The 250,905-nt window shown below is 43.0% G+C and overlaps 5 protein-coding genes and 1 long non-coding RNA gene across 13 annotated transcripts in view; 2 read left to right on the top strand and 4 right to left on the bottom strand.

Annotated features, from left to right (window-relative positions):
* Positions 1 to 14,023, top strand: part of Milr1 (mast cell immunoglobulin like receptor 1) — a 16,260-nt gene extending 2,237 nt beyond the window's left edge. The window contains exons 3-7 of one of the 2 annotated variants that reach the window (XM_038325771.1): positions 1,301 to 1,567; positions 6,205 to 6,315; positions 9,652 to 9,741; positions 11,459 to 11,527; positions 12,307 to 14,023. In XM_038325771.1, coding sequence (XP_038181699.1) covers positions 1,301 to 1,567; positions 6,205 to 6,315; positions 9,652 to 9,741; positions 11,459 to 11,527; positions 12,307 to 12,359 — 590 coding nt within the window. In that variant the 3' untranslated portion in view covers positions 12,360 to 14,023. The remainder of the gene's footprint in view (positions 1 to 1,300; positions 1,568 to 6,204; positions 6,316 to 9,651; positions 9,742 to 11,458; positions 11,528 to 12,306) is intronic. The other variant, XM_038325772.1, reaches the window with a different exon arrangement.
* Positions 14,024 to 33,280: 19,257 nt separating this feature from the next.
* Polg2 (DNA polymerase gamma 2, accessory subunit) lies at positions 33,281 to 46,302 on the bottom strand. 2 transcript variants are annotated; one of them, XM_038327840.2, is made up of 8 exons: positions 45,776 to 46,302; positions 43,200 to 43,326; positions 42,966 to 43,071; positions 41,078 to 41,251; positions 38,902 to 39,042; positions 38,693 to 38,773; positions 37,984 to 38,084; positions 33,281 to 33,492 (listed from the first exon to the last, which is right to left on the bottom strand). In XM_038327840.2, exons 1-8 carry the CDS (start codon positions 46,239 to 46,241, stop codon positions 33,327 to 33,329), a joined length of 1,362 nt encoding a protein of 453 aa, XP_038183768.1. In that variant the 5' UTR covers positions 46,242 to 46,302; the 3' UTR covers positions 33,281 to 33,326. The 2 variants fall into 2 exon arrangements, with proteins under 2 accessions (XP_038183768.1, XP_038183770.1); XM_038327842.2 differs by having other exon boundaries at positions 38,902 to 38,946.
* A 1,999-nt stretch (positions 46,303 to 48,301) lies between these two features.
* On the bottom strand, positions 48,302 to 55,866 carry Ddx5 (DEAD-box helicase 5). 2 transcript variants are annotated; one of them, XM_038327723.1, is made up of 14 exons: positions 55,741 to 55,866; positions 55,049 to 55,233; positions 53,713 to 53,878; positions 53,242 to 53,338; positions 53,024 to 53,157; positions 52,852 to 52,917; positions 52,186 to 52,327; positions 51,940 to 52,100; positions 51,686 to 51,858; positions 51,135 to 51,245; positions 50,829 to 50,890; positions 50,685 to 50,744; positions 49,191 to 49,415; positions 48,302 to 49,012 (listed from the first exon to the last, which is right to left on the bottom strand). In XM_038327723.1, the coding sequence occupies exons 2-14, from the start codon at positions 55,090 to 55,092 to the stop codon at positions 48,606 to 48,608; spliced, it is 1,848 nt and encodes a 615-aa protein (XP_038183651.1). In that variant the 5' UTR covers positions 55,093 to 55,233; positions 55,741 to 55,866; the 3' UTR covers positions 48,302 to 48,605. The 2 variants fall into 2 exon arrangements, with proteins under 2 accessions (XP_038183651.1, XP_038183652.1); XM_038327724.1 differs by lacking the exon at positions 55,741 to 55,866 and adding an exon at positions 55,507 to 55,528.
* On the top strand, positions 55,666 to 84,640 carry Cep95 (centrosomal protein 95). Of its 5 annotated transcripts, none has more exons than XM_038327718.1 (21): positions 55,668 to 56,100; positions 57,400 to 57,528; positions 58,960 to 59,067; positions 63,095 to 63,205; positions 64,380 to 64,482; positions 65,930 to 66,045; positions 69,091 to 69,216; positions 69,792 to 69,982; positions 72,417 to 72,529; positions 72,834 to 72,963; positions 74,010 to 74,163; positions 75,216 to 75,355; positions 76,787 to 76,885; positions 78,029 to 78,158; positions 78,863 to 79,032; positions 79,128 to 79,202; positions 80,022 to 80,174; positions 81,830 to 81,976; positions 82,243 to 82,314; positions 82,553 to 82,744; positions 84,390 to 84,640. In XM_038327718.1, exons 1-20 carry the CDS (start codon positions 56,082 to 56,084, stop codon positions 82,742 to 82,744), a joined length of 2,478 nt encoding a protein of 825 aa, XP_038183646.1. In that variant the 5' UTR covers positions 55,668 to 56,081; the 3' UTR covers positions 84,390 to 84,640. The 5 variants fall into 5 exon arrangements, with proteins under 5 accessions (XP_038183649.1, XP_038183648.1, XP_038183646.1 ...); XM_038327717.1 differs by lacking the exon at positions 84,390 to 84,640 and adding an exon at positions 83,160 to 84,068; XM_038327720.1 differs by lacking the exon at positions 84,390 to 84,640 and having other exon boundaries at positions 55,667 to 56,100; positions 69,795 to 69,982; positions 82,553 to 82,892.
* Positions 84,641 to 84,713: 73 nt separating this feature from the next.
* Positions 84,714 to 178,808, bottom strand: Smurf2 (SMAD specific E3 ubiquitin protein ligase 2). Its single transcript, XM_038327722.2, has 19 exons — positions 178,324 to 178,808; positions 139,997 to 140,035; positions 128,653 to 128,761; positions 125,186 to 125,319; positions 122,169 to 122,234; positions 119,888 to 119,972; positions 117,013 to 117,096; positions 114,059 to 114,261; positions 110,781 to 110,865; positions 106,235 to 106,393; positions 102,492 to 102,687; positions 100,421 to 100,524; positions 97,933 to 98,047; positions 96,590 to 96,768; positions 95,354 to 95,491; positions 92,566 to 92,686; positions 89,328 to 89,529; positions 87,748 to 87,823; positions 84,714 to 87,436 (listed from the first exon to the last, which is right to left on the bottom strand). Exons 1-19 carry the CDS (start codon positions 178,373 to 178,375, stop codon positions 87,337 to 87,339), a joined length of 2,247 nt encoding a protein of 748 aa, XP_038183650.1. The 5' UTR covers positions 178,376 to 178,808; the 3' UTR covers positions 84,714 to 87,336.
* Positions 178,809 to 211,904: 33,096 nt separating this feature from the next.
* LOC119812791 lies at positions 211,905 to 214,202 on the bottom strand. Its single transcript, XR_005285118.1, has 3 exons — positions 213,955 to 214,202; positions 213,530 to 213,664; positions 211,905 to 213,247 (listed from the first exon to the last, which is right to left on the bottom strand). It is a non-coding gene; the product is annotated as an uncharacterized LOC119812791 (long non-coding RNA).
* Positions 214,203 to 250,905: the final 36,703 nt, after the last annotated feature.

The raw sequence follows: 250,905 nt of genomic DNA, 5'->3' as shown, positions 1-250,905 counted from the left end.
TCTGGGACAGCCAGAGCTACACAGAGAAAGCCTGTCTCAAAAAAATTATGTATGTGTGTATGTATGTATGTATGTAGACAGGTTACAGACTGGCTACCAAAGGCATAGCAGACAGAGTTCAAGGAATTCTAAGAGGCCTTACCTGAAGGCAGTCTAGTATAGCCCAGGCTGGCATAGAACTCACTATGTAGTAGAGACTGACTGACCTTGAATTCTCGATCCTTCTGCCTCCATCCCCCAAATGCTGAATTTACAGCTGTGATTAAACAGGGGAAGACAGACCCTGGGGACTCTGGGGGCATCCTGGGAATAGAGCGGGAAAGGACTCGTGGGAACTGGGTTTGTGGTGGGTGATGTCATGAGAGAGTCAAAGCTGCAGGTCTGTCCCTGGTTTATGGGAAACGTAATCCGTGATAAGAAAATTTGGCAGTGCTTACCTGAAAAGCAACACAAATGGGTGAGAGGTGAAAGCCCTGGTCAACGCCAAACCAAAACATAGCATAGCCGTAACGAGTCTTTTTGTCTGGAAACACGCAAACAAGCCCGCAGTATGGAACATGGGTGTGCACACCAGGTGGCCTCATGGGTGTGTGGCCTCATGGATGCCTACACTGGATGGCCTCATGGCTGTGCACACTGGGTGGCATCTGGCATACCTAAAGAACAAAGGAAAGGACTGGGGAAACAAAATTGTCCTAAGGTGTTTGTTTCGTCTTGAAAAAAGGGGGTGTTTCTTACTCTTCTCACTGTTGTGACCAATACCAAGACAAGAATCAACTGAAGGGAAGGAGGGTCAGCTGGGCTCACAGCTCCCGTGACAGCTGAGAAGCTGTGACGGCCGGGGCCTGGTCACAGAGCCTCCACAGTCAGGAAGCAGAGAGAGATGGATGCTCAGCTCACTGGCTCCTTGACTCCTTTTTATTCAGACTGGGAACCCAGACCTTTAGTGGATCACCCACACTCACGTTCCCCACCCCGGTTAACCCAGTCTAGAAGCTTCCTCACAGATGTCCCAGAGGCGGTCTCCTATGTGGTCCTAGATCCTGTCAGCTTGACACTGTTAACCATTACACTGGGTCTCCTGGCGCCCTGCTCGCCTCTGAACTCCTGTATGGCTAAGGATGGCCTCGAACTCCTGACCCTTCCCAACTCCATCTCCCACGAGCTGGAATTTCAGGCATAGGAGCTATCATTTCTGATTTACCCCTGGGCATTGTGTACGCTAGGCAAGCGCTCCGTTGCAGTTCTAGCCCCATCGAGCGATCTTAATGAAGACCGCCATGCCATTTTGTCTTTCCAGAATTACCTTCTCCAAATCTGAACTCAAGTATGACTGTGGTCAGCATGGACCAAAATGTATCTCTGTCTTGTTCCAGCAAGAACACATCGGTGGATATCACCTATTCACTATTTTTGGGTAGGAAACACCTACAAACCAAGATAAGTGGGGAGACTGTGACTTTTTACCTGAAGATTTTCAATGCCAACGAAACAGGCCCCTACAAATGCAAAACCAATGATTCCAGTGGGGCGAAATACAGTCAGGAATTCAGCTTCACAATCGCCAGTAAGTGCCTCTCACCATACAATGGAGGCCTGGGTGGGGGTGGGGGGTAGGGGAGGAGGGAGGCAGAAGGAACTCTCTCTGGTGCTATGGAGGGCTCTTGGCAATTCGAAACACGAACATGCAAAGGGGCTGGAGACTCATCACTTGCTGCAGGCTTTCTGCTCCCCTTTCTTATTCTGTCTGGGCCCTCAGTCTCAAGGATGGTGCTCCCAGGCTGGAGACTGTCTTCCCTGCTTTGCTAATCCTCCATGGAAGTGCTTCGCTGATCTCCTAGTCCCTCCCTCGCCTAACCAAGATCAGCCTCATGTGTTCTGCTTTTCTCTGCTGCCTTCCCATGCTTCTCTTAGCCCAGAAGCAGTAGCCTGTCTGTGGTGACCTTGATAGTGAGCCCCTTGGAGAGTGAGGGAAGGGATCTGAAAACATTAGGTCTACAGTCTTGTCAAACCTCATAAAGAACCACTGGCTCTCCGGGTCTACCAGTGTGGGGACCCCAAGCCACAATCATCCATGCCAAATTAAATTCAAACGAATCAAAAAGGTAGTAAAAAATTCTAGGGCTGGCAAGATGGCTCAGTGGGGTAAAGGCACTTGCTGTGCAAGTCTGAGTTTGGTACTCACATAAAGGTGGAAGGAAAGAGCTGACTCCACAGAGCTGTTCTCTACTGCCACATGCATGCTGTGGCATGTGCACCTGTGTACATTCGTTTGAATGTGCACACAGGTGTGTGCACACGTGTACACAAACACACACAATACATTTTAAAAACTCAATACCATAGTACTGGGTATACCTTTAACCCCAGTACTCAGGAGGCAGAGGCAGTTGAATCTCTGTGAGTTCAAGGCCAGCCTGGTCTATATAGTTAGGTCTAAGCTAGCCAGGGCTACGTGGTAAGACACTATCATAAAAGAAGTAAATAAAATTAAAAAAAAAAACCCGATGCCACACCTTGTCACATTTCCGGTATTCCATAGTCGCAGGTAACCGGTGGCTGCCATGCTGGACAACATAGCAGATGTCTATCACTACAGGAGGTTTTGTCAGATGGAAATGCAGTCAGAGGCTCTAAATCTTAGGGCACAAATGTCCTAATCTAATCTAGCACAGCAGAGCGTTCTTTCCACGGGGAACGCTCAGAAGACCAGGGTGTCAGTCACTTGTTTTGTTGCTGTCACGGAACACCTGGCCAAACCCTTTAAAGGGAAAGGATTAATTTGGGTCCCCAGTGGCACAGTCATCCAGAAAGGGACAGTCACAGCAGCAGGAGCGGGAGGTGGTGGGTCACATTTCATCCACATACAGGAAGGAGGGGGGGGGAAGGGAGGGAGAAGGAGGGAAAGGGAGGGAGGGAGAGAGAGAGGAAGGGAGGGAGGGAGGGAGGGAGGGAGAGAGAAAGGGAGGGAGGGAGGGAGGGAGGGAGAGAGAAAGGGAGGGAGAGAGAGAACAGAGGAAGAGAGAGGGGAAGCCTTGTGCTCAGTTTCTTTATTATTATTTTTTTTTTGGACACAGTCTCATTATGTAGCCTTGCCTAGCCCGGAACTCACTATGTAGACCAGGCTGACCTCAGACTCACAGGGATCCATTCACCTGCCTCTACCTCCCAAGTGCTGGGGTTAAAGGGAGGTGCCACCAAGCCACTTTCTCTTCCTTATGCAACCTGGGACTTTTCCCATGGGATGGCACCACCCATGCCTAGGGTGGATCTGTGCACCTCAGTTAACCTAATCTATATAATCCCTCATGACTTGCCCCGAAGTTTGAGTCCTAGGGGATTTTAGATCCAATCAAGCTGACACCACTCTTTACCAGCACGGCGAGAGGTACAGGTTTGTACAAGAGTTTCATGCTGTGGGCTCCAGGTGGGAGGCAGCAGGTATAATGAAAGTGGCAATTGTGGCTGTCATAGGATGGGAGGAGGAAACTGACACAGACCTGGAGCTGTGGCACACAGTGACTTTACAGAGTCCTCTACCCTGCATGGTAAGGACGCCAAACACGCATTCTCTGCACGTGGCCTTCCTTTTTTTGTTTTGTTTGGTTTGGTTTGGTTGGTTGGTTTTTTTTTCGAGACAAGGTTTCCCTGTAGCTTTGGTGGCTGTCTTGGAACTAGCTCTTGTAGATGAGGCTGGCCTTGAACTCCCAGAGATCTGCCTGCCTGCCTCTGCCTCCCGAGTGCTGGGCTCAAAGGCGTGCGCCACCACCGCCCGGCTCCTGCGGTTTTTTTCAAGTGACATTCTGTCCCATCAAGCTGTTGCTGGATTATAAAACACGACCATCTTCAGTGAAGTCTCGCAGGTACGTCTCTATCGACGGTTCACTTTGTGCAAGCTGCTGTTTGTTGAAGCTAACTTGCTTCCAGGACATCAGTGGTACCTAAGCCACGGCAGTTCCCTGAGCCCCATCAGGACTGATGGCTGGAGCTGTAAGCACAGGCTCCTCCCTCTGGGATTCATTTGTCGGCTAAGGCTCGAGAACCTGGATGAACCACACCCTGATTGGTTGGTTGGTTCTGTCCTCATGGAGCCTCTGGTCTAGGAGAAAGGACACAAAACCCAGACAAATGACTCGAAAACTGTGCCAGCTGTTGTTGAGGACATTGGCACTGCGTGCAGAAAGGCAAGGGCTGGAGGAGGACCCATGTCGGCGAGGTAGAAGGGCCTGTCCGAAGGGCTGGGAGAATGAGAAGGAGCTAGCTATGCGGGGAGACTGGGAAAAGAGGGCTCTGGTTGAAGTTCTCGACCGAGCTAGTTCGAGGTGGTTGATGGTCAGAGAAGCAGGCGAGTTACAAGGGAAACTTCAGACACAGGGCGTCAAGTTTGCAGGGGTCTGGAGTAGTGGGAGTCAGGGCTCTGCAGCCAGTCTGCATTTGTCAGGACCGTGACCTTGGGCCTTTCCTTCTTCCTTTTGGAAGCAGGCTCTCCTGTAGCCAAGGCCAGCTTTATACTCACGTAGCCAAGGATGACTCATATGGAGTTTCAGGACAGCAAGGACTACAGAGAGAGACCCTGCTGCAAAAAGCAGAGAGAGAGAGAGAGAGAGAGAGAGAGAGAGAGAGAGAGAGAGAGAGAGAGAGAGAGAGAGAGAGAGAGAGAGAGGGAGAGAGGGAGAGAGAGAGAGAACTAAAGAAATCTATTTTAAAAAAACCCAAAGTGTAGAAAAGAAAGAGTAGGGGTTGACAGCAGACCAGAGCCCTGTATTTCCTGTTTTGAGTTTCCCTTAAATAAATTTAGCAGGGCCACTTCTGTTTTTCAGAGGAAGTAAAAATACTTGTACAACTGAATCCTATAAATGGAAACACAGAAATGTGATACTTTTGGTTTAGAACAAAGTCAGCCTTCAACCATATACTTGGGACTGGACTGTTGGCAGAGTCATGCCCATGGCTCCGTGAGTGGAGGTACTTGGCACCAAGTCTGCCTGGGGCCCACATAGTGGAAAGAATTGACTCCCATAGGTTGTCTTTTGGCATCTATATGCACACAGTAAGCATGTATATGTACACACTCTAAATAAATTTTGATTGTAGTCATTCTTAAGAATGAACAAACTGGTTGGGTTGTGGTGGCACACTCCTTTAATCCCAGCACTCAGGAGGCAGAAATAGGTGAATCTGAGTTTGAGGCCAGCCTGGTCTACAGGAGCGAGTCCCAGGGCAGTCAGGGCTACATAGAGAAGCCATGTCTTGAAAAACCAAAACAAGAATAAACAAATAGCCGGGTGTGTTACACATACCTGTAATCCTAGCATTTGGGAACTGGAAGCAGGAGGGTCAGGAGTTTACATAGCCAGTTCAAGACAAGACATAATGAAGTCTGAGCATCAGTTCCTGGAAGCTAAGAGGCGACCTTGCTCCACCCTCTAATTCCTCAGCACTTGGCTTGGGCCACACTGCGTGTGCGCGGTTAGTCAGGCTAGCTGCTTGTCTGGTCCCCAGGTGTGTGTGGCTCCTCAGCAGGTCATTAGCCTTGAGGCCAGTGACCTGGAGTAAGGGGTTGATCTGTGTACATGGACGGAGTACTCGGTATGGTTGGATATTGTTTGAGTGCCCACTTTCATCCTTATAAACCTGGCAGCTGCCCTGATCAGTCAGATGGGAACAGGTCTAAGCTGATTTTATTTATTATGTGTGCATGCACGCCTGTGCATACGGCACTAAGTGGATGTCAGCGGACAGTTTCGACGGGGATGCTCTCTGCTTCCTCAGTGTGGGTTCTAGGGCTTGAATTCAGGTCCTTGGGCTTGCCTGACAGCGCTTTACCCTCCTGAGTCATTCGCCAGGCCCAGACCAATCTAACTCCATGCTGCATGTAACAGCTAACACATGGGACTTGTTTGGGTGACCCGCATCCTGTAAGGCTAACTAAGAGCTGCCCCTAAGCACCCTGTGTCTGTCCTTACAGGGCCAGGCTGCGCTGTGAGGAACCCAAGCATAAAGAGCTGGGCTGCTCTGTGATGCCTGTGGGGGAGGGAGGAACGAGGATTATGACTTGAAGAACTTCGTGGCCCAGCAAGGGAACTCTTATGAGGTACACAGTGTACTGGTTAAGTCAGGAGACAGCCATGGCGGCCTTTCCTAGAGCACTTGGCAGGTCGGTGTTCTAGCCGGTGGTGACCTGTGAACTCTGTTTTCTTACAGAAGACAGCTGCCCTTCATGTCTGCTGTCACAGCTGCTGCCAGCAGTGCTACTGGGGCTGCTGGTAATAATCCTAGTTCTGGTTTTCTTCATTCGAACAAAGTACAAAAGAGGTGAGTTCTCCCTGGTATGGTCCTGTTGAGGTTCAGACTCAGCCGGGCAGAGGGGAAGGGGCAGAGTCAGAAATGGAGCAGGGAGAGGCTGGAGAGATGCCTCCGCAGCTGGGCGCACCCACAGTGTGGTACAAGCCCTTGTAACTCTGGTTTCAGGGGATCAGGTGTCCTCTCCTGACTGTGGTGGGCACTGGGCACACACAGGATGTCCATACATGCAGGCAAAACACTTATGCACATAAAAGAATTAAAAATTTATGGGCGGTGGTGGCGCACGCCTTTAATCCCAGCACTCGGGAGGCAGAGGCAGGTGGATCTCTGAGTTCGAGGCCAGCCTGGTCTACAAGAGCTAGTTCCAGGACAGGCTCTAGAAACTACAGGGAAACCCTGTCTCGAAAAACCAAAAAAAAAAAAAAATAATAATTAAAAATTTAAAGTGAATACTTAAATAAAAAGAAGTGGAGTAGTGAAAGCACAGTTTTCTAATCTAATCTCAGATGGTTGGAAAGTGGGCTTGGTTAGGACCTGGATAGGAGACATGGAGTAGGGAGAAAATAAAGAGGAAGAGGGTTTGATCCCTGGAGCCCACAGGATGGAAGGGGAAAACTGACTCCCATGAGTGGTCCTCTGACTTCCATGGTGCTGTGTGGCATGCATATAGCCACACTCTAGCAAGTAACTAAATGTAATTTTAAAAAAAATTTAGAAAGAGACAAGACGAAGCCAGGTGGTGGTGCTCACCTTTAATCCCAGCACTTGGGAGGCAGAGGCAGGTGGATCTCTAGATTTGAGGCCAGCTTGGTGTACAGAGTGAGTTCTAGGACAGCCAGGGCTACAGAGAAATCCTGTCTTGAAAAACCAAGCAAAAATAAGAGATGAGAAATGAAGAGGTGAAGAGACAGATTTCATGAGGCTCACAGGGCTTGACCTTCAAGTCCTCAGTGAGGCCCTTATGATGGGGGTTGTCTGGAGAGCCAACCTCACCTGGACACAGCTTACACACAGCCCTATGCCCCCAATCCCCATGACTGAATTAGAATTCCGCAGCTGCAGCTACCGTCTCTAAATTATTAATAATATTTGTACTTTTATTTTGTGATTGGATCTTTCTATGTATGCCTGGTTGACTTTGAACTCACAACGATGCTCCTGTCTCAGCTTAGGAATGCTGAGCTTATAGGCATGCACCACCACTCCCAATTTATACTTTTTTCCTTTGAGACTGGGTCTTGTAGCCTAGGATGGCCTTGAACTCACTGTGACTTCTGATCCTCCTGTCTTCGCGTTCCCAGTGCTGGGATTACAAGCACAGTCTCCTCCATTCAATGTATCTGACAGTAGGGGTGAAACCCAGGGCGTTGTGCACGCCAAGCAAGCACTCTACCGAGTGGCATCACCAGCCTGTCTCTTCATAAAATTATGCTAAAAATACGCACACAATGAAATTTGCAATTTTACTCCCCCATCTTTCTTTTTAACGGGACGCCATGTGCTAAACCAGAGCTCTACACGGAATCACGCCTCAGCTCCGCAGGTGTGCTTGTCAGTGGCGTCCAGTCCTTTACTCTGTTGTGGGACCATCAGCTTCCCCTGCTGGAACCCAGTGCCCCGAGATAGTCCCTCATTCTGTCTCCCCTGCCCGGTAGCTACCTTTCTGTGTTCTGTCGCTACAGAACTATTTGTTCCAGCGGCATTCTGCAGCAGTTGCCTGTCTTATTTTGTGACAGGGTCTCCTGTATCCCCAGGCTGCCCTCAAACTCACTGTGTAGTTGAGGATAGCCTTGAACTTCTGGTCCTCCTGAGTGGTTGGACTGCAGGTGTGCAGAATGAACCTGCTTGCTAGGCAAGGACTCTACCAACTGTGCCCCATCCCCAGAGACTGTCCTTTGGTGTGTGGCTCCCTGTGCATAGCAGAATTCTTTCCTCTTTAGGCTGGGGAACACTCTGATCTGTGTGCATACCTAATGTCATCTTTCTACCCCTGCATCCCATGCTTGGGTGGCGTGCATCTCTGGCAATGATAAACGGTGTTGCTGTGCACGTGGGCATGCATGTGTGGACGCCATTGTTTACAGCGAGAGACTCCTGAAGTTCACTGTATATCATAGAGGTGGTCCCGAGAAGAAACCCTTCAAAGGGTGGAGCCTCTAGTCTCTCAGCCACCTTCAGGAAGCTTGTGTGGCATTGGGTGGGGACATCTCTCTCTCTTCCCACTTGATGCGTGACAGCAACAAGAAACCTTTCACCAGCTGGGCAGTGGGGGCACATGCCTTTAATCTCAGTACTCAGGAGGCAAAGGCAGGTGGATCTCTGTGAGTTCAAGGCCAGCCTGGTCTACAGAGAGAGTTCAGGACAGGCTCCAAAGCTCCAGAGAAACCCTGTCTCAGAAAAGAAAAAGAAAAGAAGAAAAGAAACCCTTCCTTCACAATTCAGTTAGGAGCCTTTCCTGTTCCCTGTTTCCTTTAATCTGGTAAAGATTTCAATGTGGCCCCTTCCCTGGTCACACACACGTGGAGAAAGAGCTAGATTTGCACAAAACAGCACCTGTGTCTCAGCACAGAAGGTTCCAAGCAGAGAGTTGTTGGGTACCTGGTGCCTTTGCCTCTCTGGGTCTCGCCTTCTGGTCTGTGGAACAGGGCTATGGAGAGACTCTGAATTAGTAAGACTCATTCACAGATGGCAGGCCCCTGTGCCTCCCTCCATCTCTACAGGGACAAAGGTCACAGAGGGCAGGCACTCCATTGACACAGTAGTTGAAAAGCCCCTGGGACAGTTCAGTAGTACGGTCCTTGCTTAGCTTGCATGCCCTAAAAACCCTCGAAAGTGGGTGCCCTACTTAACACAGCTCCTCAGACATCTCCAGAGCATCTCCTTCTGCAAACAAAACCACTGTCAAAGTGGCATTAAGATTTGTGCACGCTGTTATCTCCAGCTCTCGGGAGGCAGAGGCAGGAGGTCTCAGAGTTCAAGGCCCGCCTGGTCTACAAAGCGAGTTCCAGGGCTACACAGAGGAACCCTGTCTCGAAAATTTTCTGCTGACGGAACTTAGCGGTATCACTCATCTCTCGAAGATGACCCAAGGCTTCCCACCAGCCATTCTCAGGAAGGAGAGAAAACCATCTGTAGGCTAAGGCAGGCCTGGTCAGGAGGCCCTGGGGCAGAGGAATGGCTGTCCTATACAGATCTGTGGTTGTGTCTCGCATTGCTGGCCAGCATTGAGGCATGCCTCTTAGAATCATGGGAAATTCTGCACCTTGGCAGAGAAGACAGGAAAAATGTCTAAATCGGTTAAATGTGACAACTCTGCCTTTTTTTTTTCTTTCTTTTTTTCATCAGGAAAAGCTCGGACAGAGAGCGAGTCCAAGGGTTCTGGAGATGCACCCATGCAAGGCGAGCTGTATGCTAACGTCTGTGAGACTCAGACAGGTCAGGGGCCTGGCCGGCTGTTTTGATTAGTTTGGTTGGTTTGGGGTGACTGTGTACATGTATAGTATAATATGTATATATGGTGCGCTGCTTTGATGAGTTTGGTTGGTTGGTTTGGGGTGACTGGGTACATGTATAGTATAATATGTATATATGGTATGGTGCTGGAACTTGAACCCAAGGGGTCACATATGCTAGACAAGTACTCTACACAGTTCTGGTTATGGAAAAAAATACTTTTAAAAAAAAGATTCTCCAGAAAGATGGGTTAAAAAAAAAAGGGAAGGAAAGTAACAGAGTATCCCATCTCCCTCCCACCTCTGCCCTCCATCTCCTGTCTTACTCTCATGCAGCATGTCACCAGTCGGCCATTCTAGCCTTGATTCATTTTTTCTTTTTTTACTTAATATACTTAGATATGACTTTATATTAGCTTGGGCTGACCCATGCTGTATCCCAAAGTCTTTCATGACCATATTTTTGTTTTTTCAAGATAGGATTTCTCTGTGTAGCCTTTGCTATCTTAGAACTAGCTCTTGTAGACCAGGCTGGCCTCAAACTCAGAGATCCACCTGCCTCTGCCTCCCAAGTGCTGGGATTAAAAACGTGCACCACCACTGTCCGGCTATGATCATCTTTTAAAAAAAGTTTTTGCTGTTAATATATGTGACTGCCTTGTTATGTAGCCCAGCCTGGCTTCAAGCTTGCAATCCTCCTGCCTCAGCCTCTTGAGCGCTGGAATCACAAACATGTGATACTATGTCCAAGTTGATCTTTAAAAACATCTATTTTAATAACAAATAAAAACTATATGTTTATTATGTGCAACTTGGTTATTTGGGAACAGATTTTTTTTTTCTGTTTGCTTGTTCACTTTTTTATTAGCATCTAGTCTAGGCTGACTTTGAACTTGCTATGCAGCCCAGGACGACCTCTAACTCATGATAATCCTCCTGCTTCATCCTTACAAGTCCTAGGATTACAAATACGACTTAAATTGCATGGCATCCTTGCCCAGAGGCCATAACTTTTTATATATCTATTTCAGTCTGCATGCTGCAGAAGCGAGCACATCTCATTTTTGTTTGGTTGCTTATTTGCTTTTTGTGATGCTTAGGATCAAACCCAGGGCTCCACACATGCCAGCCGAGTGCTGGACTAAGTGAGAGAGCATAAAACTGGTCCTTCACAGTCTTCAAGAGGGTGGTACTTAATGACTAGCTAGAGTTACCACACCGTACAATATTTAGCTGCTTATCAAATCAGACACTGCATGTTGGATGCTTTGTGGTGGAAGGGCCTAGCTAAGGGCTCCATCCCAGGCAGCTCAACTGGTCTGGGTCACGCTCTGAGCTCCCAGTCACTCTCTGAGCACTGTGCAAGCCCTGAGACACCAGCACCAGCTCCCATTTTCTGACATTCCCATCTCGCCAAGCAGGAGCAGGGATCAGACTTGGAGGGACAGCAATGTTTCCACACCCCGTCCCCCCAAAGGAAAATGTTCTCTCTTGGTGCACCACCCCCCACTGCTGGAGGATTCGAGAATCAGCTCAGTGACACTATGCATTGCCCCCCCCCCCCCACGGTTGGAGGATTCGAGAATCAGCTTGGTGACACTATGCATTGTCCCCCCCTCCCCACGGTTGGAGGATTCGAGAATCAGCTTAGTGACACTATGCATTGTTTTCCTTTTCTGGTTCTGTTTGTTTTTGCTCAGAGGCAGGACAACCCCAGGAGCTACACTATGCCACCCCAGTCTTCAAGGAGGTGGCACCCAGGGAACAAGGTAAGCCATGATGGGGATAAGAGATGCTTTTGGAATGAGACAAGAGTCCTTGTGACATCACTGTGAGCAGGGACTTTGTATCTGGGATATGGGGACCCCAGGTGCCCAGAAAGTCAACAGTAACCAATAACAGCTCCCACAAATATGTCAGGTGCTGAGGCTGGAGGAGAAAAAGACAAGGTAGAAACTGTCTTCTAAATACTTCCAAGACAGGCTGGAGAGATGACTTGTCCCTTCCAGAGGACCTGTGTCCACTTCCCATGCTCAAGTCAGGCAGCTCACGACCGCCTGCAACTTCAGCACCTGGCCTCCAAGGGCACCTGTGCCCACATGTGCATACACCCCTCACACGCACGAAATTAAAATAAGAATTAAAAAAAGTCAAAAAAACTCCCAAAAGGATTCAGTCACTACTAAAACATTTTCAAGGGGGCTGGGGAGATGGCTCTGTGCTCGGAGCTCTTGCCTGCGTCACTCACATGGGACATGAGTGAGGACCCCCAACCCTCATGCAAAAACGCTTGGTGCAGCCATGCTCGGGCCTGTGACCCCAGTGCTGAGATGAGGAGCCTGCTGGGGCCCACTGACAGTCTGAGGACAACTTGGTGTCAGCGCTCTCCTTCCTCCCTGTGGGACCGTGGGATAGAACTAAGGTCTTCAAGCTTGGTGTCAAGCGCTGATACCCACCGAGCCCACACTCCAGAAATGGGGATCGCATTTAGACTTTGCCTGAGTTTATCGCTGGAAGTGACTGAGTCCCTTTCCCTTTTCTGTTTCAGAAGGCCATGCCGGTAATAAAGCAGATTACGTCTATTCTGACCTAACCTACTGAGGTGTGAAGAAGCCAACTGCATCCCGTGTAAAAGAGACTTTCTAGTAAGCCGGTGTGTACGGGCAAGCGGCAAATCCGCCTGGTGCTTCGCTGTTTCACACCAAGCTGGGGAAGGAGGACCCTGAATTCAAGACCAATTGGGACTACAAAGCAAGACCCCACCCATCCAGGCGGTGGTGGCGCACGCCTTTAATCCCAGCACTCAGGAGGCAGAGGCAGACATCTCTGTGAGTTGGAGACCAGCCTGGTCTACACAGTGAGTTCCAGGACAGACTCCATAGCTGCTGAGAAACCCTGTCTCGAAAAAACAAAAAACCCACAAACCCAAAACTATTTAAGCTAGTCACCAAAGTGAATTCCTATTTTTCACATCTGAACACTATTCCTTTGTCATCTAAGTAGCCAGGCTTGAGAATAGTTATAAAGTGTTTGATTTTGTGGGCGTCCATCGTCCTCACTTTCCAACACCATTTAATTACCTCAGGGCTGAAGAGGGGACTGTGCAGTTAAAAGCACATACTGCTCTTTCAAGGGGCAGGAGTTTGATTCCCAGTATCCACATCCCACAGCTCATAGCTGCCAATAACTTTGTTTCCAGAGGATCCATCACTGTCTTCTGGCATCTGCAGGCACTGCACTCATGTGCACAAGCACACACCTAAACACTTAATTAAAAATAAATAAGCCTACAGCCATATCACCCGGAACATGCCCAATCTCATCTAAAAATAAATAATAAAAATTTAAAAAGTTAAATCTAGGCCGGGCGGTGGTGGTGCACGCCTTTTCCCAGGCAAAGGCAGGCGGATCTCTGTGAGTTTGAGGCCAGCCTGGTCTACAAGAGCTAGCTCCAAACAGGCTCCAAAGCTACAGAGAAACCCTGTCTTGAAAACAAAACAAACAAAAGTTAAATCTTAGACAACAGTGCTGTTTGTGAGAGAATCAAGAGGGATTACATTAATCATTTTTCATGATCCCTTGTCCCCCTGCCCACCAAAGGTTCAAACACAAAAACACAGTGTGGCCAGGTGTGGTGGTACACTTTAATTCTAGCACTCAGGATACAGAGGCAGGTGGATTTCTGTGAGTTCCAGGACAGCCATGGCTACATAGTGAGACCCTGTCTCAAAAATAGGAAGGAAAAAAAGCAAGCAAGAAGAAACACACAATGAACAGCTATAAATAGAGACCACCACAAAGCATAATCCATGTCTAAATATAGGTGACCTTGAAAATGGGTCTGAGGGTCTGGGGTGCTGGCTCCTCAGGAAAGAGTGCTTACTCCACAAGTATGAGAACCTGTGTCAGGTCCCCAGCACCCACGTAGAGAGTCAGGTGTGGCTATACACACCTGTAACCCCTGAAGTGTAGGGGAGCAGACCTTGCACGTGTGTGTGTGTGTGACTATGTGACTGCAAACACAAAGTCAGTATTGGTGTTAATGAGATGGTTCAGCAGTTAAAAGCCCGTGCTGCTTTGGCAGAAAACACTGGGTGGCTCCTAATCCCCACATAAGGCAGCTCACAACTGCCTGAACCTCAATTCCAGGGGATCCGATACCCTCTCTGGACTCTTGGCACTCATGTGTGCATATGCCCCCACATAGACACCCATATATACCTAATTAAAAAGAAAACAAATCTTGTTAGTATTGATTTGCTTTTTTTTTTTTCTCCCCAAGACAGGGTTTCTCTGTGTAGTTTTGGAACCTGTCCTGGAACCAGGCTGGCCTTAAAGAGATCTGCCTGTCTCTGCCTCTCAAGTGCTGGTATAAAAGGTGTGTGCCACCACCGCCCAGCTTGAAATTGATTTTTTTCATTGTAGCACAAACACACTAAAGTATCTTCCTCGTGCACCAAGCTTGCATTGTGTTACGGTACAAGAGGAGGATGCTATCACCAGCAAGGGTAGGACATCATCTTTGCCTGTTTTGAGGGATCAGTGGATTTAAGAATGCTCAGATCTCAAATGTGCACATCCCAAGGTGCATTCTGGACTGATATTTTATTTGTATTTTAATAAATGAAGCTTGCCTGAAGATCAGAGACTACAGCAGGCCCCACCCACTGGTGAGTCTTACAGACCAGGCAGTGGTGACACACACCTTTAATCCCAGGAGCCACACTAGTTAGCCATAGAAACCAGGTGGTAGTGGTGCACGCCTTTAATCCTGGAGAGGACTTTACTTGGGGTTGTTATCAGCTTTGGGCTGTTACAAATAACACACACTAATCAAGTAAATGTAATTTTAGAAGTAAAGAAATCCAAATACAGGAGACAGTATTCAAGCTTTCCAGGGGGATTCAGTCTTCTTTAAAGAGGAAAAGGCTGTAATTAGTCTCAAGCCTGGTGACTAGCAGCGCCAGGGCTAACTTTACAGCCAGCTGTCCAGACAGTGTCAGCTGGTGCAGGGACAATGAAAATGCTGGCCCAAGGTATAAATAAACTCAAATATAACTTACATCTCCCGAGTTCCGATTTCCCCCTGAACAGGAATCCCCCCCCCCATCGTGTTCCCCATAAACAGCACCTCGGGTGGGGGCTATAGACAGGGGCAACCTCACGTAAGACTCAAACCAACAGGATGTGTTGTGTAATGGTAGGGAGTCTACCACTCTTGAGCATGTGGGATCCTCCCCGAGACGGGGGATTCAAACTGGAGCCAGGATTGTTTGAAGTGACTGGCAAGTTGGAAGCTGGCCGTGATGGTGCACACCTGTAATCCCTCAGAAACCTCACAAGTTGGGTGGTTCAGCATCAGCTCCCAAGCCCCCACAAAGCGCTGGGTGGTTTTTCCAGCCCAAAGTTCCACAATCTTCCCTGAAATAACCTGGTCAGGTCTTTTACAGCAGTGCCCAGGGGTGGCACCTCCCACAGTGGGATGGGCACTCTCACATTAATCATCCATTAATCAAGAAAATACCCTGCAGAGAAACCCTGTCTCGAAAAACCAAAATATATATATATATATATATATATATATATATATATATATATACCCTGTAAGTTGGGCAGTGGCCTACATAGCACTGGGGAAGCAGATGCAGACAGATTTCTAAGAGTTCAAGGCCAGCCTGGTCTACAGAGAGAGTCCGGGATAGCCAGGGCTACACAGAGAAACCCTGTCTTAAAAAAAACGACAGAAAAAGAAAATAAAAATACCCTTCAGACTTATCCACATGCTGTGGGACAACTGCCAATTGTATTTTAATAAAACGCTGACTGACTGGTAGCCAGGCAGGAAGTATAGGTGGGATGAGGAGAACAGAATTCTGGGAAGAGGAAGGACTCGGTCTGCAGCTGTCACCCAGCCGCAGAGGAAGCAAGATGAGAGGGCCTTGCTGAAATAAGGTACCAAACCATGTGGCTAGTATAGACAAGAATAATAGGTTAATGTATGATGTAAGAAAGAGTTAATAAGAAGCTTGAGCTAATAGACCAACCAGTTTATAATTACTTGGATAGAAGTAAAACAACAGGCATCAAGTCTTTTAATTGTTCTGTGCATGAGTTTCCCCAATGCTGACAGGGAATGATGGAACCCCAGATTTGATATTGGGACCTGTGGGAGGCACCCTAAGGTGTTCCCCAGTGTCAAAAGGTTTCCTTACTTGTCCCTTGTTGATGTGCATTCATTAATCCAATGCTGGCCTTTGCCACACATTTTGCATACTCAGAAGGGTAGGGTTTTCTGTTTGGATTATCTCTAGAAAAAACGCTGTTTCTAGGAATTCCCTGCCTACAGTCCCTTTCCAGATGACCTTGTTCGCCACAATTAAAACATATGACATTTTTTTTTTTTTTTTTTTTTTTTTTTTGGTTTTTCGAGACAGGGTTTCTCTGTGGCTTTGGAGCCTGTCCTGGAACTAGCTCTTGTAGACCAGGCTGGTCTCGAACTCACAGAGATCCACCTGCCTCTGCCTCCCGAGTGCTGGGATTAAAGGCGTGCGCCACCACCACCCGGCAAGATTTTTAAAAATTGTAAGAAATTTTATTTCTATCCAAGTAATTATAAACTGGTTGAGTTCAAGGCCAGCCTGATTAACAGTGAGTTCCAAGACAGGCTCCATAGCTACTGAGAAACCCTGTCTTGAAAAACCAAAACCAACTAAACAAACAAACAAAAACAAACTTTATTACAATCTCAGAAACAAAACAGTAATTTACTTCAAAAGATGATGGGCATCAAGGAACCTCCATATGGAGCTTGCTTTCAATATGGCAAAGCTAGCCACTGGGCAAGAAACTGCCCTCAACTGCTGACAGTATGCTGTCCAAGGTGGACAAGCAGAACACAAAGGAGACTGGTGAACTTTGCCAAGGCAAGGTAGGCCAGTCCTTCAAAATTTCTGCTTCACAGAAAAGTCATTAGATACTTTAGTTGGTAGGACAAAGATGAATGCCCTAACGTTACAGAAGAACCTTGGGTGACTGTCCAGGAAGCCAGCTGTCCCTGTCATTTTTATAGTTTTAGAGGTTGCTTGCTTTGTACTTCCTGTTTACTCAGGTAAAATTATATTCTTTTTGGGTCTCTGATGGAAATTGAAGACTGGATAAAGTTTTTGTTACATAATTCAGAAAAGAAACTTACAAAAAATGTAAAGTATATAAGAGTAACAAACATAAAAAGCTTAAGAAAATGTTTTAAGGCCTAAAAAGATACTATACATTGTGAATGTACTTCTTACCTGATAATTGTTCTTGCTGTACAGTTTCACTGTTTCAATTGAAACCTTTTTATTTAGAAAATACCTGATAATTGTTCTTATTGTATATACTTTTACTGTGTTAGAAGTTAAAAACTTTCTTATTTAAACAAAAAATGGGAAATGTTGTGGGATATTTGATCACACTGTGAAACTCTTGAGACTGTGTTAAAAAAAATTAACTTTGGATCAGGAAGCAGAGCCAGCAACTAGTTGACAAGAATTAGCCACAGAGAGTACAGAGACCTGTTAAGATGGATACCGAGACACACAGAGAAAGGAGTAGGGAAGGAATGAAGGGATTTGTGGTCCTTTTTGGCTTGGGACAGTGTGGAGAGACACTCTCTTGCTGGGTCTCCAGCCGAAAAGGAAGGTTACCTGGTCGCTTCTTGGTTTCTCTGATCTAGCAGGTTTTCACCCCAATATCAAGCTCCTGAGTATTTATTGGTAAAGAGAACTTAGATAAAAACAACAGCACCCACTAAAAGCCAGGCTCTCTGTCATACAGCTATAATCTTAGCACCAGGAAAGTAGACATAGGAGGATCCTTCAGATTTCCCGGGACAGCATATGCACATGCACACACGTGTACATGCATTTGTGTACACACACACACACACACACACACACACCTGGGCATGGTGGCTCACACCAATCATCTTGGGAGGCTCAAACAGGAAGATGTCAGGTTCTAGGTTCAATTCTCAGTATTTCTTTTTTGAAAAGATTTATTAATTATGTATACAGCATCTGTCTGCATTATCCCTTCAAGCCAGAAGAGGGCACCAGATCTCATTATAGATGGTTGTGAGCCACCATGTGGTTGCTGGGAATTGAACTCAGAACCTCTGGGAGAACACAGTGCTCTTAACCTCTGCGCCATCTCTCAGCCCCTCAATTCTCAGTATTATGAACAAGAAGGATATTACAAAAACATTGGTGCATTTCCATTCTAACAGAATACCTATAGCTGGGAGTTGGGGATGTAGCTAGGCTGGTAGAGTATTTGTTTAGCATGTACAAAGCCTTGGGTTCAATCCCCAGCACTACCTAAACTGGGTGTGGTAGTGTACACCTGTAATCCCAGCATTCAGAAGGTGGGATTACAGGAGGGTCAGGAGTTTAAGGTCTTCATCGACTACATGTCAAGATGCAGACCAGCCTGGATTACTTGAGATCCTATTCCCCCAAGCCAGAATGAACCCTGCAAATAAAATAGAACAGGAAGACAGGATGCACCCAAGTCCCCAACTACTTACTGTTACACTAGCTTTGGACTTTCCAACCTCTTGATTTCCTTTTATTTTGTTTCTTAATAAATTTATTTTGGGCCAGGCGGTGGTGGCACCCGCCTTTAATACCAGTACTTGGGAGGCAGAGGCAGATGGATCTCTGTGTTTGAGGACAACCTGATCTACAGAGCAAGTTCTAGGACAGGATCCAAAGCAACAGAGAAACTGTCTCAAAAAAACCCCAAAAAACAAAAAAACCCAAAAAACAGGGTTCACTTGCCATGGTTCACATTTGGAGGATTTGGGTCTCACCTTCCACCATATATACAGGGTATCAAATTCTTCAGGCGTGATGGCAAGTGCCTCTACCTCCTGAGCCACCTCAACAACCTTCTCGTTTGTTTGTTTGGGAGATGAAGTCTCACTCTACAGACTAGATTGGCCTAGGACGCTCAACAAGCCTTCTGTCCAGACTCCCAAGTGTTGGGATTACAGGAATGAGCATGTCCAGCCTCAGGATTTTTTTTTTTTCTATTTAATTATTCAGACAAGGTCTCACCATGCAGCCCAACCTGATTTTGCTTATTTGGCATATCAGGATTTGTGTTTTCATAACAGACCATATCAAAAGGATAATAAAAACCAAATCAAAGAAAAGAGACAAAAATGTACACTTTATAAATGCAAAATGATCAAAACCATATCAATATAAGCTAACAAAGTCAAAAGAGTATTTATTACAGAACCATGAAGACCTACACTTTTGTGGCTGACGCTAGGTACTTGATGAGAAAGTCTTTCAGTTTGGATATGTGCATCATTTCCTTCATTGTGGTGTCTCGACTTCTCAGCTGGATTAACCCACGTTCCAAAGTAGTCTCGGTAACCAGAACCATGAAGAGGATGCTCATTTCATCGTACCTGAGAGTGGTCAACAAAACACATGAGCACCACACGGACATCAGCTCCTCACCATCTGATACCCCAGAGGACAAGCCACTTTTAACAGTCAGGCCTTGACAACAGGATCCCCTTTTCTGAAGCACTCTCAAAGTGAAGTTTTGAATTTACCGTATTGGCTGAAAGTCAGAAAAACTAAACCTAAGAGATGACCTCTGGCACCTGGGGAGCACTATGAATGAATGAACTCCACAGTGATCTCAGCCTTCTGAATTTGGCTTTAATGACAGAGAAATATATGCAGGCTAACGTCTCTTAAATAAACTATATTCAAATAAAGATTTGATATACAACAGATTTGGTATTACAATAAATCCTCACTTCATTTATGACTTAACATGCTAACCTATTGTTTTTAATTCATCAATCATTCAATAAATCCACACTGGCCTTCCTGATTTCCAAATCAGATTAAACATTCATTTTTTACGTTTTTTAAACTTATTTATTTTTATTTTTTTTATTTTTTTTATTTTTTTTTTTTTTGGTTTTTCGAGACAGGGTTTCTCTGTGGCTTTGGAGCCTTATTTTTATTTTGTATGTATTTGTATGCATGTATTTTTATTTTGTATATTTATTATTGTATGCGTGTTTTGCTTGTTTGTATATTTGTGTATTACACAAGTTCCTGATGCCTGTGGAGGACAGAAGAGGGCGCTGGGTCCTCTTCTGAGTTTATGGAAAGTTGTGAGCTGCCATGTGGGTGCCAGCAATCAAATCTGTGTCCTCTGGAAGACCAACCAGTGTTCTTAATCACTGAGTGTCTCTCCAGCCCTGATTTTTTTTTTTCCTGAGACAGGGTTTCTCTGTGGCTTTGGAGCCTGTCCTGGAACTACTAGATCCTGTAAACCAGGCTGGCTTCAAACTCAGAGATCCGCCTGCCTCTGCCTCCCGAGTGCTGGGATTAAAGGTGTGCGCCACCACCGCCCGGCCAAACATTCATTTATTCAAAACTAGGCACAGTGTGTATGTCTGTGATCCCAGCACTCAGGAAGAGGAGGTGGGATGATCAAAGATCAAAGTAATCCTCAGTTATATTGAGTTCAAAGTCGGCCTGGACATGGACGAGATGTATGTAGGGGGTAGGAGGTCCGTGTGCACTAAGCACCAGGGAAACCAGGAAGAGTTAAACACGCATGTTTATCTCTTCAAAGGATGTTTATTTGTCTTCTTCCTGGAATGCTGGGAAAGGCTACAGTTTACAACCTTGTGGTCGTTTGCTGTCTGCAGGGCTAAGCTTCACTGGAATCCCCCAGAATATTGTTCATTACAGACTTATTACAGACTGCTTCTCTGTCCATCAAACCATCCTTAGGAGAGATGTCACTTGTGCTGACAACAGCCTATGTAACTTCTATGTTACTTTAGGGCCAGGCCAATCGGGACTCCCACAGGCGCCAAGTTCACCTCAGCTATTCTCCCCACACCCTTGTCTTGAGCACTGTTTCTAAGCCAACAGAGCCCTTTACGGGAGAAGGCAGAAGTACTTTGTAAAGAGTTTCAATGTAACCATGTCTTAAGCTTTGTTGTACACTGGGGACCGAAGTTAACTGTCATCAAGAAACTCTCACCCCCCCCCCAAATTGAGCAGTGCTTAAACATAGCTACATTAAACCACCTGGTGTCAGAGTCTAGAGGGATGATCTGGCAACGGCTAACTAAGCTGGGCTGAACTGAGTTTCATTCTTGTTTCTCTGAGGATCAAGGATTGTTTTGATGCAGGCTGCAGAACTTGCAGGGACCTGACCCTTCCGTAGATATAGTCTCAAAAAACAAAAACAAAAAACTCCTGTAACTCCAGTTTCAGAGGATCTGATGCTCTCTTCTGGCCTCTGTGAGAACCGCACACACATGGTACACAGACATGCACATAGGCAAAACACCCATACGTTAAAAGGGGGGGGGGCGGTGGTGGTGCACACCTTTAATCCCAGCACTTGGGAGGCAAAGGCAGGTGGATCACTGTGAGTTCGAGGCCAACCTGGTCTACAGGAGCTAGTTCCAGGACAGCTAGGACTGTTACACAGAGAAACCGTCTCGAAAAACAAAAACAAACAAACAAACAAACAAACAAACAAAAAGCCAACAAAAAAAGGGGCTTCAGAACTCCATATATGTGCACACCCATACTGGCACACACCCACACCCACACGATAAATAAATATAGGGAAAAATTTTTAAGTGATACCCTACATGAACAAGACTTCAGAGCATATAGAAACTAGGGAGGTCAAGTTCCCCTCCATTTTCTATCTGAATAAACACCACTTATTTCATTTCTACTGTGTCCCTGCTTGAGTCTAAAAAACCCAGGTCTTGTGCTCGGCCACGGAGCTACACACATGACCGTTTGCCACCACACCTGGGCGGTTGCTGCTACATGCTGAGAACTGTTTTCCTGCAGACAGCACCTGAAAAGCATACTTTAGTTATGCACTGCTTTTTGGAAACAGGATCTCATTATGGAGTCCAAGTTGGCCTCAACCTTGTGATCCTCCTGCCTCAGCCTACAGATCACTGAGATTGCAGGTATGAGCTACCTACAAAGTAAAAGAGCAAAACACAAAATCTCCTAATCTTATACATATATTTATATATAATATAAATTATATTAATATATATAAATTCAACACAAAAAGCTAGAAACAAATAAATAAAAATAAGCATAAAAGGATAAATTATTTTACAAAAAACCAGAAATTAATAAAATAGCAAACTAGTAACACTAGAGAGATTTCAATTGTAAGATTGTTTTAATAATCCAGACAGAGATATTAGTGACCTTAATCTGGGTAATGGCTAGAAAGTCAGAGCAGTGTGAAGTTGAGACTTATATAGGAGTCAGGCACAGTGGCTCATACCTATAATCTAGCACTCAAGATGTTGAGGCGAGAGGATTTCCGTGAGTTAGTGTAAGGCTCTGTACTAAGAGATCTTGGGGGAACAGGGGAGGCCGTGTGAACTGATAGAGACCACAACTGAGAAATCAGGCACACACCCGACTGGGGGAGCAATAAAGATGCCTCATACCGAGCACGTGTGCTTTGACCATAGCCTGTCACAGGTCACATGGAAATTTCCACTGGCTGCAGAAATACTAGCATTCGAAGTCAGATGTTGGCTTCTCAGTGAGAGATGATGAACTAGAAGCTGCTCTGGGTAAGCAAAGATGCCAATCACCGAAGAGATAGGGTCTCTGTCCTCCACCTAAGTCTCAGACAGAACCCGAAGCCATCCAGGAAAGGCGGTCCAGTTATGTTCCTTCAGTTCTGATTTTATACACCCAATTTCCTCCCTGAAAACTGATAAACTGAGGTCTATCTTCAAATACTTGCCAAATACTGCTCCTTGCTATGGCAATTACTAGCTCAAGGCACAAAGTTCTGTGAAAGGAAAAGTTAGGAATCTCCTTTTGTTTTTTATTTGTTTGCTTTTTCAAGACAGGGTTTCTCTGTGTTAACAGTCCTGGTTGTCCTGGAACTCACTCTGTAGACCAGGCTGGTCTAGAACTCAAAGAGATTTGCCTATCTCTGCCTCCCAAGTGCTGGGATTAAAGGCGTGTGCCACAACCACTAGCTAGGAATCATTTTTTTGAAGGATTTACTTCTATGTTTGCCTACATGTATGTAGGCCACCTGTGTGCTTGGTACCCATGGGAACCAGAAGAAGGCAATGAATGCCTGGAACTCCAGTTTCAGATGGCTGTGAACGTGGGCGCTGAGAAGGTTGTCTGCAAGAGAAGCAGGTGCTCTTCACGATGAGTTATTGCTCCCTGTGTTACCCCTCACCTGCTATGATTTTTAAGGATTTAGGCTTTACTTCTATGTATGTGTGTCTATATGTGCATGCCTCATGACTGCAGCACCTGCGGAGGACAGACGGGGCTGCTGAATCCCTGGAGCTGCAGTTATAAGTGAGTAAGTGGTGTGAGCTGCTCAGCATGGGTGCTGGGAACCAAACCTGGGTTCTCTGGAAGAGCAGCAAGCACTCCATCAATGAGCCACCTCTCCAGGCCCATTTTAATTTTTGGTTTTTCTTTTTTTTTTTTTTTTTTTTGTTTTTTCGAGACAGGGTTTCTCTGTAGCTTTGGAGCCTGTCCTGGAACTAGCTCTTGTAGACCAGGCTGGTCTCGAACTCACAGAGATCCACCTGCCTCTGCCTCCCGAGTGCTGGGATTAAAGGCGTGCGCCACCACCACCCGGCAAGATTTTTAAAAATTGTAAGAAATTTTATTTCTATCCAAGTAATTATAAACTGGTTGAGTTCAAGGCCAGCCTGATTAACAGTGAGTTCCAAGACAGGCTCCATAGCTACTGAGAAACCCTGTCTTGAAAAACCAAAACCAACTAAACAAACAAACAAAAACAAACTTTATTACAATCTCAGAAACAAAACAGTAATTTACTTCAAAAGATGATGGGCATCAAGGAACCTCCATATGGAGCTTGCTTTCAATATGGCAAAGCTAGCCACTGGGCAAGAAACTGCCCTCAACTGCTGACAGTATGCTGTCCAAGGTGGACAAGCAGAACACAAAGGAGACTGGTGAACTTTGCCAAGGCAAGGTAGGCCAGTCCTTCAAAATTTCTGCTTCACAGAAAAGTCATTAGATACTTTAGTTGGTAGGACAAAGATGAATGCCCTAACGTTACAGAAGAACCTTGGGTGACTGTCCAGGAAGCCAGCTGTCCCTGTCATTTTTATAGTTTTAGAGGTTGCTTGCTTTGTACTTCCTGTTTACTCAGGTAAAATTATATTCTTTTTGGGTCTCTGATGGAAATTGAAGACTGGATAAAGTTTTTGTTACATAATTCAGAAAAGAAACTTACAAAAAATGTAAAGTATATAAGAGTAACAAACATAAAAAGCTTAAGAAAATGTTTTAAGGCCTAAAAAGATACTATACATTGTGAATGTACTTCTTACCTGATAATTGTTCTTGCTGTACAGTTTCACTGTTTCAATTGAAACCTTTTTATTTAGAAAATACCTGATAATTGTTCTTATTGTATATACTTTTACTGTGTTAGAAGTTAAAAACTTTCTTATTTAAACAAAAAATGGGAAATGTTGTGGGATATTTGATCACACTGTGAAACTCTTGAGACTGTGTTAAAAAAAATTAACTTTGGATCAGGAAGCAGAGCCAGCAACTAGTTGACAAGAATTAGCCACAGAGAGTACAGAGACCTGTTAAGATGGATACCGAGACACACAGAGAAAGGAGTAGGGAAGGAATGAAGGGATTTGTGGTCCTTTTTGGCTTGGGACAGTGTGGAGAGACACTCTCTTGCTGGGTCTCCAGCCGAAAAGGAAGGTTACCTGGTCGCTTCTTGGTTTCTCTGATCTAGCAGGTTTTCACCCCAATATCAAGCTCCTGAGTATTTATTGGTAAAGAGAACTTAGATAAAAACAACAGCACCCACTAAAAGCCAGGCTCTCTGTCATACAGCTATAATCTTAGCACCAGGAAAGTAGACATAGGAGGATCCTTCAGATTTCCCGGGACAGCATATGCACATGCACACACGTGTACATGCATTTGTGTACACACACACACACACACACACACACACCTGGGCATGGTGGCTCACACCAATCATCTTGGGAGGCTCAAACAGGAAGATGTCAGGTTCTAGGTTCAATTCTCAGTATTTCTTTTTGAAAAGATTTATTAATTATGTATACAGCATCTGTCTGCATTATCCCTTCAAGCCAGAAGAGGGCACCAGATCTCATTATAGATGGTTGTGAGCCACCATGTGGTTGCTGGGAATTGAACTCAGAACCTCTGGGAGAACACAGTGCTCTTAACCTCTGCGCCATCTCTCAGCCCCTCAATTCTCAGTATTATGAACAAGAAGGATATTACAAAAACATTGGTGCATTTCCATTCTAACAGAATACCTATAGCTGGGAGTTGGGGATGTAGCTAGGCTGGTAGAGTATTTGTTTAGCATGTACAAAGCCTTGGGTTCAATCCCCAGCACTACCTAAACTGGGTGTGGTAGTGTACACCTGTAATCCCAGCATTCAGAAGGTGGGATTACAGGAGGGTCAGGAGTTTAAGGTCTTCATCGACTACATGTCAAGATGCAGACCAGCCTGGATTACTTGAGATCCTATTCCCCCAAGCCAGAATGAACCCTGCAAATAAAATAGAACAGGAAGACAGGATGCACCCAAGTCCCCAACTACTTACTGTTACACTAGCTTTGGACTTTCCAACCTCTTGATTTCCTTTTATTTTGTTTCTTAATAAATTTATTTTGGGCCAGGCGGTGGTGGCACCCGCCTTTAATACCAGTACTTGGGAGGCAGAGGCAGATGGATCTCTGTGTTTGAGGACAACCTGATCTACAGAGCAAGTTCTAGGACAGGATCCAAAGCAACAGAGAAACTGTCTCAAAAAAACCCCAAAAAACAAAAAAACCCAAAAAACAGGGTTCACTTGCCATGGTTCACATTTGGAGGATTTGGGTCTCACCTTCCACCATATATACAGGGTATCAAATTCTTCAGGCGTGATGGCAAGTGCCTCTACCTCCTGAGCCACCTCAACAACCTTCTCGTTTGTTTGTTTGGGAGATGAAGTCTCACTCTACAGACTAGATTGGCCTAGGACGCTCAACAAGCCTTCTGTCCAGACTCCCAAGTGTTGGGATTACAGGAATGAGCATGTCCAGCCTCAGGATTTTTTTTTTTTTCTATTTAATTATTCAGACAAGGTCTCACCATGCAGCCCAACCTGATTTTGCTTATTTGGCATATCAGGATTTGTGTTTTCATAACAGACCATATCAAAAGGATAATAAAAACCAAATCAAAGAAAAGAGACAAAAATGTACACTTTATAAATGCAAAATGATCAAAACCATATCAATATAAGCTAACAAAGTCAAAAGAGTATTTATTACAGAACCATGAAGACCTACACTTTTGTGGCTGACGCTAGGTACTTGATGAGAAAGTCTTTCAGTTTGGATATGTGCATCATTTCCTTCATTGTGGTGTCTCGACTTCTCAGCTGGATTAACCCACGTTCCAAAGTAGTCTCGGTAACCAGAACCATGAAGAGGATGCTCATTTCATCGTACCTGAGAGTGGTCAACAAAACACATGAGCACCACACGGACATCAGCTCCTCACCATCTGATACCCCAGAGGACAAGCCACTTTTAACAGTCAGGCCTTGACAACAGGATCCCCTTTTCTGAAGCACTCTCAAAGTGAAGTTTTGAATTTACCGTATTGGCTGAAAGTCAGAAAAACTAAACCTAAGAGATGACCTCTGGCACCTGGGGAGCACTATGAATGAATGAACTCCACAGTGATCTCAGCCTTCTGAATTTGGCTTTAATGACAGAGAAATATATGCAGGCTAACGTCTCTTAAATAAACTATATTCAAATAAAGATTTGATATACAACAGATTTGGTATTACAATAAATCCTCACTTCATTTATGACTTAACATGCTAACCTATTGTTTTTAATTCATCAATCATTCAATAAATCCACACTGGCCTTCCTGATTTCCAAATCAGATTAAACATTCATTTTTTACGTTTTTTAAACTTATTTATTTTTATTTTTTTTATTTTTTTTATTTTTTTTTTTTTTTGGTTTTTCGAGACAGGGTTTCTCTGTGGCTTTGGAGCCTTATTTTTATTTTGTATGTATTTGTATGCATGTATTTTTATTTTGTATATTTATTATTGTATGCGTGTTTTGCTTGTTTGTATATTTGTGTATTACACAAGTTCCTGATGCCTGTGGAGGACAGAAGAGGGCGCTGGGTCCTCTTCTGAGTTTATGGAAAGTTGTGAGCTGCCATGTGGGTGCCAGCAATCAAATCTGTGTCCTCTGGAAGACCAACCAGTGTTCTTAATCACTGAGTGTCTCTCCAGCCCTGATTTTTTTTTTTCCTGAGACAGGGTTTCTCTGTGGCTTTGGAGCCTGTCCTGGAACTACTAGATCCTGTAAACCAGGCTGGCTTCAAACTCAGAGATCCGCCTGCCTCTGCCTCCCGAGTGCTGGGATTAAAGGTGTGCGCCACCACCGCCCGGCCAAACATTCATTTATTCAAAACTAGGCACAGTGTGTATGTCTGTGATCCCAGCACTCAGGAAGAGGAGGTGGGATGATCAAAGATCAAAGTAATCCTCAGTTATATTGAGTTCAAAGTCGGCCTGGACATGGACGAGATGTATGTAGGGGGTAGGAGGTCCGTGTGCACTAAGCACCAGGGAAACCAGGAAGAGTTAAACACGCATGTTTATCTCTTCAAAGGATGTTTATTTGTCTTCTTCCTGGAATGCTGGGAAAGGCTACAGTTTACAACCTTGTGGTCGTTTGCTGTCTGCAGGGCTAAGCTTCACTGGAATCCCCCAGAATATTGTTCATTACAGACTTATTACAGACTGCTTCTCTGTCCATCAAACCATCCTTAGGAGAGATGTCACTTGTGCTGACAACAGCCTATGTAACTTCTATGTTACTTTAGGGCCAGGCCAATCGGGACTCCCACAGGCGCCAAGTTCACCTCAGCTATTCTCCCCACACCCTTGTCTTGAGCACTGTTTCTAAGCCAACAGAGCCCTTTACGGGAGAAGGCAGAAGTACTTTGTAAAGAGTTTCAATGTAACCATGTCTTAAGCTTTGTTGTACACTGGGGACCGAAGTTAACTGTCATCAAGAAACTCTCACCCCCCCCCCAAATTGAGCAGTGCTTAAACATAGCTACATTAAACCACCTGGTGTCAGAGTCTAGAGGGATGATCTGGCAACGGCTAACTAAGCTGGGCTGAACTGAGTTTCATTCTTGTTTCTCTGAGGATCAAGGATTGTTTTGATGCAGGCTGCAGAACTTGCAGGGACCTGACCCTTCCGTAGATATAGTCTCAAAAAACAAAAACAAAAAACTCCTGTAACTCCAGTTTCAGAGGATCTGATGCTCTCTTCTGGCCTCTGTGAGAACCGCACACACATGGTACACAGACATGCACATAGGCAAAACACCCATACGTTAAAAGGGGGGGGGGGCGGTGGTGGTGCACACCTTTAATCCCAGCACTTGGGAGGCAAAGGCAGGTGGATCACTGTGAGTTCGAGGCCAACCTGGTCTACAGGAGCTAGTTCCAGGACAGCTAGGACTGTTACACAGAGAAACCGTCTCGAAAAACAAAAACAAACAAACAAACAAACAAACAAACAAAAAGCCAACAAAAAAAGGGGCTTCAGAACTCCATATATGTGCACACCCATACTGGCACACACCCACACCCACACGATAAATAAATATAGGGAAAAATTTTTAAGTGATACCCTACATGAACAAGACTTCAGAGCATATAGAAACTAGGGAGGTCAAGTTCCCCTCCATTTTCTATCTGAATAAACACCACTTATTTCATTTCTACTGTGTCCCTGCTTGAGTCTAAAAAACCCAGGTCTTGTGCTCGGCCACGGAGCTACACACATGACCGTTTGCCACCACACCTGGGCGGTTGCTGCTACATGCTGAGAACTGTTTTCCTGCAGACAGCACCTGAAAAGCATACTTTAGTTATGCACTGCTTTTTGGAAACAGGATCTCATTATGGAGTCCAAGTTGGCCTCAACCTTGTGATCCTCCTGCCTCAGCCTACAGATCACTGAGATTGCAGGTATGAGCTACCTACAAAGTAAAAGAGCAAAACACAAAATCTCCTAATCTTATACATATATTTATATATAATATAAATTATATTAATATATATAAATTCAACACAAAAAGCTAGAAACAAATAAATAAAAATAAGCATAAAAGGATAAATTATTTTACAAAAAACCAGAAATTAATAAAATAGCAAACTAGTAACACTAGAGAGATTTCAATTGTAAGATTGTTTTAATAATCCAGACAGAGATATTAGTGACCTTAATCTGGGTAATGGCTAGAAAGTCAGAGCAGTGTGAAGTTGAGACTTATATAGGAGTCAGGCACAGTGGCTCATACCTATAATCTAGCACTCAAGATGTTGAGGCGAGAGGATTTCCGTGAGTTAGTGTAAGGCTCTGTACTAAGAGATCTTGGGGGAACAGGGGAGGCCGTGTGAACTGATAGAGACCACAACTGAGAAATCAGGCACACACCCGACTGGGGGAGCAATAAAGATGCCTCATACCGAGCACGTGTGCTTTGACCATAGCCTGTCACAGGTCACATGGAAATTTCCACTGGCTGCAGAAATACTAGCATTCGAAGTCAGATGTTGGCTTCTCAGTGAGAGATGATGAACTAGAAGCTGCTCTGGGTAAGCAAAGATGCCAATCACCGAAGAGATAGGGTCTCTGTCCTCCACCTAAGTCTCAGACAGAACCCGAAGCCATCCAGGAAAGGCGGTCCAGTTATGTTCCTTCAGTTCTGATTTTATACACCCAATTTCCTCCCTGAAAACTGATAAACTGAGGTCTATCTTCAAATACTTGCCAAATACTGCTCCTTGCTATGGCAATTACTAGCTCAAGGCACAAAGTTCTGTGAAAGGAAAAGTTAGGAATCTCCTTTTGTTTTTTATTTGTTTGCTTTTTCAAGACAGGGTTTCTCTGTGTTAACAGTCCTGGTTGTCCTGGAACTCACTCTGTAGACCAGGCTGGTCTAGAACTCAAAGAGATTTGCCTATCTCTGCCTCCCAAGTGCTGGGATTAAAGGCGTGTGCCACAACCACTAGCTAGGAATCATTTTTTTGAAGGATTTACTTCTATGTTTGCCTACATGTATGTAGGCCACCTGTGTGCTTGGTACCCATGGGAACCAGAAGAAGGCAATGAATGCCTGGAACTCCAGTTTCAGATGGCTGTGAACGTGGGCGCTGAGAAGGTTGTCTGCAAGAGAAGCAGGTGCTCTTCACGATGAGTTATTGCTCCCTGTGTTACCCCTCACCTGCTATGATTTTTAAGGATTTAGGCTTTACTTCTATGTATGTGTGTCTATATGTGCATGCCTCATGACTGCAGCACCTGCGGAGGACAGACGGGGCTGCTGAATCCCTGGAGCTGCAGTTATAAGTGAGTAAGTGGTGTGAGCTGCTCAGCATGGGTGCTGGGAACCAAACCTGGGTTCTCTGGAAGAGCAGCAAGCACTCCATCAATGAGCCACCTCTCCAGGCCCATTTTAATTTTTGGTTTTTCTTTTTTTTTTTTTTTTTTTTTGTTTTTCGAGACAGGGTTTCTCTGTAGCTTTGGAGCCTGTCCTGGAACTAGCTCTTGTAGACCAGGCTGGTCTCGAACTCACAGAGATCCACCTGCCTCTGCCTCCCGAGTGCTGGGATTAAAGGCGTGCGCCACCACCACCCGGCAAGATTTTTAAAAATTGTAAGAAATTTTATTTCTATCCAAGTAATTATAAACTGGTTGAGTTCAAGGCCAGCCTGATTAACAGTGAGTTCCAAGACAGGCTCCATAGCTACTGAGAAACCCTGTCTTGAAAAACCAAAACCAACTAAACAAACAAACAAAAACAAACTTTATTACAATCTCAGAAACAAAACAGTAATTTACTTCAAAAGATGATGGGCATCAAGGAACCTCCATATGGAGCTTGCTTTCAATATGGCAAAGCTAGCCACTGGGCAAGAAACTGCCCTCAACTGCTGACAGTATGCTGTCCAAGGTGGACAAGCAGAACACAAAGGAGACTGGTGAACTTTGCCAAGGCAAGGTAGGCCAGTCCTTCAAAATTTCTGCTTCACAGAAAAGTCATTAGATACTTTAGTTGGTAGGACAAAGATGAATGCCCTAACGTTACAGAAGAACCTTGGGTGACTGTCCAGGAAGCCAGCTGTCCCTGTCATTTTTATAGTTTTAGAGGTTGCTTGCTTTGTACTTCCTGTTTACTCAGGTAAAATTATATTCTTTTTGGGTCTCTGATGGAAATTGAAGACTGGATAAAGTTTTTGTTACATAATTCAGAAAAGAAACTTACAAAAAATGTAAAGTATATAAGAGTAACAAACATAAAAAGCTTAAGAAAATGTTTTAAGGCCTAAAAAGATACTATACATTGTGAATGTACTTCTTACCTGATAATTGTTCTTGCTGTACAGTTTCACTGTTTCAATTGAAACCTTTTTATTTAGAAAATACCTGATAATTGTTCTTATTGTATATACTTTTACTGTGTTAGAAGTTAAAAACTTTCTTATTTAAACAAAAAATGGGAAATGTTGTGGGATATTTGATCACACTGTGAAACTCTTGAGACTGTGTTAAAAAAAATTAACTTTGGATCAGGAAGCAGAGCCAGCAACTAGTTGACAAGAATTAGCCACAGAGAGTACAGAGACCTGTTAAGATGGATACCGAGACACACAGAGAAAGGAGTAGGGAAGGAATGAAGGGATTTGTGGTCCTTTTTGGCTTGGGACAGTGTGGAGAGACACTCTCTTGCTGGGTCTCCAGCCGAAAAGGAAGGTTACCTGGTCGCTTCTTGGTTTCTCTGATCTAGCAGGTTTTCACCCCAATATCAAGCTCCTGAGTATTTATTGGTAAAGAGAACTTAGATAAAAACAACAGCACCCACTAAAAGCCAGGCTCTCTGTCATACAGCTATAATCTTAGCACCAGGAAAGTAGACATAGGAGGATCCTTCAGATTTCCCGGGACAGCATATGCACATGCACACACGTGTACATGCATTTGTGTACACACACACACACACACACACACACACCTGGGCATGGTGGCTCACACCAATCATCTTGGGAGGCTCAAACAGGAAGATGTCAGGTTCTAGGTTCAATTCTCAGTATTTCTTTTTTGAAAAGATTTATTAATTATGTATACAGCATCTGTCTGCATTATCCCTTCAAGCCAGAAGAGGGCACCAGATCTCATTATAGATGGTTGTGAGCCACCATGTGGTTGCTGGGAATTGAACTCAGAACCTCTGGGAGAACACAGTGCTCTTAACCTCTGCGCCATCTCTCAGCCCCTCAATTCTCAGTATTATGAACAAGAAGGATATTACAAAAACATTGGTGCATTTCCATTCTAACAGAATACCTATAGCTGGGAGTTGGGGATGTAGCTAGGCTGGTAGAGTATTTGTTTAGCATGTACAAAGCCTTGGGTTCAATCCCCAGCACTACCTAAACTGGGTGTGGTAGTGTACACCTGTAATCCCAGCATTCAGAAGGTGGGATTACAGGAGGGTCAGGAGTTTAAGGTCTTCATCGACTACATGTCAAGATGCAGACCAGCCTGGATTACTTGAGATCCTATTCCCCCAAGCCAGAATGAACCCTGCAAATAAAATAGAACAGGAAGACAGGATGCACCCAAGTCCCCAACTACTTACTGTTACACTAGCTTTGGACTTTCCAACCTCTTGATTTCCTTTTATTTTGTTTCTTAATAAATTTATTTTGGGCCAGGCGGTGGTGGCACCCGCCTTTAATACCAGTACTTGGGAGGCAGAGGCAGATGGATCTCTGTGTTTGAGGACAACCTGATCTACAGAGCAAGTTCTAGGACAGGATCCAAAGCAACAGAGAAACTGTCTCAAAAAAACCCCAAAAAACAAAAAAACCCAAAAAACAGGGTTCACTTGCCATGGTTCACATTTGGAGGATTTGGGTCTCACCTTCCACCATATATACAGGGTATCAAATTCTTCAGGCGTGATGGCAAGTGCCTCTACCTCCTGAGCCACCTCAACAACCTTCTCGTTTGTTTGTTTGGGAGATGAAGTCTCACTCTACAGACTAGATTGGCCTAGGACGCTCAACAAGCCTTCTGTCCAGACTCCCAAGTGTTGGGATTACAGGAATGAGCATGTCCAGCCTCAGGATTTTTTTTTTTTCTATTTAATTATTCAGACAAGGTCTCACCATGCAGCCCAACCTGATTTTGCTTATTTGGCATATCAGGATTTGTGTTTTCATAACAGACCATATCAAAAGGATAATAAAAACCAAATCAAAGAAAAGAGACAAAAATGTACACTTTATAAATGCAAAATGATCAAAACCATATCAATATAAGCTAACAAAGTCAAAAGAGTATTTATTACAGAACCATGAAGACCTACACTTTTGTGGCTGACGCTAGGTACTTGATGAGAAAGTCTTTCAGTTTGGATATGTGCATCATTTCCTTCATTGTGGTGTCTCGACTTCTCAGCTGGATTAACCCACGTTCCAAAGTAGTCTCGGTAACCAGAACCATGAAGAGGATGCTCATTTCATCGTACCTGAGAGTGGTCAACAAAACACATGAGCACCACACGGACATCAGCTCCTCACCATCTGATACCCCAGAGGACAAGCCACTTTTAACAGTCAGGCCTTGACAACAGGATCCCCTTTTCTGAAGCACTCTCAAAGTGAAGTTTTGAATTTACCGTATTGGCTGAAAGTCAGAAAAACTAAACCTAAGAGATGACCTCTGGCACCTGGGGAGCACTATGAATGAATGAACTCCACAGTGATCTCAGCCTTCTGAATTTGGCTTTAATGACAGAGAAATATATGCAGGCTAACGTCTCTTAAATAAACTATATTCAAATAAAGATTTGATATACAACAGATTTGGTATTACAATAAATCCTCACTTCATTTATGACTTAACATGCTAACCTATTGTTTTTAATTCATCAATCATTCAATAAATCCACACTGGCCTTCCTGATTTCCAAATCAGATTAAACATTCATTTTTTACGTTTTTTAAACTTATTTATTTTTATTTTTTTTATTTTTTTTATTTTTTTTTTTTTTTGTTTTTCGAGACAGGGTTTCTCTGTGGCTTTGGAGCCTTATTTTTATTTTGTATGTATTTGTATGCATGTATTTTTATTTTGTATATTTATTATTGTATGCGTGTTTTGCTTGTTTGTATATTTGTGTATTACACAAGTTCCTGATGCCTGTGGAGGACAGAAGAGGGCGCTGGGTCCTCTTCTGAGTTTATGGAAAGTTGTGAGCTGCCATGTGGGTGCCAGCAATCAAATCTGTGTCCTCTGGAAGACCAACCAGTGTTCTTAATCACTGAGTGTCTCTCCAGCCCTGATTTTTTTTTTTCCTGAGACAGGGTTTCTCTGTGGCTTTGGAGCCTGTCCTGGAACTACTAGATCCTGTAAACCAGGCTGGCTTCAAACTCAGAGATCCGCCTGCCTCTGCCTCCCGAGTGCTGGGATTAAAGGTGTGCGCCACCACCGCCCGGCCAAACATTCATTTATTCAAAACTAGGCACAGTGTGTATGTCTGTGATCCCAGCACTCAGGAAGAGGAGGTGGGATGATCAAAGATCAAAGTAATCCTCAGTTATATTGAGTTCAAAGTCGGCCTGGACATGGACGAGATGTATGTAGGGGGTAGGAGGTCCGTGTGCACTAAGCACCAGGGAAACCAGGAAGAGTTAAACACGCATGTTTATCTCTTCAAAGGATGTTTATTTGTCTTCTTCCTGGAATGCTGGGAAAGGCTACAGTTTACAACCTTGTGGTCGTTTGCTGTCTGCAGGGCTAAGCTTCACTGGAATCCCCCAGAATATTGTTCATTACAGACTTATTACAGACTGCTTCTCTGTCCATCAAACCATCCTTAGGAGAGATGTCACTTGTGCTGACAACAGCCTATGTAACTTCTATGTTACTTTAGGGCCAGGCCAATCGGGACTCCCACAGGCGCCAAGTTCACCTCAGCTATTCTCCCCACACCCTTGTCTTGAGCACTGTTTCTAAGCCAACAGAGCCCTTTACGGGAGAAGGCAGAAGTACTTTGTAAAGAGTTTCAATGTAACCATGTCTTAAGCTTTGTTGTACACTGGGGACCGAAGTTAACTGTCATCAAGAAACTCTCACCCCCCCCCCAAATTGAGCAGTGCTTAAACATAGCTACATTAAACCACCTGGTGTCAGAGTCTAGAGGGATGATCTGGCAACGGCTAACTAAGCTGGGCTGAACTGAGTTTCATTCTTGTTTCTCTGAGGATCAAGGATTGTTTTGATGCAGGCTGCAGAACTTGCAGGGACCTGACCCTTCCGTAGATATAGTCTCAAAAAACAAAAACAAAAAACTCCTGTAACTCCAGTTTCAGAGGATCTGATGCTCTCTTCTGGCCTCTGTGAGAACCGCACACACATGGTACACAGACATGCACATAGGCAAAACACCCATACGTTAAAAGGGGGGGGGGGCGGTGGTGGTGCACACCTTTAATCCCAGCACTTGGGAGGCAAAGGCAGGTGGATCACTGTGAGTTCGAGGCCAACCTGGTCTACAGGAGCTAGTTCCAGGACAGCTAGGACTGTTACACAGAGAAACCGTCTCGAAAAACAAAAACAAACAAACAAACAAACAAACAAACAAAAAGCCAACAAAAAAAGGGGCTTCAGAACTCCATATATGTGCACACCCATACTGGCACACACCCACACCCACACGATAAATAAATATAGGGAAAAATTTTTAAGTGATACCCTACATGAACAAGACTTCAGAGCATATAGAAACTAGGGAGGTCAAGTTCCCCTCCATTTTCTATCTGAATAAACACCACTTATTTCATTTCTACTGTGTCCCTGCTTGAGTCTAAAAAACCCAGGTCTTGTGCTCGGCCACGGAGCTACACACATGACCGTTTGCCACCACACCTGGGCGGTTGCTGCTACATGCTGAGAACTGTTTTCCTGCAGACAGCACCTGAAAAGCATACTTTAGTTATGCACTGCTTTTTGGAAACAGGATCTCATTATGGAGTCCAAGTTGGCCTCAACCTTGTGATCCTCCTGCCTCAGCCTACAGATCACTGAGATTGCAGGTATGAGCTACCTACAAAGTAAAAGAGCAAAACACAAAATCTCCTAATCTTATACATATATTTATATATAATATAAATTATATTAATATATATAAATTCAACACAAAAAGCTAGAAACAAATAAATAAAAATAAGCATAAAAGGATAAATTATTTTACAAAAAACCAGAAATTAATAAAATAGCAAACTAGTAACACTAGAGAGATTTCAATTGTAAGATTGTTTTAATAATCCAGACAGAGATATTAGTGACCTTAATCTGGGTAATGGCTAGAAAGTCAGAGCAGTGTGAAGTTGAGACTTATATAGGAGTCAGGCACAGTGGCTCATACCTATAATCTAGCACTCAAGATGTTGAGGCGAGAGGATTTCCGTGAGTTAGTGTAAGGCTCTGTACTAAGAGATCTTGGGGGAACAGGGGAGGCCGTGTGAACTGATAGAGACCACAACTGAGAAATCAGGCACACACCCGACTGGGGGAGCAATAAAGATGCCTCATACCGAGCACGTGTGCTTTGACCATAGCCTGTCACAGGTCACATGGAAATTTCCACTGGCTGCAGAAATACTAGCATTCGAAGTCAGATGTTGGCTTCTCAGTGAGAGATGATGAACTAGAAGCTGCTCTGGGTAAGCAAAGATGCCAATCACCGAAGAGATAGGGTCTCTGTCCTCCACCTAAGTCTCAGACAGAACCCGAAGCCATCCAGGAAAGGCGGTCCAGTTATGTTCCTTCAGTTCTGATTTTATACACCCAATTTCCTCCCTGAAAACTGATAAACTGAGGTCTATCTTCAAATACTTGCCAAATACTGCTCCTTGCTATGGCAATTACTAGCTCAAGGCACAAAGTTCTGTGAAAGGAAAAGTTAGGAATCTCCTTTTGTTTTTTATTTGTTTGCTTTTTCAAGACAGGGTTTCTCTGTGTTAACAGTCCTGGTTGTCCTGGAACTCACTCTGTAGACCAGGCTGGTCTAGAACTCAAAGAGATTTGCCTATCTCTGCCTCCCAAGTGCTGGGATTAAAGGCGTGTGCCACAACCACTAGCTAGGAATCATTTTTTTGAAGGATTTACTTCTATGTTTGCCTACATGTATGTAGGCCACCTGTGTGCTTGGTACCCATGGGAACCAGAAGAAGGCAATGAATGCCTGGAACTCCAGTTTCAGATGGCTGTGAACGTGGGCGCTGAGAAGGTTGTCTGCAAGAGAAGCAGGTGCTCTTCACGATGAGTTATTGCTCCCTGTGTTACCCCTCACCTGCTATGATTTTTAAGGATTTAGGCTTTACTTCTATGTATGTGTGTCTATATGTGCATGCCTCATGACTGCAGCACCTGCGGAGGACAGACGGGGCTGCTGAATCCCTGGAGCTGCAGTTATAAGTGAGTAAGTGGTGTGAGCTGCTCAGCATGGGTGCTGGGAACCAAACCTGGGTTCTCTGGAAGAGCAGCAAGCACTCCATCAATGAGCCACCTCTCCAGGCCCATTTTAATTTTTGGTTTTTCTTTTTTTTTTTTTTTTTTTGGTTTTTCGAGACAGGGTTTCTCTGTAGCTTTGGAGCCTGTCCTGGAACTAGCTCTTGTAGACCAGGCTGGTCTCGAACTCACAGAGATCCGCCTGCCTCTGCCTCCCGAGTGCTGGGATTAAAGGCGTGCGCCACCACCGCCCGGCTTAATTTTTGGTTTTTCAAGACAGGGTTTCTCTGTGTAGCCCTGGCTATCCTGGAACTTGCTCTGTAGATCAGGCTGGCCTTGAACTCATAGAGATTCACCTGCCTCTGCCTCCTAAGTGCTGGGATTAAAGGCGTGCACCACCACCATCTGGCTGCAACCTCATTTTAAAGATTATATGTAGAAGAGAATTGATTCTATTAGCATAATGAAATATGAATTAAATAATGACAAGGAAGATAATCCTTACTTTGCATAGAGTTGCTCTAATGAAGATTGCACAGTCTCCAAATAACCAGGCCACACAGAAATCCCATTTTCTAGTAATTCATTAAGTAGCCCTTGACAAACCTGAAGAAAAAAACATAGATTTCAAATATGAAAGGAAAGTGTGAAACTATACACCACTTTCTTCAATCTCTAAAACCCATGTAAACTGTTCGGCTTTCCAATGTTCGAGTTTATGCACTGAATGCCTGACTGAACTGCATACTTCCTAAAAATGAAGAAATTAAGCAATGCCAACTGAATACTGACTGCAAATCTTCCAAGAAACAGTTTTATACCAATCAAGAATTGTTACCATTATCATTCAAAACACAAAACAGGAAACAAACAAACAAAAAACCCATGGTTGCAGAAAAGCCATGACAACTGTAAAGGCTTGTGACAGGGCACAGTTCTTCCTTCCACATCAGGATGAGAAGGAAGGGACAGTCTGAGAAACCCCAGCACTGCATTCAGGAAGTCAACCACACACTGCTTCCTGACAACTTACGAGCAACTGGCAGCAAGATGGCTCAGTGGGGAAAGGCAGTTACTGCCTGGGCACCTGAGTTCCATTCCCAGGGCCTGGACCCACACAGTGGAAGGACAGAACCAACTCCTAAGTAGTCCTGACCTCCATACCACAGGCAAACACACAAAAAGTCGTGGCAATTAAAAGTTATTTAACCCACCTGTCTTAGTTCTACCGTCGGGCCTTTCCCCGCATCCAAAGCCACCTTAATAGGGGCTAAACAAGGGTGAAGTTTAAGTACCTGAGGCAATTAAGGGACAAGAGGAAGAAGGAAAAGCACAGTTAATATATATGGGGGGGGGGGGACGACCAACAACAAAGATCCCCACATAATTTTAGTTTTCCAAATCCATGAAATAGCAAAAATACCTTTCTCTGAAGGCTCTTCTTCCTTGCAAAGGAGTTCTCTGTGAGCTGGAAGGAATCGTAGATGTAAGCCAGCGTGCCTAGGTCTAGGTCCCCATTTACAGACAGAACACAAGGAGCCGTGTTTCTCCGCCCATCTCGACCCTTCATAGAAGAGAATAAAAAAAAAAAAAAAAAAAAAAAAGGACCATTTAGCAGAACTTTTTTCTTGAGTGTGTGTGTTTCAAAACAGGACCTCACTGTATAGCTCTGGCTATCCTGGAACTCACTACATATAGACCAGGATAGAGCCTAAAACTCAGAGATCTGCTTGCCTCTGCCTCCCGAGTGCCAGGATTAAAGGTGTGTGTGCCACGATGCCCAGCTAGCAGAACTTCTCTTATTAAAGTTATATAGTTTAGACTTACACAATCAGGAAAAAAAAATCACAAATTCATCTTATAAAGGCCCTAGCCCATGAGGACCACGCTGAGTACTGGGTCAAAGATGATGACACTGTCTACTGCTTCAAGTTCATCACCTGTAAATGTCAGACCTAGCAGCTCCGCTCCTTGAGAGGATTCACCTGATTCACCTGAGGGGGCCGAGGCCTCAGAACTTTTTCAGTGCTCTCTGGGAGAGGCCTGTTATTTGGCCTTTACCATTCTTGTGTTTGATAATGGGGTGGTGGGGGCTCAGGTGCTAATACATGCATCTGAGGTAAGAGGACCACTTGTTGTTACTTTTACCACATGGGTCCCTGGAACTGAACTCAGTTGTCAAGCTCGGCAGCAAGTGCTTCACCAACCAGCTCAACTATCTCTAAAACCCTGGTTTGTTTTTTGAGCCACGAACTCACTACGTAGCTTTGGCTGCCCTCAACCTCAGATATTTTGGGATTAAAGGCATGCATTACATATCTAGTTCCTGGACTTACATTCACCAAGTCTTGGGGTCATCCCAAGATATAAATGAACGTACACTGGACAGGGCTGGAGAGATGGCTCAGTGGTTAAGAGAACTTGTTCTTGCAGAGGACCAGGGTTTGATTCCCAGTACCGACATGGTGGGCTACAGCTGTAACTCCAGGTCTCGGAGATCTGATGGCCTCCTGTGGTCTCTGTGGCACTGCATACACACAGGCAAACACCCACACAGAAAGTAAAATAAAAGCCTGGCGGTGGTGGCGCACACCTTTAATCCCAGCACTCAGGAGGCAGAGGCAGGTGGATCTCTGAGTTCGAGGCCAGCCTGGTCTACAAGAGCTAGTTCTAGGATAGGCTCCAGAACTACAAAGAAACCCTGTCTTGAAAAAACCAAACACACACATGCACAAAAGAAAGTAAAATAAAACAGAATAAAAATGAATGTACGTTGGAGAGACCTACCAGAGATCCAAACATTATATTAACTAGGTGACAAAAGATAACAAACTAATACCTAGAGAAGCCCCCCACCCCCGGAACACAAGAACAGGAAAGACAGAAGGAACTGTTCATCTGGAGAATAGACACAGGACAACCCATGGAACCCGTGCTCTGGGTTGGATCCTCGGCCTGTAAAGCATATTACTGGGATATTCAATTAAATCTCACGGGCTTTGTGGAATGGCTAATAGTGGTGGGTTACTGTTAGTTTCCTGACTTTGACAGCTACAAATACAAGGTTATGTATTTAGGACGCGGTCAAAAAAATGTACACAACAGGCTGGAGAGATGGCTCAGAGGGTAAGAGCATTGCCTGTTCTTCCAAAGGTCCTGAGTTCAATTCCCAGCAACCACATGGTGGCTCACAACCATCTGTAATGAGGTCTGGTGCCCTCTTCTGGTCTGCGGGCATACACACAGACAAAATGTTATATACATAATAAATAAATAAATATTAAAAAAATGTACACAACAGTCGAGTGGGAGCTGGGCAGTGGTGGTATAAGCATTTAATCCCAGCACTTGGGAGGCAGAGGCAAGTGGATCTCTGTGAGTTCGAGGCCAGCCTGGTCTACAGAGTGAGTTCTAGGGCAGGCTCCAAAGCTACACACACACACACACACACACACACACATAAAAAAACCCTGTCTCAAAAAACAAACAAAAAACAAAACAAAAAAAAGGTACACAGTTATTGGGGGTTGGTCACAGGACACCATACAATTATCCTTCAGGGGTTCAGATAACAGAGAATCTGGTCAGAGGACACACACCTGTAATCGAGATGTATTCCCGGGATACATGTGTAACAGTTCTTGGTCTCCTAGGTTCCACAGAGTCTCCACTGGCTCCTTTCCCCAGGGAAAACTGTAGTAAAGTTTGCTGCCCTTCCGTCCAGCTTCATCCTCACAGTCGGTACTGCTGAAGTCAGACGGACTCATAGCGAACTACAAAACAAAGCATCTCACTGATTTAATGAGATGTCGATTTACTTGTGTTTTCTGAGAAGAGGTCTCTATAGACACGGCTGGCCAAAGATCCTCATGAGTGTCAGGATCAGTTTCCTTCAGTTTCATACTTATCTCTGAGAATTAAGGTTGCCTGAGACTTCTACCCGGCAACAGGTTGAAAGTAAAGCCCCAAACATAAAGGCTTAGCCGCGGCCCCTGAGCTCAGCGTATTTGTGCCAAGGGCACCCTTATATCCAGTGGAACAGTAAGCACCACAACAGAGAGCCTCCCGTCAACTCCAGGACCTCATCAAACTGGAAAAAAAAAAAAAGCCAAACAGGTGAGCTGGAGGCTCACACCTGCAATCCCAGCTAAACTAAGGTTGCCACCAGCTGTAGGCCAGACTGAGCTAAAAGTGAATTCCAGGCCTGCTCGGGTTTGAGGGCTGCCTTGTCTCAAAAAAGGCAAAAATCAAGTCACTGAGATGTGTGGTGATATTCTGTGTTTTAACAAATAAAGCTTTCAAATGATCAGAGTGCAGAGATAGAGGCCAAGGAGTGGTGGCGCACACCTTTAATCCCAGGAGGTGGAAGCAGGTGGCTCTCTGTGAGTTCAAGGCCACCCTGGGCTATGCAAGATTGAGTCTGTCTCTAAGAGAAATAGCTCACACAGAGGTGATTCCAGCACTTGGGATCCCAACGCCTTTAATCCCAGCACTGGGGAGGTGGAGCCAGGAGCTCAGTACAGTCCGTGACAGTCTGAAGACAGGACTGCCCCTTGGGTCTGAGCACTTGCAGAGGTAAGAACACTAGTGCCTGCCACTCGGCTTCTCCGATCCTTCAGCTTCCACCCTGATAGCTGACTCCGAGTTTTTATTAAGACCAATTAGAATTCGTGATACAGAGATGGTTCAGTGGGTAAGGTGTTTGCTGCTAAGCCTGACTATCTGAGTTGGATTCTCAGAATCCACATAGTGGAAAGAGAGAATGAACTCCCCAAAGTTGCCCTCTGACGCCACACATTTGTCACGGTATTTGTGATGGGCCTGTCTCTGCCCCCAAAATGCAGCAACTTTTCTTTTTAAAGATTTACTTTATTTATGTGGACCCTTTGTGTGCCACATGTTTATAGATGCCTTCATAGGCCAGAAGAGGAAAACAGAACCTCAGTTGTAAACTGCCTGACTGGGGTGTTGAGAACCAAACTCTGGTCCTCTAAAAGACAACTGAGCCATCCCTCCAGCTACACAGTAACTTTATTTTTGGTTTTTCAAGACAGCGTTTCTCTGTACCTTTGGAAGCTGTTCTGGAACTCACTCTGTAGACCAGGCTGGCCTGGAACTCACAGAAATCTGTCTGTCTCTGCCTTCTGAGTGCTGGGATTAAAGGCGTGCCTCACCACTGCCTGGCTACTAAAACAAAGACAAACACACATACAAAAACCCCACAGCTACCTCAAGTTCTATTTATAAGCCAGGTGTGGTGGTGCAGGCCTGTAAACCTGGTACTCAGAGGAGATTAGGTAAGTGAATCAGCACGCCGGGGGTGTTAGCACTTTTTATAATCCCAGAAAGGTAAATTCAAGGTCATTCCAGGCTACAGACGGAACTTGAAACCAGCCTGGGTGATGTGAGGCCCTGCTTTAAAACCAATAACAGAAAGGCAAATAAATAAAAATTCATTATTAATTACTGAAATTGTTATTGCAGTACCTTTCTCCACCACAGAAGCCTATGGCGCAACCAGAAATCAAACCACTGGCTGGAGGTCCTTGCAGGAGTAAACCACACCAATGAAGCTTCAGTCTTTTCACCAATTCTTTGTGTATTTAAAAAAAAAAATCAGGAAGTTAGCTTTTATGAAGATTATATAATGCGTCCCAAAGTAGGAATGACCGATTCTGGAATATTTAGGGACCAAACCAGGTTATCTGTCACATTTTGTACCTTTTAACACTGCCAGGTATCTGCTTAGTGTCGGAGATGGGATGGAAACACACTCCAATCTGAGCAAGACCATAAGGTAGCTTTCTGTTTACCAGATCCAGGCCATTAAAATAGTGCTCCAAGGCACCTGTCAGAAAACAAACCAGTCATTGCATAAATCTATCCCGCATGTGTAAACTGCCAGTGAACTCTGAGCTGCAATTACCACTTAACTTCAGGGAGTGACTCTTAAAAACTCTTTAGCATGAGAGATTCCAATCTACAACACACTGAAAAACTAGGACAATGTGCTAGGTGTGTCGATGCGCGTGTGTTATCCAGGCACTGCTCACTTTTGAGGCCAACCTGGGGTACAGTGATAGAATGTCCTGCTGGTCTGGTGCCAGAGAGATAGAAAGCACCCCACCCCCCACTCCCCCGTCACACCTGGAGTTAGCACCCAGCTCTAATCCATCTTTTGTGTTACAGGTGCCTTTTGTTGTCCTATGTGAATCTTGTCTGAAGGTTTCCCATGGATACAAAGCCTATGCAAAACTTGGTTAGGGGAAATCCAGAAAACCGTGGTAGCTCACGAATTAGGTATTTGCACTTGGAAATGTATTTTTGTAAGCTTCATTCAGGTTGTTTTGGGCATATGGAAATCTACAGGCTAAAGTGTAAACAGAGAGAAAAATAAAAACGCCACGGGCGAAGGGAAAGTACTTCAGTCCACAGAGGCCAGGGACCCTCGGCCGGAGAGTCTTCACAGCTCTGCGTGAACCCATGCACCCGTGCCATGCTACCCACGACAGGGTACATAATGAAATCCCGTCTCGGGAGGAGAAACAGAAGAACGAAATCAAGTTTGTCATCTTTGAAGCCAAAAGCCAGGTGTGTGCTATATACCTGTAATCCCAGCACTTGGGAGGCAGAGACAGGAGGATCAGGAGTTCAAAGTCATCCTCTGCTACACAGGGGGTTTGAGGACAGCTTCCGCTGCAGGAGACCCTGTCTCAAATTAAAGACAAAAAATAAACAAGAAAATCTCACCACCAACCAAACAACCAAGACACTGATATACTTTTACCTAGAGTTGTCAGTTAACATTTTGCCATGTTTTTTCTCGTTCACTCCAAACGCTGTTATCATGTTTCCTAAAAATAGTCTCTATTATGAAAGTATAGACTTAACTAAGAAGGAATATCATCTAACGTATGGCTGGCACACTTTTTGTTTTCATTCTCACCCCAAACCTCAGGTTTTACTTTCTCTGGCTCACTAAACAAGGTTCACAGGTTGCGTTCTGATTAGGCATAGTCTGTCTCTCTCTGTCTCTCTCCTCTTTGTTTCTCTCTCCTCTCTCTGTCTGTCTCTCTGTCTCTCTCTCTCGGACATTTCCTCAAGGCTGGAGAGATGGCTCAGTGGGTGGAAGTAGTTCCTGCCCACCTGAAGGCCTGAGTTCTGTCTCTGGGGCTTCTAAAAGCTGTCCTGACTTCCATGTGTGTGCTGTGGCATACCATATACACATCAACAGAAGGAGCTTAAAAATGTAATAAATAAGAACTCCTTCCTGCCAATTTTGCTTTTTTGTTCTGTTTTACTGAAAAGATGTCTCACTTATGTTATCCATACTGAACTGAAAAATCTCATTTTCAGAGTCTGTGTAACCTGAGGGTAGAGATGTAAGAGGCTGGAGGGAGGAAATAAGACCGATGTTCGAGGGCATGGTAAAGAAGTTTATTTAATGCAATCAACGTCAAGATTATGAAATAAAATACTACAAATTAGTCACTTTTCTGTGTTGCTTTTTGAGATGGGAGTTTCTCTGTGTAGCCTTGGCTGTCCTGGAACTCTCTATAGACCAGGCGCGTCTTGAGAGATCCGCCTGCCTCCGCCTCCCAGGTGCTGGGATTAAAGCGTGTGCCACAATCTCATCGCTCATTTTTATTCTTTAGAATTTCTGCATCATGTTGAATTTGACTTTTAAAGAGAAAGATGCGGCGACTGGGAAGATGGTTCAGCGGTTAAGAGCACTCACTGGCTGCTCTTCTAGAGGTTCTCAGTTCAATTCCCAGCAACTACATGGTGGCTCACAACCATCTATAATGGGATCTGAAGCCCTGTCTGGCATGCATGCAGACAGAGCACTCACTCATACCTAAAAAATACAAATCTATAAGGTTTCATCTCCTAGCAGGAAAGCTAAAAGGTCACCTAGAAAGCAAAACACACTGACATAAGTCTACAATTTCATGTACATAAAACGGACGAGTAGATGAAGTTCTTTGAAAAAGTCTTGGTATCAATGAAATTTCAAATATGAAACTGAATTAAGGGCCTAGTTCTGCGTGGTTGAGCTCTAAGGGGATTCCTCTTCAAACGGAATGCTTTACCCATTTCCTCGGGCAGGATGCCACGGACATTTGCCTGAAGGTGGGTCACAATGAATATGTTACTGATTTTTTTTTTTTTTTTTTAAAGAAAACTTGGTTATTTCTTCCCCTGGAAACCCAGGGCCAGTTGTCGTCTTCAGATTCATGCAAGACTGCCTTTCCACCCCAAACCTTTTCAGAAGCACGAAACGCGAAGAGCCATACCGTGAAGAAGAGTCTCCCGTAGTTTCCCAGAAGTTTTTAATAAGTTCTCAAGAAATGCCACTAGCTGTTCCTTACTCAGCTCTTTGTCTTGCAAGATTTCGCGTATACATTCTGGAGAAACTAACCTGAAGGCACTGTCCCCGGGCTGCGAAGGGCCTGGTTCGTGGTGGAGGGCGTCCACCGCGAAGACCTGCTCTCTGAACACCACCATATTGGACCACCATTGGGAGGCTAGATTCTTTCGCAACTCGACACCTAAAGGTCCAAAGCCTGGGTGGCACCCGCTCAGGAGAGCAGCAGGGCTGAGCTGCTGCGGCGTCCCGTTGAGGAAGTGCCTTCTCCGGCAGAGGTCTACCAGAGCCTCGCGGTCCTCCGCACGCTCCGGCCCGTCCGCGGGACCCGCGCACCCGGAGAGCCAGCGCCTGCAGACTTGGCGGCAGACCCGCACCGCGCCGCCTGAGCGCATGTCTTCCCCAGCCGGAACGCCAGCGCCTCAACCACAGAGGAGCAGTAGACAGACCCTAGGACGCAGGCGCGGCGGAAACGAACGAGCTGCAGGCCGCGCCCCCGGAAGTGCGTCACGGCTCTGGTCGCAGCCTCCTTGGGCGTTTCCCGGCCTCCGGCTGTGTCTGTTAACTAATTTGGGGACTTTCCGCGTTTGGCAGCTCCACTCACTTCAGCTTTTACCACCATCCTGTAACTACCGCAGAGTTAGCATCAACTCATGTTTTTCCGAGTTTCCAAGACTACCAAAATGTCCCGGCGGTGGCGTTAAGGCCTAGCGTTCAATCCCCAAGGGAAATGTACTCACTTCCGTGTGCACATTGACTGTTCTTATTTTAGTCCTTTGGTTTAAACCCGACCGTCCCTAATGCTGGCAGTACTGTTACGGTGGCCTACTTCAGCTCCCTTCTGGGTGTGGCTGGAGAGGCAAGGAACAGTAGGTCTTAAAAAAATACTTTCCAGGCCTTTGTTAGGTAAACCTCCATTTAAGTCCCCCCTCCCCTGGATTGCTCTGTAACAACCCCAGCTGTCCTGGAACTTGATTTGTAGGCCAGGTTGGCTTTAAATTCACAGAAATCCACCTGTCCCTCCCCAAGTGTTGAGATTAAAGGCCTGTTCGTGTTTTCTTTAAAGTGACTATGGATGCCTGGGAGATCAGTAGACCTAGCAGAAAACATGCAATACCTGACCAGAAGACAGATTATCTGTAAGCTTAGCAGTTTGTGTGACCAGTTTTAAGCGCAAACAAGTTAACAGGGTTTAGTGTTATGAGGGGCACCATGGAGGGGCAATCTGATTTGAAGGCCAGCATAGTTTTTGTAAAGTTCCAAGACAGCCAGGTTGGGGAAGTGGGGGGCTGCAAAACCCCAGGTAAGATGGCTCTTCGCAAATAAATAAAAGGAGAAAATGGGGAGAAAAACCACATTTATTAGTTAAGACAACCACAGGCTGGACACAACACACATGCTAAAAAGTGGACTGTCTTTTAAAACTTCAAAGGTAAGTTTTTTCCAAGCCCCACAATCATTTCCATAATATTTACAAAATAAAAGGCCCACATTAAGACATTGAACATTAAAGTATGTAATAAATGCTCCAATCTACCCCTATACTTAAAAATCATGAATGTGACTAGCCATGCCATTGAAAACCACTCAGGGTACTCGAGGATGAACCAATTTTCAACATATCAGCCCTGGAAAACATTCACTGTTAACCCCAGCTCCCACCCCCAGCACATTCTAATTTGTTTTACATTTTATAAATAAGGAATTAACATCAAAGCCTGTTTAAAAAAAACAAAAATGAAATTCCTTTAAGACTTTTGTCCTGGGCAAAAACACTCCATTTTCTGGGAAGACAATTAGACCTTACAGCCATTGTGAAATAAAGCTGTTGGTAAACCCACTTAAATCTATTGCTATCCCCATATCTAGCAGTAAGCACATGTTGAATCTAACCTCACAACTTTTCTTACTGTGCTTTTGGTTCTGCTGCCTGACTATTGGTTAATTCCGAAGCTTTCTTCCTTGTGTTGGAGTACTGACTAGCCTATAATCTTAAGATCTCTATAATGCCCTGAAATAATGTGGAATCATTCCTGACTGCCAGTGTGGCTTTAAAAACCCTGGCAAGTAGGTAAGGACCGGAACCACAAAGTAAACTGCACTAAGGACACAGTGCACAGCTCTTGGGCTAACAGTCTTTGAGCTTTGTGCATTTTGGCAGGTAACAATACAGCCAAGAGCCAGAATAAAGTATGTCATTGCTTAAACTTTTGCAAAAAAGTCACCATGTTATCCCTGATACTGAAAGCTGACAAAGTGTTCTTCCCATATAAACAGATCTTAAAGGCCTCTGATTCCCCCTCCTCCTAAGTCCTAAATCAAATAATGGCAAGTAGTCAACTTTAGTTTTTGTGTAAAAAATAAACACCAAAGCAAAAGAAAATCCCCCCAAAACATACTAAGCCAAGTTTTACATGACATTATATATGTAAAATAAAGTACAATTTCCACTTAATTCAGTCTTCAAATATCTTTTATTGGAAGGCCATGCATTGCCTTCATTTATTGTATCTGAAATCACTGTACAGTTACTTTTGTGAAAACACTGCCTGCATTTTCTAGTACAAAAAAAACCTAAAAATTGTTTCAGGAATGTAGAGAAATATCCAACTTAAATAGCGAAAAAAGTGCACCATAATCACTGCTGCACTGCAGTCATTTCTGCATTTCCCATGTTTCTTAAATAACTATCTTGTTTGATAACACACAATATAAAGAGCAATTATGAAAAACAGACATTTACATATACTTCTAAAGTCTTATTGAGAATACCCTGTTGGCATCGGATAGCCAATCATAGGCGCAGCAGCTGCGGTAGCAGGATATGCGTATGCCTGTTGGTTCATACCATTGTGCATATTTGCAACATTACTTCCATATTGCTGAGTGCTATCATAACCGTTCTGGTAAGTCCCTGTTGGATTACCAGTCCTAAAACTGGTCTGTATACCAGCAGATACAAAATTACTTCCAAAGCTCCCATTGGTGTAATTTGCAGCACTGTAAACACCATTCTGAGTTTTAGCCCCAAAATCTCTCTTAAGCAGACTAGAGTAACCTCTGTCATAATTTTCCCTGTCTCTAAAGGTATTAAATCCACCCCTTTTGCCCGCAGAGTATCTGTCTCGACGATCATCCTTCATGCCTCCTCTACCCCTGGAACGACCTGTCAAGAAAGTAAGTGAAAATGGGTCAATTTTATCTATGACATTTATGTGCTAACATAGAAGTTAGGTAGCTTTTTGAGTTCTTGGGTTTCAAAAATAAACTACTTACCCCTCTAATCCCATCTAATACAGATTTTGTAGACAATGAGGTTAACCCAACTAACTGTAACAACTTACCTGAACCTCTGTCTTCGACCAACTGAAGCAACTTGGGATTAATTGCTTGATTAGCCTCCCGAAGCACAGAGATAAGGTCGCTCACTTGCTTTATGTTATTAGGTGTAAAGAAAGTGTATGCTGTGCCTGTTTTGGTACTGCGAGCAGTTCTTCCAATTCGATGAATATAATCCTCTGAGGAGTTAGGGTAGTCATAATTGATGACAAATTTCACATCTTCCACATCTGTAAGGTGTTGCAGTGTGGCAAAATAGCAATGTACGGAGTTTTGCACACCACAACAGCCAGACCAAAAATAAAAAGTTAGACAATTGTATTCCCAAGAAGGTACGGGCTGCAAAAAATACAGTTAAAATGGTTATCCATTTCCTGTAGGAATACCATTGAGGTAGGAAAAAAAAGAGGGTGGGGCAGGAGAAAAAACCAAAAAACAAAAAAAGCACATGTCAGCTGTATTAGGTTATCACCCGCCCATTGACAGCCTATCGAGGGAATGTGTGTTCTCCTTAGCACATTCCCAAATTGGTAATGTCCCCTTACAGATCATCAAGTGACATCTGAATGCTTCTGCGCAGTAGGGCCACTTAAAAGTTTCACAGCAACCTCTTCATGTGCTCATTTTTGAGGACCTTTAAACAAAAAATGTACAAGGTCCTTTGCATTACACTCATCAGAAGTTCAAAATTCTGGCCACACTGCTTGTCTTGCCAAGACCTTACAACTGCAGCTGCAAGAAAAACATACCTGTCCCCCAAAAGTTGTTTTAATGCACTGTGTCTCGTCTAGGCAAGCACTTCCAAGAAGCCAGGATTCACTTGAGAATGTGTCTCTCTCTGGCAGGTCTCGACATGACGACTACTGTGTAGGTGAGGGAGGAACTTTCAAGGCACTTTCTTTTCCCACTGACTATGTGTGAGAAGTTGATCCTGCTCTAGGTCTCATGTGCCAGTACTCACCAATTTGTAAAAGGCTTAGTACCTTTTAAAGCTGCTCTCTCCATTTCAAACGTGAACAAAAATTTCATTGAACATTGAAGTTTGGAAATATTTCTTCGACATTTCAGCAAACTCACTGAAACTCAAAGACCCACAGATCACAGTGAACAGTTTGAAACAATGCTGTACCATGGCAATCATGCAAAGCATGGGACAGATGAAATACCACGGCAGTGAACTGTGAGGTAACTTCCATTTTTTTCCCCCGGAGAGAACAGTTTATGGGGCAGAGGTGGTATGTTCTGCCCTTTGAAGATTACTGGCACACTTTCAGCTTTTCACCTCTCTAATCGACTGGAAGCAGCCAGCCGATCACTAGTCCTCCATCCCCCTCGAGTCCTCCGATTGTCATGCCTAGGCCTTGCCACAAAGACTGCACCTTTATGTGAAAAAAACTTAGAAAAAAAATGCAGGTTAAAGAAAGCAATAAACTTTCTTTAAAAAAAACTACATGGAGATCTTCTGGGAAACCAAGCCACGAATTCGAGTTTGTACTAACCTAGCCCTCTGGAGGCCACATCGGTAGCAATCAGAATAGGAGCTTTTCCATGTTTGAATTCTACAAAGACATACACATAAAAATAACTATTAATCCAAGCAAATGTTATCAAATTACAGATCTCATCTTATTTGAAATACATACCATTTAGAACCCAGTCACGTTCCTGTTGACTCTTGTCACCGTGGATGCCCATGGCAGGCCACCTGTATTAGCAAGTTATATTAGTGCACTTATTTAAAACCTGAAGCCAATATTTAACCCTACAGCTATTTAAGTGCTCCCTCATGGAGCACTGTATCACTGAGCTGTTACCATTATAATGTCACTAAAATTAATTCATTTAATTATACCTATGCTGTGGCATATGATCCCCACAAAACTCCCTGCTTCTGATCAAAGTACTTCTGCCCTTTCCTGAAGTCTGCTTTGATGCAGGAAACCACATACCCATCTCTCCTCATTTTTCTGGTAAGCTCATCACATCTTCTTTTGGTTTCAACAAAAACAATGGTTTTATTCTCCTTCTCACTCATGATCTCTTCCATTAGACGAATAAGTCTAAAGATTAAAAAAAAGTGTCATTTTTTTTAAAAAAAGAAACAACTAAAAAAAATGATTGGTTAAACAGATGAATGTGTATCATGGAAGTCAAAACATCACACCCACTAAGTCAATTCTGTTCTTTGTCCTTTAGGGAAAGCTAATGACACGTAGCTTTCCTTTACTTACAGGAAGTGCTGTTAGCAAACATCAACACCCAAAGAATAAAGAATTTCAAAGACTGGCACATATCACTTTATGTGCTTGTGTAGTAGCTAAGTTCAAACTCAAGCTTTTTTGCTCATGCCTGCCAGGCAGGGAAGTATTTTATCCAATATGCATATTCCCATAAACATTTAAAAAAGAACATATGCCACACTAAATTTCACTCATACAACTTTTAAAACCAGTCTGTTGTATAAGCAAGACTTCCTAAAATTGCTAAGACTTAAACTTACTTCTCATCCTTTTCTACATCATGACATACATCCACAATCTGAAGAATGTTATGGTTTGCACTTAGCTCTAGTGCACCAATGTTGATATGAATATAGTCTTTCAGGAAGTCTTCAGCAAGCTGTCTTACTTCTTTTGGCCAAGTTGCACTCCACATTAGGGTTTGCCTATCAGGCTAAAAAATTGGGGGAAATAAATTAGACCGCAACACTCAGAGCAAACTTAGAACTGATTTTTTTATAAGAACATAACATACTCTGATTTGATCCACAATTTTCCGTATTTGGGGTTCAAATCCCATATCAAGCATTCTATCAGCTTCATCAAGGACAAGGTAAGTTGTTCTTCTCAGATTGGTTTTCCCACACTCTAAAAAGTCAATCAGTCTTCCAGGTGTTGCAATACAGATTTCCACACCTTTAATGAAAGGAACAAAAGTTTAACTATAATATGGAAAACTTTCACCCTATCAGTGACAAAGAGCCCCTTTATGGGCATATACCTCTTTCCAAATCGCGAATCTGTGGTCCCTTGGGAGCACCACCATAGATGCAAGTAGACTTCAAGCGACAAGCTCTACAGTATTCAGCAGCAACCTGCTGCACTTGCTGGGCCAGTTCTCGAGTTGGTGCCAGCACCAAGCACTAAGGAAAGAAATTTAAAAAACAAACAAAAAGTTTTAGTACAAACCAGCATACTAGGGTACCATGTCTTCTTGAGGTAGGTTGGGATCTGTGTTGGGAACTGAATTTAGATGGACATGTAAGTTTTTGTTTTTTTAAATTTACAAGGGCCTTCTGTTATTGAAGCGCACTTGCAATTCCTGGATCCTCAGTTTCTGCCTAGGATTATAGTACTGAGATTATAAACAGGGACCACTATGCTCAGAATAAACAAACACTGGTTCCGGGAAACTTACATTTACTTTTTGTGTGTGGGAGCTCATGTGAAGTGGAAGGCAACTTCTGGGAGTTGTTTCTTTCCTACTTGTAGGTTAGATATTGAACTCAGGCATCAGAGTTGATGACAAGCCTCGAGCTTACTGCCCTTAGGCACAATCAAATTCCATTCTCCAGAAAGAACAAGTCAAACTAGTTCTAGCAAAATGGGGGATTATGTAGTCTACAAATCTCTAGTCTAAGAACCAAAAAAAATAAGCCATACTTACAATAGGCCCATCACCCCTCTCCAGGAATGGCTGGTGATTTATGTGGACAATGGCAGGCAGCAAATACTATTGGAGAGCAAGAATAGAAACAGGAGAAATCGCATTAAAATGCTTTAAAAAAGATTTACCAGACCCTTCTCTCCCAGAATGTATCAAGTTGTCTTAAACTTACAGATAATGTTTTCCCAGATCCAGTCTGAGCTACTCCAACCATATCCAATCCACTTAGAGCAACTGGCCAGCCCTGAGCTTGAATAGCAGTGGGTTCAGTGAAATTCTGCCTCGCAATCACATCCATGACATTTGCTGTAACCAATAACATTTTAGTAAAAAAACTTTTAGGTAAAAAGAGAAAATAAATGAAAGACAAAGATGAAAATTTATGCTTACCAGGGAAGTTTGCTTCATAAAAGTTCAGAACAGGCTTTGGGCAATTGTGACCCCGAACTGTAATTTCCTTGCTTCTCCTGTATGTATCTACCTCTTGCTGAAAAACAAATGATCTCAGTCTCAAACCTTAGCCAACTGCATTGACAAGCTCCCCACAGCTAACGATTTTTCTGTGTACTTAAAATAAAAATCCATTTAGCAACAAAGATTACTTTATTATACACATTAAAAAAACAAGTCTCACTGTGTAACCCAAATAAGCTGATTGACTTGCCTGTCTCCCCACTGATTGGATTAAAGGCCCATGCCATTAAACCTGGCCAACACACATTTTTTTTACACAGAACAACAATAGGACATGTTTGGAAGTCATACCACAAATAACTCTCCAAACCTAAACATTTGCAAGACACCTGTCAGTTTCCATCAACTGAGTAGAAGCTGTAACTGAGTAAAATCCACATTACTCACTGCGGTACGCCTTGCCAAATCAGGGTGTTCCTGATAAAAATTCTTCTCAAATTTGGGCAGCTCATCAAGATTCCACTTCTTTTTAACTAGTTTCTCCCCAGGATTTCCAAATTTCTTTCCAGAGAGGGGTCCTGTTCTACTCCCTCCAAATCTCGGTGCACCAAATCTACAGGAGAAAAAAAGTCGAGTTGTTAAGAGTCCTATATACAGGTTTGCACCCACGTCTTATTTAATGCCTTTTGATTTCTAGCCAAAGTGCATTCTGGAATCCCTCCCAAATGTCATTCTCTAGACAACCACAACTGGCACAGTATTTCTTTTTACTATAGTCTCCAAGCACACTCAATTGAGGCCAAACTGTTTGGATTTATCAGGTCGGAAACTGCCCAAACCTCTGGAAGTTCAGATTACAGGGACAGACAACAGCTTGAAGCTCCATATACTCTCCCCGCTCCAAGTTTAGGAATTAAGAGTCTAGGAGCTGGGCAAGAAGGGAGAAGCTTAACAAGATTATTTTTGCCACTGTTTTCGACCAAAGGAACGGATCTTAAATAACGGGACCGCGCTGGCGATGTGAGGTTAGGGAGGGTGTCGCGGGCAGGGTAGGAGGGGTGCCCACGCCGGCGAGCCGCGATTTGGGGAACGCCGCGAACCGCGGAAGCGCTGCACATCAAGGTAGCAAAATTATATAACGCGAGCAGGAAAAAAAAAAAAAAGAGGAGGAGCCGGCGACAACCGGGGGAGGAGTCCCGGACCGGGCGGCGTTCCCGCTGGGGCGGCGCTTCCTTCTTTGTCTCGCATTTCTCTCTGCGCCACATTTTCTCGACGCTGCCATTTTGAGCGCCTCCGCCGGGCGGGGTAACAAAGGCGCCGCCGCCATGTCCGAGGCCGGCATTTTGTGGCCGCGGCTCAGCCGCATGGCTGAATTCGCCGACGTTGGCCACCCTCCCCGGCACGGATGGCCTCGAAAACGATCCCTCTACTCCCCGGTAACACCGGGAGCCCCTAAAACACCGGCCGGAAGGTTGCGCGGAACAACGCCTCGGGCCGCCTCAAAGGCGCGGCGCTCCCTCCCTGCCCCGCTCCTCGGGACTCGCCTCAACAGCCGCGAGGTCGCCGGGGGCGCCGCGGGTCCCGGTCCTCTCAGGCCACAAAAGCGGGGTTGAACCCGATGACCAGGAAGCGTCGCCTCTAACGGCTTTTAAATCGGCCATCAGAAAACGTCAGGCCTCCTTTCAGAAAACCCCGGGGGCGGTCGGTTGGAAACCCGAGCTCCGGCCGCGCCGCCCTCCCATCCCCCACCCGCTCGGCCTGACAGGTCCCTCGCCACACTCACCCTCGATCCCGGCCGCGGTCCCGGTCACTAGAATAACTCGACATGGCGTCAATGGTTGCGGTGTGCGGGAAAGACCCAGTGAGAGGGAATCCAGTTGCGACGAGTCGCGGAGAGGAGGCCTCGGCGACGGCGAAGCCTTTGCGGGGGCGTCACCAGCGGAGGGAACGGCGGTGACGAAGCCGGAGCTGTAAACCCGGGGACCGATGGAAATGAATGAGGTGCCGGCTGCGTCCCGGCGGCCGGTTTTATAGCCTGGACCGCCTCCTCGCCGCAAAGGCTGCCGGGAGCCGCTCTGTGACCTAATCGCCCCGCCCCCTGGCTGGAGGCCCCAACGCCCGCTGGCGTTCCGGAATCCGCCATGTCCTCGCCCCTCCCCCCCGCGGGCGCCCCCTCACAGGCGCCCGTTTATTACCCCCTTCCCGACGGGGGTGACCCCACTAGGATGCCTCGCCCCGCACCTCAAGCGAGCCGCTTTCCCGGAGCCAGCCGGTCACTAAAAAAATGGCCAGCGCCAGCCAACTCGCAGGCTCCGCTTGAAAATGTTTACGTCGCCACAGACTCCCCCACGCCCACGACCGGGAAGGACGGGGAGGTGGAGCCTGCCGCTGTCACGTGGTGGCACCCCAGGGCTAGGCGGACCGCACTACTTCTCCGCTTGACGGCGGCGGAGGGATACCTCACCGCAGACTCACCGGAAGCGCGGCCCCGACGCCCCGGGGAGATCGGCCGGGCTGCTGGGTGACCTGGCTGCCTGGCCCGCCGATCTGAGAACCCTCAAGCGGGATCTTGCCCGCGGGGAAAGGTAGTAGAGCCCGCAAACTGCCGCCGAAGCGCGAGCTGCGAGAGGAAGTGCCTCTCTGATGACCAATCAGCGGCGAGAAGCCGTTTTAACGTCCCTCCCTCTCTCAGCCCTCCGTCCCCGCTCTCTGGTTTCGACCCCCTCCTACCCGCTTCGGCGCTCTCCGGTTCGGCCCTTCCAGGACACCGTCGCCCGCCCGCGCTCTCGTCTCCGGCCGCGACCTTTCTTGGCAGTATGGCCAGCTCAGAGGCTGGTGAGTCTCGGCCTGGAGCGCTAGTGTTTGTGTGCTGCAGCATCCAGCTGGCCTCGGGCCGACCCGAACCGTGTCCGGAGAGGCTCGTGACTGCCGGACAGTAGTCGCAGTCGCGGGGGGCTCTCTGAATTTGGGGGTCTCAGCCTCGAGACCTCATGGGGTTTCTAGACGCGGGATGGACACTTGGGATGTGACAGATGGGTTCTGTGGCGAGGCTGGAACACTAGCATCCTTTCTTTACAGAGCAGAGGATCCTGCTCTGACCCGATTTTTGTGGGACTTGTATTTTTTTTTTTTTTTTGAGGCACAGCACTCCTTAGATCTTTTGATGTTCTCTAGAGTAACCGGCTTTGTTTAGTACTGCCTTTGAAAGGCCAATTGATTCGGTTGTCTAGGACGCTTACCTCTCCTGGACAGCACACAAAATGGTTGTCGTGGCTTGGTCTGCTGTAAGAAATGGGCATCGGAGGGAGACATGGGCATGGCACATTCAGACTATTGTCTCCAGAATACCTGTCCATCTCATACTGGAGATGTGCCCAGTTTTGTGGTGTCTTCTTTAATACCCAATCGTTTCAGAATACAGGAGTTTCAAGCTTTCAGAATTATTGCTGAAACCCTTAAGCTTGGTCCTGAACTGTATAGAGGAGAGCAAGGGATGTTTAAAAAAACAAGACAAACAAGCAGTAACCCAACGGGGAACTTGAGCAGTATTAATGTGCTAGTTCAGAGCTTAGCGTTGTGTTCGTTTTTCTCATGTTTACCTTCGTATACATCAACTGTAATAAAAAAGAAAGCTAACAAATGCATTAGTGTCGCTGTTGTCATTATTCCAGTTCCTAACAGTCCAAATAAATCACCTGTTTGGGCACCAGAGAGATCTTAACTTTCACAGCTAATTGGGTAAAACTATTGGGAATTTGGAGCCACCTCTGTTAGATTCTAACAACTTTATCATTCACAACTGCCTTATGACATTCGTGCTGACCTATAAGTGTATTGTAACTAAAAACACCTATGTCAGTATTATAAAAATACCGGTAGGTAGGATCTTAGGTTGCAAGAGTAAAAATTGGGCTGGCACAATAGTTTTGACTGTGTAAGAGCTAGCACTGGAAATCATCCCAAGGAATACATCTTTTGAAAACTTTTGCCCAGTTGAGTATTTGAAATTTCATGACAAAGTTCTTCTACAGTTTTCAATGTATACGTTCTGTGGCAGTGATTTTTTTTTTAACATACATATGACTTTTTCTATTGCTAATGAAGACTGATTCCCCCCCCCTTTTTCCCCAACAGAATGGGTAACACTTGCCAATAATCTTCTTTTTAAATGTCACATACACCTGAGGATACACGAACTTGAAGACTGTGATGCTAATGTCTTTATTGCACTTTATCAGTCCATTTTGGGAGAAAAGGTACCAGGTAAGGGTACTGAAAAGTGAGAATAATTTTGTCTTGGGTCACGAATTTCCTTTCACATAGAATTTTGTGTTTTATTCAACTATGACACTAGTTGCTTTAATGAGTACATTATGGACCTCACCCACAATAATAGCCATGATTAAATAGTCTGGCATTTATTTGAGTTAATCCCCATTTAATCCCATGTAATTCATGCCTTTTAGAGTCATTATTTCTGTAACTACCTTCAAGGTTATAAATTTGAGTGGGTCTTGGGAATTTGTTGGGTCTTATCTACTAATTATTAGATAAGAATTAACATTTACTTGATCTTAGTTCAGTTTTGTTTTTTGTTTTTGTCTTTTTCAAGACAGAGTTTCTCTATGTGGCCCTGCTGTCCAGGAACTTGCTCTGTAGACCAGGCTGGGCTGGGCTCAAACTCAGAGATCCACCTGTCTTTGCCTCCAAGTGCTAGGATTAAAAGGTGCTCTATTCCACCCAGATGAGATGCTTGTCTTGCCATTAAAATCTTTCTATACTCTCATCTCTGCTTTAGCCAGTTATCCCCAGATGATTGTAACAGGGCATATGAAAGAGACCACTTGAACACCTGCTGTGGTTTGGTCTTCAGGTTTTGTTTTTGAGACATAGTATCATCATATAGCCTCAGCTGACTTAGAACTTGCTATGTAGACCAGATTCTGCTCTGCCTCCTGAAAGCTGGAATTAAAGGCGTGTGCTGCCATGCCTGGATGATTTGGCCTTTAGTTTTTGCTTTACTTTGTCGAGGAAAGCAGCCCACAGTTAGGGGTTTAAGCATCTGTTTGTTTGTTTTGAGACAGGTCTTGTTATATAAAGCAGTGTAGGTACAAACTCCTGATATAGCTACAATCTCTCCGGTGCTGAGATTGTAGAAATGTGTCATCATACCCAGCCTTGCTGTTGTTACTAGACTATCTTAATGCCTTTAATTTTTTTCGAGGCACGGTTTCTCTGTAGTTTTGGAGCCTGTCCTGGGTCTAGCTCTTGTAGACCAGGCTAGCCTCACACTCACAGATATCTACCGGCCTCTGCCTCCCGAGTGCTGGGATTAAAGGCATGTGCCACCACTACCTGGCATTAATGCCTTTAAGGAGCTCTGTTTATTCCTTTACGTGGTATGTGTATAGAATATATTCATACATTGGGTGAAAAATACTTAACTATTATATATAGAATATTGAAGAGTAAGTTCAAATCAATAAATAGTCAACCAATACAGACTCTAGTATGTAGAGTTTAGGCTCTGTAATTCTTGTGAGTTGTTTTTGTAGCAGTGGAGTTTATTCACAAGCCTAGTCACAGACATATATATATATATATATATATATGTTGAATACAAATATATATATTTCTATTTCACAGATTGGCCCCTCAAAGCTCTAAAATGATGTGACTTTCCCTCCCCCACAGACCTCATAGTTATTTCCAGGAGTCAAGAAGACGATGCCCACAATGTACAAGCAGTGATTGATTCACTAGCTTTGGATTACCTTCAGGTCAGCTTGTCTCACATAACAGGTTAGTATATGCTTACCCATCAGATAATTATATATTTTAATTAAGTGTTAGAATCTTAGCTGTTGTTTAACAGGTTTGAACACGAAAACTATAAGGTTGAGCTACAACATTGAGTGTGCCGTGAGAGCCCTGGAACACTGGCCACAGAGTCTGCGCCAGCGCTGGCTTGCAAATGTGGTTTTTGTATTTGGTGGTTTTGAGTCTTTTGTAGTAGTTTTTTGTTTTTTGTTTTTCTTTTGAGACAGGGTTTTTCTGTGTAGCCTTGGCTGTCATGATGGATTTCCTCTGTAGAACTGGCTGGCCTCTAAGAGCTCTGCCTGCCTCTGCCTTCCGAATGTCGGGATTAAAGGTGTGTGCCACGTGCTGGTGCTGTCTTGAATTCTGGCACTCGGGAAGCAGAGGCAGAGGCAGGGCTACACAGAGAAACCCTGTCTCAAAAAAAAAAAAAAGTGTGTACCACCATGCTTGTTTTAAAGCATACCATGCTGTATATCTGTTGCGGTTAAAAGAAACACCTGAACCCAGATGTCCACGTTAGCGACTGATTAAATAACAAAAGCTCCTTACAGTGCAGCACTCCACAGCTATGAGCAACTACTGAGGAGATTCATACTATACAGTTTCACATTACAGAAAACAATCTTCAGGGTACACTGCATTAGAAAAACGTGTCTTTTTGATGATAATAGTACATGCTACAGTTTGTTAGGACAAGTGTGGTAAGAATTTGTACTTGGTTGCATTCAGAAAGACTTTCTAGAAGAATATGTCAGAATCATGTTACTCTGGTGGCATCCAACACGACTCATGCATATGGAAAAGGGCATACAAATAAGAATTTTCCTTAAGCAATTTTAAAACTTAAAATTTCTTTGAGATTTATTTTCTTTTATATATATGGGTGTTTTGCCAGCATGTAGGGGGCATTGGGTCCACTTGGAACTAGAGTTAGAGACAGTTGTTAGCTCCCATGTGGTTGCTGGGGATTGAACCCAGGTCCTGTGGAAGAGTAGTCAATGCTCTTAACTACTGAGCCATCTCTCCAGCCCCTGAGATTTTATTTTATTTTTTAAATTTTGAACTATGTTATCTACTTAAAACACTTGGGGATGTAATTTAGTTGGCAGGGTGCTTTCTAGAGTGTAAGAGGCCTTGGGTTCAATCTCTAGCACCACACACAGACACAGATACAATTTAAATTTTTTTCTGAATAATATAGGGTATGCTATGTTGCATTCAAAACCAAACATACAAAACCAAACATACCACGTGCATTCATAATTGCAGACTGATGGGTAAGAATCCTAGTAAAGGAGCTGAAGCTCATGAACAGCGAGAATCAGAAACTTCAAAGTGTATTTTATCACAAAAACAGCTTTGACATTTCAAGGAGGTAAATGTTTTTCTGTTTTTGTTTTTGTTTCTTTTGTCTAGAGACAGGTTCTCTCTATATAATTCTGCCTGTCCTGGAACTCACAGCGTAGACCAAGCTGGCCTCAAACTCAAAGAGATCCACTTGCCTCTGGTTCCCAAGTGCCGAGATCAAAGGTGCGAGCCACAAGGAGTTAGATGTTAAGATTTATGTCTCTTAATACACTGACAGGAGCCATACACTGTTCTGTTTAATTCTGTTCTAGGTGAGTAAATGGTATTGCTCACTTTAGAGGTGATTAATTTGGAGGGATGATTTTTGAGTTGCCTTGCTCTTGCAACTCAGTAGAATTCCTTTATCACTTGAGTAAGGACAGTCACCGGTTTGTCTGTTTGATGACAGCTTCACTATGTAGCCTTGTTGGCCGAGAATTCAGAGATCCAGTTGCAACCCCTATGCTGAGATTAAAGCTTTGTGTCAGCACACCAAGCTCCCCTTTTGTTTTTTTAAAGACAGACTCTCAAACTCTAGCCTGGGGTAAGACCACTGGTTTCACTAGTTAGCTCAGGCTGGCCTCCAACTCTTGGCAATCCTCCCATCGCCATCTCCTCAGTGCTGGGATTATAGACCCAGGTTTCCATGAACCGCTCGGTGTTTGTGCTTTATGAATACACCGAAGCAAGGTTCTGAGAACACCTGTTTGTAAGGTTTTTGGTGTAGCGCTTCCTGGACAGCACAGCACGAGAAGTGTCAGATCTGCTTACCTCTTCAGGTCCACTGAGGAGCAGCTTCTTACTGCTTAGGTCTCTTTTAAAGCACTTTCCCCTACCTCGAAGCTCTGGGCCCTGCTGGCAATCTAGTTGCTGGGTTGACGTCATGCGCTCCCCATCCTGGAAACGAAGGTGGCTGAGTATGCCCTTGGGAAACACATCGTTTAAGCCAGAAAAAAACATAACTTAAAAACATGATTTCTGGTCTGTTATTTTAAAAATTAAAAATCCTGTCAAATTTTGTCTGTTTTTACCAGCAACAGAGAAAACATCAGAATTCTGGTGTAGGTTTGTTTTATGTCATGGTTAAAGTAGATGACTAGATTCTCAGTTAACAGATTTTGAACCTTCCTTTGCTGTATTTTTTGAATGCCAGACATAATTTCCCAAAGGACAGACAGTACAGGGAGATAAATTCCATCCAGACTTGATGTTGATTAGAATCCATTTTAGATGACATTAAACAAATCAGGCTTACATGTTTTACCCTCTCGCTTCTGCACATCCCACCTTAACATTTATCGTGCTCTCTTATGGGCCAGGCATTGTGCTAGAGACTTTCCAAAGATTTACGTCTGGGAACTAGAGGTAGAAAGTGCTTGGCTAGCTTGCAGAAAGTAGGGCCTTTGCTACTTAGTACCATCTAAGCCAGGTATACTGATATAGGACTAAAATCCTAACATTTGGGAGGTGGAGACAGGAGCATGAGAGTTGAAGGTCACCCTCTACTGTATAGAAAGTTCGAGGCTACCCTGTCTCAAGGTGTTAAAAAAAGGAAAGCTTACACAAAATAAGTAGATAGAAGAACAGAGATTCCTGATGGAAGGAAGAAGCATCCCAACAAGTTGTCCATCTTGTCTTGTAACTTTTCACAGTGCAGCCCCGATGAACAGGCACCACAGGCTTATGCTGTTCTTTCACTAGCTACTGGAAAGGTCTCTGCTCTTTTCTGTTTTGGTGGCCATTTCCCTAGAGCAGTGGTTCTTAACCTTCCTATTGCTGTGACCCTTTAGTATACTCCTCATGGTGACCCCAACCATAAAATCACTTTTGTTGCTACTTCATAACTGTAATTTTGCTACTGTTATGAATTGTAATGTAAATATCTGAGATCCCCAATGGGGTCTTGACACATAGATTGAGAACTGCTGCCCCAGAGGCTGTTTCTTAGGGCCAGATACTTAGCTGCTAGAGAAAAGAATATGCCAGCGAATGATTAAATACCACACTCAGGCTCTCCTATCCCTTGTTTCTTCAGCGATAATCAACAGGAAACGGATGTTTTTGATATTTATAATTGCTTTTCCTTGGTTTATACCTCTATTCTCAAACTGCATTAATATATTCATTTCAAAGTTTATAGGCTTTCTTTGGGGCCACCAACCAGCTCCCAAATAAAGACACAGAGACTTATTATTAGTTATGAATGTTCAGTCTTATGCTTGGCCCACTAGCTCTTATAATTAAATTAACCTGTTTCTCTTCATCTATGTTTGCCTCAGGGCTTTTTACCTTTCTTTCCTTCTGTGTGCCCTACTTCGTGTCTGGCTGACTAGTGGCTGCCTAATTGGCTGAGTGGCCTCAGGCAACTCCCTCTCTTTTCCCTTGTTCATTCTCTGAGTTTAGATTCCTCCTAATTCTCTCTGTCCTCCAGCCCCACCTATCCTTCTACTGCCTAGCTATTGGCCGGTCAGCTTATTATTAGATCCATCAAGGTGTCTTGTTAAACAAGTGCAGCATAAACAAATGTAACACACCTTTACATAGTTAAAGTAATATTCTGCAACATAAAGAAATTAACATATCTTTACATAGTTAAATAACAACAATGAGGCTTTCTGATTTCCTTTTTAAATGTCTTAAAATCTCTGTCTTCTGTGTTTAGGAGAAAATATAGTGAAAGGGGATAAGGAATCTATCAAGAATCTCCTAGAAATATTTGATGGATTATTGGAGTATCTGACAGAACACATCAGTGAAACGTCACACGATAAAAGTAAGTTTAAGGGTAGAGGCCAGATTGCCCATTGCTCTTAGGAAACAGAATCTCTAATAAATAATGCTGGTAAATGTCATGATAAATTTCCAATTCTTTCTGTTCTGAATAGTTAAAACTTATCCTAGACTCCCATTCTATTCTTTGCTAACTTGGATGTGGCCTTTAAATTATAACTGATCAATAATAGAAAGTTGAATTTCTAGTTGAATTATTTATTGTCCTATTATTACATGAAATCTCTTGTTTCTTAATTTCCTGTCAGAACGGCCATCATGCATCTAGTGAGGATGTTACTGAGGCATCCGCAGGGTTACTGGTACATCATCAGTTGGTCTTGAGCCTAAGCTGGCATTTTGTGACAGCCTGAATATTTTTAATCTTACTCTTGGAGCAACCCATTTCAAACTTACCATGAGAAATTTCTTTCATAAAGATCAGTATTACCATATTTTAAAATCAGTTTCTCACTTTTGATAAATTCTGTATCTAGTAACTTATCCTAAGGAAGTGATACTAAAGATGGTTAAGCGCTTGAGATTTGCCTCTGGAGTGCTGAGATCACAGGCATGTACCACCATATCTAGCAAGAAGCTACAGCTTAACAACTTAAGAGTAAATGATTCTATTGATAATGGATGGAATAATACATGACCTGTTCTTGTAGAGTTAAAACAGAAAGTTTTAGCAGAAATAGTAATAAACATGAATTCTAACACCAGTGAAAACAAAAGGCCTGGGTATACTCATCCTTGCAAATTCTGCTGTTGTCAATGAGACCTATGCAGAGACTTTGGTACCTGAGGTCAGTCTCCAGACGCTAGTCCCAGTGCCCTATTTTTAATCAGTAGCTAAAAAGACTTAAAAGCTGTAGAGAAGATTGGAAAGGTGTGGCTCACCTGAATCCCAACCCCAGAACCTCAGGGAAGAAGAGAAGTAACTCTGGCCTCCACACTTGTATTGTGGCACGCAAGCTCCTGCACGGCCCCTACACACACAAGTGCACACAGCAGCAATAAAGCCGGCCGGCCACCTTGCAGGGAAAGCCTTGAGCTTGTTTGTTTTCTAGGAGACTCACTGCAGGCGGTGGTTTGTTTCGCTTCTTTATCGTTTCATTCTGACTCACGACAGGCTGGGGTATCAATTATTGTTTGTTTTTATCTTGTTTAAACAGGTGAAACTGAGCAGTATTTTCAAGACTCTCATGGAGAGGAACCCGTGGATGAGCTGGAGAGTATCAAGGAGTCCAAGTCATGGAAAAAAGTTTCTTTTGGGAGGTAGTGTGCAATGCCTGAGAATGTCATCAAGCAGATCACACTTAATCATCTAAGATGAAGCCCAGCATACTTATGGTCCCTCTAAAGCTGATGTGAACATTTTACTAGCTTCTTTTCTACCTTTCTGAGGGAGTTTTAGGAACCTTGAACTCTATTTAATGATTTAATAATTTTCAATTTAACTACCTATTAATTTTTAATTTTTTTCTTTGATCATGAACTTTTCTTTTTGAGACAAGGTCTTATATAACCTGGGCTGGCCTTGAACTCCCTTTGTAACTGAGCATGACTGAACTGATCTTCTTGCCTCCACCTTCAAAATGTTACAGATTTGTTTATTTTTCCAGACAGGGTTTCCCTGTGTAGCTCTGACTGTCCTGAAACTCACTCTGTAGACCAGGCTGGCCTTAAACTCAAGAGATCTGCCTATCTCTTCTTCCCGAGTGCTGGGATTAAAGGTGTGTGCCACCACCACCTGGCTTTCCTACCTCATTTTTTTAAGAGACGGTTTTACTATATACACTGGGTTGTCCTTGAATTTACAGTGTAGCCCCAGTGGCTGGCCTCTGACTCACAGCCATTCTCTTGCCCTTTGTCTCGTGCTGGGTTTTATTACCATGCTCAGTTCATGAAATTTTTAACTTTTTCATTATTAAATTAAAAAACAAAAAGAGCAAAAGTTAAACTATTTGAGATTTAAAAAAAATCCTTTTTTGAGATACTTGTAGCTCAGGCTGGTGCGGAACTTGGCATGTAGTCAAGGATGGACCACATTGAATTTACGATGTTCCTGCCTCGACCTCCCAAATACTAGGATTACAGGACTGCAACAGTGTGTCCTGTTCTGTTCTGTGCTGGGAATTGAACCCAGGGCTTTCTGCATGCTAGGCTGGCACTCCAACTGAACTCTATCCCCAATCCTTAAAAATATTTGCTATGCTGGTAGTGGTGCACACCTTTAATCCAGCACTCGGGAGGCAGAGACAGCTGGATCTCTGAGTTCAAGATCAGCCTGGTCTACAGAGTGAGTTCCAGGATAGCCGGACAGCCAAGGCTATACAGAGAAACCCTGTGTTGCAAAACAAAACAACAACAAAAAATTGCTGCAAAAGTGAAACCTTACCCAGACTCCCGAATGCTGCAGCATTAGATTCAACAGTGTTTCCTATCCTTTTAATCCTTGATACATGAGACTGTTTCTACCTTGCATATAACACTCAAACCAAACAGATAAGAGGTGAAAGTAATTTTCTTCCTTTCTTCCCTTCTTTCTGGGAATAAGCCAAGGGCCATTGTAGGCAAGTGCTAAATTGTTGGGCTACATCCAGAGCCCCCGTCTGTGCACCCAGGAATGAGCAGTCTGAATGCCTTTAAGCCCACAGTCAGTGTTTGAAGCACTCTCTGTAGGCAAACAGGCCATAGTGAGAGGGAGACCTTCCTTTTTCAGGTGTTCCTTCTCATCTGATGTGTTGGGGCCCACCTGGGATGGAGATGATGCTGAATCCACAGGTGAAATAATTAGGCTTGGAGACACCGCACACACCTTTTCTCTAAGAAGTAATGGTAAGTAGACAAACATTCAATATCAGTTGTCATTCAACACACAAGCACAAAAATGTAGAATCATCAAAAAAAAGACACACAGTGGTGGCTCATGCCTTTAATCCCAGCATTCAGGAGGCAGATGTAGGCAGATCTCTGTGAGTTCAAAACCAGCCTGGCCTACAGAGTGAATTCCAGGACAACTAGGGTTACACAGAGAAACCCTGTCTCTAAAAACCAAAAAAAAAAAAAAAAAAAAAAAAAGTAAAAAAGTAGAATCATATAACTTAAAGTTGAGCTGAATAGAGCCCCAGTTAGACATCTGCATTAAAGGCACAGAGTAGGGCTGGAGAGATGGCTCAGAGGTTAAGAGCATTGCCTGCTTTTCCAAAGGTCCTGAGTTCAATTCCCAACAGCCACATGGTGGCTCATCTGTAATGAGTTCTGGTGCCCTCTTCTGGCCTACAGAATATTGTATACATAATAAATAAATAAATATTTTAAAAAAATAGTCACAAAGTATCACCATTGCCCACTAAATATGATAGAGGCTGTCTGCCATCATAGCTGTGTGAGGTCACAGGCTCATGCACAGTTTGTGCATGCAAAGCTGTCATACAATTTGTCGGGCAAATTATATGGAAAATTTTGGATGGAGCTTTGAACTTAGTCACACCTTTGGAGTACTCAGTTATAATTTCCTGAACTGGTCCACTTACTTCTCAGGGTTTGAACTGACAAGGTCCTAGTCCTGGTAGTAATGGTTCAGTCACGAGTCCAACAGTCTATTGCTTGCACACAGTGTTTCTCAGGCTCCAGCTGTGCGCCCCACTGGGCCTCCTTCAACTCTTCTACCTTCTGGTCTATCTTAGCTGGCATTCTTCTCTGCCCACAGTGCTCCATCTGTCCCTCCTGTTCCTGGCAGGCTCTGGCTCCAGCGCCAGCCTCTTCCACCTGTGTCAGGCTCTAAGGCAGTGTTCCAATGGTGTAGCCTTCTTTATATTTCCAGAACACTGCTTATACACTGCGTGGAAAATTAGTCTGTTAGGTAAACACCAAGTTCCTGGAAAAGTAGCCAGGTCACACTTACTCATCGAGTGCTGATTCTGTGTCTTCCCCGGTGATAGCGTGTGAACAGAACAGCCACAGAGCCTGCCTTTATGGCACTGGTGGTTTGTGTGTCAAGATAAATTGGTGAAATGTATAATAAAATTATTGTTTATCTTAGCCTGTCAGAACTTGGCAAAATACAGGCCATAGTAAGTATGTTTCTGAATGGAGTGACGAAGAGGCTACTGTAGAACTAATTGAGAATCAAGAGGCCTTCGTTCTTACAGCTGTTGGCTTTGTGACTTTGGACAAGGCCTTTCCTGAGTTTGATGAGAGAATTGGACTAAACCACCTCTGTGGGTTCTGTCAGCATTAATACTCTGACCCCAAAGAGTCCTATTCGAAGGGACAGCAGCAGACCAAAAGACAGGAGGGAAGGGATGGGGAGTAGTCTAGAGTGGGCTACATAATCTCAGATGCCGTGAAAAATGTATGGCTGCAAAATCTGAAACCGTAGTGCTACTGATGTGCTACAAGTGGGAAGTTTCAGCCTGGGCCAGCCAGATGGCTCATCCAGAGGGCATCTTGCTACCCAGCCTGACTGCCCGGGGTTCTGTCCCAACAAACCACAGAGTAGGGCAGAGCTCACAGGTATCCTCTGCGCGTCACATGCACAAAAATGAATAAAATATAAAAAGTTAGGGAGTTGCAGGGGTACTCGGCTCATATTTTATTGTATCCTGTGCTGGCTAGTTTGTGTCAACTTGACACAAGCTGCAGGTATCAGAGAGGAGGAAGGCTCAATTGAGAAGATGCTTCTATAAGATGTGGCTGTTGGCTAGCTGTAGGGCATCTTCTTAACTAGTGATTGATGGAGGAGGACCCAGCCCATTTTGAGTGGAGCTACTTCTGGGCTGGTGGTCCTGGATTCTATAAGAAAGTAGGCTAAGCAAGCCATGAGAACCCTAAGTCTAACCTTGAGTAAGCAGTAAGTAACCCCTCCATGGCCTCTGTGTTAGCTCCTACCTCGAGGTTCCTGCCTTCACTGCTTTCAATGATCAACTGTTGTATGGAACTGTGAGTGAAATAAACCCCTTCCTCCCAGGTTGCTTCTGGTTATGGTGTTTCATCACAGCAATAGTAATTCTAACGAAGAGATACATATAAAATTCTCAAGAATAAAGAAAGAAAAACTGGCCAGGTGTAGTGGTCCATGCCTTTAATCCTAGTACTCAGGAGTCAGACAGGAGGGTCTCTGTGAGTTAGAGATCAGCCTGGTCTGCACTTTGAGTTCCAGGACAGCAAGAGCTGTGTAGACACTCTGTCTAAAAACAACAAAAAAAATACAGAAAAACTTTAAAAAATTCCAGATCTGACTACAAAGACAAGTCACTATGTAAGGAGCATTAGAAATGTTTTAGGTTGTGTGCTAAGGCACCTATGAAACATGAGTCAGTTGGGTCCTCCCTCTAATAAAGATCACTTTGTATATGTACATATTTCCAAAATCCTAAACACTTGTGGGCCCAGACATTTAGATATGGGGTATGCAACCTATTATTTGTTTCAGATTATGTAGAGCTCAGAGTAATCAATACAATTATGAGAAAAATTTTTAACTCAAATTTTAATTAAAACTTAAAGAACAAGGATAAAAAGAAAGACTGGCTGTGGTGTCTGGGTTTCCTGTGATTAAAGGGCAGCTTCCTTTTATATTTGGATTAAGATGTCAGCTAACTGCCATTCACTTTCACATGGATCTAGTTCAGGCATCAGTTTCAGAACCCTAAGTTTTAGGTAGTGGTACTAGCCACAACTCTGACTTCATACAGTGCATTTCTGCATCTGGCAGCTATTTCTCTAACGCAGAGTAATGCAGCATTGGTAAAAGTGCGCTCAGGCTGTGGAGCATTGCCTCTTACTACATGGCAGTTGTCAAAGGTGCTCCTACTGGCTTTTAGTTATTTTGCAAACTTCTTTGATAGTTTAAAACTTTAGCTTTAAGACTCTTCCTAGGTGCTCAAAGTTCCATGGACTTGCAGTCTAGAAAAGTTTCAGCATCATCAGGCTCTGAACCATGTGAGAAGGTGTTGAACCCCATCTCATCGAGTTTCCTATCCAAGAACGGGACAACTTTCGAAGGTGAGTTGTTATGGCTTTTAGTTCTTTACTGCAGCCATGTGTGTGGAGATGCCGTGGTGCCAGTATGTAGGTCTGGGGCAACTGGTGGGAGTTCGGGGTCTCTTTCCAGTGTAGGTCCTGGGGACTGAACTCAGGTCATCTGGATTGTCAGGCAGCAAACACCTTTGCCTGCTGAACCATCTTGCCAGTCCATGTGCCCTGTTTAATTACATTAAAAATATATTCCTAAACTGAGCCTGGTGGCCGATGCATGTAATTCCAGCACTTGGGAAGCTGAGGCAGGTGGATTGCTGGGCAAAGTTTGAGGACAGCCTGGAATGTAGAGTGAACTCTAGGACAGTAAGGCTGTTGTAGCATGAGACTCTCCTTCAGAAACAAAACAAACCATATAATCATTCCTGGCCTGGGGCTATAGTTCAGTGAACTATAGTTTGCCTATACATGAGGCCCTGGGTTCCTCCCAGCATCTCACACACAAATTCCCTTAGTATGTGTGATTATATTTGTATGTATGTATGTAAAATCATTTATTTTCGAGAATTCCTTTATGAGATCCACTTTAATTTTTTTAACAGCAGAAACTCCTTCTGTGAGTATGGTTACAAGTGCCAGAAAATTAGGTGAGCCAATCCGAGCTGCTATCCCCTTATACCCTCCCTACCATCCTTCTGAGCCTCGAGCACCTTGTCCCATAGGGAAGGAATACCTCCGTTCAAGTCTCTACTCGTCTGCCCTGACTTCTGGAGAGCATTCGGCACTTTCTCTGGTAAGTGGAAAGGTCTTATCATTGGCCAGAAGCCCATAGATTACTTACTTTTGCTGCTGGCGATTGAACCCAGAGCCTTGTATCTGCTGAGCACACACGGTCCCACTGACCTCTACCCCCAGTCCCGAAGTCCGTCTACTCGAAGTCTCCATAGAACGGCTGTCAAGTATATTACGTTAGTCAAAGACACACCTGCCATCATAACACTGGGGAAACTACGAGGAGGATCACTGGGGATTTGAGGCCGGGCTGGGCTAGTGAGTCCCTGTGGCCTTGAACTCAGAGATCTGCCTGCCTTTACCTCCTGAGTGCTGGGAATAAAGGTGCATCATACTTAAAATTTCCCTCAGTAGCTGGGGCGAGTCCTGACTGGCAGAGCCTGACTCAAGAGCACAGCTCTCACCACTGCAGGCCTGTGTGGTGGTGGACGCTGTGATCCCAGGGCACAGAGGCAAGAAGATAGAAAGGCACACTCATCCCCAGCTACAAGAAACCCTGTCTTTAAAAAGAAAACAAAATGAGACCAGCCTGGTCTACAGAGCTAGTTCCAGGACAGGCTCCAAAGCCACAGAGAAACCCTGTCTCGAAAAACCAAAAAAAAAAAAAAAAAAGAAAAGAAAAGAAAAGAAAACAAAAAATTTGGGGCTAGAGAGATGGCTCAGTGGTTAAGAGCACCTGGCTGATTTTCCAGAGGACCTAGGTTTGATTCCCAGCACTCACATGGCAGCTCACAACTGTAACTCTAGTTCCAGAGGATTGTACACCTTCTTCTGGCCTCCGAGGGCACCTACACATGTGCTGCACAGACATACATGCTGGCAAAACATCCACATCCACAAAATAGTAAAATAATTCTTAAAAGGAAAAAAGGTGGCCTCTGTGTCTCCCTGTAGGCTTCTTCTTCTAGGCAGATAGGGACAGGAAGAGCATAAGGAAAAGAGAGCCAACACATAGAGAATGCTTTTGGTTTTGCTAAGCACAGTTCTGGGTACTTTATAGGTATTAGATGATTTATTCTTCAAAGCAGCTGTTGAGCAGATGCTGCAGGTGTGTGGGAAGCAGATGCTGCAGGTGTGTGGGAAGCAGATGCGGCAGGTGTTTGGGAAGCAGATGCGGCAGGTGTGTGGGAAGCAGATGCTGCACGTGTGTGGGAAGCAGATGCTGCACGTGTGTAGGAAGCAGATGCTGCACGTGTGTGGGAAGCAGATGCTGCACGTGTGTGGGAAGCAGATGCTGCACGTGTGTGGGAAGCAGATGCTGCACGTGTGTGGGAAAGCCAGCCTGGAGACGTGAGCTTCCTGCCTAAGTGACATCGCAACTGCAGAGCCCCAAGTTGTATATTCCTAATTAAATCCTTACAAATTAGAAAGGAAAGAACAATCCACCCATAGTCTCATTGATTAGTATAAAACACTTAATATCTTAGTCTATTTTTGCTTCTCTCCTTGAAAAAAAGTTCATTTTTCATATTGTCATCTTGTTCCTAACTTCCTGAGGAAACCAGGCATATATGTGCCGGGTAGACAAACCTGTAAGGAATGATCTCATTATTTTAAAATGCAGATAATGGCGCCACACACTTTTAATCACAGTGCTCAGGCAGAAGCAGGCAGATCTCTGAGTTCTGGTCTACAAAGTGAGTTTCTGGACAGCCAGGGCTACACAGAGAAACTCAGTCTCAAAAACCCAAATATATATATATGTGTATACACACACACACACACACACACACACACACACGTATACACACTCAAATACATATATATATATGTGTGTGTGTGTGTGCCTATGTTTACTAGAAAATAACCCATTTAAGAGAGAGATAATGAGCCAGACAGTGGTGACACACACCTTTAATCCCAGCACTTGGGAGGCAGAGAGAGGCAGATCTCTGAGTTCAAAACCAGCCTGGTCTACAGAGTGAGTTCTAGGACAGACTCCAAAGCTACACAGAGAAACCCTGTCTCAAAAAAAATCAACCAACCAACCAACAAAACAAATAAAACCCCAAACAGAGAGCGCTAGTAAAGCAGAATTATTGCAGCTGTCAAATATCGAATGAGTGGTGCTTTGCCACAGCTGTGGTGACGCAAGCTTGCCGTCCCGGTCCTTGACAGACTGCGAGAACAGTGAGGGTCAAGCCAGCCTGGGCTACCTAGTGAGTTCGAGACTAGCTATGAAACCCTCTCTCCAAAGGGGAAGAAAACCAAAATAAATATTTTTTAGACTGTTCCCTCCAAGGTTAAGAAATAAGCTATTAGAAATGCCAAGCATTTATATTTTGGAGGGTTTCATCTTTGTTTTGAGTGTTTCTGGAGAGTTTCTGTTGTCTTGGTGCAGAGACTGAACTTGGGTCCTCATGCTTGTGTGGCAAGCTCTTGACTGAGTGAGCCGTCTCCTCGGTGTCTCAACCACCTTTCTTCTGTTTGAATAGGAATCAGAGGATAAAGTTGTCTTCACTTCCACATTATCTAAAGATGATGAACAGGAATCATGTCTAGCTCTGACTCCAAGCCCCAGGACAAGGAAGCTTCCTAAAGGGAAAAGGTAACATTGTTGTGGGCTTCCAGTCTAGTGTAAAGGGATCTGAAAAGCAAAGGGGCTGATGGGACAGCTTTCAGGAAGGGGCTGGTGACCCGAGATGGATCCTTGGAACCCATGTAAAGGTAGGTGGAGACATACTCTGTGACAAGTCACTCCCCAATGATAAATAGTATTTTTTTAAAAGAGTATACTTTACAAATTTAGCATTTGAGAACCAGTATAGAGTATTTGTTAAAGTGTGTATTAGTCATTTTGAAATAAGTAGTATGTTCTTAGCAGCTAATTGTCATTGGCCACTTTTTTACAGAAATGAGAACAGAGCTGTGGTCTCCTCAAAGTATTCACCCTTCCCTCAGAAGGCCAGGACGCAGCTAACTGAACAAGAGCTGCATGCGGTGTCAGAGAAACTGTCTCAGCGGCTTTCTGAACTAGACTGGGCAAGTCTCCACTTTTAATCTTGGCTGAGATTTCTGTGGTTAGTCTTTCAGTGGAGGACACTGATCTCCCAGCAGGAAGGAAACCTAGGCGTAGGTAAGGCTGGCTGTGTGCTATGTTCTGCTAGAAAGCTCCACAAGTCGAGCAGGAGGGACACAGACAATGGCTCCTCGCCTTCCTTATATAGCCAAATATGGCATATAGATTTATCTAAATTTTATTGAATTTTGATGAAAATGGAGTCACTTAATGTAATTGTTAAACCATTCATTTTTAGATCCAGCTATACACACCTTTGTCACAAGGACAGATGTGGTAAAATTGGATCAAAAATTCTCAAGTAGTGGGGTTAACAACATTGAATGATTGCATTGAACTTGTGTGGCTTTCTGTAAAATTCATTGAAATTGAGTGGTTTATAGCACTGATATCCACTCTTTCCTTTGTCGCTTTTTGTTTTTTTGTTTTTTTTTTTTTTGTTGTTTTTTTTTTTTTTCCTTTTTTCTTTTTTTGGTTTTTCGAGACAGGGTCTCTCTGCAGCTTTTTTAGAGCCTGTCCTGAAGCTAGCTCTTGTAGACCAGGCTGGCCTCGAACTCAGAGATCCGCCTGCCTCTGCCTCCCGAGTGCTGGGATTAAAGGCGTGCGCCACCACCGCCCGGCTATGTTTTTTTGTTTTGAGACAGAGTCTCACTATGTAGTCCTAGATGGTCTAGAACTTTCTACACAGGCCAAGCAGACCTTAAACTTGCTGTAATTTTCCTGCCTAAGGTCAAAAGTGTGTCTACCCATGCTTTAAATGTTAATATAAAGCCTTCACTGTACCTCTCAGAAGACCCCGAGTTCCAGGCCAGCCTAGTTTGCACAATGAAATCCTATCTCAAACACATAAAGTAGATGCAATAAAAGCTGTAGGTGTATAAGGTACTGTGCATACGTATGTAAAGCTTGGTCTTAGCAACTGTCAGAGACAACATTTAGAAGGCCTGTTCACTTCTACTTCATCTCCCGCTGAAGTCAAGGACAGATACTGAAAAGATTTTCTCAATAGATGTTAAAAACTGCCCTGGGTGATCGAGCAGCAGACAAGACTGATGGTAAAGATGGTGACACTCGAGAGGAAGAGGTGCACAGTGGAAACGAGGAGACACTGTCGCAGCACAGTGACAGTGTCATGCAGTATGGACCGAAGAAGCCCAGGCCAGGTACATAACCCAGACAGGCCCGGAATGAGGTGTGCAGGATAACTTCTCAGGTACATAACCCAGACAGGCCCGGAATGAGGTGTGCAGGATAACTTCTCAGGTAGTTCTGTGTGTTAATGGCAGTTTCATTTTATATAAGAATCAAAATTAATAGCAAACTCAAGTTGGTGGTGTTTCCTACTGATATTTCTATACTATCAAAGCTTATAATTACTTGTCTAAATATGCACATTTTCTTGCTGAAATCTACACTGACACTATACATCCTGCAAACTTCTTCATTCTGTTACCATCACCTAGGAGATATTCATTGATATTTAAATTTAAAGATCCAGTCCATCCATTTGAGCTGCTGTTTAGCTGAATCCAGTGCCCATTAGCAGAACGAGTGGTACTGCTCATTAGAGGTCACAGTGTTTAGCCAGGTTACCTTTGCCTCGGTTAGCATGCCGTAAGCTCTGTACGTGTTTACAGTCCATCCTCAGGACCCAGACAGGTAAAAGACTCACGGACACATAGTCCACATGTTACTTGCCATACGACCAAGAGCACTTCCTTTCCATGGAACCTTGTGCGTAGCATACATTTCACAAGCTCCGTCAGCCTGAAGTTGAATAAGCAATGCTTATGTACTTAGCAGTACATATTTGTGTGGTGTATGTATTCATGTGCACATGTATGTACATGCATGTGGAGGCCAGAGATCAACATCAGGTTTCTTCCTTCTTTACTCTCTCTGTTGTATTTTGGGACAGGTTCGCCTAACTGAACCAGGAACCCATAGATTTAGTGAGGTTGGCTGGCGACTGAGAAAGAGATACACTGTCACACCCAGTTTCTTACATGCGTGCTGGGGATCTAATACATACGTAGACAGCAAGTCTGACTTAGTGGTATGACTAAACACACAACTCCATATTAGAAGAGAATACATTTAGCACATTAGCTTGTCATTTTCATTTTCTTTAGATTCAGTAAGAACCAATTGCTCAGTTTCCAGCTTAACATTTCTGACTGCCAAGAACTAATGGTGAATGGCTTTTCTGTTGCAGGATTTTCCATGTACAGAAAGGCAGCTTACAGGTCCCATTCACTGTCCCCATCTTCAGTAAACAAACATAAACAATTAGAGAAAGAGAGAAAGAAGCAGCACAAGTCTAAAGGAACAGAGACCCACCGATTCCAAGCAAAGGTACGCCCTCATTCCTTGACTACACGTAGGCAGCAGCAAATACTATTTCTCCTTAATTGGACCCTACAGTGAGCATACACACCATTGACCAAAGATCTAAAGTGCATCCACTGTGCCTGAGTTGAATAGACGGCAGAGAATTATGTAATATAGCATTAGAGATGTAGTTATGAAATCGTCAAAAAAATAACCTGGCTATTCAGTGGAATAAGAAAGAGGAGGTTGATGTGGCCTGGTTTTTTCAGAAAGAAGTCATAGGGAAAGATTCAGTGGGAAGAGAAAGCTACCCTGTAAAGAAGGTGACTGGGAGCTCAGTTTTTAAGAGGACCCAGGTTTGATTTCCAGCACTCACGCTCACAACTGTCGTAACTCGAGTTCCAGCAGCTCCGATGCCCTTTTCTGACCTCCACAAGCACCAGGCAGGCAGTCACACAGTGCACAGACATACATGCAGATAAGACACCTATACACATAAAAATGTAAAACTTTTTTTAAAGGGCTCCATCATTTCTGATATCATTAACAGGGAGGATGCCACAGTGGAGCAGAGATTTTGAAATCCATAAATTTAGAACACTTAATTGTCTGCTGTAGTGTTTTTTGTTTAGTTTTGTGGTTTGTTTGTTTGTTTTGTTTGTTTTTTGAGACAAGGTTTCTCTATATCCCTGGCTGTCCTGGAACTTGTTATATAGATCAGGCTGGCCTCAAACTCAGAGATCCACCTGCCTCTGCCTCCCTGGTGCTGGGATTAAAGGTGTGCACCACCAACGCCTGGCATAGTGGATTTTTATAATGTAGTTGCATTTAAAATGGTGAAAACTGGAGTTAATTCAGATGTCTTAAAATAGTTATCCTCGGGGTTGGAGAGATGGCTCAGAGGTTAAGAGCACTGACTGCTCTTCCAGAGGTCCTGAGTTCAATTCCAGCAACCACATGGTGGCTCACAACCATCTATAATGAGATCTGGTGCTCTCTTCTGGCATGCAAGCATACAGGGAAGGAATGTTGTATACATAATAAATAAATAAATCTTTAAAAAAGAATAGTTATCCTCGGGAGCTTGCGAGTCTGTTCCCCAGGTTCAGTAAGATTCAGTAAGAGATGCTGTATTAAAAATAGGGCGGGGCGTGGTTGAGGCACACATAGAGTTATATATATACACACATATTCAGCATGTAACTTCCACTTAGGAGTATCATAATAATTATAAAACCTGTGAAAATAGTAAAAAGATAGGCCATTGTATTCAGTGGCATTTTACGTACCGATTATGTCTGTTAGCACAATGTGTTTTTATGAAGCAGCCTAAAAGGAACTTAGGAAAAGGGAATGAACCTGGTATTTTTAGAATAGGAATTTAGATTCTTTTTCCCCCTTCATTTAGATTTGCGCATGTTTCTGACTACTTCTATATGACCTTACTCTTTCTAGGTATTAACTGAAGCATTTGAAAGGGAACTAAGAAAAAATAAAGTTCAAGAGAACATTGGACTTCGAGGGATAAGTGACGATGAAGAGGAGGAGGAAACAGTGGGTAAAAATCTCCAGCTCTAATAAATGCAAAGCTAGTGAGAAGTACAGAGGTGGCCTTTTTAAAGGGACAGGGGACCAGCAGGCCTGAGTCATTAGCTCAGAGAAGGCAGGATTTCCTCAGACTGGTGGAGTATTTAGGTTGCTTGGATACAAGAGGAAATGCTATCAAAGAGGACTCGTGTTTTTCCTTCTGTCTAGATTTTGTTTGGCCTCAAAGATTCTTTCATACCCAGTTTGTAAAGGGTTAAAATAGGATCTAGGTGACGGGAGAAAGGGGAGACAGGATTCCAAGCACTCTGTACCAGACTGTAAGAAACCCGAGTCCTTGCTTTCTGCCCCTCAGAAGTTCCCAGCTGGGTGTGGAGGTGCACACTGTTAATCCCAGCACTTGGGAGGCAGAAGCAGGAGGGTATTTGTGGTTTGAGCAGCATGGTCTACATGAGTTCCAGGACAACCTGGATTAAATAGACCTTGTCTCAAAACAAACAAACAAATAAACAAAAATTCCCCAAAAAACATACAACCAAAAAAAGAAAAAAAAAAAGAACAAAAAAAAAACAAAAGTCAAGAACCAGTGGTTCCCGAGTTAAATGAGAGCAGGGAGTGCGGATGCTGGCGTGCTAATGAGAGCAGGGAGTGCGGATGCTGGCGTGCTAATGAGAGCAGGACTGAAGCACAGCAGACACAGAACTACTGTGCAACTGCCTGAGGGTTTTTTTAAATATTTATTTTTTATGTGCATTATTGTTTTTCCTGTGTGTATAAGCCTGTATAAAGCTGTCAGGAACTGTAGTTCAGTTGTGAGCTACCACATGGGTGCTGGGAATTGAACCCAGGACCTCTGGAAGAGCAGGCAGTAGTCTCAACTTCTGAGCCATCTCTCCAGCCCCTTGAGTTTTTGAATATTCAGAGAAAAGGTTGTCCAAGAAACTAGCACATGAAAATTTCAATAGTAGTTATATTTAGGGTTAGGGACTATGGTTACTAAAGCTGGGAGGGAAGTTAGTTGGTGGGGAGAGAAAACAAGATTAAGAGTGTGGTTGGCTAAGGTTAGTTAGCCACAATGTCAATGTGTTGAGGAGATTGCATAAAAGGGTTTTTAGACCCCTTTCTTATTCTGCCCTTTTATCTGCCTCTAAGGAAAAAACATACAGAGAAGCCATTCCTAAAGGAACTCCAAAACAGAGTCAGGTCCAGAAGATTTACTCCAGAAAAACTGCAGCTCCAAGTCCAAAAGGTGGTTTCCTGAAGTCGAGCAAGGCAGCTCCAAGTAAGAGCCTCCAAAGTCCTTCATGGCAGCCACAGCCTCTGGATGTGAATGCTGCATTCCAGAGACTGCTGGAAACAGACATCCTCCAGTTAGCTGCAGAAAGGCCCTTGTATTACTGCCATATGGCTCGGTTTTTCTGTAACCATAACCAAACTCCTATGAGGTGCTTTAGGGAGACATCTATGGACACCAAAAGAATTGCCAGGGCACTTGCTGCTGCTCCAGTGGGAGCCTCTCTGCTCATTCATTCTGGTCCCGTTTTCATTGGTTGCTCTGTTTCTGGGAAGTTGGTAGAAGGCAGGTGATGCTCCAAGGCAAGCAGATGGCCTGCTCAGCCTCTATAAGATGACAGTTGGTGCTGCTGAGTCAGAGCGGTGGTTCAAGGAAACAAGGGCAGGTGAAATGCCAGGCTTCCAACTATATCCCATTAGGGGCCTTTTCTTCCAACCATATGCCTACCAGGAAGTTAGAGTGTCTTCCGTTTTCACACACAGGAGGCATCTACCCACAGATCCTGAGGCCCCTAAGGAGATGGATAGATTCCTCGGAATTAGGGTCAGAACTACCTCAGTAGGGATGCAGAGTATCCAGTAGACTTCAGATGGCCCTAGGGCCAGCACCTGAGATTAGCTTGGTTTAGTAGGCAGATGGGGAAAGAGTTCACCAAGCCAGTTAGATTAGCAGCATCTCTCATTGTCTCACAGTGAAAGTGAATGAACACAGCCTTCTGCCCCTGATGCTGGAACAGTTTCCATTTCTCTATGTTTCTGACCCAACGCTGACCAAAATGTGGAAGCAGCAAATTGCACAGGTTGAACAACTCAAAAGAGAAGCACAGAGAGAAAACCGATCCAAGAAGAAACTCCAGGATGAAGTAAGCTGCTGTCCCTTTGAAGCATAAGCAAATGAACACTCACGGGGAATGTCCTTGAGCAGCATTATTAACCTTGCATTGTGTTCACCTTAAAGATAGAAGAAACCCTGAGAAGGCATGACCTCCTTACTGCCCTTGTCAAGAAGGAATGTGAACATAACAAGAGACTGGTATGTCAAGAACCAACAAGGCAACTGACTTCTAGCGCTTGCCTGTGGGAGTATCTATCCAGGGCTTTAACTCAAAATTGATGGGGAAGATATATGCCACCTTCCAGGGACACCACACTGAAAACACACCTACCATTTGGCTGCAGAACACTTTTCATCCCTGCTATCTGGCTTTTTGCTTCTTTATAGTAACAAATTAGAGATGGTATTTTCTGAGATGAAAACCTAGACCTTCAGATGTAATATGACTGCCTGGCTTTCTCTCTGATAATCAAAAAGCACAAATGAGATTTTATTCCATTTCTGTCTCTACCACCACGGTCTATCTAGGGCTTAGGAGTTGTAGCGTAGTGTTCTTTGGTCTCCTGTCTTCTCAGCTCCTAGGTAGAGAGCCAGTTTAGTTTTTGTTATAATTTGGGTTGGAAATCATTTATGTTGTCCCCAGTTAGTATTGTGAAGGGAAATGGCAGGTCAGTCTGCCATTTTAAGAGATTTAAAAGTCTTTAGTTGGGGTGGAGTGGGTTAAGTCATGGTAATGCTAATCTTAGTTTCAAAAACGCCATCTCCAAAATTGCCTGTGCATCTTCACTGTAGTCAAGAATATCTGACCCAGTCAGGCTCAGGGCCTCTTCACTCTGCACACTGGGGCGGACCTGTCAGTACTGCTCTTCAGATTGAGGTGAAGCTACAGTGAGCTTGGGTGGCCATTTAGTGGTCTTTCCTGCATGCCCACTTACAGCTGGAAGACGTTGATGGGAGGTTGAGGGGATGAAATGAATGCTCTAGCTGGTTGTCTGCTTGTTGTATTCTCTTCCCCAGCAAGACTTCAGGGACCGAATTCATAGACAAAGGTTGACCCAATCAAAGATAAAAGAAAATCGTCAGCAAATTGTTCGCGCTCGGAAATACTATGATGATTACAGAGTTCAGTTACACGCAAAAATGATGAAGATGAGAACCCGGGAAGAAATGGTATGTGTTCCTTTCTGTCTGTCTAGCTCTGCTAAGGTGAACTTGGTGTTATGTTTCAAGACCAATTTGTCTACAGCTGACCTCAATTTGGATCCAAAATTCAGTTCAAGTTCTGAAAGCAGCCAGGACTTGTGCTTGACCTGGCTTCACTACCCACCTGTGCATCCCATCTCCCTAGTCTTCATGGTCCTCCTAACATGCTGCCTTAAGTCCCTCTCCTACACTGTACTCTAAAGTACGGTGTCCTTGGGGTTTGGAAACACTGCAGATGGCAGGAAATTAAGGTATGCTGGCATGACACAGGACATGCAAGGAATAGCTTTGCTGTGAGCTATGCCCACAAGATACACTGTCCCATTCTAATCAGTGTTCAGGGACCCCAAATTACTGGCAAACTTTATTTCTATAGTAAAACTTGATCATGGTTAAACTGGATTAAATACAAATCAATTTTTTTTTTTGTTTTGTTTTTTTGTTTTTCAAGACAGGGTTTCTCTGTAGCTTTAGAGGCTGTTCTGGAGCTAGCTCTTGTAGAGTAGGCTGGCCTCGAACTCACAGAGATCCACCTACCTCTGCCTCCCGAGTGCTGGGATTAAAGGCATGCACCACCACCTCCCGGCAAATCAAAATATTTCTTGAGGAAGATACTGCTATGGCTTGAGGCAGTTAAGTAACTTGCTTAAGGTAATAAGGTTGATGAATGTGTGACTTGTCAGCTGTAGCCTTTTATGAAGATTTCTTCCTTATGAAGGGAAGACAAGTGGGTATGTCAGAACCTCTTGAACAGTTGTTTTATGGTGGCTGCCCAAATGCTGGGCGTCAGCTAAGTCTTTAGTGAAGTGCAGAAGCATTGGTTTCCATCTAGCCTTACATACAATGGATGCTCGAGAATTCTGAAGGCAGTAAAGAATCTTGGTGGTACATGAGAGGATGCGGAGCACCATTCATCAGTAGGGAAATACAAATCACAGAACACACACACACCCACTAGGATGGCTAAAATACAGAGAATTGGTGAAGACATGAAGGTGGAGCACTTTGCAGGACTGGTAGGGTTGTGTGATGGTGTGATTGCTTTTGGAAAGTCTGGCAGCACTTCTAAAAGGTTACTGGAATGCTGTATAGGGTTAATACTTTTGGGTGGATGGAGATTTTATATACATACATATACATACATATATATGTATACACATATATTCATACCCACATAGCAACCAAAACTGTAACAGTTAAAAGGGACTCATGTCTGTCAGCTCAAGAATTTGTGAGCACCATTTATATTCACAGTGTCAAGGGTGACACACCTGAGGTCTGTCAGCGGTCTGACTTTCAAAGCATGCCAGGTCAAGGCTGTGTCCACAACAGGCAAATCCACAGACCAGGAATGGAGAACATTAGTGCAGACGAGTGTGGGGTTTCGTGTCTGAGGGGATGGAAATTTGAAAACTTGTGCTGGTTACACAAGATTGAGTCTCCTAAAACCTACTAATGATGTATGCACATTTTAAGAGAGTTAATTTATGTCTGTGAATAATGAGTAAAGCTGTTATATTGAAAAGTCCTTGTGAAAACAATTAGTCTATACCTCTAGGTAAGCAAAATTATCATATTCCTCAGCGAAAGTGCAGTCTAATTAACGACTAAATAATCAACAGATCTTTAAGAAACTGTTTGAAGAGGGTTTACAAATTCAGAAGCAAAGACTACGAGACCTAAGAAACTACGCCAAAGAGAAACGCAGCGAAGAAAAGAGACAGCACCAGAATGAGCTGGATTCGATGGAAAACTACTATAAGGGCCAGGTGGGCTTGCCGCTGCCGCCATTAGTGTATTCAGTCCCAACCACCTATCCGGTTGGCTTAGTTCATTGCTGGTTAATATGCAAATTTGCACAGAGCTTTGCAGCACCATATAAGCTTCACTGCTCATTTCTAAGGCAAATTTAAGATGAAATAAGCTAATTCCTGGCAACAGTGTACAATGTGTGTCGTCCTAGTTCCACTGAGGTTTAAGATGGAGTATTAAGAATCATTGCACTGTGATGGAAGATTTGTTTTTCTTTCCTCAGTTTTCATTGCTGGCAGAAGCCATATCACAGGAGCGTCAGGAACTCAAAGCCAGAGAGAAATCTCAGGCTCAGGTAATAATTAACAGGACAGGAACTATTCCTAAAAGGAAATAGAAAATGTTAACTGTAACTTTAAAAGAATGGAGAGAATATGAGTAAGAGGACCCATCTCTTCTCCAAAATACCTGATGGGCTCTAACATACCTGCTATGGTCTTGGAGGCGCTTGCTAGGAGCCTGCAGGTAGGGGTAAGAGTAGCGGGGAGCCTGGGTAAGTCACGAGCTGTAGACTGACATGAGTTCTCTTTCAGACATTGCATAAAGTGAAGAGGGAGCTGAGAGCTAAGATGGAGAAGGAGATCCAGCAGCTGCAGTACATGATAACCCAGAATGACGATGATGCTTTCTTTCGGGAACTAGAAGCACAGCGCTTCAGAGCTCGGCTGCAACTGGCTTCCTTCCAGTACAGTAAAAATCCTTCCCAAAGAGGCCAAACATCATAGGTGAGGTTTCTAGAGACCTTAATAATGGACAGAACTAGACCTGAGCCAGTAAACTGTCTAAACCAGAATCACTTTTTAAATGCGTTATCTATGTATTTATGCCAAAACTTACCATTTTTAAAAATAAAAACTATTTTTTAAAAGCTTACTGCTTTTGAACTTATAACCCTAAAACCTGAGAAAGGGGAACAAAGACATGTTTTATGCTAAAACAGTTGCAAGTCTTGCTAGCCCAATCCTGCAGCCTCTTGATGGAGGCCAACAAAAGCTGTTACCTGCTAAGGAAAACATCCAGGACCAATGGCAGCATCCAACAGACTGGATAAAGCCAATAATGGTTACTGTCTGGGGTTCAGGAGCTATCTAGCCTGAAGTCCTCATCCGCCATGGTGGGAGCTGAGTTTGTTTTCCCTAGCCTCATCTACTTCCTGACCAGAAGAGGTGGTCTCCACTCAGGGATGACTGGCTTCATACGAACCAGTGAGTTCTATGTTGACTCTGTGCAGAGGCTGGTGAGAATCTGGGTGTAGCAGTGCATGACTTTAATCCACTATAATCCAAAAGCCACTGAACTGATAATCTTCTCAAGCCATCAGCCTAGCACACTGGAAAATTTTAGAACTTGATGAGAAGAGCAAGTTACATTTAGGGAAGAGCTTTTCTCTTGTTCTAAGACAGGCCTTCCTAACTAGTGAAATTCAGGCTGGCCTCAACCTCTCAACCCTCCAGTAGACTCCTGGGTGCTGGGGTTACCTTTTAAATAAAATTAATTAATTTTAAATTGTTTTTTCTAGTTACAGTTAAAGCATTAGCATAAAAGGCAACTGTTCTGTGAAATTGCCTCATTTATCCTGTAACTAGTCTCTTGGCCTCTTGTGTGATCCTGCCATGGTTATCTGGGATAGAAAACTCAAATGTGCTCACCCTGTCATAAATCACAGGGGTGAACTACTGGCTACCACAAAGCAGAACTACTTTTAAATAAAGGGATCAAATCAAACTGGTTTGATTAATATACTATTAAATACCAAAAATCTTTAATGTACTAGAATTTTGTTTTAGATAGTCAATAAACACAGCAATGTGAAGATTAATGTGAAAAAGTACAGCATGTTCATCCACCTGAGAGACTCCAACAAACATTTCTCCACTTCAGGAAAAAAACAATACCACCCAAATTTAATTTGATGAAGCAGTCAGTTTATTGGGGCTATTTACAGCAGCGCACTACCAAAGCCTTCCAGATGCATTCTAAAATGACAGCATTATCACTCATGTGCAGTTTCCCTGAAAGTCTCTCCACCTTTATTCCTTTTTTTTCCTTTCAAAACTGCATGAACATACCTTGGAGGTTTTTGTGGACTTCCTGGCTTCCGTGAGCCTCCCTCCCTTCTCCCTCCCTCTAGTAAGAACTAGAGGGAGTAGCTATACAACACTGTCTACAACTGTCTGTCACACATCACTTGTTTGCTCTGCATTTCCCAGATGTTCCATTCTCTTTTGCTGCCTCTGCTGTGTAGAGATTCGCAGACCACACTAGGTGAAAAATGAAACCACATGCATTTCTGTTCTACCTATAGTTAGCTGTGCTTTCATAAGCTGGCATTCCATTCAGAGTTGTAACTCATCTCTCTTCATCTTGAAGGTTTTACTGTTCAACACCAAGCCACGCTGGCAAACATTACGCCATCTACCAACCCCAGGCAGACCTGGATGTAGATATCCGTATTTCCCTCCACTAACCACAGACCAGCCTCAGAAGTCCCATCACCTCACACAGTCCCCAACGACAGCTGGAAGCTCCTCGTGTGCCACAGCAGAGAACCACTCACCTGTCTGCTCCACCTCAAGGGAGCCCTGTAAAAAAAGCTGTTTTCTTCTCATTCCAAAACTCCATGCTATCACTGTGAAAAGCCAAATGTTTTTCAAAACAAGTAAAAACTCAGTATTTTTAGAAACTTCGCTGCTGTGGCAGTGCAAACAGCATTCATTTTATTGCTCAACTTCGGCATGGGCACATACATACATACATAGTTAATTTTTAAAAACCATTTATACAGATGTTATTGATAAAGCTCATGTAACAAATGAGTGAAAATACAAAGAATATCAAAGCTAAAACATTCTGCAATAAATACAATGAAAATGATAAAACTTTGTTTTTAAAGTCAGTTTGAGAAAAGGAAGAATATTACATAAAGTGAACTAATTACATCTAGAATAAGCAACTCAGCATTTGGTACAATCATCATCCTAGTGTGAGGACATTAACCACCACACGTAGCCGCTGACAGTAAGCTGCAGCTGAAAGACAAGGCGCTGCTGACCCTGCAGGCGCTGGAAGCACCTAACACCATCACCATCAGTGCTATTCATCCAACGCACTGAAGTTCAGAGTAGATTTAGTGTTGTCAAAGAAAGCAAATTACAACGGATTTAGGAGACGAGGAATTTGTGCTCTGGCCTTTAGGTGGGGGTGGGAGCACTGTAAAAATACAGGGCAACAAACTGCAAAACGATGTACAGGATCCATAGCTCTACCTTAAAACTTTCTGCCAAGAAATAGTGGCCTCATAACTATTTGAGGACTACAAAGTAACCACTGGTCAGAATTAAGCTTTCCTGATGGAAAGAAGGGGGATGGTGAGACAGCACAACTAGAGGAAGGATACGTGGAAACATATAAATATTCACATTAAACACAAGGCAAGTCCAGGTTCAACGATACGGTTTTTGTTTTTTTTTTTTTTTGTTTTTTTTTTTGTTGGCTTAGCACCTATTTGGAAGTAATCAGGTAATGTAATTTTGAAATTGAAATCTAAATCATGTTTTCAGATGTCATGTGCTACTGCAGACTGTTACATAGGGTGAATTCCTTTAAAGCTCTGTCAAGTCATTGTTAGAAAGTTAAAAGGCACTCAAAAGTGATGGGATTTGCCTGATTTACACTGCATGGAAAAACCACTGAAAGTAGCATCTCATTATCACTGCATCCCAGTCAGTTGTGGTCCTCACCCCCTGGAGACAGGGTCTCAAAGTAGCCTCAAACTCACGTGTAGACCAGACTGGTCTTGATCTCATCCTCCTGCCTCTGCCTCCTCAATGATAGGATTACAGATGTCAGCCACCAGGCTTAGTCACAATTTCTATCAAGTGTTCATGTCCTTGTGTCCAAGCTCATCAAAATTTGCTATTTTTATTTTACATCATGTTTAAAATTAATGGTGCGTTGTTTTGGATGGTTGAATTTAAAATCCAATGTGATTTTAGATGGTTACAATCCCTCACCCCAGAATTTTGGTTACCTTCTAGGTCATGGGATGAGCCACATACCTTAAAAACTCAACCTGAACGCTTGGCAGTCAGCAATGTGGCAGCCAGGGCTCCACTCCCTTACTTCTAAATGAACTCTTCAGTTTTAGAGTAAATTGTACAATAGACTTAGAGTCACTCTCACTTGAGGCAAAATCTGCTATGTAGCTCAGGCTGGCCTTGAACTTGAACTATTCCCCCTGCCTCAGCCTCCCAGGAGCAGGATCACAGGCATGGCCAGCACACCTGACTTCACTCATGTACAACATTCCCTGCCCATCATGCCCACTGCCACCTCCAGTTCTTCCAGTGAGGTAATAGCAGGGCTCTCTAAGCTAAACAATCTTTAGAGCAAAAATTTTCCTTTTAGAAACTTAATTAAAATATAAGTTAGATGTACTTATTAGAGACTTTGGTTTATAGAAATAGCATATAAAAGACAAGCTGACCCAGCAAAGAATGAAAACCCCATCACATGCAGAGAAGCTATAAAAATGCAGTATTTCAATTTAAGATGAAAGTAAATCCAAAATACCCAATCCTCTTGATTCAAGAACATGAAGGTTTTTTTTTCTTTTTAAAAAGTTGTCTTAAAAACAGGGAGGATAGCAAACAAATTCAGTTTAAATGGTTGTATTAGGAATTTCCAAGAAAGTCACACTTGAAAAATATAAAACCCCACCTAAGCTAGGGTGACCCACACATAATGCAAAATATAACACTCTGCCATAGAAAAACACAACTAAACATGTAAATGCTTAATTTCATAAAGGTAATGATTTCTTTAGCCAATTGTTTACAAAGGTGGAACAATTCAAAATAATTTTATTTAGTTTTTACAAAGAGCAAGGATAGGAGCTGTTCAAAAATCATGTATTCAGTCAAAATGAAATGTGATGTGTACCGACTGCTGGAGTTGTCTTGCTGTGCGAGAGACGCGAGTCTGTGAAGCAATCTGGATAGATAACCTTCTATAAAAATAGTAGTAGTCTTTAAGTGTAGAATACTGCCTAACTCTGGAAACGCAGGGAGTCAGCATTCTTTAGGTTCAAGGTATTAATTTTTAAATAGCAGCTGAGTGTGTCCTCATGGCAAAGCATAAAGACCTTTATTTTTCCTTGAAAAGGAATTTCAAAATTGTCCTTTCCCCTCACAGTGTCCTAGAATCTAAGGGGCAGGGGAGGGGGCTGCCCTGTATTCCAGCGTTCTCTGAAGCGCTGCTGAAGGAGGCTGTCGGCCCAGGGATAAATAAGAGTTCTAGGTTAAGTCCTTGGTGCTCATCATTCCACAGCAAATCCACATGTTTCTTCGATGGCTGTTAGCAGCTTTTCATAGAGCTTTTCATAGCTTTCATAGGGCGGAATGTCTATTCGATTGAAGCTGTGAATAAGCAAACCAGACCTTATCATTTGTTCAAAACTAGTCAACAGACACAGCAAGTGTGTGACACCAAGACCGCTGTGCTATGTAACGACAAAGTTAGAAGCCAGCAGTTCTCTAAGGCAGACATCATCACTTTGGGTTTGCCTACTCATTTCTGAATAACTTCAATTTTTAAGTCACGAAAAAGAAGTGCTCATCATTTCTCTTAAGGGTCCACTTATGAGCAAGAAGAATAAATGAAAAATCAAACCTGTTTAGAACTGTCACCTACCTACATTGACAGAGGAAAAGCTACAAAAATAACTCACCAAGTGTGGGCTTTTGGCAAGTTGTTCGTGCAGGCATCAATCTGGTGTATGGTAAAGAGCCGTGGGCCTGCAGCACCTGCCAGTGAAAGAATGTGGGTCAGATCACAGCAGGTACATACATCCATCTTCAACACCTCAAAATAAACTAGAACATAAGCCACAGAATTGGGGAGCACCTTGTATCCATGCACATTAACCTGGTGTTGAGCTTGTAAGTGATGTGGGATAAGGCCAGGTGCTGTAACATCAGCATTGCAGTCTAAGAGAAAGGCTTAACCAAGGTCCTTCTGTCAACTGTATGCCATACAACATCCACATCCCAGAGAGGAGGGCAAGTGCAATACAGAACACATTCTGGTTTGCTTTTTTGTTGTTTTGAGACAGCGTCTCTCCATGTAGTTTGGCTGTCCTGGAACTTGCTCTGTAGAGCAGGCTGTCCTGGAACTCAAGAGATCTGCCTGCCTCTGCCTCCCACGTGCTGGGATTAGAGGCACGGAATACCACCACCAGACTTGTTTTTAAAAAATTTGAAATAGGGTCTTGCTGTATAGTCCAAGATGGCCTTAAACTCAAGATCCTCCTGCCTCAGCTTCCAGAGGGCTGGGATTATAGGCATATGCTATTATGCCTAAAATACTCATATTTGAATCATATTTAAAAAGATGGGGCAGGGAACCCTGACTGCTCTTTGGAATAGAGAGGGAGGGGGAGGGGAAGGAAGAGTGGGGGGAGGGGAGGGCAGTAGAAGGAAGGGGAGGAGGTAGTAACTTTTAATAAATAAAAAGACTATGGAAGGCAAAAAAAAAAAGATGCAAATTTAGGTTTTATAACTCAAACTGAGTTGAGCAAAGAGTAGCAGTCTACAGGATGCACTTCAGTCAGCAAACATTCCCCATTCAAACACCCAAGAGAACTACAATGCTAAGCTCCCCAAACAGGGAAGGACAACACAACTTCAAGTAACTTTTGCCCAGGCTTTCCGAGTGCTCTGTGGGCAATCACTGATGAGTTATGTACTGGTCTCACTTTGCAGTTATCCCTCCTCACCAGCAGCTTTAAAAATGAAGAGCTTAAAGGTAAAGGAAGCAATGGCCACCAAATGAAGCACCACAATCATTAGCAATGTTACCAACTCAACCAAAACTCAAACAGCTCATTCCATAGAAAAAGATTCTGAAAATTGAAGGCGGTTGTAAATCCATGCTCTGAAGCCAGGCAGTAAATTCTGACCTAACAGGTGGTGTTCACAATTTACGATGCCTCCCTCTATTAAAAGAAAAGCAGAGGAGGCATCCCAGGTGCATAAAGGTTTCCTATAGAATTAAAGCACGGTAACCAGAAAGCGGAAAGTGGAGTGTCAGCACACGTGTTTCTACATGTAGCACCCATCACAACCACAGAAGCCTTCAAAAAAGCCTCTCTGGAAGGAGCTGAGACAGGAGGTACAAAAGAGCGAGAGTCAAAGGAAATATAACCTTATACAACAGCAACATACACCAAACGCTGCTAACCCCACCCTATCCTACCCCTGCGAGAGCAGATGCCAGGCACCTCTCTCTGCCCATCCCTCAGCCCCTCACCTTGTAGTGCTTTGAAGCCCTGCAGAGGCACTCGAGAGGACCCTGTCACAAACTGGAGTAGTCGTGCCCGTCGCTCTTCATCAAAGAACTCCACAGCTTTCCAGAACCACTTGACAACATTGCTGTCTGGTGTACAGTGTTTTAACCGGGTGTTGACCTTCCAGTCACTCACGTCAATTTTGCCAAGTCCACAAATAATGAGCTGTTGGAAATATTTGCAAGAGTGGTCAGCAGTGGACACCAAAGTCCTCTGAGATTTGCAGTGAGGATACCCTCAAGTGTCACACACCACCTGGAAATCTTTTCAAAGTGTACCCAACCGACCTCCATGCTACAGATTCTGTGTATGTCAGGGCAGTCAGGTCTGTACCACCTGACCCTGGGGGGTCTGCCAATCACTGCAATAGACTCTCACAAAATTCAATAGTTTCAAAACAGAATTCTAAAATTTTTAAAAACTAGACAGAAATCGAGTGTTTTGCTCCTTGACATCCTAACACAGTCAATAACACATCTCTATAGAGACTAATACTAACCTTTATACGTATAATGTAACATGTTTACTTGATTCGTGTGAGTGTGTGTGTGTGTACATGATGACCACATGCCACAGTCCACAGGTAGAAGTCAGAGGACAACTTTCAGGACTCATTTTTCTCCTACCATCAAGGTCCTAAGAAATGAACTCAGGTCATCAGACTTGTTGGCAAGTGCCCTCACCTGTTCAGTCACCTTGACAGCCCACCATCTAATGTTTATAACAGTAAATTATGAGAGTTTATAAGTCATAATATAACCTGTATAAATTTTATACTTGATTTTGATAATTTAGCATTAAGTACTAAAATTATATATATCTTTCTAAAAATTTACATAATTTCAATAATGATAAAACTATACTGTCTCACTCCTACCAAATAAAATCCGCCCCCTAAAAGGTTTCATATGTTTCTTTCTTTTTTTTTTTTTTTTTTTTTTTTTTTTTTTTCTTTTTTTTGAGACACGGTTTCTCTGTAGCTTTGGAGCCTTCCTGGAACTTGCTCTGTAGAAGACCTAATTGGCCTTGAACTCAGAGATCTGCCTGTCTCTGTCTCCTGAGTGCTGGTATTAAAGGCCCACATGTTTCTAAAACAGTGAATTCAGACCACAAAAGATGTCTCCAAAATCCTGTCCTTCAGAAGAACATCATTTACAATGCAAACTCCAGATTTAGAATATAATCAGATTAAAAAGGTCATGTGTCTTAGATGCACTCCACTTGGCCACTCTCTGTGCTCCCCCCCCCTTCCCTTTGGTCACTTCATTATTCAATCACAGAAGGAATGGCAGTGAGTCAACTAGGTTGCTTGCAAACAGGTCTATAAGAGACTAACAGGCCTGGCAAGATGGCTCAGTGGCTAAGAGCACTTGCTGCTTTTTCAGGGGAAATAGTTTACCAAGGTGAATGGCTACAAACACCTATAACGCCAGGTTCAGGGAATCTAAAATTTCTGTCGCCCAGGGTACCTGCATTCCCATACACATATCCACATGCACACACACACAAACATTACACATAATTAAAAATAATATATATGAATATATCCAGTAATATTAATAAATAATTTAAAAATGATTTGTAGGCTTCAAATAGTGTGCTCTTTACTAACCACTAGAAAAATTGGTAGAATAAAACCTTTTTTATGTACTTTTCTTTAGACAGATAGACTTGATATGTAGCCCAGGCTGGCCCTGAATTTTTAATCTTCACATTTCAGTCTGAGAGCTGTACTTATTATAGCCATGCACCACCACACCTAGAAGTCTCACTATTTCTTTTATGAAGGTCAGTATTAAGTTGGATGTGTTTCCTGTGGTACTCTAAAGGTTGGCTTCACACAGAAGGGAATACTAATTGTTCAATACAGAGCTAATTTTTTAAAAGGATTTATTTATTTATTATGTACAGTGTTTTGCCTCCATGTGTACCTACACCCCAGAAGAGGGCACCAGATCTCATTATAGATGGTAGTGACCCACCATGTGGTTGCTGGGAATTGAACTCAGGTCCTCTGGAAGAACAGTCAGTGCTCTTAACCGCTGAGTCATCTCTCCAGTCCCAATACAGAGCTAATTACTTGTTATTCTATGGGTGTTTGAAAAGGTCCAGGGATGGCTTAATACTGCATAATTTATCCTATTTCATTTCTTTAAATGCTTTCTAGCAAAGTGAGCACAAATCCAGCTGAACTTAGTATTTTATTCAAATGTTAAGAGAAAAAGTAATGGAATTATACATAAATAAGCCAATTAAATCAAGAAATGACAAAAATTGGGAAGAAGGCCAGACAGCAAGATGGATCAGTGGGTAAAAACTATTCCAGAACCACATAAAGATGCAAAGAGAACTGACTTCACAAAACTGCCCTCTGACCTCCGCAGATGAACCACGGGAAGAATTCTAATTGGGAAGAATATTTACGTGACATGAAAAGAGGCCAGGGATTGACAAGTAGTTTAGCTAGGGAAGTACATGAACCCCTGGACTCAAGCCCAGCATTCAGAAGGAAGCGGAAGGCAGAAATCAAAGGTCATCATCACTTTAACCCCAGCACTCGGGAGGCAGAGGCAGGCGGATCTCTGAGTTCGAGGCCGGCCTGGTCTACAGAGCAAATTCCAGAACAGGCTCCAAAGCTAGACAGAGAAACCTTGTCTCAAAACAAAACAAAACAAACAAAAACAACAACAAAAACCCCCAAACAAACAAAAAGCCAAAAAAAAACCCCAAAACCCAAAACAAAAACAAAAAACAAAACCCAAAAGGTCATCCTCATCTATGTGTTTAGATTCACTCTAGCTACAAAGAAGGAAAAGGAAAATATAAATTAAGAATGCTTCTCAACAAGGGACTAGAGAGATGGCTCAGGCTTGGAGAATTTCCTGCACCTGCAGAAGAGTTAATCTGGTTCCTAGCACAAATGTCAGGCACTAACAATCACCTGTAACTCCAGCTCCAAGAGATCTGATTTCTCTGGTCTCTGAGGCTACCTGAACCAATGTGTATACACAAACCCCATACCTCCCCATTCACATAGACATAAATAAGAAAGATTGCTACCCACAGAAATTCTAAAGCCCCTAATATTTTCCTACAAGAATTCTCAGGCTGTTGAATCATGAAACTCTGAAAGCATTAGAAAGCACCAGTTCCCAGACTTCCTCAGTGTACCACATGGTATCAGAATAGTAACCCACTGACCTCCAGCTCCTTCTCATCAAATGTCTTCAGCAGATGCTGTGGAATGACTTCATTAAATCCCTTCTGCAGTGCCAGGAACTGAGCTTCTATGCCTCGGAGAAATCTCCAGTTTACATAAAGCCTGTAAACATTGGGCAGGGGCATCATGTGACTGCATACATTCAGATTTGGTAATTATCATAAGTATTTCAGCAACACTTTTGAGCAGCTATCATCACATGCTCATAGGCACAAGACTCTTGGTTCAATCTCCAGTTCAGAAGAGAAACAAAACAAAAAATTTAGTCTAATGTCTAAAAAAGTTTAAGACTAATAGGGACAAATGGATCCTAAGTGTGGAGACAATTCAATATACTTAAAAAGTGGTACCCTTCCACCACTAGCTTGCAGCATCAATGAGGGGCTCTTCAAACCAGGCCATAATGTTACAGACTTGTAATGCCAGTCACTAGGAAGGCTCAGAGGGGATCAAAAATTCAAGACCAACCTGGGCTATAAAGTGAGTTCAAGCCAGCCTGGACACTCAGTGAGATGTCTTAAATTTAAAAGAATAAAGAGGAGGGTATACAGCTCAGTGACAGAGTCTTCCTGACATGTAGGAGGCCTTGCATTCAGCCCCCAGAACTTCTGACTGACTTAAAAACTCTTCAAATCAGAGAACTCCCTAGTAAACAGAAAGCCCACTAGAATCAGGGTCTGAAGTTCAACCCCTACCACCAAAATTATTTCATTATAATAACTTTAACAGTCCTTTTAAAAAAAATTTTAATGCTTTTTTTGTTGTTTGTTTTTAATTTATTTATTTATTATGTATACAATATTCTTTCTGCGTGTATGCCTGAAGGCCAGAAGAGGGCACCAGACCTCATTACAGATGGTTGTGAGTCACCATGTGGTTGCTGGGAATTGAACTCAGGACCTTTGGAAGAGCAGGCAATGCTCTTAACCGCTGAGCCATCTCTCCAGCCCACCAATGCTTTTTTTTTCAAATTCACATTTATTGGATTTTGCCTGCATATATGTCTTTACAAAGGTATCAGGTCCCCTGGAGTTACATGCAGTTGTGAGCCACCATGTGAGTGCTAGAAATTGAAGCCAGGTTCCCTGGAAGAGCAGCAAGTGCTCTTAACCACTGAGCCGTTTGTTTCTCCAGCCCCAATATTTCTTAATTCATACAACACACGTCAACAAGAACAATAGAGAGTCCAATCAATTTAGACTGACCATTCCCAGGGCAGGGTCATATACGAGTACGTGAGGAGCTCTGTCCATTTATACAAGAGAGCAGGAAAGGAGGCAGGAAGTGAAAAAAGCAAAAAGCCAGAGCAGGTGTTGCTAGAGCAGTGCTCACTGCTCCCCAGAGGCTATGAAATCATGGAAGAGGGCAGCCTGCCAACAACAATGCACTGAATACTATTATCTTCTGTGAAACTTTCCTTCTACCTTTTAGATTCGATTTTTTTGAGAAAGGGTCTAATAATATATGTTTTAATATGATTTGCATGATGTATAAATATGGGTATTATTAGGTCTCACAGGCTGGCTATAGGACAGCCAAAGAAAGAGAGCTGACTTCACAAAACTGCCCTCTGCAGATGTCCTCTTGCCTCCCGAGTTCACAGGTATGTACCAACATACCCAGCTTGAGAACATTTCTGTAGTTTAACTAAACATCCATATTTATACTTAGGTGCAAGTCTAACACTCTCGTACAGAATGGAGTTGCTAGGTGGAGCCTAGGATGCCCAGTGTTTCACTTCAATCAGAAGTATGCAGCAGAAATCAAGTTAGCCAAAAGTATGCATAGACCTTCACAGAATGGAAATGAGATGGCGCAGCAGTTAAGAGCACTGGCTTACTTTTCCAGCCGACATGGATTTGATTCCCAGCACCTACATGACAACTCACAACCATCTATAAATTCTAGTACCAAGGAATCTGATGCCCTGATTAGACCCATGGGTACCAGGCATGTACATGTTATATAAACATACATGCAAAAAACCCCACTCATATCCAAACAAAAACAAACAAAACAGGCACAAGTCAAGGATGGTGAAACACACCTGCTATTCCAAGATTTGGGAGGTAGAGGCAAGAGAATCAGGAATTCAGGGTCATCCTCAGCTACACAGTAAGTTAAAGGCCAGTATGGGCTACATGAGACACTGTCCCTAAAACGGGTAGGGAGAAGCCTAGCAGCTTCTTTTGCATTTTGGAATGTCAGCACCCCATAAGAAAGAAGCCTCTCTTACTGAGAAAGACCTAAGAAGGGAGCAGCCTTTGATAGCATACAGGAGACCAGTGAGCTCAGGTAAAGCCAGTCATTTGAGCTATCCTATTTGAAGCCTCACATCTCAGAGTCAGAGGCTCACCTTGGTCTCTGAGCCCCAGCCGATGGCTTATGAAGCAGCAGTGCACCATACCTACTGTTCTCTACCCAACATGCCAGAAATAATGGAACTAGACAAGGGTGGGCTTTTTGTTGTTTCTCAAGACAGAGTTTCTCTGTGTAGACCCCTGGCTGTCCTGAAACTCACTCTGTAGACCAGGCTGGCCTCAGACTCAGAGATCCACCTGACTCTGCCTCCCGAGTGCTGGAATTAAAGGTGTATGCCTTACCACCAACTGGCTGTGCCACCATGCTTGGCAAGAGTAGGGTTTTTTAGGTTATTTTTAGGTTATTAAGTTCCATGGAAGTCTGTTGCAATAGTAAGCAATATTTCCTAAAGACTTAGATGTTTTCCTATATTGATGTACTAGTATTTTTTTTAATTCAAGTGTTTACCTGACATATTCTTTTTTATTTTCTTCAGTAACAGGGATACTTTTGCCATTTGGTTTGAGTTCATGCTGAATAATTTCGCCATATGCATTATGTTCAACACAGAAGGTATGGTCTAGAACACCTGTGATATCATTTTCACTGGATAAGAAAACAAACAAACATGCACAGACATGTATACTGGTAAAATATCCATACACATAAAATAAGAAACATTTAAAAAACCTTTTTGAGTAATAACATGGTCTGGAGATATCTTAGTGGTAAAGTCCTTGCCTAGTATTTATAAGGCACTAGTCTCCCTAACTTTTAAAAATCTGAGATGGGTAGGAGAACAGGGGTGGGGGCTAGGAGGTATGACTGGTTCTATTATAAACCACAAACCACAAGTCATAAAGTTAGCATTTTTTATGCATATTTCAAATTTTAAAAAGTATATTAGTTTTGTAGTGTATCTTTTGGTTTTACTGTTTGTTTTTAAAAGTGTATTATTTTATCTTACATGTATGGGTATTTTGCCTATATGTATGTCCATGCACCATGTATGTGCCCAGTACTTGATGAAACCAGGAAAAGGCTATGGATCACCTGAAATGAAGTTACAGGTGGTTGTGAGCCACCATATGGTTGCTGGAAATCTAACCTAGGTCCTCTGAAGAGCAGATGCTACTAGCCACTGACCCACCTCTCTCCAGCTTTTGCTTTTGCGATAGTATACCAGTATGTTTTGGAGGCTGGCCTTGACTCCAGGATTCTCCTCAGCCTCCTAAGTGCAGGCTTTATAGGGCTGAACTATCAAACACAGCTTGTATTTTTAAGATTTACTTTCATTATTAATTGGAGATATGTGTCTATGTGTGTGCAAGTGCTCAGAAAGGTTCCTTGGAACTAGAGCTACAGGAAGCTGTGAACTGCCTGACATGGGTGCTGGAATCAAACTCAAGATCTGTCATTCTGCTCTTCACTGCTGAGCCATCTCAGCAGTTTCCGTATGTGCCTGTATGACTTTATGTAGACTGTGTGCGTGCAGGTGGTAGTGAGGCTCAAGAGGGCATTGGATCCCTGAAGCCAGACTTGTCAGTTGTGAGCTGCCTCATGAAGAGTCCTGGGACGTGAACCTGGGTCCTCTGCAAGAGCAGTTAGTGCTGTCAACCACAGCCTCTCTCCAACCCCTAGCTTGTATCTTTTGAAAGGTTCAGAGTCTAGCTATGATAAATAGATGTAAGATTCAATACGTACAGTATCCACACCAAACTATTATGAAGGTCTGGATCAACTAACTCCATGTCGTCTAAAGTAATTGACTTCCCAAGCAACTGTTTATAAAAAGGCAATGTGAAGCCACCATCAATATAATGTCCATGGAACACAGCCATTCCCATTATTCGTCCAACAAAGTGGAAATAAGATAAATGTTCCTGAAATGAAAAAAAAAATGATATAAATACTCAAGTTGGAAACTACCCAGGAAACTGTCTTAATAAAAAGTAAATATTTAAGCAACATTTTTCCTTTCTTCATCTCCTTTCCTTCCCCCTCCTTTCTTGTTTTGTTTGTTTGTTTGTTTGTTTCAGAGACAGGGCCTCACTTGTAGCTCAGGCTGGTCCTGAATTTAGGATCAGGGCCTTATTTTCTCCAGTGCTGGGATTATAGGTATGGGCCACCATGCCAATGTCTCTCTCAAGGAAAAGGCCCTTAAAAAAATGATTCCTTTACAACCTGTGCAAAGCTACTTGCACATCCTTTTCTCTGAGTATCTTGTCAAGGAATAAAGTTTTTAATCCTAACACCCTTGGTTCCTTGACTAGCCAGATACTGAACGTTAGGACACTGTAGATTTAAGAAATGGATCTGTTGTCACACCTGGATTAGTCTCCCAGCTACTGTTTAAACACAAATTAACTAGTCCCTGTAGGACTAGTCCACATTTGGACATACAAGGATTAGAACAGTATGCAGCAGAGTACCTATAAGGAGGACATCAAGGTGCTTCTTGGGCTCACTACAGCCCATCTGATTATCAGTTGACCTTTGGGTCTCATCACTGCTTGGACAACAGCTTAAGCATATCTCTAACTCTTAATCTTAAATTAACCCATTTCTATTTTTATATCTTACCACAAGGCTTCCTCTGGCGGCTCCATGGCACCTCACTGACTCCACGTACTCTCTCTATATATATCTCTTCCAGCCTGGCTATATTCTGTTAAGCCATTGTCCAAAAGCAGCTCCTTTATTCATTAACCAATAAAAGCAACACATGTACAGAAGGACTTCCCATCCCATCTGCCTCTGTCTTCTAAGTGACATGATACCCACCAGACACACACCAGATACACACCACTTATGTCATAATTTAATCAATCTTCTGCATGAACAACTGTACTGTGTCCATTGGGGGATAACCAATAGTAGATACCCAAGTGTCCGAGTATAGAGCATATGTATAATCATTTACTGGGACAGCTTTCAAGAAGAGGAACTGCTGAACCAGAGGATGTGGCCAGGATCAGGCAAGTAACATTTAAAGACGAGAGCAGAAGGTTCCGGCACATTCACACTGCTGTGACCACAGTTCTTACCGGATTAACTGCAGAATCAGGATTGATCTGCAACGTGTATATATCATCTCTAGAATACTGGAAGAGACCATAGTAAGGATTCAACATTTCATGCGACAGGAGATACAACCATTCCCTAGGGGAAAAGATAAAGGAATTTGTTAATTGAGCTATGCCATTACTCACCCTAGTGTCATTTCTCAATTCTTAAAATTATTGTTATGGGTTTGCATGATATGTGTGAGCACATGTGCCATGGGGAGGTCCAAGGACAACCCTGAGGAGTTGGTTTCCTCCTTCCACTTTTATGCGGTTTGGGGACTGGCCTCGGATTGCAAGGGGAATGCTTTAACTTACTGGACTCTAACCAGGCTGGCCTAACTCAAGAGATTCACCTGCTTCTGCCTCCTGAGTGCTGGGATCAAGGACCTTGCTCCGTTTGTCCAGTTTCCACAATTCTTTTAAGTTAAAAGAAAATACAGTACTAGCTGTAGTTCTATTAAATCACAACAAAAAATAAATTTTTAAAGATCAAATAAACTTATTATACAGTTATTGTTCATAATTTGGAGCAATTTTATTATACTTTAGCATCAGTGAGTATAGCAGTTTAGCTGCTCATGAGATGCTGTAGCCCTATAATTATCACTTTAAAAGCTAAATAAAATTTACAGCCCATGATAAATAAAGAATAAAGGGAAGAATGTGTTTTCATTCAAAACATCTACTTCATCTAGAAATCTACTTCTATATCCCTGAGTTCAAGGCCAGTCTGGTCTACCCAGTGAATTCTAGGACAGTCAGGGCTACACAGAGACTGTGTCTCAAAAAAACAAAACAAAAACAAAATCAAAACAAAGAAAAAAAGAAAAAGAAAAAGTAATACAGCATGAATTTATTCTTACTTTTTGGACTGCGGAGTGTTTTGTGGTACTGTTCTAGTAAAGAGATGTCAATGTCTATTTCAACATCTTCTACTGTACCAAGTCTAAAGTAAACCATGAGATAAACCCAGAGACCCCAAAGCTGTAGGTATAGGGAGACACACAGGTCATTGTGTGGGGTGCCCCATACCACTTCTCTTCCTTCTCTGTTGTACTGGAGACAGAATATGGAACATGGAAAGAGAGTCTATCAATTTGAGGGGTATGAGAAGGGCTAGAATGAAGAGGAGGGAAGGGATGCAATTATAATTTAGTTAAAAAATTTTTAATAAAAGAAAAATAACCTAAACAGAAAAATATTAAAATCCTACAAAATGTAATAGTTATGAAAAAAAACTATAAAGAAAATATTCATTTTTAGATAAAAGGCCAATAAACACAACAGGTACTAGTAAGGCACTAACAATTACAAGACTTGGTAAAAACACAATTTGCTTAAGTTGGACTTACAACAGTAGAACCAAGACTACTTAGCAGTCCACACAGTATTTTCAGCTCAGGGCTGTGGTTCTATTACATTTATTTATATAAAGTAAATGTCACACCTGGAAAAATTGACAGCATACATGCTATCAGAAATAAGCTGACTTAATGTACGAACAACCAATAAGTTGGACTCAATGTATGATTATGAATATAGTAGAAACAGCATATAATACGTCTCTATTAAAATATTCTAAGGACCACTGTGAGATATACATGTATATGAGTAAACAAATATGGTGTGGGAGGTCCTTCTGTCTATGTGTTGCTTTATGAATAAAGAAACAGCCTTGGCCTATAGCATGGGAGGAGGAAGGTGAAATCAGGGAGACACCATGGAGCCACAGCCAGAGTGAGACATGCCACTGTCATGTGGAGACACACAGATAAACAGAAATGGGTTAAATTATGATGTAAGAGTTAGCCAATAAGAGGTTAGAGCTAATGGGCCAAGCAGTGTTTTAATTAATATAGTTTCTGTGTGATTATTTCGGGTCTAAGCTAGCAGGGCGTCTGGGAACCAACAAGCAGCTTGCCCCTTGCAACACAAACACAACAAAGTAAAACAAACAAAAGAACATGTCAAGGGAATCAGCATTCAGTTTAGAACTGACAGTGTGAGGCAGAGGAAATAAGATGTGCTGAAGAGGAGAGACATACAAACAGAGGCTGCCAGTCCTACACAGAGTCCCACAGGGCTTCCATGATCCTGAGAGTATTAACTACTCTTCTGACACCATAGCCTCATTGTGGATTTCATCTGTATTGCAAACACTATTGAGTTTTATACTTAAATATTCATGACAAAGTTATAATAGGCACATCTTAATTTTGTTTAGTATGAAGACTCACACGGGGGCTGGACAGATGTTTAGCAGTTAAGAGCACTGCCTGCTCCTGGAGAGGACCTGGGTTGTGCTACACTGGCTTGAAATGGTTGTAACTCCAATTCCCAGGAATCCAATAGCCTTTTCTGTCCTCGGTGGGCATTGCATGCACTTGGTACATTCATACACACAGGCAAAACACTCACATAGATTAACTTAAAAAAATCCATATATCATTTACTGCCAAGACTTTACCTGGCAACCCCTCCATAGTCAAGTCCTTCTTCTCCACGAAATTTTATCATCAATCGCTTCCAGAGATCTTTTGGTCTCATTTTCATGACTTGTCTGTATGACTCCTGAAAAACAATGTTAACATCACCATCAGGTGTGCTAGCCTCTAATTTTGAGTTCTTTTTCTCCAAATTACAGAACTAATTTAACTCATGTAAAATCTGATTTATAAATTTGATTGATCTAAGTTTAAGTCAGGGGCACCAGTAGAAACTAAATATAAAATAAAGTACAGTTTTAAAAGAACGTAAATAAAATAATTAGTATATTAATTACACGGACAGTTTCATTTTATTTGGAGGACAGGATGAAGACAGACTCTCACAAAGCCCAGGTTGGCCTTGAACACTGTAGACAATGTTGGCCTCTAGATGGGCTGGAATTTGCCATATAAACTAGACTGGCCTTGGTCTTGCAGAGATCCATCTCCTCTAACCCTGAGTGCAGGGTTATATAGTTAAGTATGAAGGCACATGCCTTTATCTTTTTTTTTAATAGACCTAATTTACTTTTATTTTTCTTGTATAAAATTCCTTTGTAGTAGCCAACAGCTGGATCCTGGGGCTTCTGTACAGAGACCCTACTCTGAGTTTTATAAGACAATCTGTGCATTCCTGATAGGAAGACTGGGTGAGCACATCGCTTTCTAGAGGTCTGAGGTAGCTGCAGGTCTTGGGAGATAGTATCAAAGATGGCCCTGGTAAAGCTGCCTAGGGTGGCCACTGCCAATACTGGCTATCAATGGTTTCCTGGACACAGGTGCTAAAACAATGTCAGTGCCTCTAGACTAAAGGTCTCTTACCTTGCTTGGGACAGTATAGATTTGATTATCATGCTCCCTTGGTAGCCTCTGTGTACCCAGACAATGGAGATTATCTAAAACAATGGGTGTCTGAATGACAGTGGCTACTCTTACTGTTATACTTAGCACTAACAACAATGTCACCATTATAGTCTCCATTTGCCAACAAATGCCTTGAACCTGCTCCACCAGTCAGTACAAGTCTGTTTCTAAACTGCCTTAATCTTTACAACCTTAACCATGAAGGATACCCCAGAAAGAAGTTAATTTTGACACTTATGGATGGATAGGGAGAACAGAATCTCTGGCTAGGGACTTGATTTTTATTCATGTACATGTATGAGTATGACATACCCATATTTTAATTTTTATTCATGTGCACGTATGGTTGAAGCCATTGTATTCCCTTAATCTTGAGTTACTGGCAGTTGAGAGCCATCTGACAGAGGTGCTGGAAACTGAGCTCAGGTCCTCTAGAAGAACAAGTACTCTTAACTGCTAAGCTGTTTCTCCAGCCCCCACACAGCCCAGCATTGTGAAAGGATCTACTTTTTGTCTCAAGTCTTGCCTCCTCAACAAGCTCCAACACTCCAACCTTGGCAATGACTGTGACTCCATCTCCAGAGTTCACTTGCAGAGCCTCTGAAGATCTGCTTCCCAAGAACCTGGAGCTTCTGGACCCTTTTAGTGCACAAGCATCACCTACTATTTACTGTTTTCCAGGTGGGAAGCTCTTTCCATCATTCTGAAATACAAATGACAACTATAAACAAGGCCAGAACTGCTCTGAGAAACAAAAGTTCATAAGGAGAGAGATCTCTGTGAGTGTGAGGCCAGTCTGGTCTACAGAGTTTCAGGACAACTAGGGCTACATAGAGAAACTATCTCAGAAATAGATAGATAGATGATAGATAGATAGATAGATAGATAGATAGATAGATAGATAGATAAATGGAAGGAAGAAAATTGATGAGAATACTTCAATCAGATATAAATCTCAAAAAATGTCTCCTTAGAAAGAGTGAGACAAAGTCCAGGCATGATGGTGCATGACTTTAATTCGAGTATTTGGGAGGCAGAGGCAGGTAGGTGTTTGAGAACATCCTGGTCAACATGAAGAGTTCCAGGCTACCTAGAGCTATACAATGAAACTGTTTCAAAATAAAGAGAAAACAAGTAAAACACTAAATTTAATTTTCTTCTAGTTGAAATTAAGGCTTATATATTTACCTCAAAAATCTCCTCCCTAGAAACCTCAATACGGCAGTGGCCGGCCTGAGGTTGTTGTTGGGAAAGTTCTTGCCGCAAGATTTTTAGTTTCTGAACCAAGTCTCGTTTGTACCTTGGCACTGTCAGACACTCAGTGTCATCGGGACATAATGACACCACTTGCTGCTGTTGTTGGTCTTTCAACTGGTTCTGACGACTGGAAATAAGCAGAAGTTATTATCAAAATGCTTGAGAACATAAAAGATTGCAATTCTAGATTTAAATCATAATCAGAATGTAAAAGAAATTTATCATTTCCTAAGCCTTATTGGGGCATATCATCAGTCCAATAAAACTGGTTACTGAGGTTCTATTCATGAAACCATATGCAGATGCTAAGACAATTAATTGTTCAGGCACAGTTTCCTCCACATTTTCCCATCATTCAATTTAAAATTCAGGTGGGTGCCAAGCACTGCTTGTCATCCAGAGACTTTTTCTGGACAAACGAAACAGAAATCTGAACTGACAACTTGATGGAGATCCTTCTTCCTACAACTGTTTCAGTCTAAAATACAGAATAAAAAAACAGTAAAGTAGCCTGTCTCCTCAGCTATATTAGGGTGTAAGGGGCCGTTATAAAAGGGATAATGTCTACACTGGTCAGAAGACAGTGGGGATGCCAATCTGCTCACTGTAAGTTTTCTGACAACGTCCAGAGACCTTATCACACAAATTATTTTCCTGAAATAAGTAAGCCTGATAAACAGAAAGAAATCAAATTGTAGTCTTTGTTCATAGTTGATTTTTTAAAGCTTCCTTTAGTTTTTAAGGTAGAATTTCTGTGATACCATTCAAAACAACAGGAATAGTGTAAAGGATGAAAACAGGAATAGGAAAGGGGAAAGACCCTCCACATCAGGCTGAATTCAGATCTCAGCTGCAGCACTTTTTATGTACTCTGGGAAAGCTGTGACACTGTCTGAGGCTCCACTTTTCTTACCCATGAAGACAGGACTGAATGTAGACAGCAGGAAGAATGTTTACCCAGTGTTCAGGGCACAACAAGCAGAGTCAATGTTAGTTATTTTAACCACTATGATTGACATAGTTACTTGTTGTTTATTAAATTGTACAAAGTATGCTTTTCAAGCAAGTTTTTAAATAGGGTTTCTAAGAAGGATATGTGTCCTTGGCTAGGTGATTTACTGAGCCCTAATGACAATATTTGCAATAGTTTAATAATCTCATATCTGGATATTATATATAATATACACACATTTAGGAGTATATATTATATCATTACATTAATAATTATAATATATTTAATAATATCCTAACATTATATATACATAATGTCATGTATGTATGTATGTATGTATGTATGTATAAAATATGCTAAGGCCTCATACACAGGAACTATTTAACTTCATAACATTAAAAACATCTCTTTAAAGGGAGTCACCACTGTATCTCAGGAGGGATTCTGAAGGACAGAAATGAGGACGTTGAGGGACCCACACCAGTACAGGCTGCCCTCATGAACATGTTACACACACAAGCCTACTGCAGACTTCTAAGAGCAACTTCTCCCATTGCTTCCTCTCAAAAAACTAATTCAGGCTCTTCTTGGCTTAAACTCAAGATTCAGCTCTAAAATGTAACTTGCCCACTCTTATTTTCTGGCTTGCATAATTACCCTCTCAATGATTTGTATAACAATCTGAATTTTTCCCTCACTTCCTAAAATGTTGAAAGAGGAAAAACAAAAATTAAAAAAAAAACCTTAAAATCAAAGCAATCTACAAATATTTGTTAATGTTTACACACACACACACACACACACACACACATATATATAATCCATACATAATAGGTCCCTAAAATTTAGACTAATAGTTAAACTAACTTCATTTTTTATTTGATTGACAGCCAAAGCATTTGCTCCAAGAACAATTTTTTTTTTTTTTTTTTTGCCATTCACACACAGACCATCTCTCTGACTGTATGAGCTTAAAAAAATTAAACAAAGTTAGAAAAACTTCATTATAAGGCAGGCATGGTACTTCCATACTAGAAGTCAGGTCATTCTCTACTACATAGTAGTTCAAGGTCAGGCTGGGGTATATAAGACCCTGTCTTGAAACAAACACCATGCCATAGCTATTGAATAAGGTAACAATGTATTTAATCAGGCCTGGTAATGTAGGCTAGCTACTCAAGAGGCTAAGGCACAGGATCCCAACTTCAAGGACTGCTAAGGCCACAGAGTGAGTACAGGACCAGCCTGGGGAACTCAAGGATGCCTGTCTCAAAATACCACACACAAAGAATAAGCTTACCACATGAATACCTAGGAAAATGAAAATTAAAGATGCACAGTCCTCAGAAAACTGAGGGAGGAGGATAAAAAGTTCAAAGCTAACCTAGATTATAAAACCAGTTCTAGGAGGCCTGAGCAACAAAGATAAAATTTATCACCAAACAAATTATCACAAAAAACATAATTTAATATCATCATAGACCATAGGCCTGTCGTGGTAACATATGCCTTTGACCTCAGCACTCAGGAAGCAGAGGCAGGCAGTTCTCTATGAGTTCAAGGCTGATGTTGGAGTTCCCTCTGTGTGCTGTGATTACCATTAATGAATAAAGAAACTGCCTTGGCCTGTTGATAGGGCAGAACTTAGGTAGGAGGGGAAAACTGGACTGAATGCTGGGAGTAGGAAGGCAGAGAGAGAAAAGCCATGAAGCCACCATCAGAGACGGATGCTGGAAGTTTAGCTGGTAAGCCACTGCCATATAGTGATACATTGATTAATGGAGATGGGTTAAATTAAGATATAAGAGTTAGCCAATAAGAAGATAGAGCTAGTGGGCCAGTAATTTAATTAATACAGTTCCTATGTGATTATTTTGGGGGTCTGGACAGCCAGGAAATGAACAAGCGGCTAAGTGGCCTGCTGCTACAAACTGGCACCCATGTGGCCAACTAAATACACGTAAAACCTGAGAGGGCTTGAAAAGGAATTCTAGATTAAAAAAAAATTACAGAGCTTAACACAGCTTCTTACAGTTTGTTAATTGCGTGCTGCAGCTCCTTTAAGAGAGGTTTTCCTGACTTAGCAGCAGCAGCAGGAAAAAAAAGCCGTGCTGCCATTTTAAAATGCCATCTTTCTGGGCCATGCTGCCATGAGCCAGCGTGACCTCTGGCTCTTTTGGGAGACTGAGCATCTAGATGGGGTTTGTGAACAGTGTGCTGTGGCCTGCTTGACAACAACCTGGACCGGCTATGTACCTGGAAGTGGGGCATCTCAGAGGCATAAACAGCTCTGCCATGCTGGACCGTGCAGAGCAAGCAGGCATATCATATATATCATAGTAATGGCACAGCTTGAGTTTTAGACTGGGCAAGCAGGAAGTACTATATAAACCCTAGTAATGGCACAGTTTAAGTTTTAAGAGGTGCTTAGCATTTTAAAAAGTGCTCCTGAACAGTAAGGAATTACAGATATGCAATAAAGACAAATCCAGAAAAAAAGACCTATAAATGGGTCACAGTGTTAGATAAATGTACGTAGGCATGGGATAGACAAGAAAAATAGTTATAAAAAGAAGTAAAGTTATTCCTTGAGAATGCATCATAAAAATAAATCAACATTATAAATTTAAAGGAGCAGATACTCTTTCACATTTATTACAAAAGCACAGATATGTCCTCTTACTTAGACTAATATTTCCACATGTACTGAATCAAAACTTACTTTAAAACTAAATGTAAGTTAGCAGAGAGTCGAGGATCTGTAAATTGTGTTGTTCTGTTGTTATGGTCAACAAAATAAACTCTGCCTGTTGCGGTATTGCGAATCTCCCATCCAGGAGGCAAAGGACCGAGCTCTTCACAATTGATGTTGCTAAGATCCCTGCAAAACAAATATACAATAGAAATACCTCATTGCTGGGCCTGCTGAGCGAAGCAAGTGTATGTGACACACAGCAATTCCATGAAGTCTGAGAAAATGTATTGTTTCAGAAACTTGAGACGTTCAGCTGGAATCTTTAATTCCCAATGGTTTCCCAAACTTGCACATTCAACACCCAGTCCCTAAATGGCCCAGAACTTATCACAGTCTGCATTTTAGTAAGTTCCTAGTCTTTAATGTAATACACATTTTGAATTCAAACAGAGCAACCACAGTACTTGCCAACATAAACTATACTTCAATATTTGACAGAAAGTATTGCTTTACAAGCATCAATTGATATTAAGAAATTTCTCTTCTCTATTTTCTTTCTTTACTATATCATAAAGTTGGCGCAAACAAATATGCATGCCATGAGTGACTGTATTCTCTCCAACAAAGCAAAACTGGAAACATTACTGAAATGCTGATGCTGGAAATAATCACAGTATATTTTTTTAGTAAGGTAACTACATTGTTTTGAACTTTGAAGTCTATAAACTTCATGAAGAAAAACCTGGTAAAGACACTTAAGAAAAATGCTTTTAGACTTACTGCTGGAACAAAGAAAAGCTTAAGTACTTTTAAAAGATGAGGACCACTGTTACCACATCACACACCATAAGGATGTAGAGAACTGTAAAGAACAATACAGCCAAACACCCTGAGGTGGCTGGTTGGGGTGTGCGCAAAGGCATGGAAGTTTCTAGCTCCCTTCTGACTGTTCAGAAACTAGCAAAAGCATTGCAAATTTTCATCCTCTGCCCTGCTAGATCAACACCTTCTACAGAGAGACCATCCCAGAGTGCTTGAGGTATTGGTGGCTGCATGTGAAGATGTACGGTATCTGCTGAGGTCATTTCCAACTCTCACAGATTTCTTCAAACAATGATTGTGACTTCTGCTTTTACATCAGGCATGGTGGCATACAAAAGCAATCCTAGCACTCAGAGGCTAAGGAAATAGGAAGAGTGCCAAGTGCAAGCCAAGCCTAGGCTATACACCAAGATTGTATCATCTTTAACCCCCACTCCATACCTTTAATCCCAGCAGAAACAGGTCTGTCTGTCTCTCTCTATCTCTCTCTCTCTCTCTCTCACACACACACACACACACACACACACACACACACACACACACCTTTTTAATCCTAGCAGAAACAGGTGAAATCTCTGTGTTCTAGGCTAGCCAGGGCTATACAGTAAAAATCCCACCTCAAAAGCAAGCAAACAAACAAAAACCATACCAAATTCAAGTAACAACCACACAGCCTAAAATCAATGGAGATTTTAGAAGTGAGCACTACTGTGATAGCTAGCAGCCACAGAATTGGATCTTGGATCTCTAAGTACAAGAGACCACAAAGAAAATAATTAGGGTGTAATGTTTAAGATGTTTAAACAAGCTGGGTGGTGGTGGCATGCTCCTTTAATCCCTGCACTAGGGCGGTAAGAGGCAGGTGGATGGCTGTGAGTTCCAGGATAGCCACAAAGAAACCCTGTCTCAAAGAAAAAAAGAAAAAAAGAAAAAAAGAAAAAAGGAAAAAAAAGAAAAGAAATGGGCTGGAAAAAGGAGAGATGGCTCAGCAGTTAAGAGCACTGTGCTTTTTAGAGGACCTGGGTTCTCTAAAAACCCAGCTCACATGGCAGCTCACAGTTTGAAACTACAGTTTCACAGGATCTGACATTACACAGATATATACTGACAAAACATCAAAACATGAGAGAGAGAGGGGGGGGGGTTAAACAAGGGCTGGAGAGATGGTTTAGTGGTTTTGAGCACTGGATGCTCTCCCACTGGACCTGAACTTCATTCCCAGCACCTACATGGTGGCTCACAACCATATGTAATTTCAGTTCTAGGGGACCCAATGCCTTCTTCTGGTCTCCACAGGCACTAGGTATGCATATAGTGCAGATACACACACATGCAAAAAAAATATACATAAGATAAATAAAAATTAAAAAAAAAAACAATTATAAACTATGTAGGATAAAAATGACCTAAGAATAGTAGGAAGTAACAGCAAATGGAAGAGAACTTGTTTTGCATGTACAAGCCCTGGATTTGAACCCCATAACTGCAGTCAACTTTTAGAAGGGGGAAACAAGGACAAATAATTCTACTATTGATGTAATGTAAAATTTGATTTTATAGAATTTTACTTAGAATGTATAAATCTACAGTGAAACATGGAGAGCTTTAAAGAACTAATTAAAAGAGCAAAACCCACAAAAAACATTTTTATGTCCAAATGGAGAATTAACAAAAAGTTAGTTAGAAAGCTTTAAAAAAAATAGCTGGGCGGTGGTGGCACATGCCTTTAATCCCAGTCTGGTCTACAAGAGCTAGTTCCAGGACAGGCTCCAAAGCCATAGAGAAACCCTGTCTCAAAAAACAAAACGAAACAAACAAAAAACAAAAACAAACAAAAAAGACGTCACATGTCCATACTTTAAGACTCCAGTCAGTATGCAGTACACTGAATAACAAGAATTAAACGAGAAATGCAAACTGTGATGAATGGGACGTCTAAGACCCTGGCTATTGGAGGGCTCTGCGCACCTTTAAGCAGAATCAAGCTGGATATACTATATGGAAAAGCTCTGTAAAGAAGCCCTCTGTACTGCTTTGCTGTTATCTTTAAAGACTCAGCAGACTTAGCCAAGCTTTTTAATACCTGATATTTTAAAGGATTATAACCTCCCATATCAAAGGCACAATTGCTAAAGGATGCTCCAAAACGAAAGACAAAACAGCGTTTAAAGATAATTGGGGCATGGAGATAAGGAAAAATAATATAGAGCATTATGACTTCAAAGTCTTATTCAAATATAGATGTCAATACTCCACACAAACTTTTGTTATTAGTGTGAGACAGAATCTCACTCTGTACCCTAGGATGGCCTGAAACATGGGATTAGTTTTTGTTTCCTAAGTGCTAGGATTGTATATGTACACCTAACTCCACTGGTCCCTCTACATAAAACATCTTTTCTTTCTTTTGATAGGGTCTCATTATCTAGTCCTGGCTGGCCTGGAACTTGCTATGTAGACCAGGTTAGCTTTGAATTCACAGAGATCTGGATCTTCAGCCTCTGCTTCCAGAGGGCTGGGATTAAAGGTGAACCCTACCACACCTGACTTTTGTTTACATTTTAATTTTTTTGTGGGAGAGTGCACAATTTAACACTTGAGTTCTCATCTTTAGGTCCTTAGATTTCTTTTAGTATTTTTTTTTTTTGAGACAGGGTTTCCCTGTGTAACAGTCCTAGCTGTCCTGGAACTAGCTCTTGTAGACGAGGCTGGCCTCAAACTCACAGGGATTCAACTGCTTCTCCCTCCCAAGTGCTGGGATTAAAGGCGTACACCACCACAGCCCAGCTCTTTTAGTAAACTTAATAAATGTAAAACTCGCCCTCAACTACTGCTTTTTAAAAATTACTCAGTTTATTAAGAGAGAGGAGAGGAGAGAACACTACCTTGGGGAGACACAGAATTGGCAAACCTGATAGAATAATTAATGACAACATAGTCACCCTGAAAAGTTTTTAATTCTAAACTGTTAACTATTTTCATTATACTCATTTTGTTTATAAGACAGTGTCCAAAGTGACCCTACTCTGCAGACCCACCTGTTTTTCAAATACATAATGGAGGTTTGGACAGAGAAGATCTAAAGGGAAGATCTCTTGATCTCATCCCATCCCCACACGGTGTGGCTTCTTTTTTGGATTGAATTTTGTATATCCAACTCCCTCATCATATAAACGTGTATGTGCACCACAGGGTTGATTCCCACTAGAACTCCAGTCTGCTCTGCACCCTTGCCAGACTTCTCAGACTTTACACATGGTCACTGGACAACAACTCCCCTCTGCTCTTTTTCTAATGGGTATGTTTTGCATGTTTTTCCTGAAATTACATTTCAAACTCCTAAAGATATGCATTTTTCCGACATTTTTTTTAGCAGGGGTTGCTCACGGGAAAGTAGTCCAAGACTAGCAGGGAACTGGGATGAGACTATAGACAGTATCTAGACTATCTACTGAATACTGAGCTGAAGTATACTACCAGGAAAAGCCAAACTTTTACATAAACTGTCCTTAGAAATTAAATTTTTTTAAATCAAGAAACCCTGGGTAAAATGGATAGTCACGGCTGATATGAAGAATTTACGAGCCAAGCATAGTAGCTCACACCTTTAATCCCAACACTTGGGGTACAGAGAAAGGGGGATGGAGGCCAGTGTGGCCTATATAGCGAGTCCAGAGCTACATAGTAAGACCCAGCCTGAAAAAAAAACAAAAACAAAACCAAACCAAGAATGTTTAAGACATGTTCTTACCTAGGCACTCGTGGATCATGCCATGTGCTCACACCAGTCTGAGTATGTAAGAAATACACCTGGCCCTGCTGTGTTGTCCTCTGTTCTGTAAAGAGAATAATGAATACACACTCAGTTTTTCATATTCAATCAAACACCATTACACAGGATGATACTCTAATAGAATAAACATCTTGCAATTGCCAGTTTATTCTCTTACAAAAAGAAAAAAGCTTCACAAATTATTTGTTCAGACTGGCGTGGTGGAACACGCCTTTAATCTTAATACTCACGAGGCAGAGACAAGTAGATCTTTTTGAGTTTTTGAGGCCAGCCTGGTCTACAGAGTGAGTTCTAAGCCAGCCAGGGATACATAGTGAGACCCTATCTCAAAACAAAACAGTCTCTTAAATCTCTGGAAACAACTGTATGGGTTTTTTTTTTAAAGATTTATTTATTTATTATATATAGAGTATTCTGTCTGCATGTACACCTACATGTCAGAAGAAGGCAACAGATCTCATTACAGATGGTTGTGAGCCACCATGTGGTTGCTAGGAATTGAACTCAGAACCTCTGGAAGAACAATGCTCTTAACTTCTGAGCCATCCCATTTCTCCTGGAAACAATTGTATAAACGGTGATGATTGGGTACAGTCAGCACCCAAGTAAGCAGACAGCCCAGAGGAAGAGGTTAGCCACCTTAAGGAAGTTTCAACAGAGCTTTTTAAAATTTCAAAAGATTTATAGGCTAAGGATTTTTTTAAAGATTTATTTATTTTATGTGCCTCTATATATGTCTGCATATATATCTATGTGAGGGTCCCTGGAAGTGGAGTTACAGACAGTTGTGAGCTGCCATATGGGTGCTGAGAGTTGAACCTGAGTCCTCTGGAAGAGTGCTCTTAATCACTGAGCCTCTCCAGCCCCAGCTAATGATTTTCCCCCCATGGCAATTTTATACCCAAATTTGTGATTTCTCTTTTCTTAACAGATATATCAAGGGTTTTCCTGGGATGCTAGCAAAGTGCCACACACTTGCAATCCCAGCAGGCAGGAAGCAGAGGCAATGAGACAAGTCCAAGTCTAGCCTGGACTACCTGTCAAAACTCCAGGCCATCTAGGGTATAAAATAGATTCTGATGTAAACAAAGCACATCATATAGTCATAGGACTGACTAAAAAGCACAATGGAAGGAGGAGTGCATGGTGAGGAGAAAAAACCTCAAAAGCTGAAATGAGTTCAAAGCCTAGCAGGCAGTAGAGCCGTCAAGAAAAAAAAATCTGTAAAAGGTGTCCAATGTGGGCTTGGACTCTTCAGCATGGACGGGCTCACTGTGAGCCTTGTCAGCTTGGTTGCTCACCTTCCTGGACTTAGGGGAAGTTGGGAGGACCTTGGACTTAACATAGTGAAGGGAACCCTGATGGCTCTTTGACCTGGAGAGGGAGGGAGTGGGGGTACGGGTAGAAGGGAGGGGAGGGAAGGGGGAGGAAGAGGGGAGGAGATGGAAATCTTTAATAAAAAAATAAGAAAAAAAATCTGTAAAAGGGTTTCTTCAAGGGTTATTTTTTAGCTGTTGTCTTTTGCATGGAAAGCTGTTTTAACAAAATATAGTGAGAAATTTTAATATATAAGTTAAATATTAACTTAATAATATTAACTGCTAAAATTAGAATAAATATATTTATAGATCTATAAATGAAGATGATAAAAAAACTTCAAACTTAGAAGACAGCTGCAAGGACAGGAAGAAGTTCACGGATTGTATTTGCCTGTGTTCAATCCCAAATATTAAGAAAAAACCCAGTGCTGACAACGGCTGCAATAATTTCAGCCTTGATAGCTACTTTATTCCTGTTTTATTCTTACAAAAGAACATCTGAACCTAAATTACACACACACCGTAAAAATAAAATCCACCTTTACTCCCAACAAACTGAGTGACCCTCCACGGGAGTATCTCCAAGATTGAGTATTAGTAACAACAGACAGGTTGCTAACCTGCTTTTTATGCCAGACACGGTCAGATGTTTTCCTGGAGATTATATATCATTTATTTGTTGCAAAAACAAATCATTGTTACTATTATTTTTTTCACTTTATAAAAGATAAAATATAGGTTCTTAGAGGTTAAATAATACGATCAGTAACATGGCAAAACCAAGTCTGTTTCCCATTCTGGAATTACTCACTTTGTAGTAGGCAAACTTTGTGGAACACAGCAGTGAGTAGATGGGATTTTTTTTTCAAAGTAAGAGGCTAAAATTTATTTTAAAATGGAATTATAATCATTTATTTGCAAATAAGTTTTTAAAAATTTACAAGTAGGCCGGGCGGTGGTGGCGCACGCCTTTAATCCCAGCACTCGGGAGGCAGAGGCAGACGGATCTCTGTGAGTTCGAGGCCAGCCTGGTCTACAAGAGCTAGTTCCAGGACAGGCTCCAAAGCCACAGAGAAACTCTGTCTCGAAAAAAAACCAAAAAAATAAAATAAAAATAAAATAAAAAAAAAATTTACAAGTAAAAAATAACTTAGACAATGTAATTCCTAATTTTGGTCTTTAGGTGTCACCATCAGCCAACATCTACAGTGTTAAGAAGGAAAGGAAGTTAGTATCTGTCCCAAAAAATCACAGTAACGGTTTAAGTTGAGCCTGCACAATAGTACTGCCATAACTTTATAGTGTCTACTTGCAAAGTCGTCTCATTCCATATGCTTAAAAGTAACCGTGTCATTCGTATTCATCACATTTTATTATGATTGAGCATAAAAGCTATGGTTCTTAAATAACTAGATAAGGACAAACTGTTGCTTAGTCTTCTCAAACTTACTTTTTTAATTGGTAGGCTTTATATTTACTTTTCTTTTCACACAGAATCCCTAAGCCCTGGTTAGTAACTCTCTTTCTGTTTCTATGTCCAGTGTAGTGTGTGTATGTTTTTGTTTCTTAAGACAGGGTTTCTTTGTGTAGCCTTGGCTTACCTGGAACTCACTTTGTAGATCAAGCTGGCTTCAAACTCACAGAGATCCGCCTAAAGGCATTTGCCACTACACCCAGCAAAAATAACTTTTTAAGTTAATTCTCTGGCAGGGCATTGGTGGCACACACCTTCAATCCCAGCACTTTGGGAGGCAAAGGCAGGTGGGATCTGAGTTCAAGGCCAGCCTGGTTTACAAAGTGAGTTTCAGGACAGCCAGGACTACACAGAGAAACCCCGTCTTGAAAAAACAAAATAGAAAAGTTAGTTTTCTGACTTTCTTAAAGCAAGTTGAAATGTTCCCTTTGCTGTTACCATACCATAGCCTTCTGGTAGATCTGGAGGCGTGTGTAAGTGTGTCCTGCTCATGTAATTTCTATGTCGCTGGGACCTGACTCTTCTCTCTGCTAGTCTGGGGTCTGAAGACTGTCCACACGTTGCACCATTTGTTCCAGTAATTGGAGTATTCTCATCTACAAAGCAGCTAAGAGGTCTGCCAGGACTAGAATATTCCGACGCTGGTCTATTGAAAAGTGACAAGGGGTAAAAAGGTTAACAATTTAGACATCAAAAACTCTATTATCTCTAGATGTCACATATACTATAGTAATAATATAGTAAATAAGACAAGAAATTAGATGACTAGAGCAAACAATGATTGTAAGAACCTTAGTAAGAGCAAGCCTAAAGTCCTAATGACCAAAGAAACTCAAGGGCTGTTTCAATTAAGATGTTTAAAACTCTATGCATACTTAGAGATGTGTTCCTGAGTCACTAAGTACAAGGACTTGGATACAGGCTGGCCTCTAGACTAGATTTCTACCATTCTGTCTCCTACATGGCTTTTGGCAAGCAGGTTGTTTCTCCTCTCCTCGAATTTACCTGAATTATCTGACCTTCAGTCCTCGGAAACAGTATCTCTTCCTAGGTATGGCTCTTTCTCATTCAAAACACAGTTAATACTTTAACTTCACCTTGTGGTGCATGCCTTTGGTCCCAGCATTGGGGGGGTGGGGTGGGCAGAGGCAGGCAATCCTCCATGAGTTCAAAGACAACCTGGTCTACAGAGTGAGTCTAGAGCAGCCAGAGCTGTAACATAGAGAAACCCTGTCTCGAAAAACCAAAACAGAAATATAATTTCGAACTGAGTATATATATATATATATACATATATATATATATATACACATATATATTTTTTAATGGCAAGACAAGACAGCTCATGAGGCCTTAGCCTAAATAAAAAGCTTCAGGCAACTAAAGAACGCTGAGTGCAGGAGAAACAATCTTCTGTTGCCAGAGACTGCTCAGACCCAAAATAACTACACAAAAACTATATTATTTGCAATACTGTTTGGCCAATAGCTTAAGCATATTTTTACCTAGTTCTTATATTCTAAACTAACTCATCTCCATTAATCGGTGCATCACCATGAGGTCATGGTCTACCAACAAAGTTTCAGAGGGCTCCAGCAGAGGTGTCTGTCTCCTGTGGCAGCTACATGGCTTTTCATGGACTCTGCCTTCTTTCTCACAGCATTCAGTTTAGTTTTACCACCTAGTTCTATTCTGCTAAGCCACTGGCCAAAACAGCTTTATTCATTATTCAATAAAGGCAACACATACACAGAAGGACTTCCCACACCAGTCTTCCTTAGGGAAGAGCACAGCAATTGGCTATCCAATACCAAATGGCCAGCCCTGAACACATGCAAACAACTTAAATTACATGGAGTAAGCAGGTTAAATTTTTCTATTTAGGAATATATATCTATATACATAACAACATTTTTAAAGGCCATAAATTTGAAAAAAGAGTTCAAGAGTAGTACATGGGTGAGTTTGGAGGGAAGAAAGGGAAATGGGAAATGATGTCATTATTATAATCTCAAAAAATAAAAAATGATGTAAAAATTTTAAATAGCAAGGCTTTGATGACAATCATAACGTAATAAAAAAATTCTAAGAAGGTGTGGTGGCATGCACATATAATCTCAGTCCTTGGGAGGATGAGGCAGGAGGATTTTGAGTTCAAAGGGTAGGCTGGAGTTCTAGACCAGCTTGAGCTACAGAGCAAGAGTCTGTTTCAAAACAATAGCAGCAAACAAAAAGAAAAAATAACAAACCCAATTTGATTTAAAAAACCCTCAATAATCAAAAGTAGATACAGCTAATGAAAACCATTTAATAATTTGTTCTGAGTGCCAGGCCTGCTCAGAAATCAATGAGGGAACCAATACACTAGCAGAGATGGCAATTCAACTTCATTCTCTTTTTTCCCCCCCTTTTGGTTTTTCAAGACAGGGTTTCTCTGTAGTTTTGGAGCCTGTTCTGGAACTAGCTCTTGTAGAATAGGTTGGCCTCATCCACCTGCCTCTGCCCCTCGAGTGCTGGGATGAGAGGTGTGCACCACCACCGCCAGGCTCAACTTCATTCTTACTTGTAAAAGGTAGTACAAAGGATGTAAACCAATCACCTTATTCATTTTTAGCAGCTTTAATGGCACTCCTTTTCAGTTTCCAAGAACAACCTTGCATCCTGAGATCTTTACACAGGAACTGCTACACAGACGGGAGCTCTATCTACCATCTGTCAAATTCTAGTTCAGGCTTTTCCTTTGCAAGGTCACCACCTCCTCACTGACTCTCAGATATACATCTTCCATATGGGTTTTCTTGATCATATACTTTATTTAGCCATGATAAAACAGCATCCCTCTATGACAACCTTGAATAAATATTTTATAACAGGCATTCAGTAATACTCAAATACGAACTATAAAATGACAGAAACAAAATTACTGTTTAACCCAGTCATTTATTTGTTTCAGTTAGTATTTACTGAGCACCACTGAAGGTCATGGACATACAAGTAAGAGGATGGACCTGTGAAAAGCCTTTGTTGACCATAATAGTAGCCAGGCATGGTAGCATAAGCCTTTAATTCCACCAACTCAGGAAGCAGAGGCACATTGATCTCTGACTTTGAGGCCAGCCTTGTCTGCAGAGTGAGTTCAGAACAGCCAGGGCTATATGGAGAGATCCTGTCTTAAAAACTAAAGGAAGTAATTATAATTAAAATATAACCACTTTAATTATAAAATAGAATTAACAAATATATATATATATTTTAAAAATAATAATAGTACCTGCTCTAAGACCTAATGGTTTATACTAGTATAAAGTAATGGGAAAATCAAATAAAGGTGACAGATAACAGAAGAATCCAGAAAGGGCAAGCATCGGCCATAGGAAACAACGTGTATGATTTTTACCTTGTCGGGCGTTCCCACTGCGTAGTTCTTGTTATGTGGTTTAGATACTGGATTCTTCCAGAGGCAGTCCGCCTTTCTTCCCAACTGTAATAAAAATATTGAGAAATAAGGCATCTAGAACATCAGTTCATAATGAGGCTGATATTGTTTTCAACTTACATTAAAACTGTACAACAGTGTTTATATAGAACTCTGAGCTTCTGAGATTTTGCTGAGGTTATATTTTTCTATCAGCCAGACTGAGAACATTTAAAAACTTTAATAACACTTAAACTGCAATAATTTCCCAAGAATTTTGTGGTAAATGCCTGAACTAACACATTAGCCATAACACTTATCAGATTTTACAGCAATTAAGCAAATGGTAAAAGATTAGAACACAGCAGTCTAAAAATTTCTAAGTTCCCATAATTTTTGAAAAGCTAAATTTTAGTAGGGAAGCATATAAAAGCTCTTAAAGGTATTTATAACCCTACTGAAACACATTTATTAAATTTTATCTTTTTATATACATGTGATGTACATTTTGTCTGTAGGTATATCTGTGTACTGCATACATGTCTAGTGCCCTCAGAGGCCAGAAGAGGGTATCTTTTTTTTCTTCTTCTTTTTTTTTTGAAATTTTTTCAAGACAGGGTTTCTCTGTAGCTTTGGAGCCTGTTCTGAAATTTGCTCTATAGAGGTTAGCCTCAAATTCACATAGATCTGCCTGCCTCTGCCTCCTGAGTGCTGGAATTAAAGGGATAAATCACCACTACCCGGCCAGAAGAGGGTATCTTATTACCTGTAACTGCAGTTACAAATGGCTGTAAGTTAACATGTGGGTACTGAGAATTGAACCTGGGTCCTTTAGAAGAGCAGTCAGTGCTCGTAACTGCTGGGCCAATCCTCCAAATCAACTTTTATAAACAAAGAATATTCATCCCTAAATTCTTTATGACATTTCAGCTAATGAAACATCCAAATGACTATAAAAATATGGTTATATTCCTCCTGTGGTTGGTTAGCTCTCACACTGATTACTTCATCCTCAACTTCCCTGTGAAAACACCACGAACTTTCTCATTTTCAAAAATGAACAGACTTATCAAGAAACCAAAGCAAGGAACTGGAGAGATGGCTCAGTGGTTACAAGCACTTGAGGCTCTTCTAGAGGGCCCAAGTTCAGTTCCCAGCACCCACATCAGGTGGCTCACAACTGTCTGTGTAAGTCCAATGCCAACAAGCACATGAACACATGCACTTTGCAGATATACACATCTACACAAAATTTAAAGCATTTTTAAGAGCTAAGACAATCTATAAAGTTGATTCTACCAATCAAAAATGTGTGCATTTGTTGGGCTGTGGTGGTACACACCATTAGTCCCAGCACTTAGGAGGCAAGCAGATCTTTGTGAGCTCAAGGCCAGTCTGGTCCACAGAGCAAGTTCCAGGACAGACAGGGCTACACAAAGAAAAATCCAGTCTCAACAAAAACTGTACATTTACTTATTATGTGTGCATAGCTACATGAATATGTGAGGGAGAGCATTGCCACAACACAGGTATGCAGGTCAGAGGGCAACTTGGGGAAGCTGTTCTCTCCTTCCATTATGTGGGTTCTGGGGTGAGCTCACACTGTCAAGCTTGGTGGCAAGCACCTTTGCCTCCTAAAGTCATCTCACTAGCTCTTACACTAATTTTTTGAATTTTTTGCATTTTATTGTTGTTTTGCCTGTATAGACGTTAAGTGTGAGGAGGTTGGATCCTGGAGTTTCAGACAGTTGTGAGCTGCCATGTGAGTGCTATGAATTGAACCCAGGTCTTATAGAAGAAAAGTCAGTACTCTTAAGCATTGAACCACCTCTCCAGCCAGCCCCCCAACACTATTTTTTAAACTGATTTTAAGATGTATTTTTACTTATGTGTAATGTGTTTGCCTCTATGTGCACATGCATGCAGTGCCCAAGAAGACCAGAAGGGGGCAACAGATTACCTAGAGCTGAAATTACCGGTGGGTTGTAACTGCCTTGACTTGGGTGTTGAGAACTGAATTCATGTTCTTCCCAAGAACAGCATGTGTTAACCACGGACCTATCTTTGCAGCACCAACTAATTTATTTTTAAGATTATTTTCATGTATGTGCGTATATATCTGTGTTATGTACATGTGTGTACCCAAGCAGGCAAGATGTTGGATCCTCTAGAACCAGAATTACAGGTGGTTGTAAGCCATCAACATGTATATTGGAATTGAACCTAGAGTCCTCAGTAAGACGGAAAAGCTCTTTTAACTAATTAGTGAGCCATCTCTCCAGTCCCTAACTTGGTGTTTTTTGAGACAGGCTCTCACTATACAACTCACGCTACCTTAGAACTCACTATGTACTCCAAGCTGGCCTTAAACTCATGACCCTCCTACCTCAACCTCCCAGTTCCTAAGATGAACAGGAATGGGTCATTATGCCTACCACAATTTTAGGATTTTAAACAGTTGAAACAAAATGTGCAAACACTAGGACTTGTATATAAAATATATGTCAAAATGAGAAAGGCTAGCAATGTTATAATTACTATTACTCAATTCTCTTTTCCTTACCTCTAAAAATAAAGCAATATTTAAATGCAGTACTTATATGCCCTGTTTTAGAAAATTAAGAAAAATCTTTTCCTTTAAATAATGAAATTTATAGGAGAGTAATATTTGGCAAGAACTTTCCTTTGTTTCCTTTTCAAAACTCTTTTTAAAATGGTATTTAATACAATTCATGTCAAATCCTTCTAATTTTCCAAGTGAAAGAAAAAAAATCTATATTCTGGAACGGACCATAGATATTCCTAGCACAGTATGGACACCAGCATTTCTCTAAAGACTATAATGACGCTCACTTACCCATCTGGTAAGTCATTATCAAACAAACGACTGCAATCCACAACTTGTCCTCCGGTGCCTATTCGATCTCTGGACTGAAGGCTTACTATTAAAAAAACAAATAACATTATTAACTCCATGACAGCACTTTCCAGTTCTGTCAAGCTTAATATCCATTTTAAGCCCAGTGTGGTAGTATTTGTCTGCAATCCCCGCACTCTAAGTATTAGGCAGAAGAATTGTTGCAAGACTGACATTAGCTTGGGCACATAGTAAGTTTAAGGTCAGCCTGTACATATTGAGGAGTCCTTGTCTCAGAAAATAAAAATAACATAAAACATAGATTATTTTAATACTTTAGAAAGATTGAGCTGAAGAAGCAGCTCAGTTATAGTGTTCCAGCTTAGCATGCATGAGGCTCTGGGTTCAATACACAGCACTGCAAAAACCAAAGTAAAGCGTTTAGAACTCCCTCATTTCTACTAAAATTTGCAATTTCTTTTCCCATAGATTTTTCATTTTAGAAGTGATATTAAAAATCAATGTTTTCAAAAACCAGGTGGTGGTGGCGGCATGCACCTTTAATCCCAGCATTTGGGAGGCAGAGGCAAGCGGATTTCAATGAGTTCAAGCCCAGCCTGGTCTACTAAGTGAGTTTCAGGACATCCAGGACTGTTACACAGAGAAACCCTGTCTCAAAAAACCAAAAAAAAAAAAAAAAAAAAAAAAAAAAAAAAAAAAAAACAAACAAACAAAAAAAACAAAAAAAAAGAAAAGAAAAAGAAAAAAAAACAAAAAGAAAAAACACTTAGGAAGAAGAAGGTAGATCACTGTGAGTTCAACGACAGCCTGGTTTACAGAGTGAGTTTCAGGACAGCCAAAGATACACAGAGAACCAGTCTCAAAAAGCCAAACATTAAAAGTAAAAATAAAAGAAATAGAGGTTAAAATAAAGCCATGTAAAGATGAAAAATACACAGAAAGTCTGGATACTGTATGTTATTATGTTCTCTTTGAATTGTTTGAATGCTGAGGAAGGAGCAACAGCTACCAAAAGGTATTGTTTATAAATCCTGCTGAATTAATCCAAGATAGGCATTTTGAAAATACCTTGACTTCAAAATTGAAGTCAAAAGGTATATTACTTTGGAGAAGATATTTTTGCCTTTGTTTCCATAGGAAATGAGAGGCTGTGATCAAGGAAGACCACCTGAGAAATCTCCAGTTGGAACAGATGGCCCAGACATCTAAGTTCTACATCCAAAACAGATTTAAGATGCTGCCTGAGATGATGAAGCCTCACAGGATACTCCAGTCAAGACTTGATCATAATTTTAAATTTTCTTTAGGTCCCGATAAGATTATCAGCACCCCCAAACCAGCAGGAAGTAGCCTGGAAAACTGTGCCCACATTCCCAAAAAATGGACTATGGATGTTCTTGGTTTTTTTTCTTTTTTCTTTTTTTTTTTTTAAAAAAGAGGGGGAAGTGGTACGGGACAATTGGCTATATTCTGTCAATTATGTTTTAAATAAATGCTGATTGGCCAGTAGCCAGGCAGGAGTATAGGCGGGACAACCAGACAGGAAGTAGAGGCAGATCAATGAGAACAGGAGAATTCTGAAAAGGAGGAAGCCCATTCCTCCTCGGTCCTGTTCCAACCAAAGAAGGAAGATGTGATTGCCTCACTGAAAAAGGTACCGAGCCATGTGGCTAACACAGATAAAAATAATGGGTTAATATAAGTGATTAGAGTTAATAAGAAGCCTGAGCTAATGGGCCAATCAGTTTATAGTTAATGTAGACCTCTGCGTAGACCTCTGTGTGATTTCTTTAGGACTTAACGACTGTGGGTACTGAGATCTGGACTCTGGTCCTCATGCTTGCACAGCAAGTCCTCTTACCCCCTGAGCTATCGCCCCACCCCTGTTTTATGTATGTATTTTAAATTAAGTTAGGCTGATTCTGGGCCATTGTAGCATCTTATATGATTCATATTTATTTCATGCCAATACAAAGTATTCAGAGGTATTTAGAGGACTGGGGATGGGATACAATTGGTAGAACTTGCCCACCATACATAAAGCCCTGGATTTGAGTCACGCACCTCACGAAAGCTGTACTCAAGGAGACAAAGGCAGGAGGGTCAAAAGTTTAAGGTCAGCTTTGGCTAGACAGCAAGTTTGAGGACAGCTTGGGCTACACGATACCTTATCTTGAAAAGAAAAAAAAAAAAAGAAATTATTTAGACGTATGACAATTCAAATAAAGCTAAAACTCAGAATTTTAAATCCCACACTTACCTACAATCTGTCCTCGAACTGTATCATTGTCATTTGGCCCCAGTTTGCATAGATCCAACCTCTGATCTATTCAAATAAAAAATTAGCTGGTATCAGAAATTATAATATCTATAATCTATAAGTGATATATTTAATTTTCACAAACCATTGAAAACCCGACCTATACTTTTTAAATAATCGTTTTAACTAAAAAATGAATGTTTAAAATTCTCTAACTGTGTATGTAGGTAATTTACACATCACAGCAAGTTTTATCAACTTCAGATTCCAAACACCATGAAGCACAAGCACTGGTACACTACATTGGTAACTAGCAGCTCTCTCCAAAGCTTTCAGATCACTTCAGTCTAAGACTTGGCTTACCTCTAAATAGTTGTTGGTCCTACGTAATTTATTCCAGAGCCCTGGCACTCTTATATGTAACAGAAGCTACCTAATCAGTTTTCAAAGATTAAATAAATTATATGAAATTCTCAGTACCTGGCTAAGTGCTGAATAACAATAATACCTGTTTTGTTTTTATAATATAACTATCCTAAAAGGTACACAAAAGTATCAGTAAGAAGCCAAGGAGAAAAAAATGTTAAGCTCTAGGCTTGAGGTAATCATTTTGGAGACAACTCTTTCAGATGCCTTCATCTGTAAAGTAAATACAATACTGGCCTGCCCTCAGAGATATAAGGCACAATGTCCCCACAGAAAGCTGGCCTGGTTCATAAATGTTAAGTCTTCCTGCTTAACTTGACAGTGTAACAGTTTGCATCCACGTATAGAACTTTGTCAACCGAGCATTTCTGCCCTATTGCTCATTACTCTGCTAACCCAGAAGCTAAGATTTTTCTTAGCCACTTAATAGCTGGAGTTCTTCTGACTCAAAACCTGCACCTCAGTAATCTCCCCCTTCTGTAACAGGCCAATATTTATACATACCATTATAACATCATATTAACATTTTAAAAAATCATCTCCTAATAGATCTAGCATTCAAAGCTAAACTTATAGTGGTTTTGTTAACTAATTTGCTTAGATAAAATTCATGTGAGTCTCCTTATTAGCTCAGGAATCTTAGATAACTGATTTTTTTACATTATATAAGAAAATTTATAGAAACATACAATCAAAACTTCTGCTGAAAAGGATCTTTCCAACTATGTCCCAATGGAAAGATACCCTTGGCAGGGTCAAAATGAACCAAACAAATGGCTAACTGTGGTGCCTACTAGCATACCAAGGCACATGCTGGCCTCTGGGCTCTCTCAACACAACAAATATCGGTTACAGACTCTTCCTAGCCCTTTGTACCCCACCCACTACCCTACACTTCTCCAGCTCATGGGACTCCCTCCCTTCAGCTTCTCATTCCTATATTACTCTGTCATTCCAGCCATAGGCCCTCCTGATGCTCTCTTTCTCTCTTAGAGGTCCTCTACTCTTGCCTGCCACCTCCTCTTCTCTCATGGTCTAATCTGCTGGACATGTTTAGTCTACTACTTTTCTCCCTGTTCTAGACTTTTCCAGATGCCTCTGGCTATTATTCTCTTCCTCATATCTACAATAAAATTTCCCACTCAACCACACATTAGAGTGGCCATGTCCTCAATTTCTACAACCCCTACAAAAGACTCTTTGTCACTGGGTTATATGAAATAGACATCGTAAGTCAATTTATCAATCCACTATAGAAATCATTTCTAATGTCTTTGTTTTCTAATATGCAGGATGGTGAAAAACAGACTCTAGTCAAGTAGTTAATATAACTATTTTATTCTCAAAATGTCTTTTTTAAAAACTTTTACCACAGCAGTTTTATTTACTCTATCATTTTGCTAATAATAATTGTTCTTTAATTGCCAACTGATTCCAATTGCCTATAGAAACTCTCACTTCCATTTCAAATATTCACCAAACCTAGGTGCTAAAAAAAATAATACATGTATATTGATTCCTTACTTTCTAACCTTCTGAATATCAATCACTTCTCTTTTTTATTAGTAAAACTTGTTCTTTCACAATTTCATTCACGTACATGATACTATCCACCTCTACCACCCCTCCACCTCTCTTTTCTACAAATCTTTTTTGCCCATTTGCCCACTCTGTGGTTTTGTTTTGCTTTGTTAGATTAACTAAGGCCATTTGGTAACGCCAAGTTTGTAGCTAACCACAACATGAAAGCCTGGTGGGTTCACCAGTGTACATAACTGGGTACTAGTCTTCCTCCCTCCCAGGATCTGTTAGTTGCCAAAGAGATCAGCACTGAGTGGTAGGTCCCAAGAGTCTCCACAGCTAAATGTTAGGAGGGCTGGACCTCTGTGCCCCCAGTGTCAGTATACACAGTTGCTGTGGGTTCATGGCCACTGTGGGTTCATGGCCACTGTGGCAGGCTGTGCTTAGGACATGGCATTTTGGAGCTCCCTCTCCCCATTCTGTAGCTCACACATTTATTCTAGCCCTCTTCCCTCAAAGTTTCCAAGCTTTAAAGGAATGGTGTAAATTTTGTCTAGAAGTCAGGACTCAATCCATGGGTTATTTGCATTTAACTCCATTTATGCAAGGAGAGGGTTTTCTGTTTAAGGTTAAGAGCTACCTTCCTCTGGTCGAGAGAAGCCCCAAATTCACTGGAAGCTAAGTATCATCTCTGATTCATCTCTAGGATCACATCTTTACAATGTTTCATTTTTGAAAAAAAAAATATTACATTTAAGTATTTATTTAGAGTGTGTTAGGGAAGAGAAAGAAAAAAGAAAGGGAGGGAGGAGAGAAGGAGATGGAGAGGGAGAGAGAGCTATTGGCCTTAGTGGTTGGTACCCACCAAACCATTTTGCCAGTCCAAAATGTTTCAGGTTTTGTGTCCGTTAAATAAATATAGATCAGGTATTTTTATCAGTGTTTCATATATGTGTGTGTGTGTGTGTGTGTGTGTGTGTGTGTGTGTGTGTGTGTGTCAACTTCAGTTTTTGGACACCTACTACATAAAAGTTCTCATACATATTTTCTCATTTAAAACAATCACTCACAACCAGTGTCTTTGAGGCGGTTGATGGCGTTGGAAAGAAGACGGACACAACCAAGAAATCCAGCACCTTGCTTCTTATGGATCTTCTTATGGTTCCATACACTGATTGTAACTGAATCAGACTTTCCGATATACCTGAAAGACAAAACAGCTACATGAATGACTTGGTGGTAGTTATAAGTAGTAAAAAATTTAACTTTTTTTAATATCTTGAAGTCATAATTATATTTCAGAGTACAGCTAAAAAAGCAAATTGTCTTGAATTCAATCAATCCACCTTAAAATTTTAAAAATATTCAAAATAATTTTTACTTTTTAATATAATCCCTTTTTTCCAATCCCTCTTAGGTTGGGCAACAATTAAAAAAAATAAAAAGGCTATTTTAGAGTTTGGGAAAGTCACTGAGATGTAAAGAGAATAGTCACCTAGCAAGTGCAAGACCCAGGGTTTGATTCCCCAGCACAGCCAAAGGGGGGGGGGGGGCGCGGAGAAAGAATAACTACTACTTCATAGCACTAAGGCATTTTATAATGAGTATAAGACTAAAAATCCTAAAAGAACTTATCACAGTCCCATTTTGGACAAGTTTTAGTTTTTACCTCAGATACTTAGTTCACCTTCAAGAGGCACTGTCAAGGCTGATAGACCAAAACTCTGACCTACCTGTTATATTTTTAAATGCTGCAGAACAAAAGCTGCTTGTAACGCTTTTCCCCTGCTTCTTTCCTATATGCAGGCCTTGAGCGAGCAGGACTCTTGTAGGTTTCACTTCACTGCCTGCAGACAAGCAGAGCAGGGAAAAGCGTTACTGTACTTGTTTGTACATATGCCTGCAAATATGCAAAAGCTCTATCATGGCCAATTATTAACATGGCATCAAGTCATGCAAAAACATGGTTAATAACATAATCATGTGAGTAGAACCTAACTTTCTTTCAGTGATTCTAAGAGGTCAAATTTTTGGTCCAGCAACCTTGATCTTACACTATCATTTAATAAAACTAAAACAAGGAATATGGAAGATTTCACTTGAGCCCTGGATCCAGTTGCATTAAAAAAAAAAAAAAATGCTAACCCCTGAAACTTTTTTTTTCTTTTTTGTTTTGTTTGGTTTTGGTTTTTTGAGACAGGATTTCAAGACAGTTCCTCTAGCTCTTGTAGACCAGGTAGGCCTCGAACTCAGAGACCCACCTGTCACTGCCTCCCAAGTGCTGGGATTAAAGTTGTAAACCACCACCACCAAGCTGCTGACAACATCAACCTTGGAAACTTTTATCATGCAAGTCCTTTGCTTTTGTTACCTTGGGTTTTTGTTGTGGTTGTTGTTTCCTTTGGCAGCTCTGTCTGGCCTTGAACTCACTGTGATGACCTTGAACTACTGATCTTGTGTGCCTGGTGGGATTACAGGCAACCAAATTTATGTAGTGCTGGGGCTCAAACCCAGGGCTTCATGCATGCTTGGCAAGTTTTCTACCAACTAAGTTACATGCCCAGGCCTTTGTTTTGTTATTGTTTGATTAGACCAGTACAGTCTTTAACCTTCCTGCCTCCTGCCTCCCAAGTGGTGGGCCATCAAACCTGGCTCTAAAATTAAGCTAATTTTTTTATTGTTTACAAATGAGATGTTCTAAACTATCATTTAGTATGCATGCACCAATTTTCAAATACGTCTACCAGATATGTACTGGTATGTAACTACTGCATGTTATATCACATTGCAACAAGTAACACCCCAAAACAAGCACTTAGAAAATTATTAATGTTTCCTAGCTGGTTCGTAACTATTCTAACATTGACTCCTGAGGCCTAGGGTAGCCCATTACTGGCCTAAGGAACTCTATTTAGTACAATGTACCTGCATATTCTTTATGCATACCATGATACAAAAAAAAATTGAAATTCTAAACTAACACTTTCTTAAGTTTTGGTCTTCTGAAAATAACTGAATTATTTAAAATAACTGTAAGGTACTTAGGTTTTACAGGTCCAAAGTGTTCTGTCAAAATCTTTGAGGGTCAGAAATTACATTTAAGCTGTCTCTGCCTTCATTTTAAGGAAAACTCGTGTAATTTAACACATAGAAGAAAAATAAATTCTTTTAAACCTGTAAATTAAACACTTATCGTGCTATTGCCATTGTTTTTAAGACAGGATCTTGCTCTGTTGTCCAAGGGGCTGAGTACTTGCAATTCTCCTGAATTGATAGTCCTACAGACACATACCATTACACTCAGCTTTAAAGTTAAACAGAAATCTCTACTTTGTTCTATTAGAACCTCAACTTCCCCAACAAGTATAAGATTTATAAACAAAATTCAAGAGGTCCTAACAAGAAATTTCTCTATAGGAGGAAACAATATTATATATATACAGCCAAGACTTTGGCTCACATATAACTGTTATACTTTATAGGCCTACCCAATCTAATGAAAAGATTTGATAAAATGATTTCAAGCATTACTCTGATCTCTTCCACTGCATTTGAAACATGTAAGACATACCCCCCTAGGTAGCCAGTTAACAGTAGCTATACAGTAATTCCCATCAAAATGTGAAAAGATCTCAACATCACTAGTCTTCAGGAAAAGGTAAACTGAACCTAGTTGAAATACAGCTGTTACCAACATGTTTACTTTCTTCTTACTGTGTGTGTAGTGGTCTATTTTTTGTATTTTGATAAATAAATCTAGCCTGAAGACCAGAGGCAAAGCTAAAGCCACTACAGGTCAGGCAATGGTGACAAAATTAAACCCAGAATTTGAAAGTCAGATGGATCTCTGAGTTCAAGGCCACCCTGGGCTACACAAGATCAATGAAGAAACAAATCTAGGTGGTGGTGGCTCACACATTTAATCCCAGTCCTGGGGAGTCACACACCTTTAACCCCAGAGCACTAGAGAAAATATAAAATGGGAAGAGAGAGAAGCTTAGTCTCCTTTAGTTTACGGTCATCCAGCCTTAGAAGAGGTAAGACTTCTCTAGTGGTTTGGTTGCTTTGCTTTTCGGGCTGAACCCCAATTTCTGTCCATTGGTTTTTATTATTCGTGCTAGATTATGAGTATGTGCATGCATGTGTGTGTGCACGTGCACACTTCAATAATCCAAAGCACTTTTCCACTGGGTTTTGTGCCTCTTTTATAAATGTAAAATCGTAAGGTTGAACCCGTGGTGTTGGCAGGCCTACAATCCTAGCTATTTAGAAGGATGAAGTAGAAAGATTCCAAGTTCAAGGTGATAAAATACATACAAGTAAAAAAGGGGGTAAATGAGGTGGGGGTACAGATCAGGGTTAGAGTGACTGCCTACCATGTATGAGACCCAAGGCTCAATCCTTAGTACTATTTTGAAAAAGGAAAAGAAAATGATCGAACTATATTATATGAAAACTAAAAACATTTTCCATGGTTCTTTTCAAAGATTATATTACATTAACTTGTGTTTCATTTCAACTAATCATATACACCTACAGGTCATAATGCTGATTCCACTTTGGATCAAGTGTGTTCTTCACAGTATCTGTAGAATGGCACTGCCCAGAACCATCAACTACCACCTTAGCAAATGGATCAGGGAGTCCTGTGAAAAAAAGGGAAGTATTTTAAACTAAAAAAAAAAAAAATACTTTGACATGTAAAATAGAAGATTACTTAAGGATTATCATTTGTTATAGAAGATAAAGGATTTTTCCAAACTCTTTTATTAAAGTCTAACATTCAGACACACAGAGAGACCTATTTTAAACCAGACATTGAAGTCACTTACATATTTGATATCAAAACTGTACTTTTTTTCTTGTTCTCAACTCAGAACATTCTGCTAAACACTATCAGGGTTGGTGCTGGAGAGATGATGCTCAGAGGTTAAGAGCACTGGCTGCTCTTCCAGAGGACCTGGGTTCAATTCCCAGCATCCACATGGCAATTCACAACTGTCCGTAGTTCCAGTTCCAGGTGATCCAGCACCCTCAAACACACATGCAGACAGGCAAAACACCAATATAAAAATTAATAAATCATTTTTAAAAACACACATACATAGCAGGTGCCTGGATGCTTGAACTCTGAGAAGGTGAATGCTCAAAACATCTACTCTCTTTCCACACAACTGTCTTAGTAGTTCATTTAAAGAGCTTATTAAACATAGGCTGTCATACTGAACATTAACTACAGAAAAGTCAAACTAGCTAAAAACTGTTACTGAATAACGAATGACTACAAGTAATAAGAGACTCAATAGAAAATGTAGTGTGGAGCTGCGGGCCGGCTTTTCGTCCTGCCTGGCTCCCCCATGGTTAGCTTTACAGGCAAAATAATTCCACAGAAACTGTATTCTTTTAAATACTGCCTGGCTCATTAGTTCCAGCCTCTTACTCACATCTTGACTAACCCATATCTAATAATCTTTGTAACACCATGAATGGTGTCTTACCGGGAAAGATTCAGCATGTCTGACCTGATGGCTGGCTTCATGGCATCTGGCATCTCTCTCTGAGGAGAGGCACGGCGGTCTGCCTAACTTAGGAGAGGTGTGGCATCTTACTGATCCTTCTACCTCACTTCCTCTTCCTGTTCTGTCTACTCCACCCACCTAAGGGGCGGTCTATCAAATGGGCCAGGCAGTTTCTTTATTAGCCAATGAAATCAACTCAAACAGAAGACTCTCCCACATCAAGAAAAGAAATGAAAATAGCAAACATGGGAGAGGAGACTGACAGCAAGTAAATGGCTGTACTGACTAAAACAGCAAACACAATGAGGACTATTCAAAATGCTTCATCTTAGATCTTTCCTCTGATGGAAATGAATGTTGTTAATCCATATTTTATTAACGAAGAACAAAAATATTAAATAACTAGCTCAATGCTACACAGTAATGAAAAGTATGGACAGAGTCTAAAGCAGCAGCTCTCAACTTGTGGGTTGTAACACCTTGGGGGTGGAGGTCAAACAACCCTTCCACAGGGGTCACCTAAGACCATGAGAAAACACAGATATTTACATTACAATTCACAACAGTAACAAAATTACAGTTATGAAGTAGCAACAAAAACACTTTTATGGTTAGGGGTCACTACAACATGAGGAACTAACTGTATTATAAGCTTGCAGCATTAGTAAAGTTGAGAATCACTGTAGTTTAGACTCTGAACCCATGCACATACTGGCTAGTTCTCAACCACCTGTGCTGTATTTATAATTTGGATATGGAATGTAACCCAAAGGCTATGTTAAAGGCTTCATCCCAAACAAAGCAATACTCAGAGGTGGTTGGGAAAGGACTGGTTTATGAGGGCTCTGATCTTATCAACAGAGTAATCCACTGATGTCTTCTTAATGATTGGCTATTCTGAGAGGTGATAAAATCTCACCAAAGAACCGGGTCCCTGAGGTATACCTTGTCCCTGACCTGGTCCTCCTCATTCCTCTTATCTGTGCTTTGCAGCCATGAAGTGACCGGTTTCACCATGTCCTTGCTGTCACTATGTTCTGCTTTACCACAGGCCCAGACAAACGGAGCCAGTTAAACATGAGTTGGAAACCTCTAGAACTGTGAGCCACAAAAACCAAAAAAAATCAAAACACAAAAATCAGTTCCTCCTTTAGTTGATTCTTTCAGATATTCTGTCAGTAATGGAAAACGGACATACCACCAATTTACAATTTGGTTCAAGAGGCAGCTGATGTGGGTTTCCCCTCTGTATGCTGTAAATGTTTTATTACCTTAGAGCAGAACAGAACAAGTTGGGAATTCCAAGCAGAGATAGAGGAGAAAAGAAGGCAAAGTCAGAGAGACACCATGTAGCCACCAAAGGAGACAGATGCCCAGGGAACCTTACCGGTAAACCACGAGCCTCATTGGTAGGATACACAGATTAACAGAAATGGGTTAATTTAAGATATAAGAGTTACTACAAATTGGCACCACAACGCAGGCAACTACATCCGTGTAAAAACCTAAGAGAACTTGAAAAGGAATTCGAGACACAGCTTCTTGGTAGCCACATTTCTTTTCAGATGGGGCTGTTTGCTGGCGGAGAGGCAGGGGCACTGAGGCTTCTTTAAGAGAGGTCTTCCCGACTCAGTATTGGCAATGAAAGCTGCACGACTTCTTTAGGTGAGGGCTTGCTGATTCATGCTAGCTGCACAAATAGCTCTGGCTCTTTCAGAAGGTCAAGCACTTAAATGGGGTCTGTGAGCAGTGTGTTACAAATTGCTTAATGGTGAGAGACCCGCTGTGACCCTGAAGTTGGGGCAATGTGAATGGCTCTCAGAGGCAGTAAACATGCCTCCACCATGTTGAACTGGGTAGAGTCAAGAGGCAGGGCCACAGAGCTGGATTTAGCCATGCCGCCTAAGCATTTAAAAGGAAAAAAGTGCTCCTGGTCAAAAAATAATTACAGATACACATGCAGTAAGACAAATTCGAATGGAAAAGACCTCTAAATGGGTCACAGCCTTTAAAAAAAATGTACGTAGGCATGGGAAAGAAAAGAAAAAGAGTATAAATCATTTTTAAAAATTAAATGGTTTTAAAAAATAAAACAGTCTTTGAAGAGACAGAGTACAGACAGTCATAAATTAAAGGAGTAAAAGTTAAATCACATAAAGATGGAAAATTCACAGAGAGTCTAGATTATGTATATTATTGTGTTTTCTTTGAATTTTTTGACCGTAAATGAGCTAAATACAGATAGACATTTCATTGTACTGGCTGCTAAGCTAAGCGCATATATAAAGTATTAAAGGTATCTTGACTTCAAAATTTTGGTCTAAGGATATGTTGCTTTGGAAAAGAGGTTCTACTTTTGTTTCCACTTAGAATAAGAAGCTGTGGATTCCTTACTGGCTAATATGGTTTGATCAAGCAAGACCCCCTGAAGCAATGGTCCAGATGGTTCAACATCCATGACAGCTTCAGGACTGCTAGATGAGATGGACCTACCACACAGGATACCCCATTAAAGACCTGATTAACAGCGCTCCCAATCAGCAGGAAGTAGTCTAGAGAACACCACCCAAATTCTCTAAATGATTGTTTATAAATGTTTGTTTACATTTAAAGGGGAATATGCTATAGAGATGAATACTTTGCATTGATATGGATCTTGGTTTACTGATAGAAATTTAAGGCCAATTTTGTCTCTCATATATATATATATATATCTGTTCTTGTTTAAGGTATTGTTTGTGCAACTCACTTAAAAATATAATGTATAATTAAGAAATACAGATTAATAGATAGTCATCTATAATAGTCAAGCTTGTAGTCATGTTAGTTAGGTTTTCTAGATGTACAAAGATATATTTCAGATGGATACTTATTCTTCAAACCATTCAAAGACTAACAGAATATGGCATTTAAAATGTTTAAGAAATTAGAACTTTTATGAACAATGAGACACAATCTGTTTCTGGCAACACCAATCTACTTCAAAAGGATGATGGGCATCAAAGAGGTTCCTTATGGAGTTGGTTAGCCATTTGGGCAAGAAATCACTCTTGCCTGGACTGCTTGATGGTATTCTGTAAAAACTGGACATGCAGGACCCACAGAAAAGTGTCTGTTGAAGTTGCCTAAAGAAGGTGAGATAGTACTTTGGGGTTCCTACTTCATGAAAGTCTGCAAGACATTCTGTAGGATATAGAAAAAAGTGACTGACAAACTGCCAATATAATGGAAATGTCTTTGAAATATCCTGCTTCATGGAAAAGTCTGCCAGATACTATGGGCCCATAGGCTGAAGATGGATGCCGCAACATTACAGAACTTTGGATAGCTGTCCAGGCAGTGAGATGTCTCTGTCAATTCTAGAGTTTTGGAAGTGGTTCACAATGTACTTCATATTTACTTAGGTAATATTATATCCTTCTGGAGTCTTTGATGAAGTTGAAGAAAGATAGTTATAATTATAAAAGATAAATTAGATATAAAACTTTTAGATCCACAGAGATAGGATAGATGATAAAATATTTTCCTTAATTTGCCAAATGGAAATGGACTAAATATTCTAACTATAATTTTTGCTTGATAACTGTTTTGGTATATATAATTTTACTATGTTAAAGTTAAAACCTTCATTTTTATCTTTTTATTTAGACAGAAAAGGGGAGGTGAAATGGGATTCCCCTCTGTATGCTGTGAATGTTTTATTACCATTGGTTAATAAAGAAGCTACTTGGGCCTATGTCAGAGCAGAATAGAAAGAATAAGGTGGGAATTCCAAGCAGAGATAGAAGAAAAAAGAAGGCAAAGTCAGAGAGACACCATGTAGCCACCAAAGGAGACAGATGCCCAGGAACCTTATTGGTAAACCACAAGCTTCGTGGTAAGATACATAGATTAATAGAAATGGGTTAATTTAAGATGTAAGAGTTAGTTAATAAAAAGCCTGAGCTAATAGGCTGAGCAGTTTCTGTGTGATTATTTCGCATCTGGGAGGCTGGAAAACGAACAAGCAGCCTCCTACACTAAAGTGAGTGAGTGATGTGGGAGGGTCTTCTGTTTTAATAAAGAAACTGCCTTGGCTAGCCATTAGGTGGGTGGAGTTGACAGAACAGGAAGAAGGAAGTGAGGTAGATGGCTCAGTCAGATGCCACGCCTCTCCTAAGTTAGTCAGACTGCCGTGCCTCTCCTCAGAGAGATGCAATGAAGCTCCAGCCCAAGATGGACGTACGCTAGAAACTTCCTGGTAAGACACCACTCATGGTGTTACATATATTATTAGATATGGGTTAGTCAAGATGTGAATAAGAGGCTGAAAATAATGGGCCAGGCAGTATTTAAAAGAATACAATTTGTGTGTTGTTATTTTGGGTAAAGCTAGCCGGTGGCTGGGAGCCGGGCGGTGGGAAGCCGCCCGCAGCTCCACACTACAAGTGAGGCCAAGGCACAGAAAGCCAGAACAGATTGAATGTGAATAGGAAGAAAGGGCAATGAATACAACTTGGCTGCAAAGCACACAAGGCAAGAGGACTTTAGTTCCAGGAGACCAATACCTTCTGGCCTCTGAGGGCACCTACACTATGTGTGATACATATAAACTCACTCAGAAATATAAACATACACACAAATAAAAAACAACAAACCTTTAAAAACTATATATTTAGAAAATAAAACTACTGCAAGGGGTGAGGGTGCTTTTAATCCCAGCACCTGGGAGGCAGAAGCAAGCAGATCTCTGAGATTGAGGCCAGCCTGGTCTATAAAGAGAGTTCCAGGACAACCAGGGCAATACACAGAGAAACCCTTTCTTGGTGGGGAAGGAGGAAGGAGGGAGGGAGGGAGGGAGGGAGGGAGGGTGGGGGAAGGAGGAGGAGGAGGAGGAGGGGGAGGAGGAGGAGGAGGAGGAGGAGGAGAAGGAAGAGGAGGAGGAAACTACTACTACTGAAGAGAGAAAACAGAAAAGGCTAAGATGTGGTGGCACACTAGATGTGGTGGTTCACTGCTTTATTCCACCACATAAGAGGAAGAGGCAGGCAGATTTCTGTTAGTTCGAGGCTAGCCTGGTGTACATTAAAAAAAAAAGCTCCAATACAACTGGGACAACATATTGAGACCTTGTCTCTAAAACAAAAAATAGAACGAAAATGATTCATTAAAAGAGGCTTGGGGCCCAGCAAAAGAGATCAATGGATAAAAGTTCCTGCCACACAAACCTGATAGCCCATATTCAATGCCCAGAACCCGTATTAAAAAACACCAATGCAGCGGCACACTACTGTAATTCCTGCACTTCTATTAGAAGAGGGAGGGTGGAGACAAGAGAATTTTCCAGAAATTCCCAGGCCTGCTAGCTAGTCTGGAATATGTAGCATGGCAGAAACAAGAGAGACGCTACTTCAATGGAAAAAGAAAACTGTCTTCCAAAAGCTGTTCTCTGACCTTCACATGAATGTCATGACACATGCACCCATATACACACATCATAATAAATATAAATACACATAATAATATACACACACAAATAATAATAATAATCTAAAAATAATTAAGGGGCTCAGCAGCTAAGAGTACTTTCTACTCTTGCAGAGAATCCAGGTTAAGTTCCCAACATGATGGCTCACAGCTGTCTATAACTCCTATTTGAGAAGATCCATTGCCCTTGCTTACCTCCATGAGCATTAGACACACATATGATACACATACATACAAGCAGGAAAAACACTTGAAAGAAAAAAATGCTAGGCTAGCAAGATGCCTCAGCATTAGGGGCACTTGCCATCAAGTCTGACAAACTAAGTTGGATTCTGGGAAGCAGTGTGGTGGAAGATAATAACTGACTGACTCAGTGTGTGCCTATATGTGAGTGCTTGTGTACACACACAAACACAAAATCAATGTCAAGACAAAAAATTTAAGAAAAAGAAAAAAATGTTTTCCACACAAAAACCTCTTCAGTATAGCTTCTAGATTGTTATTTATGCAGTACTCTTTGTCACAGGCTCCTATGGTTTACTTTCTGCTAAATAGTACAACTCAATACTTTGTTCTATTCCTTAACTCAAAGAGAAATTTTAGCTTCCCCTTAACCTAGCAGTATCACTTTTGTACAAAAGTTTATCATCAAGGACAAATTACACCCAAAGCTGTCAAGTTTTCAAAAGCTAGAGAGACTTCTAATGGTAAATACAAAATAGTTACTACATTTTCCAAATTGTAAAAAAATGTTCATTCTTCTATCGTGTCAGACAGGTAAGATAGCAAGGGTTAGGTCCATCTGACCAGACAAATACACTAGTGAGCTGCAAATAATTATAAAATCAAAATGTAAAACGGGGCCAGAAAGTTGGTTCAGCAGGTGAAGTGCTTACTACCAAGCTGACAACCTGAGGTCCATCTCCAGGTCTGACATGGGAGGAAGAGAGAATGGGATCCTAACTTATTCATGCATACAAGCACATAATAAGTAAATATAATTTTTAAAAATTTTAAACTTAAAACTCAGTTACTTTCAGTCTAGTGTGGTGGCACACATCTTTAATTCCAGGACTCCAGAGAAGGAGGCAGGATCTCTGCAACTCACTAGTCTAGACTGGCTTTAAACTGCTGATCATTCACTCCCACACCCCAAATGCCAGGATCATGACACAAGTCAACACCCAATTCATACTAATGCTTTTAAAAACTGACACCAATAAAACATTCCTTAAAGAAAACTCAGATAATGGATAAATGAAAAGATGTGTCATCAATTTAATTGTAGAATCTACTTGTAAAATAACTCACTATAAAATTCTTTTACTTGTTGCTTCATAGTTGAAATTTTTCCTGCAGAAAATGTAAGGGAACGGAGGTGGGAAGGTAGGGAGAGATTGATTTTTAAAGGTCAAGAAGCTTGAAAACAGCTCCAAAGTATGAGCCAAAAAGAACTTTTTCTTAGCCAGGTGGTGGTGACACACAACTTTAATCCCAACACTTGGGAGGCAGAGGCAGGCAGATCTGAGTTCGAGGCCAGCGTGGCCTACAAGAGCTACTTCCACCATAGGCTCCAAAGCTAAAGAGAAACCATGTCTCAAAAAAGAAAAGAAAGAAAGAAATAAAAAAGAAAAAAAGTAAAAGAAAAAGAAAAAACACAAAACTCCTTTCCTTAGCAAGAGTTATAACTGGAAATAAACAGCACCATCTCACATATAAATTAGCATATAAAAACCACATGACAGGCTGGGCAATGGTGGCGCATGCCTTTAATCCCAGCACTCAGGAGGCAGAGGCAGGAGGATCTCTGTGAGTTCGAGACCAGCCTGGTCTACAGAGCTAGTTCCAGGACAGGCTCCAAAGCCACAGAGAAACCCTGTCTCAAAAAAACAAAAAAACAAACAAACAAACAAAAAAAAAAAAACAAAAAAAAACCCACATGACAGGTTTTTTTTCTCTACAGTGAAATATATATTTATTTCCTAACTTACACTCATATTCCACCTTAAAATGGACTTTAATCACTTAAGACAACCTAACTCACAAACAAAACTTGGCTATATTTACTATTAGCAACTGTACTCTGAGGACTGGAGAGCCCAGTAGTTAAGAACACTTGCTGTTCTTGCAGAAAAATCAGGTTCAGTTCCCAGCATTCATGAGGGTGCTGTCCATAATTCCACTTCCAGAGAACCCAGTACCCTCTTCTAATCGCAAGGGCACTAAGGTGCAGACAGTACACTTACATACATATAAGAAAAACTCATACACGTAAAATTAAGATAATAAATATTTTTAATGCCACTCTTAACCAGTAAACACACTAAAATTGAAAGAATTTAGGATCTGTCTTTCTCTGAGATTAATGTGGGTAGACAAAACTACATGCAGGTCAAAACTACACTGAAGTGCACCTGGTCAGAGTGAGTCGCAAATGACTTCCATCCTCGGTTGGCTCCTCTGTAAGGCTAAAGAGCTGGTTTGTTGCTGCTCCCCTTTCTAGGCCATCAGGTATCTTCCACTCTGAGTCTTAAAGATAATTATACTGTCTCTAAACCTTATGCATGAAGCAAGATCACACTCTTAAATTATTTTTGGCAGTATCTACTGCCGACACTAATGAAAAAGGGTCTCTTCCCTTCAACTACTATTTAGTACCATTGTCAATTCTTAGAGGCTTACAAAGAATTAAAGACTCTTCCAGATCTTTGAGGAACACTAAGACAAGAATATCTGGATGTTTTATGAGGGAAGCTGTGAATGGTGCTGTGAGGAAAGGAAAAAAAATGTGAAAAGGAAGTCAGTATGAAATAAATACTGAAACTCAACTTTAGGAGGATTTTTAAAAACTACAGCTTGGCCTTTAGTTTATTAGTGATAAGGAGGTAAAACTGAGCAGTAGCCCAGGAGAGAATAAAATTGGTGTTAGCAGACACAGTTGGGAGTTTTCTGGCCCTTGGGCCCTCCTCTCCTGTGAAATGTTTGTGGGACAGACAGTATATCAAACAGAAGTGGAAGGATACTCCCAACTGTCCTCGTCTGCTTCAAGTTATTCTGTTTCACACTTCCCCATATAAGCACAAAGATACCATAAACATCCATAACTATATAAAATATGTTCTTTAAGCTTACAGTCAAGTTCTACTATAGAAAGATGTAAAGTAACTGATGAAATTCAATATGTATTTAAAACTTGTTAAAAATTATTAGTCCTTGAAAAAAATCTTACTATTGTTATGTGTATGAATGTTTTGCCTGCATGTATCCCTGTGTACCACATCCATGCAGGGCCTGTGGGGGTCATAAGAGGGCATCAGATCACCTGAAATTGGAGTTACAGAGGGTTGTGAGCCTATGTGGGTGCTGAGAATCAAACCTGGGTCCTCTACATGAGCAGCTGAGAGCTCTCAATTGCTAAGCCATCTCTCTAGGCCTAAGAATTTACTATCTCTTTTAACCAACTTGAAATTACCTAGTGTCATACTAAACATCAAACATGCTGATTTTGTTAGCTGACAGAACTTAGATTTAAAAATCTAATAAAACAATTATTTCTAACTTCAAATAATTTTACTAATAAGACAATTATTTCTAATTTCAAATATTTTGCATGCAAAATTTTTGACTAAAAGTTTTTATTTACAATTTAAAGCTAATGCAAAGTATGAAATTACAAGGTTAGAATTAGAAAGAAAGAGCGAGCTAGCTGTGGCAGTGCACACTAGTAAACTCTAGCAGAGACTACACAGCAGGCTCAGGAACTCAAGGCTAGACTGGGTTACATGAAACCCGTTCTCAAAACAAAAAATACAAAGTGAGGAAGAGGGAAAGAGATTATGGGTTAAGATATGCTGCTAGTTATTTTTATTTCATGTGCATTGGTGTTTTGCCGACATGTATATCTGTGTGAGAGTACTGGATCCCCTGGAATCAGAACTACAGGAAGCTGTGAGCTGCCATGTGAGTGCTGAGACTGAACCTGGGTTCTCTGGAAGAACAGCCAGTGCTCTTAATTGCTGAGCCCTCTCTCCAGCCGAAGATTTTTAATACATAAAAGGGAATTCCTAATCCTCTCTCATAAAATTTAATCCTAAATGAAGCTACAAAATTTTTCACAAGCTGGGCGGTGGTGGCGCACGCCTTTAATCCCAGCACTCGGGAGGCAGAGGCAGGCGGATCTCTGTGAGTTTGAGGCCAGCCTGGTCTACAAGAGCTAGCTCCAGGACAGGCTCTAAAAAAGCTGCAGAGAAACCCTGTCTCGAAAAACCAAAAAAAAAAAAAAAAAAGGAAAAAAAAAAGAAAAAAAGAAAAATTTTTTCACAACTTCTGGGCATTGTTAATTCCTGTAATCCTAACACTCAGAAAACAGAGACAGGAGGGCTATAAAGTAAAGTCAAGGCCAGCTTAGGCTACATAGCAAAACCCTGTCCTAAAATAAGAAAAGAAAACTACATTCAATTGGCAAATAGACTATATATGCAGAACCAGTGCCTGCTCTGGAGACTGGCAGTGGTTTCTTTCCTACAACTCTGGAAACTACAAGCAGACTCAATTTTGTACCTCCAAATGAATCCTAAATGCATAAGTGAATTTTCCTTAAAATGTTAAAGTAAAAGAGTATTAACAAAAATTTTAAGCCTTTTCTAGAAACCTAAACATTTGCATTTATCTACCTTCATACACACATTTGTATAGATGTGCAGATGTGGATAGAGAAAGGGGGTAAAACAAACCCCCAAATCCTCTAGGTGAGTCTGGGGCTAAATGACTTGGAACTATACCATTCATAAAATAACAGTCTGGTTTTGAATCCCTAAACCAGGAAGTTCTGAAAATACAACTCATCCAAAATCTACACAGGATAGACAAGATTTGTAGTAAAGTTAATTTACTTACGGAAAAAATCCTTTTTCACCAAGTTTTTTGCACAGAGTACTGTAAAAAAACAAAAACAAATACATGGGAAAATTAAATTAAAATGGAAAGACTGGATTACTTCATTTTTAAACATTGAAAACAGCAGTGGATAATTAAACTCTAACTACAATGAGTAGTTAGTAAACTTTTAATAGTCTAGCCAACAAAAGAAGCTGATTATTAATAACTGTAACCTTAGCAATTATTACCAGTAACAGTAGAGGAACAAAATTGCAAACATGATTTTAACTGGGAACCAATTTCCATTTTCACCAAGATCTATTATTCTTAAGAGGGAAACTTTTCATAAAAGGACTAGAGAGATGGCTGGGTGGTTTAGAACACTTGCACTTTCAGAGGACCACAGTTTAGTTTCCAGCACTCAGGTCAGACTGCTCACAAATGCCTGTAACTCCAAGTCCAAGGGATCCAATGCCCTCTTTTGAAATCCAGAGGTGATTGAGAATACACATGTATTCATGCGTTCACACACACACACACACACACACACACACAGAGAGAGAGAGAGAGAGAGAGAGAGAGAGAGAGAGAGAGAGAGAGAGAGAGAGAGAGAGAGATAAAGATGAATTAAAAATAAAAAGATCTGTTTTTGAAGAAACCAGGTGGTAATGGGAAAAATGGCTCTAAGGAGAAGATACATAAATTCAGGTTGACATATCTATTTAAGGATGAAATAACTGTCTAGAGAAAAGGATCATAAATAAAAGTTTCCTGATATAATTTGATTTTAAAATCAAACTAACATTCTGTGCTCTTATCTAAACACCACAGAAACCTTACAGGAGAGATCTGCCTTCCTCTAAACATCAACAGCTCAGTGACAAGGTGGGTCTCCCAATATGCTGACTAGATGGCACAACAGGTAAAAAACTGCTTGCTGCCAGTCTGACCTTACTTAGTCTGATGCCCAGGACCAACAAGGTAGAAGAAGGAGACCAACTCCTGAAAGTTGTCTCCTCTGACCTCCGTACCCACCACCCCAACATACACTCATTAATAAATATAGTTTAAAGGTAAATTTAAAAACTAAATATCTCAAATCTGAGTACCTTGTAATGTGAATATATGCACAACCTTCTGAATCTACCAACAATCACCAAATTCAGCACTTTAAAAAATGCATTTATGACTATTACAAATAGTGCTGCTATGAACATAGTTAACAAATGCTTTTGTAGTATGATTGGGCATCTCTTGGGTATATTCCCAAGAGTGGAATTGCGGGGTCCTGAGGTAGGTTGACTCCCAGTTTCCTGAGAAACCGCCACAATGATTTCCAAAGTGGTTGCACAAGTTTGCATTCCCATCAACAATGGATGAGTGTTCCCCTTACTCCACATCCTCTCCAGCATAGGCTATCATTGGTGTTTTTGATTTTAGCCATTCTGACAGGTGTAAGATGGTATCTCAAAGTTGTTTTGATTTGCATTTCCCTGATGGCTAAGGAGGTTGAGTATGAGCTTAAGTGTCTTTTGGCCATTTGAACTTCTGTTGAAAATTCTCTGTTCAGTTCAGTAGCCCATTTTTTAATTGGGTTAATTAGAGTTTTAATGTCTAGTTTTTTTTTTTTTTTGGTTTTTCGAGACAGGGTTTCCCTGTAGTTTTTAGAGCCTGTCCCGGAACTAGCTCTTGTAGACCAGGCTGGCCTTGAACTCAGAGATCCGCCTGCCTCTTCCTCGCGAGTGCTGGGATTAAAGGCGTGCACCACCACTGCCCGGCTTAATGTCTAGTTTCTTGAGTTCTTTATATATTTTGGAGATCAGACCTCTGTCTGATGCGGGGTTGGTGAAGATCATCTCCCATTCAGCAGGCTGCCTTTTTGTCACCAGCTAGGTCCTTGGGCAGCAGAGGAGAGGGTGCTTGAACTGGCCTTATTCCATAGCCACACTGATGAATATCTTGCATATCACCATAGAACCTTCATCTGGCAATGGATGGAGATAGAGACAGAGACCCACATTGGAGCACTGAACTGAGCTCTCAAGGCCCAGATGAAGAGCAGAAGGAGGGAGAACATGAGCAAGGAAGTCAGGACCGCGAGGGGTGCGTCCATCCACAGAGACAGTGGGACTGATCTAATGGGAGCTCACCAAGGCCAGCTGGACTGGGACTGAATGAGCATGTGATCAAACTAGACTCTCTGAATGTGGCTGACAATGAGGGTGGACTGAGAAGCCAGTGATAATGACACCAGGTTTTGATTCTACTGCATGTACTGGCTTTCTGGGAGCCTAGTCTATTTAGATGCACACCTTCCTAGACCTGGATGGAGCGGGGAGGGTCTTGGACTTCCCACAGGGCAGGGCAACTGGAGAGGGAGGGGGAGGGGGAGGGAAGTGGGAGGATGTCCTCCAAAGCCACAGAGAAAACCTGTCTCGAAAAACCAAAAAATAAATGAATGAATGAATGAATGAATGAATGTATTTATGAGCCAGTGGTGGTGACCCATGACTTTAATCCCAGCAGTCGGAGGCAGAGGCAGGCAAACTCTGAGTTTGAGGCCAACTTGGTCTACAGAGTGAGTTCCAGGATAGGCTCTAAAGCAACATAGAGAAACCCTGTTTAAAAAAAAAAAAAGTATTTATGGGCCAGAGAGATGGCTCAGCAGTTAAGATCTCTGGTTACTCTTCCAGAAGTCCTGAGTTCAATTTCTATCAATCACATGGTGGCTCACAACCATCTTTAATAGGATCTGATGTCCTCTTCTGGCATGCAGGTATATATGCAGAACATTCATACAGATAATATAAATTTTTTAAAAAATTAATTTATTTAATGTTATATGTATGAGTGTTTCTATGCATGAATATATGAACACACAAGTGTACCTGGTGTCCACAGAGGCCACAAGAGAGCCTCAGATCCCCTGGAATTGGAGTTACAGACTGTTGCAAGCTGCTATGGAGGGGCTGGGAACTGAACCCAGATCCTCTGTCAGAGGAGCCAGTGCTCTTAACCACTGAGCCATCTCTCCAGCCTTCATAAACTTTAATTCAAACTTAACAAGGAGCCAAGGGGTGATGGCACACCCTTTTAATTCCAGCACTTGGTAGGCAGAGGCAGGTGGTACTGAGGGCCATAATCCTGGTCTACAGAGCAAGTTCCAGAACAACCTGGGCTACACAAAGAAATCCTATCTCAAAAAACAAAGAACCTTAATTTTCTTATAATATATAAAATATGAATATAATTTTTTACTAATCCCTACATACTTTTTAGTTTTAGAGGTTTATTATAATAATTGAAGTTTAGCATATAAAATTCATTCAATATAAATCTAATAAGCCAAACTATAGGTAATCACTTTTGAATAAATTAAACACTATCAGTATAGGGATTAAGGTACTGACAAGACTTTGCCATCCCTTAGGCCACATCTTTTTTTTTTTTTTTTTTTTTTCCCGAGACAGGGTTTCCCTGTAGTTTCTAGAGCCTGTCCTGGAACTAGCTCTTGTAGACCAGGCTGGCCTCAAACTCAGAGATCCGCCTGCCTCTGCCTCCTGAGTGCTGGGATTAAAGGCGTGCGCCACCACCGCCCGGCCCTTAAACCACATCTTAAAAGCAAAATTTTATTTGTGGATTTGAGACAAGGTCTCACTATGTAGCCCCAGCTGGCCTGCAACTTGCTATGGAGACAAGGCAGTGTGTGCTATCACACCTAGCAGCAGTTTTGTTTATAAAAACAAAACTTCAATCATGAAGCCGGGCGGTGGTGGCGCACGCCTTTAATCCCAGCACTCGGGAGGCAGAGGCAGGCGGATCTCTGTGAGTTCGAGACCAGCCTGGTCTACAAGAGCTAGCTCCAGGACAGGCTCTAAAGCTGCAGAGAAACCCTGTCTCGAAAAACCAAAAAAAAATTCAATCATGAAAACTAAGATCATAACTGAAAGTACTAAATCATAAAATGAATTTACAAAAATTTCCCAAACTTCTATCAGTACAGAAATCAAGACATTAGGATCAATATCAATATATCCTAATGGCTTGATTTTTGTGTGTGTGTGTATACACACACACATATAACACATGTAAGTCTCAGTCTCAAATTATAGCCTTCAACAGTAATAAAGCAATGATTTTGTTTGTTTGTTTTTCAAGACAGGGTTTCTCTGTGGCTTTGGAGCCTGTCCTGGAACTAGCTCTTGTAGACCAAGCTGGCCTCGAACCCACAGCAATCCTCCTGCCTCTGCCTCCCAAGTGCTGGGATTAAAGGCACGCACCACCACCACCTGATTAAAGCAATGATTTTTAAACTGCCATTCATTCTGATTTATAGCTTCAGAGAAACAGGCAATCTGGGAATTCCCCTAACTTCCTGCCATAAATTTACTGCTTTCATCCTTCACTCACAAAGTCTGCTCTCTTGTACAAGACTATCTTTCCATTCTGGACCTTACTTCCTCTCATGGACCTTGAGAGCCACCACAGACAGCCTGGTCTTGTCTCTTTTGACTGCTCAAGCTTCCCTCCAGCTACCTCTGCTCTTTCATAAGGAAAATTCAAGTAGCTATCTTCTGGCTTCACTTCTTTACTGCCCATCAATGCCTCAGCCCTCTACAATTTAGCTTTTTCCCTCATCACAGCATCTAAATTACTTATCCAAAGCCCAGGAACCTAATTATCAAATCCAGTCAATGAATACTTTTCATCCTTTGTTGCATTTGATCCCTCAGGGGAATTTGCCACTACTGACTACTCACTCTTTTGGAAGCTATTTCTTCTTTTGGTTCTATTTAACAGCATAGTCTCAAATGGCATAAGTAAATAAATAAATAAAACACCTCATTCTAAGACTTCTTTGCCAGATCTTGTGTTCCATCCATGAAAGCTGAGGTTCTTTAAGGTAATGCCCTAGGTCCCCTTTTACAGTATACCTATGGGTTAGTATATAAGAGAGAGAGAGCCAAAGCCTGACATGGTGGTGCATGCCTTTGATTCCCCCTGGACTTGGAGGCAGAAGCAGGCGGATCTCTGTGAATTTGAGACAAGTCAGGTCTACATAGAGAACTCCAGGACAGTCAGGGATAACAGAAATCCTGTTTCAAAAAAAAATTTTAAAAAAGTTGCCCATCTTTGTTAACTTTGAAATTCTAAGTAAATTATTAATATTCTTATTTTTCTATAGCAAGAGCTCATACCTCTAAGAGAATTCATAGTTTAGCAGAGTAATAAAACTCTTCCATCACAATAAATAAATAAAAAGTCACATTTCAGATATTCTCCTAGGTCTTTGCCATTTACTCTATAGTTCTGATAACATCTAAACTTTTTAAAACTCAACATCTAGAACTCTAAACCTCAGGTCCACAAAACTAAGTATGCTCCCAAGTAAATCACAAAGTCCCAAACTACTCCTCCACCAGTTTACTTTCAGTAAACAAGGCTGAGGTTTATTTCAGAAGTCTTTGTTCAACATGCACAAGGACCTAGGCCCATTCCTCTGCCCAGTATTGGGGAGCAGCTGGAGGTGAATGGGTATTTTCAACCATCATCACCTACATGAGAAATTCTGGGATACCCTCATCTGTTTACTTCTCTCCAGCCAGTTCAGTCACAGAAATTACAATAACCTTCTAAATGGGTCTCTGTCTCAAGCCTCACCAGCTTCCATGTGCCAACACAGGACACAGTGATTTTTCCAGACACCTGATTACACCCTCTCATTTCCCCTCTCCATCCTTAAAGATCTCTGGATCAAACTTATTTTCTCTTCAAAACCTTGGCTACTGCTCACCTACCTCCCTAACTTCATTCTCATCACCACAACTCCCAGCTAAGTTCCCTAGTACGATAAAAGATCCGACCATTATTCTCAAAGGTATCTCAAAGGTATCTCTCACTTGACCATACATTTCACATTCCTCCTTCCACCCAAAGCATCTGTCCCAAGCTTCTTCACCTACTCATTTTTGCAATCTTTTTCTTTTTTTTTTTTTTTTTTTTGGTTTTTCGAGACAGGGTTTCCCTGTAGTTTCTAGAATCATTTTTGCAATCTTTTTTTTTTAAGATTTATTTATTTTATATACAACATTCCTTCAGAAGAGAGCACCAGATTTCATTACAGATGACTATGAGCCACCATGTGGTTGCTGGGAATTGAACTCAGGACCTTTGGAAGAGCAGGCAGTGCTCTTAACCTCTCAGCCATCTCTCCAGCTCCTCGTTTTTGCAATCTTAAAAGGGAAGCAAGCATTTTAGAACATGTTTCTTTCAACTCTCCCATTTTCACAGCAGCCCATACTTACCACAAAGAATTACAACACTTTACTAGAAATGTTTTAAGTTTACAATGTGGCTATGCAGGTTGCAAACACCTTACAGCATGCATGAGTTATGCATGTCTCCTTCACATCTTAGTATCCCCAGAATTCTATACATTGTACCTGGCATCTGATCAGCATTCAACTGGTAATTGTTGAATAAACAAAACAGAACTCAAAGTATTGTAAACTTCACTAAAATGGTGATTTTTTTCTTTAACAATAAAACATAAACTATCAACTGGGTGTGGTGGAATATGCATGTAATCCCAGCACTTGGGAGGCAGAGGGTTATCTGTAAATTCAAGACCAGACTGGTCTACAAAGTGAGTTCCAAGACAGTCAGGGTTGTTACACAGAGAAGAAAAGGTCAGAGCTTCAGAGAGATGGCTCAGCAGTTAAGAATACTGGCTGCTCTTGTAAAGGTTTGACTTCCTGTACCCACATAGCTGCTCACAACCACCTGCAACTCCAGTTCCAAGGAACCCAATGTGCTGTCTGGCCTCCACAGGCACACACATGGTGCACCAACATACATGTTGGCAAAATATTAATATACATAAAATAAAAATGATACTGAAAACTCAAGAGTAAAACCTAGATACAGTTTATTTATGAATTTATGAAAAAATTTCACAAACTACAGAAAGTTGGGCATGCTGGTAAACATCTGTAATGCTGGTACTCACGTTGGCTAGTGGGAAAGAGAAGGGAGATAGAAGACAGAAAGAAGGAAAAGAAGAAAAATTAAGAGTACAAGAAGAATAAGATTTAAAGCAAGAATTATCAGAACTGGCCAAATAATTATTGTATGTGTGTGAGTGCATGTGTGCACACAGATGAAGGCCAGAGGTTGACATGAGATATTTACCTCATTCTCCACCTTATGTTTGATAAACATGAAGCATACTAACTTGGCTAGACCGGCTGACACCAGTAAGCCCTAGTATTTTTTTTTTTTATTTTGTTTTGTTTTTGGAGACAGGATTTCTCTGTGTAACAGCTCTGGCTGTCCTGAAACTCACTTTGTAGATCAGGCTGGCCTCGAACTCAGATCTGCCTACTTCTGCCTCCCAAGTACAGGCATTAAAGGTGTGTGCCACGACCGCCCAGCACCCTAATATTTCTAAAATACTAGTAAGCCCTAGAAATACTAGGAATACTAGGGCTTACTACCCAAAACTAAAATTACAAGTTAGTGTGCTGTGCCTAATCTTTCTTACAGAAGTGCCAGGAACCCAAACTCAGGTCACCATGCTTACACAGCAGCATTTTACCCACTTCAGCCATCTTCCCAGCCCCAGATTCCTGGCACTAACTCACAAAACTCAAAACAGCTTTTTCTAAAAATTGTTTTTGTTTATTTATTTGTGTATGTGTGTGCCTGCATGAGTTTATGGCATCACACAAGTAGGTGCCCATGAAGGCCAGAAGAGTGTTGGAATCTTGAAAGCTAGAACCATACATGAAAGTATGGGCAACCAAATGTGGGTGCTAGGAACTAGATTCAGGTCCTCAGTAATAGCAGGACTTACTATTAACAGATGAGACATCTCTCAAGCCCCCAACCAATTTTTATATAAGTATTTTTTATATATACTGTTTAATGCTCTCAAAGCAACTCTTTATATTTGTAATTTTGAAAGGGGATATTTTCAATATGTGATCTGAAAACAGTAATTTTATTCACTTGCATAAGTAAACTATTTTCATATTCTAGTCTTCACTGTACTGCTTTTTTTTTCTTGGAAATCTACCTCAGAGATTAGAACCACAGCTTTGTTTTTTTTCTCCATCCTCGGTATAATAATTTAGGAAGAATTACTCCATAAATGTTCAAAGAATTCATGAATTTCAGTCTAACAAACTCCTGACTAACCACTATTAACAAACTTTCACCTAAGGAAGTATGCTTCTGAGAAATTTGTATATAATATATATACACATATATATTTTTAATCTATCATTTTTGGTAACAGAAACTACAGAAAGTATAATTAAGACTGTTTTGTTCTTGTTTTCTTTTTTTTTTTTTTTCGAGACAGGGTTTCTCTGTAGGTTTGGAGCCTGTCCTAGAACTAGCTCCTGTAGACCAGGCTGGCCTCGAACTCAGGGATCCGCCTGCCTCTGCCCCCCCCCCCACGCCGAGTTCTGGGATTAATCATTCTTGTTTTCTAAATGTTTAAGAGATACATGCACATACAATGTAGAGTGAAATAGCAGGAGAGAGAGCTCATAAAGTAAGTGGTGCCACAGCAAAGGGCAAAGAGTTCAGACTTCTATCCACCTTTAACATTTAATAAGCTTCTTACTGGAATACTACATATAAAAAGGCAGAGAAATGTTTATTAATTATAAATTTTCACTAATTTTAATTAATACATTACATTAGCTTCAGATATTAAGCAATTACGAACTAATTTTAATCAATGACAACTACAGATGCAGCATTTTAATACTAAAGTACTACCACTAGAGTCCATTAGAGACAATGTCCCCAATGAGCCTAGAGATATACACATAGCTTTATCTGCTAGAGTACTTTGATCATGTTAATATTCATCTCAAATTCCTCCAAGCACTTATTATTCTTAAATGGGTACTTCCAAAGTTGTTCTAGCAACTTTGTAAAGGATGTAGTCTATCTACATCCTTTAAAGATAAATGGCTTGAAATGGTGAGATAATCTAAACTTACCTAATCATCACTGTCAATTTTATTGGGTTTAGAATTACTTAGAAAAAGGTGGGGCACACTAGTGTATGTGTTTCTACAATGGTTTCCAGAAAGGATTCATTAAGGAGGAAGACCAACACTGAATGTGGCTGGCCATCAATTCATGAGCTTAGAATACTGGCAGTATAGAAGAAAAGTCACCAGAATGTCCTGTCCCTGTGATCTGCTTCCTGGCCATCATTATATGAGCTGCTCTGCTCTACGGGGCCCTCTCTACAATGTTGTGACTGACAGCTCAGACACCAAGAGCCAGAATAAATGCTCCCTTCTTTAAACTGTCCCTGCCCTATGTTTTGTGACAGCTGTGATTAAAGTACCTAATAGAATTAGTATGCAGATGTCTCTATATTTTACATGAATACAGGTATAGCCTTCCTGAAATGCTTACTGAGAAAAGAACAAACCAATTAATAACCAATCCCTTTTTTTTTTGTTTGAAGCCAACCAGAACAACCAAAAGAAAGAAATGTTAATAAAAGGCATTGCTCATGAAGGTCCTATGCGACCTCTCCATATGAGGACTCAAGCAGGCATTCTGCTCATGCTCACAGCACTTGTGAAATCCTATCAAGAAACCTATTTCACTGAGGATTCAACAGAACTTCTCTAATATCCTCAATACAGAAACTATTGTTCATATTATCCTTGAAGTTGCAGAGAATCTAAGTTTTTTCTGACCTCATGTTTTGCTAGTAGTATTAATAGCCATGAAATCACTCCCCAGCTGATTTTCTCAGTCTTATGTCCAAAAGTACATTAACTTCCCTTAAAGAAAAAGCACACACCTAAAGGGCCATACCAAGTCCTCCCACCAACAGCTACAACAATCAAGTTTCAAGGTTAGTGTGAAAACATACCTCCAGTTCTAACCAGTGGGTATCTATATCCTTAAACAATATTTATTTATTTATTTTTTTAATTTTTTTTTTTTTTTTTTTTTTTGGTTTTTCGAGACAGGGTTTCTCTGTGGCTTTGGAGCCTGTCCTGGAACTAGCTCTTGTAGACCAGGCTGGTCTCGAACTCACAGAGATCCGCCTGCCTCTGCCTCCCGAGTGCTGGGATTAAAGGCGTGCGCCACCACTGCCCGGCTCCTTAAACAATCTTAAAATGAATCCAACAATACTCTCCAAAAGTAGAGACACACAACTTGCCCAAGGACTCCAGATCTCGGATAAAGACAGCTCCTGCACAAGATACTACTGGAAAACATAACAGATTAATTTGTTCCTTTTAAAACATTATCGTGGGGCTGGAGAGATTGCTCAGCAGTTAAGAGGATCCGTGGCTGTTCTTCCAGAAGTCTTGAATTCAATTCCCAGCAACCACATGGTTGCTCACAACCATTTGTAATGAGATCTGGTGCCTTCTTTTGGCCTGCAGGCATACATGCAAATAAAGCACTCACATAAAATAAATCTTTAAAAAATAGATATTGTTATAATATTTTTCTAATGATTTAGTTCAAATATGATATAATTTTGTTTCTTTTAGGTTCCTAAAACAGTTCACAAATGTGTGCATGCCCGCGTTACACAACAGCCTGGACAATGGCCCCTAGTTACACACCATAATTTTAAGACAAGCACACTTGCTCAAGATACATACACAGACCACTTACTGGCTCAACCACTATTTCTCTGTATCACCAGCAGATCAGAGACCTTATTTCTCGAAGAGGAAACAAGAGACATTCTGTGGCCATTTAACTTTAAAAGATCTACTTTATTTTTCCTTCCCCAGAGTCCACTAAACTCTATGCTGGGTCAAGTTCCCTGCAAGGCAGTAAAACCTTTCAGTGCTCAATTTTTGGTCTTAGTCTTTTCCTTGTAACTCGTGTGTGTGTGTGTGTGTGTGTGTGTGTGTGTGTGCGCGCGCGCACACACACACACTTGGTTTTTTGAGACAGGTTCTCTCTGTAGCTGTGAAGCCTATCCTGGACCTTGCTCTATAGACCAGGCTGGCCTTGAACTCAGAGATCCACCAGCCTCTACCTCCCAAGCTTGTGTATGATGTGGGAAGGTCTTCTGTTTTAAGAAAGAAACTGCCTTGGCCAGCCCTTAGGTGGATGGAGTAAACAGAACAGGAAAAAGGAAGTGAGGTAGATGGCTCAGACAATTGCCCTGCCTCTACAACCAGATGCGATGAAGCCAGCCACCAGGTCAGACATGCTGAATCTTTCCGGGTAAGACACCACTCGTGGTGTTACATAGATTATTCGATATGGGTTAGTCAAGATGTGAGTAAGAGGCTGAAACTAATGAGCCAGGCAGTATTTAAATGAATACAATTTGTGTGTTATTTTGGGGCAAAAGCTAGCAGACGGCCAGGAGCTGGGTGGCGGAAGGCAGCCAGCCCGCAGCTCATCACTACAGAATGGCACCCAACGTGGATAACTGAATCCACAGAAAGCTTGAGAAAGCTTGGGAAAGAATAGAGTAAAGCATGGCTTCTTGGTAGCAGCAATTTCTCGGGTCTGAACGTGTGTTTTTTCGGTTTTCAGCCGTAGCAGGGAAAAAGCTACTCAAAGTGATCTTTACCATCTGCTCAGATTACCTGGTCAAATTAGGCTTTAATTTCTCAGTCTTCTCAGGATACAATGTGTATCTCTGCCATTACACTTACCAATGCATACTGAAATACCACACTGTAAACTATCTTAACAAAGGCAATATCTTAGTGCCTGACACATACCAAGTACTCAATGAATATCCATTTACTGAATGAATGGTGCTCTCAGTATTTTGGATTTGCACTGCCAAAAAAGTCTATACCCCACCCCCACCCCAAGACAGGTTTCTCTGTGTAACAGTTCTGACTGTCCTGGAACTCACTCTGTAGGCCAGGCCTGCCTCTGCCTCCTGACTGATAGGATTAAAGGCATGTGCCACTAGCACACAGCAAGAAGCCTATTTAAGAAGGAAACAAAATCTTTAATTACTTTATATCTTCTACATAAATTTCTTTTAGTTTTTATAAAAAATACAATTTTAATCATAAGAAAACTAAAACTCTGAATATCAAAACTAAACGTAGGGAAGATTAAAATAAAATTTCACCTCAAAATCCATATTCTCTACTGCACTTAAGAAATCTTATTTAGATGTAATTGGCAATATATTTCACAAATTTAAAATATGCAAATATGTACATAATGCATATAAAGTGTGTATATAGTGTATACATGAACAAAATATGTATATATGCATTCAAAAATGTAGCTCTTTCCACAATGTCTTATTTCAGGGGTTACAAAGAAAATATCTTCTCTCATCTGCTACAACAGTTTCATTTATCCCCAAAACACAATTATAAAAAATGCAGAACATTTATAACAAATTAAAGCAATTATCACTACATTAGAATTAAGACCACAAGCCCAGGGTAAGTCACAAGTTTCTAAAGAGATTAAATTTCCAGAGGGACCAAAAGAGAGAGAATCCTAAAAAACAAAAACAACAACAAAAAAAACAATCTTAGAGAAGAGACGAATATCCAAGGACAAAATCTTGAAGATGGCTTCCTAGTAACACTGTAATAGGCTCAAGAGAGTAACGTGATGAACCTGATTGGGAAAAAAAATGCTAAAAGAATTTGAAGAGCAAAGAGACAGAAAGCAGTGTTGGAAAGATGGTTCAATGGGTAAAGAACTTGCCACACAAAAGAAGACCTGAGTTCAAATCTCCAAAACCCACAAAGGCAGGCACGGCGCATCTGGTAATCCCAGTCAGTGTTCCTGTGGGGAGAAAATCCCGAGACCTTGTGGACCAGCTAACCTGCTGGACTACCTAGCTTTTCTTGAGATCCTATCTCAAAGCAAGATGGAAAGTAACGACCAGCATCTAAGTTCTCCTCTAACGTCTACACCCAAAGATACACATACAGGTGAAGCAAACGGGACAACAGAACTAAGAGAACCAAGGACTAGCAATCATAATAAAAAGGTATGATAACTTCCCACAATCAAAGAAAGCTATCTGAACTACAAAAAGAACTTAGAACAAACTAGTCTATATGAAATGAATGTGGATATGCACTGAAGGAAATGGTTACTTAGGCCTAAAGGAAAATGCAGAGAAAACTCTCAAAACAATTCTAAAGTCACAGAAAGAAGTAACAAAAAGTGCCTGGGAAGAGCTGTTTAATATTTTAAACAAGTATCAGGTGTGGTGTTGCACACCTTTAGTCCCAGAGTCCAGTAGGCAGACACACGCAGAGGGATCCCTGAGTTTGAGGCTAGCCTCGTCTACAGAGTGAGTTCCAGGATACCCAGGGGTACACAAGGGAAAAAAAAGGCTTAAATACGTGTTTAAAGCTAAGAAGCAAGCCTGAAACTATCTGCAATGGAAGAGGTTGCTTTGCTTCTAAAGCCTTTTCTATGAATATATGATCCTGCTCAAACCAAATGCCACAGAAGAAAAGGAGCCAGTTGTTCTGTAAATACACAGAGTGCTTACCTATCAAAATGCAAATCAGTTCCTGCTGCCCCACCCAAACTGGTCCAACAGGCTGGGAGCAAACAGCAAGCGAACTAACTGCCTGTTAATATTGTCAAACCTAAAAATTCGTATTTAAAGTCTGTTGGGCAACTATGGCAGGAAGGAAGTGTACAAATGACAATTCAGTACTGAAACAATCTGAACATAAAAGGTTTTAGAAACTGTTTCTACTCAACTTTGAACAAGAGTGGGCTGCTAGAAAATTGTAAGAACAACCCAGAGTTTACCTCTCATCAGCTGAACTTAGCAAGTGGCTTTTATATGCTTTTTTAAGGCCCTGGCTAAGGACTTTCATGGGCGGCAAGAACTTAACAACACAAGCCCAGAGACCTTCTTTTACCAGCACTCAAATGAACTTTTGAGTATCTCTGAAAAGCATCTATAAGTCAAATGAAGTAATGAGGTAAAGACAGGTAAACCAGAGTCAGTGTGACAACTCAGTGGGTAAAAGGTGTTTGTCACCAGGCCTGATGTCCTGAGTTCAATCCCTGGAATGCATATGGTAGATGGGGAAAACCAACCCCAAAAGTTGTCTGCTGACCTCCACACACAAAAATAAACAATAAATTTTTAGCGAGACTGGGAAACCAAGAAGATCGCTATTAAAGTACCCTGGCAAGAGCAGTTTTAGGAGAGTACTGGGCAAGGCCTGAGTTTATAGACAGAAATGAAAAGTGAAAAGAGGCAGAAATGAAAGCAAACTACTTTTTTGGGAAAATAAATGCAAGAGTTAACAGAAATGGACTACATCAGGATTCTTAAAGTGAGAGATATTACGGAAAAGGAAAGGGGCATTAGGCAAAGTTCCAGATAAGAAAATTAACTGAGAGCTGGAGAGATGGCTCAGCGGTTAAGAGCATTGCCTGCTTTTCCAAAGGTCCTGAGTTCAATTCCCAGCAACCACATGGTGGCTCACAACCGTCTGTAATGAGGTCTGGTGCCCTCTTCTGGCCTGCAGGCATACACACAGACAGAATCCTGTATACTTAATATTTATAAAGAAAGAAAGAAAGAAAGAAAGAAAGAAAGAAAGAAAGAAAGAAAGAAAGAAAGAAAGAAAGAAAGAAAGAAAGAAAGAAAGAAAGTTAACTGATTTTGAGAGATGAACACACTTTGACTAGTCTTTGAAAACCAGCCCAGCTCCAAGGATCTACTCTTTCAGAACAAAAATGTACTTAGCCACCTCCTTAAAGGAAAAAAAAGTCAACCTGACAACATTCCATATCTTCTGTTCATACACTACTCACACATAGTAAGAATGTGAACAGCAACAACATCAGCAGTACTTCCCAGGCACTGCGCACAGCACTCTGTATAGATGTTCAGTCACATCTCTGAATTCATAGCATTAGTCCCACTCTACAGAAGGAGATTAAAGATTAGAGAGGATCCACACTTCACCATCACACACTGCCTCCCATCATGTTAGCTAGCACCAACTCTCCAACGTTATTCTAAGCCTCTCTCTTTGGCGGGAAAATGGGGGAAAGACAAAGTTTTTAATGTCCAGAAGCTTCAAGTGTAGCACATTAATTGTAAATGCCTCTATTAACTCCAATGTCTGAAACTAGACTAGCCAAACCAGCCTGTGTAAACCATGCCATATGGTTAAGAACTGTCCGTGCCCTCATCCTAACCTTAGCCCACCCAAGGAGTGTGTGCCATTTCACCTAAATGCATCCAATCACCTGTACTCAGTGGGGTGGGGGATCTGATGAATTCAAAACACACACTCAACCTGTTTGACCTAAAACCTGATTCAAAGGAAGCTGTAACTACTTTACCTATCCAAAAAAAAAAAAAACTGTTCAGGGTGTCCAGACCTCTGTATCAGGAGACCTAAACAATTTAGGAAGACTAACACATAACTTATAAACAGGAGAAAAATATGGCTGTCTCCCCAAACACTGACCCAGCTTGAGACCACAAACTACTGTGACAACAGTGCTTTCTTATAATATTTTTATTCATCTGCTTTGCAGCATGGACTTGAAGATTAAGTAAAATAATTTAGAAAAAGAATTTTCTAAATAAAATATGGAAGATAATAAAACACATGAAAAGGCAGCTAAGAGAAAACACCTGGAAAAGCAGTGTATTCAAACTCTGGTGGTGGGGAGAAAGATGATTTGTGGTGGGTATGCAAAAACAGATACAGCATTTTTTCCCCATATTTTCCTTTTGAGATAAGGTCTCATGTTGCAGGAGCTCCTTCTGCTCCTTCAGCCAATAGCTGCTGAGATACCAGTCCATTGAGGCGTGGTCTCTTGTTCTTTAAAAAAGCAGTAACTGCCCTCTGCTTGCTCTCTGGCTTCCGGTTCCACTTCCAGCGACTAGGCTCCCTTCCTGATTGCGCAGAGGGCTGTTGTCTGGAACGGTGATCTGTAAGTTTTTCCCCTTTAAATAAATAACCATTCTATTAATCATAATTCCAAACTGGTGTGGGACTGTTTATGATTTACGCCTTCAGTCTCATTACGTAAACTGGCTGGCTTAGAACTTACTACATAGATCTGCCTGCCTCTGCCTCCACACTTGAGCATTTTATACATTTTTATTTATTTTGTGTGCATGCAAGTAGGCCATAGTGAGCATGTGGGAGGACAATTTAAGGGAGTCAGCCATCTGTTTCTACCATGTAAGTCCCCAGAATCAAACTCAAGTCTTCAGGTTTGGTAGCCATTGCTTTTACCTGCTTAGGCAGTGGTTCTCAACCTTCCTAATGCTACAACCCTTTAATACAGTGATGACCTCAAACAATTATTTTGTTGTTCAAACATAAAATTATTTTGTTGCTACTTCGTAACTGTAATTTTGCTACCCCTAGGGATCATAATGTAAATATCTGATATGCAGGATATTTGATATGTGACCTCCTGTGAGAAAGTCACTCAATCACCAAAGGGGTTGCAACCCAAAGGTTGAGTATGGCTGTGCTAAGACATGTCTTCAGCCCACACAGTATTTCCTATTAGAATAAAGGCAGCATCTCTTGCTGCAAATTCCCTTAACACCCAAGTCCTAGGAGCTGACAGGGTTCCTTAATACAGACAGCAAACCCTGAATGGAGACGCACATCTGTAACCTCAGCATTTAGGAGGCAGAGACAGGACAACCAGAAATTCAATGTCATCTCAGCTACATACTTCGAAGCTAGACCGGGGGTGGGGGAGTGGGCGGGGGGGGGAGTGGGTGTTGGAGACACGGGACGACGACGACATAAGATCTCAAAACAGTAAAATAAAATTTAAAAAGCAAACAAAGTTTTGTAAAGAGTAAGAAGCAGGAAAATTAAATGTTTTTACTAGCATCCTCATTCACACTTAAAGAATTTTGTATTAGCTCACTAAAAATAATTCTGAATAAATATTTACCATGCAAGAGAAGAATAACTATTAAATGTGTTATATTCACTTTAATAAAAGCTTAAATTCTAGAATTCACTACCTTCATGGGATTTATTATTCATATACCATGAATGATCTATCTTAGGTGTAGCAATACATGCCTTTAATCCCAGCACCCAGAAAGTAAAGTCTGGTTAATATCTGTTTAGGGCAGTCTAGTCTGTCTATATAGTGAATTCCAGGACCCTAGGGCTATACAGTAAAACCCTATTTAAAAAAATAATAAATAAATGAATGAGAGAAAAGAATGATTTTACAATTTCAATTAATTAGAGGCATTGCAGATGACCCAAATATTCTAATCCTACAACCTGAGACTTCAATATGCCTATCAGCCCAAGAGACAATAACATGCCTAAAATGCCAAACAAATCTTAAGAACATAGTCAATTAGACCAAAAATTAAAAAAAAAAAGCCCTCATATTAAGCAGGGTTACTTAAGAGGCTGAGACAAGATTGCCTGAGCCCAAGAGCTCAGGGCCAGCCTGGGCATCATAGCAAGACCACATACCAAAAATATTGAAGGTATCTAAGGTGGCACAGCAATATGGGAGGCACCACAGTTCAAGGCCTCCCTGAGCAACTCACTGAGTTTTTGTCTCAAAATACAAAAAGGACTGGAGATATATAAGTCAGTCGTAGAACAATCACACAGCATGCACAAGATACCTAGTCTAATCCTCAGAACCACAAGCTGAGGGAAGTAGTTCATATATGTTTGTACAGAAGAAAAAGTTCTTGAATCTCTGTCTCCTCAAAAATATAATTTAAAGCTCTAGAAAGCTATATTTGTACTTATTTTTCATATGACTATGTTTGGGACTAGATGTAGCTCAATCAGTAAACTACTTGCCTAACATATCCAAAATTCAAATTCCCATAAATCAGGTATCAGGTGGTACAAGCCTGTAACCCCAGCACTAGGGAGGTAGAAACTAAATTATATGTAGATGTTACACAGGGGAAGTAGAATTTTAACTAAATTCTAATGATAGGAATGATTATGATTTAACCAGTATGGATAAATCTAAAGAAATAATGACCCAGAAAGAATGTTCCTCTGAGAACAAAAAAGCAAAGACAGGAAAGATGAGAGGACGATGAGAGGGTGAAAAGGAGCATTCCAAGGCTGAAGGGAAGGACTGTGCTAATTTTTAGTGTCTTTATTGACAAGCTAAGGACCATGGATTCAATCTTATCCTCAAAAGATTAACAGTTCCCAAGCAGGGAAAAGACATGATCAGTGTGATGCTCTGGGGGAAATAATCTGTCAGTGATGTCCAGAGTGAGCTACAGGAGAAAGGGAAAACCATGTCTGTTCATTACAGAACAATCTGTCTGATGTCAAAAGACTGGATTATGGTAGAAGAATGAGTAAGACTGACAAGGAAGGGATGGGTCAAAAGAAGTGATAGGTCTTGACAATTAATTAGGATGCACACAATGGTGACTCAGTTATAAACCCAAGCTTCCTCCCCTACCTGGAAACTTTGGAGTAACTCCTGGCCACCTACTGGATAAAATACATTGTCTCAACAAACAACAACAACAAAGTCAGAAATAAAAAAAAAGTGGAGAACAAGGTCTAGGGAGATTGTTCAGGGTTAAAACATTTACCCTGCAAGAGTTTGGATCAAAACCCAGGTAAATGGTATAATCAGGCTTAGTGGCCCTCCTGTAATTCTAGCCTCAGAAAGTAAAAGCAAAGGATCTCCAAAGCAAGCTTGCTAGTGAGACTAAACACATCAGCAAGCTCTGGGTTGACTGAGAGATCCTGCCTCCACTGATAAAGTAGAAGAGTAGTCAAGGAATGATGGCTGTTGATCCCAAAATGAACCTTGAGTCTCCACATGCAGGAGCACCCTGCATGTGTGTGCATATAAGTGTGCATATGTGTACATATAGGTGTGCCCACATATATGCAAATATACATACACATCTGCACACCACAACATGAAAATGGAAAGTGGGGGACAGACAGAAGTTAACTTTTTCATTGTATAATCTTTGCCATAAACTAAACTAGCCACATATATACATATATATTTAGCTTATTCAATTCTTTATAAAGCCTTTTCATTATATACAGAAAACATAAAAACTGGGTAGCATATTCTTCTAAAGTCATTTTAAATCAATCACTCTAACAGAGCAAGATTCAAATCTTGAGTTCTCCATGCTTCAAGATAAATAACACTATCCCCAAACAACTTATTGAATAACAAAGTGAAATACTTTCAAAAACAGAAAAGGAGGGACATGGTCCCACAAGTTCCTTGATTGAATATAAATAAAAATTTAACTTTTAAATTCAGTAGTTTCCCTACTAGAGCATATTTCTAAGCCATAAGCTGTTTTTAAAAAGAAAACGTAAGCTGGGTGGTGGTGGCGGTGGTAGTGATAGTAGCGGTGGCAGCAGCAGCAGTGCACACCTTTAATCCCAGCACCCAGGAAGCAGAGGATGGCAGATCTCTTTGAGTTTGACAAGCAAGTTCTAGGATAGCCAAGGCTGCACAGAGAAACACTGTCTCAAAAAACAAAAAAAGCAGGGGATGGAGAGATGTGGTTAAGAGCACTGAACTTATCTTCCAGAGGACCTGGGTTCGAGTCTAGCACCCACATGGAAGCTTAAAACTCTCTGTAACTCCAAGACACAGACATACATGTACCAAAACACCAATACAAATAAAATAAAAATAAATTATATATTTTGCCAGGCGGTGGTAGTACACACCTTTAATCCCAGCACTCAAGAGGCAAAGGCAGGTGGAGCTCTGTGAGTTTGAGGCCAGCCTGATCTACAGAGCAAGTTCCAAGACAGGCTCCAAAGCTACACAAAGAAACCCTGTCTCGAAAAAACAAAAACCAAACCAAAACAAAACAAAACAAACAACAAAAAAAAAATAGCTTCCATCAACAAATTTTGTACTTATGGACTCAACCACGGAATAGAAATGACTCAAGGGGCCGGGCGGTGGTGGCGCACGCCTTTAATCCCAGCACTCGGGAGGCAGAGGCAGGCGGATCTCTGTGAGTTCGAGACCAGCCTGGTCTACAAGAGCTAGTTCCAGGACAGGCTCCAAAGCCACAGAGAAACTCTGTCTCGAAAAACAAAAAAATAAAAAAAAAAAATAAAAAAACAAAGAAATGACTCAAGGGAAAAAAAAATCTATATTGAACATGTAGACTTTTCCCCCTTATTATCAACTCAATTCCCTTATAATCAATTCAACTATTTAATTCATTTATATCAAGCTATCGAATATTTGATTCATTTACCTTGTATTAGGTACTATGTATGGATGGTTTATAATATATGAGAGGATATATGTAGATTATATGTAAATATTACATAATACAAAACTTTATATAAAGGGCTTAAGCACCCATAAATCTTTATATATGCGAATCTTCATATCTTCATCTAAATGGAATCAACTCAGATTTGGGTGGTGGGGGTTTGCCTGGTTGGCATGAGTTTTTGTTTTTTAGACAAGATCTCATCATATCCTGGCCTCAAACTCACTATACAGCCTGGTCTACAGAGCGAGTTCCAGGACAGGCTCCAAAGCTACTTTTCTCCAGGCGGGCAAGATGGCTGAGTGGTTGGAGGGACCTTGTAGCAAGGCTGACAACCTGAGTTTGATCCTGGGACTCATGTGGGAAGGAGAACCAATGTCCCCAAGTCATCCTGACTTCCACTCACACACAAAGAAATGTAAAATAATTTTAAAATACTTTTATTCTGAGGTAGCGGTTTACCTCATAGTACAGTGCTTGCCTAGTAGTCAAAAGGCCCTGGCTTCAGTCCAATACTGCAACAAAATAAAATAAAAATTCACTTTTGATAACATCTATGCAATCTGGCTGTCATGGAGCTTAATATGTAGACCAGGCTGGCCTGAACTCACAGAGATCCTCCTGCCTCTGAATCCTAAAATTAAAGGCATGAATGATCACACCGACTAAAAATTCACAATTTTTAAAAAATATTGTTTCTTTCTGTGATCCATAAAACTGTCAAACACTAAATAATTTACACGGTCATTTCTGAATATTTGCATAAATATTTCCATAGTATATTTTCACAAGTTTGGGTCTTGGTCATTTATAAATAATTCTATTGTAGACCCTCTACCAAGAAAAAAACGCCCAAGACTGCACAGAGATCTAGTGTCCCACTCTCTAGCATATTATCCTAGGACTTTGCTGTGTTTCTCTCTGCTTCTCCCTCAGCATGTGGGATTAGAGCCATACTTCCACTCTTCTTTCAGTATTATGATCCTGCATTGGACATATCCTTTCAGTAGCAGGGGTAGAAAGAATTTTTTCTGAGACCTGACTATTCCAAAATGCCCTTTTAGCCTTCCCATTTGACTGTGGGTATCACTGGGTTTTGAGCTAGAAACCATCTTCCTTGAGAACTCTGAAGGCATCCTCCTCCCATCTTCTTGCATGCTCTTGTCATAAATTCTAATTCTTCTAATTCTTATTGAAAGTGAATGGACAGAAAGGCTCTTCCTCCCCAACTTGAAAGCTGATGGCTTTCTTTACACAGTGTCTGGCACAGTTACACGGCCATTTCATTAGAAGACTCCAAAATTCACAAGTGTTTTCTCTAGGGCTGTCCAATTTTGACAGAAAAGCCTTGTTCATAAAGTATAAAACACGAAATTAGTTGCTACTGTTCTGGAAGCTGAACAGTGGTTGAGGGGGCTGGAGATTTATCATTTAAGCTGTACTCAGGGCCCTCATTTTCAGAAAAGCGTTTTTCTTCTTCTCCCACAGTGTAATCAATGTATCCCTGAGTCTGAAGCCAGCTGGGTTACTTTCCCCACAAAATAAGACTTAAACTTCGTGCAGGGTGAGAGAATAACCTGCCTAACCTCGAGGAAGTAAAGAACCTTTTTTTTTTTTTTTTTTTTTTTTTTTTTTTTCGAGACAGGGTTTCTCTGCAGCTTTAGAGCCTGTCCTGGAGCTAGCTCTTGTAGACCAGGCTGGTCTTGAACTCACAGAGATCCGCCTGCCTCTGCCTCCCGAGTGCTGGGATTAAAGGCGTGCGCCACCACCGCCCGGCAAGAACCTTTTCAAGACTTCCTCTCACCAACACCCTCGAAGATGGGTTGGTGCCTCTGCCTCCTCTCTCTAGAGACCCATGACATGAACTGGCTGGATTCTGCACCAACTTGCTATTTTCCTTTGCACCATCTACAATCTTAATAAAGCATGGATTTCAGACTTCAATTAATACTGTATCAATACTGATTCATCAATTTTAACAAATACGCAATACTGTAGTAAAATAGTTGACAAATAGGGAAAAATGAGTTTAGGAAATACAGAACTTCTATTAGCATCATAATTTTTCTGTTAGTTTAAAATTATTCACAATTTCAAGTTCATTTTTAATTAATTAGTTAATTAGGTAATTAACTAATTAAAAATTAATTCTTAATTAACTGATTAATTTAATTGCCTAAATGTATGTACATGAAGTGCCTACAGAGGTGTCAAAAGAGGGTGTCAGATCCCTGGGACTAGATGCTGTGGGCTGCCGTGTGGGTCCTAGGTATTGAATCTAGGTGGTCTGGAAGAGCAGCTGGTGCTTGTAACCACTGAACCACCTCTCCAGGCTATCCAGTTCATTTTTAAGATAACAGAACTTTTTTTGCTTCTAATTTATGAAGCTGCTCTGTAGGAATGTTTTGTGGCATAGCTGAAGAAAAACAATGCACTTTAGGGGAGCACTAACATTCTTTGATAGCTTTATTATTTTTAATTGTACGTGTATGGGTGTTTTTGCATGCATGCATATCTGTGTACCATACGCATGCCTGGTGCCCAAAGATGCCCAGAACCAATATAGACAATTGTGAGTAACTGCACATGTGCTGGAAATAAAGCCCAGGGCCTCTGGAAGAGCAGCCAGTGCTTATTCCCTGAGCCACCTCTCCAGTTCCATTCTTTGATTCTTTTTATTTTTCGAGATATGGTTTCTCTGTGTAGCCCTGACTATTCTAGGATTTGATCTGTAGACCAGGTTGCCCTCAAACTCAGAAATCCACCTGCCTCTGCCTCCTGAGTACTGGGATCAAAGGCATGTGCCACCACTGCCTGGCTCCATTCTTTGATTCTTAACCCTGAAGTATAGTATTTTTCAGTACAAAAATCAATAGAGAACTAAAGAATTTCACATTACATAAGTTGTTCCATTCAGGTAGTGTCTGTCTTTTCTTACTAATATGTTTCTTTTTCCATTGTGTATCTTTTTAGTCCTTTACCAAATAACCTTGGTTTTTTATAGTCAATAAATATTTATATAATATTTATTATAAGAATTATAATAATTCTTGAGACCGTTGACATTAGGTGATCTAGTAAAACGCCTGGACACTTCAGAGGTAGAACACAAACAATAAAAGTTGAAAAATGAGCCAGGCATGTTGACCCATGCCTTAATCTCAGCACTCTGGAGGCAGAGGTAGTTGGATCTGAGTTCGAGGCTAGTTCAGTCTACAGAGCAAACTCCATGACAGCAAAGGCACAACAAAGAAACCCTGTCACGAAAAATGGGGAGGGGGGGGGCTGGAAAAATGGAATCTGTTAGATTAGTATACAAAAAACATATAGGCGCTGAAGAGATGACTCAGTGGTTAACAGCACTTGTTGCAGAGTACACAGGTTCAATTCCCAGCTTCCACGAGTATATACGTGGTACACATACACACATACATACATGCTGGCAAAATACTCACACACATAAAAATAAATAAAGATAAATACAGTACCACCTAGAACCCCCCAAAAGTAGTAGCAGTTCCTGCCACTACCACTACATACAAAAAACTTTTTTAAAAAAATAATTTATTTTTATTTACTGTTCAGTGGTGTTTTGCCTGCAGGTTTGCCTGTGTGGGGTATGAGATCCCCTGAATTGGAGTTACAGACAGTTGTGAGCTGCTATGTGGGTGCTGGGAATTGAACTCAGGTCCTCTAGAAAAGTAATCAGTGTTCTTAACAGCTGAGCCATCTCTCCAGCCCACAACTGTTAAAATGGCTGCAAATTCACATTTCTTCTATCTAGAGTCAGAGAAGTCCATATTTCCTCTCCCATGAAATTAGAAAGCTTGTAACTCCCTTGCGTATGACAAGAGATTATAGCAAGGCCTTTTCAGGTTGGGTGAGAAGAGAAGATGTAACTTTCACATTGTTCCCTGGACAATTCCTTGGAGGTACCTCCAAAGCCCCTTGTTAGCAATGGAACTGCCCTGAAACTACCTGGCAGTATGACCTGTCTTCAAAGAGAGATCATATGGAAGCTTGGACATGATCTGCAAAGAAAGAAATGCCTGGCCGGCCCTCAGCTATTCCAGTTCCAGCTGCCATCTGAATAAATACATGACAAACACCAAGCCAATATGGCTCAATGGATCCTCTTCCTAAGTTCCTGACTGGCAAAAGTCATTAGATAATAAAATTATTATGGGGGGGGGGCAAGTTTGAGAGTTATGTTTTATAAAGAAATACTAAAACCCTTTTATACAGCAAATATAATTTTTCCAAATACTTTGTTTTGCTTCATATTATATAAATCATTCAGAGTTTTTGTTTTCCTTCTTTTGTTCCAAATAATTACAGGGTAATTTTTCCACACAGAAATTAGCTGTTATACATTATTAAAAGATTTGAAAAATCTGTTAGGGACTAAAGAGATGGCTCAGAGGTTATGTGTACTGACTGCTCTTGCAGAGGACCTGAGTTCAGTACCCAGTACCCATGTCAAGCAGCTCACAACAACCTACGGCTCTATAGGGATACGATGCCTCTGGTAACGTGCTGACATGCACATACCCACAAACAGATACATAATTTAAAATGATTTTTTAAACAAAAAAAAGCTATGTACTGGCAAAGATGATAAATTAGAATATAGTATAATAACTCATTTGTTAAAATGCCATAATGAAATCAATTACTTTATATGCTATCTTAAAAATTTACAAAAAAGCCGGGCGGTGGTGGCGCACGCCTTTAATCCCAGCACTCGGGAGGCAGAGGCAGGCGGATCTCTGTGAGTTCGAGACCAGCCTGGTCTACAAGAGCTAGTTCCAGGACGGGTTCTAAAGCTGCAGAGAAACCCTGTCTCAAAAAACCAAAAAAAAAAAAAAAAAATTACAAAAAAGACAGCAAAGCAAACAAAAACTTATTTTTAGACAATATTCAATCTATTTGAAACAATCTGTCCAACAAGCAGGTACTGGATATGAAGCTAGGATATCGTATGAAATCAAGACAATTTTTATTATTTCAAACTGAACTAGAAGATGCACTGATCTGTGCTGTCCTCAATAAGGATCATCTCATTTTACCTCTGTTTGTTTTGTTTTTCAAGATGGGGTTTCTCTGTGTAACAGCTCTGGCTGTCCTGGAACTCACTCTGGAGATCAGACTGGCCTTGAACTCACAGAAACCCAACTGCCTCTGCCTCCTGAGTGCTGGAATTAAAAAGTTTTGTGTCACCACCACCTGGCTCTTTTTATCTTTTAATTACAAGCTTAATTTTAAAAAAAAAAGGTTGAGTCTTTCAAAACAAACCCTATGTTAAAAAAGAGAAAAAAAGAGAGAGGCCATATACATTATAATCCTTCTAAACATGGTTATCTATTATACCCTTAATGTAATCCTTGAGCCTTTTAAAAATCAAGTCTGCCATTTATTAATAGGATCATCAACTAATAAGCAGAGCAAATTATCATTCATTACATTACCCCTGAAAATGACCAACTTTTCTTTTCTTTTGGGTTTTTGGTTTTCTGAGATAGGGTTTCTCTGCCTGTCCTGGAACTTACTCTGTATATCAAGCTGGCCTCAAACTCACAGAAATCCACCTGCCTCTGCCTCCCAAATGCTGGGATTAAAGGCATGGGCCACCATCACCCAGCATTGTTGTTTTTGCTACTTTATATGTGAGGCTAACTGGTCCATAAATTTCCAAGAAATTCTCTTTCTCTTCCTTCTATTTCCTATAGGAGTGCTGGGATTACAGAGATGTCAGTTTTTTAAAGGGTTCCAAGGGACTGTGCTGCTTGTGCTTTTACCCAGCCCCCATCTTTGTCTCACTTGTTGCATAGGCTGGTTCTGAATGCAAGATCCTACAGCCACAGCCTCAGTACGCGGGATTACAAGTGTGTTTACACGTACTGGCTCAGACTTTTAAGATTTATTTTTATGTGCATGAGAGTTTTGCCTGGATATATATGTGTGTGTGTACCACATGCATGTCTGGTACTCTTGAGGTTAGAGGAAGATGTTAGATTTCCTGAACTGGAGTTACAGATGGTTCTGCCATGTGGGCGCTTGGAACTGAACCCAAGTCCTCTGGAAAAGTAGTCAGTGCTCTTGATCCTGGGGCTCAGACCTTTTCAGTATGTTTGTCACATATCGTTTTCAAAAAACTTTTACTCATTCAGTTAACAAAACTCTGAAATACATATTCTCTTCCTATTACTGACAGTAATGCTCCACAAATTTGTTTTCAGTGAATACCAACTAGATCTTTATTTCACTATAGAGCAAAATTTACAGTGTGGTAACAGAGTTTGAACAGTCAGACAGCTCAGTAGGTAAAGGCTCTGCCCACCAAGCCTAAGGACCTAAATTCAATCCTCAGGACTCATCACATGATAAAGAGAGAAAACTGACTACACACATATAAGCATACACAATTATAAATGTTAGGAGTTCTATCAATCAAGTCAAAAATTAGCAAAAAAAAACTCTTCAGTCCTACACTTTCACAGTTTAACGATGTCAAAATTAATGAGATATTTGTTAATACAAAAATAACATCACAGAAAGAATTTTGTTTCCAATGAGGCCTTAAACAACCTTTTCAATTCCACCCATCTTTAATTCACAACTATGTGTTACTGATGTACCTACCATGTATCAAGTATTGTTAGATATGGTATTCTGACCATCTCAAATGTCTCATGACTTTTTTCAGAAATTTAAAATACTTTTTCATCCTCAAAAGAATCAACTTTTTTCTTTAGAAAATTTCTTTCTGTAAGAAAGTTACCAGTCTGGTCCTATGATGTTACACAAAAATACAAGTAGAATTAACTAATGTTAGCAGTCCTAATTTAATGGAGTTCTGTCTCGTCTCTACAACATGCAGCATTTAAACTTATATTCATAAACTAAATTATGTGTAGAGTTTCACTGAAAGTTGGAGTTGCCTTTCTCAGTGTCTAACCCTTCAATCCCATTTATTTCAACGACTCTCATTTTGACTTTGGTTTACAGGTCTTCAGCTTGACAGCTACATACCTGTGCAGAAAGAGCTCCATCTACTGGTAGAAGAAAACCTACTACTATTAATCTGCTGTTAATCTTCTACACAGCAAAAAAAAAATGATTCCTAATGACATATGGCTATACATATCCATCAGTGCATCGCTGAACCCTACTCAGAAAAACGGCTTCTTGCAGGAGATAATTAACACAGAGACCCACAACTGGACAATGTGCAGAGAGTAAAAGACTGGAGCACTCAGTCCTCAAGGAGATGTCTATCAAACACCTACCTCACCTCAAGATTCAGGGATCATCTGAGTAGAGGAGATGGAAAAAGTGTAAGACACAGAGGTGGTGGATGACTCCAGGGAAATAACTGATGCATGGATGAACTCAGAGACCATAGGAGCATGTACAGACATATGAAGACAAAAACTAAGCACAGAGAAGAGGACACAAAGTCCTACCCCTGGCCAAGATGCTACTTACAAGAATCTGGGAGATAGGAAATCAGTTTTCTCCAATGGACTGAATACTAGATACATCAATCAGGGGAGGCCTCGTGTTCAGGAATTGATGTGGAATGTCCTGTATATGTGTTGTTTTTATTGGCTAATGAATAAAGTTGCTTTGGCCTATGGCAGAGCAAAATATAGCTATATGAAAGAGACATATTATAGAGAGAGAGTAGGCAGAGTCAGAGAGACGCCATGTAGCAGCTGCCAGAGGAGAAAGACACCAGAACCTTACCCGGTAAACCACAGTCTCGTGGCAATACACAGATTAATAGAAATGGGTTAAATTAAGATGTAAGAGTTAGTTAATAAGAAGCCTGAGTTAATAGGCAAACAGTGTTGTAATTAATATAGTTTCTGTGTGATTATTCAGGTCCAGGCAGCTGGGAAATGAGACAGCAGTCTCCCTCTACAAATGGAGCCCATACTTTTGGGACTAACCCACGTGGCCAGCCACACGCTTCGGGTCTGGGTACCTGTATGCCAGCTCGGGGTTAGGAGAAAAGAAGCTGAGAGCATGTCTGCTGCTCAGCACCCCTGCCAGGGTATGCCACTGGATCAGGTCTGCTAGGCGTGCACATGCAGAAAAGCATGGCAGATTCCCACTGCTATACACAGAGACATATCCAGACCATGCAGCATGCTGCATGGCAGATTTAGCTTTTACTCAGACAAAAAGGGTTTATGCTTCCCAGAGGCGAGGTGGAGAGCATGGCTCCCACCCAGCAGTCCCAGAGCTGGTGGTAAATGTACCTCCACCATATTGAAAGGCCAAGAGAGGTGGAGCCAGTACTGCTGCAACCACACTGCTTCCCATTTTAAAATGCTCCTTGTCAGAAAAAAAAAGATTTCAGATACACAATAGGAAAGATTCAGACATAAAAAACCTAAATGAGACACTGTGTGTTTAAAAATGTATGTGGGCTTGGAAGACAGAGGAAAAAGAATATAGACAGTTATAAAAAGTAAATTCTTTAAAGAGACAGTAAAAGTAATATAAAAGAGTACAGACAGTCATAGATTAAAGGAATAAAAACTAAGCCATGTAAAGATGGAAAATACAGAGAGTTTAGATAGTGCATATTATTGTATTTTCTTTGAATTTTTGTGACTGCAGAGAGACATTTGATTCTGGGGGCTGCTAAGTTTTTTGTTGGTTTTTTTTTTTTTTTTTTTTTTTTTTTTTTGGTTTTTCGAGACAGGGTTTCCCTGTAGTTTCTAGAGGGAACTAGCTCTTGTAGACCAGGCTGGCCTCGAACTCAGAGATACGCCTATCTCTGCCTCCCAAATGCTGGGATTAAAGGCGTGCGCCACCACCGCCTGGCTGGGGAGGCTGCTAAATTAAACCCACATAAAGGTATCTTGACTTCAAAATTTGGGTCTAAGGATATGTTGCTTTGGAAAAGAGGTTCTGCTTTTATTTCCAGAGAAGATGAGAACCTGTGGATTCCTTCCAGGCTAATGCTATTTGATGGAACAAGACCCCTCCCCCCCCCCCGGAAAGTTCTCCATGAACCCTAAAATTCTTCATCCAACAAAAAGCAGGAAGCAGTTTGAAAAAAACTACACCCAAATTCTCAAAATGACTGTTTATAAAAGTTTGTTTTCATTTAAAAAGGGTTGGGTAGAAATCGTTAACAGTCACAGCCAATCTCTCTTTTTTTAAATAAAAGGAGATATGATATAGTGATGAATACTTTGCATTGATACAGATCTTGGTATATTGATACAAATTTAAGATCAATTTTGTTGTATGTACTACTGTTCTCGTTTAAGGCATTAATGTTTAGGCAGCTCATTAAAAAATGTATAATAAAAAATTACAGATTAATAGGAAGTCATTTATAATACCCAAACTTGTAGTCATGTTAGGTTTTCTAGATGTACAGAGATCTATTTCAGTTAGGTAGATAATCTTCAACACTTCAGAGACCTATGGAATATGGCATTTAAAATCTTTTAAGAACTTAAGACTTTTCTCAACTGTGAGACATGTTTGCTTCTGGCAGCACCAATTACTTCAGAGAAGTTAATGAGCATTGAAGAAACTCGCTATGGAATTTGCCTTAATGTGATAAGGCTAGCCATTGGAGCAAGAACTGCTCTTGCCTGGACTGCTTGATGGTATGCTGTATGAACTAGACATGCAGAACCCACAGAAAAGTGACTGCTGAACATTCCAAAAGACGGGATGGTCCTTTAGGGTTCCTGTTTCACAGAAGAAACTGCCAGACATTCTGTCGGATACAGAAGATAGTGACTGACAAACTGCCAAGATAGGCAAAACAGCCTTTCAATTTCCTGCTTCATGGAAAAGTCTACCGGATACCATGGGTCTGTAGGCTGAAGATGGATGACAGAAAAACTTTGGGTGACTGTCCAAGCAGCAAGATGTCTGTCAATTCCAGACCTTTGGAAATTCCTTACAATACACTTTCTGAATACTTAGGTAATATTATATCCTTCTGGAGTCCTTGAAGAGTTGAAGACGGATAGTTATAATTTTCCTTAGTTATGATAAAAGATATATTAGATAAGAAACTTTAGTCACAATGATAAAACAGATGATAGAGTATTTTCTTTAATTTTGCCACATACAAATAGACTAAATATTGTAACTGTAATTCTTGCTTTGAACCTGTTTTGCTATGTGTAATTTTACTAAGTTAAAACCTTCCTTTTTATTTGGACAGAAAAGGGGAAATGATGTGGAACAACCTTCTGTGTATGTGTTGCTTTTATTGGCTAATGAGTAAAGTTGCTTTGGCCTATGGCAGAGGAGAATATAGTCAGGCTGGAAGAGACAGAGACAGAGAGTAGGCAGAATCAGAGAGTCGCCATGTAGCTGCCAAAGCAGAAAGATGCCAGAACAGAACCTTACCCGGTAAACTACAGCCTTGTGGTGATACACAAATTACTAGAAATGGGTTAATTTAAGACGTAAGAGTTAATAAGAAGCCTGAGCTAACAGGCCAAACAGTGTTGTATTAATATAGTTTCTGTATGATTATTCAGGTCTGAGCAGTCGGGAAACAAAAGAACAGTCTCTGCCTACTGAATGATCAGCCAATACAAAAGACTCCATGTTTTTTGTCTGCTTTTGGTTGTTTTGTGTTTTGAGGTTTTTTTGTTTGTTTGTTTTTGAGAAAAAAAACACGAAGTTTGGTGGGTAGGGAAGTAAGGAGATCTGGGAGGAGTTGGGAAGGGGAAAATGGTTAAAATATATTGTATGGAAAAAAGTAAAGGCAATAAATACAAGAAAAAAATATTTTTAAAAAATAATCTTAAAAGAATAACACACTTGAATATGACAATACTGTTTTGGTTTTGTCTTTTTTAAACACAGTCTCTCCATATAACCCAGGCTGGCTGGAACTCACTATGTAGGCTGGCCTTAAACTCATGATCCTCCTGTTTAAACCTCACAAACGTTGGGATACAGGTATGTTATCACCATACTAAACTCTGACCCTATTTTTATGGAAATATAAGAAAATAATTTTTAAACTCAAAGTTATGGACTTGGGATGTAGTTCAGTTGGTAGAGTGCTTCCTTAGCATTAATGATGCCCTAAATCCAATCCCCAGCACTACAGAAAAATTAGGCACAATAACACATACCTACAATCCTAGCACTAGGGAAAGCAAGAAGAGTCTCAACTACATAGAAAATTCACAAGGCCAGCTTGGGTAATGACTTTCAAAACCATAAACAAACAAACAAACAAACAAATAAAGGGGGTCAAATTTATCTATACCACGATGCTTACAGCAATTATTTATGGTAATAAAATTTGGAAATAAGTGTTCAAATAGCAAAAAGAAACCTGAAAATGAATGCTATCAAATTCTCTTAACTGGTTCTCCTAAAAACCAGACTTTATAGCTTCAATTACAGTCTAATTACACTCTATCTTCCATATTACTGCTAGACTACTTTTAATAGCAAATGTAATAAAATTTAATATATTTCAGTGGCTCCCATCACCTTAAAACAATATCAAACTTTATGACAAATATAGCAAGGTCCTAAATGGAGCAGTCTCTGTCTCTTTCCAATTCATACTCAATGCCTGTGGGACTATACAGAACTATGTATAAGTCTCCAGCATTCATTCAGTAAAGTGTCCAAGCTCCCAATTTATGTTGACACAGGGACCTTGTCTTCAGGGAATTTACAGCACAGAAACAAGTCCCAATCAGAGAGTTAGATCCTATACTAGACTAGAGAAAGGGTCTCTTAGCGTCACAGAGGAAAGACCAATTCAGGACAGGGAAAGTTCTATGGATAACAGTAATCTCTGAACAGTAATCTCTGACTGAGCCTTAAAAAACAAACAAACTAGGATTACAAAATGTAAGAATAACTCCAAATGACTATCTTTCTACATATAACACTCATAAGATTTTAACATCTCTAGATATTTACATTTCAGAACTCAAGTTACCTAACTTCCTACTTCATGTAACTGTTGTACAAACAAAAAATGACAATAGATGAAAACTTGACAGTGTCTATTTTTTAAGTTTTTCTGTGTGTGCACACCCATGTATACAATATGTCAGGTCATAAGTGTGAAATCAAAGAATAACTTTCTACAGGTAGTCCCTACTTCTATCATATGAGTCTCAGTGACTGAACTCAGGTCATCAGGCTTAGAGGCAACCTTTACTTGCTGAGTCACCTCGTTAGCTCCAGTGTTCAGTACTTAATACATGTCAATTATACAAAACATGTAATGATGCTGATTACCATAAGGATTAGTGTCAGACACCTGTAATCAAGAAAAGAGGTAAAAGCAAGAGAATCACTACAAATTCAAGGTCAGTATGATCTCCAGAGAAATCTCTGTCCCACAAACAAAACAAAAAAAGCTGATTAAGAGGCTGGAGAGATGGCTCAGCTGTTAAGAGCATTTGTTGATCTTGTAAAGGGCCCAGAATTGTTTTCAAGCACCAATATGGTTATTCACAATGATCTATAACCCAGTTCCAAGAAATCTGATGTTCTCTTCTGACCTCAGAGGGCACCATAAACACACATACATTCAGGCAAAACACAACACAAAATAAATATTTTTAAATGCTGATTAGTAATAGTATATTTCAAGGATTCAGCTTTTTTTTTTTCTTAATAAGGTCTCAATGTATAGCTCTGGCTGGCCTGAAACTCACTATATACATCAGGCACCTCAAACTCAAGAGACCCACCTGTCTGTGCCTCCCAAGTGCTGTGATTAAAGGTATTCACCACCAAGCCTACTTGTATTAGCATTCTTAAACATGAAAATAACAGTGACCAAAAATGAGGGTCAATGGAAAAAAATACAAGAACAAAGTAAACAATCCATCATAATTTATCCAGGGACAAACAGTTCTCTCTACAGACCATGTCATTTTTAACCCTACACATTACAATAATACAGTAACTGACATTCAAAATTATAATGAATCATAAACAGAATTTTACATTCTGTTAAATATGATCTATTTTAAAAGAATAAGACATATTAAAGCCAGACACATAGCTCAATGGTAGAGTGCTTGCTTGGCATGTACAAGGCGCTAGGTTCAATCCACACAAATTATTAATTTTAAAAAACTGATCCTTTGCTTTACCTTGAAAATTGAATTATTTCAGGAATGGCAGCACACACTGTGATCCCAGGACTAGGGAAATGGAGGCAAAAAGATCTGCATTTCAAGGTCATCCTCAAATACACAATGAGCTTGAAACCAGTAAACTACATAATCTGTCTAAAAAGAAAACTATCAGCCAAGTGTGGTAGAGCCATTACACAAATAACAGCTCAAAAGACAAAGGAAAAAAATTTGAGTTATATGCTAAATATGCTAAGTTACATGCTAAATAATAAGTTATGTTGTCTTAATCAGGGTTACTCTGTCTATGATAAAACACCATGACCAGGCCGGGCGGTGGTGGCGCACGCCTTAATCCCAGCACTCGGGAGGCAGAGGCAGGCAGATCTCTGAGTTCGAGGCCAGCCTGGTCTACAAGAGCTAGCTCCAGGACAGGCTCTAGAAACTACAGGGAAACCCTGTCTCGAAAAAAAAAGAAAGAAAAAAAAACACCATGACCAAAAGCAAGCTGGGAAGGGAAGGATTTATTTGGCTTACATTTCCACACCACTATAGTCCACCATAGAAGGAAGTCAGGACAGGAACTCAAGCAGGCCAGAAACTCCAACAAGACAGAAACCTGAGGGCAGGAGCTGTTGCAAAGGCCATGGAGAGGAGCTGCTCATTGGCTTGCTCCTCATGGCTTCCTCAACATGCTTTTTTATAGAACCCAGGACCACCAACCAGCCCAGGAGTGGCACCACCCACAACAGGCTGGGCCTCGAACATCATTAAGAAAAATGCCCTACAGGTTGGCCTACAGCCAGATCGTACAGAAGCATTTTCTCAATTGAGGCTTCCTCCTCTCTGATAACTCTCTTGTGTGAAGTTGACATAACTAGGCAGCACACATTATAAAAATAGATAAATCAACATGAAAAAGGCAGAAGCCACGATTAAACATACATTCCTCAAGAAAACCAAACTACTACCTGTCTGAAGAAAATTAGCATACAAGAGAGCACTTAAGAAAAGGATGCTATGATGTTTTGGTTTCCTTCTCAGAAACCAATAAAATGAATTAGCTGCATTCAAATAACAATAGCCCTCAAGAAATCATTACATACAAAGGCACATTCACACTTAGAAACCTAAAAGATACAATAAAGCTTAAATTTTTAAAGTCTTAAATAAAGCATACAGTGAAATATTAAAATACAAATATATTTAAAGTGAGATTTTAAAATTAATTTTCTTTACATATAGGTCAACTTAACATCTCTACTGTCAAGGATTTTTAAAATTAATAAGAAACAACATACAAAAACACTGTATTTACAAAAAGGTCTAAAATAAAGGTTCTGGATAAGTAATTTATTACTCCATACCTAAGAATTTAAAATATTAGAAACTAAACTGCTTTTTCTAACCTTTGATTTTCAAAAACAATATGGGTATAAAAACTTAACCACATTTTTTTAACTATAACCAAATATATAGAATATTTTCAACCCAAACCATTTCTTTCTTTTCTTTTTTCTTTTTCAAGACAGAGTTTCTCTGTGTAGCCCTGGCCATCCTGGAATTCACTCTGTAGACCAGGCTGATCTCACACTCAGAGATTTGTCTGCCTCTGCCTCTGAATGTGTGATACCACTGCAGGGCTGGCCAAACCATTTCTTACTGTTATAAGAAAAGCCTGTATTAGGTATGTGTCACACTACAAACTACACAATAAACCAATCAATTCTCCACTCTACATACACAAACTGAAACTGATAGTGTTCTGAGACAGCCCATTTTAATGATCAACTGTCAATGTGTCATAAAAACTAGAAGTAACTTGATAGAACATCTCATATATTCACCAATGGCCTAAGGAGTCTCAAATTTGAGATTAAATTAGGTCTACTTCTTAGCAGCAACAATATCACAGTTTACTAATTGATGGATTTTAGGAACAGTCTGTGGAAAATATCCACTGTGGGCAGAGATTTCATAGAGCGGGGGCTGAGAGACAAACAGGCAGAGACTGGCTATGAAAGAAGTGTTAACACCCTTTCAGCAATGGGCAATTCTCCATTAAGGATATAATTAACTACAGTTCATAAAGTACCTTGGAATCAAAGGTACTCCATAAATGTAAATTTTTAAATGGTTTTAACTTAGAGCAAAGAACAGTAATCTTAAAACATCTTACAACCCAAGTGTATTATAAACCAAATAAAAGTTCACTGTGGGATTTTTTTTTAAGTGAGTTTTTTCCTCTATTAGGGAACCCAGACCTAAATGAACTGTTAAACACTTAATCTAAAGGTATGCCAAACATTTCTTAAGGTCTTAACAAAGAATCAACTTTTTTTTTAAACAAAAAGAGGCCTAGGTTAAATATTTTATTTGGCTTCTCAAGATGGACTGAGAAGTTGGGCACCAGCTCCAGACCAATTCCTGGACGCACATCAAACACAGCCCTGTCATTTATCCAGTCAGTCAAAACAATCTTTTCCATCTAACCCTTTTATGTTTGTGTCCTAAAAAGCTGCTAATTGAATCCAGCTCTTGAGATCTATTTGTTAAAATCTATAGTATTTAATTTGTAAATGAACAAAAATGAAAAAATATAAGTTAATGCTCCTTTCAAAACAGAGGAGATTCCACTACTTGTAATCAAACGGAAAACAGTGTTTTTAATATTTGTCAGACTTTGAGAAAACTATTCACAGGCAAATTCCCAATGGCTTTAAGAAACTGAGAGCAGTTCAACTGTTCAAACTGTTTTTACAATTAAGAGGAGAGGACAGAGTATTTAAAATTCTTCAGAAAAAGCAAAGTATACAAAATCACTCTATAAATTTAGTCTAATGTATCCTCCTGCTCAAAAACTAAGTTGTGATCTTTTCCCTCTCATGGGAGGTTTCTGTAGAGCGGTAGTTATCACATTAGCTGAACAAACTTCACTCGTAAATTTTTGGAAAATATATGCAGCAAAGAAATGATGGATAAATATAAGATCTCCTAAATCACAGTAGCCCTCAAAACACTGAGATGGCTGAAGGGGTGAAGGCAGTTTCTCTCAAGCCTGACAACCTAAGTTTGATTGGCAGGACTCACAAGGTGGGAGGAAAGTGACCTCCACATGTGTTCCATGGTCATGATAACCCCCCCCAGACAGACAGACAGACAGACAGACGGACAGACAGGTAATGAAAAGCTAAAACTCATTTTATCCAAAGAAAATCAAAATCCCTCTTTCCTCTCCCACGTATATATCCTAGAAGGAAATAAATAACAGCCTATTTCTGACCGTTTTGCACACGCACATTCACTATTTCTTTCTATAATTATTGACACAGCCCTGCCTAATAAGAACAATTATAGATAAACTAAAGCAACAAAGATCCTTTATAACTGTGTTCCACTGACTCCCCTCAGATAAAGACAAGATGGAAAGAAAAGCATCCCCAAATATAGCTTTTCCATTAAGAAACAGTTAATAATGCCTTGTCATTTTCCCTAAGGGGAAGAACACTTTCAGGTCAGCAATATGAATATATTTTTAATTACTGGGGATAGGGTGGTAGGTGTACTTGAGTGAAGGTACCTGTGGGAGGTCAGGTGCATCAAATCCCTTGGGAGTTACAGGTGATAGTGAGCAAAGGGCTGGGGTGCAGGTGCTGGGAATAGAACTCAGGTACTCTTCGAGAACAGCATACACTCTTAACCACCGGGCCATCTCTCCAGCCCCAAAAGTATTTTTAAGCTGTAGCCAACAGACATTCAAGCTAAATTCTCAAACACCAAATCCACTGCAAGTTATCCAGAAAGCACAGCCCATGGACTGGCATTTAACACACAAGCACTCAACTACAAAATTCGTCCACACAAATTTCAAAGTTTAGTGTGGGCAAATGTAATTAGTTTATTCTTCGCTGGCACAAATGCATACGAAGCCCCTGCGAAATGCGCGCTCTCATCACCCCTCTGAATATAATAAATGCGGACAGTTTACTTCCGATAATGACGAGACTAGCATGGGGGCAGTAGCTTCAATTACACTCTTCAAACAATTACACTCTAAAAACAATTCTTCCTGAAAATAAGGGTGCCGTAGCCACGGAAGACGATCAGAAGTGGCAGCGTAAGCAAATTACTACACCTGTAGCGTGTTAACAACTCGATGCACCTGGGAACATCGACAGCTTTGCCTCCTCTTTAACAAATCCTTGGGAGCATTCTTTCCCGGTTAGAAAAAAGGGTGCGGAGCGTGGCGAGAACCGGAGAAAGTTCGCGTTGAAGTTTACATGAGTCCAGGCTTGGAGATGCATCCCAAGCCCAGCGTTTCGAAACCAGGTCTGGTGTTACAGACGTGAGCCACCAGTCCTGCGGCCTACAAAGAACAACCCCAAACACGCTACCCTGCAATCAAACAACTTCCAAAACACAGAGGGTACAATGAGCCGGGAGTCGTGGGATCAGGCAGACACACCGGAAAAGCCAACCACAGTCTCGGTTCCTCCCAGAGACGTGCGTTTAAGGTGTGTGGCGCTGGCCACAGAGGCTGGCAGCTGGAGAGTAAAGGTTTCACACCCGGGCATAGGTGGGGGTTCACGTTAACAACCGGGTAACACACACACACACACACACACACACTCGCTCCCCCGGTAAGCACTCCATATTTAAGGAGTGTTTACTGCCCGCAGCCAGCGACCGGATTCGGTAATCCCCTTCCCGACCCCACCTGGGCAGCAGCCCAGACGCTGCGCCTGTGACCCGGGGAAACAAGACGTCGGGACCTCAAACCCGCCCTCCACGGGAGCCCCACGAGCCCCACTCGGCGTTCTGAAGAATTTCCCGAGCCAGCTTAAGTGCTTCTCCAATGCCTCCCCGAACTAGGCCTTCCCACGCCCGCATTCCCCTCCAACGCACCACCGAGCGCGACCCCGGCCCTCGGCCCGGCCACGGGCGCCGCCGCAGCCGCCCGCCCTGCTCACCTGTCAGGCGCAGCTTGACGGGCCCGTTCCTCCGGCCTCCGGGGTTAGACATGTCCCCGGCGGCGGGGGAGGCGGCGGCGGCGGCGGTGGTGGTGGTGGTGGCGGCGAGCGGGCGGGCTGGGCTGGGACAACGGCGAGACGCGGAGGAGTCACCACAGCGGCCGGAGCCGGGGCCCGAACAGCCCGCGCCGCGGCCGCCAGGGCCGGAGGGTCCCGGATGTGCCGAGCGCCGTCGCCATGAGCCGCGGAGGGAGCGGGACGCAGAGCTCCCCCCTCCTCCCACTTCTGCTTCCTCGGCCCGGGCCGCGCACAACAAAGCGGCAGCCGCGGCCGGCCGCGCCGCCTCCGCCCCGCGCCCCCGCCGCCTCCTCTCCTCGCGGCCCGCCTCGGCTTCTCCTTCTCGGTGCCGCAAGGCCCGGGAGCCGACGGCGCGAAGTCTGCTGAGGCGGGCGGGTGCTCGGCTGCTTCCTCCTCCACCCGCCCTCTTGTCTGAGGGAACCGGGTCCTGGGGCCGCCGCCGCCGCCACTCGTCGGCTCCTGGGGGCGGGGAGGAGACGGGGGGCGGGGCCGCAGGCTGGGCGGGGCCCTGGTGGGCGAGGCGATGGCGGGGGCGGGGTTGTGGGCGAGGTCTCCTGCGCCCGGGGCTCCAGAGGAAGGTTGGACTGGGCACGGGCCGCAGGGAGCGCGTGCGCCGCGGCCCAGACCCAGCTCCGAACTCCACCGCCCCGGCGCCGGCTCTGTGGCACCAGGAGGGGTCTGCTGACCAGCTCACTAAAAGAGAGCCTGTGTCCCTACAGGGCAGACTGCCCATGTTAGACGCCCACTGCGCGCCCTGAGAAGCTGGCGAGAGTAAAGTTAGACCCAAGTTAGAAGAATTAATTCGACGAGACGCTACCCCCCCCACACACACCGAACGTTCCAGCAAATTCCCAGGAGTGCTTAGCTCTCAGTATTGTAATTGCCACCTCCACAGACTCACCTGGTGGACCAGATCTGGTTACCTACCTGCCTGGGCTCTTCTCTTTCCAGCAGCAGGCCAAGCATAGGGAGATGATACGAACACCGCCAAGAATTGTGAACAAGATAGGTGGGCACTGTGAAAAGCACATGCAATACTGTATTTTGCTATCCCAGGAGGAGAAAAGAAAATAAGTGTGAACAACACTCTGACGCTGTAACTACACTAATATGAACTTATTCTTGACAAATAATACAAGTATTTTTAATTTTTTTGTAAGGTTGATACAGCCTAATAGTGAATCATATTATATCAACCGCCACACTTTTTTTAATTTTACTTTTGGAGACAGGGTTTCTCTGTGAAAGTCCTGGCTGTCCTAGAACTCACTCTGTAGAGCACGCTAGCCTCAAATTCACAGGGATACACCTGCCTCTGCCTCCCAAGTGCTGGGATTAAAGACATATGCCACCACCACCCAGCTGCTACACATTTTTTAAAAAAGATGTATTTATGTGAATTTGTGTTTTGCCTGTGTGTATGTCTATATGAGGGTGTCAGATCTTCTGGAACTGGAGTTACAGACAGGTGTGAGCTGTTACGTGGATGCTGGGAATTGAATCGGGGTTCTGTGTAAAAACAGCCATTGCTCTTAATCGTTGACTCATCTCTCTAGCCCCGGTACACATTTTATGCAGCCTTCTAAATGGCAATTGTGGTTACATGTAACATGGAAGACTTTAAATGTAACGCAGGGTTTAAACTGAGAATACAAGTCGCATGTGCATACAAGAGTAACAATGAAGCCATGCCGTGGTGGCGCACGCCTTTAATCCCAGCACTCGGGAGGCAAAGGCAGGTGGATCTCTGTGAGTTCGAGGCCAGCCTGGTCTACAAGAGCTAGTTCCAGGACAGGCTCCAAAGCCACAGAGAAACCCTGTCTCGGAAAAAAAAAAAAAAAAAAAAAAAAAAAAAAAGAGTAACAATGAAAACTCAAGAACATGGATTTGTATCCATGTTAGTTTTGCTTAAGGCTGTTATAACATTAATACAGTTTAAACTGTTCATTGAAGTCTAATACATTTTAAATCCTAAACTTTGTAAATGGTTGCTTTCAATCTATCAGTTAAGTCATTTCATTCTCCAGATGAAATCCAAAAGTGTTTCCTAGGTCTGAATACACTCCTACGGATTAAAGTGATCCCAAAATCATAAGTTCTAGCAGTAAGACTTAAAATACAAGGGACAGCTGTAGAAATTCAATCAAGAGATGAAGAGTGCTTATTATTCGCAAAGCAATGAACAGGGCCCTAAGAAATACTTCTTTGTGCTATGTAAGATCTGAAGGCCCAGGAAACAATCCCCGCAGTAGTTACTGTAGCAATAGAACAATAGCTACATCACTATTTCAGAAGCTGGGTTGTGACAATAACTGAGCAAGCTGAGGTATGCATTCACATTTGCCTGCTTCTTGCCACACACACTTTGTTCCCAACCACCCACTGGCATAAGCTCTAGCTTATTGGGAAATGGAAGTTAAGATATCAAAAAATGGTGGGGAACCGGCAGGGGGTGGAGGGGGCAGACTGACTTGTGGATTTGAAGCAATACCTCCAAATATGTTGCAGCTCAGGAAATTGGTATAGGCATAATTTCCGACCATTTTGTGTCGACTTCCCTAAAGATAATGCTTTAAAGCCATTCAGTGTGGGCTGGAGAGATGACTTGGTGGTTAAGAGAATTTGCTCTTGCAGATGATCTGAGTTTAGTTCCCAGTACCCACATGGTAGCTCACAACCATCTGTAACTCCAGTTCCAGGGGATACAACACCATCTTCTAATCTCCATAGGCACCAAGCACAGAACATGTGATGCACATAGGTACATGAAGGCCAAACACAAATGTACATAAATAAATTGTTTTTAAAAGCACTCAGATCCACCTTGTTTATCAGCCACAGGTCTTGAACTTGAGCATCATCACCTGGAGAACCTGTTAAACACAGACAGCTGCATCCTCCACCTGGAGGTGGGGCTGAGGGGGGGCAGTCTAAAACGGAACTCTGATATTTACTTATTCATTTATTGTTAGTGTGTATGGGGGAGGCAAGAGGGTGCGTGCGTGCGTGCGTGTGTGTGCGTGCGTGTGTGTGTGTGTGTGTGCATGTGTGTGAAGGGATAACTTTGTAGAGTCAATTCTCTCCTTCCACCTTTACATCAAACTCAATTCTGCGGCTTGCAAGGCCTGTCGCCAGAGGCCCTGTCATTTCCTCCCTTCTCCCTTGCCCACCCCCACTAGAGATGGAACCCAGGGCTAACTCTGCCATTGAATTATACCCAGCCGTGGTTTGGGGTTTCCTTGAGATAGGCTTCACTATGTAGTTTGGACTGCCAGGAACTCACAGCAGCCCAGGCCGACTTCAAACTCACTGCAATCCTCCTGCCCCAGCCACCAGACTGCTGGGTTTGCAGACGTGAGCCACCTCACCCAGGTAATACAGTTGCCCGGGTGATGCAGTTCTGCCCAACAGGGTGCCATGCTTTGAGAACGCCTGCCCCATCTAAATTACACTGCTAGGAAAAACTTGAGTCTCATCAGATTCAAGGTCAGCATTAGATGTGCCCCATGCTTCATCGCAGCAACAATTTAGACACTGTTTTGAGGGCGAACAAAGGAAGAATAATTTTTGAGGAAATCATGCTTTGCTTTCTCCCTGAAGTCGAAACCCATTTCCAACGTAAATTGTGAGAGCACATACCTTTGATACGTATGGGAATTGCAGAAAGCTTTTCAAAGCCATTTTGTTCCCTTGTGGCTTCTAATATGCTCTCTGCAGGATTGTATTGTGAACCTTCTTTGGAATCATTGGTTTAAGCATTCATCTCAAGTATACTAACACCACCAATTTCATACCAATAAAATCAGAGGCAGAGGAGATGGCTCAGAGGCTAAAGTCATAGCACCCAAGTGTGAGGACCAGAATTTGAATTCCCAGAGCCCATATAAAAGCCAGGAAGGAATGGTGCAAACCTGTAGGCACAGAGCTCAGGTGGCAGAGAGGAAGGAATGGTGCAAACCTGTAGGCACAGAGCTCAGGTGGCAGAGACAGGGAATCCCCAGGGCAAACTGGCTAACTAGACTACCAAATCCAGCAAGCTCTGGGTTCATCAAGAGAGACCCTGCCTCAGAAAAACACCCACCATCCATTTCTGCTTCCACAAGCACATGCATGCACACCTGTGTATATACACATGTACATACATATACACATGCGTGCATACCATAGATAGACATATGGAAAAATACTTTTCCCATAAGTATCACTTAACAAAAATTCCAATAAAAATGCTGTAACTTGGATGATAGAGCGAGAACAGCAGGTAATAGCACTTGTTCGTACACCTTGGGACCTGAGTTTGCACCCTGGGCCCCAACCAACAGAAAGAGGAGCAGAAAGTTATCCTCTGGCATGCACCTACCCACACATATACATAAATACACAGTGAACAAATAAAAATTTTAAATATTAATATACTATAACAGCATTTGCGAAACCTTTCTAACAAAAGATTTATACATTTTATTATGTATTTTACTAATTGCTTAGCATGGTATCCTTTATAATGGTATCCTAGACCAGTGGTGAAAATCTACACACAAGAAAAAACATGTTTCAGTTTTCCTGGGCTAAGGTTAAATTTGATGTGACTTTTGCAAGAAAATGCTTGCTCTCTGGACTTGGTATTTCTTCTGTTCCAGCCATAAGTATATTCTTACATGGAAGTAGTGTCTTTACCCCTAAAAAAGTGTCTAAAGTAAGGTTATGTTAATAATGGCACTCCTGCAAAACTATTTTGATAGTATGAATTTATAATTTCATACAGCTTATATGCCATGGAAAAAGAAAGCATCAGGTACTCAGTTTATACCACTTTCTAAAAGTCAACTTTTTCATTTCTTAAATGTTGTGAATTCAACTTAACACTATATTGTCACCAAACAAGATAATGCACAGCTAATATCTCTGCAGTCACGAGGCTGAAGTAGAGGATTACCTCAAGTTCAAGGCCAACCTGGACCGTTTAGTGAATTCCAGGCTCGTCTAGCTGCTTCCAGACTCACTCCTCACTGATAAAACAGCCCCCAGGAAGTTATCGTTGTCAATGTGAGCATCCCTCTCCCACCACCGGTCATTCTTCTTTGCTTCTGCCTTTGTCCTCATAGGAGCACTACTGACTAGCCCTGTTCCAACAGGGTTTATGGTTAAGTCACATTCTGAGATGTTCTGTGACCTCTGTTCACAGAGGATCCGGGCTCCAAGATGGAAACTAGAGTCCCATCTCCTTCCCCTGTCTCTCCAGATCTGTGTGCCCCCAACCCCCATGCATGTGTTTCTTATTCTCTATCTTGGTATACTAAACTGACGTTCCTGGTTCATGGCTCTAGACGGTACCTTGAGCGCCACTCTAGAGGTATTGGTCTGGGACCATGGATTTGCATTTCCAGTGCTACTGGAGCAGATTACACACCGTGAGAAGCATGACCTCTCATAAGGAAAAATCCTGGGTAGCCATATTTATAGTAGGCGGGTGCGGCGGCAGCTGATTTGGAGATGGCTAACCAAGAAGCCAATCTGATTTTCTACACTTGGAGTGTTAGGTGGGGACACTGCCAGACTAGCTGTGGGGAGCTGAGCTGAGAGATCATCCGGTTGACAGCTGAAGCCCTTTGTAAAACCATCTGCCTTTCAAACAGACGAGAGATAGGTCTGTAGGAGCCGTCGGACTTCTAAACTCTCATGAAGGAGATGGAAAGAGTGGCAGATTCCCTGCCAGTACTTCTAACCAGGTGTGCGCTTGTATTTCATCCCCAGAAGCTCTGACCTGGTTAGTTTTTGTCAGCTTGACATGACATAGAGCCACCTAGAAAGGGAGAATGGCAATTAAAGAATTGCCGTCAGCAAAGGGGTCTGTAGGAAAGCCTATGAGGAATAGTCTTGGTTGCTGAATCCTGTGAGCGGGCTCAGACCACTGAGGGCGGTCTTAGACCACTGAGGGCGGGCTCAGACCACTGTGGGCGGTCTTAGACCACTGTGGGCGGTCTTAGACCACTGAGGGCGGGCTCAGACCACTGAGGGCAGCACTATCCCTAGACAGGCAGGCTGGGGCTGTGTAAAGCCTAGGTGGGGAGCTCAAGAGATGGCTTGGATGGTGAAAAGTGGTTACTGCTCTTGCAGAGAACCTGGGTTCCTGGAATCCAATGGGCTCACGACTGCATTTGACTCCAGTGGATCCAATACCCTCTTCTGACCTCTGATGCATGTGCTACATATAATACATATCCTCTCTCTCTCACGCACACACAATCATACATAGTAAAATAGTAAAGGAAGAAAGGATGGGGAGTGAGGAGGACGGTAGGAGGAGGAGGGAGTGAGGGAGGAAGAAGGGATGGAGGCGACTGGGGGTAGGGGGATGTCTTAACGTTTCTTTCTTACTTTCTTGCTTGGGAAAGGAAAGGAAAAGCAGGAGAAAAAAAGGCAAGCTAGTTGAGCATTGAGTAGGAAGCAGTTCCTTGTGGTTCTGCTTCGATCCTCTGCCCTGGCGACTTTCCTCAATACTGGAACTGGACCTGGACATAAACTGAAATAAACCCTTGCTCCCTGCATTGCTTTTGCCCATGTTTATCAAGCCACAGAAAAACAACTTAGAAACAGAATATACCAAAGACACCAAACACCCTCCCCTTCCCCTTTAGGAAGGTTTTAATAACCGGACCACCGGCTGTTGCCTTTGCTTTCTATCTGGAAGCCCTTTTCCTCTTGAGATATGACCTAAGCTTATTCCCAAAGACTATTTTTATTTTATTTTTTTTCTTCTATGTAGTCTGAACTGGCCTCAAACTTTCAGTCCTTCTGCTTCAGCCTCTGGAGTCCCAAAGGCCTCTAATTGTCCCCAGAACTGGCAGCCCATGGCTTGGACCCTTCCAAGCACAGGTGCTCTAGCCAGACTCTGCAGCAACCGCTTGCCTGTGGATGCTGTGTCCATGGCTTGTGTAATGCTGCAAGTCTGGAGTGCGTGTTGGACTCAGCAAAGGAGGAAAAGTCAAAATAGTTTACTTAATATTTCTATAACTATGATTTTGAAATAATATTTTGGGTATACTGAGTTAAAATATAGAATTCAAGTTCTTTTATTAACTTTGTTTGTTTAGGTTTTTTTGTTTTCTTTGTTGTTTTTTTTTTTTTTTTTTTTCTGAGCCAGGGTTTCTCTGTAGCTTTAGAGCCTATCCTGGAACTAGCTCTTGTAGACCAGGCCATTATTAACTTTTTAAATATGTTTACTAAATTTTGAAAAAGAGACCAGCACGATGGCTCAGTGAGTAAGGGCATCTGTCCCAAAGTCTGATGGCTTAGAATTGATCTCCAGCACTCACGTGGTGAAGGGAGAAAACTCCTGCAAGTTGTTCTCTGACATCCATTTCCAGTATGTACACACACACACACACACACACACACACACACACACAGAAAAAATACCTCAAAAGTCTATAAAATAACAAAAGTCACTTGTGTTATGTGCATGTCAGACTGTGGGGGTCAGGGGTGATAACCAGGTACCATGGACTTCCAAAATGTTCCTCATCCTCTAGCTTCTACTCAACATCCAATTTTGCTTGTATAACCTTTTAGAAGACTGGGCCTGATTCAACCAGTTCTCCAACCTCTTTCTACAGCTAGGTTAATTCAGCTCTAAGTATCTCACCTTAGAGCAGAAGAAACTTCCACAAGAACCCACTACCTACATTATTTTGCCTTAAATTGACCATCATACCCTCCAACTAAGTGTTAAAACTGAGATTTCAAAGTAGTGTCCAAGAGACAAGAAAGCTAGACAGCTCTGTGAGTTCGAGGCCAGCCTGATCTACAAGAGATAGTTCCAGGACAAGCACCAAAAGACATTAATTGGTAAACTAATAAATTTATTTATTAATTAATAAATATTAAATTAATATTAATAATTAAAATTAATAAATAAAACAATAATTGTCCAAAACTAAGCTAGGAAGGAAAGGGTTTATTTGAGCTCACGCTTCCAAGTCATAGTTCATTATTGAGGAAAGTCAGGACAGGGTTTGACGTAGAAACAACAGAGAAATACCTGCTTAGTGGCAACTTGCTTTCAGGCCCGTGTTTGTGTTTTATTACCATCCTTCTACCGGCCTACGGATGGATGATCCCATCCACAGCGTGCTGGCCGATGGATGATCCCATCCGCAGCGTGCTGGCCCACCTGCAACTATCCGCTCCCCAGGCATTGCCAACCTGATGCAGGCAAATGTCTCAATGGAGGACGGATGGATGATCCCATCCACAGCGTGCTGGCCTACCTGCAACTATCCGCTCCCCAGGCATTGCCAACCTGCTGCAGGCAAATGTCTCAATGGAGGGCTCTTTTAGGTGTGTCAACAGCCAAGCTTAGCCATCACAGAACTCCTTGTCTTTGTGCTTTCTGCCTTCAGAACTGTGGGAGTTGACTCATGTGCTCAAGGCCCAGGGGGACTGGGGGACGAGGGGAGACAGAACTGTGGGGGAATAAATTCCAGTTATTTTGGGGCCATCCAGTTTGGAATACTTTTTAGTGGACGCTCTGAGAAACACCAAGTTCTAAGTCCTTTCTGTGCCATCTCGGATACAGGTGACAAGGCACAGGGGCACATGGCACAGCTGATTGCCGTTATTCCTGGCTTTCGCACTACAACACTTGCATGTGTGTGTGCGGTGTATGCGTGTGTGGTGTATGCGTGTGTAGTGTACATGTGTGCACTCGCCTGTGCATGTGCAGGTAGAAGTTAGATGTCAAATCGGCTGTCTTCCTCTGTGGCTCTCTACCATATCTTTTGAGATAAGACCTCCCGCTGGGCGTAGACCTCGCCTTTTCAGCTAGCCCAGTTTTCCAGCTAGCTGCTGAGATCTGCCCATTTTTGCCTCCATAGTGAGGAGGTTTCAGCCCAGCAAGTGCTACCTGGATGTGAGTGTTCAAGAGTACTGGGATCCAAACTAGTGTCCTCACGCTTGCATAGCGAGCACTTTACCCACTGAGCCATCTCCCCAGTCCCAATAATGTGCCTTTCTGTTTTGTTTCCCAAACAGAGAATCATGAAACCCAAGGTCATTTTGGGTACCCATTTTCAAATGTCTAAAGTACAAACTAGCTTCTTAGACTGGGTTCTGAAGCTGAAAGAAAATGTAATTTGAAGAGATTGCATATTTTCCAAAGCCAATTCGGTGATTTCAGCATGGAAGTATTACAATGAAATGTTTGCAGACTTATCTGTGCGTGCTGTGCTGTAAGCCGATACCATGAAGCAACACATCTTTTGGAGATGAGGTAGCAGTCTCCGCCCCCAGGGAAAGGGAGCGAGGCATCAGTCCGAGGCAACTACTTTGGACAACCGCGCTACCATGAGCAGACCAAAAGGAAGTCGTTTCCAATCAGCTTCAAAATCCACACTGTAGTAGCAACAACATGATTCTCCAAGGGCAGGGGAGGAGATGGGGAAATATTTGTGTGATGCAGTCTTTATGGGTAATGCAGAGACTATGGGCCAGAATGAGATCAACGTGACTCCTAAGCCATGTGTCAATGTCAAACCACAGCTTTAATTACAACAAAAAAAAAAAAACTCTCAATGGCTGCTCTTGCCTTTTGGATCCAACCCAAACTGCTCTGAGTGGCGTTCCTGGCATTACCTTGCCTCTGGCTGCCTCTTCAGCTTCGTTTCCTTCTCCTCAGCTCCACCCAAAGACTCCCATCTTCCAGATTCCTGGTTCATTTCTCTTGCCACCTTCAGGGATAAGTCTTCCAGTCTGCCTGCCATGCCAAAGCAGAAGACAGGCAAATCTTGGGCATCTTTTACATAATGTAATTGACGACTTGATAGATGACAGTGTTTCAGTGTGAATTCATCTGCTGTTGTGTTTCTTAGAAGGATGTCGTTTTGGTTACTCATAGGGAATTGGATGGGATAACTGGAGTTCATCTTCTAACTTCATTCCTCTAGATTTAAAAAATAGGCAGACGTCATCTGTGTATGTGTGTGTACACGCACACACACGCACGCGTGCCCTCATGCCTCTGTGTGTGCGTGTCTATGAGTACATGTCTGTGCCCTGCGTATGTAGCTGGGAGTCAGTCTCAGGTGGATTCCTCAATTATTCGCCACCTTACTTTTGAGACAAGTTTTCTCACTGAGCCTGGAGCCAGATTGCTAGACCAGACCTCAGACTCACAGACATTCACCTGTCTTTGTGTCCTGAGAGTTGGAATTAAAGGTATGGACCACCATACCCAGACTTCCTGCCTGACTTTTTTTTACATGCCTTCTGGGGGGACTCAACTTGGGTCTTCATACTTGCTTATTCCTCAGGCTCTTTCACTGAGCCATTAGCCTGGCACTTGTCATCTTAAAAGACAGTCATAGCTTGGTGTCATGATGCGCCCTTGCAACCCCAACATTCGGAAGACTGAGACAATAGGATGGTGAGGTCCAGGTCAGCATGTGCTACATAGTGAAACCTCGCTCTTCAAGGTAGCACCCTTAAGATGTCCGAGCAGTACTCAAGAGCACAGATTAGCAATCTCTGAGTTTGAGGCCAGCCTGGTCTACAGAGTAAGTTCCAGGACATCCAGGGTTGCACAGAGAAACCCTGTCTCAAAAAACAAAACAAAATAAGAAAACAAAACCACACACAATTAATAGAACGTAATTTTAAAAAATGTCTGACCAGAAGTTTAGGCTTCTCTTTGAGGTAGGGCTGCATTATGGCCATGCTTCCACCATGGAAGGTTGTCCTAGCAAGACAGACAGCAGGGAAAAACTACCCAGAGGGCAGGTGTACTGAAGGCCTCTGGAAGCCAGGGAAGCAGAATTCCTTAGTGGGAGACCTCAAACACACTAACTGACAGCCAATGAATTTGAATCAAAGAGTCGTACTGAAAACAGATTCCATGACTTTTACTATCATTACAAAACAATATCATCTTGACTTTTCCTAATAATGACAGAGGAAAATGCTAGAATGTATCCACGTCTTGAAACAGTGGGCAGTGTGGCTATGGAACTATTTCCTTACCTCAGAGAGACATTAAGACCCTAGAACATGCCAACTACAGTGGCATGTGCCTGCAACCCCACTGCTAGGGAGGTTGAGGCAGGAATTCAAGACTAGCCTGGGTAGCACAGTAAGGGCACACCTCAAGGAGGAGGGAGGAGAGAGACTAGAACTAAGATGTCTCCCTTTAGTTGGTCTGTTGGTTTTTGGTTTGGGCTTGTTTGTTTGGGTTTTGTTTTTGTTTGGTTGGTTCAGGCACTTTGTTGGGAGGGGTGTTTTGCCTGTTTGGTTTAGAGACAGGGTCTCATGTTGTAGCCCAGGCTGGCTCGCTGCTCACTACATACCCGTGTACATACATACACGGTAGCCTGAACAGTCCTCCTGCTTTAGCCTCCCCTGCCGGGACTACAGGCATGACGCACCACACCCAGCTTCGAATTTTTCAAGAATAGTTTTCAGTATTAGAGGCTCAGTGGCTGTTCCTTTTTCATGGCTTGTTCTTGTGGCTTTAAAATTCTACCCACTGAATTGGTTTGGACCTTATTGAAAAAGGAATCTACAAATAGATATCAAAGCACACGTTCTACCCTGTAATTCCACTCTAGGAACCTAAGTCTAAGGAAACAATAGAGAGATGCATGAAACCTACCCGAGATTATTCAGCCCGATGCTACATAGGAGAATGAGTTGAAAAAAATCATAAAAATGCACAAAAAGAGATTGGTTTAAAAATAATTGGTATAGTCATATGATAAACTATTATGCAACCATGGAAAATCGTGTTCCCACAGCTTTTATTTTTTTTCTTCAGATGTTTTTATATTTAAAAAACATGAAAATTCCCCCTCCCTTCTTCTCATCTTTCCCTGGGGGAAAACAACCACCGTGAATTTGGCATGCAATCTTCCTGTGCAGGTTTTCATGTTTCATGTTATTCAGTGACAGAAAAAGGAATGCATTCATAATATGAATATTTGGAAAAAAATGTTGAGAAAGAAAAAAATGTGTGAGGAATAATCCCAAGCCCCACCATAGAGCAAATACAATTTTCCAAATACACTTTTCCGTTCGTGCATTCAAAACGATATTTACAAAGAATGCGAGATTCTCACCGCTGTTCCCAGAGCGTGTAATCAGTCGAGGAGGTAAAAATAACCAAGAAGGATGCCAAGGAAGCACATTGTTTGTGTCGTTCAATGATCTTGTGTGAGACTAGCACACGAGCCCAGGTGCTTGCGAAGGCCAAAGGCATCAGATCCCCCTGGAGCTGGAGTGATAAGCGGTGTGAGCCACCTGAGTCCTCTGGGAGAGCGGTACGTGCTCTTCCACTGAGCCATCTCTCTGGGCCTGTGTGCATCTTTTGTAAACAATGTTACAAAGGACCCGATGGAGTGAGGCCCGCATACATGAGATCTCTGAGTTCTGGAAGTAGAGGCAGGAGGAGCAGAAGTTCAAGGCCATCCTTAGCTAGCAAGTCAGAGGCTTGCCTAGGCTGCCTAAGATCCTATCTCGAGACCAAAACAAACATGGCACAACACGAGGGGTAGGGGTAAGAAGAGAGCTGCCTATCGTTTCTTAAAATGGCTGTTTAAAGCCTGAGGTACCTTTCAAAGCGATTCTCCGGCTTCACTGAAAATAGCCAAACAGAGATCTTTCAAAAGTTCTCTCCCACTGGATACAAACTAGAACATCAGGCATCGTTGGGCCGCGTGTGTTAGCGTCCTCATTGGCAGATGTCTGAGGTGAGCATCGACAACACAGACTAAGTGCAATGGTTCGAATGGGAACTTGCCACCATAGTCTGGGGCGTTTGAGTGCTTGGCCGCTGGTTCACGGCACGGTTTGGGGTGTTTAGGAGGCATGGTCTTGTTGGAGAAAGTGTGTCGCTGGAGGCAGGCTTTGAGAGTTAAAAGACTTGAGATGGTTTGTTTTCTCTGTTTCACGCTTGCTGTTCCAAATGTGAGGGGCACCTTCTGCCCCAGCCACCATGCCTGCTGTCTGCACCCTCTGCTCCACCATCACGGATTCTAACCCAATGGAGCTGTAACTACAAATAAACTCTCTCTTCTCGAAGTTGTCTTGGTCATGGTGCTTTATCACAGCAATAGAAAAGTAGCTAACGTGGGCTTGAGAGATGGCTCAGGGGTTTAGAGCACTTGTTGCTGCTGCAGAGGACCCAAATCCAAGTCCCTGAACCCACATGGTGGCTCATAGTTATCCATAGCTACAGTTCCAGGGGATCTGGAGTCCTATTCTGGCCTCTATGAGCACCAGGCATACACACGGTACATAGACATACATATAAAGCAAAACACCCATACATGTAAAATGTAAAAAAAAAAAAAATCAAAGTAATTTTAAAAAGAAGAGAATCCAAAAGTTAGAGAGAGTAAAAACTGGCCCCCATTATCCCATGTAAGGCCCTACACTGGGCCATTCTTAAAACTACCACGAGGTGTGGGTCAGGTTTTAAGTCACCTGCCCACAGCATCCTGACTGCATCCAGTAAAGCACAGTCTACCTGGTAGAACTGCCCTCCGCATCAGGTCAGTAGGTCCCAGATGAATCATCACTGAGGAGGTGAAGTGTTGGCTCCGGAGCAAGCAAGGTTTGTAAACTCTTGCTGCAAAAAGCCAGGTGATAAACATTTTATTGTGAGAGCCATAAACATCTCTATAGAACTTGCTCAATGCAAAATGCGGGCCAGTGAGATGACTCAGTAGCAAAAAGAAACAACCTGGGTTCAACCCCCAGACATAAAAAACCCAGATGTGATGGTGTGCACCTGTAATCCCTGCAGGCCTATGGCAAGATGGGAGGTAGGTGGGGACAGTAGAATCACCTAGAACCTTGCTGGCTGGAGAGCTTGGAGTACACAGCATGGCAGAAACAAGAGAGACCCTGCCCTAAAACAAGGAGCAAGAAAACTAATCTCCCCAAAATGTCCCTTGACCGCTATGTACATATTGTGATCCACAAACACAGAAAAATAATAAATTTAATTTTTAAATGCTAAAGTAGTTGTATGAATGGGTGTTGTTGTGTGCTAATAAAGTTTTTTCTTTTTTTTTCTTAAGAGACAGGGATGAGGCTGGAGAGATGGTTCAGAGGTTAAGAGCACTGGCTGCTCTTCCAGAGGACATGGGTTCAATTCCCAGCAACTACATGGTGGCTCACAACCATCTATAATGAGACTTGGTGCCCTCTGTATACATAATAAATAAATAAATTTTTAAAAGAAAAAAAGGTATTAGCTAGACGTGGTGGGACACACCTTTAATCCCAGTACTCAGGAGGCAGAGGCAGGCAGATCTCTGTGAGTGTGAGGTCAGCCTGCTCGACAAAGTGAGTTCCAGGACAGCCAGGGCTGTTGCATAGAGAAATTCTGTCTGGTGAAGGAAGGATAGATAAAAAGAAAAGAAAAAAAGGTATTGGAAATTGAATCTAGGGCCTCATGCATGCTAGGCAGATACCCTATCACTGAAATATGTCCCTAGCCCACTGATAAAACTGTTCACACAAGCAAACAATAGACAACTGGCTCCCTGGGTATCATGTCAGCCCTGCACCAACCACAAGGAAAACACAGGCACCAATACAGAGAGGATCAATAAGGTTCAGTTAATCATTTCCCCCAACACCTGCAAAATCAGAAACCAGTTAATAGTTGAAGGAAAGAATTCAATATAATTATTAAAGGAACCAGTATTTATTGAGGGCTTACTGTGCTAGATACTATTATCTAAGAGATAGATAATTTAGTGCTGGGCGTGTAGCCAGGGAGTAGAGAACCCACCTAGCACAGTGGAAGCTCTAGCTTCCATCCCCAGCAGCACATAATGAAGGCATGGTGGTACACACCTACACTCTCAGCATTTGGGATGTGGAAGCAAGAGGACCAGAAATCAAAGGTCATTCTTGACTATAGCAAAGCCCAGGATACAAAAGACCTAAGGAGACAGCAATCAGGGGAGGGAGAAGGGAGAAGAAAAGAAGAGAAGGGAGCCCAAGTGAGGAAGAGGAAACAGATTTGTCATCTCATACAACTCAATGGTTTTAGACAGGGTTTCCCATGACTGGCGTCTCAGTAGTTCAGAAGTTCATCCAAGCACTCTGGTTTACAGGTTTATTCATTCTTAAGCCTCTATCTCCTTTTGGGGCTTTGCTCGCCCGCCTGCTCCCCCAAACACTCTCCATGACCACAGGCTGGTGGCTCAAGCGGCAAACCTCACATCCAAACCACCATCCTCAGAAGGAACATACCCCCATCTCTGCTGTCTATTTTTTATTGTTTTGTTTTGTTTTGTTTTGCAAGGGGGGTTATTCGGCTTTGTTTGGGGACAGGGACTCAGATTGCAGGCTAGCCTCAAACAAACTTGCTCCGTACCAGGAATGGCCTTGAAATTCCGATCCTCTACCAGAAGCAACAACTTCCCATTGGTGCATTTCCTTTCACTAGTACTTGATATGTCCCTTCTTAAACTAAGCACTAGAGATGGTGAGGGAGGGCCTGGAGAAGTATCTTCATTGGGATTCTGCTGGCCTAGCATGCAAGAGGCTCCAGGTTCCATGCCCAGGGTTGACGGTGGGCTTGACAGTGACATAGCACTTGGAGACAGAGGCAGGACAATCAGAACTCTTAGAAAGGCAAAGTTATCTTTAAGGTTAACCTGGGATATGTGAGACTTCATGTCCAAGTGAATGAATGAATGAATGAATGAATGAATGAATAAATAAATAAATAAATAGCAAATAAATAACCCTCTCTAAATATGACCAGGGGTAGGGGTTGGGTTGAGTTTCTCAGATTAACTGACATGTTGATGCATGACTATCTGAATGAAACCAGAGTCTATTAGGAAGTAGGGGACCTAAGAATGAATACTGGATAAGTTATTTCAAATGATATTAGTCTCCACATTTCACAGTGAGCAAATAAAATTTGGAAAAGGGGAAATGATTTGCCCAGAGTCACCCACTAGCACATGGAAGAAACTGGATGTGGGCACAGTTCTGTGACTATAGAGCCCAAGACCTAGGTCACTGCATTAATGTAGTGTCTCTAATGGGGCAGCAGAGACTGTTTAAAAAAAAAAAAGGAGGTACTCCAAACTTGCCTTGACATCAAGTCAAATGAAGCCAGTCAAATGTGAATTGATCTCCCCAACAGGGCATACCACTGAGCTTAGCTTTGCAATAAACACACCCATAATTCGGTGAGTAAAGCCACAGCCATTTATTTAGCTTGCAATTAGATGGGTCAGCGACTTGGGCCGAGCTTCCCATCTCAGCGGGATACACTCAGATGGCTCCAGTCAACTGAAAGGTCAAGTGGGGACTACCTGGCCTAAAAGGGACTCAGTTGCAATGGTCTGCCTGTTGTTCTAAGAAGCCTCTCATTTTCTAATAGGCTAGCCTGGGCTTGCTGACATGCAGGCTGGGCAGGATACCAAGACTAGAAAGCGAGAGAAAATACACGTGACCTCTTGAGACCTAGCTAGGATCTATGAAGAATTACTTTTTCAGTAAGAATTCAACTGAATAAGGACTCTTGTCCTTTCCCCTCCCTCCGAGAAAGACTGATACCCTGATGCACTAAAACGCCTGACTGCTCCCTTGGTGGCTAGGAAGTGTTTGTCACATGACCGTGAAGACCAGAGTTCAGATCCCCAGCAACCATACAAAAAGTTGGGTGGGTGTGGTGGCCCACCTTTACCCCAACACTGAGAAGACGGAGACACCAGATCCCCAGGCCAAGCTGATGAAGCCATCAGTGAGCTTCCAGGTTCAGAGAAAGACCCTACTTCAACAAATAGAGATATATCCGGAAAGGTATCTGAAGCCAGCCTCTGATACATATGTGCACACCCACACATATGCCTACATATGTACAACATTATACACACTTGCACACACTACACATGAATTAAAAATGAAGAAAACAAAACATTCCCACGTATGCAGTTTAAGGGCTATTCATTGGGCCAATCTAATTCATGGTCAACATCACTTCGGCTCCTCCTTGAGGACAAGGTCAGTTAGCCAGAGCTGCCGATGAGACCAAGCAGTGGTAGGATATGGATTCAATCCAGAGAGTTACAAAAACAGCACCATGACCAACAGATTGTGGCTGGGACAAGGCCACCAGAGGAGAGCATCTAAAAGCCAAATATTTAGGACCAAAGACAAAATTCCACCCACTCTATTTGTGCCCTGGCTCAAAACATACTCCGTATGGCAACCAATCAGGGCCATCCTTCCTGCTATGCTGGCAAAATAAACACAAGGTCTATATTCATTCAACAAACAGTTATTGGCCAAACCCCATAAACTTCAAAGAAATGGAATTCCCTCTAAATTATCAAGTTGGTCTCTGTTAGAATGCCCTTCAGGGGGTCTGGGGATGAAGCTCAGTTAGTAGAGGGCCCGCCTAGAATGCAGGAAGACTTGGGTTTGATTCCTAGTACTGTGGACACTGAGCATAATGGTACAGTCAGGTTGGCTGAGTGCTTGCCTAGCGTGCTTGAAGCCCTGAGTTTTGTCCCCAGTACTAACCATAGGGAACGTAATTACACCTGCAATCCCCTCCCTCCAGAGGATGAAGGAGGATCAGGAGTTCAAGGCCGTCTTCAGCTATGTACTGAACTGAGCTACATGAGAACCTACCTCGAAAAAAAAGTGTGTGTGTTGCCAGGCATGATGGCACACTTTTTCAATCCCATTACTCGGTAGGCAAGGCAGGCAGATCTCTGTGAGCTTGAGGCCAGCCTGGTCTACAGAGTGAGTTTCAGGACAGCAAGGGCTGTTACACAGAGAAACCCTGTCTCAAAACCAAAAAGAAAAAAAGAAAAAAGGTGTGTGTGTTTTTGTGTATGTCTCTGTGTGTGTCTGTACATGTGTCTGTGTCTATGTGTGTCTATGTGTGTCTGTGTGTCTATGTGTGTGTGTCTGTATGTCTGTATGGCTGTCTCTGTATATGTCTGTGTGTAAGTCTGTGTGTGGGTCTGTATGTGCATCTGTACGTATAGCTGTCTCTTTGTATGTGTCTACGAGGGTACAGCACTCATGTGCACAAACCACATACAAACACACACATAAACATGTAGCTAAAAATAAAAATAAAGCCAGAACTCGAAGGCAAAGGCAGGTGGATACCTGTCAGCTTGAGAACATCCTGGTCTCCACAGTGAGGTCCAGGTCATCCAGGGCTTCATAGTTAGGCCCTATTCAAAATGTAAATTAACTAATAAAAGAAATAAATCTTTTAAAATTATATGTATTCTAATAAATCTGAAGAAAACAAAAACCCTGGCCAGTCTTTTCCCTGAATCCATCTAAACTCATCAGAGCCCTTACTCACACTTTACATCTCTTTCTTTGGATGTTTAAAAGACTCTGGAGCTGATGTCTGAGGAAAGGCAACAAGCGCAACTGGGCCGCATCCCCTCTGACGAGCCCATTCAGAAATTTACAAACCCGTGGATCCAAGCTTGCACCGTGAAGCCTGGCCCCTAGCATTTTTGAACATGGCATCTGGTTCCTGTGAAGTCTCATAACAAATGAGGGCTGCCAACATAAGCAACTCCTTCCAAATACAGGTGAAATAATAGTCTTGCTGAGCAAACCCTCACCACAGGAAACATACAGAGTTAGTTCACCCAGCGCTCTCAAAGAGCACGCTCTGTAGGACCAAAGCCACAGAAAGTCATCCAGCCAGTCAGGAATGTGGAGGGACTCCTGCTGAGTTGAGCAGGGACCCTATGTTTCTGAATAAACTAAAGTGACTGCTCACCCCCAGGGCTGAGTACCCAAAGAAGGAGAGGTTCTTAAGTTTCCCTTGGCTTGCTCTTGGGAAGAGGCATGTGTGAAGAATATGCATGGCTATGAATGCAGAAAACAGAGAATGTAGAAAGTGGAGAGATGGCTCAGCAGTTGAGAGCAGCTACGTGACAGCTGACGACCAGTTCTGGCCTGTGCAGGAGGTGCACAAGCATACATGCAGGGGAAACACCCCCACACATACATATATACATACGTACATACATACATGAAATAATACAATGTAAAATGAGGAACTATCAGCTGCATTGTTTAGTGCTCACTGTGAATTCTTTTGTTGAAAAGTACAGTATCTAATATGTCGTCTAAACTGGGCAGTGGTGGCGCACGCCTTTAATCCCAGCACTCGGGAGGCAGAGACGGGTGGATCTCTGAGTTCGAGGCCAGTCTGATCTACAGAGTGAGTTCCAGGAAGGCCCCAAAGCTACAGAGAAACCCTGTCTTGAAAAACAAACAACAAAAAAGTACTAATATGCCAATATGCCATCTATGATGACATTACAATTAAGTAATCTCTAATATATTTAATTTACAGACTGTCATGGGGCTACTAAAAATGCCATGCAAATGAACTATTAATTAGCATTAGTGGGCTGCAGACATGCTTACTGAGTCTGCTGCCCAAGACCTGAACGAAAATTCCCAGTATCCACGTCAAGTGCCAGGTACAGTGGCACACATCTGTAATGGTTGAATTGGAGGGTGTTGGAGACACATTGGTTCCTGGAGCTCACTGGCCAGCCAGACCAGTCAGTCAGTGAGTACCAGGTTCCAAAAAATAAGGTCAAGCAACTAAAGAAGATACCTGAGATGAACCTCTGGTCTCCATATACAAGTGCACACAACTGTATACACCCTTTCAAACAGTTACAGATAGCACACGCGGAGAAAGATTAATACCAAGGGCTGGGGATAGAGCTCAGCTGGTAAAGGGTTTGCCTAACATGCACTTTCTATTCCCAGGCATCATGATGCACACCTATAATCCCAGCACTCAGGAGGCAGAAGCAGGAGGATCAGGAATTTGTGATACATAGTCAAGTCCAAAACTAGTCTGAGCAGCATATGAGACCCTGTTCAAAAAAAAGAAAAAAATTAACATTGCCATCCCAGAACGTGCTCGGGAGGTTTACACGGGAGGACTGGGAGTTTAGGTCATCCTCAGATTTACAGCAAGTTCAAGGCCAACCCAGGCAATATAAACCCAGAGACAGAGAGCAGAAATAGACGAAGGGCCGTCAAGGAGTACAGTGCAGTCAAGGGCATATAACCGGTGCTTGAGGTGAGACTCTGCTCCCCCAGCTTCCACCTCCTGGGGGCTGTAATCACACACATGCACCTCACGCCTGGCTTACATGATGCTGGAGAAAATGGAACTTAGGGCTTCAGACGTACGAGGCCAAGCAGTCTGCTAACACGGCTATCAACTCTGCTGACTAGCATGCCCAGGGCCCTGAGTTAGATACCCAGTACAAGGAGGAGACTAACTGAAAAGAAAAGCTATGTTATTCACATTATCATCAGTTTCTATAGATTTTTTTTTCTTAAAAAAAGAAAAGGAAAGTTGCCAGTGGCAGGACTGTAAACGAAGTAGAGAAAAATATGGTTTACAAATTCCGTGCCACCTTCCTACAAAGTCCAAATGGTGAAAAGATCCCTAACGCCAGCACACCAGCCCCCTCCCTGTGCCTCTCGGTGAGTCAGGGAAATCCTCCCTCCCGGGCCCCCCACCGTGGCAAATTGAGAAAGCCAGATCAACAGGGTCCAGAAAGTCTGCTGCTTGGGGAGAAGTTGAGGGAGACATGAGTCAACTGCAGCCGCAGTGGAAATGACTTCAGGCGGTTAGGTGACAGTGGGCTCGAGTCTGAATCATTCCAGTGGCGTGGGCTCCTGGCTGAAATCAGAGTATTCCATGGAGGATAAAGGACGTGACAGCACCCAGCTATTCACGTGTTCTGTGTGGAATCAACCCAGGACAGCATCGGTCCAAGCAAGACAAAAACCCTTTCAGGTCTGGGTGCTGTAAAAGAGACGCTGAAGAGGAATCAGAAGGCTGAGGGACTTAAGTCCCAGGTACTCTGAGGGAGTCTGGAGATGCTGGGAAGGAACACTTGGAAGCCTGGAGACAGTCCACCCCTCCTCCCATCCCAGCACCTGGGAGGAGACAGGAGGATCTTGGAGTCAAGGTTATCCTCATTGTTAGCTACAAGGTGAGTTCCAAGCGAGATGAAAATTTGGATTTAAAAAGAATGGAGGGATATAAACAAACTGAAAAGTAAAATCCACATGATCAGCTCATTAGATGCTGAAAAAGCTTTCAACAAAATACAACATCCCTTCATGATAACGGTCTTGGAGAGAGCAGGGATACAAGGAACATATCTAAACATAATTAAGGCAATATACAGCAAGCCAACAGCCAACATCAAACTAAATGAAGAGAAACTCACAGCGATCCCACTGAAATCAGGAACAAGACAAGGATGCCCACTCTCTCCATATCTATTCAATATAGTTCTTGAGGTCCTAGCTAGAGCAGTAAGACAACAACGAGAGATCAAAGATACAAATCGGAAAAGAAGAAGTCAAACTCTCACTGTTTGCTGATGATATGATAGTTTACATAAGCAACCCCAAAAATTCTACCAAGAAACTTCTACAACTCATAAGCACTTTCAGTAATGTAGCAGGATACAAGATTAACTCAAAAAAAATCAGTAGCCCTCCTTTACACAAATGATAAATGGGCTGAGAAAAAAATTACAGAAACATAAGCCTTCACAAAAGCCACAAATAGCCTAAAATATCTTGGAGTCTCTAACCAAACAAGTGGAAGACTTGTATGACAAGAACTTTAATTCTTTAAAGAAAGAAATTGAAGAAGACACCAGAAAGTGGAAAGATCTCCCATGCTCTTATGTAAGTAGAATTAACATGGTAAAAATGGCAGTCTTACTCAGATCAATCTATAGATTCAATGCAATGCCCAGCAAAATCCCAGCAAAATTCTTCACAGACCTCAAAAGACCAGTACTCAACATCATTTGGAAAATCAAAAAACCCGGGATAGCCAAAACAATCCTGTACAATAAAAGAACTTCTGGAGGCATTACAATCCCTGACTTCAAACTCTACTGCACAGCTACAGTACTGAAAACATCCTGGAATTGGCATAAAAACAGACTGGAGGACCAATGGAATCGAATAGAAAAACTGGATATTAATTCACACCCTACGAACACCTGATTTTTGACAAAGAAGCAAAAAATATAAAATGGAAAAGAGAAAGCATATTTAACAAATGGTGCTGACATAACTGAATATCAACATGTAGAAGAATGAAAATAGATCCATATCTATCACCATGCACAAAACTCAAGTTTTGATTCAAATGGATCAAAGACCTCAACATAAAGCCAGCCACACTGAACCTCAAAAAGAGAAAGTGGAAAGTACACTTGAATGCATTGGCACAGGAGACAACTTCCTAAATATAACCCCAGTAGCAAAGGACACAGTCAACAAGACAAAACGGTAGCCAACAGAATGGGAAAAGATCTTCACCAACCCCACATCAGGCAGAGGTTTGATCTCCAAAATACACAAAGAACTCAAGAAATTGGTCATCAAAAGAACAAATAATCCAATAAAAAATGGAGTACAGACCTAAACAGAGAACTCTCAACAGAGGAATCTAAAATGGCTGAAAACACAGAAATGTTCAACATCCTTAGTCATGAGAGAAATGTAAATCAAAACAACTCTGAGATTCCATCTTACACCTATAAGAATAGCCAAGATCATAAACACTGATGACAACTTATGCTGGAGAGGTTGTGGGGAAAAGGGAACACTCCTACATTGCTGGTGGGAGTGCAAGCTGGTACAGCGCCTTTGGATATCAGTGTGGTGATTTCTCAGTAAATTAGGAAACAACCTTCCTCAAGACCTAGAAATACCACTTTTGGGTATATACCCAAAGGAAGCTCAATCATACCACAAGGACATTTGCTCAACTATGTTGACAGCAGCATTGTTTGTCATAGCCAGAGACTGGAAACAACCTAAATGCCCCCCGATCGAAGAATGGATAAGGAAAATGTGGTACATTTACACAATTGAGTACTACACAGCAGAAAAAAATAATGACATCTTGAAATTTGCAGGCAAATGGATGGATCTAGAAAACATCACATTGAGTGAGGTAACCCAGACCCAGAAAGACAATTATCGCATGTACTCACTCATAAGTGGTTTTTAAACATAAAGCAAAGAAAACCAGCCTACAAACCACGATCCCAGAGACCCTAGACAACAATGAGGACCCTAAGAGAGACATACATGGATCTAATCTACATGGGAAGTTGAAAAAGACTAGGTCTCCTGAGTAAACTGGGAGCATGGGAACCTTGGGGGAGGGCTGAAGGGAGGAGGGGAGAGTAAGGGAGGGAAAAAGAAAAATGTATAGTTCAATAAAATAAATTTTTTTTTTTTTTTTGGTTTTTCGAGACAGGGTTTCTCTGTGGCTTTGGAGCCTGTCCTGGAACTAGCTCTTGTAGACCAGGCTGGTCTCGAACTCACAGAGATCCGCCTGCCTCTGCCACCCGAGTGCTGGGATTAAAGGCATGCGCCACCACCGCCCGGCCTAATAAAATCAATTTTTTAAAAAAGAATGGAGGGCCCGGGTAGTGGTGGTGCACGCCTTTAATCCCAGCACTCAGGAAGCAGAGGCCGCTGGATCTCTGTGAGTTCGAGGCCAGCCTGGTCTACAAGAGCTAGTTCCAGGACAGGCTTCAAAGCTACAGAGAAACCCTGTCTCAAAAAACAAAAACAGAGTGGCAGGGCTGAAGAACTGGCTCAGTGGGTCAGAGTACCTGCTGCCCTTGCACAGGAAGGAAGCTGGTTCCCAGCACTCACATCAGGCGGCTTGCAGCCACCGGTAACTTCAGCTCCAAAGAGCGACATCATCTTCTGCCTTCTGGAAGGGGAACCCCTACACATGTGGCATAGGCACACAGACTCGGACACATAAATGAAAAGATGGGGAGGCTAGGAAGATTGCTGAGTCAGTAAATCCGGAGGACCTGAGTTCAACCCCAGTTCCCATGCAAACATGGAGGGAGATGGACACTTCATTATTTGTAAATCAAAAGTAATAATACTAATTTAAAAATCAAGTGTCACTTAGCTTATGGAGATTGCTTCTGTGAATGTTTATGATAAAGTTGAGCTGGTGGAGGTAAAGCACACCTTTAATCCCAGCATCCCGTGGCCGAGAGACAGGTGGACCTCAGTGAGTTCAAGGCCAGCCTGACCTACACAACAAATTTCAGGTCAATCAGAACTACACAGTAAGACCCTGTCTCGAAAATAAAACAAAAACAAATAAAGTAGTAACTGTTTATTACAAAATTAGAAAGTGAGAGCAGGAGAGATGGCTCAGCGGTCAAGAGCTCTGGCTGCTCTTCCAGAGGTCCTGGCTTCAGCTTCCCAGCAATCAACATGGTGGCTCACAACTGTCTGTAATTTCATTTCCTGGGGATCCCATGCCCTCTTCTGACCCCTGTGGGCATGTTTTGCACATGCATACACGCAGGCAAGACACCATACACATAAAATAGATAAATCTAAAGAACAAAAACGTATCAAAAATGTATTTTCTGCTGGGTAGTGGTAGTACACACCTTCAATCCCAGCACTCGGAAAGCAGAGGAAGGCAGATCTCTGTGAGTTTGAGATCAGAGTTCTGGTCTACAGAGTGAGTTCCAGGACATCCAGGACTACACAGAGAAACCCTGTCTCCAAAAGAAAAAAAAAAGAAGTATTTTCTACCATTCTCTATGAATTCTTATGGTTTTTACACATTTTCTTTTGAATCTTATGTTATGCACACTTTTATCTTTTAAGTAATATTTTTCTGATTAACGAGTAATACATGTCTGACTTAGAAAATCTGGGAAATCAGAAGAGAACAAAAGAAAAAACTGAGGTGCTCAAATACGACCACTGTTATATATGCTCTCTATCCAATTTGCTTTGATGGCGCATGTAAAGTTACGTCATTCGTGATTATCCTGTAAAATCCGTCTGATACCCAGGTTTTTCCATTTAGCACAGGACTCTTTCCTGTCATTAAATAGTATTCAGATGTAAATGAGGCATGTATCCTATCTTAGTCTATAAATGTGCATCCTATCTAGGATCCTGTTTAAGTTGCTCCTAAGTTTTCGCAGGCATATGTCTGTAATGATTATTCCTGCTCAGAGCCATCGGTCGCTTGTCAGACTGAGCATTGGGACTGGGGTTCCCTGAGATCAAGGATACGAGCTCTGTCGAGGTGCAACCTTCTTGGAAGGAGGATCCTTCCTCAGTGCACACCCTCTAGCCAGAGCCCATCCTGAAGCCAAGAGAACAGAACGGAAGATTCTCCAGACACAGATTTTTCCTGCAATTAATTGTTCAAAAGACACTTTCAATTTCTCGTGTGTATGTGTACAGACATTGGTAATTTAGATTTTCCCAGATACATTTTTCATTTCTTCAGGAATTTTCCATTTAAAAAAAAATTGCAGTTCACTAGAAGAGAATTTATTTTTGATGCTGTTACTTTATACTCATTTATTTGTTTTAAGGCAAACTCTCACTACATTGCCCAGGTTTGCCTTGGATTCCTGGACTCAAGCAATCCCCCTCCTCAGTTCTCTCATATTTCACAGAATTAATTACCTTTTATTTAAAAAGAAAAAATAATGGTTTTATTGAGATCTATTCCACACATCATCAAACACTGTTTTAAAAGTGTACAATTCAAAGCTGCAAGTGTGACTGAGTGGCACAGGGCTTGATTGGCACGTGTGAGATCCTAGGTTCAATTCCAGGGAACAAGAAAATAATGAATAGATGCCAGCAAGATGGCTAAGCGGGTCGAATAAATGCCACACAGGCCTGATGACCTGAGTTCAATCCATGGAGCCCATGGCGAGGGAAGAGAACTGGAAAGTTGCCCTCTGACCTACACACGGGTACTGTGGCACGTTCGTCACCTCCCATTTATCATCCACATCCACACAATAATAAACAAACACAGCAGACAAGCGTTAAAGAGATGACTCAGCAGGTAAGAGCACTGGCTGCTTTTCCAGAGGACGCAGGTTCAACTCCCAGTTACAACCAGGTGTAACTCCAGTTCCAGGTAAGCTGATGCCTTCTTCTGGCCGACATAGGTATGAAGTTCACACATAGTTCATGGATATACATCAGGCAAAAACACCCATACATAGAAAATAAGTTAAAATGTGCAAAATTCCATAGTTGTAGTATTTGCGATTAAACAGCCATATCACTCTCCAATTTTATACATATTTATTTGCTTATTTATTTTGAGACAGACTCTCATTCTGTAACTCTGGCTGGCATGGAAGTTGATCTGTAGACCAGGAACAGTGTTATGATAGAGCTTTTACGTAGCATGTGTCAGAGCCTAGGGTGAATCCCCGGTACCCAGCCCCGGCCACACACACACAAGAACATTTTAGCCTTTTATGTATAGCTTTGTCAAGGGTTGCGATCACATTCATCTATTTATCCAGTTCTTCCACACGAAACCATGCACACAATGTTCATAGCAGCGCTATTTGAAATAGCTAAAGATCAAAACAACTCACAGATCCACCGACTGATGATGAGTCGATAAACAAAATGTGCAAGCCACATTAGAATGATAGAGAACGTTCTTCTCAGCCATAAGACGTGGGGAAATACTGATGGATTCAACTACAGTGTGGAAGGACCTTGAAAACATGATGCTAAATGCAAGAAGCCAACGCATAGAAGCCCGCACTTGGCTGCATGCGGTGATTCAGGCCTGTAATCTCAGCATTGAGGAAGCTGAGGCAGAGGGATTGCAAGTTCTAGGCCAGGGTGAGGTACACAGCAACAATATGTCTTCAGAACAAGATAGCCATATGTTGCATGATCCCACTTATGCAAATTGTTCAGAATCAGTAAATCCATAGATCAGTGGTTCTCAGCCTTCCTCGTGCTGGGATCCTTTAATACAGTTCCTCATGTTGTGGTGTCCCCCAACCATAAACTTTTTTTGTTGCTACTTCATAACTGCAATTTTGCTACTGTTATGAATCATAATGTAAAGGTTTTTGGGGATAGAAGCTTACCCAAGGTGTCGCGACCCCCATATTGGGAACCACTAGAACAGGGGTGGAAGAGAGATGAATGACTGACTACAGCTGGGTTGGGGGTGGATGATTTTCCAATTGATGGAAAGGCTCTTTTAGGGTTGATAAACATCTAAAATTAGAAGCTGTGGTATGGTGGGCACACATCTTTAATCTCAGCACTCAGAAGGCAGAGGCAGGTGGATCTTATGAGTTGTAGGTTGTTTGTGGTGTTAGGGATTGAGGACATCTTACTACCAACTCTCGTATATGTATACACACACAACACACACACACACACACACGAGTTTTGTTTTTATTTTATTTCTACGTGTATGGATGTTTTGCCTGCATATATGCCTGTGAACCAAATGTGTGCCTGGTACCCATAGTGGCCAGAAGAGAGCATCAGACCCCTCGAGGCTGGAATTACAGCCAGTTGTGAGACACCATGTGGGTGCTGGAAGTCAAACTCAGGTCCTCTGGAAGAGCAGCCAGTGCTCTTTACCAGAAATTACTCAAAAACAGCTTGACCCATCTCTCCAGTCCCTGGGGCTTTTGTTTTTGAGACAAGGTCTCTAGCCCAGGATGTCCCTAATCTCATGACATACCTGAAGTTGACTGTCAGCTTCTTATCTTCCTGCCTCCTGCCAAATGCTGCAACTATGGGCATCCAGCCCCACATCCAATTTTTTTTCAAGCATCATATTTTTTTAACTCCATCATCCCATTTCTCAAAGTCTAACCCAAATAAATAAATAATATGTAGGAAATCATTAGGCAGACACTTGCTAATCATATTACTTAAGCATCGCTTTTTTTTTCTGGTTTCTCCATTGAAAGAGACAAAATAAGGACCAGGTTTTTCTTAATCATTAAAATGTCTCTAGAGGTGCCTTACTATCTTTCTTTTCTCCAAAGGGAAAACCAGCCAATCTCCAAAGGGGCCAGCCTGGGCGACAGTTGCCGGGTGGCTCTCCCATAAGGTCATGTTGGAAGGAGGCTGGCACGCACCTGGCCACCTCTGCTCATTTCTCCAAAAAGGCAGGCACAGGAGGCGCACACATGGTGCACAGGTATATATGCAGGCAGACGCTCACATACATAAGATGAATTCAAAATCAGTAAAAGAGAAAATATATTAAAATAAATAAACAAGCATAAGTGGTATACAGAGGACAGGGTTTCTCCCAAACTTACCCCAGACCCATTGTTAGGGACTAACGGGTGCTGCTATAAGGAAACGGGGATGTGTCATCTCACTATACCGCCTCTAGTTGTCTCAGTATCAGCACATAGTAAGCAGAAACAATAGCTGGGATACAGGATAACTTACTCTAAATCTCTGTGCGCATGCGTGAACATGCCACGCCTGTCTGGAGGTCAGAGTCGGTTTTCTCTTTCCACTACGTGGGTCCCAGGGATTCCTCACGCTTCTGCGGCAAGTCTCTGCACATGGAGCCATCTTGTTGGCCCCAGGATAAAATTTTGTGTTTTTTTTTTTTTTTAACTATGAATGACACTTTATTCGGTCCTTTTGTTTACAGTTGGAACTCTGGGAATTCAAAATTAACATCCTTCCCCTGGAACTTCTGCTTTGTTTTGTTTTCTAGACGGGGTTTCTCTGTAGCTTTGGAGCCTATCCTGGAACTCACTCTGTAGACCAGGCTGGCCTATGAACTCTCAGAGACCCACCTGCCTCTGCCTCCCGAGTGCTGGGATTAAAGGCTTGCACCACTGCCTCCCGGCTTGTACAGGTTTTTTGAGTTGGCTTAAATCTCCTCGGAGCAACGAGCACTATGTGCTGCCCACTCAACTTTTCCTCCAATTCACAAACGAGCCAGGCTTGAATGTTCTGGAAAGACTTCAGCTGAGGGACCGGTGCAGAACTTGATGGCATTCTGGCCATTACCAGCTTCAATGTCCTCAGCTGCGGTGATACTGAGTCCAGCCTGAGAGAAGCCAGACCCCAAGATGCAGCATCTCCCCACTGGGCTTCACGGTCTTGTCTTTTCGGGGCGCCTGCTTAGAAAGAAGCCCAGCTCTTGTGAGAACAGCTCACATCTGGGTGGCCCAATCTTTCTCTTTTTTTTTTTTTTTTTTTTTGCTACTTCATCCAGAATGTAATATATACTCATTACAGGACTTGACGGCACAAGGCATTTTGAATGAAATGTCTGTTCTTCACACTTGGACAGTAGGGACTCACTTAGATGTAGTAACTCACCAAAAGTATAGGAAATGGATCTGTGCTTCAAAACCAGGCAAGTCTTCTAGACCCACGTCCAGGCTCTTACCGCTAAAGCTAAAACGTTTTCTATGAATTTGTTTTTGGTTTCTGGCACAGGGTCTCACTATGTAGTCCTCCCTGATTTGACACGGGGCAATCCTTCTGCTTCTGCCTCTCAGGGACTGGAAGTACAGCTTTAAAGAGCTTTTTGAACGTTGTCAATCAGGCTAATATAATATAATGGCTAACACTGGTCAGTAATTTTCATATGAATGCCCCTTATTACAACAGTGGTGAGCACCGTCTCATATTTTACAGTGGTCTGTGTTTCCTTTCAGGGCTGGTCTGGTATCATCCGGCCATTTCCCATTAAGTGATTGGCTCGATTCCTTATCAATTTATAGCAGCAACCTTGTGTACATTAGTGAAACAGCTCCTTTCTGTTTTCAGAATTGAAATCTCATTTCCCCAGATTGTTTTCTGACTTCATTTACAGTGATTTCCACCATAAAGAAATTATATTCTAACATAATCATTATTTATCCATTTTTATTTTATGGATTCTAGCCTTAGTTACACACTTGGATGAAATTTCCATTTACTAAATAATAAAATATCCTCTGATGAATTTTTAAAGTATTTTTATAGGCTCCCTTTTTCTTTTCTCTTTTTTGGCATTCAATTCATTTGAAATTCATGCCAAAGATAAGAATTTGAGTTTTCCCCCAGATTGTCCTACACTATTTTGTAAAATCATCAATATTTTCCATTAACTTATCGTCTGTTAAATTCCACTGTCAACTTTCAAATGCTATTTCTTTACAAAAACAAAATACAGTGAATGTAGTCATTCTATTTCATTCCCTTTCCGCACTGCGTTGATGAGCCAATACCAGGAACATTTCGACTATTTGGTAAGAGAGGCCAACTGTACAACTCTGGTTAAAGGCTATTCTTGTGTTTGCCCTTGATGGACATTACACATTAAAAACTAAGACTAGAGGACCAGCAAGATGGTTCAACTGATAAAGGTGCTTGCGGCCAAACCTTAGGACCTGAGTTAGGGGAAGAGAGAACCCACTCCTGCAAGTTATTCTCTGACCTCCATACAGGCACACACTGCAAATAAAGAAATGCAATAAAAATTTTCAAGTTATAGTTATGAGGAATATGTCACTGAACCATCTGGCTGCCGGGTGGTGGTGGCGCACACCTTTAATCCCAGCACTCTGGAGGCAGAGGCAGCCGGATCTCTGTGAGTTTGAGGCCAACCTGGTCTACAAGAGCTAGCTCCAGGACTGGCTCCAAAGCTCTAGAGAAACCCTGTCTTGAAAAGTCTAAAACAAAAACAAACAGCACTGGCTGCTCTTGCAGAGGACCAGGGTTCGGTTCCCAGCAGCCACGTGGTATGGTTCCTAACCATCCATAACTCCAGTTTCAAGGGATCTGACCTCCTGCATCAACAGATATGCACATAACACATACATACATACATGTAGGCAAAATACTCATTCATGTAAAATAAATAAATCTAAAAAAATTATTTAAAGAATTTGTCAAAACATGGGAGGAAAGACTTTCAGTGAAATTTGCCAAGTGAAACAGGAAGGATCTCAACTTCACGCAAACTAAGACTATGACTACATTCGGCAAACACGCACAAGGAGAGTCACATGGCCATACCCCAGAAGGCAGAGCGATTTTTCTGGAATGTGAGATGACTGATTCCTCCCCACCTTCCCCCCTCCCCAGCTTCTCCGTGAAGTGGTGACATCAGCATAACTTCCAAATTTTTGCTTTTTAATAACAGCATCTTGCTCGTGTGTTTTTCTTTTCTGCCTCAGGAGACTTTATGAAAATGATAGTCAAGAAATAAAAGCTTGTAAACCCACAAATATTGGGGGTGGGGGCACAAAGAAAAAGATCTCATGGTTGGAAAATTCCAGAATGTTTTGGGAGGGAACGAGCGGTGGAGGAATGGCAACAGCCACCACAGAGCTGCGAAGGGAAAGGACCAGAAAGCCTAGGCGGGGTCGTGATTAAAGAGAAGTCTGTCACTTGTGGATAGGACAGGAGACTCCTCTTCTGGGAGACAGGGCTGACTCACTGTGTGTGCACGCGGGCTGAGACACCTAAAAGTGTCCTTGCCTCTTTTCTCCAAACAGAACAAGGGCCACTCTGTTCTACATCTCAGGATTCTACTCTAGAGGCTGCCACAGAGCTAATAACTGTTTGAGAAGGTATGTGAACAGCTGGAATAAAAGACACAGCAGGCTGGAGCGGGGTCATTGCCAGTCAAGAAACCCTTTAGGGCACAGCTGCAAGTGACCCTCAGACAGGCGTGGCCCAAATGCTCCTGTCACTGTCCCCCAAACCAGAGACATGGCTATGAAGGTAGCTCCACCTCCAACATCACACATACACACACTCACACACACATACACACATACACACTCACACACACTCACACACATAGACATTCACACTCACACACATACACACTCACACACACATACACACACACATACACACACTCTCTCTCTATCTCTCTCTCTCTCTCACACACATGCACAACCACCACAGCTTTTAACTGGAGCAGTAATGGCCCACCATGTAAACAGGATCAGGGTCAGACTCCCAGAATCCCAGGTAGGTATCTATCTGGGCAGCTACTTCTTCTAAAAGCTGATGATGTGGCCTCCTTGGTCCCTAACACTAGCTCCATTTGTCCTTAGTTCTGAAGCCCTATCTTTTTTTTTTTTTTTTTGGTTTTTCGAGACAGGGTTTCTCTGCAGCTTTAGAGCCTGACCTGGAGCTAGCTCTTGTAGACCAGGCTGGCCTCGAACTCACAGAGATCCGCCTGCCTCTGCCTCCCGAGTCTGAAGCCCTATCTTAAGTGCTCACCCAGTGTCACTCCCTACTCCATCTTGTTCCTACCTGTGAAGTCCAGCTATAGAGAAGGAGCTCCAAGCCAGGTGGTGGTGGTGCACGCTTTTAATTCCAGCACTAGGGAGGCAGAGGCAGGTAATCTCTGTGAGTTTGAGGTCAGTCTGGTCTACAGAGAGTTCCAATACACACTCCAGAGAAACTCTGTCAGAAGAAGGAGGAGGAGGAGGAGGAGGAGGAGGAGGAGGAGGAGGAGGAGAAGAAGAAGAAGAAGAAGAAGAAGAAGAAGAAGAAGAAGAAGAAGAAGAAGAAGAAGAAGAAGAAGAAGAAGAAGAAGAAGAACAAGAACAAGAAGAACAAGAACAAGAACAAGAAGAACAAGAAGAAAAGGGAGCTCCTTAGCTTGTGTGAATGAACTAAAAAGCATTCCAAAATACAGAGCTGTGGGTCATTCCACAGTTGCACCTGATCGGCTGGGTGTTCTCCAACTGACTTTCAGATTTGACTTAGGTTTTTGAGACCGAGTTTCATGTAGTCTAGTCTGGCCTCAGACTTGTAATGTAGCTGAGGATGACCCTTAATTTCTGATCCTCCAGTCTCTACATTTCAAGTCCTGGGATTACAGGTGTGCACCACCACACCCCGTGTACGCAGAACTCTGTGTGTGCTCAGCCACCATTCCATGCACTGCGCTGAAAACCCAGGCCTCGACTTCACGTGTTTTGTTCTAGTGATGGAGAGGTAGTCACTAGTTTACAGTGTTCTTGTTGTTTGTAGGACTGGGCCATGAACCCACGGACTCACATGTGGTAGATAAACACTCTACCACTGAACTACATTTTCAGTCTCTTTTTATTGTTATATAATTTTATTTGTTGATTGCTTTTTTAAAAATTTGTTACATTTGTTTATATATTTTTGCTATGTTTTAATATATATATACATACATATATACATATATATATATATATATATATTTGCTATATATTTGTAGGAATTCGGGAAGAGTGTGTATGTGCCATGATATAAATGTGGAGGTCAGGAAATCAACTTTGGGAAATTGGTTCTCTCCTCCACCATTTGGGTCCTGGGGATCAAATTCAGATCACCAGGTTTGGCAGGAAGCCATGTTACCCACTGAGCCATCTCACTTGCCCTCATTTATTGTTTTTGGGGACAGGGCCTCACTACGTAGCTTAAACTGGTCTGGAGCTCACTGTGTAGCGGAGAATGGCTTCAAACATGTGATCCCCCTGCCTCAGCCTCCCAAGTGCTAAGATTACAGGCATGCGCCACCACAGCTGGCCAGACACAGTGGTGTCCTCTCTACATCCTTGTGTTTTCACATATTCCCCCGTGCCCTCCTATCAGCAGAGCCTGTTACCCTCCAGTCTGCTGCCTGTCACCCCAGTTACCACTGTCTGCCCAAGCCACCATCGCTCTCTAGACACTAGCGTCTCCTCCTAAGTGGTCTCCAGGTTTTCTCCACATCCTCTCTTCAGGTAACTGTCACTCTAGCTCCCCAGAATTCCCTTAAACACATAAATCTTATCCTTCGCTATGAAGAGCCAATGGCTTCCTGTGTCATGTGGAGTAAAAGCCCAGGTCCGTGCTACTACGGTGTAGAAGGCTCTGGCTTGAGTGCCTGAAGCTCTCCCCTCTTCAGTCAGCTCTACTCCAGCTTGCTACCCTTCCCCTTGGTCATCACCCTGTCCACACATGAACATTCCCAACCTCAAGACCTTTGCATCTACTCTTCCCTTTACCCAGAAGGCTCTTGGCCTCCCTTACCCAGCCCCGAATGTCTGCTCAAAATTCCCTTCGGCATTTAATAATTTACCTTCTCCTGGACCCAGAATTCATATTTGCTTTCCCAGTTTTGTTTTCTCTGTTCACCACTATCTTGCATGCTCTAATGTTTCACATTTGTATCTAGATGGCCCATTGTCCCTCCCGGGGGGGGGGGGACATAATTGCTGTGAGGACATCGATGTCAAGGCTTTGTTTGCATAGCCCAGCATCTTGACCAGGGCTTGGCACATAGTAGGCATCCAGTAAATATTTATTAAATCAATGAATGAATGGACCCTTGCCCCAGATCTTGCCCTGATTACCCAGGCCCAAGAAGCCAATGATCGATAACGGTTGCTAAGCAGCTGCCAAAGGTCAGAGCTGCAGATAGAAATATGTTCCTCTGTGTCCTCGGCCCTGCTGGCATGCAGGGACCTGGGAAAAGCACAGAATTGTGATGGCTATCTCTGACAGGGAAGGAAGACGGGATCCAACACTAGGAATAAGAGGAAGGATGTCTCCGCCCGTCTGCTCGGAGGCTGAGCTCTGCCTGGCGCGCTGCCTGCTCCCAGAAACAGGAAGTATCCAGAAGGGAAGTGACTGCAGACATAGAGAGGGATAAAATGCCCTGTGCCTGAGACAGAACACTTGAAGCTAGTCATTCTGGAGCCTTCCAAGAGTCCATTCCTGGGGGATGAGTAAAATCCTCTCCACAGTGCCTTCATGACTCATTTTGGATGGCGGGCAAACGGCAGCTTCAAGTCATGGCGAGCAGGTGTTTCCTCCTCTGGGGTTCCCAGCCGGGGTGACTGGCGGCTGAATGGGGCTGAGTGGTAGAGGTGGGTGGTACCACTGGCCTGCTTCTGTGCCTGCCTCTCCTAGAGCGGAAAGTATGCCCCCTGACAGGCCAGCACAGCTTCAAGAAACAGTTCTGCAAGAAAGCATACCTGAGATTGAGATCTAAGGATGGTCAAAGGCAGACAGGCAGCTCTGAGCAAGTCACCTCGCCAATGCTGTCTTTCTTGAGACCAGAGATAAACAACCTACAAAGCCATTGCCTGGAGGTCCCTTTGAAAACTTATCTTCTCTCTGTTCAGCTGTGTTTCGAGACAGGCTCTTATTCTGGAGCATGGATCCCCTTGCCTTGGGCTCTGAAATGTTGGGGTCACCAGGCATGTGGTACCATACTCTTCTAGTATCTTTGTTTCATTACCTGCCGGTATGGTAAAACACCTGGATAAAAGTGACTTCGGAGAGAAAGGGTTCTTTTTGGCTCACAGCTCTGGGTTAGAGTCCACCATAGCAGGAAAGCCAGAGCTGAGGAAGTTCGGGAAAACCTGTCACATATCTGTAATCAGAAGAAAATGGTAAGTGCAGGCATGCATACACTCAGTTCTCTCTCTCCTTCCTACACTTACGGATCCCTGTCTAGGGAATGGTTCCATTCACACTGGGTCTATCTCCTCACCTCAGCATAACCAAGGGGCTGGAGAAGTGACTCAGCCATTAAGAGAACTCGTTGCTCTTGAAGAGGACGTGGATTCAGTTCCTAGCACCCACACAGTGGCTCTCTACTCCAGGGGATCTGCTGTAGCTCTGCTCCTTAGCCAAAGAGAGGGAAGGTCATAAAACACATACCAGGAAGCCCGTGATGAAGAAGTGGGCCGTTTAAGGACAGAACTCCAAACACAGCGCTTAGACATCAATTCATTTCCAGAAGAGCAGAAAAACCACCCAGAGTAACCACAGTGATCTAGTTACAGACAAGCCCTGGGCTTTATGCTTATGATGAAGCGCAGTGGGCAGCTCAAAGCCGAGGACGTCATTACGAGCATTTTACAGCATGCTAATAAAAGCTGCAGCTCTCTTTAATCCCTCCCTGGAAAGCAAAGCAGGCCATCTTTAAGCCTGCCCTTTGATAAGAGGTTAAAGATTGCAGGAGGTGTCGTTCTCACCTGTGGCTTCTCACTGGCTTATTTACAGAGCAGAGCTCATGTGCTAAGAATGTCAAAGGGTTTCTCAGTCTGTTCTTTGTTTTGTTTTGTTTTTGCCTAAGCGTTTGGTCTTGGACATCCTTCCAGCGGTCCATGTATCTGGCTCTACATATTCTGGATGTTCTCGTCAGGCAATTAGGGGCTCCGTTGCAATGGAAGTGGCCCAGAGACGGGTGTGGCCATAGAGACCACCTAGAGCCCAAGCAGGCATCTGCTCTTTATCCTCCAGATGTCACTGAGCAAGGCTGTCATAACCAGCTTTACTTCATTGTCAGCACAAACTGATCCATCTTAGAGTCACAGAAGCCTACTTCTAGAGACCTGGGAAAATAGCTCAGTCGGTAGAGGGCTCGTCTAGCAAGCATGGGGCCCTGGATTAAATCCCCAACACTGCATAAACCAGATGTGGTGGTGCACACCTGTAATCCCAGCATTTAATAGGTAGAGGCAGGAAGATGAGTTCAAAGTCATTCTCAGCTACATAGTGAATTTGGAGTCCGGACCATATCTCAAGGGAGGAAAGCAGGTGCTTTCGTGAGACACCCAGAAAAGGAGGGGAAGGAGCGACGATTCTTGGCTGCCTTGAGCTCCCCCAGTGACTCTGGTTTCTCCTCATATATCCTACAATTCAATTTTACTTTCCGGAAGTTGGAGACATTCTCCCTTAGAGCGTCAACGACGCTCCCTATTTGCCTGGAGCTAATGGTTTTTCCAGGAGGGAGACTTGAAGTTTGAAAATCAAGTTGGGACACTGTAGGAAAACCTGGAGAGTTGGTTCCTCTATGCCCAAAAAAAGGGGAGAACAGTCAATCCTCACTGGGTTGCTGGGTATCCCTTCTTCACAGTGTCACCGTGGTCAGAGTGGAAATGTCTATAATGCCTACCTTAGAGACTCCCAGTGACTGGGCCTACTTAAATCTCATGCTTACTCCAGAGGCAACTACCCCGACAGGGAATGGCAGCTGAGAGGCAGGTGAGACCCATTCACCTGAAAAACAGCCAGCTGAGAACAGCAAGCATCTCCCACACTGCAAACCCATCCCAAACCCCAGAGCAGCCACGACTTCTCCCAGCTTTCTCTGGTTCATCCTCTACTGTGGGATGTCTTTCTGTACACTGTGAATATGTGTTGCTCTTATTGGTTGATAAATAAAGCTGCTTCGGCAAGGTGGGATAGAGGGAGGCAGAAAATCCAAGCAGAGACACGAGATAAGAAAGGCAGAGTCTGGAAGATGCCAGCCAGTGTCTGAGAAAGTAAGACAGGAAGGAAATGATGTAACAAGACATGAACCACGTGGCAGAGCATAAACACGAAATATTGGTTAATTTAAGTGTAAGAGCTAGTTAGTAATAAGCCTGAGCCATCAGTCAAACATTTATAATTAATATGAACCTCTGAGTGATTATTTTAAAAACAGCTGCAGAATGGGCAGGACAGAAAAAAGCCTTCGTTTACAGTCCTCAAAGGATGTTTCCAGGTCCTTCTCATCTTTAGAGTGGGGAAGGGGAATCACTTTCACTCCCACCTGAGGGTCAGAATCCTCAGGGGACAGACCTGGAAAAAAGACAGCCACCCAGAGAGGAGCCCTGGCTGATGCCCAGGCTGACTGAGACAAAAGCCACTGCTGCGGGAGCCAGCAGCGAGGCGCCTAAGACCCAGCCAACTGGGACCAGCACACGCTGAGCAACAACACCCCAGTGACCTCTCCACATACTTGGCTCCAGGGCCCGAGACATGGCACAGACTGCTCTCCTAGAAGCACCCACGTTCTGCTTCCAGCACACACATCGGGCAGCTCACAAGCACCTGTAACTGCAGCTTCGGGAATCCAGCTTCTAGGGTCTCTAAGAGCACAGGCACTCACGAGTTCACGCCTCATGCCGTTCTCAAAGATTTATCTATTTTTAGTTTCTATGCATGGGTGATTATCTATACATACGCCCATGCACCAACTGTGTGCCTGGTGCCTTCTAGGGCCAGAAGAGGATGTTGGACGCCCTCGAACTGGAGTTACAGATGGTTGTGAGCCACCATGTGGTTGCTAGGAACTGAACCTGGGTCATCTGCTGGAGCGGCCAGTGCTCTCAACCACTGAGTCATCTCTCCAGCTCCCAACCGTATATATTCTGAGAAAACAAGTGGTTGAGGGCCTGGGGGGGTGTCATTCAATGGTAGAGTACTTAGGATGCACAAGGTTGGATGCCAGGTTCCTGCGAACGAGATTGAACAAATAAGAACCGGAAGGCAGAGGCCAGAGCTCTTCTGTGGAGGAATTCTGAGCAATGTCCACACATGTGCTCCTCTCAGAGCAGGTTTTCCGGTGGAGAAACCTGCCAAATGACATGTTAGCAGCTAATTTAGAGAGGGACAGACTAGCAAGATGACTCAGCAAGTAAAGGTGCTTGCCACCAAGCCTGGTGACCTGAATCCCGTCCCCAGAATCCACATGGTGGGGGGGGGGAGCTGACTCCCACAAGATGTAGTCTTTCTCTCTCTCTTTCTCTCACTCTCTGTCTCTGAGACACACACACACACACACACACACAGAGAGAGAGAGAGAGAGAGAGAGAGAGAGAGAGAGAGAGAGAGAGAGAGCTTGTCCCCTGTGTATTCTTGGGGCAGTCACTTGAACCTCACCGAGCCTCAGTTTTTCCATCTGTGAGAAGGCTACAAGGCAGTGCCATTTCTCAGGCCTCGGTAACAGTGAGTGCTAGCCATATCTCCCGTGGCATTTGAGAGAGCTGGCATGAAGGACAAAACAGCCCAGCGGAAGGAATCTGTGGTCACACCCCCTCTCCCCCCCACTCGCGTCCATCAGCCCGTCATTCAATCGCTGCTAAAAGCAATTTCAAGGGCCTTTCAGACCCTCTTGGTCAGCTTGATTTTGTTAGCTTTCTGCAACCCAGAGGGCACACTCTCTAGAACACAATGTTCGTATCAGCGCCTCTAACCGCAAACCCCAAGAGTCTGAACACTGAGACACTCAGGAAGTCTAAGGGTCCTCTCGTCTTCAGAGGCCCCGCCCGGCACACATAGCATGGGAATTGCATGCATCAAAGGCAGGAAGTCCCTGACAAGTCTGTCCCATAAGCCACCAGACGCTGGTTACCTTCATGTGGCTGAGCAAGAGGTCGTTCTCAGGGTGGGGCGAGGTGGTCTGGGGCCTTTGCAGCCAGGGTGGAGCCCAAGCCTGGGGAACTAGACCTGAGGAGCCAGGCCTGAGCTCTCCACCCCAGGAAGCCTGGCTCCCAGTGAGGCTCGCAGTTTGGGTCACGGCTCCCTCGTGGAATAAGTGGTATTTGAATTCCTGTTTCCTTTCCTGTTTTTCTTCTTTCCTATACATTCCTCCAAGGAAATATTAAGTCTGTACTGCAAATCCTAAGGATAAGATCCTAGAGAAACATCGAGAAGCGTGGGTGGCCTTCCTCAAAGATCCCATTTATCAAAGGGCTGGACAGTCCTGGCTCGCTCAGTGGCCCAGGGTGCCAGCTCCCTATCCTGGAGAGAGGGGGGGACGGTAAAGGAAGATAGGGGGGCACACTGAAGGGCTAGCCTGGCAGGTCACAGAAGCCTGACATAGCCTGTTAGAGATGTACTTGCAGCCACTGGCCGCAAAAGAGAGGATTGTTGGGGGACAAAGAAGGTTTTGGGGGGAAGAGGAGGGAGAGTAAAGACCCCATGGAGCCCTGGTAGCCTCCTGACGGCAGCTGTGTATTACAAATCCCTAAAGTCACACAGGGCGTGCTTAAAGGGGCAGCGGAGTAGAAAGCAGAAAGCGAAAGTAAAGGATGTGATGGGGGAAGGGAGGCGGAGGGACAGGGGGACAGTAGAGCAGAGGGGGGATGGCCCGCCAGCTCCTGTTGGCAAGGCCAGGTTGTGGGCTACCAAACCCTTCAGCATGGTTAAGATAGGATGTTCCCTTGCATGCTTGCCACCCTTCCATAGCAAAGGAAGCCCACAGCCCACCCTAGCTCATCACTGTACACCAGAACCCAGATGCAGGGCAGCCCCATCCAACCCGCAAGGTTTTTTGTTTTCTAGCTTTATTTTATTTGTATTTAACATGCATGGTGGTTTGCCTGTATGCGTGTCTGCGCACTGCATGCATGCGGTGCCCTCAGAGGGTGTCAGAACTGGGTTTACAAACAGCTGGAAGCTTCCATTTATGTGCTGGGGATAGCGCTCAGGTCTGCAAGAGTCGCTGGTTGGTGCTCTAACCACTGAGCTATCTCTCCAGCCCCAACATATAAATTTGTGGGTTTGGTTTGGATTTTCAAGACAGGGTTTCTCTGTGTAGCCCTGCTGTCCTGGACTTCCATCTGTAGATGAGGCTGACCTCTAAGTCAGAGGTCTACCCATCTCTGCCTCTTGAGTGCTCGGTCCATCACCTGGTCAACATGCAAGGTTTTTTGGGGGGGAGGGGAGTTGGTTTTTTCGAGGCAGGATTTTCCTGTGTAACAGTTCTAGCTGTCCTGGAACTGGCTCTTGTAGTCCAGATTGGCCTCGAACTCACAGAGATCCGCCTGCCTCTGCCTCCCGAGTGCTGGGACTAAAGGTGTGTGCCACTACCTCAAGTTTTAATTCAACTCTCTATATAGTTCACCAGCCGTTGCCACACAGAACCACAGGCTGCCCGCGCTGGGCCACGTGTGACTATAACTGGCGTTTTCCTTTGCCTGCAATTTTCTTTCTTTTTTGTTTTTTATTTGCATCTTTACGTGTGTGTGTGTGTGTGTGTGTGTGTGTGTGTGTGTGTGTGTCTCGCTATCTGCACATCTAGAATCCAGATGATAATCTCATCTTTCATCCCTCGGGCATTGTCTTCTTTGTTTTTTGTTTTTTTAAGACAAGATCTCTCACTGTCCTAGAACAGTGTGGCCTCGGCTAGCCAGACGGCAAGCCCCAGGACCTGCTGGTCCCTGCCTCCCATCCCTAAGATTGCAATCAGTCTCCCCTCCCCCACTCTCCCCCTCCCCGCCCCACTGTGTTTATGAATGGGTTCTGAGGCTCAAACTCAAGACCTCAGCCTTGCAAGGCAAGCACTCTACCCACTGAGCTACTGAGCTGCTATCCAGCCCTTCCTTTCTGGACAGGGTCTCAGGTAATCCAGGCTCACCTTGAACTTCCCCTGCCCCCCTCCAGGCTAGCATTACAGGTATGTGCACCCACACCCAGATTTTGCCTATAATTTTCAAAATTATTGTGCAGTTGGGTACGGTAGCGTATACCTATGGTCTTAGCACTGCAGAAGCTGAGGCTGGAGGATTCTGAGTTGGGGGCCAACCTTGACTACAAGACCCTGTCTTGTAGGGCTAAAAAGTCATGTAAAATAATGGGTTTTTTTTTGTTGTTTTTGTGTTTTTGTTTTTTTGTTTTTCGAGACAGGGTTTCCCTGTAGTTTCTAGAGCCTGTCCTGGAACTAGCTCTTGTAGACCAGGCTGGCCTCGAACTCAGAGACCCGCCTGCCTCTGCCTCCCGAGTGCTGGGATTAAAGGCGTGCGCCACCACCGCCTGGCCATGTAAAATAATGTTTAAGAGAGCTGGAGAGATGGCTCAGTGTTTAAAAGTGCTGACTGTTCTATCAGAGGACCGAGATTCAGTTCCCAGCATCAGCATGGTAGTTCATAACTGTAACTCCACTTCCAGGGGACCTAATGCCCTCTTCTGGCCTCCATGGGCACTGGCACTCACATGGTACACAGAGATATAAGCAGACAATAGCACCCATAAACATAAAATAAATAATTTTTTTTTCAAGACAGTGTTTCTCTGAGTGATAGCCCTGGCTGTCCTAGAACTAGCTCTTGTACACACAAAGATCTGCCTGCCTCTGCCTCCCAAGCGCTGGGATTAAAGGTGTGCGCCACAACGGCCCAGCCAAAATAATGTTTTAAGAAATAAAGCGAGGGGCTGGAGAGATGGCTCAGCAGTTAAGAACACTGGCTGCTCTTGTACATGGACCTGGGTTCAGTTCCCAGCACCCGCATGGCAGCTCACAAACTCTATGCTGGCACAGACCTGTAATCCCAACGCTTTGGAGAGGTAGAAGCAGGTGAATCTAACGTTCAAGGTCATCCTTGATTATATAAAGAGTTTGAAGCCAGCCTGGGCTTCATAACACTTGCCATTTAATAATAATAATAATAATAATAATAATGATAATAATGATAATAATAATAATAATAATAATAATAATAATAATAATAAAGGATTGGGGTGTGCTGTCAAGGCCAAGGAAATTAGAACTCTTTCTCCCCTTTAAAAACAATAAAATAGCTGGGCAATGGTAGCACACACCTTTAATCCCAGCACTCGGGAGACAGAGGCAGGTGGATCTCTGTGAGTTCGAGGCCAGCCTGGTCTACAGAATGAGTTCCAGGACTGGCTCCAAAAGCTACACAGAGAAACCCTGTCTCAAAAAACGTGTGTGTGTGTGTGTGTGTGTGTGTGTGTGTGTGTGTGTGTGTGTGGTGTAGTGGTTTATAGCCCTAGATGATCTGGAATCCACACAAAGTCCAGTATTTGCTGCAATCCTCCCGCCTCTGCCTCCAAATGCTGGATTTCTCAGCACACGACATCATGCCTGTTACGAATACGTTGTTGTTGTTCTAAGATACTGTTTGTGGCCAATCGCCACAGCAGCCCATAAAATGTTAATGTACCCCACAGTGGAGTTCTGAGCCAAGCAGTGAGAAAATGAGAGGAATGGTTGAGAAGAAAGCAAAGAACTCCAAATCACCCAGTAAACCCCCAAACCAGCAAGCCAGCCAGGCATGGGGGCTAATGAGTGTAATCCCGGTGCTCAGAAGGCTAGAGCAGGAAGACTGCTATGAGTTTGGGGCTAACCTGACTACCCAGGGGGTTCCAGGCCAACCTGAGCTACAGTGTAGGACTTCACTTCAAAAAACAAAACAAACAAACAAAAAGCAAACAAGCTCTCAGGGAAACTTTGAGAGTCGTGTGACCATCAAACCTGAAAGATTCAGGGGAAGATCCATTCCTGAAAGATGTAAGCTCCAGATAAAAGATACAGAAAATGGCAAGAGGGGCTGGGGACTCGGCTCAGCAGGTGAAAACTTGCTGAGTGAGCATGAGGCCTTGCGTTTGAATCCTCAGCACCCACACGAGAAGTTAGGCGTGGCTGCATTCGTACCCATAATCCTAGCGATGTGGAAGATAAAGGCAAGAGAATCCCTGGGCCTGCTGACTCCAGCCCAGCTCCAGGTTCAGTGAGAGACTCTGTGCTAAGGGAATAAGGTGGAGAGCGACCGCGGTACTCCAGATGTCCCCCTCCATGAGTGCATGGGCACACATTCACACGTACACGCTAACTATAACCATTACAGCTACTATGACTATAAGAAGGGTTGGAGAGATGGCTCAGCAGCTAGGAGCACTGGCTGCTCTTCCAGAGGTCCCGGGTTGATTCTCATCACCCACATGGCAGGTCACAACCATCTGTAACCGCAGTTCCAGGGGATCTGATGACCTTTATTCGACTTCTGTGGGCACCAGGCATGCGCATGGTGCACAGACGTACATGCGGACAGAACACCCATACACACAAAGAAAAAAAATGAAAGGAAAAAATTAAATACACAGACACACTAATAATAATAATATTTTTAAAAGCACCATGTGATAACACATGCTTGTAATCCCAAGGTTGGGAAGACAGAGACAGGTGGGTCCCTAGGGACTGCTGGCCAGCTAACCTAGAATAATGGGTGAGCCTTGGGCCAGCCTAGAATAATGGGTGAGCCTTGGGCCAGCCTAGAATAATGGGTGAGCCTCAGGTCCCAGTAAGAAGCCCTGTCTCAAAAACCAAGGTGAATGGCTTGTGAGGAATGATACCCAGGACTGACCTCAGGTCTCTACACATACACACACACACAGACACACAGACACACAGACACACACACACACACACACACACACACACACAGCTTGCTGCCTAGGAGGGAATCTACGCTTGGACCAGACTATCTGGGCATTGTCATTGCTAAGAACCTTCTCTGCAAAGGTGGTCTCACACTGGAATTTCAGTATGGCGTTATTTCCAGTGAAACCAACCAGCCACCCGGTCGACTGGCAGCGCCAAAGGACTTCATCCAGAGTAGAGTTGTGCCTCATTGTCACGGGAAAGATGCAGTTCCCTAGCACCGCTGTGAGCACTTCAGCCAAATAGTTGCAGGGCTGAGCATGCAGGTCAGAGGGCAGAGTGTTTGCCTGTCGTGCATGGGGTGCTGGGCTGATCCCCAGCACTGTGCCAACCAGGAGTGGTGGCCCTTGGGAGTAGAAACCAGAGGATCAGAAGTTCAAGGAAAACAAATTTGAGGCCATCCTGGAGTACATAAAACCCTGTCTCAATAGTCCACCCTCTTACCCACCACTGGAGAATTCAAACAGCACTAACTTTAGCCGGTGAACACAGTGTGGGTTTTTGTTGTTGTTATTGTTGTTGTTTGTTTTTGGAGGTGGAGGGTGTTGCTTCTTTGTTTGTTGTTGTTTTTCTTGTTTGGGGTTTTTGGGGGTTTTGTTTTATTTTTGAGACAGGGTTTTCCTGTGTAGTCCTGGCTGTCCCGGAACTCGATCTGCAGACCAGGCTGGCCTTGAACTCAGAGATTTACCTGCCTCTGCCTCCTGAGTGCTGGGATTAAAGATGTGCACTGCTACCACCCAGCTAGACACATCGTTTTTGTTTTGTTTTGGTCAAAGTTTTACCCAGTTCATGCTGATCTCTAACTCACTATGTTGCCAAAGATGTCCCTACCTGTATCCCCTGAGTACAGGTTTGCACTACAACACTCTTTTACACGATGCTGGAAGACTGGACCCTCGCAAACACTCTACCAGCTAAACCATTCCCAGGCCTAGGACTCCAGCTTCTCAAGTCAGCTCTACCCAGTCAAGACAAGAGGTCGGAAAGAGGTAAGGTATAAGAAACCCATGAAGGCAACTCGGATAGCCGCTGTGACCTGAGGATGACCGTCACCACCGCTCAGTCTGGAGCATCACAGCTCTCTCCTCTGGCTTAAACAAAGGACACTGGCGATGACTAATGTTTTAGGATTCAACAGAAAGTGGCAGAATGCACGTTACCATGCAACAATGTAATGTGAGCCTCAGTGGTCCCTCTCACCAAGTTATGCATCTACAGGGGTTGAGAGAAGCTTGTCGGCTGAAAGACAAGTGTCTCCTTGGGTTTCACTTCTCACCCTTCCCAGCACCCCTTTTTCCCCCCTAACTGTGTCACCGCGTGGAGAGACTGTGCAACCAAAACAAAGGGGGCTTTTTGCCTCTGGGCCCCAGTAGTAAAAATACAGTACCCACAAGAGACAGGAGAGGAAATTTACAAGGCTCATTCCCTTTTTCCATCCCGGCAAAGTCCCCACAGTTTAGGCTCATTTCTTAACGAAATGGCCCGCCAAGGAGCTCTCCCTACAGAGCCTTCTCCATGCCTAGATCCCAGTGAGAGCCCTTCCTCACTCTTCCCAGTCTGTGGGTGGGAGAGGCTCCCTGTTGCTACTAACCCTGGGATACTCTACCATGGCCCATACCCTTGCAATCAAGCCCTTTCTAATCCCAGAGCCCCCATTTGAGCCCCATCTGTTCCCTGGGAGGGTCTTAACACGTGACTCTACAGTCATTGTGTTAAGTGAAATGAACCAGGCACAAAGACCATGTCTAAGAGTTCATGTGTGTATATAAAACATCCAGGTAGATAAATCTACGGGAAGAGCGGTAGAGAGTGAATGATTGACTGTGGCTGGGGAAGAAGGGGACAAGTGACTTCTAAAGGGTACAGAGTCTGTGTGTATATGTGTTTGAGTATGTACATATTCACATGCATAGTCACATATGTACATATGCATACGAAGGCCAGAGGTCAACGTTGTGTGTCTTCCTCTGTTTCTTTCATATAGGACACACGAATGTGGGTATCCACAGAGGCCAGAAGAGGGTGTCAAAGCTCCTGGAGTTATAGATGGTTATGAGCTGTCTGATGTGGATACTGGAATGTAAACCCTGGTCCTCTGCAAGAGCAGCAAGCGCTCTTAACCACTGAGCCATCTCTCCAGCCTCCCACTTCTTTTTGGAATAGGGTCTCTCGCTAAACCTGGAACTCTCCATTCTGACTAGATTGGCTGGCTCGTGATCACTCTTCCCACTCAGCCGTCTCCCTCGCCCCACAGTTTCTTGGCGGTGACTAAATGCTTTGAGCTTACATGGTCATGGTAGCTGCAAAACTGCAAATCTACTGAAGGTATGTATGGCCTATATGCTTTTACGGGGTCTACTTTGTGATCCATGAATTATACATCTCAATTCAAAAACCTTAAAGAGGAGCCAGGCGGTGGTGGCGCACGCCTTTAATCCCAGCACTCGGGAGGCAGAGGCAGGCAGATCTCTGAGTTCGAGGCCAGCCTGGTCTACAAGAGCTAGTTCCAGGACAGCCTCTAGAAACTACAGGGAAACCTTGTCTCAAAAAAACAAAAATAAAAAAAAATAAAAAAAAAAAAGAAGAAGAAAAAAAAAAAAAACCTTAAAGAGCCAAGTTGTGATGGTGCATGCCTTTAATCCCACCACTCAGGAGGCAGAGGCAGGGAGATCTCTGAGTTCAAGGCCAGCCTGGTCTACAAAGCGAGTTCCAGGACAGCCAGGATTGTTACACAGAGAAATCCTGTCTTGAAAAACCAAAATCAATAAATAAAACCTTGAAGAGCCTGCATTAGAGTTCGTGGCCTGCTCTGCTCATCCTCCTCACCCATGGGAGGAGATTCAGGGCAGCATCGTAGGGAGTGTGGAAGCTAAACCATGCCCTCCCACAAAGACATGAAGGAAATGAGGCTGGAGTCCTGAGTTGGAAACCCAGTTTTTATAGGCTGCAGCGCAGTCATCAAAGGTGTCAACACCTCTTCCTGGAACCAAGCAAACTGGAGGAAAGAAATGACCTCTAAGCAAATGACGGCTTAAAACAGGGCTCCACGCCTTAGACCTGCATCAGGTGCACAGGTGTTGTGTATGTGAGTCTATTTATCTATCCAACACACAGAAGCTCCTGAGTGAACCCCCCTGATGGCCAGGCACTATCTGTCTTCTGCCCAGAAGCCTGGGACTGGAGGTAGCTAACAGTCTAAGTGATCTTTGCACTATCTGCAGGGCCAGGCCATACCTGTCCCCACCATCCATCCCCATTTCCCAACCCCCCGCCCCAACCCCACCTCCCGCTCCCACAACCAGGGCTGGATAGAAGTGACTAACAGCCAAGATGATCTGTAGGGCCAGGCCATACCTGCCCGAGGTGATCCTTGCACTATCTGTAGGGTCAGACCATACCTGTCCTCCCTCACCACACTCCCACAACCAAGACTGGATAGAGGTGGCTAAAAGTCCAGATGAACTCTGTACTAGCTGCAGGACAGAGACCACACCAGATCCTCCTGCTGGGCCCCTAAGATAACACGTGTTATCTTAGCCTATCTTTAGAACCCATCTTCGTGGAAGAGGTGACATGCCCTTTGAGAAGAATTCCAATGTAATTATGCCTCCTTGTGCACAGGGGTTGTATTTCACCAGGAAACTGTTTTCCAAATTGAGCTGTACTTAAATATGCCTACAATAAACCGCCTGGAGTCAGACTCTGGGAGTTTGAACCAGCACCAGCTACTGAGGTCAGGTTGAACCAGGCTTCCTTCTCGCTCCACGTGGATCACTAACTCTGCTGGCCATGGCAGGCAGAGACCACCCCCACAGAAATAGACTTATTCAGATAGAGAGCCAAGGAGACCAAAAATGAGCAGGGGGCAAACAAGTACCAGGAAAGGTGTTTACACTATACTGACAAATGAATCAGGACAGCCTCTAGGACAGCATTTCTTAACCTGTGGGTCACAACCCCTTTGGGAGTCAAGCAACCCTTTCACCAGGGTCACCTAAGACCATCGGAAAACACAGAGATTTACATCACAACTCACTGCAGTTATGAAGTATCAACGAAAATAATTTTATGGTTGGGGGATCACCGCAACATGAGAAACTGTATTAAAGGGTCACAGCGTTAGGAAGGTTGAGAACCACTGCTCTAGGACATCTATGGGAAGCTTTTCTGAGAAGATGCTGTTGGTCCTGGGATATGACAAAGGCAAGGATGGAGAGTAAGATACATCCTCAGAGCCGGGCGGTGGTGGTGCATGCCTTTAATCCCAGCACTCAGGAGGCAGAGGCAGGAGAGTATCTGTGAGTTCAAGGCCACCTTGGTCTACAAGAGCTAGTTCTAGTTCCAGGACAGGCTCCAGAGCTACAGAGAGACCCTGTCTCGAAAAACCAAAAACAAACAAACAAAAAAGGATACATCCTTGAGCAGATGCTACCACACACAAACATCCAAACACGAATAAGCTTCTCTCTCTCTTCCCCATGTGTGTGTGCGTGTGCGTGTGTATGCGCGTGCGTGTGCGTGTGTGTGTGTGTGTGTGTGTGTGTGCGTGCGTGTGTATGCGTGTGCGCGTGTGTGTGTGCATGTGCGTGAACATGAGTGCAATGCCTGAGGAGTCCTGAAGGGCATCAGAGCATCAGATTCACTGGAGCTGGAGTTGCAGGGTAGTTGCTAGTAGCCTGACCTGGGTGTTAGAAACAAAACTCAAGTCAGATCCTCGGCAGGAAGAGTATTTGTTCTTAACTCAGAAGGAATTAACTTGTCCCTGCAGCCCCAAACCTGTTTTCGTTTGTTTGTTTATATGTTTTCTTTTTAAGTCATTTTTTACATTGATTTGTTTGGGGTGTGTGAGTGTGTGCATGCACGTACACGCGCATCCACACAAGCCACAGTGCACACGTGGAGGTCAGAGGACAGCTTGTGGGAGTCAGTTCTCTCCTTCCACCAAGTGGGTCCTGGAAATCGAGCTCAGTTCATCAGGCTCGACAGTGATCTTTACCTGCTGAGCCATCTTGCCAGCCATCTTGGTGTTTTTATTAAGACAGCATTTCATGTAATCCAGGGAAGTTGAGAACTTATCTTGTAGCAGAGGATGGCCTTGAACTCTTGATCTTTCTACCTCTGCCTCCCCAGCGCAGGAATTACAGGCCTGTTCTACATGCCCAGGTTTATGCAGTGCTAGGTATTGAACCTGGGCCTCAAATTTAGGAAGCATGCATTCTACTAGCTGAACCACATCCACAGCCATGGCCCCGTTTAGTTGGTTTGAACACTACCAAGGAAGTTTGTGTGGCTGTGTGAGAACAACTGAGGATGGAAGGGAGGAGATTCAGTCCAGGAAGCGGCATCCAGTCTACTGTCTGAATTAGGCATTGCCACAAGGGGAAAAATGGGACGTCCATGGAAGATTCCAATCAAGGGAGCAGAGCTCGGCTCTGTATTAAGAAGCCCACTCTGTGGGCTGGAGAGATGGCTCAGAGGTTAAGAGCACTGGCTGCTCTTCCGGAGGTCCTGAGTTCAATTCCCAGCAACCACATGGTGGCTCACAACCATCTGTACTGAGATCTGGCGCCCTCCTCTGGCGTGCAGGCATACATTGAGGCAGAATGCTATATAATAAATAAATAAATCTTTAAAAAAAAAAAAAAGAAGTGCAGAGCACGGGGCATAGGGGCAAGAACGAAGTCTGGAAGACACAACGTATTTGTCCAAGAACAGAAAACAACGTATTTGTCCAAGAACAGAAAACCAGCAGAGAAGCAGCCAGAACTCAGTGGAGTGGCCTCAAACTGTTGTGGTGGGTCTGCATGTGCTTGGCACGCAGACATTTTAAAAGATAGCTGATCATTTAGAACACATGTTCACTGCCAGTGGGCATGCCATATGGTATAAGCACTTTGGCTCCCAAAGAGAAGACAAGAATTGCCATACGGTCCAGCAAGTCTGCAGCTGGAGAATTGAAAAGAAAGGGTGAATTCTAGCCATAAACAAAGGACATTAAGCCTATGTTCATGATCCTAGAAAAGCTAAGTAATAAGGTGAACACAAAGAAAAACATATATAGATCCTCCTGGAAATTGGAAGAAGACAAGGTCGCCAGGCAAAATTTGGGAGCATGAGGGTGGGGGTGAGGTAGAGGGAAGGGGAGGGGGGAAGAGAGAGGTAAGAAGGGGAAGGTTGGGGAGAGCTTGGGGGAGTGGGATGGCTGAGATGGAAGGATGGACATGGGAGTAGGGAAGGAGAGATCTTAATTGAGGGAGCCATTTTGGGGTTGGCAAGAGGCTTGGCTCTGGAGGGGTTCCCAGGAGTCCATGGGGATGACCCCAGCTAGGACCCTGAGCAATGGAGGAGAGGGTGCCTGAACTGGCCTTGTCCTGTAGTCAGACTGATGACTATCTTGAATATCACCCTAGAACTTTCATCCAGCAATGGATAGAGACAGAGACTCACATCGGAGCACTGGACTGAGCTCCCAAGGTCCAGTTGAAGAGCAGAAGGAGAGAGAATATGAGCAAGGAAGTCAGGACCACGAGGGGTTGGTTCACCCACTGAGACGGTGTCCCTGAGCTAATGGGAGCTCACCAACTCCAGCTGGACTGGGAATGAACGAGCATGTGATCAAACTGGACCCTCTGAATGTAGCTGACAATTGGGGCAGACTGAAAAGCCAATGATAACGGCACTGGGATTTGTCTCTATTGCATGTACTGGCTTTTTGGGATCCTAGTCTATTTGGATGCACACCTTCCTAAGCCTAGATGTAGGGGGGAGGGCCTTGAACTTCCCACAGGGCAGGATACCTTGCTCTCTCTTAGGACTGTAGGGGGGATGGGGAAAGGAGGAGAGTGGGAGGGAAGTGGGAGAGGGGAGAAAGTGGGAATTTTGATTGGTATTATTTATAAAGTAATAAAAAAGAGGAAAAAATTTTTAAAGAAAGAAATAAAGGAAGGAAGGAAGGAAGGAAGGAAGGAAGGAAGGAAGGAAGGAAGGAAGGAAGAAAGGAAGGAAGGAAGGAAAGGGTGGGCAAGATGGCTCCGCAGGTAAAAATGCTTTACACAGAATCCTCAAAACCTGAGTTGGATCCCAAGACTCACATTAAAGGAGACAGATGTGGTGGCTCACGGTTATAACCGCGCCTACAGAGGAAAGGATTGGCAGTTAGCGTGTCGGTTAGCGTGTGCGCGACAGCAGCAGAAACGACAAGAGAGACGCTGCCTCAAAAACCAGGAGGAAGCAGAAAACTGACTCCTGAGAAGTCCTCAGACCTCCACACACCTGGTGGGTCTGCAAAAACACATACTCGTACAAAATTAATTAAACAATTTTTTTTTCCAAGTAGAAAGGACTCAGTGGGTATCTGCGCATCCTTGTCTGTGGCTGCACTTTTCCCAACAGCTGAAGGTGGAATCAACCTCAATGTCACCCAACAGATGACTAGGTAAACAAGGTGGGGTCAAGACATGCGCTGGGATATTATTTAACTTTTATGAGGAAGGAGCTTTATTTGTATATATACACGTGTGCATATGAAATGGCTGGATGTATGGCGTGTGCACAATTGTGTGTACGGCTGTGCACATCCACGGATGTGAGGCCAGAGGAGGCCGTCAGGTGTCTTCTCCGTCGTCACTCTCCATCTCATCATTTGTCACGTGAATGACATTTTAAAATTACTAATAAGATTTTTTTTACTTCATTTTTCTTTCCACGCCAAGTTGTCGAAACACAAAGTGTATTTTTGTTTTGTTTTTTTTTCTAGACAGGGTTTCTCTGTGTAATAGCCCTGGCTTTGTAGACCACACTGGCCTCGAACTCACAGAGATCCTCCTGCCTCTGCCTCCGAATGCTGGGATTAAAGGCGTGCGCCACCACCACCCAGCCCGGCTGTGCATTCTTTTTTTTTTTTGTTTTGTTTTTTTTTTGTTTTGTTTTTCGAGACAGGGTTTCTCTGCAGCTTTAGAGCCTGACCTGGAGCTGTAGACCAGGCTGGTCTCGAACTCAAGAGATCGCCTGCCTCTGCCTCCCGAGTGCTGGGATTAAAGGCGTGCGCCACCACTGCCCGGCCCCGGCTGTGCATTCTTTAAAGACTGATGCTATTGTTGTCTATGTGTGTCTGTGTGGGTATGTGCGCATGAGTGCAGATACCCTCAGAGGGCAGAAGAAAGCATCAGATCCCCAGGAATTGCAGTTATAGCAGCTGTGAACTGCTCAACATGGGTACTGGGAACTGAACTTGAGTCCCCTGAAAGAGCAATGCTTACTCTTAACTCCTGAGCCTTCTCTCCACCTCCCGAAAGTGTGACTTGAACTCACAGAAGTCCAGTTTGGACCCACTACATCCCATGTGCACACATAACTGTGACAAGTGACCTGCACACGGACACCTTCCAGGTAGAACAAAGGGCAAGTTGTGGAGCCAGTGCTCCATTACCTCGCTTCCAAACCTCAGTGAAAAATGATTTAATTTAATGAATTTATCTCCTAGTCTTGGAAGGTTCTAATAACCGTGTTCATAGTCCGCTTGCTTATGGTATGGAGTTGTTGGAAGACTTAAGTGAAATTATGTGAAATTGGGACCAGAGAGATGGCTCAGTGGTGAAGAGCACTGACTCCCCTTCCAGAGGACCCGGGTTCAATTCCCAGCACCCACATGGCAGCTCACACCTGTCTGTAACTCCAGTTCCAGTGGATCCGACTCCCTCATTCAGACATGCATGCAGACCAAACACCAATGCACATGAAATAAAAATGAACACCCTTTTAAAAAATTATGTGAAGGGCTGGAAAGATGGTTCAGAGGTTAAGAGCATTGCCTGCTCTTCCAAAGGTCCTGAGTTCAATTCCCAGCAACCACATGATAGCTCACAACCATCTGTAATGAGGTCTGGTGCCCTTTTCTGGCCTGCAGATATACACACAGACAGAATATTGTATACATAATAAATAAATAAATATTTAAGAAAAATTATGTGAGCCGGGCAGAGGTGGCACGTGCCTTTAATCCCAGCACTCAGGAGGCAGACGCAGGCAGAACTCTGTGAGTTTGAGGCCAGCGTAGTCTACAAGAGCTAGTTCCAGGACAGACTCCAAAGCTACAGAGAAACCCTGTCTCGAAAAAAAATTATGTAAAACTAAAACTATAGGGCTTGTACCACTGTGATATCCACTGACTCTATTTACCAACATGGATGTAATACATTTAAAAATATATAATGTTAAGACTAAGGCAGTAGCTTCATTGGTAGGGAGCTTGCCTAGCATGCATGAAGTTCTGAATTCAATCCCCAGTGCTGCAAAAAACTGGACATGGTGACATATGCCTGTAACCCCAGCACTGGGGAGGTGGAGGAAGGAGGATGAGAAGCTCAAGGTCATTACAGCTATATAGTAAGTTCAAGCGCTGACCCTGTTTCAGAAAAACAACCACAAACTGTAATGTTAGAGCCGGGCGGTGGTGGCGCACGCCTTTAATCCCAGCACTCGGGAGGCAGAGGCAGGCGGATCTCTGTGAGTTCGAGGCCAGCCTGGTCTACAAGAGCTAGTTCCAGGACAGGCTCTAAAAAAGCTGCAGAGAAACCCTGTCTCGAAAAAAACAAAAAAAAAAAAAAACAAAAAAAAAACAAACTGTAATGTTAGATATTAACAGATGAATAAATGAAGGGTACATGGCACACCTTCATAATCCCAGCTCTCACAAGTAGGAAGATTGTGAAATCCAGGCCAATCTGAAATACATACATACGTACATATATGTACGTATGTATGTATATAGCAAGATTCTATTTTAACAAATCAACAATAACCAAAAGCAAGGTTAAATCAGTTTTGTAGGCTTGGGATGCTGTAGCCCCATGATAGAGCACTTGTTTATGTATGAGGCCCAGAGCACAATTCCAACACTCTCAAAAATAAACAAATAAACAAATGGAAAAGAACATTTGTGCACATGCTAAGTTTGGGTGAGAAAGAGGCCAAATACCATTATGTATGCAAGCATCTACAGAAAACCTCACAGTAGTGGCTGGAGGGATGGCTCAGTGGCTAAGAGCACTGGCTGATCTTGCCGATAACCCAGCGCTGGTTCTCCATATCTACATGGCAGCTCACAATTATCTTTAACTCCAGTTCCAACGCTCTCTTCTGGCCTCCGAGGACATGAAGTGCACACACGAAGAAGCATGCAAAACACTCATACACACTGATGAACCTTAAAAAAACAGCAGCAACAAACCTACAGTAGCCTTCTCCAGGTAGACACCCCAACATCACATGCCCCCAATACAGCTGCAGGAGCCTGAAGGACACACGGTCACCATCACTCTGCATACAATCTTATTCCAGGCTATCAGATGCTAGTTCTCAGAGGAAGAAGCATGGAGCTATCTCGCTTATGAATTTAGTCTGCAGGGGTGGGGCCGTTAAAGAGCTTGGACTGTTTCCTGGCGGTGCACACTGAGCCAGCCTGGAAGCCTCAGGCCCCAGCCCGGCTGACCAGGAGCCAGAGTCAGCTTCATCCCACGCTTCCTGTCGAGTCCAAGGAGCCTGAGTTTCCTGGTGACCCTTCCCTGCACCCAGCTGATTCAAAGGTCTGGCAGGACCTGGTGCCAACCTGAAAATCAGAGGCAGCCTGGTTTCACTCAGATCACTAAGCGCACAGGCTAGTCCTCAGCTGTGACACGTGAAAGTAAAAGCTAAACATGTGGGGGGCAAGGACGGAAAGCTCCTTCCAGTTCACATCGCAGATGACGCACCATCTTAAGTGAGCTGACTTCACTAAAGTTCATCAAAACAAATAACAAACAAAAAGCAAACAAACAACAACAACAAAAAAGGCAAGTGGCAGAAATGAAAAATGGTGCAACCATCGTCTGTCCGTGCCTTGTTTGTTGAGATAGGGTCTCATGGAGCCCAGGCTAGCCCCAAGCTTGTTATATATAATGACCTTGAATTTCGAATCCTCTTGCCTCAGCCTCCCAAGTGCGGTGATTTCAAGCCAGTGCTACCACACCCAGTGACACAGCCCTCCTAGAAAAGAGTTTGATGGCTTCTTATACAGTAAAGCACGCACTTCCCATTAATGACACTCCTGGGTGTGTATGTCACAGAATAAAAACATGTTCATTTAGAAAAACTTAGCCAGGTACGATGGTGGCATGGACTCGTAGCTCCTTCTCCTAGGAAGGCTGAGGAGAAGGGGATCCACTGAGCCCACAAGCTTGAAACCAACGTGGACAACACAGTGAAACCCTGTCTCAAAACTACAAAATATAGAGCTGGAGAGCTGGCTCAGTGGTTAAGGGCACTTCTTGTTGTTGTGAAAGACCTGGGTACGATTCTCAGCTATCATGGGGAGGCTCACCACCTCCTTGGACACCAAGAAAACATGCAGTGCACAGATGTAAACAAATAAAAAAATAAATCTTAGAAAATGTTTCAAATATTTTTGGTATACACACATGTATATTCATCTTACATGTATATTATATGTATATAGCTGAGTTCATGACAATAAATCCCAGAACATCGAACGCTGAGGCAAGATTCCTGTGGGACCTCGGTGAGTCTGAGGCACAACAGGCTTGGGAGGGGACTGTGACTAATGAGTGACAGGAGTCTCTCAGTGGTGGTGGTTGCTTGAATCTACGCCTGTGACAGTTTCATAGCATGTCACCGCCCCAACAACAGTGACAAAGAGTGACGGTTTGGTGAGCACTGGTAAACTTCACACATAGCTCCCCCTGCCCAGCTCCAGGAACTGAACCATGGGCCTGAGGACGCTGGCTCTGCCACTTGAGTTACACTACCCCAAGGCAGCTCTTTGCATGTGATGCCCCAGCCTCATTAGTTTCTACTGTCAACTAAACACAGCCTAGAGTCACCTGGAATAGTTCCTCTATTGAGGAACTGCTCATATCAGATTGGCCTATATCTGTGTCTATAAAAGACTGTCTTTTTTAAGACAGGGTTTCTCTGTATAGCCCTGGCTGTTCTGGAACTTACTCTGTAGACCAGGCTGGCCTCCAAGTCAGAGATCCCCCTTCCTCTGCCTCCCTAGTGCTAGGATTAAAGGCATGCGCCACCACCATCCCTGGCTGAGACTGTCTTGATTTATAGTTAATATAAAAGCCCAGCCTTTAATGCAGCACTCAGGAGGCAGAGGCAGGCAGATCTCTGTGAGTTTGAGGCCAGCCTGGTCTACAGAGCAAGTTCCAGGACAGGCTTCAAAGCTAGAGAGAAACCCTGTCACAGGAAGAAAAAAAAGAGGCCAGCCTGGTCTACATAACAGATTCCAAGTCAAACAAGACTACACAGCACAGAAGAAGAAGAAGAAGAAGAAGAAGAAGAAGAAGAAGAAGAAGAAGAAGAAGAAGAAGAAGAAGAAGAAGAAGAAGAAGAAGAAGAAGAAGAAGGAAGAGGAGGAGAGAAGGAAAGAAGGAGAGAGAGAGAGAGAGAGAGAGAGAGAGAGAGAGAGAGAGAGAGAGAAAGAAAGAAAGAAAGAAAGAAAGAAAGAAAGAAAGAAAGGAAGGAAGGAAGAAAGCTGAGCATGAGCCAACGAGCCAGCCAGTAAGCAGAGCTCCATGGTTTCTCCTTCAAGCTCCTGCCTTGGCTTCTCTCAGTGAAGGATTTGTGACCTGGAAGTATAAGCCAAATAAACCCTTTCCTCCCCAAAATGCTTTTTTTCCTATGTTTTGTTTATCTTTTTGGCTTTTTGAGACAAGATTTCTCTGTGTAGCCCTAGCTGTTCTGGAACTCACTCTGTAGACCAGGATGGCCTCGAAGTCAGAGATTCCCCCTTCCTTTGCCTCCCAAGTGCTGGGATTAAAGGCATGCGCCACCACTGCCTGGCCCAAGTTGCTTTTTGTAAGCAACAGCAGCAGAAAGCAGCACACACATCACATGTGATATTGACACTAGTCTTGTGAATACGCAATTCTAGCCCCATTTTCTAGACAGTGAAATGTTCAGAGAATATAAGTAGACACGGTTGGACACATCGCCGTAAGCAGTGAAGCTGGGACTTCAGCTAAACCCGGATGACCCTGGGGGATTCTGGTCCTTTCTCACCCCACCTTCTACTACAGTCCCAAACTGCAAAGACCGGAGACTCCATGTTTCCTGTGAGAGATCACCAGTGGCCCTGATGTCACCTTATACCACAGCCAAGCCTTCCCCACTTCTCCTCCCATCATGCCCGGACCAAATAGCAGCTGCCCAGGGCCCAAGATAAACACAAAGATCTGGTCTTGGAAGAGATGCCAAGAACTAACAGAAGGGTGAGAATTAACAGGTGCGGTGGTGCACATCTGTAACCCCAGCACTTGGGAGGGAGAAGCAGGAGCATTGGGCGTTCAAGGCCATCTGCCGTAGAATACCCACCCTGGATTACAAAAGAGTCTGTCTCAAAAAGCGGGGAGCAAGAGAGTGAGTTCCAGGTCAGCCAGGGTTCCATAACAAGAGACTGTCTCAAAAAAATAAACGAAAAAAAAAAAAAGATGAAGAGGAAACGGGGACTGGAGATGTGGCTCAACAGTGAAGAGCCTGTACGGTTCCGTCCCCGGCACCCGTGTTGGTGGGCTCACAACCACCTGTACCTCCAGCTCTGGGGGACCCGATGCCTCTAGTCTCCACGGGCACCAGCACTTGTGCGCACATAGACTCACACACATGTACATAACTTGAAATAGCAAAAAATAGAAAAGTGGGGGCTGGGATGTAATTCGGTGGAGTGCTTGCCTGGCTTGCACAAGGTCCTGAACTGACCTCTTGTACAGGACAAAAAAAAAAAAAAGGGTTGGAGAACAGATGAGGCATTGAAGCAGAAATGACAGACAGGCTCAGTTAGGACCAGAAGTCCCTTCTGAAGAACCTGAGACAGAGTTTGGGACCATTCTTCCTCATTGTGGTAGCAGAGCCGGCTTTCTCATGGCCTGCTCGAAGAGTGTGAGAGTCAACTATAGAGTCGATCTGGAGCCTAGAAGTCAGTCAGGGAAGAGGCTTAATGTTTGCTGAATGAATAAATACTCCTCAAGTTGTAGATTCAAGCACTTTAAAATGTCAGGCAGACAGCAGCGATGAGAAACTGGGAGCCGTATATTAGGGTGCAGTGAGCACTGGAGCAGAATGAGCACCTATGTCCGAGCTAAGGGGACAGCCGCTGGTCAACACTGGCCATGGGAAAGCAGGCCACTTATTGCTACATCTGATTTTTCCAGAGAAGCCAAAATCTGGATTTTTTTTATGAGGCGCTCTTGATTTTTTTCACGTTGTGAACTAATTTTTAAAAATTCTTTTAATTAAGTGAGGGCCAAATGAAACACACATGCTGGCTGAATGTGGCTCAGAGGACAAGGCTCAGAACTTCAACTTTGAAACTGCAGGATGGTCCGGAGTTTCAAATGCTTCCGGAATAGTGGGGCTTGTTTTTACCTGCTAGGCAGAGAAATCCGCGAACCTCTGAAGGAGACCCAGGTTCTCCAGCAGCCATGAGCCAGCTCCATCTGGATGTTCCCTTAGGAGAGATCTCATCCAGTGATGGCCAAAGAGCAGCCATGAAGTCTGAAGGCTGGAGCCACAGGCCAGGCTGGTGATGTGACTTACAGAACTCGGGGAAAATGTGTCTCTTTTTGAATGATCAGATTACTGTCAGGCTGGTGCTAGAGGCACGAAGACCAGACAACCCCTAACGGGCGAAAGACGGTCATATCGCTTCTTGTGCCAAACGGAGAGAATCGAAGACTAGGCTTACTGAAGCCCTGATGCAGAGGTAAGAAGTCTCCACCTCTCATCCTCCAATCAGCATGGGCGACCTTTCAACCCTCCCTCGCTACCACGTTGTCTGTCTCCACCTGAAGAAATCGGCCAGAGTGGCCCAGGTTCAAATCTAACCCCTCCCACGGCTGTGTGACCTCAGTCAGATGCCAGCTCTGGAATCCCATGTTCCCTGGCATCAAACAGGGCTAATAGATGCAATTGCGCAATGAGACGGGGAATTCATCCCAGTCCTGACCCAAGAATCTGCTTTCCTGGTCTAATCGCGAGAGGACACCAGAAAAGAAAGGCAGTCTCACTGACTCGGAGGAGACCTGACCACTCGATAAAACACAGTGACTGGGTCCTGGTTCCAGTACCAGAGTGGGAAAGGAGGACGTTGGGGACTCAAGCGAGGTCTGAGATGTAGCGCGCACATTGTGGGGAGCCAGCCTGCATCGCTCACCAGTAACCCAGAGCTTGAGAAGTGGAGGCAGTGGAGTTCAAGATGACTCTTGGCTACACAATAAGCTTGAGCCAGTCTAGGGGTCGGGGAGAAAGATGGAGAAAGATGGGAGATGGGGAGAGACGGGGAAAGTAGAACCAGAGTTCACTATGTGAAGCAAAATAATCCAGGTTCAGAAAGACAAATAACACTTTTTCTCACACATTCAGAATCTAGATTTAAAAGCAAAGGGACGGGGGAGTGAGGAGGGATGAAAGAGTAGGGAGGAAAAGGGTAATTGGCAAGTTTATATGATCAAAATTCATTATTTATGGGAAACTGAAGAGCCTGGCAACCTGAGTTCAATGTGTGGAACCCACAGTAGAGGGAAAGAATTGGCTTGTCTCAAAAGCTGTCCTCTGAGCCTGGCATGGTGGCGCACACCTTTAACCCCAGCACTCAGGAGGCAGAAGCAGGCAGATCTCTGTGAGTTTGAGGCCAACCTGGTCTACAGAGTGAGTTCCAGAGACACCCAGTCTCCAAAATAAAAAGAAAAAAGAAAAAAGTTATCCTTTAAGCTCCATGTTCACATCATGTCATGCTATAAACATACACACACACACACATCATTAACAAACAAGCACACATCACTTAAAAAAAAAATAGGGAGAAAAGTTAAGATCACACACACACACACACACATATATATATATATATATACACACACACAAATATATATACTCCATTTTTTAATATTTATTTATTATGTGTACAATATTCTGTCTGTATGTCTGCAGGCAAGAAGAGGGCACCAGACCTCATTACAGATGGTTGTGAGCCACCATGTGGTTGCCGGGAACTGAACTTGGGACCTTTGGAAGAGCAGGCAATGCTCTTAACCACTGAGCCATCTCTCCAGCCCCTATACTCCATTTTTTGACGTTAGAATTTGAATGCAGGGCCTTTTGAATGCTAAGTGTACACTCTGACACTAAGGTCCCCCTGGCTCTCCCCACAATTTTCTTTTTTGAGATAGAATCTTGCTAAGTTGCCCATCCTAATCTTGAACTTGCAATTCTGCTTCAGCCTCCTGAGTTTCTGAGAATATAGGTATGCACCCCTGCAAATAATATCTACTATCAATCATCCACCTATCTACCCACCTACCTATCATTCTCTATCACCTGTCTACTCACTATTCACCTATCTATCTATCTATCTATCTATCTATCTATCTATCTATCTACGTCTGTTTCTGTCCTTGATTTTTTTTATGTGCATTGATTGGTATTTTGCCTGCACGTAGTCTGTTTAAGAGTGTTGGATCCTGGAGTTACAGACACTTGTGAGCTGCCATGTGGGTGCTGGGAATTGAACCCTGGTCCTCTGGAAGAGCAGTCAGTGCTCTTAACCACTGAGCCATCTCTCCAGCCCCTTGCCCTTGGTTTTTTAAGCTGAAACTCTCTATTCCTTTTCAACTGTTTTTGAGATCTATTTGTTCTTATTTTATGGGTGTAGATACTTTGCCTGCTTGTGCATCTGGTGTACTGTGTGTGTGCCTGATGCCCAAGGAGGCCAGAAGAAGGTGTCAGAGTCCCTGAAACTAGAGTTACACATGGTTGAAAGCCACCACGAGGTTGCTCTTAACCACGGAGCTGTCACTCCAAGCAGGGTCTCGCTATACAACCCCAGCTAGCCTGAACTTGCAAGGCAGACCAGACTGATTGTACAGAGATCTTCCTGCCTCTGTCAAACCCTGTGATTACAGGCTGGTGCCAGCATGCCTGATTTTATATTCAATCTTTGTTTGTTTGTTTTTGCTTTTCCAGCAGCATTTCTGTGTGTAGCTCTGGCTGTCCTGGAACTCGCTCTGTAGACCAGGCTGGCCTTGAACTCACAGAGATCCGCCTGCCTCTGCCTCCCTGAGAGTACTGGGACTAAACATGTACGCCACCATCTCCCAGCTCAATTTTTTTTTAAAGAGTCTCTATATGTAGCCTTACTGGCCTGGAATTCTCAATATAGACCAGGCTGACATCGAACTCATGGCAATCCTCCAGACTCAGCCTCCTGGGATTACCAGTGTGACCCATAACACCCCACTTCTCCCTAGAACTGTTAAAAATAAAACAGCAATACAGGTATGAAGGCCTGTGCACACATGCATGCGTCCACACCTCTGTCGGCTCTGGCCTGGGCTGCTGGGGACAGGCAGCAGTTCATTTCAACAGCCGTGAGCACATTCTGCCACCGGGATCGACTTCCAAACACCATTTTCACCAAACAGAACCAGGGTCCTGGGAGAGAACTGGGTGATTCCGTGGCCAGGACAGGAAAAAGACGGAGTAGCCTGGAACAACTCGAAGTAGAAAAGTCCAGGAACGACAGGTCATGGCAAAATTGGCCTAGCAACCAGCTTGAACATGTTTCCAGTGGCCAAGATGGGAAGAACTCAGTTGCTAAAGTAAACAGTGAGAGTAACGGGGTTGTAGTCCCGGGGAATCCACGGGGCCCCTCAGACTTGAGTCTCCCGCTCAAGAGCACAGGGTGAGGTGGAGCCACCAGTGACAGACACTCAGCCTTCGTTCTGCGCTGGGGTCTTCGTTTATTTTTTTAAGATGTCATTAGTGGAAAGGGTACAACACACAGACCAAGCTAGCGTCCCAAAAGTTCCTAGACAGACCGTCTAGGACATACAAACTTTGGACCTTTGTCCAGTGTCTTTTCCAGCTTCCTCCCCACAGGGGAGATGCAGAGGTGTCTGTGAGCACCGGCTGTGAGCGTGAAGCCGACAGAGGGCGGGTTAGGGGAGGGCGGCCAGCCACCGCGGGCCCCCCCCCCACCCCCCCCCCGTGAGCTGTGGCTGGCACTGAGGGCCTCCTCCAGAGAGAGGTGCCCCACATCTGGTTCACATTGTGGGGTAAAAACAGAACAGGTGTGTCCGCTGGAAAAGGCCCAGTGGACTTGGCCAAGCCGTGCAGCTCGGACACCAGGGCACAGCGTTACCCCTTCCACGGGTCACCAGGCCTGGCTGGCTCCCAAGGGTTTTGCAGAGGGAATGCAATTGAAAAAGAGACGGCTTTTCTACATAGAACTTCATTCTCTGGACCCAGCTCCGCCTAACGTACAAAACAGCTTCATGTGTCATCTGCCCAGACAGGCTGGTTCTTTGACTGGCCGGTGACTCATTTCGGCATGAGGCTGGGGCTACACACACAGCCCATCCACTGTTGTCTACCCAGAGGGCCTCATCTGGTGTGGCAGGGCAGCTCATTGCTGGGGAGGCTGAGGTAGCTGTCTAAATGTCTCTGAGCCCATTTCCCCAGCAATTAAGGAGCATAATTCCTTCTTTATGGGGCCGTGGGAAGTCTGCTTAAGTGACTGAGCCCAAGGCACAGCTATGCATCAGAAAGTTCTCAGGCCTGTCTTCCGTCCCTACTGGTCGCTCGGGCACCAGACTTGTGTCTCCTATTGGCTCTGAAGATTTTTAGGAAGTAACACACACACACACACACACACACACACACACACACACACAAGACCTTTTCTTCCAAGCTTTCTACCCTGGCAGCAGTCAGTCAGCACCATCCCTGGCAGAATTGGGTAGGGGGTGGACGGGTCCAGCTCACCTTGCCAGTCTTCTGTGCGATTGTAGGAGGTTCTGTTAATCTCTCTGGGCCTGTTTCTTCTTGCTCCTCCCCCGCCCCCAGGTGTTCATGGGAATTGAGAGGAATATATGCCAGAGAGTGGCACTGTTTGGGGTGAATACTATTTTCCTACCCAGCCTTATAATGAAGACCCAGAGAAAGCTGTCATAAAGGGAAGCACGTTGGGACTGTACCTTAAAACCAGCCCAGGCCTTTCAGTAAATCAAGAGCAGACACAAGCTAGGCTGACTGTGGGGACAGACGGGTTCCCGCCTGCCAGCACCCCTCGGTGGCCTTACTCTCCCAGTCCTCCCCCTCCTTTTGCTATCATTAGATCTAAAGCAGTGCCACTACCCTCTGGCCAGATGAAAACAGCTTATACCCCCTGGGCTCTGCAGAGTATTGAGGGGGGCTGTTCATATGGGTGTACAAATCAAATCCTTTATCGAAAGTTAAAAACTAGGAACCCCTTATGGATAAGATCCAGAACACTGCTTCCCTGGGGATTTGAAAATATCAGAAAGCTGGCTATCCTTCAGCAAAATATCTGGTCTTATAATGGTCTGGGGTGTGTGTGTGTGTGTGTGTGTGTGTGTGTGTGTGCGTGCGTGTGCGTGCAAGCAAAGGTCAATGGCCAATGCCAGGATTCTCCCTCAATCGCTACCTACGTTATTTTATTATTTTTAAAAAAGCCTTTTGTGGAAAAAGTATCTTGTGTGTGTATACATTAGATACACGTACAGTCATGTTCTGATCATGCATGATACATATGTGGTGGTCAGAGAACAGTCAGGGCCAGCCATCACCTTCTATTTGTTTGGTGAAAGGTCTCGTGTCCCCATGGGAGCGCTGGGATTACAGCTGTGTGCTGCTACACACAGCTTTACATGGGTTCTGGGGATTCAAACTCAGTTCCTTAAGCTTGCATGGCAAGCACTTTATCCACTGAATAGTCTCCCTAACCCTCCCCAGCCCTCCATCTTATCTGTTGAAACACTTCCCATCTACGCCTCCCCAGTGCTGGGATTACAGAGGCATACTGTCGCATCCAGGTTGTTCATTTGGTGTGTGTGAGGGTGTGTGTGGGGGGGGGGGGGATGTGTGTGTTTATACATGTGGGTACAAGTGTACCTATGCACACCCGGGAGCCAGAAAGAGATCCCTCAGAACTGGAGTTACAGGGATTTGCAGACACTCAGCCTTTTATATGGGTGTTGCAACCTCAGTTTAGCTAGTGGCTCAGAATCCAGCCACTAGCGCTCTTAACCACAAAACTGTCTCCAGCCCCATCCCCAGTTTTTTGGGGTTTGTTTGTTTGTTTGTTTGTTTTGGTTTTTCGAGACAGGGTCTCTCTGTAGCTTTTGGAGTCTGTTCTGGAACTAGCTCTTGTAGACCAGGCTGGCCTTGAACTCACAGAGATCCACCTGCCTCTGCCTCCTGAGTGCTGGGGTTAAAGGCGTGTGCCACCACTGCCCGGCTGCATCCAATTTTTACATGGGTGTTAGGAGTCCAACCCAGGTCCTCATGTTTGCAAATCCAGCACTTAACCCGCTGAGCCCTCTCCCTGCCCCCACCTTGGTTCTCTCACCTGAACGAGGGCTTTTTGACATCACTCACCCTACAGAGTTGCTTAAAGCAACATGTTTCCCCAGAGGTTGTGCAAAAGGCCTTCGCAGAACAGCGTCCAGAACAGAGGGAGGCCGGTGCGTGCTCGGTGGTGTGGTGCTGGCTGTTGCCTTCATCTCTCTGGCCGTAGAAATCCCTGCTGATGCTCAGAGAGTACGGGTCCCCCTCTGATTTCCTGGAACCACTAGGAACTTCCTCCACGAACGTACGAGTACAAGTTGGGTATGGTGGCCCAAAAGGTACCTGCAGGATTCTCAGGCGTTCAAGGTCATCCTCAGCTCAGTAGGGAGCCTGAGGCCAGCCTAAACTCCCCATCTCAGAAAAACAAAACAAGTGGGCCCCTCACTGCCTGCACCCAATATGCTTTTCTGAATGAACCAGACAGTACACCTGAACCACACTCAAATGTGGTTAAATCAAATTCCCCTCACCTGACCTCCCAGCTCCCAACACATACACAATGTTTCTGCTCAAAAAATTGTATCAAGCCAGGTATGTGTGTAATCTCAGCACCCAGGAGGCAAAGGCAGGTAGATCTCTGGAGGTTCCAGGCTAGCCTGATCTACATAGCGAGTTTCAGGCTAGCTATAGTGAGACCTTGTCTCAAAATAAATAGATAAATAGGGGGCCAAAGAAATGACTCAGAGGTTAAGAGTACTGGCTGTTCTAGGAGAGGACCCAGGTTCAGTTCTGAGCACCCACAACCTCTGTGACACCAGTTTCAGGGAATCTAATTCCCTTTCCTGGCATCCATGGGCATCAAGCATGCATGGAGGGGGACACAGATACACAAGCAAACAAATGTTTATGCATGTAAAATTTTCTTTAAAAAAAAAAACACCAAATTTTTTAGACAGGGTCTCATTATGTAGACCAGGCTGACCTCAGATTGATAAAGATTTGCCTGACTGAGCCTTCTGAATTCTGGAATTAAAGGCATGGCTAACCAAATAAATATATATATTTAAAATTGTATGAAAAAGGTAAACATCTCTTTCTGCCATCTTGGTGCCTATGGCGGCCTGCTGGGAGCAGAACTTCTAAAGGCAAATGTGTCTGGAAGGCCATGATGCTAGACCATTTCTGTAAACGAATCCCTAGAACCAAAGAAAGCACATGACTCCTTAAAATTGAAGGTATTCATGCCCAAGCTGAAACCAAATCCTAGTTGGACAAGAGATGTGCTTATATGTCTGAACCAAAAAATAGCAGCAGGAGAGATGCCTCCGTTAAGAGCGTTTGTTGTCCTTGCAGACAACCTGAGCTGAGCGAGGTTCCCAGCAGCCACGTGAGGTGCTGACCTCAGCTCTGGCCTCCCCTGGCCCCTGCCATGTGCACACGCTCACACACAAGCATACACAGTATTTTTTTCTAAGATGGAGTTTCTCTGTGTAGCCCTGGCTGTCCGAGAACTCACTCTGTAGACCAGGCTGGCCTCAAACTCACAGAGATCCTCCTGCCTTTGCCTCCTGAGTGCTGGGATTAAAGGCGTGAGCCACCACTACCCAACATAAAAATAAATCTTCAGAAAGAAAACCCAGAGTGACTCCCTGTGACAAACTGGACAGAGCCAGCACTCATATGGTGGCATAAAACAATCTGTGAGTCCAGGTCAGGGGACTCTGGCACCACCTTCTGGCCTCTGTGAGCAAGAGGTACAGTACACACACATGCACATGGTACACAGACATATATGCAGGCAAGCACTCAAGAGTGGTGGTACATATCTTTACTCCAGCATCCAGAGGCAGAGACAGGTAGATCTCTGTGAGTTCGAGGCCAGCTTACAATCAGGAGAAAGGTAATAGGCCTAGGGAACAGGGGCAAAGTCTGGGTCAAATTCCTGCGAAACCTCTCTACAAAGTCCACTGGACACAGAATCTATGTGATAGTGCCCCCCAGTGCATTTAAGCTAATAGAAATAGATTTGTTGAGAGAGAAAAGGAAAGAAAGGAAGGGAGAAAGGGAGGGAGGGAGGGAGGGAGGGCAGAAAGGAGGGAGGGAAGGAGGGAAGGAAAAAAAAAGAAAAAGGCACTAACATTGTGCACACCTGTAACCCCAGTACCTTGGAGGTGGAAGCAGGAAAAGTCAAGAATCTAATGTTATTCTCAGCTACATAGTGAGTTCAAATTCAAGTTGTCGCTCCCACCCCCACCCCGTGAGTTTTTTTTTTTTTTAAACCTAACACTAATTGAGAGCTGGTGTTGCTTATTCCCTCTTTAGGAAGCGGGTACGAGTTTTATCTCTAGCTTGCAGAGCTGTGGTACACAGAGCAGTTAAATAACTTGCTGAAGGCCACACAGCCATCAGGTATCCAGCCTGAACTGCTACGTGAAAGCAATGCAAGAGTCAGGCTCTGAAGCCCTAAACTCTACCGCCACCCTGTGGTGATTTTTCTAGTTGCAAGAGAACACAGGGGCTTTTAAACCCTTCTCTAGCTGGAAGGGTTTAAAACGTAGGTTACACGAGACCTTGCCTCAAAAGGACAGACAAAACTAATGAGTGAATAAAGGAGTGAATCTCTAGGGGCTGTGTTCCCCTGCGGCTGACTCTCGGCTTAGCCTGGGGTACCTCAAGGGTCAGGAAATAAGGTAGCTCTCAAATCCCTGGCCTCACGTGGTGACTCACACCTGTAACCCCAGCACTTGGGAAGCTGAGGCAGGAGGATCACTGTGATTTCCTGGCCAGACTGGGCTACAGAGTGAGTGAGAGGTGACACTCAACAATGAACAACAACAACACAGAGCTTGTAACCCCCAAGCTATTGACATTTCTAGGCTGGACAGCTCTTTACTGGGGGTTAATATGTGCATTATGGTTGTCTAGTGGCCCTGCCCTACATGTGACAACCAAAAATATCTCTGTACTATGACATGTCCCCTGGGGGAGAAGGAATTTCAAAATCTGCCTTTAGAACCAGCCCTTTAGATGATTATTTTTTGTTTATTTTTCCTTCTGCCGTCACCTGGAAGTTTGTTCCAACGCTTCAGTGACCTAGTTAGAACCGCCAGTCATCTGAGGCCCACTGCAGGCTGGAGCAACAGAGGAGGCAATTAATTACACATTGCCTAACTCGCGTCTTCCCTACAATTGCTTTGGGCCTCCGGCTTCCCATCTGGCCACTGTCTGAACTGTTCTTGTGCGGGGCAGCCAGTCTATCTCAGAGCTGGCTGCCTTTCATTAATGGCAGGGTGGACTTTCCAGGCTTAATTAGCTCGGATTTGTAAGGTTCCTTAGGAAGCCGGGATACAGTGGAAGTCTGAGATACCAGGGTTCTCACAACCACACTCTGAAAATTAACTTTCCCACATAAAGGGGCTGACTGCAGAGAGGGTGTGTGTGTGTGTGTGTGTGTGTGTGTGTGTGTGTGTGTGTGAAGGGTGAAGGGCCCTTGTGAACGGTGTTTGAGGTCAGAGAGAGACAGAGAGGCAGAGAGGCAGAGAGAGAGAGAGAAAGACAGAGACAGGGAGAGACAGAGAGAGAGAATGACAGAGAAAAACACAGAATCAAAGACAGAGAGACTCAGAGAGAGATTCCCTCCTTCCCAGTCCTCTGAAACTCCACCCCCACTCCTGCTCCCAGTCCCTGCAGCGGGAAATTATTTGAAGTATTTCCTGAACAGCTGAAGTACGCTAGAACCTGCCAGTTCTCCACATTAGCTCCAGGAAATGGATGTTGAATCATTTCTATGCATGAAGAACTGTCTGAGAGCCCTGTCCCCCATTTTACCTGAAAGGAACAGAACATATCGTCACTTGTGGGAAATACCCAGGGTGATGGCCTTTTTTTTGAGACAGGATGACATGAATCTCAGGCTGGCTTCTTGTTAGTAGTCAAGAATGACCTTGAACTTCTGATCTCTTCTCTCACCCCCAGGGACAGAGGCAGGTGGATCTCTGTGAGTCTGAGGCCACCCTGGTCTATAGTGAGTCCAGACCAACCAGAGCCATCGTTAAGGGGGTAGAAATGAAGTCAGTCTCTTCTGTTTTAGGCAGAATTCTAGAACATGTCACAAGAAGAAACTTCGGCCCCATCCTATCTGTAGATATCGTTCTCTCCGTGCCTGCCTATATATCTCTCAGTGTGGGGGTTAGCAAGCACTGTGGCCCAGCAAGTGTGAACCCGTCAAGTAAACCTGTACTGGGGTGTTGTTGGGACTGAGAGCCACCTGGGAGCCACCTGAAACCTTAGCTAGAAAATTCCCTCAGTCTGATTACCACAGCAGAAGCGGGTGAGGGGCCAGAGCAGGCCAGGAAAGCAGGGAACTCCTCTGGAGAGGGAACAGCTACTAGCCCAGGCTGGGACTGCAGTTCCCACACAGAAATCTTTTCCTCCCAGGCAGTGGGGCTTGAGTAACTCTGAGGAAGGGTACAGCTGCCTCCGAGGGACCTGGCTGTCAGCGGGGGAGGAAGGGGGGCAGGGAGGGGGATGAGGAACCAGATGCTCACCCCAGTGAGCTTCCCACTTGCACAAGATGGTGGTGGGAGTGGGGAGGGTGCGGAGGCAGTGCTGAACCTGAAGCCAATCCCTACACCTCCTCTTTCCGGGGAGACAAAGGCAGCTCAGAGCTCTAGTCTTTCATCAAGCTTTTGGAATGAACACCAGTTGTCACTCTGACAAAACAACCCAGGTGATTACATTGTGCAGAGCTTGTTTTGGCTCATGGTTTGGGGCCTCTGGTAGGGGATATGGATCACAACAGAAGGGGCTGTGTTGTGGGGTTCCCCTCTGTAAGCTGTGAATACCATTGGTTAAGGAATAAAGCTGCTTTGGCCTACAGCAGGGCAGAATTGAGTAAGGGGGGAATTGGAAGCAAACAGGAGGAAAGAAGGCAGTCAGGGAGACACCATGTAGCCGCTGGAGGAGAATGATGCCTATGAGCCAGTACTGGTAAACCACGAGCCTCGTGGTAAAATAGAAAACAATAGGAATGGGTTAGTTTTATTTTTTTGTTTGTTTGTTTTGGTTTGGTTTTCGAGACGGGATTTCCCTGTAGTTTCTAGAGCCTGTCCTGGAACTAGCTCTTGTAGACCAGGCTGGCCTCAAACTCACAGAGATCCGCCTGCCTCTGCCTCCTGAGTGCTGGGATTAAAAGCATGTTCCACCAGCGACCAGCTGGAATGACTTAATTGAAAATATAAGAGCTAGCCAATAAGAAACGTGAGCTTGTAGGCCAAGCAGTGTTGTAATAATACAGTTAAGGATCTGGGTGGCTGGGAAACAAATAAGCAGCCTCCATCTACAGAATGGCACCTGAACAACCGGGGTTAACCCATGTGTCCAGACACACACGTCTGGCCCAGGTGCTTGCATGCCTGACACACAGCACCCTGGCCTGGGAAAGCGGCTGGATCAGGTCCACTAGGCGTGCCCAGGTAGGAGAGCATGGCAGATTTCCACCACTATTATACAGAGAGATTTCCAGGACATGCAGTGCACTGCATGGCAGATTTAGCTTTTACTCAGATAAAAGGAGTTTATGTGCTGCATGGTGCTAGCCAGAGTTGAGGTGGTGAGGACGGCTCCCTCCTGGTGGTTCCAGAACTGGCAGTGAATTACCTCTGCCATGTTAAAAGGCTGAGAGAGGCAGAGTCAGCATCCAGGCCCACGGTGACCACTCTGCTTAACGATTTTAAAATGCATTTTGTCAGAAAAGGATTTCAGATACACAATAGGACACATTCAGACATTTAAAAAAAAAAAAGCCTCTAAACAAGACACAGTGTATTTTTAAAATGTACTTAGGCTTGAGAGAGAAAGAAAAAGAGTATAGAGAGTTATAAAAAGAAATAAATCGTGGCTGGGTGGTGGTGGCTCACACCTTTAATCCCAACACTCAGAAGGCAGAGGCAGGTGGATCTCTGTGAGTTCGAGACCAGCCTGGCTCTGTCTCCAAAAAGAAAAAAAAAAAAGGAAAGAAAAAAAGAGAAAAAAAGAAAAAAGAAAGAAAATTGTTTAAAAAAATAAAACAAAGGGTTGGAAAGATGGCTCAGAGGTTACGAGCACTTGATTGCTCTTCCAGAGGTCCTGAGTTCTATTCCCAGCAACCACATGGTGGCTCACAACTATCTGTAATGAGATCTGGTGCCCTCTTCTGGTCTGCAGGCATACATGCCAGAACACTGTATGCATAACAAATACATCTTTAAAAATAAAATAAAAAAATAAAACCAAGTCTTTAAAGAGATAGAGTATAGACAGTCAGTCATAAAGGAGTAAAGAAAAATAAGCAACATAAAGATAGAATATACACACAGAGTCTGGATTATGCATATTATTGTGTTTTAATTTTTTGACTGCAGAGAGACATTTGAATCTGGGGACTGCTAAGTAAAACCAATATATATATTTGAAAGGTATCTTGACTTCAAAATTTGGGTTTAAGGATATGTTGCTTTGGAAAAGAGGTTCTGCTTTTGTTTCCACAGAGGATGAGAACCTGTGGATTCCTTCCAGACTAATGTGGCTTGGTGAACCAAGAGCCCCTGAAAAGTCTCTGTGAATCCCTAAAATTATCTTCCCCAACAAAAAACAGTAGGCAGTCGGAGAGAACTACACCCAAATTCCCAAATATTGTTTATGTTTGTTTACATTTAAGGGGGTTATGATATAGAGATGAATACTTTGCATTGGTATGGATCATTATTTATTGATACAAATTTAAGGTCAATGTTGTTATATTTCTGCTCCTGATTAAGGTATTGTATTTGTGCAGGTCATTTAAAAATGTAATGTGTAATTAAGAAATAGAGGTTAATAGAGTCATCTATATTAGTGACACTTGTAGTCACATTAGTTAGCTTTTCTAGATGTACAGAGATGTATTTCAGATGGTATTCCTCAAACCTTTCAAAGACTAACAGAATATGATATTCAAATATTTTAAGAACTTAGGACTTTTCATGACAATAAGACAAACCTGCTCCTGGCAGCACCAATCTACTTCAAGAGGAAGATGGGCATTGAAGAGGCTCTTTTTGGGGTTTATTAGTCATCTGTGCAAGAAACTGCTCTTGCCTGGACTGCTTAACTGGACATGCAGGACCCACAGAAAAATGACTGCTAAACTTGCCAAAAAGTGAGACAGTCTTTCAGGGTTCCTGCTTCATGAGAAAACTGCCTGACATTCTGCAGGACACAGAAGAAAACAGCTGATGAATTTTGCCATTACAAGGCAACACAGATCTTCAAATTTACTGCTTCATGGAAAAGTCTGCCAGATTCTATGGACCTGTAGGCTGAAGATAGATGCCACAATGTTCCAGAACTTTGGGTGACTGTCCATGTAGCGAGATGTCTCTGTCAAATCTAGAGCTTTGGAAGTTATTTACAATGCACTTCTTGTTAACCTAGGTAATATTATATCCTTTTGGGGTCTTTGTTGAAGCGGAAGAATAATTATAGTTTTCCTTAGTTATGATAAAAGATAGACACAAATATTGTAACTAATTCTTGCTGATAACTTTTTTATTGTATGTAATCTTGCTATAGTAAAATTAAGACCTTCCTTTTTATTTAGACATTAAAGGGGAGGTGATGCTTAGTGACTCAGGGCCCCAAAGTGCCCTTGGCTTAGGCGGGAGGGCTTAGTGTTCCACGTTAGGCACTTGGCTGTGGAGTGCTTCAAACATTAGCCTGTGTTCTCTGGCTCTGTACTCACGCTACATCATAGAAGGGACTTTAAACCCTGGAGTCTGACAAAGGCAAAGTCTATGAGCATTTGCTCTTTATTTTCCACTAGTCAAGTGAACAGAAATTGATTATAGTACGTGACAGGCTCATTGTAGACCAGCAATATGGGTAAGTACAGGTGCTTGCCACAAAGACTTAGACTTGAGTTAGAAAGCTGAAACAGTCACCTGACCACACACCCACGATGGGGAGGAAGCCTGGAGATATGCTTCAGCACTGGCTGCTTCTTCAGAGGACCTAAGTTTGAGTTCTAGCCCTTAAATGATGGCTCACAACTCTTTTAACTGAAGATCCGGGGATCTGACTCCCTCTTCTGGCCTCAGGTAGCACCAGTGGTTAGCATACATGCGCACAAAATACCAACATACAGAAAACAAGATCTTTAAGAAAGGGACACTGCCTTTCGCAAATGACACTGGTTTCTTCTTTTCTTGTCCAAGAGGAACATACTTGTGGCTGGAGCAGGGCAGTAATCCATACTGTACAGGCTCCTGAAA

The sequence above is a fragment of the Arvicola amphibius genome, chromosome 4, assembly GCF_903992535.2.
Source record: "Arvicola amphibius chromosome 4, mArvAmp1.2, whole genome shotgun sequence".
NCBI classification, from domain to species: Eukaryota; Metazoa; Chordata; class Mammalia; order Rodentia; family Cricetidae; genus Arvicola; species Arvicola amphibius.
The sequence above is the reverse complement of the archived record's forward strand: the minus strand, read 5'-3'. Positions and strand labels throughout refer to the sequence as shown.

Bases quoted from the DNA above. Each gene is read 5' to 3' on its own strand.
- Smurf2 (XM_038327722.2), bottom strand. From the start codon at position 178,375: ATGTCTAACCCCGGAGGCCGGAGGAACGGGCCCGTCAAGCTGCGCCTG. The intron at 95,492-96,589 runs GTACGTATTGAA...TTTCTTATCCAG, and splicing joins AATAGTTTGGTGTGGATACT to TGAAAATGATATCACAGGTG. The intron at 89,530-92,565 runs GTCAGTGGGTTA...TATTTCCAACAG, and splicing joins TTGATGAGAAGGAGCTGGAG to CTCATTATTTGTGGACTTGG.
- Polg2 (XM_038327840.2), bottom strand. From the start codon at position 46,241: ATGCGCTCAGGCGGCGCGGTGCGGGTCTGCCGCCAAGTCTGCAGGCGC. The intron at 41,252-42,965 runs GTACTGCAATAA...TTTGTTTTGTAG, and splicing joins GGCTTCTGTGGTGGAGAAAG to TTCGCTATGAGTCCGTCTGA. The intron at 38,774-38,901 runs GTATTTTTGCTA...TAATTGCCTCAG, and splicing joins AGAAGAGCCTTCAGAGAAAG to GTACTTAAACTTCACCCTTG.
- Ddx5 (XM_038327723.1), bottom strand. From the start codon at position 55,092: ATGTCGAGTTATTCTAGTGACCGGGACCGCGGCCGGGATCGAGG. The intron at 50,745-50,828 runs GTATGTATTTCA...ATGTCTTTGTAG, and splicing joins ACGTGACTGGGTTCTAAATG to AATTCAAACATGGAAAAGCT. The intron at 49,013-49,190 runs GTAAGTTGTTAC...CTTTCTTGACAG, and splicing joins GGTCGAAGACAGAGGTTCAG to GTCGTTCCAGGGGTAGAGGA.
- Cep95 (XM_038327718.1), top strand. The intron at 75,356-76,786 runs GTACGCCCTCAT...TACTCTTTCTAG, and splicing joins CCCACCGATTCCAAGCAAAG to GTATTAACTGAAGCATTTGA. The intron at 82,315-82,552 runs GTAATAATTAAC...GTTCTCTTTCAG, and splicing joins GAGAGAAATCTCAGGCTCAG to ACATTGCATAAAGTGAAGAG.